The following is a 243,227-nucleotide window of genomic DNA, read 5'->3' as shown; positions in this document are numbered from 1 at the left end:
GTATCTGATCCTGCAAACTTTCGTCCAATTTCGCTTACTTCGGTGATGCGTAAATTGTTCGAATTCTCTCTGATGCCTGCTCTTGATGAACATTCGCCTGCATTGATGTTGCTCAAGGTGCTTTCGCCCACAGCGTAGTCCCTCTGGATCAAGCCCTCTGTTTACTGACTTGATGCACGACTACTTCCTCACCCACCACCACTACCCTGTGGTTGCTTTCCAGACATCAAATCAGCGTATGATACCGTTGGATCGTCGGTGATTTGGGATGCTCTCTCTCGTTCCTCTCTGCCTCGTTTCAGTTCTCAGTTTGCTCATCCACATGTTCGATGATGTACTCGTGTCTGTGTTGATTGCAAATCACACCTCTGTTCCCTTTTCGCCTGCTACTGGCGTATTGCAGGGTTCAGTGCTCAGCCCTCACTTGTACTCTCTGTACATCAACTCTCTCTGCCTGCTGTTCTTCGTTCTGCTGTCAGTCGCGGTACTATGGTCATCCCCAACCTGGGATGGACTAGTGTTTGCGTGAATAGCCTGCTCTTTTGCTGATGATGTGGCATATTTTGGCTCTCGTACTGATGTGCAACCATGTTGGATATCGCTTCAGATCACTCGTTCTCTCTTGGCTACAGGTGGAACCATCAAAATGTGCTTTACTTTGTGCTCCTTTGCCTCTACTCGTCATCCATTGTCTCTATACGGTGAACTCTTCCTGTGGTAGAGGAATTCACGTATCTTGGTATGCCGTTTAGATATAAGGTCTGTATGCCCCTGGGATTCTCAATCTGCGTGCTTCTGGTGCTATCAAGACAATGGCATTGTTAAATTCGGTTGGTGTCAATCGAAATGGTTTTTCTCTGTGCTTTGTGCTCGTTTTGTATAAAAGCTTTATTCGTCCCAAACTGGAATACGGCTTAGCTATATCTCATCTCTCTTTCCGTGACTTCAAGGCTCTTGATGCTCTGCAAAATCGATTGGTTGGTATGTTTGTTGGTAGTACATGGTACAATGTTGCAAACATTTGACCTGTCTTCCCAGCATGAAGCATCGATATAACGTTCTGACAACACGTTATGCCCTTCGTGCTGATACTCTCCCTGATGATTGCTTGTTGGTTCTGCTTCGTCGTGGTTTACTGTACACTCGTCTAGACAGATTTATCTGTCAAAACCCGTTTGTATCTAACACTGCCTGATCCGCCGCCATTCACCACTGCTGGTCTTACTGAAGTCTTTGATTCGTATTGGCAAGATCAAGTAGATCGTCAACTTGCTGCTGCTGCTGTTTCTGGTGCTCAGACCTCCTTCGTGCTTGTCGTCCGTCTGTCTCTCGTCCAGATCCCATCCTGTATCTGCCTATTGGTCGATCTGCTCGTAGTCGTCTTGTGCGGTGGCGTCTTGGACGTTTCACCAATATGCGTGAAGAATGTCCGTGCACTACCGGTGAGTTTATCTCCCGAGATCACTTTCTGACATGTCGTGCTCTGGATCGTACCTTTTTTGATGCTTTGCCACCTGCTCCACCTGGTGTACATCGCATTGACCATGCTCTGAACTGTCTTCCAGACAAAGCTTCAGCTGGTCCACCGTACTTTTGGTCTGCTTTGCTCTTTTGTTGCATGCCATTGATTGCCTTGTGCATCCTCTGGCTGTGATCCCACCAGATCCAGATCCTGGATCGCTCTGGTTTTCTGCTCATTGATGAACGTTTGTTGTTTTTGCTTTCTCGGTGCGATGCCACGGTGGTAAGTAATTATCAAAGTTCCCATCCGTTGGTCATTCCTCCAGATCAAATCAACAATACCAGTACTCATGCCGATCCTCTGCAACTACCACACTTTCCTTTTTCCCTTTTTCTTCGTTAGTGTCCTCATAAGGGTTTTTTGTACCTGCTACTCTTTTGTTTCTAGAATTCTAGGCTAATGCTCCCATCGAGTGCCCATTGAATTCATGTATATAATAAAAAATCAACGTTAAACTGAGCTACATCCCCAACCAATTTTTTTAATACATTGAAGCCCAGTAATATTGAAAAAATTGACCCAACTCTACAATTCCATACAATACATAGCAAGAACATCATTCCAGACGACACCAAAGTAAACCAGGCATTAAGCTCTGCGTCCTCTCTTTCTCCAGGTCAAAAACGGCCAAGTTCCTCAAGATCTCCACCTTTTTTCGCTGTTAGATTTCACTCAAACAGTTGAAAACAAAGAAAATGACACCCACTCCAACCTCTCATCAGCACCACCATCCACAAACATCAGTTGATATCATCAACATTTCTACTGATTTTGGACCAACAACTCCTCCATCTGCCTCTCCAGCGAGTGAACAGCAACTTTCAACCTTTATGATTGAGGTTCGAAATCGCTTAGCTCGTCTGGAAACCGCCCATGTAGAAATTGAGCGGTTTAAAAAACAGCCCTGGCAGAGTCTGAAGCTGCTCGTCACACTCTCGAAGCCAAACTTGCAGCTGCTACTGGTACTACAACTAGCCTGGCTCCCAAACCATCATCATCCCACCCACCTCCTGCCACTACTACCACCACAACAGCACCAGCATCAACTACATGCACCAATGCTACCTCTGCCACCTCTTCGTCTCCAGGAAATCAACCATCTTTTGCTGCCGTCGTTGCATCTAATACAGGTGCAAAGCGTAAGAAGAAGCCTGCTGCTCGTCCTCCTCCTCCATCTGCCACCAAGGCATCCGCTACTCTTGCTCGTCTTTTTGCTCCTCAAAGTGATACACCATCTGGTTATCAATTTGTGTACTATGCTACTCCTGTCCGCCGTCGTCTTTCTGAGCTGCGTCGCCTTGTTCAAGGCGTAGGATTGAATAACTCTCGTGTGCTGGATATTCAATATCCTGTACAGAATGTGATTTCTTTCCTTGTTCATAATGACTATGTTCTCACCCTCACCAAAGCCATGCATCTCCATGGTCGTGGCTCTTCTCCGTTGATTGACTTTGATCCATGTGATCCAGTCAATCTCAAAGATCCCAAATTTGCTTCTCTCTCTCGTGATCTGCGTGTCCAAAAGGCCATTGAGGTCGAAAACCTTCGCTGTCTTCGTTCTCTGTCTTTTGTCCGTCGTTCTGTCCGTGTTTCTGTTGCTCGTTCTTTTCTTTTGTATGATCGCATCAACCAAGCCCAATTTGATGCCATTTTGAAAGAAGAAATGCTTGCTCGTTCCTCCTCCTCTGCTGCTGCTAAACCACCATCTCGATCCTCTGATCAAGAGCGTTTAGCCAAGAAAACAACGTTTGAGTTATCTTGGCTACCTCTTGCATCACGATGCTGAAACTGCCTCTCTTTTGGCTTATGCTGTCTCCCCAACTCTCTCTGCTACCAAGGATCTTGAAATGTCAGAGCCTTCTGATAACTGATTGACACCTTGTTGTTAAAATCGTTTTGCTCTCTCATTCCCACTCTCATTGTTTCTGTTTCTGCTGCCTTTGTGGTAGTGTCCGTATTCACTTTGTCCTCCTTCTCTGCTTCTTTCTCGTTTGGTCTTTGTCTCTCTGCTCATTTTGCTATATGCAAATGCCTCGTTTTCTCTTTTTTTCTTGCTTTTTTTGTGCCACTGAGGTCTGTGGGTTTATTTTGTCTGTGCTGCTGTCTGAACATCGAGGTATCCTCAATTGCATGTCTCATACACCATAGCTTCTTATTCTCTACCCTTTTATCTCACTTGTTTTACTCCTTTTTCCTGCCTGTACTTCTTTTTTACCAGTTTAATTTTTAGTTTAGGACCTTTTTTCCCTTTTCTGGACACTTGCATGTTGTTCCTGCATGGAGATCAAACTATCAATTTAAGCTTTTTTGCTGTACGTCGCTTCTCAGGACTTGCAACTAATGATCCAAAGATCGCATGCATATAAGTCTATATTTTTTACATTGCTAATTCATTGTAATCAATAAACAACCATAAATTTTCGCCTGAGCTACATCCCCATGGATGCTTGAATGGCTCACTTGGTTAGAGCTTCATGCGGAAGCAGTGAGTATGCCGAGAGGTCGTGGGTTCGAATCCCACCTTCGCATCCATATTTTCCGCCTTTCTAACCTGGCATGTTACTCGGTATTTGTGCTTGCACGTTTAGGTGTGCTGCGGTGCGTCTGGCCGGTTTCTACCTTGAGTCCTGTTCGTCTCCCCCGTCTTGCGGCGCGGCCATTGCTATTCCTCCCTCTGTTTCTCCTCCTCTCTGGTGGGTTTTGATGCCGTTTACTTTATTGGTCCCCTCCCTTTTAGCAGCTCCCCTAACCTTTAATTTAAACATGCTTTTCCCCGCCGAATCACTGTTAGTCTTGCAATATATGATCATACCGATTCCGCAGTTGACTACATTTGTAAATAAATAAAAACCAATATTAAACTGAGCTACATCCCCATGGATGCTTGAATGGCTCACTTGGTTAGAGCTTCATGCGGAAGCAGTGAGTATGCCGAGAGGTCGTGGGTTCGAATCCCACCTTCGCATCCATATTTTCCGCCTTTCTAACCTGGCATGTTACTCGGTATTTGTGCTTGCACGTTTAGGTGTGCTGCGGTGCGTCTGGCCGGTTTCTACCTTGAGTCCTGTTCGTCTCCCCCGTCTTGCGGCGCGGCCATTGCTATTCCTCCCTCTGTTTCTCCTCCTCTCTGGTGGGTTTTGATGCCGTTTACTTTATTGGTCCCCTCCCTTTTAGCAGCTCCCCTAACCTTTAATTTAAACATGCTTTTCCCCGCCGAATCACTGTTAGTCTTGCAATATATGATCATACCGATTCCGCAGTTGACTACATTTGTAAATAAATAAAAACCAATATTAAACTGAGCTACATCCCCATGGATGCTTGAATGGCTCACTTGGTTAGAGCTTCATGCGGAAGCAGTGAGTATGCCGAGAGGTCGTGGGTTCGAATCCCACCTTCGCATCCATATTTTCCGCCTTTCTAACCTGGCATGTTACTCGGTATTTGTGCTTGCACGTTTAGGTGTGCTGCGGTGCGTCTGGCCGGTTTCTACCTTGAGTCCTGTTCGTCTCCCCCGTCTTGCGGCGCGGCCATTGCTATTCCTCCCTCTGTTTCTCCTCTTCTCTGGTGGGTTTTGATGCCGTTTTCAATACTGGTCCCCTCCCGTTAGCAGCTCCCCTCAACCTTTAATTTAAACATGCTTTTTCCCGCCGAATCACTGTTAGTCTTGCAATATATGATCATACCGATTCCGCAGTTGACTACATTTGTAAATAAATAAAAACCAATATTAAACTGAGCTACATCCCCATCTCTTTCCGTTTTTCATCACTTTTTGCCACCTTCCCCCGGTAAAAAGTATTTCCTCACTATAAAAGCGGTTTATCTCGACAACAAACACTCCAACTAGCCTTCAGTTGTACCAGTTTACTTGCATTTAGTCAACGTACATTGTGTTATAACTTCCAGTTTGTTGGACATCTTTTTCATATTTTATTGAATCTCCAAAGTTTGATAGAATATTTTCAGCCATGCTCAACAATAATCAGCAATTTATGGATTTGAATCAGCTCATCCAAACTGTTCAACAACAACAGCAACAACTGGTCTCTCTCACCGAGCGAGTACAGCAACATGACAATCTCCTTGCTCGCCTGGACCTTTTGGAAAAGGAAAATGGAGAATTGAAAAATCAGTTACAGGCCAAGGACCTTGCAATTGAAAAATTACAGGGCCAACTCTCATCCCGCCGCACCAATCAAGGTGCTCAATCCAGCTCTCAGGTAACACCAACCCAAGAGCTTGTTACTATTCACCAACCCGATGCTACTCAAGGTAGCTACGCATCTGCTGCCCGTAAAGGTGCCCAACATCGTGACCCTGCCCGTACTACCAAGCGACGTCTTGCTGCAGGTCGTATGTTCCAAACCGCCACCACCAAAGGTCAACAAGGATACCAGTATGTGTATCTAGGCCGCTCTGGTAAAATCCTGCGCTCTGAGGTTCGTTACCAACTTCGCCGAGCTGGTATTGATACTGGCCGTGTGTTAGACATCTGTTTCCCTGCCACTGGCGTCATTGGCATCTTGCTCCACATCCAATATGTAGAGGAGTTTCTCGCCTGTATGCGCAAATGTGAAGCTGATCACATTGAAAACTTTCAACCCTTGGATCCCAACAACATTGCTGATCCCAAATATGCTGATCTTGCCATTGAAGAGCGTGAGCAATTGATCTATGAATTCACCAACACCCGTGCTCTGCAAACCCTCTCTTTCCTTCGTCCACTCAACGTTAGTGGCGTTGGCAAATACTTTGTCTCTGCTGGCTGGATCTCTCAAGAAGAGCTAGATATAGCCGTCTCTGAAGCTATCGGTCGTCTTGCCGAGAAGGAGCCCAAAAAGGCTAAATTCTTGTTCAAGCGTCAAAAGGAAGATCATGACAGCAATGGCTCTGCTATGGAACTCTAATGAGTAACATAGCTACTAGTCATACTCCCAATAACAACCCAGTCCACTCCTTTCAAGTCTCTCTCTCCCTTTGGAATGCCAATGGTCTACGTCAATCAACAGTACATGATGTTCTCCATCATGTTCAGAACACTCATGTACTGCTTGTCACTGAAACCTGGCTAACCTCTGGTTCTTTCCCTACTAACTGGTCTCAATTCCACCTCTATGGCTCTAAAGTACCTGGTGCATTTAACCGTGGTTCTGGTGGCATTACTGCCTTTGTCTCTCCTTCCTGTCCTTTCTCTGTCTCTCAACTTCCATCTTACAATGCACACACTTTGTCCCTTAAGGTTGGCACCCTTACGGTTCATTGTGTGTATCTGCCTCCACCCTTATCCTCGGATAAGGTGCTCTCGCTTCTTCGCTCGTTACCCGTAACCAGTGATACCATCCTTTGTGGTGATTTCAATGCTCGCTTTGGATCTCTACTGGGTGATACTAATGCTAATCCTCGTGGTACCTCACTACTGCCATGGCTGGAGGAGTCCTCTTTTTCCATTCTCAATGAGTCTTTAGCATTTGGTACACCCACATTCACAACTTTTCGACGTCAACAAGAGGTTCATAGCATCATTGATCTGTTTCTTACAAACATTGGCGAGGCTGCTCTGTTACATCCTCAACTGGTGGTTGAATCTGATCTGTCTCTTGGCTCTGATCATCGGCTGATGGTACTTACTTTCGAGTATGTGCCCCCTCCCGATGATACTCTTGGTTCTGGTAGCTCTGGTGGTTTGGCCCCTAGACGGCAATGGAAGCTCTCGAAATTGAGGAAAAAGCGGCCTTTGGGCTTGCTTCGTGAATCCTTTCGAACTTCTGTTGCTCCTTTGGTTGGTTCTCTCTCTGGTTTGGTGTCTGCTCCCCCTGGTGTTTGTCCAGATATTGATGCAATCAACGATTCTTTGAATCAATGTTTGTATGAATCTCTGGATAGCTCAATTGGTGTGAAATCTGGTCGTCCTGGCCACTGGAAAAAGTACTGGACACAGGAAATTGAGGATGCTGCTCGTGAAAGAGATACTATGTATAGTAGATGGAGGTGGGCAAGTCGTTTTGCCAAAGTCGAAACATGGAATCTCTATCAAGCTGCTCACAGGCGTTTTCGTTCTCTTGTACAAGCTGCTAAGCGTCGATCGTGGAATCAGTTTTGCTCTGATTTGGAAAAGGATTTTTCGAAAGCTACTGCTGCAATCAAGCGCATTAAAAGAAACAAGGAATGCTCTGCAACGTACAGTCATCCAGACGGTCCAACTGCCTCTGTCAACACAATGGCGTCCCATCTTGCCTCTGTCTATGATGGCTCCCTGTTGAATAATGCGTCTCGCCTTGCTGCTCCGTCCAATTTCTCTGATTTGCCTTATGATGTGTCCACCGCTGATTTGGGTCTATTTGATGCTGATACACTTGTCTCCCTCATTAAGCGTTTGCCAAATGGGAAAGCTCCTGGTCCTGATCATTTGAAAGCTGAAATGCTGAAGGCTCTAGCATCTGACATTGCACCCGTATTGTCTCTGCTCTTTACACTCTGCTCTCAGTGGTCGTATACACCAGCCCTATGGCGACATGCTCAAGTCTTTCCCATTTACAAGAAAGGTGATGTATCTGATCCTGCAAACTTTCGTCCAATTTCGCTTACTTCGGTGATGCGTAAATTGTTCGAATTCTCTCTGATGCCTGCTCTTGATGAACATTCGCCTGCACTTGATGTTGCTCAAGGTGGCTTTCGCCCACAGCGTAGTCCTCTGGATCAAGCCCTCTGTTTACATGACTTGATGCACGACTACTTCCTCACCCACCACCACTACCCTGTGGTTGCTTTCCTAGACATCAAATCAGCGTATGATACCGTGGATCGTCGAGTGATTTGGGATGCTCTCTCTCGTTCCTCTCTGCCTCGTTCAGTTCTCAGTTTGCTCATCCACATGTTCGATGATGTACTCGTGTCTGTGTTGATTGCAAATCACACCTCTGTTCCCTTTTCGCCTGCTACTGGCGTATTGCAGGGTTCAGTGCTCAGCCCTCACTTGTACTCTCTGTACATCAACTCTCTGCCTGCTGTTCTTCGTTCTGCTGTCAGTCGCGGTACTATGGTATCACCACCTGGGATGCCTAGTGTTTGCGTGAATAGCCTGCTCTTTGCTGATGATGTGGCCATATTTGGCTCTCGTACTGATGTGCAAACCATGTTGGATATCGCTTCAGATCACTCGTTCTCTCTTGGCTACAGGTGGAAACCATCAAAATGTGCTTTACTTTGTGCTCCTATTGCCTCTACTCGTCATCCATTGTCTCTATACGGTGAACCTCTTCCTGTGGTAGAGGAATTCACGTATCTTGGTATGCCGTTTAGATATAAAGGTCTGTATGCCCCTGGGATTCTCAATCTGCGTGCTTCTGGTGCTATCAAGACAATGGCATTGTTAAATTCGGTTGGTGTCAATCGAAATGGTTTTTCTCTGTTGCTTTGTGCTCGTTTGTATAAAAGCTTTATTCGTCCCAAACTGGAATACGGCTTAGCTATATCTCATCTCTCTTTCCGTGACTTCAAGGCTCTTGATGCTCTGCAAAATCGATTGGTTGGTATGTTTGTTGGTAGTACATGGTACAATGTTGCCAAACATTTGACCTGTCTTCCCAGCATGAAGCATCGATATAACGTTCTGACAACACGTTATGCCCTTCGTGCTGATACTCTCCCTGATGATTGCTTGTTGGTTCTGCTTCGTCGTGGTTTACTGTACACTCGTCTAGACAGATTTATCTGTCAAAACCCGTTGTATCTAACACTGCCTGATCCGCCGCCATTCACCACTGCTGGTCTTACTGAAGTCTTTGATTCGTATTGGCAAGATCAAGTAGATCGTCAACTTGCTGCTGCTGCTGTTTCTGGTGCTCAGACTCTCCTTCGTGCTTGTCGTCCGTCTGTCTCTCGTCCAGATCCCATCCTGTATCTGCCTATTGGTCGATCTGCTCGTAGTCGTCTTGTGCGGTGGCGTCTTGGACGTTTCACCAATATGCGTGAAGAATGTCCGTGCACTACCGGTGAGTTTATCTCCCGAGATCACTTTCTGACATGTCGTGCTCTGGATCGTACCTTTTTTGATGCTTTGCCACCTGCTCCACCTGGTGTACATCGCATTGACCATGCTCTGAACTGTCTTCCAGACAAAGCTTCAGCTGGTCCACCGTACTTTTGGTCTGCTTTGCTCCTTTTGTTGCATGCCATTGATTGCCTTGTGCATCCTCTGGCTGTGATCCCACCAGATCCAGATCCTGGATCGCTCTGGTTTTCTGCTCATTGATGAACGTTTGTTGTTTTTGCTTTCTCGGTGCGATGCCACGGTGGTAAGTAATTATCAAAGTTCCCATCCGTTGGTCATTCCTCCAGATCAAATCAACAATACCAGTACTCATGCCGATCCTCTGCAACTACCACACTTTCCTTTTTCCCTTTTTCTTCGTTAGTGTCCTCATAAGGGTTTTTTGTACCTGCTACTCTTTTGTTTCTAGAATTCTAGGCTAATGCTCCCATCGAGTGCCCATTGAATTCATGTATATAATAAAAATCAACGTTAAACTGAGCTACATCCCCAACCAATTTTTTTAATACATTGAAGCCCAGTAATATTGAAAAAATTGACCCAACTCTACAATTCCATACAATACATAGCAAGAACATCATTCCAGACGACACCAAAGTAAACCAGGCATTAAGCTCTGCGTCCTCTCTTTCTCCAGGTCAAAAACGGCCAAGTTCCTCAAGATCTCCACCTTTTTTCGCTGTAGATTTCACTCAACAGTTGAAAACAAAGAAAATGACACCCACTCCAACCTCTCATCAGCACCACCATCCACAAACATCAGTTGATATCATCAACATTTCTACTGATTTTGGACCAACAACTCCTCCATCTGCCTCTCCAGCGAGTGAACAGCAACTTTCAACCTTTATGATTGAGGTTCGAAATCGCTTAGCTCGTCTGGAAACCGCCCATGTAGAAATTGAGCGGTTAAAAACAGCCCTGGCAGAGTCTGAAGCTGCTCGTCACACTCTCGAAGCCAAACTTGCAGCTGCTACTGGTACTACAACTAGCCTGGCTCCCAAACCATCATCATCCCACCCACCTCCTGCCACTACTACCACCACAACAGCACCAGCATCAACTACATGCACCAATGCTACCTCTGCCACCTCTTCGTCTCCAGGAAATCAACCATCTTTTGCTGCCGTCGTTGCATCTAATACAGGTGCAAAGCGTAAGAAGAAGCCTGCTGCTCGTCCTCCTCCTCCATCTGCCACCAAGGCATCCGCTACTCTTGCTCGTCTTTTTGCTCCTCAAAGTGATACACCATCTGGTTATCAATTTGTGTACTATGCTACTCCTGTCCGCCGTCGTCTTTCTGAGCTGCGTCGCCTTGTTCAAGGCGTAGGATTGAATAACTCTCGTGTGCTGGATATTCAATATCCTGTACAGAATGTGATTTCTTTCCTTGTTCATAATGACTATGTTCTCACCCTCACCAAAGCCATGCATCTCCATGGTCGTGGCTCTTCTCCGTTGATTGACTTTGATCCATGTGATCCAGTCAATCTCAAGGATCCCAAATTTGCTTCTCTCTCTCGTGATCTGCGTGTCCAAAAGGCCATTGAGATCGAAAACCTTCGCTGCCTCCGTTCGCTGTCTTTTGTCCGTCGCTCTGTCCGTATTTCTGTTGCTCGTTCTTTTCTTTTGTATGATCGCATCAACCAAGCCCAATTTGATGCCATTTTGAAAGAAGAAATGCTTGCTCGTTCCTCCTCCTCTGCTGCTGCTAAACCACCATCCCGATCCTCTGATCAAGAGCGTTTAGCCAAGAAACAACGTTTGAGTTATCTTGGCTACCTCTTGCATCATGATGCTGAAACTGCCTCTCTCTTGGCTTATGCTGTCTCCCCCACTCTCTCTGCTACCAAGGATCTTGAAATGTCAGAGCCTTCTGATAACTGATTGACACCTTGTTGTTAAAATCGTTTTGCTCTCTCATTCCCACTCTCATTGTTTCTGTTTCTGCTGCCTTTGTGGTAGTGTCCGTATTCACTTTGTCCTCCTTCTCTGCTTCTTTCTCGTTTGGTCTTTGTCTCTCTGCTCATTTTGCTATATGCAAATGCCTCGTTTTCTCCTTTTTTTCTTGCTTTTTTTGTGCCACTGAGGTCTGTGGGTTTATTTTGTCTGTGCTGCTGTCTGAACATCGAGGTATCCTCAATTGCATGTCTCATACACCATAGCTTCTTATTCTCTACCCTTTTATCTCACTTGTTTTACTCCTTTTTCCTGCCTGTACTTCTTTTTTACCAGTTTAATTTTTAGTTTAGGACCTTTTTTCCCTTTTCTGGACACTTGCATGTTGTTCCTGCATGGAGATCAAACTATTAATTTAAGCTTTTTTGCTGTACGTCGCTTCTCAGGACTTGCAACTAATGATCCAAAGATCGCATGCATATAAGTCTATATTTTTTACATTGCTAATTCATTGTAATCAATAAACAACCATAAATTTTCGCCTGAGCTACATCCCCACCTTTCTTTCGCTTTTGAAATTTTATATTACGTTCTGCCAAAAATTCAGGTACCACGTGATTAGAAAATTCCAATAAGTGTATCCAAGCAGTAGTAAACAAAGCAGTAATCACCAAACGAGCATACATTAAGTGCCTAGTACTTGAAGTATAACCTGTGAAAACCTCAGCTCGATCGAACAGATATTCATCTTTTTTGAAAAACCCACAAAAAACATCATATTTTTCTTTCGACATCTCAACACCTTTGTATCGATCAACAATGACAATGGACACCGATACACCAGCTACTCTCATGTCGCAGATGGATCTGCAGAGACTAGTATTGACCATGCAACAGGACATCTCTGCCCACAACAGTGCTTTGCAAGAGCTAAATGCCTTGAAAACCACTATTTTGAATCTCCAAAAACAAAATGAATCCCTGACCCAAGAGAATGAGCGTCTGCGTCAGCAACTCAACTCTCAACAAGGTTCCACAACCACTCAAGCGCAACCCAAATCAGGTATTCAACAGCAACCCAAACCTCATTCTTCAGCTACTCAATCCACGCAACAAGCACCCAATGCCACCAAAAAGACTCCCAACAACTCTTGGACCGAAGTAATCAAACGTTCCAAAAAGGTTCGCAACCCTGCCGATGTAACTGACAAACATCGCCAAGCTATTACTCGTGGTTTTAACTTGGCTCCTGAAGGGCCCAAAGGCTACACAACGGTGTACTTTAACCGCTCTCGCCGCTTCACTCGCACTGAAGTCCGCAACAACTTGCATCTGATCAAAGCTGATGCTTCTCGTATCATTGATGTAACGTTCCCTGCTAGAAACATCATTGGCGTCCTAGTCCATTTGCAATACAAGGACAACCTCGTCTCCATTCTCACCAAGAACAACATCAATGTTGTGGAAGGCTTTGATCCTACTGATCCCAAACACCTCGCTGACCCCAAGTTTAAAGAGATGTCCCTCTCTAAGCGTGAGGATGCTGCCTTTGACCTGCAAATCAATCGTTGTGCCAAGTCTCTTGTCTACCTTGCCAATCGTCGTTCTCGTCTTTTTGCTTCTGTTGCTAATCACTTTTTGGAAAATGGTTGGACCACCACTGAATACATTGATTCTGTCGCCCCTGTCAATAACATCTTTGGCTCTTCTGGTTTCAAGAAAAGCTCTGGCTCATCTGATGTTGACATGTCTGATTCCGACGAAGAAGAGTATTAATGATTGAGAGTCCTCTCAGTCATTATACATCCTCCTCGCTCCCTGACCATCCTCTCTCTGCTTCTAATCCGTCCTCATCAATACCAACTATACTCAATAACACTATACCTACTACTCCTCCTCCTCCTACAGCTTTGGCTCCAGTCATTAATAGCGCTTCTCAACTCACTCCACTCACCATTGGCCTCTGGAACGCTCGCGGTCTCAGAGATACCACCATTGATGATGTTCTCCGTTATTGCCAATCCTTCTCTGTGCTGTTCATTACCGAAACATGGCTGAACCGCCATCCCATCCGACTACCCACCAATTGGCAGCAATTCCACTTACCTGGCGTCACTGTCGCAGGCGGTGGTCGTGGCTCTCGTGGCATTACATGCTTAATCAACCCTTCCTGTCCCCTTACAGCATTCCAGACGCCTTTGCCCTCTGCTCTTCAAGAGTTTGCTTTGGGTATTCAACTTGGTCGTGAACTTCGGCTCATTTGTCTGTATATACCACCTGAGCAAGCGGATCTCTATACTGAAAATGTCTCTTCCATCCTGAATGCGATCCCGTTGGATCATGACACAATCATCTGTGGCGATCTGAATGCCCGCATGGGTAGCTTTGTTGGTGACTCCTCTACAAATAACCGTGGTCGTCTACTTCAAGAGTACTGTGCCGATAATCAATTAAACGTTTTGAACTGTCAATTAGCCCACTCTACACCTACCTTTGAGGACCGTCGTAGTGGGCGGAATGTAAGTAGCATTGTCGATTACTACATCTCAAATGTAGAATCACTTTCCTTTGCCTCTCTGGATACCTCATCTCCACCTTCTTCCTCCTCAATTAGTATTTACTCTGACTTGTCTTTGGGATCTGATCATAAACTGATGTCTCTGACGTTTGATTACCACTCAAACGAACCTGCTCTTGCTATGCCTGCTACGCCATCACCATCACCTCGTCTCCTATGGAAGCTCTCACGTCTACAAGAAACGGATGTACGCAATTTGTATGCACAACGCTTTACAGCCCTCTCTCAACCGTTGCTACAACAGCTGATCTCGCTTGTGCGCTCACCACCTGATACACAACCTCCAATCGATACCCTCAACAGTGATCTCACCAATTGTATATATCAGGCACTGGATGAATCCGTTACTCGGCAATCCCAGCGACCCAACTTTTGGAAGAAATTCTGGACCCTCGATCTTCAACGGCTCTGTGATCATCGTGAAGCTCTCTATCGTAAATATCGTCGTTGTCCCGCTTCATTGGACAAGGCATATTGGTGGAATCAACATGTGGAAGCACATCAAAAGTTCAAACAGGCCCTTCGTAGAGCTAAACAGGTTTCGTGGCACGCATTCTGTGAATCTTTATTCAAGCAAGACTTTTCAAAGGCCATGTCAAAAATCAAGTTGATCAAATCCAGACGACAAAGACAATCAGGGTATCTACATGTGGACGGTGCTCAAGCTGGTGCTAATGCTATGCGTGATCACCTTGCTACCATTTATGCTGGATCCAATCTCCCAACAAATCGACCTCCATGCCCTTTTGCTACACATGGTAGACATCTGCCATATGGTGTTCCTCCTCCTCAGTCAGCCTCCCATCTTGGTGGTACTCGTCTGGCAAATGGTGACATCAGTACATTGAATCCGCATGCTTCTCCTTTCATCCCATCATACCTCTCACATAGAACTCTACCACATGATGACTCTGACCCAACACGTCGTGTTGTCTCAGCATCGGTCCACAACGAAGCTTTTGACGAGATTATTAGTATTGACCATATCATTCAGCAGATCAAGTCGTTGCCATACCGTAAAGCACCTGGCCGTGATTCAATTCGTGGTGAAATGCTGAAACCCATTCAGAAACCACTTGCCACTGTTCTGTCATACCTCTTTGCTCTGACCTATCAATGGTCTTACACACCAGCGGATTGGCGTCATGGTAATGTTTGTAGCATCTACAAGAAGGGACCTGTCACGGAGGCATCAAGCTTTCGGCCCATCTCATTGACTAGTACACTGAGAAAACTCTTTGAAATGTGCCTTGCTCCCCTTGTCCTCACCATTTCACCACCATTAGACGTAGCCCAGAATGGTTTCCGATCCGCAAGAAGTGCACTTGATAGTGCTCTTAGTCTCCAAGACTTAATGAAAGACTACCAGAACCAACACTACCACTGGCCAACTGTGTGCTTCCTTGATATCAAGAGTGCCTATGATGTTGTTGATCGCCGTGTGATCTGGAATTCGCTGCTCTCTGCCAATGCTCCAATGCCACTTGTCTCATTGCTCTCCAATTTGTTTGACGATGTTTCTATTTCAGTGCTGAATCAGCAATGCGTGTCCCAAGAACTCTCACTGCATACTGGATTGCTTCAAGGCTCCACCCTTAGTTCCCACTTATTCAGTATCTTTATCAACTCACTGCCAGCTTTGTTGCGTCAAGCTGCATCGTCCTCCACCACTCGTGTCATGTCAACATCACCATCATGTGCTCCCTCTCCTCTTTGGTCCGTCATAACACCCACTCATGCTACTAATATTGCTATTAATGCTTTATTGTATGCTGATGATGTTGCTATTCTAGGTTCTGCTCGTGAAGTAAAACAGATGCTGACACTAGCTGAATCACATTCCCTTGCACTTGGGTATCGCTGGGCTCCTGCCAAATGTGCTATCATCAATCCACCGTCCTCCACCTCATCTACCTTTCTTGACCTGACCTTGTATGGAGAATGTCTTCCTGTTGTCGATGAATTTGTGTATCTCGGTATTCCATTTGACCGCAAGGGCATCTGCACAACATCTATTGTCAAGAAATGTCAGCGTGGTACCATGGCTTCAATGGCTCAGCTTAACTCCATTGGATGCAATCGTTCTGGCTTCCCTCTGCTCTTCTCCACCAAATTGTATGCTTCATTCATCAGACCCAAACTGGAATATGGTATTGGCATTGCCAATATGCGTGTTGCTGATTTCAAGGCTCTTGAAAAGGTCCAAGATACGTGCCTCCGCATGATATTTGGTGGCCATCGTGCTGCTTCCACCATGGTGTTTCGACACATGACAAATCTGCCTCTGATGCGACAACGTGCTGCTATACTGGTGACTCAATTCTGCTTGCGTTCACAATTCCTCCCAGAAGATGGCCTGCTGATACTGCTCTCTGATTCTCTACCTGGTTCATCTTTGAAAAGATTAAAAAAGCAACACATGGCTGCCCGCGCGCTTGATGAAGTACCTTTTGCAAATCAACGTCACATGAAACAATGGTTCCTTGCTGAACGCCAACATTGGCACGCTGAGTTCCTGACAAAAACAGACATGGTGCTGATCCGTGCTTGCCGACCCACTATTGGCATTGATCCTGTTATGTATGTACCTGCCAGTCGTCCTTGTCGTAGTCGTCTTATTCGTTATAGAATGGGATGGCTTCCGGGTAAGCCACGACCTTGTGCATGCAATGAAGATCATACATCCCGTCGCCATCTACATGAATGCCCCACTTTGCCACCTACTTTGCTTCTGTCTCTTCCTGTTCCGCCTGCTGACTTCACCGGCACCATCATTGACCATGCTTTGAACTTGATTCCATCCTCCTCATCTCCTTCTAACTGTCCACCCTACACTACGGCCCAGCTGATGTTCTCATGGGAACATCGATGTGCTCATATGAGAATCTATTTGATGTTCTCGAAATGTGAAAAATGCTCTCATATGGGAACATCGGCGTTCCTAAAGATCTATTATAAGTCGGCCGATGTTCTCATGGGAACATCCGAAATGTTCCCATGTGAGCACATCCATATTCTTATATGAGCACATCGATTTTCAAAAATTTGAAAAAAGAATGATCCTAACGGGGTCGAACCCACAACCTATCGGTTGTGGATCTGACGTTCTTTCCACTAAACTACTCGAATATCTTATTGAAATATATTCTTTACTTTAGTAAGTAGTTATTAGGTAATTTTAAATTGCCATTTTCTCGTGCAATTTATAATACGTTTAGTAATTTTATGAATCTTACAGATAATAAAAGTCTCTCTGTTGCCTGCAATATTATAGTTTAGCTATTAAACCATTTTATTCATGTGGAAAACTATATCTTCTCAAATGAGAACATCAGTTGGGCCGTAGTGCCTGGTGGCCTGATCTCTGTACCTTGCTGTGGCATTTTGACCAGCTCTGTAATCCCGATGGCGATTACACAACGGATCCAGTTCCAGGACAAGTGTGGGCTTCCCCGGCCTAACATGCGTCTACTGACATCCTGCTCTGTGGTGAACCGATTGTGATCTGCTTCCTCTGTTTGCCCCTCCACTGCTACACTCTTTTACACACGATGCGAGGGAATTCATGTTGTCTTTGATCTTTCTTATTAGCCATGTGCCTCCCACCCACCACCCAGACAATTCAAATATTGCATAGCTTTCCTGAAATATTTGTCGCTCCCTGAATCTCAGAACCTCGGTTCTGACACTTCCTCACATTCGCCTCCAAAGTGCTAGCAATAATGATCAAAATATCGAATGCATTTAGCCTTTACTTTATTAATTTCTTCTTGCTTTTAATAAACACATACATTTTCGCCTCAGCTACTTCCCCGTTTTCTGCTCATTGATGAACGTTTGTTGCTTTTGCTTTCTCGGTGCGATGCCATGATGGTAAGTAATTATCAAAGTTCCCATCCGTTGGTCATTCCTCCAGATCAAATCAACAATACTAGTATTCATGCCGCTCCTTTGCCACTACCACACTTTCCTTTTTCCCTTTTTCTTAGTTAGTGTCCCCTTAAGGGTTTTTTGTACCTGCTACTCTTTTGTTTCTAGAATTCTAGGCTAATGCTCCCATCGAGTGCCCATTGAATTCATGTATATAATAAAAATCAACTGTTAAGCACAAAGAATAAAAGGATTTTTATTTGTAGCTTGTGTGGAATACATCCACTATGATCTGCATTCCGACAGTTCATCCAGTTACCAGATTTAGATATAAACTGTATGTACACTGGATTAGATGTACGATATCGATTTATACTATAAGAAGATATGGACTTCAGATACGCTAGTACTATAAGATTCATACTATATAAGATATAGGCTATAGATGGCACCACGGACATGGATGGCACTATAGACTTATACTTGTATTCCGACATTGACTACGGATGTTTACCATATCTGGATAGGCACCAAGATTAATGCAATATGAGCTTGTTGCTTCAGATGTGCACTTCATGATCCACGCTATAAGACACATGCTTATATCCGTGATACTAGCTACAGATACTTTATGTACTACAGACTTGTACTATATATGAGACATGCTATAGACATGCATACGATATGCTATAGACATGCCATATATCCAGATACATGCTAAAGATGTATGCTTAGCGATATACACTCAGATAATATGTACTATTAATATAGACTAAGAAGACTGTACCTATCGGATACATGCTACTAGATCGATATTAATTATCCTTATGGAAAGGATAGATCAGGGTACTTCGGATGAGAGTCTAATTATTCATCCAGACAGAGCTAAATCATGATTAGCTTGCTGGAGTTGTCTTTTAGCATGATTAGACATTAGTTGATCTGAGTTGACTTAGTTGTCAATCTAATTAATAGAACTTTTATCCATTGTTATAGTATATAAGAAGGATCATCTACCTGGCCAGTAGAGAGACTTCAGTTTACTTTACACCTGTCAGTTTGATAATAAAATATACCTTTATCAAGTTGACATTACTGTTTTTTTTATTCTTTTTTTTCCGTGAATTTTAGTCTGTAAAGCCTCAAATTCCACAGCTTGTAAAAAATGTTCGATATTATAAAAACAAGAAAAGACTTATTTGAATAAGATCAGACACAAAAACTAAAGATTTATTGATGAAAACAAGAGTTGTTCTATTTTTTATACTAAGTTCTGAATGCCAAATTAGCAATTTATCTTGTACAACGCTTATCTTATCTGGTGAACCTCAGCATTTAGATAGTTGAGATGCACTTCAATTATCATAGCTTGTCCATGTTGTTGCACAAACATATCTACCCATCAAGAATACCTTAATCTTTATAGACAGTTGTAGCCCTACTGGCACAACAAGTTGCAACTTATCTTACTTTTGAATAAAGAAGGATTTAAACTTTATAAATATTTGAATATATTTTTATTGTAAACACAAAATTATAATACATGACATCAAGCGGATATCAACTAGTTGTAGACCTTAGTTGCTTCAACCTCTCAGCCAATCAAATTGCTTGAAAACTCCGCTGACCTAAAAAAAATTTGCGAGGGTTTCCCCCTGTTTTGATGTGAGGCAAAATTTTAAGCTCCGCTATACAGCAGTATAGCAGATGCTATCATCAAATTTCCCACAGATGCTAGAGCATGCCTTACTTACACCACCTAGCTTTTAAATTCTGGCATCGAGACTCTCAATCATCACTAAAGTAAGTAGCGATAACCAAGTGGAGGCGGCCTATCTACCTCCTAGCCTCGGATAAAGTCTTGTTGAGCTTCAGGGATAGGCACATCCACACAACGTAAAAAAAGATATGCTTCAAAGAAACATAATAATAATAAAAAAAAAAGAATATAATACTATACGAGTATAGTAGTATGTAGGCAAAAAGAGACGCTCACAATACGAAGCGAGTCAAAGAAAAGCATAACAAACACAACATCAAAGATGTTCAAAAAAGCTCGTTGCTGTTGCAAGAAAAATGCATACATGAGCAACGCACATGGTAGTAATAATCGAATGTAAAGCAACATGACACAAATACGCACAACTGCAAAAGCAACAGTGGTATTATAGGTTTGCGATACAACATAATGACTAATGTTGTTTCATGTAAAGCTACAGAGGAAACACTACCAACAAAATAAAAAAGAAGAAAAAGCGCAACAAGGCAAACATCATGAATGCATTATCACGAGAAAGGAAGCAATGATATAAGCGTTCAAAAAAGTTTGATATCATTGCGACCAGAAGAAAGAAGATACCTACCGCTTACCATAGCCATAGATAGACCAGAAGGGTATAGGCAATTACCGGAGACAGACCAGAGAACGAGCATGCACCAAGTATAGTAGACCAGAAAAGACCAAATGGGTAGCAGCAACACCAGCACCATAGAAAAACTAAAGAACGAATACCATCAGAAGAGAGCACACAAACACCAAAGAAGTTACCACTTATCAGCACCACAGATAGAGATATTACGCAATTACCGGGTAGTATGGACCAGAGAACGAGCATGTACCAAATACAGTAGACCAGGAAAGACCGGATTATTAGCAGCAGCAGCAATACCAGCGCCATAGAAACACCGAAGAATGAACGACACCAGAGACCAGACGAAGACCAAAGAAGCAACCACCAGATATGATAAGTCAAAGAAGCAAACAGTAGAGATAGCAGAGACGTAATGGCAGCACCACCCACGTCAACCAGACAAAAAGAATCATCAAAGCCTAATAAATAAATTCAATTAGTGTTAATTTTACGTCTTCCAGTGCTCGTTATCGAATGGTACCTAATATGTTCCACTTCAAAGAAGCAGTATTAAGTTCTTCCAACGGTACATGACAGTGTTATCAGAAGCTAGAGTGTTATTATCAATCAAACGGTTTTCAAAACCACCATGGTTTGATACTAAACGCGTTTTGCAAAAAAGGAAAAAAGAACGGGGGTATGGGAGTATGAGAGGGCGCCCTACCCGACGTCACGACCAGTAAGTCTGATCTCAATCTTCTGCAGCGGCAGCCATAGTTGCGGTAATTTAATATGAATTTGTGTAGTGGATATTTTCGTGTTCAAACTTGTCTTGATCTGACATCTTTTAAACGTTTTTACTAAATTTGACTGTGAAAACTGTCGTTATCCTACCCAGCTTTCTAATATAAGCTTACAGAACTGAAGAAGCTGCACCGAATGGTGCTCATTATATTTAGCCTTCAGACCGAAAATAATGAGCAGTTTGCAAAAGTATGAAAACATGTTTTTTGCCAAAATGTCGAAGTCTTATATAGGAAAATCTCACAGAAAGTGTTTCCAGTGTTGCATCTCATTTTTACAATCAATTTGATTTCATACGTATCTTAGGAAAAGTCTTCACTTTTGGGATGAAAAACGCGATCGTTTGATTTTCAAGAATTTTCCCTTGCTAATACTCATGAAAAAACAATGATTTTCATGAATTTGCAATGACTCAAAAAAAATTGAGATAAAGCATCAGTAAGTAAAGCGCAACCAAGGGGAGTTGTTTAGCCCTAATCCAAGCGTCCAAAATGCTTTTTAGCATAACTTATTCGAGTTGAAAAATGACTACATTTGGACAGAATTCGACCTAAAAATATGGTATAGCGGGCTGTGTTGCTGAACAAGTAGATAAACTACAGTGCTTTACAGTGACTAGAATTTTCTGCGTTGCAAAAAACCAGATTTGTATCTTGAAATGTGAGATTACAGTGATGTAAAAGGTCGAGCATCAATGACATTATACAGATTTGAATCTAGTACTACACAGCAGTATACTAGGCACAGGATTCTCCCAGTATCAAATGTCCCGCCAAACATGCAATGCAAATCATTGATTTCCAACATATATGTTTCAATTTTTTCATCATGGTTTGATATCTTCTACCTAACATCCAAGACTCTGGAGATGCAAAGGTATTTTCGGTTTTGAGGTTTGGGCCTGTAATGAAATAAGCACCCAAACGCAACTTGATTGAAAACCGAAATTCACCAAATAGCACTCATTCAAATTCATGCTATTTCGATCTATTAGTAAAAGCGCTCAAATGTACATCAACAACCATTTAAACATACTAAAGTAAAGATCCACGCTTATATCGCACATCGTGTGAATGAATCACTCCTGATCACAGTGTATTCAATCACACCCATGATGGTCGTAGTAAGTGATGGTATCTTTATCCAAATAGAATCAAATCAATAACAAGCATATTCAAATATGACAACTATGCCCTGCTGCCATAGTTGCACAATGTCCCAGATAAAGGATTCCATACTTCAATAACAAACATCACACTTTAAACCATCAAGGTTACTACATTAAATCATGCTATGACGATAGCTCACCCAAGCCCATCAAGGTTACTCAAATCGACCCTTATGGCCAGTGCTCTTGCATTGATTACCACTTTAAATCAAACATCAACAACATTTGCCAGATATCGCAATAGCAGAACCTATTGCTCTCTATCATCACTAATCCTACAAGCTAGATGCAAATGTATAAATACTCTTCTTTTTTTTACTCAATTCCAGGATCTTCAGTTCATTTTATACACAAATAAAATACAGTTGATTTCTATTGTATTTTACTATTGCTTTTTTTTTATGAAATCTATTCAAACCTGATTTCACTGCAGGGCCATCCGAAATTTGGTTTTGCAATTCTGTTAATGCTAGAGCTCTGACAACAGCATGTTCCTATAGCAAAATCTTGCAAGGAAAACAATAGTATAGTTGGACCTTAGATCGGATGGTGCGTTGCTGATCAAATACAAATGATTCCAAACGTAAACGGTTATGAGCAAAGATATACGCATAAAAGCTACTGTTGAAAGCTGTTGTAATTGCAAACGATTAAAAGTATAAGATCGATGAATTAGGTGTTGCGTTGTAGTGAAAAATTGGTTATATCTTGGTGAAGATTTCCTAAAAAGTCAAAAGTGTGTTACGTATCTTAACAGCTTTTGAGTAATGAACTTCTTATAAATACTTCTTGATTACGAGCGACTAGAAGTAAGAGATCAATGGAATTGATACTGGAGAATGCTGTGCAAAACTGCTTGGTGAAAGCTTGCTTTGTTGTGTTGTCGTGGCAGAGATTCGAATCTAAACTGCTCATTTTACGAAAAAGGAGAAAGAGCTATTCCAATCTCTATACTGACGCCAAAGCTTTTATATCAGGGTCATTTTGTGTTTACGTTGAAGGGTTGATATAGAGGCTTTAGCATCGATATGGAACCGGGAATAGCTGTGCCTCTTTTTTGTGAAATGCCTTAAACGTTTTGCCATACTACACCGAAGCAAGATATTACCAAGCTGTTTTCAATACAACATTTTCCAGCACCTTACCTATTGTCCTCTCATTATAGTAATTAAGAGGTCATAATTCGAGAAGGTAGCCATTTTTACGTTTGGAGTGGGCTACACACTCTGAGAGCCGTATGCGTCCAAGAACGGAAATCTGGCCAACCTTCTTATCGGCTCGCTGCTAAAGATATTTTAATGCGGCATCAAATGTCAAAGTATCTCACATAATAGTTGGTAAGTTATTCTGAAGGTAAATCTTGCTAGTTACGATAGCTTTGTTGTGTTGCAGTTCATTGTTATGCTTCAGACGCTAGCAGGCTAATCGTTACATAAATACATCTTCTTGGTTCCTTCTGAACAAAAGTGGCACTCTTTGAGAGATATAATTTTCATTGTATTTTGACACAGCATATTTGATAATTTCGACTATGAAGACGCCTCTTTGTACAACGTCTAATATAGTATGGCTATATGTATTGACATTATATCCATTGCTAAGCATTTTGCATTTAATTTTATTTTGCTGATTGGATTGAAACGTTACTTCTCTCTCGTGCACATAGAAGGTGCTCAGGGATTTATTTCGGATGAAATCACCACTCTTATTCTGCCTTTGATCAGTCTGCTCGCCATTACAAAAGCAGTATGGTAGCAACAGTTAGCTTTCAGCTATTATGTCTATTCCTGATGGTCGACAATGCCCTAGCTTGTATAGACATTGTCTGCAGCATGGCTCAATGATGGCCATTTAATTAATCAAAGTTGAAGTCAATTGAATCGCGCTTTCATCTTCTCAACCAGGATCGATAGCCATAACTTCATAATCGCCTTTAAAAACAAAAGAGATCATACCACTGTGCTAATCAGTAACAGTTTCGTAGTCAAATCATACCAATAGGAGCTCCTTTAACGTACACTTTTATGTCGTCAAGAGTCAAATGAAGCCAAATCATGGAAAAAAAAACCCCGTGTGTCTTATATACATTAGTGCAATACATAACACCACATTAAAAAGGCCAACTACCAGATTCTCGATTGAATAAAGAAATTGTCCCATGTCTTTCTACACCTACGTATTTACAATGAATCTACATTTGGTACACCAAAAGCTTGTTTGCGGAAGTTATAATAATGAATGATCACCAATTCATCGCATGATCAAAGCTCATTATTCGTCATACATGTTTATCCATTTTATTTGACATTAATTCAGTAGACAGGGAATATCTTTTTTTTTTTTTCAACCAAAAACGAATTAACACGAGAGTGTAACAAGAGCCATCTTACTTCGATTTTATTAAAAGCATGCTTGCCAAGTATTATCAATTTAAAAAAGTTAGCGTAGCGAGCTATATTCAATCACGGAACAAAGTTGACCTGAGAATATAACTAGAAGGTTCCCAAATAAAGATGTCTCTTTGTCACATCAACTTGGGTACTTTAGAGGACCATAGTGTTTTCAACCAAAAGGGTTGCACAGACATTTCTTATTCGCTCATAGTTAATTTGATGGAGTTTTACCAATCGATTGTTCAGTACAGCAATTACTGGGGAGGATGTCGTAAAGATCAATACTCTTTACTGAATGGGACGATGAAGGGGATATTAATACGGAAAGAAAGAAAGAAAGAAAGAAAGAAAGAAAGAAAGAAAGCCTCGTATGTACATCCAGGGGAAACATTGACGGGAGGTATAGAAGAGGGGCAATGATGAGGAGGGGGGGGGGCAGCAGAGTTAGAGAGAGGGATAATCATGGTGGTGCCCAAAGAGAGCTTATAGGAGAGCAAAGCAAAGAAGGAACCAGACTCATTTCTATAGTGTCATTTTTTATTTTTAGATGAAAAACAATATAGAAAGGTAACGTTGGGTTGCACAGTGAAGAGTAGCTAATAATCTGAAGCTTTATTATCCCTTTGTATGATTGTTCCCTGGCCTGGTTTCTTCACAAGTTTCCACTAGTGGGAGTGAGAGAGGAGGGGCATTTGGTTACATTTTATCTGGCCAGCGAGTCTTTCTTTTTCTTTCTTCTCTCTTTTTCTGCTGTTTTTCTTTTTTTGCTTACACATCTTCTTTCTTTTACTATACATCATTTCTTGAGGTTTCTTTATATTCACATATATCCTAAAGGGCTGCCTTCTCTTTTTCATTTTCATTTTTCCTCATTCATCGCCTTTCATCCTTCTTCCCAGTACGTTCCTTTTGATGCTTATTGATGAACCAAGCAACCCTCCTTTTTTTCCTGGTCATCATAGGCTTCACATTTGCTCTCGGTAAGCAGAGGCTTCTTGTATCAGCTTTGATGCTAACACATTTTCTACACCAGAGAACAATGAGATCGAAACTGATAACCTATTGACAGGTACGAAAATAACAAGATCCCCGACTATTAATAAAGCGTCGATCTAATTACTCTGTTTGTTTAGAGCAGAAACAATTATTGCCTCGACATCATGTCTCATCTTCAGTTCCATGTCAACATGCCAAAGATAAAGCAGCATGTTGGCAATCCATCCACAAGAAACACCACCACCACCACCACCACCATCATCATCGCCATCATCGCCATCACACTCACTACATCAATCAAACCACTTCAGTTTGCTGGAACCAAACAAAGACGTACGATGTTACTCGACGAGTGAAATCTACATCCACTGTTATTAGACAAAAAGCGACAATTGTACCTACTTGTTCTCAGACTGTAGTTGCTGTACCTGTCAGTTATCGCACTCTGAAATCTATTAGCAGATCAAAATCCATCAGCAAATCCAAATCAAGAAGCAGATCGAAATCGAAAAGTAAATCTATCTCGAAAAGCAAATCTTCATTGAAAAGCAAATCATCTTCAAAGAGTAGATCATTGTCCAAGAGCAGATCCATATCGAAAAGCAAAAGCAGATCAAAGTCAGCAAGCAAAAGCCGAGCTATGGCATTGAGCACTCAGATCATCATTACAACAACAGAAACTACAAGCAGTATAGTAACCGCAACACCAACGCCTACTACAACTGACGTTGCCCCTGTACCAGCCGTTGCTACTCAAACGGATACAACTGATGCTCCCAATACAGACACCAATGCAGCTACACTAGAAAATGATCCAGCAACGACCGATTCTGAGAGTGCTACAATGACCAACACTGCTACGGCTACCACAACTTCCAACGATGTCTTGAGTACATCGACAAACAATAGCGACATTTATGCAAATTCTGATGCCGCAGCTGCAAACGACATTAGCAATAAGGCACTGGGCATTGGCCTGGGTGCTGGCATTGGATGTATTGCAGCACTTGGTTTAGCTGGCTTAGTCGTATTCAATCGCAAAAGAAGACAAGAGAGGCTCAGCGAAGATGATTCTCAAACGGTGCCTACACGCTGGAGACCCCAGAGTTTCATGGGCGCCGTGGCTTCTGTCGTCTCCAAGTTACCCAGATCTCCATCTCAGCGAAGCAAAGCCTCAACTGATATGCTGGGTGTAGCAGTTGGACACGGCCAAGGTGCTACTGAAATGCCTTCTTCCGACGCAAGACAATACTAAATTTAAAATATTTTTTATATTAAAATCTGTATATTAAATCAAGCTGATGATGCCTTCTCTACTATCTCATCCCTTGAATAGCTCATCCCTGTCTTTTTTTTTTTTTTTTTTAATAAATACAAGGTGTCTGATGAATCTCGGAACTGTCATGAATGCCATGGCTTGTCTCTTTGTATTTTATATTCGCCTTGTTGAGCTATCTTCCCACTTTTTAATACATCATGATTGTGTGGACACACACGTGTCAAATCAGCATTTTTATATCTAGTTGGTGTCACCAACAAGTGCGGTAGGACAAAGGTTTATGAGATGATTTCACATATAAATATAGATTTTGGCGGCCCAATTCACTTTTATTTTTCAAGGAGCGGATAGTTGATAGGCTGTTCTCCTCATTCTTAGTTTGAGCAAGGAGGAGGAGGAGGAGGAGGATATGAACTGATAGGATTTACAAAGCTTTATTACAATTAAGGGTATAGTTATCAGAATTACAAATAGCAAAGATAGGATATCAAGCAGATGAGCAAGTAATAGTAGATGCAGTGCACTGAATTGCTATAGGAAACAGATGCCATGGAATAGCTATCGAGTGGCATTTTTTTACTAGTTGAATTGTCGTCATCTGTGCTTCCATTGCTACTTATAGTAGTGGGAGTCGCTGACGCATTGCTTCTGGTCGATTCCAAGATGGCATCAGCGGACAAGACTGTGTCTATCAGATGGAGCATTCCAGATGTTGTCATGATATCCGTTTTTACGATAGAAGCAGCGCCGTTGACGAGTAATTTGCCTTGCTGTAATTGGATTGTAATGGGCATGTTTCGATAGTCAGACGTATAAGAGATGGGCTCTTTGCTCAGAAACAGATCAGAGGTGTACGTGCCGTCGATGACAAGGTATTTCAAGTTGTGTATCAGTGTGCCAAACGGCAGGGTGGAGCCATTAGCAGCAGCCCAAGCTTCGTTTGTAGGTGCTAATATGGTTTTGTTCACGCCGGATACCGTATCCGAGACGTTGAGTGATTTCAGGAGCCCCTCCATGTATTCCAGTTCAGCTAAATCGGATATTGTAATCAATGGTGTGTTGGCTGGTTGCAGAAAATTGTCTACCATGTGTATCAAGCCTAAAACATGGGAAATTCTGTAAATATCTTTTACTTTGCGGAAGGGGATTTTTTTGTACCATTTGAGCATTGGATGTCCTGAGAGACAATAGTTGCTTTGGTAAGCCCAGAGTAAATCTGAAATAGATTAGATTGAATCGTGTAATTGGGTAAAAGCGTGGGCCCAATTGACATGAGATTATGAGTGTTGGTGGTATAGAATTTTCTGCTTGTTGAAAAGGAATTGGCAGGATGAGATCCATTCACTGTCAAAAAGCTGAGTGCGTTGTATGCATTGGACGAAAAGTTGAGCTTGCCAGATGTGATGGAGGCGTTTAATGCTGCTTCTGTTGGAAGAAAGAATGTGATGTTTTGATCCAGCACACCAGCGATTTCTGACACGGATACTGAAGACTGAATTGCATTGTATAATACCTATCATTGCGGTTGATTTGAGATGGGAAATGCCATGCTCTTCAGCCTGAGGACATACTTACAGGCGAGATAAAGTGTAATGACTCCAAGATAGTCTTATTAGCATACTGTTGAGCGTGGATAATGCGGATAAAGATCAGCAGTAATAGATACTTCATCATCTTGGGATCCTTATTTACAGAAATCAAGAAAAAAGAGAAAAAAGCAAATGATTTATATATCTCTATATTTGCCTTTTATCCTCTTTTTTTTTTTTTTAAGATTCAATGCCGTTTCAAAAAATGAAAAAAAGAGAGAGCAAGAAAAGAAAGAAAAGGGAAGGACGCAATGAATGGAATTGAAAGAAACCAGCAAGCACAATTATATTCAACTTGCTCTGCTGGTTACACAAATCACGTTCAGGATAAAATGGTGGTGCCTTGATTTGATTTCCGTTTAACCCCTTCCCTCCCCCTGTTTTACCAACCTTCTCTCTCTTTTTTTTTTTCACCTCTTTTTTTTTTTTTTTTTTTTTTTTTATGAAACTATCGCTGTCTATATTCTTGTGCATAGCTGCTTACCATCAGCTGGCAGTGTCAGTGGCAGCCCAATCATCTCCCTTTTACTACCAAGATTATGAGACATCCTATCACTCAGAGTATGCTAAACAGGGCAAAATGGTCCAGCAAGGAAGAACTGGTGTGGCAGCCATGCATGCTGTGTTGTTAAAGTAATGTATCACAAGGAAATCAGCATTTGCTCATATTCTGATACTTCTTTATTTAGTGAAAGAAGTATACTGATCATAGATAAAGGTACAGTGGCGTATCAGTGTGGCAACATGGATGGACTCTAAGCTATATTGTTCTGCGTAGCCGAGGAAAATGAAGCTAAATTAGACTCTGGAGTCAGCGCATTTTCATCCTTGTACGATATTGAGACCAACACCTATAGAACATTGCTGTTGGAAACAAACACATTCTGTTCAGCAGGCGGGTTTCTGGCAAATGGCACCTTTATCAGCACCGGTGGAGCAGAGAGTAGAGGTGCTTGGAAGGCAGGCAGAGGACATCAGTCGATTCGACATTTCCAACCTTGCTCAGACGATAGCTGCTCTTGGGTCGAGTATCCAACCGGGAAAATGTACAGTAACCGTTGGTATCCCACTGTAGAGCAACTGCCAGAGGGTGATTTGATCATCATCGGTGGCTCCATTGCTGGTACCAAATACAACACCAAAGAGAAGAATGTGCCTTCTTACGAATTTTGGCCACCAAGAACAGAGGAGCCTATTCAACTCGACTTGCTATTACACACATTGCCTTATAATTTGTGAGTATCCATACAGTTGGGAAATGGAATATTGGTTATTCATCTGGCACACGCTGTAGGTACCCTTTTGTTTTCCTACTGCCAGACGGCAACTTGTTTATATTTGCATCAACAAAATCCATCATCTACGACTACAACAACCACAGAGTCGTCAAGGAACTCCCTCGCATGCCTGGTGTGCCGCGATCCTATCCCTTGACAGGTGGAGCTGTCATGTTGCCACTGGATCCAGACAACGACTACAATGTAGAGATATTGATTTGTGGAGGATCATCCAGCCCAAAAGCCACCAGCGCAGCTGACGACACTTGCGGGCGCATCAATCTAGGCGACAAAGATCCTCAGTGGGAGATGGACACATTCATACACAAGCGAGTGATGCCAGATGGTGTGATACTATCTGACGGCAGCCTGATTTGGGTAAACGGCTGTCAACGTGGCTATGCAGGATACAAAGATGCCAACCATGATCCCACCTTTGATCCCCTTATTTACAACCACAAGAAACCACTAGGGAAGCGATGGACACAAGGATTGGATAACACGGATATTGCGCGCATGTATCATTCTGTCGCATTGGCACTGCCTGACGGTCGATTATGGATTGCAGGCTCCAATAGCGTTGATCCACCTGACATTCATGCAAAATACCCAACCGAATACCGAGTGGAATACTATACACCGCCTCACTTGTACAAGCGACCTGAAGATGCTCGACCTAGAATATCGCATGTGCCCAGAGTAGTGACATATGACCAGGAATTTGAGGTTCTATTGCACCTTCAAGACAATGTCAAGGATGCAAAGAAACTCAAGGTGGCCATCATGAGACCTGGATTCAGCACACACTCGATGCACATGTCTCAACGTTATGTGTACCTTCGCTACCAAGTGGACCCAGCCTTCGAGACACTCAAAATCATGGCACCACCCAATGCCAATATCTATCCTCCCGGCTCTGCGTATCTGATTGTCACTTATGATGGCGTTCCATGCAAAGGAACCGAATTCTTTATAGAAAAAGATGTCAATGATTTGCAAATCTAAAATGCTGCTGCCCTATTTATGTATGCACGTGCTTTGATTTATATATTATTAATACATATTGATTGTATCTCTCTTCTCCTTGTTTCTCTCTCTCTCAAGAAATAAACGAGATTCAACAAGGAAATCGTTGATCCATTACATATCTGTGCTTGTCGTCATTCCGCTGTATTGTTGACGTAGTTTCAAATAAACACCTAATCATCCTCCCCCCTTCTGTGCTAAACTCTTTTTCTCTTTTTTTTCTCTCCTCAAGTTTCTTCTTGGCACACACATATTGGCACTGTTCAAATGGCAGAGTATCATAGCATGGATAACTATGGTGATGGGGGTGCAGGTTCCGAGTTTAATCCTATACTAATACAATTGGCATTGTTATGTACTGTCGTTGGAAGTTGCATATCTTTGTTTTCTGTTTGGCTGCACTGGAAAAATTATAGAAAACCAGTGAGTTTTATATGGCTGCCAAGTCTTTATTTTTTTTTTCTAGCTTGGAGTTTTGTGATCTAATGCCATTTTTACCCTACATAGAATCAACAAAGACAAGTCATTCGAATTCTGTGGATGTGAGTATAGCATCACTGTATCGGCATGGCATCCAATGTCTAAACATTTGGCATCAGGGTTCCCATCTACGGCATCAGTACCTACATTTCCTTGGTGTCATTGAACGTTGCATTCTATGTGGACACATTTAGAGATATTTACGAAGCCTTTGTCATCTATGCCTTCTTCAACCTGCTACTCAACAAAATGGGAGGCGAGCGAGCACTGATCATCATGCTACATTCTCGACCTCCATCTCAAAATTTCTTTCCGGGAACGTTGTGGTCAAGAGAAATCTTTGTTGGTGATCCATACACATTTCTCTTTGTTAAGAGAGGCATTCTTCAGTTTGTGTACGTCAAGCCTGTGCTAGCTATCATCACCATGATACTAAAAGCAACTGGCAACTACCATGAAGGCCAATTTACCTTGACAAGCTCCTACTTTTACCTCACTTTCTTTTACAATCTAAGTGTGTGTTTGAGTTTATGGTGTTTGATGGTGTTTTTTTATGCAACAAAGAAGGATCTAACAACATTTAGGTAAGCATCAGGTTCTGCACACACACACACACACACACACACACACACACACACACACACACACACACTAGTGCTTGCTTACCAATGTGTGTACTCTATGTAGACCTTTGCCCAAGTTTCTCTGCGTCAAGGCCATCATCTTCTTTTCCTTTTGGCAAGGCGTAGTAGTCGCTCTTCTTGTATTTGCTGGCATCATTCCTGAAGGTATGTTAGATGCTCTCTTTTTACGCAGCAAATATACTCATCATGCCACATCAGCTGAGCATATTTCGGTTGCGATACAAGATTTTCTTGTCTGTATTGAAATGGTGCCATTTGCCATTGCTCATTCGTAAGTCATACATCATACGACGCCTTTTTAGCAGTGTATTGATGCCAGTCATCGTAGGTTCTCATTTTCTTGGGAGGATTACTTTGATCAGACTGTGCATTCCGCTCGCATGCCCATTCGAAAGGCAATTCAAGATTCATTTGGCCTCAAAGATGTCATGATGGACACATTGGATACACTAAAGGGGTCCAGGTTCAGCTACCGGTCATTTGAGCCTTCAGAAGGGGTACCTCATATGGGAAGCAGCCGTAACTCTCGCATTATGGCTGGTCTTCGCTACTCCAATATTACCACCAAAAAGCGTTGGCTTGAACCTGCCCCCACTTCTCGGTTTCTGAATTCGGGCAGAGGCATGAATGACGAGTCTGACGACGAGGATGAGTCAGAACCTTTGGAATTCGACGAGCCCAATTCTGCGGATGAGATGGAAGCATTGTACAAGGCCAGTCGTAAAATGGTGTTTGGAGACTACAACTATCCTGTTATCGATTTCCGGGTGCCTCTTTGGCGGCTGGCCCGCCGTGAACGCCGCCAGCAACAACAAAGAGGCTATGGTGGTGTCTCTACTACGACAAACGCCAACAATTTTGTTAATAGATACGACGATAGAAAAGGGAAATCAAAGAACACGGATGATATTGGCAATTTGGGCCCTCGGGAAGGCTGTATTGATGTGATTATTCAGCAGGGAAAAGGCAATTATGTGGTTGTGGATGATTTATCAGACGAAGAAGCACAGCTCCCTGTCAGCAATACCAAACCGCCCTCGCCACCTGTCAGAAAGCCAACACTGACTGATGTCAAACGCAATGAAAAGGGCCTCAGCATGAGCAGCAGCACGCCCACGTCTTCGACAGCATCTGTCCCTCGAATCAAGCACAAAGCCGTTGTCCAGCCGTCATTTTCGACTCCCAACAATAACAATCAACTCTCTACCCCACCGTCACGATACCCACAACAACATTCTGATGCCACACTGGTGCCTTCTTCTACACCGCCTTCAAAACAGCCATTTGTACCTCGTCCAACAGATAGCTTGATCAACAGCAACAGTTACTCTTTCACAGCATCCTCCACAACATCCAAGCAAACAACACATTCCAATACCAGACCTACGGCGCCTCTCTCGCCATCTGAACAAGATGCTCCTGAGTGGCATTGGCCAGATGAAAGAAACACTCTCATAACATCACCGATACACGATGAAGAAGACCTTTTAACCGGTGATGTGTGGAAGTAGCTGGCTGTTGTTCGAATTTGAATGTACTTTATATACATATACCTCTTTGTCTCTTCAAATTACCAATAAAATCAGCCTTTTTTTTTAATTTTGCAAAGCAATGCTGTTGGTGTGTTGATGATTTGAAGCTTCTTTTCTTGAATGGATTTATCTCTAACATATACGACTATGTTTATGCTTCGAATTCACTTTGCTTCGGTGGGAGCCAACCTGCGCAGTGGCATCTCGCGCTACTGATTGCCCTTGCTCATCGTATAAAAATACTGCTACTTTATTTTAACCCTCCACTTACACACGAGAACACTTCATATTATTTGTAGACCTGGCTCTTGTGTGGTGCGTCATATCTACATACACCAAGTTACTTTACATACGGGAGAGCGGCATACTGGCATTGTCCCTTTCTTATCAAAAGTGTGCCTGATACAGCAAAATCGTGTGCCTGATACAGCAAAATCGGGGTGCATTTGAGCTGTGTTTTCTCGCGTTGAAGGCCGTTTTAGATTGTGAGAATAGCACCAAACAATTGCTCTCGTCTGGCACTTACTTCTTGACGACTTTGCTCAGCTTTTTCAAGATCGCCAAAATTCGACGAAAAAGCATGAGGGATACCTCATGGTTTTCATCGAAAACCAAACAATCGCGTTTTTGACCTCAAAAATGAAGACTTTTCCTATGGTATATATTGAATCAAAATGTTTCTCTAAACGCAAAGCAGCCCCTGAAGTTACTTTTATGAGGTTTTCATATGCAAAATCTCGACATTTTAGCCAAAAACCTCATTTACTATTTTCGGAAATTGCTCATTAAGTGCATTGAAAACATCTATTACAATTACCACCATGGGAAGCACCTTGAAAAGTACTTTAGGAATGTATTAGGAAGCATCGGACGATCATCACAATTTATATAGTCGAATCTTGCAAAATAGTTCGATCAAGTCGAAAAAAGACAAAATTTATCCAATCTGGAGTAGGAAAAAAAATACTCTGGGCTTGAATTGATTTTGGCAGTGGCACTGCTGCTGGCTGACCCAAATGCCTTTCTGACAATGACAATGATGATTGGGATGCTAATTAAACGGGGCGCATGAGTTTGAAAGAACTCACACTTAGCCTGAATATGTAATTCTGCTTTTGCTGGGCATTTTCATATCTGGTAACGCCAGTCCATCTAGCTCACCACCAAAATAGATGTAGTAAGAGCTGAATATGGGTGGCATTGGGGCCGCTGCTTGCAATTGCCTGTTCTAACTGTTGGGGGCATAGCTGTTTATAATAATAAGATTCGAGGAAAAGAATATTAAAAAAAGACAAGAGTAAGAAGTGGTTGAACCTCTCCTTTACTATTGATTGATTATTAGATATAGCAAATTTTCGTTCTCTCTGATTTGGAATGTGTTTGGGGAGAACCCGCGGGGCGACACCGTTACCAGCGTAGCGAGATCAATTGGCTAGTTAGGCATATACGGTATCCACATTTATGACATTCTCACATTCAGCCTGTTTCGTTTTAAGCAGCTCTTTTCTACGGATGTGCCTGAAAACCTAGGCGTGACTCGAGCAAGCCAGACGAAATTGCGCTCCTTATAAAAGGGTGTCAGGATCAAATCCTGAAAAATTCTTTGTTTCGCTTTTTTTTTTTTTTTTTTTTTCTCTTCAGTTGGATACAACCTACAACACACGAAATGACTACACAAATAAAGACGACATCAAAATTGGAGAGACATCTGCTAGATGGCATGTTTGAAAAGTCCATGTTCTCTGATCTGTCACTCGTTTTTCTGCATCCATCATGTCCCTTTTCTATGCGATTCAACGTACACAAATCTATCATGAGCCAGTCGCCCTTTCTGTGCAAGCTTCTGGAAAGCATTGAAGAGAGCAAGTTATCACACACAAACGAACAAGAACACGGCATGGATTGGCAATCCAACATCAGACACACAACAGATAAACAAGGAGTGACACTGCTGACGATTGATCTCGCAAGTGCTTTAACACAATGTGGATTTGTCCTTGCGCCATTCCAACACATTGTACGACGCAAATGGCAAAAGACTAGCAGCACCTCCACCTCATCCGCATCATCATCATCATCATCATCATCATCTACTAGTGCTAGTACTCAAACGAAAAGAAGCTCACAGAGCGGCAGCCTTAATCCTTTGCTAGCATCGCATATCCGATTTGTTCTGAAATGGCTGTATTGTATCAACAAGCAAGAACTGTTGCGTGGTATGCAAGACAAGGACACACTGCTCATCTTGTCGGTGGCAGTTCTGTTAGATGTGCATGATTTGACTCAGGCCTGTGTCAATAGATACACTAGTGAGCAGCTCTCTCTTGACAGCATCATGAGAGACTTGGAGACCATCTGTCAGCTACCACGAGGACACAGCTCCTATTTGCAATTGAGAGACGCTGCCTTGTTGCTTTTGCTTCGATTTGGACCCAGTAACGCAGAGCGTTTAGCCATGCTGCCTGTGGATTACATGGCTGATGTGCTCAGTGCAGATCCACTGTTTGTCAATTCTGAATACGAACGCTACTGCCTGCTGAGATCTGTGTTGATGGCATTCATGCAATCTGTAGGACGCATCACTTGGACACCCAAAGGACCCGTGGATCAAGACTCAAAGCGACTCTCTGGCTTTGTGCGACCCCTCAACAGCAATAGCAACAAGGCATTCTTGTCAGCAGATACAGTGCGCTCTCGCAAACGAAAGCGCATCCCATCTGAAGATTTAGAGGACCCCAGTGACTTGCAGCACTACCAGCAATCGAACCGACCTCATCTTAACCGACTCAGTTTTACAGCACTGGTGCCTTTTGAAAAGCTGGCGGCAGATGCGTCGTCTGGTGGTGTCATTGACAAGGCAACTGTGCTCTCTTACTTGCTTCGCACTACAGTCAGTTACAGCAACATGACATTCGACCAATTGACCACTGTACGTCAAGACGGCATTGTAGACGAAGGCATTGTATTCCGTGCTTTGTGGCAACGAGAGGCATTGGAGCGAGTCTTGTTTCCGCTGACATTTACACAGACACAGCAAACACAGGAAAGCCGCCGCCATCCCATTCCCAAAACCTTGGAGGAGGATCGCAGTGCAGCTTTGAACGAGTACTTTGACGTGGATCAATCCGACGCACAAGAGAAACGTAGGCGTTTATTGCTGGGTGTACCACGTTTTCGATTCAAAGCATCCGTCTACATCTCACCACCATCTGAAGAAAACGGCTGGATCTGCGAGCAAAAGGAAATTACACTCTCCTCTCAAGATTTACATGCCTTTGACAACGATGAAAGTGATGGAGGATCTGTGTGGTCAGTGTCAGACAACGAACAGCTAGGAGACGACGAACCATCAGCCACTGGCAGTCAGATTATCAACGCAGGCATTGAAGAATTGGAGATTGGAAAAGAAGCTGGCCCTAGACCCCTCAAGCGACATGCAACATCCAAAAAGGTGCCATATACATTGTATAAGAAGATTGTCTACAGTGAAGCAGAGACCATTCTCGGCGTGTCTTATCGACTGCAAATTGAAGCACAAGTGATGCCTCGCCATCGCCTGGTAATCAAGGATGATGATATGAATCAAGAGGAGACTGAAGAAGAGTTTTATGCAGATAATGATCCTAATGACAATGTATTGGTGTGTCGATTCGAGTTGCAACGTGATTTGAAGCAGATTGCTCTCCCAGCAATTCAGATCAAAAAGGAAAAGGGAATCAAGCCATTGAAGTCGAGCAGCAATCAGCGTGTAGATATCAGTCCTTCCAGCTCTACATCTACATCTAGCACAGTCCAACCATCACAAATCAGCAATATAGCAAAGACAAATGATGTGCGGGAAAAGACCAAAATTCATTACTGGATCCATTGCTTGAATCGCCACGAGGGTATTATGGAAAGTGATCGGATCGACCCAGAAGATCGTGTGCTGGTGGCTGTAACGGAGCAATGCGAACGAGAGCACGGCGAACCTGGAGAGATGGAGCCAGGCTATGTGGGCCAAGTATTGGTTGAAGCCGATCTCAAAAAAGGTGTCACTGTGGATGCCACGGTGGCACTCGAAATCTTTGGATTTCAAAGAGTTTGATCTGTTCTGCTTGTTCTGATCACCACCCTGATCATTAATTTAGCGCATTTGCTTCCTTCTTTGAAAGCTGAATAAACGTTTTTTATATTTAGAAGCGCTTGAATTCAATCGTTTGCAATGACTATTATTAAATTGAGGGGAGGATGGAAATGATAGTTAAAGCATATGTTTTTTTTTTTGTATCTAAATGAAGTTGTAGTTGTATTTGCATGAACTTGGAGCACGCACTGCTTGTTATTCAATAACTTTATATCATTGATTGCCTTCAACTTGCTTTTTAAGCCTGCATCTTTCTTCTAATTTTACAGGACTAAAAAATAGGCTGATGAAGATGATCAAACGCCATCCTTATATATATATATATATATATGAATAGCAAGACTTGCTTGTAGTATTTTAGATGCAGTAGAGTCAATATGAGATTTGCTGCTTGATGTTTGTGGTTATGCAATAAAACTCAACATCCAAATGGTTCTCTGATTCAACTTTTGCGATTCTGTCAAGCTTGTTGATAGTGTTACAAACGCTCATAGTACAGTATAGTCAAGCTTTTACAGGGTCAAAGAGATGTGAAATATAATTAGGCTTTCTGTATACTATTTACTGATACTCATTATTATTATTATTTTTTTTTTGTTTTACCTCATTATGAAATCGAAAATGTCAATTCAGTAACACAATGAACACCATTCTAATGCCTTGAACAAACCTGGGCTTGATTGGCACATAAGTTTATCGTGTGAAATCATTAATGTTTGCAAAGATACTTAATGTTTGTCAAGAGGTATAAAAACGATTGTGCTAATTGAGCACAGCAATGAATTAGTATAAATACAGAACAGATTCAATGTCTGAAATCCTTACCTTTCTTCTCTACTTTTTTTTTTTTTTCCATTGAATGAACCACGTTAGATTAATTCCAAGCATTTTAACTAGAAATACCTCCAAATCCATCCTTCATCGTGCTCTTATTATTGGTGCCACCCGTCAACAAAAGTCATGTTTATCCACAGCTGCCACTGCTACTGAATTTCAAGAGTATCCTGGCATTGATCCTCATGCAGACCACCATGCCGTCGTCTCTACATTTGACCTGTTCTCTATCGGTGTAGGCCCCTCTTCCTCACACACTGTAGGCCCTATGAGAGCAGCCAAGATCTTTGTCAGCGATCTCAAAGAACACAACATCCTGGAAAGAGTGCATACACTGAGAGTTGGTAAATATACAAGTAACACAACCGTGATCAGATTTTCACACTGGTGAAAATCAACTGTTTTGCCGGATATAGAAATATTTACGATTTGTTGTTGAACCGTGTAGATATGTTTGGCTCTCTGGCACTAACTGGAAAAGGTCATGGTACACCGGAAGCTATCCTTATGGGTATCGAGGGAGAAACGCCTGACCAAGTGGAAACATCAACAATCAAAGCACGCGTGGATGATATACACACGAACCACTCTATTCACCTGGATGGCACTCACAGAATCCACTTCAATCCCGATAAGCACTTGATCTTCAACTATTTCAAAACATTGCCACAGCATCCCAATGGCCTTCGATTCTGCGCATATGACTCAGATGCCAACATGATTGCAACAAATGAGTACTTTAGCATTGGCGGTGGGTTTGTGGTGAATGAAGCTACTCAAATGGATCATGGTGAAAACGTTTATTACAAACGTGAGCGCATGGCTGCTCGCAACAGTACCAGACGGGAGATGGCTGAACAGCGTAGTCAACAGGACGTTGCTGTGGTTTCATTGCCCTTCAAGAATGCTGAAGAGTTGATTCAAGTGTGCAAGCGTGAAAACATGACCATCGCTCAAGTTGTTTTTGAGAATGAACTCAAGTGGTCTACTGCTGAAGAGATTCGTGAAAAGTTATTGAGAATTTGGAATACCATGGATGATAGCATCAAGAATGGTGTCATGGCAAACGGTGAAGGTAGTTCTTTCATGTAAGAAAGAGTGGCCCTAGATCATGTTGACTAACATCCCCTTGATTAGAACGTCTCCCTGGTGGCCTTAATGTGCGTCGAAGAGCTCCTGGTCTATACAACAAGCTCTTGAAAGGTCTTTACGGCCCAGTTACTCAAAATACATACATTGACTCGAGAATTCCACTGCCTAAACAAGCTCCATCTTTCAGCGATGCCAACAATGAGCTTATCAGCACCGAAGCCAACAAAGACCAGCTGTATGCAGCAGATGACAAATCGCCATTGTCATTGTCAGTCCTACCCAAACGTCCTCGCAAGCGGTTCTTTTTGCCAGCTCTGGATTATCTATCTGTGTATGCTATTGCTGTGAACGAAGAAAACGCATGTGGTGGTCGTGTAGTTACTGCACCTACAAATGGCGCTGCTGGTACAATCCCATCTGTATTAAAGTACTACTTGGAATTTATCTCTGAGAATCCCGAAAATGATGTGATGGAGTTTCTGTTGACGACTGCTGCTGTGGGTATGCTGTTCAAGCGTGGTGCTAGTATTTCTGGTAAGTGCACATCAGCGAATTATGCATTGGCAATCATACTCATAAACCCTAAATAGCTGCTGAAGTGGGTTGTCAAGGTGAAGTGGGCGTAGCGTGCTCCATGGCTGCTGCTGGTTTTACAGCAGTGATGGGTGGTTCTATAGAGCAAGTGGAGAATGCTGCTGAAATTGGCATGGAACACAACTTGGGCTTGACGTGTGATCCCATTGCTGGTTTGGTGCAAGTGCCATGTATCGAGAGAAACGCATTAGCTGCTGTCAAGGCTATTGCTGCTGCTCAACTGGCTTTGAACGGCGAAGGTGATCATCGTGTGTCTCTTGATCAGGTCATTGAGACCATGAGACAAACTGGCTTGGATATGATGTCTAAATACAAGGAGACAAGTCAAGGTGGTCTTGCAGTCAATGTGCCCATGTGTTAAAAAATTAGCATTGGCAATGTATTATTTATTTATTCATCTCTGATTTGCTCTATGTAACACCTCTATTTACATTTTTATACCTATATTAGCATTTCTGAGATCCTTGTTTCATCGTTCATTTGAAATAAACTTGTGTATTATATTGTATAGCTGGCTTGACACGGGAGGTAGCGCCGCCCATGTTGATAAAATTGAGTGACAAGTCTGCACTTTACATTAGTGGCTCATACTGGGATGAGCATGTTACAAAAGTTTTAAAGAATAGTAGCGAGGATACTATGCTGTAACTTGCTATCATCTTCTTGCTGGCTTCAAAATCATCGATTGCATTCATGAGAAATGCATTTTACCAGCCAAAAACTAATTCATTTTTCGCTTGGGATTCTCTGTCCTTTATTTGTTGATTCCTAAACTTTTTGAACACGATTCGACCTATTTTATCAAATTCGACTATGTAAAATGCAATGAACATCCAGCGCCTCCTAATATACTTTTTAAAGTACCTTTCAAGGCGCTTCCAATGGTGGTCATTGTTGTAATAGGTGTTCTGAATGAAATTATCGAGCAATTTGGTAGAATGTGAATTAAGGTTTTCAGCGAATATATCCCGATTTTGCATATGAAAACCTCATAAAAGTAACTTCAGGGGTTGCTTTGCGTTTAGAGAAACATTTTGATTCAATATATACCATAGGAAAAGTCTTCATTTTTGAAGTCAAAAACGCGATCGTTTGGTTTTCGATGAAAATCATGAGGTATCTCTCATGCTTTTTCGTCGAATTTTGGTGATCTCGAAAAAGTGGAGCAAAGGTGTCAAGAAGTAAGTGCTAGATGAAAGAAATTGTTTGGTGCTACTCTGGTGGCCTAAAACGGATTCTATCACGAGAAATTCCTGCTAGTTTTCGCTAAACGTCATGAACATTTGAAACAGACGACTGTATAAACCTTTTGATTTATTATAGCTTTTATAATATTTGATTGAAAAAGAGAGAGAGAAACATATGCCCTGATTTATTATTTTGCACAAATAGACTGGAGCCTATGAAGTCAAATAGCACTCATCATTTGTGTGCAGATCAATTAAGCCGGACGGTGAAATAGGCTTAAAAGAGTCGAATGCAAACTGAATCTAGACGATGCACGGAAAGATGCGCAGATCCCATGTTCAGCCTGTTTGATACTGATCGCTAAATGCATGTACAATGACAAGTTTCAATGCGGAAGACCCAGCTCAAGATAGTTTGTGTTATACAAGTACAGTGCTTGTGATGGATTTTCAGGAGACAAAAAAAAAAAAAAAAAAACAAATGAGATGGAAGAGGATTTGCTCCAGTTTTTAGAGCCAAATGTTAAAATACATGCCCTCTCTCGACCCATTTCAACAATGGTAAAGCTGTTGATATAATGTTGAAGTGGCAATTTGGAGCTACCTCTGTTTCCATGGATTCTAATGATAAACATCCAATGTTATACAATGTTGCTGGCATGGATGCGCTTTTAGGGAGAGGGGCAATCAGTCAGTTCAAAGACTGGTTTTTTTTAGTCTTTTGTTTTAGGTTTTTACCAATAACAGATCTTGGTTTCTTACCACCTAAAATCACAAATTGAGGAGAGTTAAACAACGATAACTCTTCTACCTTTCCTTCTTTTTTCGTGGCAAAATAACCTTTCTTTTTTTTTTTTTTTTTTTTTTTTTTTTTTTTTTTTACTCAAGATACGATACTAACACTTAATGCCAGAAGAAGCCTATGAAATGACTCGCTCCGTATCGGGCGCTTCCAGTTCAATCGACAATCATAACGAAGCCTATGACAGCAGAGAGGAAGAAGCACAGTTACTGGATAAGGAAGATCGTTCTTCAGATACAGACGAGGAAGATATTGAAGATGAGGAAGAAGACTGGGCTGTGATAGTAGAGGAGAATAGCGGAGAAGCAGAGCAGGTGTATGAAAAGGTAAGTCCATACCGCTTTCCATTACAATGCGACAAAAAATTGACTTTTCCAACTCTGCAGGATAATCCAACACTGAGATTTGTATGCATTGGATTAGCCATTGGCTTGTTCTTTGTCATGTTCAAGATTGCCATGATGCGATTCTCAGCAGATCCAGAGCACCGTGAAAGAGGAGCAGAGAAACTGTATTACAATGGCACAGATTATTTCGCTTCTACAGTTATTTTGATATCACTGGATGGCTTCAGGCCAGATTATTTGAATAGGGGCAAAACACCTCATATGAAAGAATTTGGTTAGTTTCTTGAATAAGTGCGTGTGGCTGCTATTATATTGACTCGATTGTGTAGCGGATAATGGCATCATGGCAAAATACATGCACCCAGCATTTCCGGTAAGCACTCAAGTCATCTTGCTGCAACATGTCACTGAGTTTTCCTCAGCCAAGCACGTTTCCGAACCATTGGACACTAGTTACAGGCTTATATCCAGAGACGCATGGCATTGTAGCAAATCTGTTTTATGATCCAACACTCGATGCAGTCTTTAGTCATTCAAATGCAACTTCAACGGCTGATCGCAGATGGTGGAAGGGTGAGCCAGTACGTTAACCGATGTGACCTGTACACTGTACATATCATTGACACCTACTCTTCACTAGATTTGGACAACATCAAGAATGAACAGAAAGCGAACTGGATCCATCATGTGGCCAGGCTCAGAGACAAACTACAACCCGCCTGATATGGTGGTCAAGTACAACAGCTCCATGACGGCAAAAGAAAAGATGGATGTTACTCTCAAATGGCTTGATTTACCGTATGATGACAGACCACAGATGATTTCTGTCTATGTGCCACAGATTGATCAAGAGGGTCATCGCGGAGGTCCATTTGGCTCCAAGGTAATACCTAATGCTGAATCATTGCAGGCCTGTACTAAATTGACCCTAGATGAATAATTTCATTCAAGATGCAGATGATGCTATTGGATACCTTGTGCAGGAATTAAAGGATAGAAAGCTGGATAGCCATGTCCACATTGTCATTGTAAGTCTTATTGAGTGATGTTTTTACAAACCTTACACTGAACGCAATGCTTATTTTAGGTTAGCGATCATGGCATGGCAGAAACGCAAGAATCCAAGCTGATCTTTTACGATGACATTCTCTCACCAGACGTGCTGAAGCATGTGCGCAACCGAGAAGCATTGCCTCTGCTTGATCTTAGACCCTCGCCCGATGCTCCCAAAGATACCGTCAAGAAGATTTATACTCAACTTTACAACTATACCCAAACCCACCTTGATGCCCACTTTGAAGTCTACATGAGAAAAGATGTGCCCGACAGATTCCACTACAAACACTCTGACAGAATCACGCCTATCGTCGCCATCCCTGAAGTGGGGTATACCTTCATCACACACGACGAGTTTGACAAAAAGGGCGGTTTCAAAAAGGGTGGTAATCATGGGTACGATAATTTAGCAGATGACATGCGCGCCATCTTCATGGCAAAGGGACCCAAAATCAATCGCGTGTATAAATCAGGCACTATTTTGGCGCCCTTTTTCAATATTGAAGTATATGGTTTGTTGACAGAGTTGCTTAATATGGATGCATCGCCCAACAACGGTACGCTACAAGCGGATTTCCCTGTCGTTTTCTCGCCTCCATTCTAAAATAAAATTTCATTTATGCATTGTTGACTAATTTTACTACTTGATGATAAAAAAATTTGTTCCAGTCATCCACAGGTCCAGGCAAACAAGTGTGTAAGCAGTCTGAATCTGGCTGCGAGTGAGCATCGCCTCTGTAGTTGGAGATAGATACATTGAAAAAGTGGAAGCGCTCGTCATTTTCCTTTTCAATCATGTCCTACAAGAAAATCAAGGTTGAGTGATGTGGATCTGCCAACGGACAACATCCTTTTACACTACCTTCCACACAAAATCAAACTGTTCAAACATGTCCCATTCATATTCGCCCTTTTGTCCTGTGGGTGTGATGATGTACGAGCTCGGGGATGTATATTGAGAACACTTGGCATGACCGTAGGGTGTGCTTCTGACCCAAACTCGCTGATCGGCCTTGACATGATCCTTGAGATAATCAAACACCTTGCGCATGCCTCGTCTGAATGCTTGCAACAGTTCCTTTCTGTCCTTGTTGGGACCCCACTTGAGGTCAGGATGCCAATGTGGGCCCTGAGATCCATCGATGGTTAGTTTAGACACGGCCAAGGATCTTCATCTCGGTAGCACTTACAGTGTTGAGCATGATATACTTGAATCGAGGGATGGCATGCACCCAAGGAAAGTTGCTACCCACACCAATTTGATATCCCTCACCTTCATTGGGTTTAATCAGGCTAAAATCGTCCAATTTCACTAAATAATCCGAGCGAATATAAGCGACAGTGACCTTTGCTGGATCCTGATACTCTAAATCTCGATGTACTAATTGACTAGCCCACATGGATGTATCACCACCAGAGAGTTGGGTGTCTTTGTTTTGTGCAGTCAAGTCTTGTCCTAGTAAGCACCACATGCTTTCGAACATTAATTGTGTGATGGAATCACCCACGAGTAAGAGTGGATTTTCAGAGAGGTGTTTGGAAAAATCTCTCGCTTGATATGGAAGTACCATACAATTGTCTGGTTGCCAAGTGTAGTCTATACTGTGTTTTGATGATAAGGATCAGCGCTTCGTTGCGGAGAGCATGGCAACAACTCACATGGATCTACTTCTATTAAACTCGCTGGCTGGTTCTTGTCGTCTGTAGCAGCGATGAGGGAAATTCCAGTTGCAATGATACCCAACAAACTTGTTGATGCCATCTACATTTTGTGATTCCAAGCCGATGCTTTGGTGCACCCATTTTCCTTGGTTGTATTGGTCTGATGAGCACAGGTTTTTGTCTTTTGGGAGTGGTTGGTATAATACATCTCTGTGTTGCTGTTGGTCTGGAACATCCTTTACTGTCTCCGAGACAAGTGCTACTCTTGCATTACTCGAGGACAATATCCACAGCGTCAGTAAGCAGACAATACTAATGCCTGTAACAGCGTATGTTTGAGATCTAAAGGATGGTTCAACCATGTGTAAAGAGAAAAAGGGGTAAAAAAAAAAAAAAAAAGAGAGAGTGAGAGAGAATATAAATTAGAGCGGTTGCTGTACTGACAGATTTCAACTAAGCTATTGAAGATGATCCAATTAAACTAGGGGTTATTTCAGGCGAGGTTTTCATATAAGATTTCCCTTTATTCTCGTTTTTAAGCCTAGAAGGCCAAAAAACTAAATATTAAGATTGTTGATGCTGTCATAGCAAAAGAAAAAGAAACCGCAAACCAAAAGGCTCTATTACCTGGCCTGTCGTCGCAAATCGATCATCCCAAAATGTATATCCTTTTACAATGCTGCGATATTGACCATCACTTATGATAGATTAGGGAATGCATCACATTCTTCAAGTTAGCAACACATCACAGCACTTTTTCGATGGAAACATAAAGTTAATAACAAACAGGCTTTTAGTATATTGTTAAACTTATTATAAACTAAACTACAAGGTTGGAGTAAGCTTTAATTTGGCATGAGTGCATGAGTGTGCATGATCCCAGGCAACACTATAGGCTTTGTTTCATACAGTTGATGTAGTGTTTTATGTTACTGATTCGTGAAGTGTTCCAGTACTATTTAGCTGTGTTAACCCAGTTTCCAGTTGGTTGTTGTTTGAGCGTTTCATGTTGTCTATTGCCTATTCTGGCGATTTACCTGTTGATAACACCCTTAGGCGAAGAAAAAAAGAGACGCAGGAATAGAGACTGAACGAAATATAGTGATAAATGATGAAACGAACTGGTTGATCCCCATGCAATCTCTTTGCTTATATACTAATATTAAACGAAAGCTATTACTGAGACGATGCGAAAGAGAGCTCAAGCTTTATACAGCATTTGTACACCACATTCTCTGTTCGTGTCATGTTTACTGGCAGTAGAAATGCCATACCACTCGCTGATGTAGCTCTTGAGATGGCGACATCAAGCTGGCGACATCAAGCTGGCCATGCATAAACACAGGACTTGTATAAGATCTACGACGACTTTCTTGAAAGATTGTCATTGCAAAAGACGCCTTTATAGGGAACTTCTAACAAAAGCAAAAAAGCATTTAAGCTAGACGACTGTGCCTTCAAATTTACAATCCTCGTTAAATCAACATCGTAATCATCATTGTCATCGTCAGAAAGGCATTTGGGTCAGCCAGCAGCAGTGCCACTGCCAAAATCAATTCAAGCCCAGAGTATTTTTTTTCCTACTCCAGATTGGATAAATTTTGTCTTTTTTTCGACTTGATCGAACTATTTTGCAAGATTCGACTATATAAATTGTGATGATCGTCCGATGCTTCCTAATACATTCCTAAAGTACTTTTCAAGGTGCTTCCCATGGTGGTAATTGTAATAGATGTTTTCAATGCACTTAATGAGCAATTTCCGAAAATAGTAAATGAGGTTTTTGGCTAAAATGTCGAGATTTTGCATATGAAAACCTCATAAAAGTAACTTCAGGGGCTGCTTTGCGTTTAGAGAAACATTTTGATTCAATATATACCATAGGAAAAGTCTTCATTTTTGAGGTCAAAAACGCGATTGTTTGGTTTTCGATGAAAACCATGAGGTATCCCTCATGCTTTTTCGTCGAATTTTGGCGATCTTGAAAAAGCTGAGCAAAGTCGTCAAGAAGTAAGTGCCAGACGAGAGCAATTGTTTGGTGCTATTCTCACAATCTAAAACGGCCTTCAACGCGAGAAAACACAGCTCAAATGTATCCGGATTTCGCTGTGATTTGCAAGCTTTTGAGTAATTAGAGGTATTGCAAGTGGACTATTTGTCCGTATATGAACTTTTTTTCTGATGGTATAGATGTGGAGCATCGTAGAAGAAGCAGAGCCACAGGTACAGGCCGTTTAGGGGCTTCTGGTATGATGGTAGACATTCAAAATGTGAAGCTTTAGCATATATCTGTAGATTTTATTTGGATAGACTGTTTCAGCCATAGCTACTTTGTTGTTACGATAACATAATATCTTATCAATGCATGTAAAACGAATCGCTACAGACAGTACGACGATCCAGGGATCTCTTCTTGGCTTGAATGATGCTTTGAGCAACATCTTCGATAACATGGCGAGGTAATGGGAACAATTCAGCAGCAAATACCAGGATAGTATAGCGGCGATCCACCAGTCTACCGACCATCTTGTTCATCATTCTTGGGCACTTGTCACCTCTTTTCAGAAGCTCCTTCGTATCATCAGAATCTCGGAAGACTTCAGCGCTTCCAAGCTCCATACGTGTAAATGAGATGAGCATGCCTGGAACTATGCCTGGAGCAAGTGAAGCTGCCTGTTCGCTGGAAGCTCTCTTCCTCTTCAGTTGTTCACCTTTAAAGACTTTGGTGTTGATTTGGTGCGCAAGGTAACTATGCTGCTGTGATATGGCGAGGAAAATAAGCTCCACACTTGATTGCAAAGATCACGCTCTCTTTCTATGGCTTGATAATAGGAACTACCCAGATTTGAATGATGAGATACTTGCGGCACCATCTTTGGCACAAAATCAGAGGGCAAATCAGCCATGTAAAATCAAATCACTAATGAAAAATGCTTAAATTAATCACACACACACATATATATATATATACTACACTACAGAATGCTGACTTGTTGCTGTCCTGCACTTACAGGATGTTTCATGCATCGAGTGCGTGTACTGATATTCAAACGACACTGTCAATGCGCCACAAACTTCAGTCGAATAGCACGCAACATTAGATGTTTGGTACCGCATAGCCTCTGGACAGCTGAGCCTGCCAGCTATCGGCAAGTATCGATGAATATTCAAATACTGAAGCAAAGGAATTGACAAATTGTGAATATTTTGCAGCAAAAGGTACCAGATCAGATGACGGAGAGATGAATCTGGTAGGAAAAGGACAGTGTCATTGGCTTTCATTCAAATTAAGAGGGTATTAAAATAGCTCCAGTGCTTGGCTTGGCTATTAATTCATTTCTTTTACAATCTTTCATATGTCTTCAATATACTTACAATAATGTTCAAGAGAGTATTAGCTTATGGCGTTGTTACTCTATTCATTTCAGGCATTCTGGTTCAGTTAAATACCTACCTTGCCCTTGTAAATATACACTACACTCCATCCATCAATGAACAAGATACCATCATAACACAGCCACAACACTATTATCGAGACAATACGACACTGCTGTCCTACATCTCTATCATCACTATCAGTGGCTTGCTGCTGCTTGCTAGTTCATGGATACAGAAAGCAAGGTACAGAAAAGCGAAACTCTTGGGGCTTTTAGGCTTTACAAAGACTAGTGCCTGGCAACGTTGGCTTCGATACGAAAGGCAGCTCTTTTCATGCGTCACTTTCTCCTTGATCGATGTATTCAAAGTGGGGTCTTTGATCAGCATCAATGCAATGCTGTTATTCAGCACGGCGAATGGCACCGTACCAGAAAACGATCCTCACCATGCAGGCTTTGAAGAGCCCAATCTATACAGGCAATCGCTGAGTCATCGAGCTGCTCAACTTGCAGTAACCAACATTGCCTTCTCGGTATTATTATCAGCCAAACTATCCATCATCCAGCGCTACTTTTTTGAAATTAACGAGACAATCCGCTGGCATGCTTGGTTTGGACGCATAGGCTTTTTTCAAGTAGTGTACCATGCATCTTATCAGATTCAGACCAACTACACAACCCAGAACCGTAGCATAATAGCAGCACTCACATCAAATGCACGCCATACCACAGGAGCCTTCATGTTGAGTGCCATGTTCTTATTGATGTTTGGATCGCATTCACTCGTTCGGCTCATTTCATACAGATTATTTCGAATCACTCACTTGGCAGCCTTGGTCATATTGATCTGTAGCGGGTGCTTTCACCATTGGTCCTTTTACGTATTTTATATCATGGTGCTACTTTTCTGGGTGATGGATCAGATGGACCGGTCTTACAGAACCGACATGCTGATGGCAGAGGCTCTACCAGGAGACATCGTCAAGATCAAATGCAACATACCCTATTCCATGAACGCAGGAGTGATTCCAGGGCAATTTGTATTCATTTCACTTACACCATCCGCATTTGCTGCAACCGTCTATGCGCATCCGTTTTCAATCTGCAGAATAGATAGCAATGATGCGCTCAAGGAAGAAGAGGAAGAAGGAGCCCTGAGCGAAAATGAAGCACTTGCTCGACCCATGGATGGCCAGTACTTTACATTCTACATCAAAGCAACTGGAAATCGCACCAAACCACTATACGATATAGCTCAATCAGGGTCCAAGGTGATCGAAGCGAGAATCAGCAAACCTCTGGGTAGGCCGTATGTAACTAGCGCAGGAGCAGAGTTTGGTGATTTCGACTCGGTGATTTTGGTTGCGGAAGGGATGGGTATCACACCTTGGATTTCTGTCTTGCAGTACGTAGAACAGAAGCAGCATGCCATCAAGACAAAATCGGTCAATTTAATATGGAGTATCCACTCAATAGGTTAGTCGAGTTTTGGTTTTCTGCTTGGAAGCATGCATACTAACGGCGAAATAGACACATTTTATGCATTTGAACAGGAATTGGAGCAATTTTCAGATTCACTGCAGCTGAATCTAAGCATCAGAATCTACATTACAGGCTTATCTGATCCTGAAGAAAATTACAGTATACCCAGCAACCTCACCTATATCAAATTCAAGGCGTCCTGTCGACCCAATTACACTGCTTTACTGCAAGAATTAGATCAGCAAGACAACACGACAGTTGTAGGTGTATGCGCTCATGAAAGCAGCATTGTAAAATTAAACAACCTCTGCCTGAGCCACTCATGGGCTATTAGAAAAGAACGATTCGAACTATAGATCCTTATTTATTGCAATAAATACGCATTGAACTCTTGCTCTAATTGATTGCATTGCCTTATGACATTTCTACCGATCAACGTGATTCTGCTTTCTTGCACTTCTTCGGGGAGCCATGGGCCATGTTCTGTGATGCTCAATTGATCATTGTTGACACCTTGTACAACAAATTTGATATTAGGATTCTGTTTCAATGCCAATACACCCTTCACTCGGTAAATGCCTCCTTTTGCTGTTGTTTTCTTGATGAAATCCTGTACACCCGCCAGATCCACAAATCCAGGCGCTAATAACATGGTTTGCTCGATGGAAGGATCGTGTTTCTTTTGTGCTTCATCGTTTGCTTTGGATTGTATCATGTCTACTGTCTCCTGGGTGCTTCTTTCGGGCCTTAGATCAAATATGGCGTTTGCAATGGGGACTTTGGCGAATGAAGTGGTGAATATTTTTGCTGTTGGGTTATATTGGCGAATGAATTGAGTGATGCTATTGACATCCTCTTCTTTGTTTGTTAGTAGATCCGTCTTGTTCAGTATGATAGAGTCAGTTGTCAAGATTTGAGCCAGTAATTCGTTCTTGTAAGTGGATGATGAAGCAGAGAGTGATGCTAGATTTTGATAAAAGTGCTTGCTGTCTAATAGTGTTACGATGCCATTGATGTAGTAGTTTTGGACAATCTCATCGGTTCCTCTTTTATTCGCGCCTCGAGCTATCTGTTGAACAATTGGCGTTGGATCCGCCAAACCAGTGGTCTCTAGGATTACATGCTGTATACGTTTCTCTTTAGGCTCGTGTTCATTTCGCAAAGCAATCTCCACCAGAGCATTGATCAATTCGCCACTTGAGGAACAGCATACACAACCCCTAAATCGAATACATGTTAGTCAGCAATTTACTGACATTTCACCTCAAGGATTACCACTGCTTACATTCCGAATTCATACAGGCTTTGCACGTCTTCGATCTTGTCTTGGTGCAGTATTTCATTTTCAATACCAAATGCTGCAGCAAATTCATTTTCAATGACGGCAATGCGTAAGCTGTTGTTGTCAGATGCTTGATGGTTTTCATCTAGGATCTGATTCAAGAGTGTTGTCTTTCCAGCGCCCAAAAAGCCTGTAATAATCGTAACTGGAATACGGCTAGTCATTTTGATATATATATATATATATATATAGTGTTTGTGTTTCGAAAGAGTGGAAAATGGCTTTCTTTCGAAAAACGTGGAGAATTTATACATATTCCTAGATGAATCATGATCATGTAAGCAAAACAGGTCCCAACAGTTGAAACCCAGTGTCTTATTCAGCATGAATCTGTATCTGTCATCTTGATCTGTAAGCCTCAGCTACTTTCTCTAGATGCTTCCAAAGTTGCTAATAAGATTGACTACTGCAAGAAGCTTGGTCTGCTTGCTTGAACAATGCACAGAGGGAGAAATTGAAGTAGACCAACGTAGAAATGATCATTTTGGGGTTTCATCAGCGTTTTATGCGCAAAGTTAGTTCAGCCTCACGCTTGAACTAAATGTTGGAAAGCATGCAAGTTGAGCACATTCTGTTTGAGATCAAAAAGCTCACAGCTAGGCTAACTATCTTGTAAGAGAGCAAGCCTATCAATTATGAGCATGCCGAGGACACCATATCAGAGAAAGAAGCATCCATTTGTAACACAAATGACCCTTTCAATCACAAGTGACGTCTTATTAAGATCTCCTGTTTTTTGGTTCTATCAATTTTCTACTAGAGGAAAGCATACAATTCTATAAAGCAATTGAAAATGCATACCCCAAGGACACTCTGTGGCGATGCAACTGAAATAAAGACGCGATGATGAGGATCCGGGATGCCATAACCTTAATTGGAAGATGGCATTGGCAGTAATCGATCAAGTGCCGAGGAAGATGTCTTTGAGCATAGGAGAGATGGGTATTTGTTTAAAAAAAAACCCCCCAGGGTCCAGTATAGGAACTCGCTTAAATAATCCAGCTTGCAAAGTAAACGGTCGATCTTGATGATTTGGCAATGTACCAAACATTCATGTACTGAGAGCATCGATTAGACACCCGATGATGGAGTCATTGGTGGGTACACATAAAAAGTCTGTGCGTTGCAAATAAAGCATGTACGCATCAATACAGGTACAAGTTATGATCTTGTTGTTAGCATATACGGAAAGAGGAAGGCGAGAAGAGCCATCTACATACCAACAACAACCAAGCAGAACGAGGAAATGATTGAGAATTTGATAAATTTTTAATACTAAATGCCATCGGTTAAATTACGGTATGGATCATGCGATCAACGAGATGTGGAAATAGGAGAGACTCATCTTTCCATATTTTGCTTCGATCGTATACAAGCACAGCATCAGCAGCAAACAACAGCAGGTTCGAACGGCTGATAATAGCAACAGACAGAAATAACAGCATATCCCCTTTTCCACCACGCGCGTCATTGTCCAAAACAAGGTAAAATCTCTATATAAAAAGATTTCATTTTTTTTTCCCTTTTCTCATTTCTTTTTCCTCTTTCTTTTTCCTCTTATTTCTTCACTCCTTTTTACTCTCTTGATTGTATCATGTCACAGCAACAACAACAACAACCACCGCAAGCAAGCCTCAGCTTAAAGAACGCAGATATCAAGCAGGTAAATCAAGGGGATGGAGTGTGTGCATTTAAATCTCCACCGGAAAAACTTATGAGCAACGCGAAACTTAGATGATCCATCGACTCAAAACGCGATTAGCATTAGCCAATTTCAAGCGACAATATGGATTCGAGAGATACGATCTGCATACATTAGAGTCCAATCTACTCAGAAATCAAATAAAAAAGAACATGTACAATGGAAAACGAAAGCATGATCAGCATGAGAAACATCGATATTATCCTACAAATACCAACAATGGTCATCATCATGGTACCAGAGTCATGTCATCATCGTCTTCATCACCATCACAACAAGCACTGGCACCCAGATACCCTGTGTCAGAGAAGCGCAGTACATCGCCACAGCAGGCACACAAGACAATTGTTCCTACTGACGAAGATGCAGCGAATGTCTTGGTGATGCTTCACAACATGGCTTCGGGTAAACCAGCATCATCTCCATTGTGTATCTAAGTTTTTCTCGTTTATTTAATCCACTCTTGCATTTACATACAACCACTCCTTGTTCCTTAGTGAATGCTATGTTTTATCCACCCATTTTTACTATACCTTATCTCTCATCCATTTATATACACAGCCATTTATTATTCCTCACGTTCACCATCATTGCTACTACCACTGCTATTAAAGAAGTCCAATACTATATCACGCACGCGCTTGCGAATCAGGGCATTATCACATACAACACTAGTCGCCGCGTAGGGAGATTCCACACGTGCACACCCCAAGACATGGATCACAGGTTCATTTACTTGACATTGGATTGGTATACGATGCTATTATAAGACGTAAATTAATTTACGTCTATTTCCATCAACAAATTCACACATACCTTTTCCAAATGTTGGATCAGGCCTTGCCGTCTCTTCTCAAGCCATTCAGCTGTATACTGATTTTCCTGCTGGTACTTTAATGCAGCATCGATGATGTGCAAATCAATACAATCTTGACTATCAACTAAAGTACAGACATATCAATAAACAAATGCTGCTACAAACAAAATGCATGCTTACCATCTACATCTCGAATGGAGCTGTTCATGACCACCACAACGCGTTGATCCTTGTTATCGTACATGACGACATGCTGGGATGCGGGATCAATGGTGTAGAGATAGCCAGTGATGGTTTTCTGGTTTTTGAGTGTAACTGCTGTGTAATGACCAAGCAGCTCGAGCCATTGCTCGCTTGTTTTTGAATAGAGCAATTCAGCCATGGTGGGAAAGAAACAGCAAAGCCCTCTCATCTTGAAATAGCACCTCAATGGCCTAAAAAAAAAGTCCGAATTCGTTACTATATACTTGGATGCCGTAGATCACAAATTGCTCTTTCTTCTTCTTCTTCTTCTTCTTTTCCAACCACAACATGGAGACTGACAGAGAAGCTACAGCTCTGTATTCGTTTGATCCCTTCAAGTTTGGTTTATTTTTACTAGCATTCTACATTATTCCATACCCTGTTTATCGATTTATAGCACATCGCTTGAAATGGGAGACAAATCAAAAGACAATGTCTCGTCATTGGAGCGATTTATTTGATGGCATTTCCTATGGATTGATACTGTTCATCTTTGGCAACTATTCCAACACGCTGAGGTATACAAACATCCACAATGCATCTTGAACACACATCTCACACTTAATGCACATTTAGCTGGATCACAGTGGCTGCATTTTATCCCTCACTGTTTGGCTACGCTCTCATTGCTGAACTGCCATTTACCAAGACGTCTTTGCCCAATATCAGAAACTGGCCAAAGGGGATGTGGGCTGTCTTTCTTACTGCAGTAGCGTAAGTTGATGACACACAGGATGTGCTTGTTGTAACTGATACACTTCTTCAGCATCATTCTTGTATTTGCAGGATATCACATCTATCTTGGCTACTTGCTGCCAATGCCATTTGTCATCTACTATGTGTCATGTCTCTCCATTCCTGCTGCCATTTTGGCGTCTTCCTTCTTACTATCCAAAGAGGTAAACCAAAATTGGTGTAGGACAAAGTTATATTCATGGAAGACTAGGAATACAAACAAAAACGCAACTCAACAGCATCAGGAACAGGCTGATGAAGGCACCACTCTGTTACCAGTGGCTGCAGCACCTCAGAACGTTCATAATCCATATACCAGACAGGTAGCCATTCATTTGCACCATTGGCAGATCTTTTACGTGTTGGCATTCTTTACACGATTCGATCATCCTGTCTCTCAGGTAGGTGCTGGCATTGTATTGGCGTGTTATATGGAGGGCATCTGTGCATGTAAGTGATGTTTAGTCAGTGATAGTGTTACAAATACTAACATGTTCATAGACGGCTACGATCGTTTGGTCAATGATGGTTAAAATATAATAAATTTTATTGATTTTATTGATTTTGTAGCATGAATGAAGATGAGATAGAATGATAGGGGGGAATACATTGAGTTGGATGGGGTGTAGTTTTTTTCTTTTTTTTTTTTGTTGTTGTTGCAAAAGATGAAGAAATATACATATAAGAAAGGAGGAGGAGGATATAGCGATGTGGTGATATTTACATTGATTTTGAATTGATTTTATAGGGTACACCAAGCAGATTGCATGACTTGATTGATGTTGAAACGAGTTTCTGGATTGACATCAAGACAACATTTGATCAGATCTTGAAGTTCAGTGGATATGTTTGAAGGCATTTCATATTGTCCATCCAGTACTTTTTGCTGTAAACGAAGATCGTAGTCATCTGCGAATGGTAATCGAGCAGTGACAAGAGCATACAGGATGACGCCGAGAGACCAAATATCAGTGGACGGACATGAGATGGCCTTTGCAGATTTGATCTGCTCAGGTGCAGCATATGCAAGAGAGCCGGCAGCACAGTCAAGATCATTGACGATATCAGGTGAAAGTGGCAAGTTGGTAGCTGGATTCACCTTGACGGGCTGTTGACAAATGGCCAAACCGAAATCACAAATCTTGGCATTGTTGGCTTGATCAATGAGAATGTTCTCCAGCTTGAGATCTTTATGGCACACTTTGGCTTCTTCATGTAAGTATCGGACACCAGAGCACAGTTGCAAGAAGATAGAACGAGCTTCCTCTTCAGACATGGGTGATTTGAGTTTATCCAGCAGACTACCCTTGGCACAATAGTCGCAGATCAGAAATGTAGCAGCATCTGTTTCCAACACTTTTTCCAGACAGACAATGTTGGGGTGATCCAGTGTTTTCCAGATAGACAGTTCTCTTTCCAAGCGCAAATCAATGTCGTTCTGCTCCAAGGGTGTATAGTTCTTTCGGATGATCTTGATGGCCACCTTTTGCCCATCAGATACTCGGAACCCTTTGCGCACTGTAGCAAAGCCGCCATAGCCAATGATCTTGTCCAAGACATAGTCATCAATCTCATCGCCTTCTTGCTCATCTTCCAATGGCTGCCTTTCCTGCGATGGCACTGGAGACAATGCGAATCCTGCAAGAAAGGAGGCAGCGGGGCTTTTGATGCTCTCCCATGATTTTGCAGATATTCTGGAGGGGGATTGCATTGATTGGCTTGGACGATTCAGTTGACACTTGTTGCGGGAAACGTCGGCTCGTCGCGGAAATGATTTTGATTCGTGGTGATGGGAGGATGTAGCTGTTGGTGATGTTGCGTTAAGTGATGAAGAGGAGGATGAGGGTGACGGGAACGGTGACAGTGATTCAGGCTGTTGTAATTGCTTCTTGGGGTGGGTCAAGACAGGCGATACGATGGCATGAGCAGAGCCCTGTTTGAGGTCGCTCTCATAAAAGGAAATGCCCAATGGATCAGTGTCAATGTGAAGAGAGTTTTTGTTCTTAATGTGCGTATTCAATTGGCATTTCTTATTGTTGGTATTAAACATTTATTTCTTTGAATCTTCTTTTATGTTTGATATAATCTTAATAAATGTGATGAAAATTAGAAAAAAAAAAGGAAAAGAGAAAGGTCAATTGGGATATAGTCTCCTAATATAAACAAAAATAAAAAATCATGAGTTTATAGGAAAGATTCCGACTTGGCCAATCATACAAAGTGTCTTATCAGGATCAAATTGATTTAGCTATATTTTATTATCTTGACCAATGAAAATTTTTGAAGCGCATCAAACAATAAAGATAAGCAATCTTACATTTCACTGTAATAATGCGTCTCCTTTGTGAAAAAACGGTTGGTGGTTGATAAGATCTATACTCGCATTGAAATATATCTCCTTAATTTGCTACTCAACCTCCTCTCTTTCTCTCTCTCTCTCGCTCTTCAAAGTGGCACCCCTTGAAATACATCATTGACATGTTCAATGTGCAAAATGCTAAATGCCATGAATTTACAGTGTGTGGTGTAAATGAAGCCTACACTGGCAGGCCCGATTTTTTCCGATTCATTTAGCACATTGGCAGAGTTACAAAAAAAAAACTCATTCTTCCCACCACGGTAAGGAAAAGGCACCAGAGAAATGCATCACATGTTCAAAATGCAAGATATATACAACAATACTACCTAAATCCATCCAATCATTATGTCATCTGTTTGTTATCTATGCGATTGTAATGCATTGTGATGAACAAACATGCTATACGTCACAGAGATGATAGTGAAATACTCCGTAAGGGAATTGCGCACTGTATCACAACACAATTAGACACTTGTACCTGGGCTAAATTGCATGAAAATGTTGATTGGTCATACAAATCTCTTTAATCAGCCGGATTAACCTTTTGATCTACGCCTTTTTTAGGATCTCTAGGTAAGATTTGAGCATTTGACCCTATTCAGAGAGCTTTGCGTTTACCGAAATGGATAAATCAAGCTATAAATCACATCAGTGCAATGACGTGAGATTATCTAGCGCGTAATTCTGGTCTCTGCTGTGCGTGATGAGTGCTGTTGCCATGGAGACGCATGAATGTCGAGTTCAAAGGCCGTTCATCACAGGGTGTATGAGAGCAATTGCTATTCCAGGAGAGTTTTCATATGCTCACACCATGGACCAATGCAATTGCATCTCAGCGACCTTCAGCTTGCGCAGTAGACTTGCTCTTTTCACAAGCCAAAACATCATGAGAGTGCTGACATGGAACGTGAATGGATTAGCCACTACCTTGCAATATCATCCATGGTCTGAGACCAAGTCTTATAAAGTAATTTTGCATTGCAAATCTGTTGATTGGTACTAAATAGCTTGCAAGGTTCTATTAGACGCGTTAGATTCGGATATTATTTGGTAGGTACACTCGCTCACTCAAAACATCATACTTGTCCGTTTGTTGACACCTCAGCCCACCAGTTTTCAAGAGGTCAAATGTCAACGATCCAAGTTGTCCAAAGAGATGGCTCTTGTGCCAGGCTATCATGCGTATTTCTCATTCTCAAAAGTCAAATTGGGGTACTCTGGAGTCGCCGTATATGTCAAGGATACAGCAACACAGCCAAGACGAACGTATGAAGGCATCACAGGCGTGCTCGATGCCGCAGACGATGATTTTGAATATGACTTGAGCACGCCAGCAAAACTACTGGATGATGAAGGTCGATGTATCATTTTGGATTTTGGGTTCTTTGTTCTGTTCAACATCTACTTCCCAAACGATTCGAATGAGAGCCGCAGCGATTTCAAGATGGATTATCACCACTGTGTGCAAAAGCGCATTGAATCGTTTCTAGAAAAAGGCAAGCAAGTGCTGCTGGTGGGTGATATCAACGCAGTGCACGAGGAGATGGATCACTGCGATGCAAAACAGAGTATGAAGGATCACTGCATTGCTGATTTTAAGGATCTACCGCATAGACGATGGCTGGATAATATGATTGACCCCAAGGGGCCTCTGATTGACATGACCCGTCTTTATCACCCTGGACGCTTAAAAATGTACACATGTAAGCTTCAATTTACAATAGAAAATTGCATATAAATTAATTTATACTATCCAAGGTTGGAATACAAGATTGAATGCGAGGTATTTATCTATTATAGGAAATCACATCATTCTGTCTATTGACCCTGTAACACACTTCTATTTAGACCTGGAAATTTCGGTAAAAAACGCGAGTTGTATAGTGTCTTTTCTTATTCCAGTTTTTTTTACTCAACATGAGCTCTTTCTAGGTACGAGAATTGACTACATACTGGCCTCCAAAGGCTTGAAACCATGGTTCAAGTATTCAGATGTCCAGCCAGATATATTTGGATCAGATCATTGCCCAGTGTTTGCCGACTTTTCGCCCATAAATCAAACGATTGTGGATCAAAGTGAACCTATTTACGTTTCACCGTTGTTGACATCCAATTTCCCAGAGTTCAAGCAAAACAAATTATCAAACTATTTCGCAAAGCCATCATCAGCATCGTCCAACCCACCATCCTCTGCTCAACCACCACTGGCTAACCCAGCACCTACACCTTCTGCTCTTTCGCTAAAGAGAGTGCTGAGCGGCAATGGTAGCAGCAACACATCCAGCAAGCTGCAGCCATCGAAAAAGCTCAAATCCACAAAGAAGCCAGCGCCTAAAAACACAGCCTTGATGAACTATTTCTTTAAAAAGACAGAAAACAATACTGACACGGACATTATTTCAAATACAACGACAACAAAGCAGCAACTGCCCCAAAAGCAAGCAACCCAAGAACTAGAGGGGGATATTGATGTGAATGCACTTATTGAGGAAGCCCAAGAAAAGCAGGTGACGGCAAAAGCATGGACGTCAATCTTCAAGACACCTGAAATACCCACTTGTACATTCCATAAGCTGCCTTGCGTTGAGAGGATCGTATCCAAAAAAGGGCCCAATTCGGGTCGAGCATTCTACGTTTGTTGCAAACCCACTGGACCGAAAGATGGACCGAGAGAAGAACACAGCTGCGATTACTTTCAATGGAAACAGCAAACCAACAACAATACACGAGGAAAAGGGTTGTACACACAGCCGAAATAAGAATTTATTACAATTACAATAAAGTTGCTGATCATGATGCTAAATTGGAGATGTGAGAGTGGGGGTATACATTCTATGAGGTTTTTTTTTTTCTAGGTTGATTTGGGTCTAGCAACATTCTTTCGCCCCGAAGCAAAGGCACAATGCTGCTAAGCTACAGAAATGTACGAGTGAGTAGATGAAAATGTATTTCTGGTTAAGAACATACCATCCCCAGCAGCATGCGTCTTTTGATCGAGTAGGCTGACGGTAGATGATGACAGTTTGTGGTGGCGGTGTTGGATGATAGAATTGATTCATCTGATTGAAATTGTTCAAATTTTGGTTGCTTTTGCTTTGTACTGGTGGCGGTGGGTGCATGGCTGCTCCAGACACAGCACCAAGAGAGGTTGCCATATTATGTGGGGGCTGATAGGCAGGCGGTGGATAATCGTCAAACAGTGAGTCTGATGTGGAGTGTCCGAATCCATGGTAATTGGGTGATATAGGGGCTGATATGTGATGAGCTCTCTTCTTGTCCATTTATACGTATGCTTATGCAATCAAAGAGAAAGAAAGAGAGAAAATAGAATGGAGAGGCAAATTAATCCAATATGTATTAAGGAGGCAGCACCAGTTTTATGGTCACTAAATATATCGACTTTACACACATGTTGTATTCTAATACTATGTAAAGCAGCGCATATAATCTGTGTTCACATGTATGGTGAGTCGCTTTATCTGTCGCATGCTCTATCATTGTATAGCAAGGTAGGTGTTGTCCATTACAAACTTGACTAGCGTCCAAGTCTATCACTCTCGTCATATGTATCTATTAATACCATCGTTTGTAAATCAGTTACATCAAATGTAGCACAGAGAATACAGTTCTCGTTCTCAGCGTTTTGTTTGTCATTTGCAATTAAGCAACCCCAATCTCTGTCCTCGGGAACCTAGCTCATTTACGGTCCTCTACCTCTACAGTAATGAAAGCAATCTATATACAGGAAGACATTATAATTGTATTGCCTGCCCCAACTCAAAATATGGCCATACATCAATTAGTAAAAACTTGTACAGATTCAAGGCTTATATTTCTATTGACAAGGTCTATGGTTAAGCAGTAGTGGTCTCCTTCTTTTCCTCTTCTTCCTTCAAAACATCACTCCAAACATTCTCGACTTCTTCTTTTTGGATATCGCCAAAGACAACATCATAGACATCCTTGTACGTGTCGCAAGGCACACCGGTCAAGCCCTCCTTGATGTAGTCGGGTAACTCATCCCAATCAGCTTGGTTATCCTTAGGGAACAAGATGGTGTTCACCTTGGAACGCTTGGCAGCAATTGTCTTTTCCTTCAAACCGCCAATCTTCAATACTTTACCAGTAACAGTCAATTCACCTGTCATGGCAATGTTGGAACTGACAGGTCTGTTGAGAGCTAATGACATTAATGCAGTGGTCATTGTGACACCGGCAGAAGGACCTGTTATCACAACTCAATGTTAATACAACCTGCAACATATCTTAATACACATGCTATTTACCATCCTTGGGAACAGCGCCAGCGGGACAGTGCAAATGAACCTTGGCCTTGTCAAAGAACTTGTTCTTGGGGAAATGTGTAGCCATCAGAGACTTTGCGTATGTATAAGCAATGCTTGTAGATTCCTTCATGACATCGCCGAGCTGGCCAGTCTTTGAGAGATGAGGGGTGGATTTGGGGCTGAGTGAAGACTCTAAAACAGACTCAATGTAAAGAGAAGTGCCACCTGTCATCATAAAAAAAAACCAGTTAGCATCAACATGTATACAAAATATATATATCATCGGTTTACCCATGCTAGTCCAAGCTAAGCCCATGACAACGCCAGGAGGAGTTTTTTCATAAAGGCGTTCAGCTTGATAGACTTGAGGGCCAACATAATCCTTCAAGTTTTCATTATTAATGTCAATGGAAACATCTTTGGAAACAACAAGAGGCTTTCTGTCTTGCTTCTCCTCTTTAGGCTTGGTTTCAGTGCTAGCGTCATCTTGCTTCGTTTCCTCAACCTTGGTTTCCTCGACTGGCTTCTTTTCATCTTCACCAAACTCTTGAACCACCTTGAAAGCAGCCTTGCGGAAGACCTTGTCAATGTGCTTCTTCAAGTTACGAACACCGCTTTCGCGACAATAGTTCTTGATCAAAGCATCAATGGCTTCAGGAGTCAAATTAACATTGACATCTTCAAGGCCTGCAGCGGTTTTGGCAGCAGGAGCAAGGTACTTTTCTGCAATGGCAGCCTTTTCTTCAGCAATGTAGCCAGAAAGTTGAATGACTTCCATACGATCCAAAAGTGGGCCGGGAATGGTATCCAACACATTGGCGGTACAGACAAAGAGCACTTTGGATAAATCGACGGGGACATCCATGTAGTGATCCAAGAAACTGCTGTTTTGTTCAGGATCCAGCAGCTCCAAAAGTGCAGAGGATGGGTCGCCTTGGTGGCCACGACCCAGCTTATCAATTTCATCAATCAAGATCAAGGGATTTTCAGTTTGCACCTTCTTCAAAGCCTGAATCACTTTACCAGGCATGGCACCAACATAGGTACGACGATGACCCTTGATTTCAGCAACGTCCGTCAAACCACCCACAGAGAAACGGAAGAATTCACGATCCAATGCTCTGGCAATACTCTTACCAATGGAGGTTTTACCAACACCAGGAGGCCCAGAGAGACAGAGAATCTTACCCTCGACGGTGCCTCTTAATTTACCAACAGCAATGAACTCCAAAATTCTATCCTTGACGTCCTTCAAGCCATAGTGATCTTCATCCAAGACAGTGGTGGCATGCTTAATGTTGTAGTTTTCACGCGAGCGTTGACCCCAAGGGATTTGTGTGATCCAATCCAGATAGTTGCGAGTGACATTGAACTCGGAGGCAGCCGGTTCAAGATGAGCAAGCTTGTTAATCTCTTCGTCAAACACCTTCTTGACAGTAGCTGGCATAGCGAGCTTGGTGGCCTTCTCCTTGAATCCCTCCACCAACTTGTCTTTGCCATCGCTTTCCAATCCAAGCTCCTTTTTGATACCCTTCAATTGCTCCATCAAGTAATACTCACGCTGACGCTTGGCAATTTTGCTCTCGACATCCTTGGAGATCTTGTTTTGTAGCTGAGCATTCATGAGCTCCTTCTTGAGGACGACAAGCGACTTTTGAAGTCTTTCCTCAACAGGCAATGTTTCCAATACTTCTTGAAGCTCCAATGCTTCACCAGCAGACACGGCAGCAGCGAAATCAGCCAACTTGGAGGGCTCATCAAAGACGTTACCAGCAGACTGTGACATGGAAAAGCTGGCGATTTGGTCTCTGAAGAGAGGATTCAACGATGCAATTTCCTTGAATACAGAGACGATTTCAGATGTTACTGCGCGAATGTAAGGGCTCTTTTTGGAAAATTCAGGTTCTACAAAGTTCTCGACATTGACAAGTGATACAGCATAATCATCAGCCAAAAATGAGGTGGCATACTGTGAGTCGGTCTTATTGGCCTCTGCAGCAGCAGCTTCATCTGACAAGAATTCATCTACGCAGCAGAAAAAGATGAGTGTCATGTCAACACACACACACACACACACACACAATTTAAGCATGTTCTTACCTGACTTTTGCACGACAGCTTTCTCGGGCTCAAATTCAGATTTGGCCTTCTTTGATACCTTTTCAACCGCCTTGTCGCCCTCGTCAGCAACTGCAGGCTTGTTGGATGTCACTTCTTCCACAGCAGCCACGCTGTGTTTCTCCTTGATGGGGAGCAGTTCGTTGATCTTGATACGTCGATGAGGATACAGCACTGCCGTCAATCCCGTTTCCTCTTTTCCAGATGTCGCAGGAAACACGCTTGTGATCTGAGCAAACACGCCCACTTTGTGCACTTGGTCAATGTTGGTAATTGTGTCTACGTCCAATCCTTCGTCTTTTAAGAGAAAAGCACCCACGTAAGGTTGACCGCGCTTCATAAGCTCTTTGATTGCTGCAGTAACAGTTGGCTCTTTGATGACAACTGCCTTGTAAAATCCGGGAAATAAAGGTCGACCAGCGATAGGGAGTGCCAACACTTGGGGATACACCTCGGGCACAGTTGGCTTTTGAAGCTGATTGTCCACTACATCCCATGAATGGTTCTTGTTTGATTTGCCATCTCCATTTCCATTGCTATTACTACCGTTGCCGCCTTCATGGCCATCGCCATTGCCGGCTGTATTGCCACCATTGTTGGCTGGTGGAGGTGCTTGATCAGAGGGATTGTCTTTGGGATCACGATCCTTCATCTCGACAGTTGAATAAGACGAAGCAGCACGACGCAATACTGCTGCATTGCGAATAGGCTCGAGTCCAATGCATAATGATTGGTGGTTCTTTCTGGCAGCTCGAATGACATTTTCCCCACCCCAGATGGACACGTTGCCTTGGCTGCGGCTAGTTGAAAACGAACGTAAATTCAGAGGTTTAGGTGCTGCTGGTGATTGTAGCTGTGACCAAATCGCTTGATTCACTTTGGAGCGAGGAATGGTCTTTGACACATGAATTAGAAATGAGTGGTTCATGCTTTTTTTTTGTTGTTGTAAAGAGAAAAAGAAAAGAGAGAATGGGAATTCCAGAAAGAGCGTGTGGGTTAATATCAAGCCGTTGACGAATTCAACTTTTGGGATAGGAAACATCAATTGGCCACGGTTCTTAAATCTCATCATTTCGGTATAATTGGAGCCTTCTTTTGTCCCAGGAAATTAAGCAAGGTGTGGAGACTTTCAGTTTTGATTAATCATCAAACATGCCACAGTTGAGATTAAACAGTGCGGCTCTTGCTATTTGCTCTGGCATCCCTATGATGTAGCCCTTTTGATAGACTATTAGGCTCTGAATAAGAACTCCAATATATAGATGTATAGTCAATACTGCGAGCATTTGCTTGGGTAAGGGAGCCTGGTGGATTCAAGCTTTCTCCGATCAAATGTGTGCAAACTGGTTGCTTCACATAGACCCGTTTGCATAAATACATGTGAGATGTTTGGAGCATGGTGGCACTAAAATGAGCGTTTCATTATTTATTATGACAACACCAGGCTTGTTTATAATGCGCATGATGATTTGGCATTCAATAATGAAATGGGTGGCATGGATAAATGCGCCAATGCATGAGCATTCCACCATTGCAACTTACACGCAAGAAATTGCATGCAAAGAACTATGCAACCATCATTACAGGTAGCTACAGCAGGCAAAAAAAAAAAAAAACGCTTGCAATCTTGCCATCACTGCGTTTTAGTTTGAAACAGAGCCTGTCGAGAGAGCCCACCACTACACTGAATAGCAGCATACTTTATCACTATCGCAACATACAAGAAATTGTCCAACCACACTTTGCCAATCTCTGTTTGAAATCAGTGAGGATAAAGATTGCCCCTTCTTCCTCTTTACCCCACACACACAACAATAGGGTAAACCCTTTTTCTTCCCCCTTTTTTCATTTCTTTTTCTACTACTTGATCAAATAACCATCAATGAATACTTTTATACAAAAGTATCAATACAACATTATCAATAAACCCATCCGAACATTTGCGATGCAATCATGTATGATGCCAAATGCCTTCAGCAGAGCGCTATGACTAATAATGAATAATCACAGCGTTCATGATGACCTTGGGCGATATCATTTCTCAGCAAGTGATCGAGAAGAAAGGGTTTGACAACCATGATATAGGCCGTTCTGTTCGCATTATGATCTATGCAGGTGCCATCAATGGTCCCTTGGTAGGCAGCTGGTTTGGATTCATTAATAATGCTGTAAAAATCAAGAACAAGTGGGCAGGTATGTGGCTCTCACAAAAAGACGAGATGGAGTTTGCTTACAGTTACCATACAGCAACATTTGTAAGAGTCGGCATAGATCAAGCTGTATTTTCGCCGGCTATTCTCGCCATATTCATGGGAGGTATCTCGATATTAGAAGGTCGTACAGTGAACGAGATCAAGATGAAGTTTGAAAACAGCTACTTTAAGGGACTCATGAACGCTTACTGCTACTGGCCATTTGTGAACATATTTACATTCTCAATGATACCCATCCACTATAGACCTATCGTGAACTCGTGCTTTGGAATTGCATGGAACTCTTATTTATCTCACATGAACCAAAAATCATTGCAATCTCTGAAGCTCATCAATCCCGATAACTCTCAGCACACCTCATCCGCCACCATGCCAACAGCAGCTTCCGCATTATCATCCTCCTCCTCCTCGACATAGACAATAGACAGACATTTATACAGTAGATATAGACTAATGTCACATACATATCAATACAAAAGCTATGACTTATCCTTGACATCATTGGAAGCATTACAGAGACGATTAGTTTTTAAAGCTTGTGGAGATCGGTTCTGCCAATTTACATTTGCACAAATACTTACATCAATTAAGGAATTTGAGTGCTATTTTCAAACATCTGATGTATTAAGGCTAAAGTTATTGAGGCTAGAATCTGTGTCAATACTCTGAAATCATGAAACGGATAGTGTTTGGCGCATTTCCGAGTAGATGGGCACTAACATAATACATATGAAGTGTATAAGTGTTTCTCGTTCATTGATTTTGATATTCTGATTTTCGGCTTACAAGTAATTTTTGAGAATTTCAAACTGGTTGTCAATCACATATACCTACAGCCTTTCAAGCGTGGTTAAAAGGCATACATGGCGCATCGTCACCCTCATCTGTGATATCGTAGCACCATTGCCCTCACACCACAGTCAACAATGGATACAGTCAACAATTCATTTGTCTTTCAATCGCCATTTTCTTCCTGTTAAAAATACCTCATTCTAGGCAAAACTTTACATTATTCAACCTTCCTATTTCAAGAATGCCCGTCTCTCCCACTAATCGCTTTGATGGTATGGATCTGAGCATCAACAAAAGCTGCCCTCGGTTTTGAAGGTAAACTATATAAAAGATATCAATACTCGGGATGTGGAAGGCGACTTCCGCCATGCAAATGATTTGATGGCAGAAGCTAAGGTGAATGCCATGCATTTTTCTTGTTCAAAATACATGCATACATACATATATATCACTGCCATTGCTCATTATAAAAAACGCAAGCTTCGTAACGGAAGCAAATAATAAAGAGCAACAATTGTAACAAAAAGTACAAAACAGACAGTAACGCTTTCCAACCATTACTTACATTGGGTCAATTCACAGATCCTTTGAATGGGCGGAGAAAAGATAGCCGAAAGAACATTGTGAAGAGAATGATACTGAAAGGTCAATAGCTTTTATGTCACCATTGATTCGTTCAAGAGGATAAGATCTGATTGATGAAGCCCAAATGATAAAACGTGATCCCAATTTGATATCTCTAAACAGATCAATCTGATGAATATCCAACAACCCAGAAGATATAAGCCTACTTTTTGGAACTGATCATATTCTGATGAATCTGCTACTTTCAAGACAACCTCAATGATGCTAGAGCTTTGAAAGTAGCATGTCCCTATAACAGTTTTACGCTTAGAAAATGGTGGTGCAATTGGATTTTAGATTGGATGTTGAGAGGATGAGAAATTTGAGATTTGAAAAATCTGCAAATTTTGGACAGCTGCTGTTAGTAAAACTTTTCAATTAGTATACAAACCTGGGTTATATGTCTACTAAAAGTTATAGAGGGTACTTTGGTTGAGTAGCGGATGTTTGACTTAGGGTTATTCAGAACAATGTGGATGAGTAATAAGGAAAGATCGTAGAAATGAACAATTTTCAAAGGACTGTAGTGCAGGATTTCACTAAGTGAACGTAAGCTTAAAGGTTAGTAGCTTCTTCAGGTGCCAGAAGGGCTGCAAGTGTCTATAAAGATTAAGGTATTCTTGATGGGTAGATATGTCTGTGTTGTGCAACAACATGGACAAGCTATGATAAGTGAAGTGCATCTCAGCTATCTAAATACTGAGGTTCACCAGATGTGATAAGCGTTGTACAAGATAAATTGTTACTTTGGCATTCAAAACTTAATATAAATAGAATAACTCTTGTCTTCATCAATAAATCTTTAGTTTTTGTGTCTGATCTTATTCAAATAAGTCTTTTCTTGTTTTTATAATATCGAACATTTTTTTATAAGCTACAAATAATAATCCTTTTATTCTTTGTGCTTAACACCTAACATGTTGAAGAATCATGTTGTTAAGACTAGACAACTGTAGCTTGCTTTGTTCGATAATAATAAGATTTTCAATTTAAGATATGTATTTCCGCCCGCTTAAAAATAACATCTCTGATGTCGATTAACTCAAAAAGTAAGCATTTTCAATACTAGTTTTCCCCTTAGAAGTTGCTCCAATATCATTACTCTACAACATATTTAAATTTGATGAGATTTTAATTCTTTCACCTGGAAGACCTAGATGTACATGCAGTGAAATCAGGTTTGAATAGATTTCACAAAAAAAATAAAGCAATAGTAAAATACAATAATAGAAATCAACTGTATTTTATTTGTGTATAAAATGAACTGAAAATCCTGGAATTGAGTAAAAAAAAAGAAGAGTATTTATACATTTGCAACTAGCTTGTAGGATTAGTGATGATAGAGAGCAATAGGTTCTGCTATTGCGATATCTGACAAATGTTGTTGATACTTGATTTAAAGTGGTAATCAATGCAAGAGCACTGGCCATAAGGGTGGATTTGAGTAACCTTGATGGGCTTGGGTGAGCTATCGTCATAGCATGATTTAATGTAACCTTGATGGTTTAAAGCGTGATGTTTGTTATTGAAGTATGGAATCCTTTATCTGGGATATTGTGCAACTATGGCAGCAGGGCATAGTTGTCATATTTGAATATGCTTGTTATTGATTTGATTTTATTTGGATAAAGATAACATCCCTTATTACGACCATCATGGGTGTGATTGAATACACTGTGATCAGGAGTGATTCATTCACACGATGTGCGATATAAGCATTTATCTTTACTTTAGTATGTTTAAATGGTTGTTGATGTACATTTCAGCGCTTTACTAGTAGATCCAAATAGCATGAATTTGAATGAGTGCTATTTGGTGAATTTCGGTTTACAATCAAGTTGCGTTTGGTTGGCTATTTCATTACATATGGATCCTTATTTTGCGCAATATAAAGGCTGGGCTATGGATATTTTGAAATACCGTTTTTGCAGTGTGTGGCTAAATTGGAACGCAAAATTTGCTATCTTTGTTAAATACAACCTCTTAATTACAGTTGACCGATCGATAAACAAGGTGTTGGCAAACCTTGCGGTAGAAACCGCTAACCCCAATCTTGCTTTGCTGTCCTGTAAGCAAGCTGTCAAGTCTCCAGTGCTTACTCCATATTATATGGAGACTAGTGACGGTTTTCAACCTCAATCTTTTATTAGCATTCTTCCCTTTTTTATATTACTAGCGTTTTTCCCCCCCCCCTTTTTTTTTAATTATTTTGCAAACCTTTTACTGATAAAACAAGGCTATCTTTGTTGATGGAACTAAAGCAAGTATGATTGACAGCAGCTCAGTAGACGTAGGATACAATGTTAACGCGTTTTGTACTGTAGCTATACTGTGAATTGTTCTATTTTGGGACCCATTTCTAGTCTTTTGCTGCGTATTTGATGGTGCTCGCTTTGATGGTCTATTGTTGCTTCTGCGGTCTTTCCCTGGTGTTTGTGTATCCTTTGGTCTGGTGTCTGCTGTATGCTGGCTTTCTGGTCTATTATATTGGGTTGTGGCGGTAAGTGGTAAGTATCTTTTTTCATCTGGTCGCAATAATATAAAACTTCTTTGAACGTTTGTATTATTACTTCCTTTTTCGTGATAATGCATTCATAATGTTTGCGTTGTTGCGTTTTCTTTTTCTTTCTTTTGTTGGCTGTGATATGATCAGCTCAACAAATAACTGTAATGTTGTTGCTTCGTATATATGAACAACAAGCATCATGCACTGTTATATTCTTGTATTACCGCTGTAATACTTTGTTATATGGCCGTGGGTTGTTGTTTGTGTTGCCTCTGTTGCTTCATATGAAACAATATTAGTTGTTATGTTGTATTACACACTCATACTACTGCTGTTGCTTCTGCAACTGTGCATGTTTGTGTTGCTTTACATCAGATTATTACCATACACGTTGCTCATGTATGTATTTCTGTTGCAACAACGATGAGCTGTTATAAACATCTTTGATTTTGTATTTGTTATGCTTTTCTTTGACTCATTGCGCGTGAGTATCCTTTTTTTTTCTTTGCTTACATATACTACTATACTCCTATAGTATTGTAGCATGATGTTGTTTCCTTCCTTTCCTTTTTTTTTTCTTTTATTATGTTTCTTTGAAGCATACCTGTTTTTTTACGTTGTGTGGATGTGCCTATCCCTGAAGCTCAACAAGACATTATCCGACACCAGGAGGTAGATAGGCCGCCTCCACTTGGTTATCGCTACTTACTTTAGTGATGATTGAGGGTCTCAATGCCTGAATTTAAAGCTAGGTGGTGTAAGTAAGGCATGCTCTAGCACCCGAGGGAAATTTGATGATAGTAACAGCTATATTGCTATATAGCGGCGCTTAAAATTTTGCCTCACATCAAAACAGGGGGAAACCCTCGCAAAATTTTTTTTAGGTCAGCGGAGTTTTCAAGCGATTTGATTGGCTGAGAGGTTGAAGCACCAAAGGATCCTAGCTAGTTAATCTCCTATTGATTTCTCATTTAAAATTATAATAAAAGGGTAGCCAAATAGATACCATTGAATGCCTACTTCATTTAATAGTAAGATAATACGATGCAACTATTCAATCTGGCATCCATTGCACAACAGTTTAATATGATGAGGAAATTGTTTTAAATTTATTATGCGGGGAGGTTGTATTGGTACTACTTTAGGTTAGCAGTGTTGTTTACATTGATGTTACAACAGTATTCTGGCCATCCCATTACCATTCAATAGTCAGTTAACTATTGAAAACTATAATAAAACGTTTTATGCTTCAAGGATTATTATAACTTTTTCTCTTTTAAACACAAAAATAGCGGTTTAGATCAGCAGTATCACCCAGTCTATCAACTTGTACGGGATAAATGTCATAAAGTCTTTGATCGGCATTTTTGTGCGATATTAGATTCGCCTGCTTTTGTTCTGTTTTTCGAAAGTGCAAGAAAAATGGAAACATCAGAAAAGCTTTTTATAGCATTCAGAATCTGTAAATGATGAATTTGTATTTCTGAATTGGTGCGAGTAAACAGTATTTCCTTTAAAAAAAACATGAAGTAGAATCAAGAGTTTGAAGGTTAAGAGTCTCTTCTCGCGCCATGTGGAGACGTTAGACAACGAAGCCAAGGAAAATGGCAAGGGGCTTCACTTTTGTTACGTGCTCATCTCATTAATATTGCTTATTAATGAAATACAGGACTTCAGAATGGAAGCAAGTAATGAAGAACCAGCAATTGCAACAAAAGTAAATCATTTTATGTCAATCAATTATGTAAGTTCTCTACCCATGCCAACGAGCAATGACTAATGTACTCTATTTTTCTCTGTATAGATGGCAATGCAAGACGAAGCAAGAGTACATAATATAGCAGAGGACCTTACTGCCGTATTCTGAATATTGTATATCCTCCTCTAACGGAATAAATACTTCATCCAGGCACAAGGCTGACTATCGTACTCTAATCATCTAATCAAACTATTCGCTCGATTCTAAGTCGAGTTTCTATAGAAAAAGACACATTTTCAATATCATATTGGTAGTTTACACATCGCAATTGTTGGGTGTGTGATTTGTTGCCCAAAATCTCTAAAGAGAGCTAGCAGTAAGTTGTAACACAGTGGTGTACGTGATTCAAACCCACTAAAGCTAAACAATCGTAGCTGTTACCCGAATATCTAGATGGCCAACCACGCTTTACATCAACACGGATACATAAGATGCATTTATGTCCATGTATCGTATCATAACTGTATCTTTCTGTCCACAAATGTAGAAAACACAGCCAAAATTGATGGAGTTTGGACGCGGATATCTCGTGTTCAAAGCCGTTTTAGACCGCCAGAGTGGCACCAGCTAGTTGCTCTCATCTAGCAGCTAATTGCTGACACCTTTGCTTAGTTCTTTTGGGATCATCAAAATTCGACGGAAAAGCATGAGATACCCCTCATGCTGTTTGTCGAAAATCAAACGATCGCGTTTTTGACTCCCAAAACGAAGACTTTTACTATAGCATATATTAAATCAAAATGTTTCTATCGATCCAGGGCAAGCCCTGAAGCCACTGTTGCGGAACCTTGGTATACAAAATCTCCACATTTTGACCGAAAACCACATTTCATGTTTTCTGATATTGTACACTAAATTGTTTAAAATACTTGTTATGATTAGCACCATTGGATGCGCCTTGAAAAGTGCTCTAAAAACCCATTAATAAGCAGGGCATGATCATCACAGTTTATACAATCGAATATGAAAAAGTAGATTAAAGAAGTCGAAAAAGGCAAAATATGGCCAATCTTGACCAAACATTTGCTCTGCACTTGAGTTAATTTTGGAGGTGGTGCAGTTGCTGTTGGCTGACCAAAATGCTTTTCTGATAATGGAAATGATGATTGGGATGTTGCTTAAATGGGGATCATGAAGTCGAAAAAACTGTCGCTTAGCCTGAATACTTTCTTCTTCTTTTGTTGGGAATTTTATCTCTGACAACACCCAGCCAGCCTGGTCCACCACCAAAATATAGGTGATTGCAACTTTTTAATCATACAGTATTTCAACATGGCATATAGGCAGTATGCGGTTCATTGATTTGTTTAAAAAGAGACCATTGACACTGGCTGGAAAAGCTATTTCGGTATGTGATGAGAATATCTTAAAACTTGTATCAGCACATTCTTTTGGAATGATAGCTGCAACCTCTGACAGTCGGCAGATTCTGAGTATGCCTATATTTATCAACGATCAGCTCCAATCTCGTTCGAGGGTTGAGTCGAATGTGGGCATCCTCGTTGATAAGATTTCAGGCTTGTCATTTTTCTTCTTCACTTAGGGTCTCATGTAGATGCTTGTAAATGCGAACAAAGGTTTTTGAGCCTTGTCCAGTGGTCAATGCTTTAAGTTTTATATGCCTCTGACGACGTTTTTTTCATAGCATTGGAGTGTATTAAATGGTAAATAAGCGACTTTAATAAACGGCTGCCTAATATTGGCAAGACAACATCTCCATATATACAAATAAACAATGTAAAGCAATGACAAGCTAGACTTGAAGCTGAATCAAAATACGCCTATACTGCCAAAAATATAGAGTCAATAGGTAGTCCGTATCAAGCCTGTTGGGGCAATCCCAAATGCATTGTGCTGCTTCTAAAATGTTCAAGATTTTTACATCTGAAAAGACCAGTAGATTTCCTCATCCTCTTTAACAGGTTACGCCAGAGAGCCAACCTTTTGAAGTTGCGTATTTGGAAAATAAGGCAGAAATCATTCCATGTTGCACTCCAATGCAACCAACATCCGTACCAACATCAATATTGGTTTGCAGTACAGTGCCAGACGGGAGTCACAAGATTGGCTACAAACATGGCAAACAGATAGGTTGCTATTTGGCTTTCTTTTTTCTCTTTTTCCAATCATCATCTACGCACCCACACACAAACACAATTTTGATTTCATTTGAATATGGAAATCTCGAGTGGACCCTTCTTCACCACATCAACTGGTCTTATTGATAGTATCGACAGTAAGTATGGACATGTGTCGTACGCGCGTATGGAGCTTTAACTTTTCTTATAGAGAAATTGATGGTCGTTTTAAGAGATGGTCGCAAATTAATTGGCACATTGCGATCTTTTGATCAGTTTGGTTAGTTTGTTTATATCGAGAGGCGATTGGAATGGATTCATTAACATGAGGTGGGCATATGCAGCAAACCTCGTCTTGCAAGATACAATTGAAAGAATTTACGTGGGCAACTGTTATGGTGATATTCCAAGAGGTATCTTTTTAATCCGTGGTGAAAATGTTGTATTGCTTGGCGAAATTGTAAGACGAAATGATGAGATCAGCATGTTGGAAAGAAATAGACTCATGCTCATCGATGTGTAGGATCTGGATAAGGAAGAGCAAATCAACTTAAGGCAGGTGCCTGTCGAAGAGATTTTGGTTGCACAGCGTGAAGAGATTGAGGCAAAGGAGAAGGTTGAAAAGATTAGAAGTAAAATCTTGCATGATCAGGGATTCTGTGTTGATTCTGCACAAAACGATTTGTATTGATAGTAGTAGTATATAGTAATCATTCAAAATGTATAAATTTTTTTGTCTTTTTCTTTTTTTTTTTTACATGTCATCATGTTGATAAAGGGAAGGTTTATTAATGTAGTTTTTAGTAATAGTGGTGGTAGTGATTGTTTATGCCTTGTTGCTGTTGTTCTTGGTATCATTATCGTCGCTGCTGTGAAATATTCTAGATGTCTTTCTCATGATTTGATCAATGAAACCACCAAGAGCTGCTAGAGGAACCAAAAAGACGCCGCAACAAACGCAGTTGTTGACATTGGATGATTCATCAGGTGAAGTGAAAGGTTCGTTTGTAGGATGGGCGGGATCAATAGCCTTCTTTGGATTACTGGACACTGGAGTAGACATTAGAAACTTCGGCCTATACAAGAATGAAAAGGAGGGAAAAAGAAAGTAGAGAAAGAAGCATATGAGATACTCCACACAGATTTCATCAAGGTGCACGTCACTGTAAAAACAGCAGCTCAATACAATCAAGGGGAACATGCCATAGCATCATGTATAGAGTGGGTTGTCATACAATGGCAGCACTGTCTAGAAACTGAGTTTTGCAGAAGAATGCCTCGTGTCTTGAGGCACCCATCACTACTTGTTATGGCATGATTCTCGGCTAAGCGAGAGGTCCAGGTGGAGCGCAATCATCATCGTACGATCATTTGAAGATATACAAACCCAATGTACAAGCCTTTCTGATTGTTAGTAGCCTTTGATATGGTGAACAGAGTAATGGCATTTTGATGATATTGCGGCAGAGTTATACAGGCGTAACTCTGTGAAATTTCGGTATATTTCAGACACATCACATTACATTTGATCTGATTTTATTTCTTGTATTTGCTTCTCAAATGTTGGTCAGATTGAGCGATACGCTCACAAAATATAAACACAGATCGCATAATTCAAATGCTAGGAAAGAGCATAGTGTTAAAAGCGTTTGGTGAGTATCTTTACAGAATACCAAACCCTTGATTTCTTTCGTGCTTTCAAGCTTATCTGATGGCATCCAATGCTTCATGCTACTGGTTTGAATCTCAATGAAAGTTAGGACAAGCAAAAATACTATAGTGTCCTTTCTGAGCCCATTGGAGGTTGGTCAGTGTATCTACCTATCATCCCAAGAAGGCATTTAGGTAGATCGACGGTTTTGACGATGCTCTGGAACCATCAAACACCAATCAATGATAAAGAAGTTCATTGAATCGCCGTCTCTCTCAGAGAATGTCTCCTCCTTTCCTATACAATCAAATGAAAATCTTTTTTATCTCTCTCTTCTACCCCTTTTTTCATATTCTTTCATCCTTTTTTTTTTGTGAATTAGTTGCTTTGTCAACAAAGCCACATCAACATTTGGGATCAAGGGTAACATGGCAACTACCATCAACATTGAAAAGTCCGATGATCTACTCGTCAAAATTGAAAATCTCTCCAATTTAGCCAAGGCATCATGCTATAAAAGCAAAGGCAAGACACTTAGAGACTACATTGACAACTTGCTGGATGTATTGGATGATTTGATTCGGCTTTCTGCTGATCGGTTCATGAGCTTGGGTGATATCGATCATGATGACATTGAGGAAGACGAGTATGAACAGTACATTGTTCACCCCAATGATATCATTCGAGCCAAGGGATACTCCAGTGCCATCTTGTTGAAGCTGATCTCTGCAGAAATCTTGTTTGAAGATGACAAGGACGAGGAAAGGATGGAAAGAGCCTCTCGATTGCTGGCACACATGTCTGGTAGAGGAGGTACATTATTGAATTGTATAAAATTTTCTGCTATCAGATCTTAACCAATCATGTGGATCAGCTGCAGGCTCAATTACTCGCACGTGGCACATTCCGTACCTGAACTCTAACGGTGTTCGACAAGAACTCCTTGTGCCTCTTCATGAGCCATGTTATGTAGGTAATGACCTTGGGTTCAAGACATGGGGAGCAGCACCAATGATGGCCAAGTAAATAGCAACACTATTTGTAACCAAATCAGATGCTGAATGTACATTGCTATAGGAAATTGCTGCAACAAAATATCATACCCAACCTTCCAGATTGCCGTGTGCTTGAATTAGGCACAGGCACAGGCATGGTAGGCTTGATATGTGATCACTTGGGCGCCAGTGAGATTCATGTGACAGATTATCATCCCCGTGTACTTGAAAACGTGGCGTATAATGTTCAATTGAACAAATCTCGAGCCCAAGTATCCAAACTCGACTTTATCCAAGTTGCCAAAGACGAAGCTAGTGAATGGCATAATCAACAGTTTGACATTGTCATTGCCAGCGATTTGCTGTACGAGATGGAACATGCCGAGTACCTTCCGATTGCTGTTGAGAAGCTGATGAAGAACGATTTCTATTTCATGATTCCATTGCGAGAGACACATTGGGAGGAAGTGCACCACTTTGAAGCCAAGATGAAGTCTTTAGGGCTGTCGATCAGACGAATGCAAGACAGTGAGAGAGAGGAGGAAGAGGGGCTGGTACAGTTTAGATATTATGAGTACACCCGTGGTGCAATATCAAATGTATCACAATAGCAACAACGTCATTCGAAATCCTATATAAATAATAAAATACCAATTTCTTTCTCTCTCACTCTCTTTTTTTTTCTTTTTTTCTCACTCTTTATTATCATTACTCCTTACTGTATATCGCACAGACAGACGCAGGTACTGTTTTATTTATTGTTTATGGATTGGATTTGACTGATTCTGTGTCTGTAGCTGGAAACATGAATTATGATACAACGCCAACACCTACCTACAAACAAATGGCCAACAATCCAAAAGACATGTACTATAGCAACAACAATAATACAAACAACAGCACAGGGGCAGACGCTTTCAATGCCAATGCCAGGCCCAATATGACTTCTCCATCCATAGAGCACATTGATGAGGAATTGCAACAGAGACAGTAAGTAATATTCATGCATTTCAATCAGAACGCAAAGAAACACACGTGATAAATAGGAGAAAACAAGTAACAATTTATATCATCCCTCCATCTAGTATGCAACAGCTGTTTGATAAAAAGAGAAGAAGACGAGAATCACATAATGCCGTCGAGCGTAGAAGAAGAGACAATATCAATGAGCGTATATTTGAGTTATCTACGCTGTTACCCGAGAGAGATGCAAGCAAAAACAACAAGGGCACAATACTACGCAAATCAGTGGATCACATCAGACTGCTACATGATAAAGTCAATCAGTATCAGCAACGAGTGCAAGAGCTTGAAAGCATGTTGGACATGTATAGAATGCGATGGGGGGATTTGCCTAGCAATAGTACCAACAACACAACCACCACCACCACCACCACCACCGCCAACAACAACAACAACAACTTGAATCTGAGCAATATACCATCCTCTTACTACCAACAACAACAACAGCAACAGCAACAGCACAGGGATGCATAATAGCCTTCCGTCTTGTTTCTTACGTTACCTTTTTTCTTTACTACCCACTACTACTATTTTATGTATGGATTACCCTCCTCATTGCTCTGAATATACTTAATAATTCCTTCCACATCATGATGAAAATCTTTTGCTGCCACCCAGTCAGACATAAAACGAGGTATTAAACCACCTGCTGATGAACGCTGAATACAGATCCATTCGACTTGCTTGTCTCCTTGTTCATTTTCTATTTCAGAGACCAGTTCCCAGGCTTCATAAGCACCACGAACATAGCCCTGTTTGACTGGATTGTAGGCAACAGGCTGGCTTGTTACCATGAAGGATCGAGCATCGGTTTCTCGAGTAGCCACTAGCTCTACAAATTCTCGATTGGCGCTTGGTACGGGTGTTTTAAAACCGAGCCAAAACAGGTCTGCTCCATCATGTACATGTTGCAATAAAACGGCATCTGTCAGTTGTTTTACATATTTGGTCTCGTTTACACTGTGGTTGAGATACAGCAAGGAACGTAATTGATCATATGTGACCTGATCTGCACCATGTATACTGGAGCGTTGAATGTAAGCATGGCCTTGATGGCCCTTGTTTTTACGAGTTGTGATTTCTCCGTGCGTGTGAATGACGGGCCATTGCTTTGACTCCTTGACCAAGTCGAGTACCTGCTCGAATGACCTGTTAATGATGCGGTTTGTCTTGTCTGTATCCTGTAAATCTTGCACCGTAATAGTAGGCTTTATCATGCTATCTAGAATTGAAAAGAATGGGAAAGAGAAAGAGAGAGATTGGATTGAGATAGCGCATGACACAAAAGCCAAAATGCAGGAGATCCTTCACGCATTTTTCATAGTGTAGAGTTTGAAATATATCGCCTCCTTGCTAGTCTTTATTGATATTCATGTATTTAAATTAATTCAAATGGTCATCCCAAAGTGACATTGAGTGAGGTTGATGTTGCTGTTGTTGGTATTGTTGGTAGAAATGTGGGTCAAGTGAGCTCTCTTGTCGATGATGGCGTGAAAACCTCGGTGGAGGCTGCTGAGCCATCGGTAAAGATGGAATGGTATTGGAATCATCGCTGCTGCTATTGTTACCGCTACTACTTCTATGGCTGCCTAAACACATGGAACTATGCAACGAGGGTCTGTATTGCTGTTGAGAAGCACTGACAAAGGAGCTCATGAGAGACATGGATCTGGATGTCGTAGTGGTTGTAGCAGTGTTTCTGTTGGAGGTGGATTGAAATAGTTGCATGGCTGATAACGTATAGTTATCTGTATCAATGTCTATGGATGTCCTCTTGTCGTTTTGTTGTCGATTGGAAAAGGGGTTGTAGCTGGAAGTCTGCTTGCTGAAATCACTGCTATCACTACGTTTCATATGAGGATACAATGTGGTAGGCGTCTATAGATATGCAACATGAGCAACACATCCACACACATCTAGATCAATGGACTTACATCAGCAACACTGGCATCCATTCTCAAAGGTGAGGAGGCATACCCAGCAGCATGGCACGATTTACCAGGATTCGTGATTACTGTCAACGTTTCATTTATGCCCTGCTGATGCATGGTGACGCTACTGCGATGATAGTCTGTACTGTTGCTGTAGAATACGTTATCACCGCACACACTTTCACTCATATCACTGACACTGCTGTTGGTGGCAGCTTGAGGTTGCTCGTTTTTATATGATTGACACAAGGCTGCTGAGCTCGTATCGAACTGTAGGTTCTTTTCTGGATCTGGATGTTGGTCGTTCATATAGAAAAAGGGAGAAATCCTTCTGTTATTGCTTGTCTTCCTGTGCTTGCGTTTCTTGATCAGAATGCATGCTGCCAAGAAACTAAACAAACCCAACACGCCTACCACAATGCCTGCTATTTGAGCTACTGTTATTTTAGCAGCGTTTGCTTCTTGAGATGATGCTGATGAACTGCTACTACACACGTTACTCGTTGTTGCTGTACTGCCTGGTATACAGGTGGGTGTCGATAGAACGGTATTAACACCAGATGTTCTAGTGATAACAACAAGAGTAGGAGAAAGAGAGGCAATTGATGTTTCGGTCAGTGTCAATGTTGGATTCGATGCCATGCTCTGCTGTGTATCTGTTTTACGCTGGCTATCTGGTGGATCATTGCTATTGTTATAAGGAGCAGGTGCTTCGGTGTATGTCTGAGTGTCCTGTGTAGTCCGTGTGGCTTCAAGCGTCATGGGAGCTTCTGCTGTCGTATGCACTTGGATGGTTGGGTCAATTTGATCTTCCGTAGTTGCAGTAGCAGTTGCCTCTATGTCTGTGGCTGTGGTTAGGGGTGGCTCTGATGTTGCCTCTGCTGTTGTTGTAGATTTGGACACTGGCGTCTCTGTCATTGTCTGTACTTGAGAGGCATTGGAATAGCTGGCTTCGTCCGTTGCATCAGACGATGAGCTCATGTCTGCTGTATCGTTTTGTGTAGTAGTAGTAGTAGTAGTAGTAGTAGTAGTAGTAGTAGTAGTAGTAGTCATTGGCATGGAGGAAGACATGGCGTGCAAAATAAAGAGGAAACAAGAGAAAGAGAAAAGCCTGTTTTTACTCACAATGACACTAAGCAATACCATCTTATTTTAGTGCTGATTTGCAGCAACACAATCAATATGGAGCGATTGTTATGCTAGTATAATTTTGTGCATTAAAGGCATTGTCAGTACCTTTGATTTATGAATTCGTGCAACAGCGTCAATCCTTAACCAGATGTTACACATTCCAATACTCTTTGTTCTGCTTGTCTTAATGTGCCTTAGACTGGCTATACTTATATAGCTTGTATCACATTAATCGTCCGCAAATCATTCCAACGTATGCGTTTCATAGAAATAGTATATTTATTGAATAGTAATAAGCAGATAGTACATAATAAAAGGGAACGTCAAAGGCAAAAGAAAGAAAGAAAGAAATGGGCATAGATATTAGATATAAAGGAGTGTAATTGTATGTATACAAGCGTCAGATTCACCGCAGGGCTAATCTCTCTCATCCGGTGGTAAATAGAGCCCACGTTGAAGTCGCTGAGCAATTTGCTCCTCATTCCAGATAGACTCACGACAGTTGTTGGAAGAAGAGGCTCCAGAGTTGCGATGATGGACCAGGTAGTGAGGATCAATCATCATGCCTTGTTCAAAATCATCCACATAGCCAAAATCACTAATGAACCCAGGATCATCTATGCCAGCATAGCTTGTATTATCCAATGCCATCATGGACTGCTGTCCCTGTTGCTGTTGTTGTTGTTGTTGTTGTTGTGAATGGTGTTGAAGAGAATAGGGATTGAAATTACCACTGGTAGACAATGATTCAGCATAGTCAGAGCCATGATATTTATAATAAGGATCGCTGTATTCCAAGGCCGGTGTCACGGGAGATTGCACCATCATGTTGCCATCGTAGGAATGAGGTTTACCCAGCATATGAGGTTCTTCGTGAATGTTGTTACTGGGGCTTCTGTACATTCTAGTGTCATTGTAGTTGCCATGCGCGGTAAATGGAGTGGGGGATACCATGCCGCTGTTGAGCGAGTAATCAGAGCCAAACACGGATCTTCTACTGTTTCCTTGATAGGTGTTTCTACTAGCACTTCTTGACAACGATCCATACACGCTGCTATTGGTACTACTGGTGGTGCTTGCATTACTGCTGCTTGCATTTCTTGCCCGAGACACAACGCCTACAGCGCTCAAATTGGTGCCACTCATCCCACTCGGAGATCGGGCGCCTTGCAGACGCACTTGCGCAATGGCGAGTTCTTGAGCAGCTGTCTGAGCTTGCATCTGGAACTCCATATTACGGTAGTTTTGCTCCTCGACTTCTCTCATGTTCTTGCGCACGGCCACCATCAGAGCATGGATCACGCTTTCAAAGTTTTGCAGAGCCATCTCGCATTTCTTTCGTTCCTGAGCAATCATTTCCAATTCATGCTTCTTGGACTTTTTCTTGTCGCTTGCCGTGGTATGGATCAAAAAGAATTGGGCTTCGTTTTCAGAGATGATGAGTTCTTCAATGCGGAATACCAGGTAGCTCAATTGAGAACGCAAATCTTTGCGAGGAATGGGAATGTTGATGACCTGTGTGGCGCTTTCTTCAATGACTTTGGTTAAGCTTCTGTAGCCGTCAATGGAAATCTAGCAAGGCAGTGAGTATGGATTGAAGTCGCACACGCATAAAAACTTACATTGTTGTCCTCGAGAATAATGGATTGCAGGCGCTTGTTTGTCTTGAGCACACGAGCGAGGGCAAAGGCACCGGCATCTTCAATGTACAGGTTGGAAATGTCCAGATACTGAAGCGACGCGTTGTGGCGGAGACCAGGCAGAGCTTGCACAATGGCATTGCAGATCAACGATCTTGGCTGGAAAGCCGACAGGGGCGAACGGGCGACCTTGTTGTGGTCAAAGTTGAGCTCCAGTTCAGTCAGACACGTATTGCGCTCAAACAAAGAGGTAAGCATGCGGACAGTGTCCTCTGATATCTCATCCGTGTCGCGCATAGTGATATCAGAGAGGTTAAGATGAGTGATGGTCTGGTTGTCTCTGAGGCAGTCGATGAATTCACGCAGCGTAGAGTCATCCCATTCAATGCGGGCAAACGAGATGGACTTGGGGCCTTCTCCTTGCAGTATAGCAGAGTGTAGCTTGGGCAGATGCATGACCTCCTTCATGATGGGATTCTGTGCCAAGTTCAGATGCATGGATCGATTGCCAGACTGGCTGATGCTCACCAAAATGTCGTACACATTCTTGCCGTTCAGGTTACAATCAGCTAGGTGCAGCGACTCGATGCAGTTGAAAGAGGGTGTCTGGATCCACTTGCAGAGTCGAGCAACGATATCACTGTTCATCTTTGACCCGCCTAAATCCAGTTCTCGCAGACGACTGGATTCCAGCAAAAATGTGTAGTTGGCACCGAGTAGATTGTGTCCTCTCATGCGTAGGATTTCTAGTCGCTTAAAGTGGATCACCATCTTTTCCACTAAAGCAGGATCAATGGCCATGCCGTTGCTCAGCTTGGAAGACAAATCTAAACTGATGATTTGATCCGGGTTCTTTTCAAACAGGGTACGAAGCACCATTTCAATCATGTCCTTCTCCAGGCCACAGTCGTTGAGATACAACTCCTTGATCGACTTTTTGTGCTCCTTGATGCCGTTCATCAGTTTGCTCAAATCAGCTTCAGTCAGCTTGTTCTTGCCGACGCTGATTCTGCTCAGCTGTGTTTTACCAGATCGCATCACGGTGCCAATGGTGGCAATAGCAGAGTGTCTTCGCATGGGGTCTTCCGCAGGCGATGACTTGCCAATGGAGCAGTCAGTGAGATCCAGTTTGCGCAACAGTTTGAGGCTTGTCAGAATGTTGTAAATCTCGTTGGAGAGCAGATTCTTGTCGTTGAGAGGATGGTTCTTTACAAATGTCCAGCCATGATTGGGTTGTGCAGTCCATGTCTCCAATTCGTCCAGAGGACAGTGAGCCAAGCAAACCTCCACAAAGATATTCTACCGGTAACATTAGTTATGGCATATACTAACTCGACAACTAAAGGGACTTACATTGGATTGAATTGTACGAAGAATGGCCAGCAGTTCGTACTTTTCATACTTTGGAGGTGTGCCGCCTACTTCATGAGGTGGCAGCAAAGTAAAGGACTTGGCTTTCAAAGGGCCCGTGATCGTGAAATTGAAGCGAGACTTGTTCATGTTCATAGCAGCCGTGTAGGCACGCAAAGTAGAGTTGAATCGATGCACTTGTTCATCGTCATGTCCCGTCATCTCATCCTCAGGGTCCAGTGGCACCACGTAAGGCACCACCTGCGCATACTTGATGTGATTTGGCATCTTGTCATACAGCGATGATGCCATTCCTGGGATAATTGATTCGATGGAGCGATACAGATACTGGATAATCTCCTCGCAAAACGTAGAGGCAAAGGCCAGTTGTCGGTTGCTCTTTCCCACCTGCTTGACATCAATCACCACTGTATCATCTGCATTGTCATAACGAATGGAGTGAATAGACAGCACACCAAACCGATCTCGCTCCACCGTCTTGAGATACTCGTCGTCCAGCACAGAAATAGGCAGAAAGTAAAAGCTGAACTTGCCAATCGCCATAATCACAGGCAAGAACACTTCTTTGGGCTGGTCTCCACCTGCAATCTTGTACCTCTTTTCTTTAAACACCACCTTGTACATCTTGACTTGATCCGAGTTACTGAACGTATCGCTCTGCTTGGCCATGCGATCCAGCACGGCGTATTTTTCTGTGCCTGATATGCTGTCAATGCGAGGATGGTGTACGCAGACAGCCTTTCGCAGTGTTTGAACCCATTGCCTGGCCTCTCGCTCGTTATCAGCTGTCAGTGTATGCGACAGGGCTTGTCCAGATTGCGGATGAAAGTATTCAATGCGAAACGTATACAGCGAGGTAGCTACCAGCTGCACAGCATAAACACTGGATAAATCAAGAAATACACGGTCTTTATCAATCATCTTGGAAGCAGCGCCTTGCGTGATACTGCTATTGCTGCTGATGCTGTGGCTGCTTTGCGTGCCTGAAAACTCGAAAAAGTTGATTTCGCTGCGTGCCTTTTGCGATGATTTGTACAAGAGCAGTTGGTTGTTGGTCAGTACGAAATGGCCCCGCTTGGATTTGCTGAGTATCTTCTTGTCTGGTTTGTATACAGCATCGCCTGCATAGAGCACTCGAAAGGACGTTTCTGATTCTAAAAGTGCTTTGTTGGCTTTGAGCTTCATTTCCTCTGTAGGTGGAAACATGGGATATGTCTTTGCAGGTGTTAATTGCTGCGGTTGTTGCTGCTGCTGCTGTGTAGGTGTAGGTGTTGGTGGCAGAGGAAGAGACAGAGGTTGCTCTCTGACTACGCTCATTGAGGAAGCGTTTGCCTTTGCTGATAAGGAAGGCCGCATCATGGCGATGGCTTCTTGTTGCTCTTCTTCAGTGGCATAGCTGTTTCTGAAATCAAAGCCCTGTGCATGTCTGGAGATGGGCGACGCGGTAGAGTGATTTGGATGATAGAAGCGAGTCGTAGGTGATGACAAGTAATCGGATGAATGAGAAGGCGTAGTTTGAGGCGGGGCTGCTGGTGGTAGAGGAGGGGAAGCGGGATACCTGCCATCATAGTCGCTTGTATTAGGGATGCGAGGCTGGTCGGCGTACATGCTGTAATTGTGGTGAGGTGTGGATCCTCTGGATGCTGAAGAAGAAGAAGAAGATAAGGAAGAGAGCGTTGAAATGGCTGAAATAGATTCTGATCTCGCTTTCATCATGTTGCTGCTATTGCTGATTGAGGCAGATCTCATGTTGTGTGGTGACAAAGATGGATAAGATGGAGATCTTGGTTGTAAATGCTGATTATTTATCATCTGTTAAAGAAAGAAAGAGAGAGAGAGAGAGAGAGAGAGAGAAAAGGCATATTATGCTCGTTATCAAGAAGAGAAAAAAAGAGAGATCTATTGTATACATCTTTGTTCTATTGCAAGCGCCAATGATATCAGTGACATGGCAGCACTTGTCTCTTCTGCGAGCTTACATTGCTAGCTTCCTACCGTTGTGGCACTGTCAGCCCAAAAGTGGGAAATCAAGACAGGAGCCAATGACATGGGCTTAATTAAACGCATGGCAAAGAGAAGCGTCTACACGTGGAAGTTTATTTAAGCTATTTAAATACGATTGAAATCTGGCATATTATCAACAGCACCAATACCAACAACAGCTGCATCACGCTGCAAGTAATCTTGAGCTACTCGTCGCACATCATCTACTGTAACCTTGGCCACTAATTCCTCGACTTCTTTTGGTGACATGCGGTCTCCTGAAGTTAGCAGCTGACGACCAATGTCCTCTGCAATAGGTGTGCTTCCATCTAAACTCAATAAGAGACCTGCTTTCAATTGTTGTTTAGCACGTTGAACTTCCTCATCCGTCACTGAGCTGGATAAACGACTCCACTCGTTCTTGGTGGATTTGAGCAGCTCGTCAATGCGGTCCTTGTTCTCTGTGATCAAATAGATGCCCCACAGCCCAGTGTCCTTGTACGACGTGTTGAATGACATGAACGAGTTGGCGAGTTGTTTGTTGTGGAGTACAGATGATAAGCGAGAATCCAGGTGGCCAGTGGCTCCCAAAGAGCGATCCCAGGATCCAATAATAGATTGCATGACAAGCAGAGGAAAGTAGTCGGGTGATGTCCAACTGGCTCCCTCCACAGCAACGGCAATGTGAGCAAGCTGAGCATTGGGATCTCTCACTCTAAAGTCGGCACCTGTAAATACTGCCTTCTTCATGGCACTTTTGCTGGTGGAAGCGTCTAATTTGTTGGGCAAGCGGCCAAAGTGAGTTTCGGCTAGTTGGACAAGAGCATCATGGTCAATGCCGCCGGAGCCAACCAAGATCATGCGCTCGCCAGTGTAGTTGGTTTTGATATAGTTGGAAAGATCGTCTCTTGTCAGTGATTGAATGTTTTCTTTAGGGCCCAAAATGGTCAATCCCAAAGGCTCGTCCTTGAAGGCGGCTGCGTGTAAGTGATCAAAAACGACTTCCTCCATCTGCTTTTCCACCTCTTCTTGTTCTCTAAGAATCACATCGCGCTCTCGCTCAATGGCTCCGGGATCCAGTGTTGAATGTTGAAGAATGTCGGACAAGATCTCTACTGCTTGAGGTACATCGTATTTGAATGCTTTGGCGTAGTAGACGGTCTGTTCGCGAGATGTGTATGCGTTCAAATGTCCTCCCATGTTTTCAATTTGCAGCTCTAAATCTCGTTGACTTCTGGATTTAGTGCCCTAAGAAAGAGGCTGTTAATTACAATGCCAATGTACTGTGTCCATGCTGCTTTTTTTTTTTTTCTTTACCTTGAATGCCATGTGCTCCAAGAAATGAGCAGCACCATTGTTCTTTTCGTTTTCAGCACGAGAACCTGCATCGATCCACACACCCACTGTAGCTGTTTGAGAAGCTGGATTCTCTTCGGTAGCGACAGTGAAGCCATTAGGTAGGATGGTCTTGCGCAATGTTGGAAGCAAGTTGGTTGCAGTAGCAAGATTACGACGATACTATAAATGGCAAAACATGTTACTTTATGTCTCGAGAATCTTGTAGCATTTGCAGTAGGGTTTGGCTTACCATCATGTTTCTGTTACTGCCCAACAAGGGCTTGGAGAGTTTGGAGAATAGGAATTTGGATGCCATTGATGTATAAAAGTAGCTGTAAAATAGGAAAGAGAAAAAGGAATTTTTTACAGGGCTGTCTGAACGAATTGTACTTTCTGTCTCCCCGCAAAAAACGAATCCTCCAAGAGGCTCGCCAATCACCTGCTGCTCTAGGCCGTATTACTAATCCTCAGGGATCCAATGCGAGTAGCTGATTTGAAGTGTAGCATGGATCAATCAGTCTAAATTTGAGTCAAAATTCAATCACGGATAGGAAAGGCACGGTCATTAGAAAGAACAAGATGCAGGACATGGCTGCAGATCACTTGGCGCTTTACATCTACGAGCGGTACAAGAACCACAGCCGCATAAGCATGTTGAAACATTGGATCAAGATGTCACCTATACAAAGATTTGAGGATTTATACAATGTCCCGGGTAAATCAAGCCCGTAGAGCAAGATCCAAGCCAACGCAATTATCAACAATCACCCTATACTATATCTGAGGCATCAGCATGTCAATTATTGATCTAGTGTGTGTAATATTTATTTATGACAAAGAGGGAAAAACGAAATGCAAATTATTTAGAGCTGGAGATAGCCAAATTGACCTTGGGAGGAACCTTGAAACCAAATGATTTGGCAACCTTTGTGAGATCAAGGCTATCGACATCGAAAATGTGTTTTAAATGATATGTGGCATAAGCTTGCAAGTAAGATCTAAACGCATCACGAGCAGATTGATTAAGATAGTAGTTCTTTTCGATCAATTTTTCAAGCTATTGTGTGGAGTGTGAGTTTTTCCAGTAATACCAGAATGATCAGATTAAACTTACCTGACTTTGTACGTTGGTAATTTTGTTGTTGGGGAATTGATATTCGTTCAAAGGCACCTTGGCTTCTTTCAAGAACTTCAAGAAACCAGTTTCACTTGGCAGTAAGAACAATAAACTCTTTCCCTTACCGCCAGCACGAGCAGTTCTTCCAACACGGTGAATGTAATCGCGAGTGTCATCTGGGGGGTCGTATTGAACAATCCAATCGACAGCGGGAATATCTAAGCCTCTGGCAGCAACATCTGTACACAGCAAAATACCACGTTCAGCTTGAGAGAATTCGAAAAAGGTAGATGTACGCTTTTGCTGCTTTTGACGACCGTGCAATTCCATTACTGGCACATCGATGTAATTCAAGAGTTCGGCATAGTATTTGACGGCATTGCAGTTGGAGAAGAAGACAATGACCTTCTTCTTTTGGTTTTTGCGAAGAAAGGTGAACAGCAGCAAGAATCGCTTATCAGCCTCGACAACAACAAAACCTTGTTCCAATCCATCTGCTGTTGAAGCTTCCTTCTTTTCATCGACGTTGATATAAAGAGGTCCAGCCTTGAGTGAGATACGAGCCAAATCAGATACTTTGGTGGTTTGTGTGGCAGAGAACAGCATACTTTGACGTTCCTTGGGCAAAATCTTTACAATCTGCTTCATCTCTTCCTCGAAACCAATATCCAAAATACGATCTGCTTCATCAATCACGAGTGTCTGCAAGTTCTTGTAGACAAATCCTTGAGAGTTTTGTAAATGATCCAAAAGTCGGCCAGGTGTAGCGACTAATAAATTGACGCCTTTGACCAATTTCTCGGTTTCTGCTTTTCTGTTGGCACCACCAATGACAAGGCCGTGCGTCAGTTGGTGATATTTACATAATTCCTCTGCCACACCGTAGATTTGGATAGCTAATTCACGAGTAGGAGAAACAATGATGACACCGGTACCGTTTCTAGGCTTAAAGTTCTTGCGAAGCAATAACTCGATGGCTGGAATCATAAAAGCAACTGTCTTACCAGATCCAGTCTTGGCAGCTCCCAAAACATCTCTGCCTTCCAAGAGGGGTGGAATGGTCTTGGCTTGCACTTCAGTCATACGAGTGAAGCCCATGTCTTTGATGGCCTTTTTGGTATTCTCGCTGCAATCGAGGCTCTCGAAATCGAAATTGATGACTTCTTCAGTAACTATTATCAAATGAAAAAAGGTAAATGAATTGAATCTTGAGGATAAGAGGCATGTATTTACCTTCAGCAGGTTTCTCCTCTTCGACCTTTTCTTCGACTGGCTTGGCCTCTCCCTTTTCAATTTCCTGCTTCTTTTTGTTGGCTCTTTTATCAGCGTGAGAGCGCTTACGCTTCTTATTTTCAACAGCTGTAGTAACCATTTAGTGATGTCAAATGTCGAGAAATGTCAATTACAAATTGAAAATCTTTGATTCAAGGAAAAAAAAAAAGGATGCAAAATTCTTGTGGCTTCGCAGACCAATGTCTGGGACCGGCTATGCTTCATCAATGCGACTTGAACAATCAGCCGAGATCTCATTGATGGATCTTCAATCGCTTCAATTACCTCAGCGTACCTTGTGCGAGCTTAATATCTACCAAGTACTAGCTACTCTCTACGCCTGATTGAGCTTTGGAATATACATTTATCATAAAATTGGGTCAGGGTGATGCTACATCTATCAAGTAAAGCAATCAATGTTGCCCTGCGGGCTCTCCACGGAGAAATTTCAAATCAACGGCAATAAAAATTGGTATATCAAGTAGATGTTAAACAAGTAAACAATAGTTGTATCAGAGTCAGGAATGGGAAGATATATCCCATCTGCGCCCTCTTTGCTTGTATATTGATATCAAACGAAAGCTATTATTGAGACGATGGGATAGAGGGTTCAAGCTTTATGCAGCATTTGTAAACCACATTCCTAGTTCGTATGGCATTCTCTAGTAATAGAATTGCCATACCATTTGCTAATGCTGTTCCTGAGATGGCTTGTTTAAGATCTACAACGACTCTTTTGAGAAATTATCATTGCAAAAGACGCCATTATAGGGAAAAAATGTAATGAGAGTACAATGATCTTGTAGCAGGGAAGACAGATGTACTAGTAATGCAGGTTGATGTTACTATTTGTAGGTCCTTAACCTTGAGCAATACTTACTATATAATGTTTGTAAATATTAATGGGCAAGTAGTATTAGGATTAAATAGCGAATTTATTGTAATAAAAGTATAGAAAGAAGTAATGACAGATATTTTCACTAACGTTTAATACCTGTCAAAAGGAAGGCTATTTATATACTATACTAATGTTTCAATCATGTGGATTGAAACATATGTAATGCGAATCATTACAAAAAAAAACTCTCAACAAAAGCAAAAGAAAGCATTTAGGTTAAGTCATATCCCTTTCAAGTCTATGATCCCCATTTAATCAGCATCGCAATCATCATTGTCATGAACAGAAAGACATTTGGGTCAGTCAGCTGCAAGCCGCCGCCGAAATTAATTCATACTCAGCTTATTGTTTTCTGTTCAAGATTGGGCTTTTTTCGACTTCTGTCATGTCTTCGGACCTCTGACACTTATTAAAATTTTTTCGACTTCTTCATTCTTGTGCTCGGGCAAAACCCCCTTTTTTCGACTTCTTTAGTTTATTTTGTGAGATTCGACTATATAAATTGTGATGATCACCCTACGCTTCCTAATACATTCTTGAAGTACTTTTCAAGGCGCATCCAATGGTACCAAGTAAGATAGATGATTTGAATAAACTTATTGAATGATTTATGAAAATATGAAAAGAGGTTTCTGGCCAAAAAGTCGAAATTTTACATATCAAAAGTCGCACAAAGATGATTTCAAAGGTTGCTTTGGATCGATAGAAACATTTTGATTCAAGATATACCATAGTAAAAGTCTCCATTTTCAAGGTGAAAAACGCGATCGTTTGATTTTCGATGAAAACCATGAGGGGTACCTCATGCTTTTTGGTCGATTTTTGGCCATGTTTTTTGGGTCCCCAAAAAGTTGAGCAAATGTGTCAGGAAGTTACTGCTACTCGAGCACAATTGTTTGGCGTTATTCTGGTGGCTCAGAAAGGTCTACATGTCAAGATATGAAGGCTTGAAAGCTATCAAGTTTGCTTATATTTTTGCTCTATAGCTTTTATTTACATGGCATGAATCACACCTCTGGTAGCTGTACTTTTTTGGAAGGGAAGTTCTGTAGCCTGTGCAACTTGTAATTCAAGTAGGAGGCATATTGATTTTGGAAAGGCTAATTTATGCAAGCTTTGATGCGTTATGTTGTTGGTAAGCTCATTATTAATAAATAATAAAAATGAGAAACCGAATTTGCTGCTTGAACGCTATGGTTTTACATCTTTGCTTCGCTACGGTAAACCCCTCTTAAGGTTACTGCCACCAAGTATTCAAGCGAAGCCATGATAATAAGAAGGGAACTTGGACCAGAATTGGCATCGTTCTTCATAGGTTTGTGTTGTTTCATAATTGAACGTCATCACACAGTTAAAGGCACATATAACAAGAGTTAACTCTGCTCGACAATCTCAATACTACATCAGAAACCTATTGCATCCAGCCACAGTAAGTTGAGTCTTGGTAATGGCGAGAAACACATCATTCGACATGCGAATCTGCCTTTTTCAGAAAGCAGAACTTGCTTTGGAAGGGACTTTTCAATCAAGAACAAGAGGCTCTGCTGTACGACGCATACAAAAATCTGATCAATTAACGCACTGTGATTCATCATCTAAATACAGCATAGCTGCTCTTTCTCTTTTTTTCTTTTCTTTTCTTTTCTCTTTTCTTGTTTCTCCAATATCAATCATAACAAAATTATATAAAATGGCAAGGAATAGCAATCAAAGCCTTCACTGCCGATGGTATACAGACTAAACAGCTTTTTTTTTTTCTTTTTTTTTTTTTTTTTTTTTTTTTGACGTAGAGTGATCAACTGACACCCGAACAAATTCAAGAGTATCGTGAAGCTTTCCAACTTTTCGATAAAAACGGTGATGGAAGCGTGAGTGCCGCTGAACTCGGTGTGGTGTTGCGTTCATTCGGTATGAATCCAACGGACGTAGAATTACATGATATGGTTTGTATTTGAAAGGGAAGAATGGAAGGTATCCAAGCGTAACGAGATAGTATGTTACCATAGGTGAGCGATGTAGACGCTGATGGCAACGGAAATATCGACTTTGAAGAGTTTTTGAGTTTGGTCAAGGACCTGAAATCTGGAGGAAAAGACACTGACGACTTACGGGAAGCATTCAAGTAACGTATAAGAAAGAGAGGGCATAAGGTGTATGGATGATAAACTCCTCATATTGTAAACAGAGTGTTTGATGCAGATGGAAATGGAGTGATTGACCGTAGTGAATTGAGAAAAGTCATGTCATCTTTGAACGAGAATTTGACTGAAGAGGAATTGGATGCCATGATTAAAGAAGCTGATGCTAATGGAGATGGCCAGATTAGTTTTGATGAATTTAAAGCGATGATGGGCGGCGGCAAGTAAACTTTCCGGAACCATCTTGTGTATAAAAAAAAAATCATCTCTCTTTTCCATCCCCTAATAAAACATAGTACAAAATGTCTGGCAAAGTGGCTCTTCCAAAGGCAATGACCATTGCTGGCAGTGATAGCGGAGGGTAGTTTGAGAACAGTATACCATTGCCATGTTACTAACTCGTCGTCATAGTGGGGCTGGTATCCAAGCTGATATCAAGACGCTCACTTCTCTTCACGTTTATGCTACTTCGGTGATAACCTCTGTTACCTCTCAAAACACTCTATGCGTGGATGGTATTCATGATATCCCAGCTGAATTCGTAGCAAAGCAAATTACCGCTGTCTTGAGCGACATTGGCTCGGATGCTATCAAAATTGGCATGCTCTCATCAGCTGAAATCATCAACGCTGTTGCAGCTACCTTGAAGCAGTTTCCCGAGCAATCTCGCCACGTTGTAGTGGATCCAGTCATGATCTCGACCAGTGGATCCCGTCTCTTGGCTGCTGATGCCATTCAAGCTTTAGTTCAAGAGTTGCTACCCATCACCTATGTTTTGACGCCAAATGTCCCAGAGGCAGAGATCCTGTTGGACCTGAAACCCGGTTCCATCAAATCTGTGAAGGATATGCGTGAAGCAGCTCAACGATTAACCAATTTCGGCCCCAAATACATCTTGTTGAAGGGTGGACATTTGCCTTTGAAAACAGCCAAGGGTAAGGATCAGGTCGTTGATGTTATTTATAGCGCTACCAATGGTACCTGGTATGAGATTGCAAACGACTATGTGGATACCAAGAATACGCATGGTACTGGTTGCACACTTTCAGCCGCTTTAGCCGGTGAACTAGCAAAGGGTGTCTCGGGTAAGACGGAAGTGTAAAAAAAAAAAAAAAAAAAAAAAATAGGAGATTCAGTAATCTGATCAAATCTTTTGTACTCGCAGTTGAGACGGCCTGTGAAAATGCTGTTGAATATGTCAAGATAGCCATAGCACAAACACTAGGTGGTATTGGCGCTGGCAATGGCCCTATCAATCATTTTCATCCTTTAAAATGGTCTCCTTATGAAGGGTATAGAAAATTAAATGTGATTTGATTCGATGGCAAATGAACTGACAATTGAAATCTAGAAAACCTTTGATTGTAGCTATCAAAGAAATGCTTCCCGAGGATCTTTGGACTGATTTCATTGATCATCCTTTTGTCCGTGGCATTGCAGACGGTACTCTTCCAGTGGAATCCTTCACTTACTACCTCAAGCAAGACTATCTTTACCTGCAACACTATGCTCGCGCTGCCTCTCTTGCTGCGTATAAATGTAAGTAATCGCATCTTTTTTATTTGAAATGGTCTTAATGTACTTTGTTTCTAGCCGGCACCATGGAGGATATTGCAGCAAATGCTGCTATCGTTGTTCATATTGCCAAAGAGTCTCAGCTTCATTTAGATTACTGCAGTAGATGGGGGATCACAAAGGAAGATGTACTCAACACACCTGAAAGCGTCTTCAACTCTGCCTACACCCGTTATGTTCTGGACAAAGGCACATCCGGTGATATATTGGATTTAAAAGCTGCCATGGCACCCTGTTTAATCGGCTATGGTGAGATTGGTGTCAAATTGTACAATGACCCTGATACCAAGAGAGGTAATAATGCTGATTGAAGTGTGGATCCATGTTACTTACAATGCTATAGAGGGCAACCCTTACTGGGACTGGATCTGCCAATATGCAGCCGATGATTATCAACAAGCCGTTATTGCAGGCATTGGTAAGACATGACGAAAAATATCATACCATTGTTACACTTTTACTGACCATTCTCTATTCTATCGATAACAGCTGAGATAGAAGAGTTGGGTAAGCATTTCATTTCATCCTCTGCTTCTCGCTTCCAAGAAGTGTGCAAAACTTTTGAGCAGGCAACTCGTTTGGAAGTGATGTTCTGGGAAATGGGCCAAAAGCTTTGTTAGGTTGTATTTTTAGCATTCATAGAACTGTAACAATAATAAAACCTCACATCATTTATCTACTATCAAAGTTATCTCTGAGTCAAATGAGCGCTTTTTTTTTTTTTTTTTTTTTTTGGTAATGTTTGACCCAGAAGTTTTCAATGAAAGCCGTACCCAAAAATCATATTAACATTCTAATTCAAGCATTTGGTAACCTTGACCTATAAGAGGGTTTGACCATAGCAAAACAAAGGCACAACACCATGGCAACCAAGCATTTAATCCAATGTTTGATGGTATTGGCCGTAATGAGGGCCTTACCGTAGCGAAGCAAAGATGTAAAACCAAAATGTTCAAGCAGCAAATTCGGTTTCTCATTCCCATCCTTATCAAGTTTACCAACAGCATAACGCAACAAAATTTGCATGAATTAGTTTTACCAAAATCAATATACTTTCTATTCAAATTAGAAATTGCACAGACTGTAGAACTACTGTTCCAGAAGATTTCAGCCAACAAAGATGTAATTCATGCTGTGTAAATACAAGCTATAAAGCAAAACATAACCCGAATTTGACAGCTTTAAGCCTTCATATCTTGACATGTAGACCTTTCTGAGCCACCAGAATAACGCCAAACAATTGTGCTCGAGTAGCAGTAACTTCCTGACACATTTGCTCAACTTTTTGGGGACCCAAAAAACATGGCCAAAAATCGACCAAAAAGCATGAGGTACCCCTCATGGTTTTCATCGAAAATCAAACGATCGCGTTTTTCACCTTGAAAATGAAGACTTTTACTATGGTATATCTTGAATCAAAATGTTTCTATCGATCCAAAGCAACCTTTGAAATTGTTGAGTCTGTAGCGGTTGCGGACATTCAGTAACTCAGCAAGAGTCGGATCATGATTTACATTGTTTCTCACTGTCAACGTTAGGACATTAGGTTCGACACAGAAGTGAATCATATAATCGATTATGATGGTCTCTGATAGTGAAGGATAATGATGGCTACAGATCGTGTCATCATGGCTGATCGAACGAATCGGATCCTTCAATTGACTGATATTAGATAAACATAATACGATGTATTGACTCAGTTGAAACAACAAGATAGATTGATGATTCATCAGTAATGATCTCTTATAAATAGGATGTGTTTGAATCAATTAATAAATCTTTAGTTTTTGTATCTGGTTACTTTTTATAGTCTTTCTTTTTGAAATCTATCTTAATTTGTTAATACTGTATCTTTGGATACAACACTTTGGATTGGATCAACTACGTCCTATGGCACTAGCCCGTTTACAATTCTCAAGCAATTGGCCAACTGTTCACAGCAGTGGTAATGTGGAGTGGCATATCTCTAACCATGCACTTTGGTTGGTAATTTAGTTGATGACAGATGCGATTACGTGAATACATGGGATGTGTTATTGAATCCGAAATGCATGATTCGAGTGGGCCTTTACGTAAAATGTATTCATCCTAACTGCCTTTATAGCATAAGGTTGCCCAACATGGTCAGTTTGCAAGCAGCATCAACTGTTTATATCCCAGCATTGCTTTTTAACTCCATGATCTCCATTGGATCAGCATCGCAATCAGCATCGCAATCATCATTGTCATTATCAGAAAGACATTTGGGTCAGCCAGCAGCAGCGCTACCTGCTGCTAAAACCAATTGAAGCTCAATTTATTTTTTTCTATTCAAGATTGGACAGATATTGTCTTTTTTCGACTTGATTGATTTACTTTATAATATTCGACTATATAAATTGTAATGATCACCCTACGCTTCCTAATACATTCTTGAAGTACTTTTCAAGGCGCATCCAATGGTACCAAGTAAGATAGATGATTTGAATAAACGTATTGAATGATTTATGAAAATATGAAAAGAGGTTTCTGGCCAAAAAGTCGAAATTTTACATATCAAAGTCCCACAAAGATGATTTCAGAGGTCGCTTTGGATCGATAGAAACATTTTGATTCAAGATATACCATAGTAAAAGTCTTCATTTTCAAGGTGAAAAACGCGATCGTTTGATTTTCGATGAAAATTTTTTTTTTTTTGTATGGATGTTGCTTATTTATTAGTAAATATACATTATAATAAGAACATCAAATGATGGACAAGTGTATGTAACAAAGTGACTTGCCATATATAAAATCTATTAAAGCTACTACTAATATTGATGCTTGAGATCTGACAATCTCATCACTTCAGCACTGATCTTGTTGGTGACATTGTTGGTATCAAATGGCACTCCTTCGAATGTTTGTAGGAGGTGGAATCTCCATATCATACGAATGGTGGCAGCAAACAGGTCGAAGATTGTAATCTTGATATCGAGGTTGTAGATGAAATATTGCTTCAGGTTTAAGTTAACTATAGATTGGTATACTTGTTGTGGATTAGCAACCTTGGGGTATCCCAGGAATTGTTCAAAGATGTTGGACCAAATGTCGTTTTTGTGGGGGCAGCTAACCATGAGATGTTTGGCATCTTCAGTATCATTGCAGAGGGTACATTTGTCATCTTCGACGTTCCTCAGGCGTCGAACGAAAAGAGCTGATTTGCTCGGGCATTGCTTGTGTATCATTCTATACCAGACATTTCTCACAGAGTGATGCATGTTTTGATGATAGAAGTGTTTCCACTAGACTTTGCTGATGGTATGATTGAACTTTCGTCCAACATCAAGGTTGTGTATGTCCAGCATAATTGATCTCAAGTATTTGTTTGACATTTGAAGCATTGGGCGGTCTTGGTAGTTAAGCATAGCAACGAAAGGCTGTAGGTCTAGATGAGCCTCCATGTTTCTTGTATCCGCGAAAGATTCCAATCTGATGTTCCCACAGAGAAGACCTCTTTCTATCTGATTCCTAATGTTTGGTCGCTTGCATTCACTTCTTGGCTTTATCTGCAGAGTACTTGTTTCCTGGTTGACGTGGAAGAAGTCATGAACTTTACTCTCCCTGATCGAGTCTCTGCTTGTGTATCCCATGGCTACTTCCTCATTGACAAAATCAAGAATTTCCAGCACTGGCAATGACAAGAGTGTCATGACATTTGGTTTGACAGACCAAGCGAGTGAGAATGGGGAATGCTTCATATAAGTATCTATTGCCTCGAACATCATGTGATAAGGGTGGAAGCCTCTTAACTGGTTTTTGTATCTAGCCGTTTGGAACAGTATAGGGATTATGTGCGATGGTGAGTCGTGCGACATCTTCAAATAATCCACTAGTAGCCTATACGTGAGACCAGGTATGTTGTTGCTGTTTTCTGTCAGCAAAGCGTTCAGGTATCTGAATTGCAGAACCTTTTGTTGCGCCATTATATCAATCAGTCCTAAACCGCCTTGATACCTTGGTAGGAAGAGAGAGTTGCCCTTTAGAGGTGGATACAAGCCAGACATTACAAACTGATAAATGATTGAGGTTATCTTCTTGACTGTGTCTTTGGGCAGGGAAACGATCCGAATGACATGCCATAGTTTGGACAATATCATAGTGTTGGCAATATTCGCTCTGCCGTACAGTGAGACTTGTCGTGCTGCAAACCTTTCAACAGCAGTAGTGATATCACCCAGCAGTTTAGCGATGTATACGTCTCTTTGTTGATTGCAGAACCAAATTGGATAACCTAGGTATTTTATAAATCCTGTAGACGTAGAATCATACCATTTGATTTTGAGATTGTTTGTTGCATGATCTTGAATTAGGCCACCAGTTTGGCTTGTCATTCTTCCACCATGAAGAGGGAAGGCCACGGACTTGTCGTAGTTGATCTTGGAGTTCGAGGCCTTGTTGTAAGTTCTCAATCTTTCTTCCAGATCAAGAAGTTCTGCCCGAGACTTGACGAAAGTCAGGACATCATCCGCATATGCGAGTACTTTCAATGGAGGAGGAGCCACCCAACTGTTTGTTCTCTTGCTTATAGGCTTGACGTGCTGGAGACTATACCCCGAGATAGTTGTACTTTTGGTCACAGATAGCAGAAATGGTTCAATAGCCAAGTTGAACAGCATTGGTGATATACTGTCTCCTTGTCTGATGCCGCGTCTTTGCTCGATAGGATCTGTTAAAAAGCCATTGACATTCACGTAAATGGAGTTGTCGAAGAATAACTTGCAGATGCATTGGACAAACTGTTTTGGGAAACCAAACTTCACTAGGACCTTGGATAGATACTGGGGATGTACCCTATCATACGCTTTGGCGTTGTCCAGCATAATCCCAGCATATTCGACAAATTCTCCAGAATTGTTCCATCTTGCTTCACGTGCATTGTCTACAATCACTTTCAACGACATCCCATGGTCTCCAATGTATCTACCTCTCAGGAAACCACTTTGGTGGGGGCCTATAAGGTCACTTGCTACCTCTATGACTCGTGAGTTAAGTAGTCTGGTAAACACTTTGCAATCAGAGGCTATTAGGGTTATTGGACGGTAGTTGCCAAGGTCAGTCATATCCCCTTTCTTTGGTAGCAGCACAATACATGATTCCTGCCAGGATTTTGGGAATTTGCCTAGTGATAAAGCATCGTTGAACACTTGCAGAATAATCGCTTCACAGCTCGGGTTGATTACTAGAAGGTGCAAAATTTCGTAACATATACCATCCAGGCCCGGACTACTACCATTTGGCGTTCTTCGAGATCCTTGAATGATATCTTCGTAAGGTATGTCTTCAATGATGTCCTGTGAGTCCTCAGCTGGAATTGTTTTGTCGATATATTGTAGCATTCTTTCCACACAATTGAGATCAATTTCTTCCTCGGTGTATAGGTCTTGATAAAAGACTTTGGCAGCGTCAAGTTTAGTACTAGTTTCCAAGCATTGTTCCCCGGAAGTAGGATGCTTTAGGCTAGAGATTGTTCGCTTGGATGCCTTTTCCGCTAATGTTTGCTTGATGTAACCTGGAGACTTTTCACTCTTCTCGTGCCATCTCTGTCCTGCTCTCAGTCGTTGGACGTCAACTATCTCTTGTTGGAGTTGGGATAGCTCCTTTTCGACAGGAGAAAGCAAAAGATTAAGACAGACGGAATCATCCCGGTACCTACGTAGCAAATTGTTCCTCTCGCTCTGTAACTTCTTGATTTTAGCTTTCCTCCATGAACAGTGAGTGCGGCTGAAGTTTAGAGTAACTTGCTTAGTTTTCTTCTTAATCAAGTCCCATTTTTCTTGAGCAGATAGGTTAGGATCTAATTTGGTTTCAACGTAGTTAGAGATAGCAGTGTTTAATTTGTTGACGTAGATAGGGTTCTTCGCAAGAAAGGGGTTGGCCCGCCAAACACCTTTACCACAGTTAGTCATGCCGGTAGTGTATGTCTTGGTTAACAAGGCATGGTCTGTCCATTCTTGAGAGAGAAATGTGATATCACCATCACTCATTTTGAAGAAAGCATCGCGGCCTGCAAACATATAGTCGAGAGTGGAAAGAGACGATCCACGTCTAAAAGTGTAATCATGCGGTAAATTTGGTTGGTTCAAGCAATCTGAAAAGTGAGTGTTCAAAAATTCAATGAAACTTTTGGGCTTTCCAGTTTGGCGATTATAGCGTTGGCTTGTGGAGTCGAAGCAGCAGTTCATGTCACCGGCTATGATGAGAGAAGGGATAATCTCAGGCATGGAGTTGAGGAGACTGATGATTTGGTCGAACAAGTGATTTCTCGCCCTGTAGTCATCAGAGTGAGCATAGATATTTAAAATGTAAATTGGAGGCATGTTATTGTTAACCAGTGATAGCTTGGTCAGAATAACTCTTCCGTCTTCTAGTATTTTGATTTGTTGTAGATTCAGTGATGGATTGAAGTTGATGACTCCACATTGTCCAGTCCAAATTGCTTGGTGGTACTGGAATTGATATTTAAAATTTGTTGTAATGTTTTCAAAGGAATGGTGAGGAATATTTGTTTCCTGGCATAGTAATATATTTAACTTTTGTTGCTTAAGGTAGGTGATGAACCTATTTGTTGTATTGGTGTTATATTGTTTGTTGAGGTTCCTGCAATTGAGGGAACCTATCCTAATGTTAATGTTTCTAGTTTGGTTGGTGTTACTCATTAATTAATTATAATGTGTTTGTGGTTGATGATCCATCCAAGACCATTTCGTCTCTGGTGTTAGTCTCTTGCTGTTTAATCTGCTTTTTGCTAGGACCTTCGCTGTCCTCTACTGGAGGGGTAGAAGCCAGTTCATCGATAGATCGCTTGGGATGTTCCTCAGTAGGTTCATCTACACTGTTCTTGTGCCCAGAGTGTCGCAAGTTATATCTACTTACATTGTCCTGAACAACCTTAGGAGATTCCCCATCGCTATCTTCCTCGCTAGTAGACTTGACATACTCCTCATCACCAAAGGAATTATTGTCCTCCTCCTCCTCGAGATGTCCCTTGGGAGCATCCTCTTGTGAGAGGCTACCTGCCTGAGATTCCCGACCCTCGGATTCAGCAACCTGAGATTCATCACCCTGAGATTCACCATCATGGGAGTCACCTTCCTCTTCCATTTGCATATCCTTGCTGTCGTTCAAGTTGGTTGAATGTTCTTGGACATTTTCAGCGTCGGAATCAGACTCTGGCTCGTCAGCTGAAGATACTTCCCCCTTGGAAAGTGCCTCATCATCGCTTGTGGATTTCGACGAAAGGGATGTAGCCTTCCTTTTCCCCTTCTTGTGGTTGAGGTACTTAGGAGGGTCCACATTCATTAGATCTAAAAGGTCAACCTTTCTACCTATAGGTTTAGGTTGGGCAACATTTTCTTGCTGGCGATGTTGACCTTGTTTGTTGTGATCATTAGTTTTCTTCACTCTATTCCATGAGGCTAATGGGCACCCGGCGATGAGATGTTCCAAGCTTCCGCATCGGAAACATGCTTTCCTCTTTGTTCGAGGACAATCAGCTTTGATATGATCATCAGTGTGACAGTCTTGACAAATTGGGTTCATGTTACTCCAAACCAAATGTAGCTTCTCCTTGAAATTCCCAAACTGGATCTGAGGGGTAAGTTCAGCTGCGTAACTTTTTAATTTGTCCCTATTTAGAGTGACAAAACCGCGACCAGTAAACCAATTACCATCTTTGGTATAGCTAAGACCAAGATTGAGAATGTCCCCATATTTTTGGAAGGTCTCCACCATCAAAGGCTTCAAAACTTCTTCAGTTTTGTAAGGAAGCTCAGAGACACCTACTCTGAGGACGTTGGCATTTTTGTCCAAAGTCTTGTTCACCTTAATTATCTTCCCTTGTAAGACGAGTTCCTTGTTCAGAGCCTCCTCGCAATCTTCCTGGCTTGGAAAGCTGATTTCAATGACCTTATGGTTCTTACCAACCATACGTGTTCTAATTCCCAATCCTTTGGAATAGTGATCTCGAAGACAAGTGAGCAAGGGCTTCTCTCTGAATACCATCCCAGCAAATTGAGAACAATCAATGACGAGAGAGTAGTCATCTTTAGCTTCTACGAATGTTGAGTTGTAGTCCAAAGGTCTTCCAGTTGTGGAGGCGTTGTTGTCGATAGCTGGAGCAATGTTGAAGGTTGTTCGCTTCTGACTCTTGATATCTTGAAAAAGTGATGCATAGGTAAAAATGTTGTTGCCTGGATTATGGCTAGAATCCAGCGTGGAACCTCCATTACTGGAAATCCCACCTTTTTCTGCTATTTTGTGATCTTTAGCGGAGAAAGCCATGATTTTTTTCGATGAAAACCATGAGGGGTACCTCATGCTTTTTGGTCGATTTTTGGCCATGTTTTTTGGGTCCCCAAAAAGTTGAGCAAATGTGTCAGGAAGTTACTGCTACTCGAGCACAATTGTTTGGCGTTATTCTGGTGGCTCAGAAAGGTCTACATGTCAAGATATGAAGGCTTAAAGCTGTCAAATTCGGGTTATGTTTTGCTTTATAGCTTGTATTTACACAGCATGAATTACATCTTTGTTGGCTGAAATCTTCTGGAACAGTAGTTCTACAGTCTGTGCAATTTCTAATTTGAATAGAAAGTATATTGATTTTGGTAAAACTAATTCATGCAAATTTTGTTGCGTTATGCTGTTGGTAAACTTGATAAGGATGGGAATGAGAAACCGAATTTGCTGCTTGAACATTTTGGTTTTACATCTTTGCTTCGCTACGGTAAGGCCCTCATTACGGCCAATACCATCAAACATTGGATTAAATGCTTGGTTGCCATGGTGTTGTGCCTTTGTTTTGCTATGGTCAAACCCTCTTATAGGTCAAGGTTACCAAATGCTTGAATTAGAATGTTAATATGATTTTTGGGTACGGCTTTCATTGAAAACTTCTGGGTCAAACATTACCAAAAAAAAAAAAAAAAAAAAAAAGCGCTCATTTGACTCAGAGATAACTTTGATAGTAGATAAATGATGTGAGGTTTTATTATTGTTACAGTTCTATGAATGCTAAAAATACAACCTAACAAAGCTTTTGGCCCATTTCCCAGAACATCACTTCCAAACGAGTTGCCTGCTCAAAAGTTTTGCACACTTCTTGGAAGCGAGAAGCAGAGGATGAAATGAAATGCTTACCCAACTCTTCTATCTCAGCTGTTATCGATAGAATAGAGAATGGTCAGTAAAAGTGTAACAATGGTATGATATTTTTCGTCATGTCTTACCAATGCCTGCAATAACGGCTTGTTGATAATCATCGGCTGCATATTGGCAGATCCAGTCCCAGTAAGGGTTGCCCTCTATAGCATTGTAAGTAACATGGATCCACACTTCAATCAGCATTATTACCTCTCTTGGTATCAGGGTCATTGTACAATTTGACACCAATCTCACCATAGCCGATTAAACAGGGTGCCATGGCAGCTTTTAAATCCAATATATCACCGGATGTGCCTTTGTCCAGAACATAACGGGTGTAGGCAGAGTTGAAGACGCTTTCAGGTGTGTTGAGTACATCTTCCTTTGTGATCCCCCATCTACTGCAGTAATCTAAATGAAGCTGAGACTCTTTGGCAATATGAACAACGATAGCAGCATTTGCTGCAATATCCTCCATGGTGCCGGCTAGAAACAAAGTACATTAAGACCATTTCAAATAAAAAAGATGCGATTACTTACATTTATACGCAGCAAGAGAGGCAGCGCGAGCATAGTGTTGCAGGTAAAGATAGTCTTGCTTGAGGTAGTAAGTGAAGGATTCCACTGGAAGAGTACCGTCTGCAATGCCACGGACAAAAGGATGATCAATGAAATCAGTCCAAAGATCCTCGGGAAGCATTTCTTTGATAGCTACAATCAAAGGTTTTCTAGATTTCAATTGTCAGTTCATTTGCCATCGAATCAAATCACATTTAATTTTCTATACCCTTCATAAGGAGACCATTTTAAAGGATGAAAATGATTGATAGGGCCATTGCCAGCGCCAATACCACCTAGTGTTTGTGCTATGGCTATCTTGACATATTCAACAGCATTTTCACAGGCCGTCTCAACTGCGAGTACAAAAGATTTGATCAGATTACTGAATCTCCTATTTTTTTTTTTTTTTTTTTTTTTTACACTTCCGTCTTACCCGAGACACCCTTTGCTAGTTCACCGGCTAAAGCGGCTGAAAGTGTGCAACCAGTACCATGCGTATTCTTGGTATCCACATAGTCGTTTGCAATCTCATACCAGGTACCATTGGTAGCGCTATAAATAACATCAACGACCTGATCCTTACCCTTGGCTGTTTTCAAAGGCAAATGTCCACCCTTCAACAAGATGTATTTGGGGCCGAAATTGGTTAATCGTTGAGCTGCTTCACGCATATCCTTCACAGATTTGATGGAACCGGGTTTCAGGTCCAACAGGATCTCTGCCTCTGGGACATTTGGCGTCAAAACATAGGTGATGGGTAGCAACTCTTGAACTAAAGCTTGAATGGCATCAGCAGCCAAGAGACGGGATCCACTGGTCGAGATCATGACTGGATCCACTACAACGTGGCGAGATTGCTCGGGAAACTGCTTCAAGGTAGCTGCAACAGCGTTGATGATTTCAGCTGATGAGAGCATGCCAATTTTGATAGCATCCGAGCCAATGTCGCTCAAGACAGCGGTAATTTGCTTTGCTACGAATTCAGCTGGGATATCATGAATACCATCCACGCATAGAGTGTTTTGAGAGGTAACAGAGGTTATCACCGAAGTAGCATAAACGTGAAGAGAAGTGAGCGTCTTGATATCAGCTTGGATACCAGCCCCACTATGACGACGAGTTAGTAACATGGCAATGGTATACTGTTCTCAAACTACCCTCCGCTATCACTGCCAGCAATGGTCATTGCCTTTGGAAGAGCCACTTTGCCAGACATTTTGTACTATGTTTTATTAGGGGATGGAAAAGAGAGATGATTTTTTTTTTATACACAAGATGGTTCCGGAAAGTTTACTTGCCGCCGCCCATCATCGCTTTAAATTCATCAAAACTAATCTGGCCATCTCCATTAGCATCAGCTTCTTTAATCATGGCATCCAATTCCTCTTCAGTCAAATTCTCGTTCAAAGATGACATGACTTTTCTCAATTCACTACGGTCAATCACTCCATTTCCATCTGCATCAAACACTCTGTTTACAATATGAGGAGTTTATCATCCATACACCTTATGCCCTCTCTTTCTTATACGTTACTTGAATGCTTCCCGTAAGTCGTCAGTGTCTTTTCCTCCAGATTTCAGGTCCTTGACCAAACTCAAAAACTCTTCAAAGTCGATATTTCCGTTGCCATCAGCGTCTACATCGCTCACCTATGGTAACATACTATCTCGTTACGCTTGGATACCTTCCATTCTTCCCTTTCAAATACAAACCATATCATGTAATTCTACGTCCGTTGGATTCATACCGAATGAACGCAACACCACACCGAGTTCAGCGGCACTCACGCTTCCATCACCGTTTTTATCGAAAAGTTGGAAAGCTTCACGATACTCTTGAATTTGTTCGGGTGTCAGTTGATCACTCTACGTCAAAAAAAAAAAAAAAAAAAAAAAAAGAAAAAAAAAAAGCTGTTTAGTCTGTATACCATCGGCAGTGAAGGCTTTGATTGCTATTCCTTGCCATTTTATATAATTTTGTTATGATTGATATTGGAGAAACAAGAAAAGAGAAAAGAAAAGAAAAGAAAAAAAGAGAAAGAGCAGCTATGCTGTATTTAGATGATGAATCACAGTGCGTTAATTGATCAGATTTTTGTATGCGTCGTACAGCAGAGCCTCTTGTTCTTGATTGAAAAGTCCCTTCCAAAGCAAGTTCTGCTTTCTGAAAAAGGCAGATTCGCATGTCGAATGATGTGTTTCTCGCCATTACCAAGACTCAACTTACTGTGGCTGGATGCAATAGGTTTCTGATGTAGTATTGAGATTGTCGAGCAGAGTTAACTCTTGTTATATGTGCCTTTAACTGTGTGATGACGTTCAATTATGAAACAACACAAACCTATGAAGAACGATGCCAATTCTGGTCCAAGTTCCCTTCTTATTATCATGGCTTCGCTTGAATACTTGGTGGCAGTAACCTTAAGAGGGGTTTACCGTAGCGAAGCAAAGATGTAAAACCATAGCGTTCAAGCAGCAAATTCGGTTTCTCATTTTTATTATTTATTAATAATGAGCTTACCAACAACATAACGCATCAAAGCTTGCATAAATTAGCCTTTCCAAAATCAATATGCCTCCTACTTGAATTACAAGTTGCACAGGCTACAGAACTTCCCTTCCAAAAAAGTACAGCTACCAGAGGTGTGATTCATGCCATGTAAATAAAAGCTATAGAGCAAAAATATAAGCAAACTTGATAGCTTTCAAGCCTTCATATCTTGACATGTAGACCTTTCTGAGCCACCAGAATAACGCCAAACAATTGTGCTCGAGTAGCAGTAACTTCCTGACACATTTGCTCAACTTTTTGGGGACCCAAAAAACATGGCCAAAAATCGACCAAAAAGCATGAGGTACCCCTCATGGTTTTCATCGAAAATCAAACGATCGCGTTTTTCACCTTGAAAATGGAGACTTTTACTATGGTATATCTTGAATCAAAATGTTTCTATCGATCCAAAGCAACCTTTGAAATCATCTTTGTGCGACTTTTGATATGTAAAATTTCGACTTTTTGGCCAGAAACCTCTTTTCATATTTTCATAAATCATTCAATAAGTTTATTCAAATTATCTATCTTACTTGGTACCATTGGATGCGCCTTGAAAAGTACTTCAAGAATGTATTAGGAAGCGTAGGGTGATCATTACAATTTTTATAGTCGAATCTCACAAAATAGGTCGAATCGTGTTTGAAAATGTCAGAAATCAACAAATCAGAACAGAGTGAACATCGGAGATTTAACCAATTTCGGCTTGCATATGATGGTAATGTTGTAGCTCATATGTCAACAATAAAAGGATGACAGTTCGGTTTATTGTTTTTGGAAAACAAAATATATTGCATGAACAATTGGCAAATGCTCTGATTGCTCTTTTTCCCCGTGTACCTCAGCTGCAAATGCGTCTTTGTCCTTGGCATATCCTTCGGGTACGGTAATCACCATCTCTTTCAGCTTCAGTAGTCCATTGCTGATCCTCTCTACGTCTTCTAAGACCAACATCGAAACAGGCCATAGTTTTCCGCTGATTTGATCTCGAACATCTTTTGTTCCAACGACCAGAATACCTTTTATCGCCAATTGGTGCGTAGCATCTTGAGCAAGCTGTATAATTGATTTACGATACAGGTCGATTTGATTTGGAAGCAAGTTCTCGATATGGCCTGTTACCATGACTACCAGATTAGCATGAGGGTATGGCCTCTTGCTTAACATGGCATCACAGTAAATGCCGTCATTGACCACGGAATCTTGACTTAGATCAGAAATGAGGCCCTTTTTATACAATTATTACAGATGCAACGTAAGAAAATAGGAATTCTTTACCAGTTTGAGTAGTGCTTCCTTGTTTTCTTGGATCTTTCTTTGCCTTTCCTGTTCATATTCCGAGATTTCATCGACTATATAATAAATGAGATGCGTGGAACAATTGCTTTGCATTTGTGTCAGTAAAACCTATCTTACCTTCTAGAGCACTAGACGTACAAGAGGTTGGCAGTTTGTCAGCATGAGGCCTTGATTTCTGCTGTTGTTGATGATGTTCCTGTGTTGTCAAGTCGATTGTCAATTCAACATGCAGCCAATTGCAGTCGTCTTGACCAAATCTTTCAATCATTCGACTGATACACAATAGTTGAAATGTATATTGGTGTGATAGTTTGAATGTCCACACTGTGCCCATGACTCTGCTGTTCCTCGCGATAGCAGAATGAGGAATGCCATATAAAGTAGTAGTAAAGGGTGGTTTATTGGCCGTATTGGGACCTAATTGTAGCATTGATTAGCACATGTAGCAATAGAGTTTGGAATTGTTTGCTTACCCTCTTGCATCAAAGGCATTTTGTCCACCTGTTGCTGAGGTACCTTTCTAAACGTAGCAATAAACTCATGCGTGAATATCAAAAAATCGAATTGAACGCATAAATACGTGCCAAGACCGTAGGCAGAGCAGTATCTCTGTCTTTTAACAATCTTTAAAAATGGAAAATGGTTAGGTTGTTCTTTGAGGTTTCTTTCAACTATTGGCTTACCAACTCCTCTAGTTCAAATCCTTGATCAATATACAATCGCATTAGATGAAATCCAACCGGTACATAAAAGCAATGCTCTCTATTGTCTCCAATGCCCAAGGTCAATCTTCGATCCATCTTGAGCAATCTATACTTCTATCAGTCAGGTGTATACTATTTGCAATGGCTTTTTTCATCGCCCACCTATAGCTCTCTTGGACAACTCGCGTATATTCTGTCTTGAAGTCTTCCAGTCGAGTAAAACTGCAAGGTCAAAAACAAGTGGTTTAAGCTGATACGTATATCTCATTGATCATTATTAAATGTGCTTTTTACCGAGAAAGATCCCCCTCCAAATGTGTAGAGTACGCCACGCAGTCTTTGTAGGGCGGATGTGACAATATATGGTGATATGATTCATTGCCAAACAAAGTTCCATTCAACTGGCGAGCGTCTGCTAGTGCAATGATGGGCCTGTATTCAGCAAATGTCAATTCTGCTGGAACTTCAAAACAACAGTTACGCTGGGACAACGCAACGGCAACCTAGCAACGTGGATTTGCAATCAGTCAAAGTCTATAGGCTCGCATAATCTCAATAATTTACCGGATTGATGTCAACGCCACAGCATCTGCATATTAAAAGAATTAGAACACAATATAATATACGGATATAGCCATCACTTACTTTCTCTGTAATAAGAAGCATTCAATCGCATCGGTTCCTGATTGCAAAAGATGATGAGAAAATTGATGCAACACATGCTGGGAGCAGCAATTACCTCTGCCTAAGAAATTGGACAGTATTCGCTCATCTCTCTTTGTGTATTTCAGCAGGGCCCTATAGAATACAATGAGCTAACAACAGCAAATGCAAAGACATACTCAACTTACCTGCGCACCGTCTGTGGTAGCCATGTTCCTACATTAAAGTAATAAAGTACATGGAATACATGTTGAGTTCTTAACGTATACTATGCAACTTACCATGATAGTCAGTTCCAGAGTGAGTAGCCCAACGAGGTGCTCTTCCAGGAATATCAAAATAAGTTGAATCAAACGCGAGTGAAAAGAGCTGGTTTGATTGAGGTCCATAGCTTGTCAGCCGAGATCCAACCAAAGATTTGTTCATTGATACTGTGTCTCGAGTGAAATAAGGCTTGTGAGAGTAATCCTCTATAGAGGCAACATAGTTTTCAATGGCAACTGATCCTTCGCTAGTGCCTTCTGTAGGCCGCTCCTTGTCGTAAATCATGCCAAAGCATGTGTCGCACATGAGGATGCCTCCATCGTATCCCTTTCGCCAAGTGTCCGCTTCCAATGTACCGCAGTAACAGCAAGAGGTAGGTGTCGATCCGCTTTGAAGCTTCCGAGAACGCCGGGAAAATAGCGGTGTCTTTTTAACTGTGTAAATACAAATTCAATTAGTCGGTAGGCCACCTCATCATGCGTACCATTGTACTTGCCATCTTCTTTCTTGGTTTTCTCGAGTGCTTCTGCTCGTTCCATCTGTGAATAAGCTGCATAGTATGATTGCAAATTAGTGATTGATTGAATGAAAGCCCTCATTTTATTACATGTTTCGTTGTAAGCAGATCTGTCATGCTGGTGCTTTCTAATCACATCGTCTTTAGTATAACACTATACAACATGTAATGAGACAATTTGAAAAGCTTTGTATGCTACAAGTGCATATTTACCTCCTTGCACAGGTCAAATGAGGAAAAGTAATTGTCTAAAGAGCACTGTCCACAGGTAAACCATGTTTCATCGTTGGAAAACTTTTTAATGCAACCATCACAATGAAAGACATTGATATAAGCATCTAGTATGGTTTAGTCATCTTAAATACAGCCCCTACCATTCTAATCCATCGTACCTTTCTTTCCATGAGCTGCTTCGTGGATATGGCACCAAAAAATGACTCCATTCCTAAAATTGTTGACCGGTTTGTTGGTGCAAGACAGATGAAAGCTCTTGGAGCATCGTGAGTCAAAGCAGCCGATAGTAGCACCCTTTTCTTTGCAAGCAAAACAACGCTGAAAAGGTAGTATAAGCATCAGCCAGGGGATTTTTTTCTTTTTTTTTTTTGACAATGCAAACATCAACCTACCATGCTTCGGCCTCGTTTGAGAGCACGAGTGACATTGTACCATTTACCGTCTACGACAGAAAATCTGACCTCTGGAGAATACCTAGCACACGCATCATGAACCCAGAAAGTACGCTTCTTTTCTTGCCCCAACTTTGTCGTAATGGACACAAATGGGCCCACAAATGAACCGAGCTCTTGCGAGTTGTCATCATCATCGTTGCAAAAGCCGCAGATCTTTCTGTTGCTCCACTTTTGAAGAAACAGGTAGCCATGCTTGTCTTGCATCGCGATATCATCCACACCAGTGAATATTTTACTTGTTCCTAGAGAAACAGCGGCTTCATCCATGCACTCGTCTTGTACCTCCATGATATCCTCTTCCCACATGGATGATGACAACAAATGACTGTCTTGAAGTTGCTTTGGGCTATCAGCAATAGTTTGAATTGCAAAGCCAGAACGAGGATGTGGATGCCAGTCTGGAAATCCGTGGCCAAAGCAGACAACGCAAAGCTGAAAGCTCTCAGTGTTAGTACCATTGCCAGTCGAGGAAGAAGCCTCACAGTACGTGCAGTAGTATCTCAAGTCTTGGATGGTGGTTTTGCAGTGGTTACAGTTCACTTTAGATGCGTTTGCTTTAATTATTACGTCTTTCACCATTGCATCGTCTACTATGATAATTTCTACATTCAAGGGTAAGAAACTAGACAGCTAGTATCAATAGACGTATGGCTTACCTTCTTCCTCATTAGTTAATTGCTCGTTGGAATCCAGTTTAATGGCTTCTTGGGCTTCCATCGCTCGGGGAACACTGAAGGATGTGGCTTCCTCATTGTGTTTGACGAGTGACATGTGCTTGTCTCGTTCAGGCTCAACGCATTCCACAGCGTCGACTACTTGTAGCCGCTGGCTGCCATTGGGGATCAGCTCATCAAAGTCGTCAGTCCAGCCACAGTAGTGTACCTTGACTTTGTTCTTTTGTATACCAACAATTCGTGCTTCGTAGTATCTCTTGTCATGATACAGGACATTTACATGTTGCATGTGATAATAGCCATAGACATTGGGCACAAACTTCTCAGCTTCTGCTGCCTTTAACTGAGCAATTCGTCTTGATGTGATGGGTCTTGGGCTGCTTTGTTCAGATCCACGAGTTGCGCTTTCCTGTCTTTTTTGCTGCAACTTCAATGGTCGCCTTTTTCTCTTTACATCACGCTGGGCATCAGGATCCTCAGCTATTACCATCAACTGCTTATCAGAGCATAACATGTCGTCCACAGCAGCACCGGCACCATTAGCTATCCTTATTCTTCGACTGCCAACCACGAGCCACTCATCATACATCTCTGACCATTGGTTGTAGTGAACCTTGACGTAGCCTGGCCGCATTTCCACCAATGTTCCATTGTACCAAGACTTGCTCTTGCCATAATTGGTGTCTAATATTTGAACAGCTTGATTCTTAGCATAACCAAAGGGGTTCGGAATGAAGCCATAGTCATCTTTGAGCTGGTGTACAGCCTTTCTGGTAGCGAAAGCGCCTGTAGTCAAGTACGCTCTGTTGATTATAGGCGGTGCAGTATCCAAGCGGCCGTCTGCTGTGTTTGCTTTGGTCGATTCTTCTTGCTTGTGCTGAGCGTTTGGAGGCTTCTTTGGAGTTGATGAATTCGATCTGGTTCTTTTTCTATGAGAGCTTCTTCGCGCCTGTAGATCTTGTCCATCAGCGAGTAGCTCTATATCATCAATAGTAGGAATGGAACCTCTGAGAACGCTTTCCGCATCGTTTTCTTCTTCAGAATCCATCAGTTTAATTCTTCGAGTGCCAACAGGGAGCCATTCAATCATTTGAAGTTCAGGAATCCACACTTTTACTTTTCCTTGATATAGTCGACACAAAACCCCAATGCACTCTTTCTTGACCTTGTCCAGTGGGAAGGCTAGCTTGATGAGACGATGACGGCGGTAGCCATGTACATTGGGTCCAAAACCAAAGTCATCAACCAACTCCTGAACCATAGTGCGAGTCAACCGTATGTGCCGATCCTGCAGCATGTGAGTTACACTGCCATTGTCGCTGTCCGTATTAAGACGGTTGGGTAAGAAGTTGGTCCATTTGCATTGGCATTTGCTACAAAAAGAAATTCTATCAAATGGGTTACGGTCTCTGTTACGAATGATGCAATTTTTGCAATCATTGATTGATTTGTTGACCTCAGTTGATTGCATTGAGCTGGATAGTGTATCATTATCGTCTTGAGCCAATCTTTGATTGATATTACTCTTTGAAAACGAGTGGTTTCGAATGGTGTTTTGTGAGGATGCACGCTGAATGGGATCTAGACTGAATTCTGGATCAGCTTTACAGTCTATGCCTGTTGCTTGATTCGTGGCAGTGATAGCTTGGCTGATGCTGCCTTGTGGAGCCAGGTTTCTTTGATCCAATTCATCAGATGCGTGGTACAAATGTGCCTGGTCTGTAGGTTCAACAGATTTCGCCATGCTTCTCTCTAAAGGTGATAATCAAACTGTTAGTATATATACACTAGGTCTTTCGAACGAGATTCCTACCATGCGAGTACGCTGTTTGTGCTCCACCAGGTGGTTCTCTATGATTTTGGGACATTTTTTGATGTCTAGTAGCCTTCAAATGTAGTGTAGAAATACAGTATATAACGTTTGAACAGAAAAGAAAGAGGGAAATGAAAAAGAAAGGTTATGGAAACTATAGAGCGCCATTTTAGCTTTTGTTCTCTAGTTGATTTACTCAAAAACCTGTTCATTTCAGTCGAACTAAAGCCGTATTCAACCTGTCCATCAGCATGATATCTTTTTTTTTTTTTTTTTTTTTTGGAAAGCTGGCATTGAAGGGCAGCTGTGCGTGGTGAAAAAGGGTTCCACTGGAACTCCACATCATTTTCGTTCTTTCTTCTCCACAACACTTTTTTGCATGTCAAAAATATTCCAAAACATCAAAGCCTATATCATTCCAGTCAAGCTGAGCGAATATGAGGTTGGAGCATACACTCATTTAATAGAGAAAAATGGTAAGCGAGAGCATGAGATCAATGCATAAATAAAACTTGTATCAATCATGTTGATAAATTGCTCTAGGCGGCAAAAAGTGTACTAAACAAGGTGAATCAACACACATTTTTACCGTACTAAAGTCCTCCGCAAGAATCAGTAGAAATGTAGAGAATCATCAGGTAGTCTGCGGTTGTCTTGTTGCCATAGCTTCTCTAATTCACCCAAAATTAGGTGCCTGTGATTGATATACAATGGATTCGAGACTGGTAAATCATTTGATTGTATTAAATTCATTCATGCAGGCTCATTTTTCTGCGATACGTAACTGCAGCGATAAAAATCAGCAATCACTACCATTAGAGTCATACACCATCATCACTGATAGAAAGAAATTACGTTCCTCTGATTCAGAACATGATGCTCTTGTACCGTCATTGTCTTCACCAACTCCATCCACAGCCACCACCTCCATCTCATCCGGATCAAATGCGGAAATATTGAATAGGAGATTCAAGGACTTGCCACCAGAAGATCTTCAGTTTAGCGATGAGTCTGACAGGTAGTCAATGCGTGCTTGGATGGTGAAGCATTAGAACTAATTTCATTTGTCACAATTATAGTAACATAAGAGGAGAAGGAGGTATATATATATATATATATATATATCAGTAGATCTCGGTAAATACATGGATGAGTGACATGAAGTACTAGAAAATGTCGACCTTGCACCTGGCTTTATCAATACCAAGTACGAGTGTCTTCGGCCAACACCATACGAGCCTAAACACAACAAGAAGCTGGTTTCGCTTCTTTTACTATTAGAAAGAAAGAGACAAATGGATAATGAGCTAAAGAGATCTCTGAGCTATCGTCACGCAATTTCAGCGATCAAGGTATGGACTCAATGTGATGAGGTTTGAAAGCATTGGCATTGATCTAGTCAACAGGCATACCCTCGAGAAATTCAATCATCAAAAGAAGCAGAGAAAATTATTGGTACCTAAGATAGCATTTTGACTTGGCCGCATACTTATCAACACAAAATGTATCAGGCGTTGGATCGAAAATGGCCGAAAAGATCAAAGTGTTTCTACATACAGGCACCATAGAAGAAGCAGATCAGCTAAGATACGACGAAGAGTTTAGGACACTCAGTTTATTCAACAAAGTGTTTGGTGTGGGTGTCACAACTGCTAGACTTTGGTGGGATATGGGATACAAAACGCTGCAAGAGGTGCTCGATAAGGCAAAGCTGACTGCAACCATCAAATTGGGTATCGAGTTGTTACCTGACTTTGATCAAATGTAGGTGATGTAGCGGTCAAATTCACTTGTATATCTCACAATCGCTTATTTAAGGATGAGTCAAGAGGATGTCAAAGAGATTGTTGATATTGTCACAAAGGAAGTCGTCTCGATTGATAGTGAATGCTTTGTTGTACCTGTGGGTGGTTATCGGTAAGGATGACACTATGTATGCTTATGCACTTTCTTAACATTTGACTGTATAGACGAGGAAAGACCAAGAATGGAGATGTGGATCTCATCATTTCTTCCAAGAAAGCAGAAAATATGATAGGCTTCTTGAACAAATTGACACAACGGCTCATTGAAAAGAACTACCTCAAGCACAAACTATGGCATTCCACAGAAATCAAGCAACTAAACCATGCAGAAAGACCATCGGTAGGCGGTAGACAACATTTTGATCATTTTGAAAAGGTAATCTTGTTTTAGTTTGAGAAAATCTTGACTGTATACTCAAAATACAATCTATTAGTGCTTTTGTGCCTTTCTGCAACCATCTACAGGCATTCATCGACAAGTGGATTTGATCTGTGTGGTGAATCCGGATGAGCTGGCTACTGCTATCTTGGGCTGGACTGGATCACGGCAATTTGAACGAGCCATTCGAGATTATGCAAAAAAGGTAAATAGCAACCTCAGCAGCCAATGACACCAACAGAACAAGAACAAACACTGTGTGTATAGGAGAAGCATATGTCACTCAATAGCCAAGCCATTCACTTTGAACAGAACGGGAAGAAGAAAAGATTTGTTGTTCATTCGGAAAAAGATGCGTTTGATATTATCGGCGTGCCATACCTCGAGCCAGAACTTAGAAACTGTTAAAACCCACTCTATAGCGTGGTGCCTAGCAAGTGAGGTATGCTTTTAATTCATGTTAATACGGTTCGATGGCGGACATCGAGAAATTCAAATAAAAACAAATCGCATTCCCGAACTGGCGTCGTTAGAAATGCTTAATTCATCCGCTAATGGCAGTGTTCTTGGGCATTCTATTGTTTACGTGTGTATATACAAACAAGCGGTTTTAAAATGCCTGAAATATGTTTAATGTTTACATAATTCAAGAAAGAAAAGTATATAAAATCAAATGAAGGCGTTAGGCTTCTCCTTCTTGCCTGTATATACACGCACAACTTGAAATCTATCGTTACAATGAAGTTCTTTATTACAGCTGCTATCCTCTCTGTCGCTGTCCCGTTCACTCTTGCTGATTTCTTACCCTCATTGTTGAATGCTGCACCTACCAGCTCAGATGTCAAGGAGCGTATTGCTCCTCCCGCTAATGCTACTTTGTATGATGTCTGGTACGCCGAGGGCAGACGTGTGTATCAATGTAATCCTGAATTGAAGGGCTTCCTACACTGGTACAATGTTCAAACACAAGCCTTTCTCTATCCTACCAATGGTGAACAAGCTCCATTTGATGTTGCTGGTAAAGAAGTCGGCCAAATGTCTGCTGCTCCATTGAATCCTGAGCACCAAGAGTAAGTTTGTGTCTGTCTGCAAAAGAGCTACCCATTCATATTCAATTCTGCAATTTATAGAGCGAACCCCATTGATACTACACCTGTTATTTACTACTACAAGGATGGATCATGGCTTGGAACTGGAAGACCTCTTGTAACTACCACTAAAGAAGAAGGCCGAGAGGAGCGCGGTGACAGCGTTCATTTGGATGATCATCTTGCTGCCGTTTCCAAGTCTTCCACGGATGGTTATTTGTCTCATGCAAAGTACATTGTGCGTCTCGGTTCTATTGATGGCGTTGTGCCTCCTGCTGATGACTGTACTCAAAAGGGCATGCTTGTTACTAAGCCGTTCAATGCCTACTATATGTTTTACACTGATGCCGAAGGTGTGAATCAACTTGCTGAAGAGAAGAAGGAATGGGAAAGAATGGTGATGGAGTATACCCCTGAGAAATTAGCTGCTGGAGAGAAGAAAAAGATGGAGGCTGCTGAGTCTTACATTGCTGCTGAACAGAAGAAGGAGGAAGTTGCTCAAGAGGAGGCTCCTATGTCTGTTGTTCAAGAGGAGGCTCCTATGTCTGTTGTTCAAGAAGAGGCTCCTATGTCTGTTGTTCAAAAGGAAGCTGCTAATCTCAAAGCGCCTGCTGCTCCAGAGAGTGCCATGTAAATAGAAAACAGGCTTCTTTATTTATAATCATTCATATACATATACAATTCTTATTATCAAATCAATAAATTTCTGCTACATCTCTTTATGCGTCATCTCTCATTATAAATGGAATGTCGAACTCGGCTATGAACCCTTCAGATGCCAAGTATTTGGGTGCTTTGAAACTGCCTGTTTTCATTGTTTGATTTACTATGGTGCTCCATTGGCGATGGGTAGTGCAGCTGCAAAGCAAAGAATATTCGCGTGCCAACGATTCGAGGCTGTCTGCCTCAAACCCCCCCCCCCCAGCTGACCTAGCATACGGCATAATCCCGTCAAACTAAAGTTCACAGACAGTTGGTCAGTAGATCTGGCATATACCTTGGTGAATATTCTGTAAATGAACAATGGGATTTTGTCTAGTGTGGGTGCATCATTGTTGATAATCAAGGGCAGGCTTTTCAGCCAAACGGTGTTATTTTCCAATGCCAACTCGGTTTGAAAATGTTTAGCAAGAATATCTCTTTTGGTGTAGAGAGTATACAGTGACTCTAGTAAACTTTGCAGTAACGATTGACCTTTAACTTGGCTCATAGCCATTGTGCTGCTTCTGATGGTATATTATCCTACAAACATGAGCCACACACACACACACACACGCACACACACGCACACACACACATAGCAAAGCACCCGGACACCCCAACATGCCAACATTTACTTCCGCCTAGAATTTGGCGTCTTGCTAGAATAAGCTTTTTTTCTTTTTTGGATTGCCACAGATAGTCAAAAGAGTGTTGTGGATGAGTGAACGTCCAAAAAGAAAGAGAAGGCAGGTTGCTTCTAGAAACGCAAGAGCCAGGTAAAAAGCAGCAAAGCAAATCCAACCACAGGAGGCTCAATGTATTCTATAGTAATGCTCATTATGTTGGCTACGTGGAGGATAATGAATCAGTCGAGGCTATCATGAAGAAATTCGAGGAACTGGAGCGCATACAGCAAGAATTCACCTCTCCTCCTAAACAAACCAACGACACGTTGCAAGATCAACTAGAACAAGATGGCCATAATCAAGATACCCTTATAGAAGATCCGCTAACGCAAGAGCAACTAGAGGAGGTGTTTCGTCGCACATCTGCATTCACAGTGAAAAGCGTTTCTCTGGATCCTGATTTCATCGTGGATATGGACGCGCTGGATCTATTACAAGCAGAATATCGATATAACAATACGAATGAATTTATAGAAGAAGAGTGAGTGTCTGCTGTATATATAGTCATCTAATGCATGGAGTTGACATTTAGCCTCTAGTGATTACTATTACGTGGGAGATGACTTTGATCTAGATGGGCAACAAGACGACAAAGACGAGCAATACAGAGACAGACATTATAGACGCTCTACTCCATCGAAAAAGAAACGCCTTGATCGACAGGCTGTTTTGAACAAACACAAGATGTTGGCAGCGCAAACAAAGGATGAGGCAGGAAGAATTGCTACAGCAAAGAGACAGACGTACGATATAGACCCTTCGCTACCTACCTACGTCAAGATACCACCTAGGCCCATTAAAGCATCCTGGGCTCACTCCATCAAGCCTCTCTCCGAAACCACACTGCCCACAGATTACGCCTATCATGAAGTGCACCGTCTTGTTGATCAGGATTTGAGACAGTATGGAAGTCAATTTCAGGCCATTTACATGGACCCGCCGCTTCTCATGGCAGGAGAACCACCTACACCAGGCAAGATCAATATAGAGGACTTTGTGAGTGCTTGTGTGTGTGTGAGAAACGTACAAACCGTGCATTAACTAAACTTTTTTTGTTTTGCAGGCCAAGCTAAATGTGCCTAATGTAATAGAAACTGGATTTCTGTTTATATGGTTGGAAAAAGAGTGGCTCCATAGAATAGTCAAGATTGCAACGCAATGGGGATTTAGATACGTTGAAAACTACTGCTGGATCAAAAAGAACATCAACAACACCATCTACAAGGGCGAATCCAATTACTTTTGCAAAAGCAAACTAAACTTGCTAATATTCAAGAAGGAGCAGCACAAGATTGAAATTAGACACCAACGCAACGCAGACTGCCTGTTTGACTTTGTAAAGCCCATGAAAGCAGGTCAATTAACAGAGCCAAAGCCCTCATACGTGTATCATGTCATTGAGACACTGCTGCCGAAATCAGTGCAAGAATCCAAGCTGCTTGAACTGTAAGTCCTATTTACTATCCACCGACGCTTTTTACTAACACAGCACGTAGATGGTCCCCAAGGAACCACAGACGCCAGGGATGGACAACTGTGGCAGAGGTGTAACTAATGAAGTAAAACTGGGATTTCTGGTGAAACACACTTTGGGTAGGAGGAAATTTAAAACCCCCACCTACTAAAATACATGATTTTCATGTATTTATAGTCTTATCAACTAGCTTGCTCTTCTTTTCCTTCTTTTTTTCTTTTCTTTTTTTTTTTTTTACCAATTCACCTAAAAATGAGAAGCTGGAGAGCCTGGACCATTGTCCTCATCCTCAGCTTTATCGTACTCAATATATTCTTCTTTTGGAAGCAATATCCATGCACAAATCCAAGATTTTGTAGTATCAGTGAAGAGGTAAGCACGTTGTGTGCGTTCCAGGTGTTGGCATGATATCATTGACAAGTGCAATGCCAGGCAAAGGACAATTTAGATTCATTTGAGCCGCCTCCCTTCAATCCAAACACAGGTGCTGATAGTCATCCACCACCACCTCCTCCTCCACCACCACCACCACCACCTCCACCTGCTCAACCCAACATAGGCATCAGTCCTATCGCGGAAGCCAAGTTGACTGAACATGTGGGCATCAACCCTCAGCCCCTCGATGAGCCAGACACTCACTATCCAGGTAAGCTATCTACATGTGTTTAGCATACAGCACGGACCTCACACATCCCCATAAGATACCCACGCCAAATCCAGTCAGGATCTCGATACAATTGCACCTACTGCAGATAAAACAACTTACCGTTTAACACCAGAGGGTTTGAAATACGCTCAATCAGGAGACTTATGGCAATTTGGTGTTGTAAGTAGTTGACTATTCATTTACTGGTGGGAAGGTGATACACATGAACGCTAATATACGCACTTAGATTAACACAAAACCTGATGTCCTTGTTGTCTCCAATACAAACTACCCTGATGTCAATAACCACTATCACCGCGAGTTCAGAATCTACACTCTCATGAAGTGGATTCTGCGTGTGCATCGCCGCGACCCCGAGAGAACGGCCCCACTCGTCATGGTGGATGCTGGTAAGGGTCAACAGGTATCCATGGCAACCACATGTACTAATTCACATGTCTAGGCTCAAATCATGGTCTTTTCTCGCTCGTTGCTGGTGCTAGTGGTGCTCACACGATTGCTTTTGAACCTCAAACACATTTGCGAAGTAAGTAGCAGTGCATTTCCTATCTTCCTCAAGCACAATTATTCACCTTCTATAAATAGGTGTTATTAATATGGCCGGCAGACTAAACCAACTCTCTCAACGCCTTCGTGTGCTTCCATTTGCTGTATTGGACCAATTCAAGAAACTCGCCATGGAAAAGGTTGAAATCAACGACGGTGGCATTGGTGGCCTTTCTTACGACAATCCCAATGCCATGATCACCACTCAAACCATCCGCCTGGACACACTGCCCGCATACAATCGCCTTTTCCCTCAGTCTGCTGCTATGGAGAAGCAACTCAAGATCAATACAGACCGTAAGGACGACAGATCCATCCTAGAACCTGAGGATTTGGGTGTTGAATATGCCAAGGAGATTGAAGCTGCAAGTGATAATGCATCTGCCAAGATTTCTGAATCTCTGTTGTTCCGTCAACCTATCCACTTTCTAAAGATCGACGTTGAGGGTTTCGAACTCCCTGCTTTAAGATCCGCTGCTAAACTGTTTGAAAATCAACTTGTCGAGAACACTGTGCTCGAGTTTGGTCCTCCTAGTCGTTGGGATGTTACAGTGCCTGGTGCCAATCATATGGATCTCAAGGATGTGCGTGCAAAGACCATGAAAGAGGCAAAGGAAGTACTGCATCGTGCTGTGGATGAGTGGGGTTTGGATATCAACCTGTTGCCTGCTGAAGGTTGGGAGAAGACTGTCAAGTTTATGATTGATCATGGCATCGATTTGAGTGAGGGAAATCCATCCAAGAACAAGGTGGTTCAACGCGTCAATGCTTGGAAGTTTGATGATTTGCCTCTTGATCACGACGAATTCGAAAAGGAACTCGAGCTCAAGGAAAATGTTGTCACCGAGTTCATCCGACTTCCTGCTCGTCTCATTGACGACTATTTGGAAGCTTCTCAAGCTATCGGTGAAATGTACCTGTGGTTTACAAAGAAAGATACAAAAAGCCCTGTTTTGCAGAAAATCACTTGATTTACTTAGAGAATAAACATTTTATATTATTATTTCATGGATGAAAATGGCTCTACCAATGCTAGCAGTGTGGGATAGTTGACTGTATCCTTGTGGACGATCTTTAGCTTGTCCAACTATGCACAACAAAAAAAAAAAAAGCATGCTAAGTATAAATAGCTCATGAAGCGTAAATTAATTGTGTGTTACCTCCTTTCCAATTTGTTCAACATCCAGTAGGAACTGTAAGCGAATTTTATCTTCATCGGATAACTGCGTGCTATTTTTGACCTTGCCTTTCTCTGTTTTTGTCAAACTCGATAATATATCGTCCAATGCAGTTGTGTACTGTGAGACCACTGCTCTTGCAACCAGTGTTGTCCACGCGTCCACAAGTTCATCGCACACACTGGCTTGATTTTGTTCAACAAATGTGTGAAACGGCTTGAAAATGTTGGGTATAAAATAGGATGGCTCGGTTGGCTTGGGCTTGTCACTATGGCGATATTGATTTGTCACACTTTTGATGGATTTTAGTGTCTCTAAGCAATTAGCGCTAATGTTGTTGGTGATGGTCTCATTTATAGTGGGTACAGTCGATTGTTGTAACTGATCTAAGGCTGCATTCATGCTGTCTGGAAATAGAATGTCAGTCAAGCAAGAGAGCCGCGCTCATCACATCTTACCTTTTAAGAGTGGGCCATCTTGGATATTGGTAGGTAATTTGGGCAACATTGTTTCTAATGTCTGATTTTTGACAATCTTGGTAAAGTGGATGATATCATGCGCTAGAAGAGTCAGAATCTTGGCATCATTAGCATAATTGGCCTAAAAAAAAAACAAGGTTTAGCATAGTTGCTTGTAACAATTCTCTTGATATCCCTCACGTTGATCACTTCAAGGGCCCATCCACTGTATCGTTTGATCAGCTGTAATGTCAACTTCCAAAATCGATGCGACAATCCGTACAAAAATATCTGATCTGACCAACACTGGTTGATGGCCTTTAGAATCACTCTTCCTCCATACAGGCTGATCTCTTGATTTGCTTCCACAACAATACTGGATTTGGGATCGTTCAATACTTGCTCCACATCCTTGATGATTTCGCGGAATCGCAACTGAAAATAAACCAGTAACTGCCATTTCTTCATAAACTCTGCATATGTCGGATGGTTTCGAAGAAAGAGTAAGGATCGCTTGGAACTGCATAATCCCTCCAACTCAGAGATGAATGACACTGTAGCCAAGTAGTTCTACACACCATTTATCAGCTTGCTATCGCAATTCAACGCAATTACGCACACTATACCTTGTGAAATACATCTGTTTGTCCAGCAGCAAATATGCTCTTGCATTCCCTATTGATCCTCTCCACAATCTCCAGCCACAAGGAGTTCACTAATATCTCGTAATTGGATCCCTTCAATGTCTTTTGGGTGATATCCAAGATAGGCTTCAAATCAGTCGATGTAAATTGCAGGATCTTGTTGTACATCACTGCCAATGGATGCTCTGACGCTGTTGCCGAAGAAGGTGATCCACCGTAATTTTTTGCTCCCTCTACTGCTTTCTGTGTAATGCACTTGTTTGAAAAAGGCTTGATAAACTCTTCTCGAATGATCCTTTCCGCAATCTGTGTTTGATCAATCAATGCATAGGTGCGCAGACATTCTGTTAACGATTGTTTGGTGGCCTTGGTCACTTCTCCAAGTCTGATTTGTGATAATGCTGCTGACAGTGCTTTGGATAACTTTTGTTCCATTGTATCCTTGATGCGAGTGATCCTCCATTCATTTTCAGTGACAAATGCCAGGTTTTTACCACGACGAACGAGATGTTGCATTTGATTGTATTCAATTGCTACACGTTCAATCTGTTTACCAAGACTAACATTGCGTTAATACCAATCGAATGCTCTCCAGTGAAATACTCACTTGTCATCCACGACGACAACATGATCGTGCTCTGCGCTCTCAAAGGAATGCTTGACTAGATCTGAATTGATGCCTAATAGATCCTCGACTTTGGTTACTGAATCATGGATATTGAGTAATAGTTTGAGGACAGACTACGATGCTGAATGCGTGAGTGTGTATACTGAAGTGGACAAGGTTATTTACATACTTTTTTATCCCTAAGCTGTGCTCGGCTTTGAAGTTGTAACTCTAATGAATCAATCACACCTTGGAAATAATCACGCACACCCTATTGCACGTAGAGCATCAGTAGATGTGCCATTCCATAAATCCCACTCTATTTGCATACCTTGACTTGGATTTCCATGTCTGCTAATGGTGCTTTCAGTTCCTCAATGTCCTTATCCACGCCTTTCAAGTTGGTAGAGAGATTGATAAAGTCTTGATAATCTCGGTTGATCAGCTCTACTAGTTCAGTCTTCAGCTGTTTCAAGTGAGTGTTGAGCTCTGCTTTCATACGCTCGAGGCCCAAATGTCTACGGCTAGAGAGAAAGGTATCTGGGTCAAAGTCGGCTGCTGTGAAAGCAGAACGTTCAACAGTGTTGCTCGGTAATGGCTGCACAGAACTAATGAATCTATCATCATCATCTTCATCGTCATCACCACCAAAGCTAAACATGTTTCGTTTCTTTTCGAGTGCTGCCATGGTATATACTGCTGGATTGATGTAAAATGGACAAAGATGCTACAGTCTTTTTTTATAAACGCGATATACTTTTTAATGCTCGCTTGCTGGTTGAATTTCGGCTCTTCCCAATCAGCGCTTTTTGATTTTCAGGTGTAATTGTAAATCTGATGGCAATGCTTCAATTTCCAGTGCATGGTTGTGCTATTTGCTTTTTGAATCAGCATAATCGATGAGGAACCCCCATTTCAATTAAGACTCTGCATTTAAATATCTTGCAAAGCGTCAGTGCTCTCAAATTGTTCCCTTCTATATTAACCGTGTCTGTTATTTTGAACTGATCAAGTATGAATCCATTCATTTGCATTACGAATTTGCAACCACTCCCCACGATGAGACTGTGCTGTGTACATCCCGAAAAATCTGTTTGAGTTAACTATTCATACCAAATAAGTAACTTGTACAGTTGGCTTACAAAAGACATAAGATGTAATTGAGATATATGATTCAAATTTGAATGCTAAAATCCAACAAAATGAAAGATCATAGCTCATGCGTATTGCATTTTTGTGGCTATTTTCACACCGATACTTTCAATTTCATTTACTTGATCAATATGGTTCGCCATAAATACAGCAGACATAAAAAGCCAAATCATACGGCATCTTTTCCTTACAACTGTGTCTGCTTTGACTCTGGATTCTGATAAATCATAGCTGTTGTAATTGAATATGCATGCCACTCACACAGCGTTCATTGTATCGTAAAACAATTGATGAATCCGCAATGTTATGGAGGCATGCAGCCATTATTACCACTACTTTTTGTTTTATCAAATTAAAAATTAGAAACCAGTGCCTTTGACTTGGATCTCTACACCCTACCAAAGCTTGTAGGCACCGGGTGGCATCCCTGACGCAACAACATAGTTGTATTGTGCCAGAACCTTCAACTTGAGCATTTTATTTCTTACGTAAACTGCAAATCAGAACACGTGCGGGTATTTTAAACAAATTGATTTTAATAAAACCCAATTACTGCAGCTGTATCATTGATGCATTCTGAGCAGCCCATTCGAGAAAAGAAAGGCGTCAGGTTTCATTGCTTCTGCTTCCTCTGTTCCGTCAATTGATAATTCTTCTTCAGCACTCTTGTTTTGCTCATCGACTTGTGCATGATATTGCAATTTTCGGCTTTTACAGGAGATAAGGAATTAAAAGGTGCAATAGAAAAAGATGTCATTGAACAACTATTTGAATTGTAGAGACTGATGTACAATTGCCTGTTATTATATTGTATTCTCTTGTGGGCCATGTCGATCGCATAGACTGCGATGGAGTTATCTCTTTTTCCAAAGTTAATAATAAGATTGCTTGGACTTAATCTCGACTCTAGAGATAGCTTATAAGTGACAGATTCTTAATGAAGGAACTAAAGGTAGTAACCAAGATGCACTGGGAAAATGTAGTTATGTCAAAATACAATAATAGAAATCAGATCTACCAAAGAATCATTCTTTTATCATATATGCTCCTAGAAAACGATGCATTCATGTACTTTTCTTTGTCCTAGTAGCATCAAGCTATCAAATTTTGATACCGTAAGGCTTGCTAATCCTTGTCTAAATGATGGTCAAATATACCATAACAAGCAATCTTCGATAAATCACTAGACGTTGTTAGGGCACCTCAATGTAGCCTTCTACTGAATATGACATTCCAAATTAGTAAACGGCATTGCAAAAAATTTAAATTAAGATAGCGGAGTTTTGTTTGATTTGGTACTCCGCTTTTGGCTAGAGTACGATGGTGCAAACCAAATTTGCGTAGAGTGGTTGTTGAGAAAATGGAGATTTTAAAAAATGGTTATGAGTATATGCTACCAATAAAACTTTTTAAATTATTATATACATGTGAGATGTATGTGTAGTGAAAGCTGTAGAGGGTACTTTTTTGATTAGGGTGTGTTTAATGTGGGGTTATTGATGGTAATGTAGATGAGTAATGACGGAAAATGGTTCAGATGACCGATTTTCAAAGGGCCATACCTCTGGATTTTACTAAGTAAACGAGAGCTTCAAGCATAGTAGCTTCTGTTTCTTTTTCAATTCTCTATACACTTTTTCCCAAAATGATTGGGACACTTTGCGAAAACGTAAGAGACAGAATTAAAAAACAGAGGGGACAATTCTCAAATTTGTTTGGCACAAAAATAAAAGTTGCCTTGAGACACCTGAAAAAATGAAATGAGACAAACTCAGAGGTTCGAGTGTCCTATTTACTACAAAGGCTGTTTATTCGAGCATGCCTCAAATTTGTTGTGTTGTGCCAGAAGGGCTATAACTGTCTATAAAGACTAAGGTATTCTTGATGGGTAGATATGTCTGTGTTGTGCAACAACATGGACAAGCTATGATAATTGAAGTGCATCTCAGCTATCTAAATACTGAGGTTCACCAGATGTGATAAGCGTTGTACGAGGTAAATTGCTAATTTGGCATTCAGAACTTAGTATAAATAGAACAACTCTTGTCTTCATCAATAAATCTTTAGTTTTTGTGTCTGATCTTATTCAAATAAATCTTTTCTTGTTTTTTTTTTATAATATCGAACATTTTTTATAAGCTACAAATAATAATCCTTTTATTCTTTGTGCTTAACAGTAAGCAGTGACGCGTAGTTTATTCGATAGTGTAGGCAATTTACAGCAAAAAGAGAGATTCAGTTACAAAACCAAAGTTGATTTGTAACACTAATTAACTTGTGTAACAAAAGGTGTTGTCAGGTACACATAGTTTTTTGTGTGTAACCTTTTAATTTAGTATAAATATCAAATCAGTTTGCAAAACAATAAAGATCATCTTTTATCTCAATTCTATTCTTTTGTATACATTTGCCAAGGTCTACTCAATAACCATATCTCTATTAACGACAGCGTAAATAGTTACGACATTATTCAAAACATGCAAAATAAAACGAAGAAGCATTTAACAAGAGAAATTATACTTCACTACATGCACTATACTTACTTCAGTAAGTAAAAAAATTCCCCAACGGGGAGTCGAACCCCGGCCGTATCGGTGAAAGCGATAAATCCTAGCCGTTGGACCATTGAGGAGGAGATACTATCGACTCTACGCGTATAGACATCAGCAGTATTTATACTTTTTCGGAAAAACCTCTTGCCGTTCAGCCGCCTGTTTAGCCGCTTAATCACCCCAACCATCTTAATCTTTCGCTTTTCCGAATGCCAGGTTCGCCGATCCCGCCGAATCTAAACCCTGCTCCACCGAGTTCTACCGGTGCAGCACAATCCATCGAGGCACCATCCTCCGATTGGACCTCCACTATGATCACCACCTCTGGATCTGCCTCAGCTTCTACCAATGCATCCACCTCCACCTCCAATAAGCGCCGCCGCGATTCAATGCAGCAAGACATTGCCGGCCGTGATTATTACAATAACTTGAAGCAATCAGAGTTGATTGATCTGGTAGTCAAGCTCCAAGAACAGAATCTGATTCTCACCCGTTTACTGGAACGATCCACCCTCACTGCTGCTACCAATAATACCTCTGCTGCCTCAGCCACTCGTCTGAATCTTACTCCAAATGTCAGCTTCACACGTACCAAATCTGGATCTGCTGCATCTCGTTATGCATCGGAAAAGGATTTCCCAACCTTGAATTCAGGTACCAAAAAGGGATCTGCCAATGCCAAACCTACTGCCAAACCTACTGCCAACTCTGCCACCACTACTGCCAACTCCAAGAAGAGCTCTGGTTCTAACAAGAAAACTTCCAAGAAGTCTTCTTCTAAAGCCAAAGTCCCCTCTGATGCTGCTGAAGCCAAGAAATGGGCTTTACGTCTATTTTCTACTCCTACTGCTACTGACTCAACTGATGGTGATGATATGCAAATGTCTTCCTCCTCTAATACCGCCACTTCAGCTCTGCCTCCTCCTGGTTATACTTGTGTCTACCTTCCTTGTAGCCACAAAACCAAGCACGCCGATCTTCGCACTCGTTTAGAGTTGCTCAAAATCAACCTCAAACGTGTATATGCCATCCAACGTCCTGCCAAGCATGTTGTCTCTCTTCTGGTACACTCCCACTATGCTACTGAAATTCTTAAGATCTGTGAAAAGGACGAACTTTATCCCATCACTGATTTCAATCCTATCTCTGGTAAAAATCTGGGTGATCCCCATCTTTTGAAGACTTTTAATGCTCAACAACTGGATGATAAAGCTAAGGCCATCTACTACAACCGCATGCTCCAAGCTGCTACTCAACTTCGTGAATCCCGTATGGGTCTGATCATCCTCAAGTTCTTCAATGCCCTTGACAGTGCTGATAATCACTTTGTCCCGCCTGTCATTATTGATGAGTTCATCAAGCTGAAGCCTGATTGCGTTCGCAAAATCGGTGCTGCCAACACTGCTCGCTCTGTTCTCAAAGGCTTTGATGCCTCCAGCTTGTTTGCCTCTCTTACTACCTCCACCAACAATACCGATGCCAGCATTTCTCAACCTGGTTCAAATCCGTCACCTCTGACTGCTGCTAGTAACGCTGGCTCCAGCCCCATGGATACGAATCAATGATTGTAGACTCACAACCTACTCTTAACCTTGCAATGCTTAATGTTTCTGGTATCTCTACATCCTTGGATTTAGTGATACACTATATAGAAACACATCACATCGACATTTTACTACTCACGGAAACCTTCTTGCTCAAAGGCGATCTATTCACTCAATGGGCTCAACATCATCAATATGCTACCATCTCAGGTGATGCGTCCAAAGGCAATGGTGGTTTGACATTTCTAATTCGACCTCATTTTCCTCACTATGTTCACCGTAGCACTGATCCAACAACCACACAACACAACAAGCTCAGTATCGTGATTGGTAACTCGCTTACTGTCCATGGCTTCTATTTACCACCAGCGCTATCCTTTGCAGACTATCAAACTGTATTGGGTAGTGTTGACTTCAACTCTTCATCGTCAGTTATTTGTCTTGGTGATTTCAACACTCGTCTTGGCTCATTCACTGGTGATACTCGTAGTACGAACCCTCGTAGCAACTATCTCCTCAATTGGCTTACAGTCCATCAGGCTAATCTCTGGAATCGTATTTCTACATTTGGACAACCTACATTTGAGTCTAATCGAGGCACAAGCATCATTGATTTCGTGATTTCACGCCCCAATATATTCTCGGCTAATCCCTTGTTATCTATTGAAAGTGATATCAATCTCAACTCGGATCATCACCTTGTGCAATTCTCGTTTAAGCTACACCAACAACCTCAACTCCTCCCAACATCGACTTTGGCTGGCAGCCGTCGTCTTTGGAACTTGCAACGTTTGGAAGAAAAAGACGTATTTGAATTATATCGCAAAAATTTCTTTTCCAACATTTTCAAACTGCAACAAGAGGTCAAGCACTTTATGGCTTTTCAACAACAGCAACACCCCAATTTGTTTGTGCTCTCTGGTGACACAGCAACTAAGCATCGGAAGGAGGCTACTATCAATCAACGGATTAATGCTACTAATGGCTTCTATTTCGAGGTTGTGGAATCTCCCAAGGATTTCATTAACCGTGTTGGCATCGAAATGATCCAGGCGATCCACTCAGCACTTGATAATTCAGTAACACCAAGAACACCTAGGCCTAAAACCTGGAAATTCTTTTGGGATGCAGAATTACAACATTTGGCTGACATTAGACAACAATGCTACACTGATTGGAAACAACACAAGCACCACAGAAGATCATTGATTGGCTCAACACACCTCTGGTCTCTCTATCAACAAGCTTGCAACAACCTCAAGAAGGCTATCAAGGCTGCTAAACGAAGACATTGGAAGAAATTTTGTAATGACATGAGTGATTCCTCTTCAAATCAGGTGTATTCCGTTCTAAAACGCTTAAGAAAGAAACACACTACTAATCATTGTTTTTCGCATAGTGAAGGACCTGAAGTAGCTGCAAATGTAATGGCAGATTATCAAAGACACATTTTTGGGGGAGATCAATTGGATTTTTCAACATGGAGAGCCAGCAGATCACCACTCCACCAGCACACCACTAAACCAACATTCTTTTCTGCTTTAGCAATCAAGCAACAACTATCAGCAATGGGTAATCGTAAGGCACCTGGAGATGATCATATTGTAAAGGAGATGCTCATGCCTATATGGTATCCTCTTTGTAATTTCCTCTCTGAGTTCTTTACTTTGTGCTATACATTTGCCTGGACACCTACCTCTTTTCGATCTGGTCTTATTGTCCCTATCTTCAAGAAGGGTGATCCCAACTCAGCTGCAAACTATAGGCCCATCAGCCTCACCAACACTTTCAGAAAGCTCTATGAACGATGTCTCAAATTTTGTCTTTTGACCCACATGCCGTCTCTTGATGTTGCTCAAGGTGGCTTTCGAGCCGCTCGCAGTGGAATCAGTCAAGCATGGAATCTCTTGGCTTTACAAAAGCAATTTGAGCAGCAATACGGTGTCTCACCAGCACTCATCTTTATGGATATCAGCAAAGCATATGACAGTGTCACTCGATCCAAGATCTGGCAACTACTTCATCCTCATCTACCAAAGGCTCTGTTTTACACCCTGCGGCATCTTTTTGATCATGTCACTCTCAATGTAGTCATTAACAATGCTACATCACTGCCAATCCATCCAAAGCGTGGTTTGCTCCAAGGCTCCATCTTGTCTCCATTTTTGTATGCCATCTTTATCAATCAACTGCCTGCTCTGTTGCGTACTGCGCCTGTACGTTTTCCACTCTATGTGGATATCGCTACTCGTGCTCGTACTGATGGTGATGGTCCTTCAGCTGACATTACTGAACCTAGTTTTGCTCTTGTGAAATACGGTGCAGGTCCACGTTTGTCTGAAACTGCCAGCAGCTGCTCTCCTCGTCTTGGTGTTGTTCGTCAAAAAACAGCTATCCACTCTCTCTTGTATGCTGATGATGTCTGTCTTATTGCCCATCGTCGTGATATGCCGTTACTGGTTCAACTGTGTGAGGAGTACTCGTTGCGATTTGATTTCAAGTGGAGTCCAACCAAGTGTGCTCTTGTCAACTATCACTCTAGGCGTAGGCCTATTCAATTGTATGGTATCAATGTCCCTATTGTTCCTAGCTATGAGTATCTCGGCGTGCCCTTCAATGCCTCTGGTATTGATAACATTGCGTTCCTCAATGCTAGCACAAAGAAGGCCAAGTCTACCATGGCTCTCTTTCGTCGTCTTGGTGTCCATCAGTATGGCTTTGGTCTCATGTTGGCACTTCAAGTGTATCGGGTGTTTGTACGCCCCATCATGGAATATGCTCTTGCTCTTCTTGGTTTGAATGCTACCTCTGCTATGGCTATTGATCGCACTCAAGCTAGCTGTCTGAAAATGACTCTCAATCAATCTGAACGGCACAACGCCCCGTCCATGGTTCTCAATATGATGGGCAATCTGCCTGCCATGTATACTCGTGCCCAGATCTTGACTTTCAAGTTTTGGTATTCGCTTCAGTTGAAAGCTCGTCCTTTTACTTTGGTGGAATGCATCCTGTATACGCATCAGCGTCTTAAAATTGCTCCTGCTCTGTGGCGTCGTCTTAGCTCCAACAAGATCTGGAAGTTGTACAAATCGTCCCCCACTCACACCACTCCCCGTCTCATCTGTGAAGAGTTTCAAGATGCTCAAATGTTGAGATGGACTAGTCAAAAATCATCGTGTTTGCGTGCTCTGCGTGAAGACACAACTGGATATGACCCTCTCTTGTTTTATCCGTGTACTCGGTTGGAGCGATTGCGTCTGATTCGATGGCGTTTTCATCACCTCCCAAGTTTCCCTCTCTCTGCGTGTCGTTGTGGCGCACCTAGTGCAAATAGATTTCATTATCTAGCCGCCTGTCCTCTGGTTCAAGACATTGTCAACCGCATCCATCTCAATCTGCCTGATGACTCCATTCCTTTGGATGAATCCTATGATGACCAAGGTATCGCTACCACTCATATTCTGGATCGTATTCTAAATTCGCTACCTTCTAATCTGTCTTTCTGTCTGGGCACACACTGGGAGAGAACTTGGCCTCTTGTTCTTGAGCTAATTACTCAAATTGACATTGCAAACCATCCTGCTGGATCTTTTGCTGAGGAACCTCCTTCTGGAGAGTTTTTTGAACATTATTTGACTCAACAACATCACTTTCAACAACAGCAGCAACAGCAACGACAGCAACAGCAGCAACAACTCATTCAACATCTACAACATTGATCTTCTCCTTAAATTTACGCTTTGTATATGATGTCTAACACATTCTGTAGTCTATTTTTTGGAAATTCGCTCCCTGTGATTCTCATTGAGAGGTTGGGTGTTTTGATCCTACTTGTTTATGATATGTTTCGCTCGAGATGTTGAAGTTTCATGATTGGAAATTACTCTATTTTCAACCCTTGTTCTTTTATTAGGTGGTCGTGCTCTACCTTGTTTGTAGTACAAACCCTATTTTGGCTATTTCTTTGTTTCAGATCAAAGATATATCTTTCAATTTCTTTTTTTGGGTGTGCTCTACCCCACATTTTACACAACTTTATTTTGACATTTCTTTACTTTTTGGATGCAATTTTTCACTTCTCTACTAGTGTTTTTTTTTCATTGCTCCACCTTTTCAACTCAATTATCTTTAATTACTGGGATGGCCATTGTATTGCCCTACAGGGACGAAGCCTAAAATCCTCTCTTTTATAATAAATTAACATTTAAACTGGACCATTGAGGAGGAGATACTATCGACTCTACGCGTGTAGATATCAGCAGTATTTATACTTTTTCGGAAAAATCTCTTGCCGTTCAGCCGCATTTTTAGCCGCTTAATCACCCCAACCATCTCAATCTTTCGCTTTTCCGAATGCCAGGTTCGCCGATCCCGCCGAATCTAAATCCTGCTCCACCGAGTTCTACCGGTGCAGCACAATCCATCGAGGCACCATCCTCCGATTGGACTTCCACTATGACCGCCTCTGGATCTGCCTCAGCTCCTGTCAATGCATCCACCTCCACCTCCAATAAGCGCCGCCGCGATTCAATGCAGCAAGACATTGCCGGCCGTGATTATTACAATAACTTGAAGCAATCAGAGTTGATTGATCTGGTAGTCAAGCTCCAAGAACAGAATCTGATTCTCACCCGTTTACTGGAACGATCCACCCTTACTACTGCTACCAATAATACCTCTGCTGCCTCAGCCACTCGTCTGAATCTTACTCCAAATGTCAGCTTCACACGTACCAAATCTGGATCTGCTGCATCTCGTTATGCATCGGAAAAGGATTTCCCAACCTTGAATCCAGGTACCAAAAAGGGGTCTGCCAATGCCAAACCTACTGCCAACTCTGCCACCACTACTGCCAACTCCAAGAAGAGCTCTGGTTCTAACAAGAAAACTTCCAAGAAGTCTTCTTCTAAAGCCAAAGTCCCCTCTGATGCTGCTGAAGCCAAGAAATGGGCTTTACGTCTATTTTCTACTCCTACTGCTACTGACTCAACTGATGGTGATGATATGCAAATGTCTTCCTCCTCTAATACCGCCACTTCAGCTCTGCCTCCTCCTGGTTATACTTGTGTCTACCTTCCTTGTAGCCACAAAACCAAGCACGCCGATCTTCGCACTCGTTTAGAGTTGCTCAAAATCAACCTCAAACGTATATATGCCATCCAACGTCCTGCCAAGCATGTTGTCTCTCTTCTGGTACACTCCCACTATGCTACTGAAATTCTTAAGATCTGTGAAAAGGACGAACTTTATCCCATCACTGATTTCAATCCTATCTCTGGTAAAAATCTGGGTGATCCCCATCTTTTGAAGACTTTTAATGCTCAACAACTGGATGATAAAGCTAAGGCCATCTACTACAACCGCATGCTCCAAGCTGCTACTCAACTTCGTGAATCCCGTATGGGTCTGATCATCCTCAAGTTCTTCAATGCCCTTGACAGTGCTGATAATCACTTTGTCCCGCCTGTCATTATTGATGAGTTCATCAAGCTGAAGCCTGATTGCGTTCGCAAAATCGGCGCTGCCAACACTGCTCGCTCTGTTCTCAAAGGCTTTGATGCCTCCAACTTGTTTGCCTCTCTTACTACCTCCACCAACAATGCCGATGCCAGCATTTCTCAACCTGGTTCAAATCCTCCACCTCTGACTGCTGCTAGTAACGCTGGCTCCAGCCCCATAGATACGAATCAATGATTGTAGACTCACAACCTACTCTTAACCTTGCAATGCTTAATGTTTCTGGTATCTCTACATCCTTGGATTTAGTGATACATTATATAGAAACACATCACATCGACATTTTACTACTCACCACTACGGCCCAACTGATGTTCTCATGAGAACATCGATGTGCTCATATGAGAATCTATTTGATGTTCTCAAATGAGCACATCGATGTTCCCGAAAGGTGAAAAATGCTCTCATATGGGAACATCGACGTTCCTAAAGATCTATTATAAGTCGGCCGATGTTCTTATGAGAACATCCGAAATGTTCCCATGTGAGCACATCCATATTCTTATATGAGCACATCGATTTTCAGAAATTTGAAAAAAGAATGCTCCTACCGGGGTCAAACCCACAACCTATCGGTTGTGGATCTGACGTTCTTCCCACTAAACTACTCGAATACCTTATTGAAATATATTCTTTTACTTTAATAAGTACTTATTAGTTAATTTTAAATTGCCATTTTCTCGTGCAATTTATAATACGTTTAGTAATTTTATGAATCTTACAGATAATAAAAGTCTTTCTGTTGCCTACAATATTATAGTTTAGCTATTAAAACCATTTTATTCATGTGGAAAACTACACCTTCTCAAATGAGAACATCAATGTGCTCAAGAGAACATTGATGTTCCCAAAAGAGCACATCCATGTTCTGTGAGAACATCAGTTGGGCCGTAGTGTGCTATCAGTTTTCAGAACCTTCGAGTATACGCTGGCGCCTTTTAGTCGCTTTCTTCAAATCTGGCATAAACCTAAATTTAGGCACGACATCATTCCCCCCGAGATTGTTGATCGACTCTGATCAACTTGATCGACAGAGCCAGAAGTACCAGAGAAACTAGAAGAAGTACAAGATACAGCCTGATTACTAGAGTTGAGACCCATTTCTTCACGCCAAGCAGCACGAGACACAGTGGGATTGTACCAAGGAGTATCAAAGGATTCAGCCTTAACACCTTTTAAACGATCAACATATACCCAAGACGAGTAAGGTTCACCACCAATCGTAATAACCAACTTGTAGACATGGATTTCCGATTTTTTATCAACGACAATGAAGGGACCCATTCAATTGTATTCAAGACCGTATTTCTGTTCGTTTCTAAGCAGGACATGATCACCAACTTCAAATTCCAGCTTCTCAATAGCCGCATCCCTACGTTCTTTGTCGGATTCAGAGACCATTTTCATACGATGAGCAGAAGCAGCACGGACTTGACCAAGACTTTCCAATTTACGAGCAGTATGTTCAGCCACAGTTCTAGGATCATTTGCGGTCAACTTATCGAAATAAGGACGAGTATAATCCCCAGGAAGCGGTGGTTCACGACCATCATATACCAAATAAAAAGGAGAATAACCAGTAGAGCAATGATGACGAACCCGAGCAGCAAAGAGAGCCGTGTCAACAAATTTATCCCACATAAAAATAGCACCGTTAACGTATTTTCTCAACATAGCCTTGAGAATACCATTGAGACGTTCGCATTTACCATTAGTTCTAGGGTGGAAAGCAGAAGTAAACTTGTGATTAACCTTGACTCTATGCATGTAGAGTTTCACCACGTTTGACATAAAATTAGCACCACGATCTGTCAAGATTTCCTGGGGGCATCCAAAACGCATCACGATTTCCTCATAGATGAAATCAGCAACGGCTTCTGCTGTGGCTTCCGGTACTGCACCAGCAATAGGCCAATTCGTAGTGTAATCAACCGCAGTAAGAAGCCATCTGTTACCTTGAGGTGTCAGAGGTAACTCACTAACAAAATCCAAGTGCCAACGACCAAAAGCAGGAGGAATATCCAGAGAAACCATTGGAGCATGATGCTTATTTTTACCAGAACTAGAAGCCAACTGACATTCCTTGCAAGTAGATAACCAGCCTTGAATATTAGATCGCATATTGGGCCACCACCAGCGTTTGCGCATAAGCTCAAACACAGTACTTTGACCAGCATGACCAAACCTTTCATGGAATCTGTTTGTTGTGCCAGAAGGGCTACAACTGTCTATAAAGATTAAGGTATTCTTGATGGGTAGATATGTCTGTGTTGTGCAACAACATGGACAAGCTATGATAAGTGAAGTGCATCTCAGCTATCTAAATACTGAGGTTCACCAGATGTGATAAGCGTTGTACAAGATAAATTGCTACTTTGGCATTCAGAACTTAGTATAAATAGAATAACTCTTGTTTTCATCAATAAATCTTTAGTTTTTGTGTCTGATCTTATTCAAATAAGTCTTTTCTTGTTTTTATAATATCGAACATTTTTTATAAGCTACAAATAATAATCCTTTTATTCTTTGTGCTTAACACTGTTCACCAAAGTAGCACGATTTGAGGTTGGACAGAACCTTGCTTCAAACTCTCGTTCACCAATTTTCACCTTGCGATAAACCTTCTCATTTTTGATAACAAACCTGTGAGTGTTGGACTCGAGTAGAGATTTCATCGAATCGGGAACTAACTCTTGTTTGGTTAAATAGAAAGTTGGTCAATCCAACGGATGTACCATTATATTTGACTCGACAGAGTACAAATAACGAGGTTCCATACTAGTATTAGCAGCCACACAGTCAGCACCATCACGACGGGAAAGAACATCCGGAACTTCATTGATTTTGCCAGGTTCGTACAATATTTTAGGAGCGTAAGTCTCGATTTCTGATAACCAACGGACCAAACAAGCTGTTGGTTTAGATTACGATCTTAGACACTGTAACGGATTATGATCAGTATATACCACGTAGTCAGCACCATCAATGAAGCATCGCCAGACCCGCAAAGCATGCAAAACACCAAGAAGTTCCCTCTCTTGCGCAGGGTAGTTACGTTAAGCCATAGAAAATTTCTTAGATTCGAATGCCAAAGGATGTAAAACGCCTTGATCATCTTTTTGCAAAAGTACCGCACCACAACCAAAGTCAGAGCTATCTGTCTCAATGATATATGGTTTAGTCACATCAGGAGGTTGTAGACAGGGAGCATGAGTCAATAAGAATTTCAATTGATCAAAAGCTTTTTGACACTCCTGACTCCAGACAATGCCACGACGTTTAGAACCAGTACTCTTAGTAAGTTCAGTTAGAGGGGCTGCCACAGACGAGAATTGACGGATGAACCTTCGGTAATGGGAAGCCAAACCAATAAATTGATGAACCTCTTGCACATTAGTGGGAACAGGCCAATCCTTGATCGCTTTAACCTTTGAATCAGAAGGCAGAATGCCTTTTGCCGAGACCTTCATGCCTAAGAACTCCATTTCACGCTTATTGAACTTACATTTCTTTGGGTTGGCATATAACTTGAACTGCCTAAATCTTTCCAAAACTAGCTATAGACGAATGTGTTCCAGATGCGATTCAGCAGTTGGAGAATACACCAAAATGTCATCTACGTAGAGCTGGACGAATCGATCAATGTAGCCAGAGAGACACTTGTTCATCATATTTTGAAACACCGACAGAGAATTTCGGAGTCCGAAAGGAAGCACAAGCCATTCAAAAGCACCATAGCGTGTAACAAAACAAGTTTTGGGAATATCTTGCTTGGACAGCCTTGTTGTGCCAGAAGGGCTACAACTGTTTATAAAGACTAAGATATTCTTGATGGGTAGATATGTCTGTGTTGTGCAACAACATGGGCAAGCTATGATAATTGAAGTGCATCTCAGCTATCTAAATACTGAGGTTCACCAGATGTGATAAGCGTTGTACAAGATAAATTGCTACTTTGGCATTCAGAACCTAGTATAAATAGAATAACTCTTGTCTTCATCAATAAATCTTTAGTTTTTGTGTCCGATCTTATTCAAATAAGTCTTTTCTTGTTTTTATAATATCGAACATTTTTTATAAGCCACAAATAATAATCCTTTATATATATTTTATTCTTTGTGCTTAACATTACCTATTGGATCCATCTCACAAGACGACATTTTCGTCGTATGCTTGTATTTATAAAAAGTATTAGCTATTAAATGTTATAGCTACACACACTGCCCTTTTTGATATGGTACCCTTTATTACCCTAGGGGTAATGTACGAATATCCTTTTTGCAGGTAGATGATAAGTTTTTCAAAAGCTCTGTAGATCATGAAACAGATGATCTTAAAAAAATTAAGTTGGAATATGTTTTAACTGATATGTTATAGATTCATTTGATTACATTTTCAATCAACAAATTGAAGCGGCAACTAGTAGAAGAACTTCCTCATATATTTTACCCATCAGGGTGATACGTACCGTATATACTTTTTTAGATACAAACTATAAATACACTATCAAAATTAGTAGCACTTGAAGCACTTTATTTAACTTGCACCAAGTTACGTGGCTAATATGACTCTACTATGAATATCTGGACATTTTTTCTGCTTAAAAATCGTAAAATACACGATTTTGAGCAAAATCATGAAGCGAACGTACATTTAAGACTTAAAGCCTCTATATCACAATAGATCCAGAGTAGGGCTATCGAATGGTTTTTGTTTTACGCTAATACAATGCGTCTTTCCTAAGATACGATCAAGAATTTTCTCTCGCAAAATCATCGACTATTTAATCTAGCATCCATTGCACAACAGTTTAATACGAGGAATTTCTTTTAAATTTATTATGCGGGGAGGTTGTATTGGTATTACTTTAGGGCAGCAGTGTTGCTTATTACATTGTTGTTACAACAGTATTATGACCATTCCATAATCAAGCAATAGCTAATTATTAATTAACCATTGAAAACTATAATAAAACGTTTTATGCTTCAAGGAGTATAACTTTTTCCCTGCTGGAAATGCATAAGATTACACAAACTATGTTGGATAAAATCATCCTCAAATTTAATGTTAATAAAGAAACCTTTTTATTCACTCAAATAAAGGGCTATAACATATTTATGCACACACTCTATACTTATATCTATATATATATATCAATCAGTGCAGCAATGCAAAATAAAATCAATTTAATGATGACAATAATCATATTATAATAAATGTTTAGTCCCTAGACACTTTTATAACCCTAATATGGAAAATGAGTTGTCAGGCATTTGTCAGGCATGGCTCATATATGATCAAAGCTGTGATATTAAATCAGTATCAATCAACAAACAAGTTTCTTCTAACATTTTAGCTATTATTATTAATTTCGCAATACTAGCCAAAGGTCTGCGGCAGCGTGAGCCACTTGAACGCAGGTTGAATTCGACCAAAGCGAAGCGTAAGTCATGAAGCCAACCGAAGAGTCGAAATGCTCATTGTAATGTAATAAATTTATAGTCCCTACTAGACACTTTCAAAGCCTCAAAAAAGAAAGAAGCTGATCTAGTAAGTATTTTGATAGACTGGCGTTAATAGATATAGAATCTAAGGAAAATAGCATGACTAACGACAGTGTTATGTGATTTGCCATCTACTTTCCATGCGCTTCAAAAGCATCTATTACTGTATTGCCTTGTGAAAAGGGTATTGAGTTTGCCAGTTGGCCCCACCAGCCGCCAAAAATAATTTAAACACAAACTCTCAGTCTACTTTAGATTGGCCAAATCTTGATAGTTTTCGACTCGACTGAACTATTTTTGCAGATTCGACTAAGTGAAGTACGATAATCATCCTTTGCTTCTTTAAGCTTTCTTGGAGTGCTTTTCAAGGCGCATCCAATGGTACCAAGCAAGATTGATGTTTTGAATAGACTTACTGAGCAATTTATGAAAATATGAAAAGAGGTTTCTGGCCAAAATGTCGAAGTTTTACATATCAAGGTCCCATAAAGATGATTTCAGGGGTTACGTTGGATCGATAGCAACATTTTGATTCAAGATATACCATAGTAAAAGTCTTCGTTATCAAGGTGAAAAATGCGATCGTTCGATTTTCAATGAAAACCATGAGGGGTACCTCATGCTTTTTGGTCGATTTTCGGTCATTTTTTTTTGATCCCCAAAAAGTTGAGCAAAGGTGTCAGAAAGTAACTGTCAGACGAGAGCAATTGTTTGGTGCTATTCTGACAATCTAAAACGGCTTTGAACGCGAGAAAACGCAGCTCAAATGCACTCAGATTTTGCTGTATTAGGCACACTCTTGACTAAAAAGGGATAATATCTGTATGATACTTGCCCGTATATGAAGTATCTACGTGTATATGGATGTAAAGCATCACATAAGAATCAGATCCACAGATAATATAAAGTGTTTTTATGTGTAAGTGGAGGGTCAAAATGAAAGTAGCAGTATTTTGATAAGATACGCAAAGGCAATCGGTAGCGTGAGCTGCCGCTGCCCAGATTGGCTTTCTACCTTTGCTTCCCTTTGGCGAGAGCCATCTGTAGCATAGACACATACTCGTACTCTATAATCAACCTTTCGTTGATTGTCTTTATTATTCATCATTTTCTAAGCGTATTACATCAGTATATTGCTAATGCAAATAGATCAAGCTAAGATACTTTAAGCGACTGAAAGCTCGAAAGTCATGTAAAAAGCCTAAACACGGATGCTGTAGAACATGATTGTCAATGAAATATCTGGATCATGCAACATTTGACACCTCTAGCAAGGCCATATCCAAAATGTGACAGTCATCACCATGTTGAGAACCAGGATAAAAGCCATCTCTACACGCGTGAAACTCATTTGCAGTCCTTTAACTTTTCTCTTCTCTTCTGGACATATTCTATCCAAGCCCTTTTGGTAAAAAAAAATGTCGTATTCATCATCTATCCCCACTTGGACAGAAGAGAACCGCACTTTACATGACACTATATGCCAGGCTCGAGTGAACAAAGACTCTGCTGTCGCATTGCGACAAATTCTTTACATCCACAAAGAGAAGTTCTTGACGCTTCTGGACAGCGAGCCAAAGAACGCTCAGCACCGCACCATGTTGAACTCCAGTATGTGTCTCGATAGAACCATTATATAGCTCAACTTTGCTGACACATCTTTTCTCTAGACAAGGCATACATCAATCGAGTGTCTCATAATGTCAGCAAGGACTTTGTCACAAGAGCGCTTTTCTTGTCAGACCAGCTTAACATCAATGAGCATGTCGCAGCCACTTTATTGAGACGCGCTACATCTGAAGTGCCTCGTGTGAGCACCAATTCGATTGACGCTGCTGTATTGTTGTATCATGAGGAACGCGGCTACCTGTTGGCGTGTTTGGACGCCGTTCTCATATCAGCAAAGGATGCTTCGATCAGCGACCAAGTTAGATCTGTGTGCAACGAGTTTATTGTGGATTTAGTCAGAGAAAAAACCAGCAATGGCGAGTCTTACTTTTCAAAAATTTTGAGCACGCTGGACAATCTCACAAAAACCATCAACTCTATTATCACAACGGGATCTGCAGTGGGCCAAATGCCAGAAACGGGCAGTGGAAAGTTGGGCGACGAGATTTCCGATTTGCGTATCGAGCGTTTGGGTGATGAGCGTGTGTGCATTGTCCAAATCATCTATCACATCACATCGCTTTCAAGCATCGACTCCAAGGACAAGCTCACCATGTTGGAAATGTTAGAAAAGGCACATTTGAGCGACCCAGCCACTGCGTATATGATTATCGCCATGGTCTCTGCTTTATCGTACGACGGCGAATCGGATGCAATGTCAACCAATGAATCCACCATACAATTCATCGATGCCTTCCACCATAGAATCATGTCGCACGGATCAGAAGTGCCCGTCATCAAGGCAGTCGTTGTCCTTCAATGGATCTTGTACTTGTCAGACCCTGCTCGCAGCGCAGAAGCTATCACACAACAAGGCGAACGCAGCGAAGAAGCTATCAAAGAATTGCTCGACCTTGCGATTGCTGCAGATGTGTTTCGATTCATGAACGACTATTTACTGTACTTTCAGCAACCCAACGCCAAGATCGATACCGACAGAAAGCTTATCAAGGACGACAATGCGCAGGGCACGGCCAAAACCATCGATACCTCAGATTTCCGCAACTTTAACGCTGATATTCGCACAGATTTCCAACCCTTTGTCATTTATGAACTAGAGAAGCTGGGTATTTTGATCATCTCTACTCTGTTCAGCACACTGCAAGAATTGAAATACAAGGAGGAAGACACCAATATCCCAGTACAAGCACCATTGACAACAGACAATGCTTTGCTCAGCAGTGGAAGCAGCTCAAACCAGTGCTACGATTTGGAATACTTTTTAACCTTCTTGGCAAGTGTGTTTCGTAATCGAGTGAATGATGGCGCTGTCTTTTGGAACCGTGAGCAGAGAGGCCTTAACCACTTTACCCGATGGTTACTGGATATCAAGGTGATTGGCACTGTGTGTGCTGCATTCGACTTTTTCGCCTCCATCACTACTGGTGATGCATGTGCCACACATATGTTGGACTTTTTCAAGGCTGGTATGGACACTCAACTCGCTTCCAGTGCCTTGTTCTCCTGGGGCAGACCTTTGGCAGCTCTCAACTTTTACGCCGACCTTCTCAAAGATGTATCAGACGAATCCAATGCAACAATTCCTGATCAAGAAGAGCAGCTCATCCTCAAGTTTCTCAGTATTCTAAAGCAGTGTGTCCAGTATTCAAAGGAGGCTCGCATCACCTTCTGGTTTGACCAAAACATTGGCTCTCAAAGCATCTTGATCAATTTACTTAACTGCCCTACATCCACACGTCTCCGTGCTGCCCTATTTGATGTGCTGGCCGCATTTTGCTCTGCTTGGGGTGGTGGCATCGACGGTGTAGGCAAGGAAATCTCATACCAAGTGTGGAAGATCCTCGAGGACAGTGACATGCTGCTTGCCAAGCGCAAAATCACACAAGAGCGCTCACAAAGTATGTATCAACCACCCGGCATTTTACAAGAACTGGAAGCCGAGAAGAGCAGTCGAGTATTCATTGAAACAGTCTCTGTCATTCGTTTGATTGCTTCTGCTATACACTCGCAAAGCAAGCGAGAAGCCCTTATTTCTGGCTTCCGTGATGCGCCTTCAAGCATTCCTCTGGATTTGGGCAAAGACAGCAAAAACCCTGGCTCCACTCCCTTCATCTCACTTGTGATGGACGACATCTTTGTCTCTCTCTCGAAACAAAAGTACAGCTTTGCTGATGCTCGCTGGGAGCTGACTGAGGCCTGTCTGTCAGTGATGGAGAACAGTATCGAAGCATTCAATATCCAGGAATTTGAGAACGAGCAAGTCAAAGCTACACTGAACAAGGAACTCAAGGCTGTGACAATCAATCCCTTTATTGAGACAACCCTTGTCAACTACTATCTGCATCCTGGCTTCCAGGTGATGGTGCGCATTCTCTCGGGCGGTCGTGTTGTGGATGAGATATTCTCAGTCATTCAAGAGTGTGCTGCACGAGAAACCAAAGACGTAGATAGCATGCCCTACTTTAAGCAATGCCTGGTGCGCTCTTTGCGCATCATCTACAAGACTCTCCAGATGCAATATACCTTCTGCGACATTCTGATGCCATATATCACTGAATTTGCCAAAAAGAAAGCCTCAACAGGCCTTCAACTGGGACAGCTCAATCTCTCTCATTTGCCCACCGTCGTCTCCATGGACCAGCTTGTGAGCTTTGATGGCAAAATCCTCAACCGCATCAGTCTGTTGATTGACTATGGAGATCAAGAAGAGATCTGCTTCCTCAGCACCCGAATTGTACATCTCCTGTCTACCTCCAAGCTTGGACCCAATGTTGCCAGTTCCCTGTCCTCCAGTAAAGATGCGCTTGCCATTGTGTTTGGTGTCAGTGAGAGACTCAGTATCAACTTGCCTGAAGTCACCACATGCGATGACTACGAATATGATAGCAACAACATTCCTTTTTGGCTGGCAAAAGACACCATGGAGAACAAGTACAACTATCCCAGTGATTTCACACGTCGCCTCAATACATCTGTTCGTCTTGCCCTGCTGAATCTACTAGTTGACAATGCTCAGCAAGCGTGCTCTCCCACACTCGCCGAATTCTTACTGGGTTATGATTTGAAAGAAGGGGCTCTGACAAAGCTACAGGATACAGACACCAACCAAGCAAGCCTGGTCTGTCTTCACGCTATCTTAGACATGCTGAGACAGGGCCTTGAGAATGAGGATATTAGTGAAGATACCATGATGGACGACACTGCAGAGCCATCTCAATTGATGATCGATACCCATCCTATTCTCGCTGAGAAATGCTATGAATTGGTCTATAGACTCTGTGCCAAGAAGGGCCTCTCAACAGCTACTCTGCGTTACTTGCGTAATCGTGAAGACTTCTTTTACAAGCAGTTCAATAGCATGTCCTCTCGTCTGGAACACAACATTGAAGTGGAATCCGCGACCTTCCCTGGTACCATGGTGTATAGCAAGGAATCCACCTACAAGACTGATTTCTTCAAATTAAGATCAAAGTTGCGTCAAAGGGCCTGGCTGTTGCACACCATTGCTCTCGAACTACACAAAACCGTTGCCACAAAGCAAAAGAGCGAGACAAGCAAGTTACTGGCCTTATTATATGGACGTCAGAGCGTATACTCTCCAGATGACATGGATACAGTGGAACAGCCACAGGAAGCTAACATTTTTGTTTTCAACAACAACAACAACAACAACAACAACAACAACAACAACAACAACAAGTACCAGCAACCTCTCGTCAAAATGCTCGAATTCATCAGCTCACTGGACTTTACTTGGGTAGACGATTTGGCAATGAAGGTGAAATCACTGGAACTGCAGTATTTCCCAGACTTTGATCCTGCACTGTTTGAAATTAAAACTGGCTCTGGACATGAACTGTACAGCGTGCCCGCCATTTATAAAGATTTGAGCCGAGTCAAGGATCATCACTATGCTGAACACCCCCAACTGGTCGACATTGAGACGGAAATGGGCAACATCTTGTCGTGGGCCATGGCTCAAAATCACGGCAGAGAGATCGCGCAAGCAAAGCAGAAGTGCATGGACGCATGGAGAGAAGTTGTTAACATTACTCTTATTGAATGCTTTGACCTCATGGATGCAGCCTACCGTCAAAACATCATTTATGAATTACTAGGCATGCTACTCCCCACTGTTCTCCACTCCAAGAACTCTACCGGCCGTATGCTCAAACGCATGAACGATGTTATTCTGGCTCTAGTGAATCAACTCGGCATGGACGACAAGACAGCACATGGAACCTCTCAGCAACTACCTGTGGAAAAACTGGGGTCTGTCTTTACAGGCATTGTGAATTGCATCTGCGGCAAGGACACGGATATCGTTGTGCGTGGTGATATGTATTCAGCCATGACTAGCTTCCTCCTGTACACAGCCAAATTTAAGGGTGATAGAAATATTAAACAACTGCAGCAGTTCATCGTAGAGAAGATATCAGCACAAGACTGTACATTGTTAAACACCATGTGCCAGGACGCTACTAATGGTTTGGATGTGTGGAAGACCACTGCTTACATTGCCCTGGATTCGTTGAACAAGTGTGCTCTCAGCGCTGGTAGTACGTCGGTGCAATTCTACTTGATCCAAAAGAACTTTTTGCAGTTCACCATTGAAATGATTAAATCAGACGATGCCGCATTATCCAACTTGCTGGAGCAATTAGATGGTAAGAAAAGTGTTGCATCAAGATGAATGGCTTGCTAATCGCACCCAGTAGCCCCTCTACTCCCTCTGTACGTGTTTGAGGCCAAAATGTCCATTCTGCTTGGTTTTGCTATGAATCCCAAGGGCGCAGAATTGCTGTACAGTCATCGCATCTTTGACGTGCTTGGCCAATGTCAGTTCATGAAGGCACAGATACAAGATCCCTCCACTACTGGAATGAATCTCGAAGCCTCGATGGAACTGTCTGACCGTTATCAACGCTTGATTATGCCAACTCTTGAGTTGATTGTGGCCATTTTGATGGCATTCCGTGCAAAGAACGATGTTGTATTGAATAAGGTATGAGGATTCATCTGTAGTTGTTGTGCATCCACGTATACTAAAATGGCTGATTAGACGGAAATCTGGGCAAGAAAGCAACAGTCGGCATTAACAAGCATGCTGAAGTATGAAGGACGTCCAACTACATTGAGTTTGTTGAGACAGCTGCAGTTTGTTACGACTATTGTGTATTTCATAGGCTGTAGAACAGGCTACTTCAATGATCTCGTAAGTAGATGGTATATGCTAGATTGGCATGCATGCTTACTTTTTTGTGATGGATATAGGCAAAACGAGGCATCAGTCAATTGCATAACACAATGATGAACTTTGAGATACCCGAAGCTTTAGCAGACAGTGTCATCCCTGGTGCTAGTAAGTACAATCGATTCGTGGATTTCTTCTGGTAAACTAATCAAAATTACAGCCGACCCATCCCAATCAAGGTTGAAAATGGAAGCTGCAAAAATGATCGCAACCATTAGACATCTCACAACTGTATATAAAGCACGCAATAAGTAAATAAAAACTTTGCGTATTTTCCTTAATTTGGCTGAAAAGCAGGAATCAATGATTATTAGCACGAATTTGAGATACATTTCGAGTTTGAACCTGTATACAGTTCATGGTTGCCATCACAGTCAAGATTAAATAGCCGCATTGCATTTTGCTTTTGTTTGAGGATAAGCGTTCAGCCTTTTTTTTTTTTATTCTCTCTCTTTTCGTTCCACACAACCGAAATATAAATCATGGACGACGATTACGAGAGCGTTTTATTGATCATTCGCGAATGTTTCGGTACGATATCACTCATCTCAAAAGGATGCCAATACACGAGATGAAAGATGGCTAATAATAAATTGGCATATAGTATACAAAATCCCTCCCAGAACAGCAGCAAGAGGTTATAGGTATAAATAAACATTTGGAAGTAAGAGAAAGGCCAGCTCAAATCAAACATCTAAATTTAGAGCTGCAGAATGGGGAGATCTTGGCAGCTCGTTTCTGTGGAAAGGTCGTTTAAGAATCATCAGCAAAGGAAAAAAGTGTGAAATTCGCATGGAGGACAATAGCACAGGTAAATCAGCGAAATGAGAGAGAGAGAGAGAGAGAGAGAGAGAGAGAGAGAGGGACAAAACAAAGTTAATCAGGAGAGAAGATAAAGAAACTCGAGATTAACCAGAAAGGACGGTAAAATGATAGGTGAGGTATTTGCCGTTTGTCCATATGAGGTTCATTCAAACTCTGTGGAGGCTGTGTTGGATTCCAGCCGTTATTTTGTGCTCAAAATTGAAAGTGATGGTGAGTAGTTTATGCTCAATGAAAACGACAAGAAAGCGTTCCTAAAGACGAATGTTTGATAGGTCGACATGCTTTCATTGGAATGGGTTTCCAGGAGCGAACAGATGCCTTTGATTTCAATGTAACATTACAGGATTTCGTAAAGTAGGTGGTATATCAGATCTATGTGATTGTGCAGCCATTAATCTTGATTTCAAGACAATTGCGCGCAGAAAAAGAAGCAGTGGAACGAGCAGCGCATGCAGACACAACACCCAAAAAGGATTATAGTTTGAAAGAGGGTCAAACCATCAATATTACGATTGGTAATGTCGGGGTAAGTGTGCAAATGTTGTCTGCATTTGGTGTTGCCAGCCTATTAATAGTGTAAGCAGGCAAAGAGAACAAGACAAAAGCCAGCCAACAGCAGTTCATCAGGCAGTGGAGGGCTTGTGCCTTTATTACCACCACCACCATCTGCTTCTCAAGTAAAGCAACAACAGCAACAGCAGAAACAACAACAGCCGTTTTTTTGAATATAACGAGAAACTCAATGTTTATTCCTGGGAAAGCAGAATAGCCAAAAATAAAAAAGATCTTCCTGTATTTGTCTGACTCTTCCACCCCCCAAACTTATGAGCAACTTACTATATTCAGCAGTAAAGAACATTGGTGCCACTAAACTCTAAATCTATTATACAGACATAGATGGCAAGGATGTCTGAATTTTGGCCATTCAAGCAAGCAGGTAACATTGTACAAAAATTCCTTGACTTCCATATACTCAATGTATACAGGGTTTTTTTTTTTTTTTTTTTATCTAATGTATGTGTTAGATCAGTCATTTAGCTTAAATATTTAATTTCCTGCTTATTTAACAAAGGTAATACATGAGCTAATGAATCAGCGAAGAATACTGAACTTTGCATCAAACGATAATTGCTTTATGGTTACAAGCAATGTATTACAAGCAATAAAGAAAACCCACTCCACTGATAAAAAAAAAAAAAAAAAAAAAAACGAGATGTTGTAGAATATGCGGATAATAGTATAGATGATATTACAATGATTATTATATTAAAGAAAAAAAAAGTTATAACTTAAAAATACTATTATTACATTTAGGGTAAGGAGGAAAGGAACTGAATAGTTGGTGCCAGTAAAAAAAGAAACTAAATTGAAATTAGATATCGCTCGTGATGTCGTGTGTGATTCTGTGTGAGGGTATTTAGAGGGCAAGGGCAGCAACGACAGCAGAGATACCGACCAAAGCAATGGAGGTGGGAGCAACACGCAAACCAGCACTCTTATCACCGTTGGATTGAGCAGCAGTGTTGGAGTTACCAGTGGAAGAAGCACCGCCATTGTTGCTGGAGGAACCGTTGGCACCACCACCAGGGGTGACAGTGTTATTGTTGGCAGAAGCAGGAGGTCCAGCAGGCTCAGTGACAATAGAGATGTTGAATTCCTTGGCAACAGCAGTAGATCTCTCGACAATCCATTGAATTAAACCCCAAGCAGCACCGCCACCATTAGCATTGGGAGCGGCAACACCTTGCCATAAGTTTTCAGTCACTTGGGGGAAGGTCCAGCCAAAATTGATACCAGGAGATTGTTGAGTGATGGAACGATCCCATTCGAGATCAGGCAAGAGGAAGTTGTGAAGAGCCAATGCACGGTTGGTGAGAGTGACATTGTTGAAGAGAACACGCACAGTTTCAGTCAAGTACTTTTCAAAGGTAGCCTTCTTATCAGCATTTTCCAAAAGACGGTTTATCATGATACCACCGGGATAGCGGGCAGGGAAGTCCTTGTATGAAACAGAGGTGAATTGCATGCCTTCAGGGGTAGCAAGGTTGACACCAAAAGTAGCATCGTAATCTTGACCCAAGTAGTACCACTTGTTGGTATCGGCATCCTTGTAGGCACCATCGTTGGTTTGGGCCATCCAGTAACCATCCCAATGGCCGGCCAAGTATTCCATGACCATGAAACGCATAAAGTGGTCAGTATCAAATTGCTTTTCAAACGTAGCGAGAGCGGCATTGTCAGCAACATTGGTCTCATTGAAAGCCTTACACAAGGGATCAAGAGCTTCATAACCTTGCGAGTTGGCAGCATTGGGAGCCCAAGAAGAGTAACCATCGAGGTTTCCAGGATGGTAGAGGAAATCAGCACCAGACATACCATCGTACAACAGACCTTGCTTGGCAGGAGCCTTACCACCGTAGAACAGGGCATTGATGTAAGAGAAATCAGTAATGTCATCCAACATGTTGAAGGTACCAAAGAATTGACCATTGATAAAGAGTCTGACCATGTTGGCTTCGTTAGCATATGTACCCAACGCATGCAAGACATCGGAGTAGAGACGTTCACGAAGTTGAGTAGGATCTTCCTCCATGTGACGAAGCTTGAAGAAGTTACGGTTGCCGAGCATATCGCCACCATTGAGAGCCCAGTTCCATGATTGCTTGGCATTGTTGTTCTTCTTACCGGCACCATGAAGACCAAAGGTGACATTTTGGAAAGAGCTGGCGTAGTCAGCGCCGATGAAGGTGAGAGAACCTTGGATCTTATCCTTGGGGACATTCTTTACCAGGTTGTCAACTTGAGCGGCATCACCGCTGAGGAAAACACTGGGAATGTAGTTTTCATCAAAGACTGCAGCCTTTTGTCCCGTTTGAGTCCATTGAGGCTAGAATAGAGAAAGTCATTAGTAACTAGTTATTAAAGACATGCGATGTGTCAGGTAGCATTGCAAGGACAAGAGCAATGTGGGTGTTGTATGGAAATCAATGTAGGGGTTTCAATGTAATGCCATGTAATGTATCAAATACTTACATCTTTCTCAATGGGCCAAGGTAACTTGGGAATGTTGGCATAAGTTACTGGACGGTTGTAAAAGTCGTTGAGAGTAGAGGCTTTGGTGGAATCGAGAGTACGAGTGAAAGTCTCTTCAGCACCACCAACAACATACTAAAGGAGATGGTTAAAATTTTTCAATGTCAATGAATGGGTAAGCGAAGACTTACCTTGTAGTCTTTGGCCGAGCCAACTTCGGCATTACCGCTAAAGTAAGGGACGTTGGGATCAGCAGCTGTGAGTGCGATTTGTTGGCCATTGACAGACACCTTTACATCAGTAGCTGAAGGTGCAATGACGTTGAATTTGACAGTGGCGGCTTGAGCAATAGCTACCAAGAATGATGAGGAAATCAGGGCGAGTGAAAGTTTCATATTTTCAAATGTGAGATGGAGAGTGAAAGAAGAGTAAAGGAAAGTAGATTGTTATAAATATACGAAAATATAAACTTGAAAGAGAAAGAAGATCCAAAAGAGATTTAAACCAAAAAATACAATCTCTTTATATAGCAAATTGCCTGTTCGCAAAGATTTGCGGAACAGCAAAAAACCAAAGGGTTATTAATAGGAGTCATGTTGCATTCATTGTCCAAAGGGGGCAATTTCGTAAATCAGTGTAACAGATACCTAAAATAAGCAAAAAAGGGGTACAAGCGAGAGAAAGAGAGATTTTGTGTAATCCCCCCCTTTTTTCTTTAAACACTAAAAAGACCTCATGTGTCTTTTTTTTTTTTTTTTTTTTTTTTTTTTTTTTTGGGTCTGATGAGAAAGGAGAACCGAGAAGAATCCATTGTGTGATCGGACTACCGGTGTAATTTTCTAATTTCATTTTGTGATTTCCCAAATAAAACGCTTGCAGAGGCTATTTTTGAACCTGGATGTGAGTTGCACGGAATTTCAAACATTTGGATGAGAACGTCTTTCGATTAGGAGCCCACTACACACAGGGTGTAGCTGCTGCTAGAAATTTTTTTTTCCTCTTTCTCATTTACAACAACGACCCTTCAGAAAATTAATATTATGGAACGTAAATCACGTTCGTCGCGCACTCAAGACGACGGTTCAGTAGAAGAGTTTGGCCTGTGGAAGCAAATTTGCACATCGCTTCTGAAATTAGAGGGTATTCAGAAGGAAGAAGAGACCATTATCAACAGCATCAATAAAATTCAATTATCCGTGGACATGGAGCAAGGTATTACCAGCCTGATTTATCAGAAATTAAAAGACAATTACAAGCGTGGCATCGAGTTGACTTCAAGCGAGCAAAAGTACGCATAGACATACCATCATCGCCATCATTAAATGCTCATTCTTTTGAAACAGAACCATCCAAGATATCATCGAAAAGATATCAGTTCTAGTTGCATTGCGAGATAATGAGCAAGGTAAAATAGCACTACAAACCCTTACACAAAGCATATTCCTGATTCCTTTATTTAGATCAGAAAAGGAAGAAGAGAAAATCAGAAATAGAAAAGTATGCTATACAAGGGAAATTCAGGAAAAACGAGTTTTTTTTTTTTTTTTAATTGTATTTTCACGGTGGTATAGTAGAGCAAACGGAAACCATATTTTTGTAAAGGGAACAACGGTAAAATGGGATTTCAAAGAAACCTTAATCTACACAATCCATTGAAATCACACAATCATATTTTAGGTTGCTGCAAGACAACCAAAAGAAAAAGACAAAAGCGAAGAATGGATCTTGGCTGTTGTTCTCCAATATTATGCAGATAAAAACAAGTACCAAGTGGAGGATGTAGATCAAGATGATTACGGAGAAAAGCAGTAAGCTCACACTGATGGAAAACAGGATTCACGGCTAATCATATACAACAACAAGACGTTACATGTTGTCTCCACGTTATGTGATTCCAGTTTTGAGCTCGGAAGCTGCAAAATCTTCACCTGAAATTCCTGCTCAACAGGACGTATTAGCGTTGTACCCAGGAACAACATGCTTTTATAAAGCAACTGTAATTGCTCCTCCAAGCAAGGTAACAGTCTCTATATAATCAATGCTAGTGAAATTAGTCTAATTAATATACATTTATTAGAGCAAAGACATAAAGAATTATAGAGTCCAATTTGAGGATGACAACGATGAGGTGAAATATGTCATGCCAGAACATGTATTAGAGATGCCTAAAATAAAATGATATTTGGTAGACGCAGGCCGTCTTTCTTTGCTCCACACATTTACATGTAGTAAACTTGCTATTGTTTGGTACAACATGTCGTGACCTCTAGTGCGTTGTTGCGTTGCACATCTGTTACAGTGTGCAATTTGTAATCATGAACTTTGTTGTCGGTGCCGTAGTTTCAAGCAAACAACGAATGTTGTTGTTGTTGTTGTTGCTTCAATTTGAAATGTTGCAGCCCTCCCTACTTAACAGCGTTGCTAAATTGGCTTGGCCCTTAAAAGAATGGATCATATTCACGGTTCTCAATCGCTATTTGTACCTGCATTTCTTCTCGGTAATGTACTGGGTTATTATGCTCGAATGCAATTGCTACATTTACTATTCCATGATAATAAAGACCACATTAGTGTGTGCAGAAGAATACTATGCTCCTTGCTTTCTTTTTAGTAAAATGCACGAGGGATCAGAAGATGTCGACAAAACAATCATAAAAATAGCAGTGTTAAAAACAAATTGGTGTGGCTAATTATTTGATTTGATTCTGGCACGATGCAACAACAGTGTCATTTATTTCCGAACCTAAAAATATGCCTTAATATTTAATGTGATAGTTCGATTTGAGAGGCCTTGGTAGGTTATCATGATTGATGTATTGATTGCATAAAGATAAACAGATCGATTCCATTAATGTATGTATTATGTATGTATGTATGTTTTTATCTAAATACCATACGTAATGGAATGGGCTGGATATTCTATTACGATTGCATTCTGTAATTCGCTTTGACATACACAAACAAACCCAAATTTTGCGCATTGTTTATGCTTTCCAAATCCAGTGGACACACATGTCCCCCCCCTCGACGACGATGATGCTTTGTATGTACTTGTACATTCAGCATAGCCACAAACATGATGTTTGTTCTCATTCATAGCAAGCGCATTAGCTCATAGCAAAGGGCCAAGCTGCAGAACCCCCAAGCAAACATTTCATCACATGCTGTCTTCACTTTCACATAGCTGGAGCCGTCTATATATACAATCCTGCCTTTATTTGGCCATCTTAACCTATAAATACGATTTATCAACCCAGAACTGAAGACCTTGCCATGCACAAGTTTACTGAAATAACATGCTGTATTTCATTCCCATATTTTTAGATTTCCAAACATAATAATTGGCAATTGTACTACTGTTATTGATTGCATAGTGTTTTCTATTGGAAGTATGAATTGTTGTCCTTGAATTCTTATGATGACAAATGCGCGAATTAGTGAATTCTCCTACTGATTTGCATCTCAATTCCAACTGTTGTAAATCACTGTTGTTGTTAAGTTGAGTATGTCGTGGTATCTATGACTGTGATGCATGATTTTGTTGTATATCATTGCAAACAGAAAATCGGGTGTGCTGAAATTTCGATCACTGATGTCGAGTTGTAGATTAGCAAGACTTGAGCAAAGCTAAAGTCATTCACATGGGATATACTTTTCGTTTTGAACTTTGATAGTACCACTTTACTCTAGCCCCTGCTTTGTTATCTAAAAGTGGTACAAGCGAAGCTGTCCTAGACCAAGCCGATCTCGCGTAAATCAATGTACTATGGGCGTTTGATGCTTGAGAAATTCGTCCAAAATTAGGCTATGGATTAAGATGTGGCTTCTACACGATGCTTTACACCTAGCTCTATCTTATTACTACAAGTTTTATAACTGCACCATGTATAAACGAGCGCTGGCTTCTCAAGTACATGCCATAACACTGTAATTTCTGGATACTTTGGCCACTGATAGCTCCTCGTAGAACGCGTTTTAGTTCGCCAGAGTGACACCAAATGGTTCCTCTCGATTAGCAGATACTTCCTGGCACGTTATCTCGATTTTTTGGGGATGATGAAAATATCGAGATTCTCCATGAGGGATACCTCATGATTTTCATCGAAAATCAATTGATCCCGTTTTTCACCTTGAAAACGGCATTTTTTGCTATGATGTATATTAGTTCAAAGTGATTGTAGAACGCCAGTGCAGCCTCTAAAACAATATTTGAGGCATCTTTATATATGGAAAATCGACTTATCTATCAAAGATGCATTTTTACTTTTTTTTTTGCAAATTGCTCTACAGCTTAAATAGTAAGTGCAATAAAACTAGTATCATTAGATAGAGCTTAATTTTTTCTACCAGAAAAACTAAAGACAAAAGGTAGAGTAACTATCACTTTTGTAGTCAAATTTAGATTAAACGATCAACGGATGACAATTTACGTCGAAATTGACAGAAAAATAAACTCCTGGGAAAACGGAGATTAAAATATGTTTGAGCGAGGAGCAGGCTGACAGCGTGGAAACGCAAGCATCACATTGCAATAGCAACAATGGCAATGCTGAGAGCACTCTACAACTTTCTGCGGAAGAAACAAGATGAACGAAGCCTGATTGAGGTGCTTTGAAATGGCTTGTTTATTGAGCCCAATGGCCGTTTTTTGGGAATATCTTACACAATGAAGCGTAACTGGGATTGCAAGTGGGCATTGGATCATTAAAACCATTCTCTCCACATCCCTTTCATGCAATATTATCCTAATATCAATGCTTAGGCATTTGGCTCTGGACAAAATAAAAATTGACTGTCGGCTACTTTGAGATCAAAGAATGCTATCAAGTCATGACGATTTGACAAATGTCAACTCGATCCACAGGCTTGCATCCACATGTAATAGATCCGATATGCAATTGTGGCACCTCACGCTACCATGCAGCTCCACTCATATCTCTATCATGATCCATGCGGGTTAATTGAATGCTACTTGACTGTGCCCATTACACATGTAATCATACATCTTACATGTGGAGACTCAAACCATATGGATGGAAACCATTCGTTTGACCAATGGCATTGTTTCCTTGTGTGTACTGAATAGAAAAATGTTTACATCAGTTTTTTTTTTTTTTTCCGTCCTCTCTCTCTCTCTCTCTCTCTCTTTTTTTCTTCCATCTCTCACCACTTTTTCCTTTTTCTCCTTTTTCCTTTTTCACTTTTTCCCATTGAAAATAGTCCATGCATACAAAATGAGCTCCAATACAATTGATATAGCAGAGAGAACAGCTGCAGCAAGGCGAGAGGCAGAGCAATTGAAAGACAAGATAAAGCAAAAGAAAGAGGCTTTAGCAGATACTACACGTAAATATACAATCAAAGATACAAATATTCAATGCATATCGTTTGTTTACACGCCAGTGACATAGTCAATCAAGTAGCACAAAACGTCGAGAAATTACCACGGCTATCAATGAAAGTGCGTCGTACATTAAAAGGACATTTAGCAAAGATTTATGCTATGCAATGGGCAGCCGACAAACGACATCTAGTATCTGCTTCGCAAGATGGAAAACTGCTGGTATGGGACGCCTACTCAACAAATAAAATATACGCTATACCATTGAGATCGTCGTGGGTCATGACATGTGCTTATGCGCCAACTGGAAATTTTGTGGCATCGGGTGGATTGGACAACGTGTGCTCGATATTCAATCTAAAGGCAAGAGAATCACCAACGAAACCAGCAAGAGAGCTATCGGGTCACACAGGCTATATAAGCTGCTGTCGATTCCTTAGTGATACGCAGATCCTGACGTCGAGTGGTGATACAACATGTGTGCTTTGGGATATTGATGCTGGTGTAAAGATTGATGAATTTACTGATCATACTGGAGATGTCATGAGGTAAATGTACAGGCGAACCAAGCCTTGTTCTTGTACTGATAGGCAACAGTTTGTGCATCTCGTCAAATCCAAATGTGTTTGTTTCGGGCGCTTGCGACGCAACTGCTAAAATTTGGGACATTAGAAGCAAAAAATGCGTACAATCCTTCAGTGGTCATGAATCAGATATCAATGCAGTCCAGTTCTTCCCTAACGGCAATGCTATCGGTACAGGATCTGATGACGCCAGTTGCCGATTATTTGATCTGCGAGCCGACCGCGAGCTCAACATCTTCACTCATGAACAAGTCTTTAGTGGAATCACATCAGTAGCATTTTCGATTTCTGGAAGACTCTTATTCGGTGGTTATGATGACTATCACTGTCATGTTTGGGATACTTTAAGAGGTGAAAGAGCAGGTGTCTTGAGTGGACATGAAAATCGAGTATCATGTCTAGGTGTATCAACAGATGGTATGGCTCTATGTACAGGCAGTTGGGATAATCTATTGAAGATTTGGGCTTAATCACTGTTTTCTTGATCTACTCGACATTTGAAATTCCTTTTTTTTTTTTTCTTTTCTTTTTTTTTTTTCTACTATTACCATTTGATTTACACTTAATATACACTAATTCTTATTTACCATATCATTCGTACAGCATGTATCTCTGATCTTCCCTATAAATATATATATAATCTTGCCCCTTGCTTCTCTCTCAAGTCTCCCTCTAGTCATTAAAGTCAACATGTTTGACCCAATAATTTAGCAACGTGGCTTGAAACAAGGGCAAAATGTCACCTTCCACTTTAAATTGCTAGTGGGCCCCTTGCATGTGCATTTGTTTGATATTTGGCAGATCATGGTGAGAAACATTGTGCATGCAATGCAGAGGAGTCGCTGGAGAATAACCCCTTTTCCTTACACAGAAATCACAGTGCTTGCATGGCAAATGTATCACAACAGTGGTGCCTATAGTCTGCGTGGATAAAGTGCGCATAGACATGATAGGGGGTGCTATCCTGGTGGTTTTGTAAGGAGGAAGGCGCTCCCAACCATTTTTCCCAGCCAAACCACATTTTCAATATGATTGTCATTCTCTAAATCATCTCTGAATACTAAATATGAACACTGGATATAATACAACCGCCTCTTCGTCATCGCCTTCAACCTTATTTCCACCGTTGAATGACGCCAACAACTCACCTCCTTTAGACAATAGTAGTGAAGGAGGCTTGCTTTGGAGCAATGTCAATACATTCGCCATTCCTGACGACACTACAGACAAATCAGATACATCATCGACATCATCGCCGTTTCCTTCGTTGAGATTCAACCCTCAAGCATCAGCAGCAGCAATATCCACATCAGCTACTGCTGGGCTAGAGAGTAAAGAGGACTCGGCTGCTTTCAATATATCTTGGGGAGGTGATGATAAACCACCCGTCGAGCTTCATCCAGAAGAAACGCCAGTGGAAGAGCCCAAATTATCAAGGCCACTGCCGAAGCCTAGAGGCATCCGAAGATTGCCAGAGCCAGAGCCTTCTGCTGACGGTACAATTGACGAAGATACTCTCAAACGTAGAAAGGTAAAGATGGCGCAAGGCCAACTGAAAGACATCAGATGACTGATTCGGTAAATTTGCAGAACACTGATGCTGCCAGAAGATCTCGAATGAAGAAGTTTCTCAAGGTGGATCAGCTGGAGACCAAGGTGAATGCTCTGCAGGCAGAGAATGCCAAATTGACGTTGAGTAATGCGGTGCTGGAGTCAGAAAAGAGAAGTTTGCATGCGAAAGAAAATGAATACAAGAAGCGCATCAAGTATCTCGAGGATATAATGAGATGCAATGGATGGGATTTTAATACGGGAAATCATGAACCATGGTGAAATAATAAACGAGTGATTGGGATCATGAAAAGAGAGTGAGTGAGAGAGAGAGAGAGAGAGAGAGAGAGGGAATGGTAGCAATATTACTGCCATCAACAGAGAATGACATGCGGCAAATCAAACGCCCTATGGAAGCGAGGATGTTGACCAAAATTAGCACTGTTTTGTGAGTGATACCTCCATTATAAAATTAAAAAAGAAGGAGACTCGAGTGTTTGTGCGTCGCTTAATTCTATCGCTTTATTAAAATTTAATCAATGGAATGCTATTTTGAGGAAGTTTATAGGGCTTGCCGACTGTGTGTGGTGATGAAAACTTGAATCTCAGTAAGAACTCATTCATTCTTCATGACCCTTTCGCTTCTCATGTCCTGTTCTGATCACCTAAAAATAAATTGCACACAAATAACTCTAAAATTTTTTCTTTATATTTCCTTTTTCTTTTCTTTTCCTTTCCACAATTGCCTGGTAAAGACCTCCCCTTTCGCCACATCTAGAAATTCAAGTGTCAACACATGTCTACTGAGGAAGTTACTGTAAGCTTATCTCGTTTAGCTCTGGCTAAAGCTATTAAAACCCCGGATGCTGGAGAGGATGAAGCAGAGCCTTGGTCAAAGAGCATCATCTTCCATCAGCCTCACATTGATGAGCAGATGAGAAACACCATTTTGAATCCTCAATCACAGCAACAAAATAGACGCAAAAATGGACGCCAGGGTAATCAGAAGCAACCTCTTTTAAAGCAACATAGATACCCACCACCACCACAACAACAACAACAATATCATCAGCAGCACCATCATTCACAGCAAGCCAGACATGTCGCTCCTCCCATGAATCGAGTGAGATCTGACGAAATGAGACAGCCAACCCCATCTCCACCTTTGCAGCAACACAATAGACCTTCCTACTTTCCAGCACAACCACAATTGCAGCAGCAGCAGCAGCAGCAAAGACCTTCCTCTCAAAGTGCAAGCAGCGGCGGAAGATCATCGCTTTCATCTGGTAAATTAGGTAATATAGGACTAGACACGTTCAACACAATGAATATCAACTCAATGGCATACCACTCCTTAGGAAATCACAGCAAATCTAATCGCAAGTTTGTGCCCAGTGATGATGAAGATGAAGAGGAGGAAGACGACGACCAAGAGGAAACAGATGATGAGGAGAGTGATGAAGAGCAACATGCTGAAACAAAACATCACAAGATCAATGTACCCAAGCCTACCATCATTGCACCCTCTCCACCACCCCCTGCTACTACCATCACGAATAATAGTAGTAAAAAAGGAAAATCTACTAGCCGTATCCCACAGCCCAGTGATGATGAGGAATCTGATCAAGATGATAGCTCGGTCAATTCAGAAGATGAAGGTAACAAAAACACGTGGATGTATTTCATGTTATAGCCCGGATGATGACTAAAAAAGGAAATTTGCTTGATTTAGATGTGAAGCATCAGCAGCCAGAGAAAGAGGAAGATGAACAGATGTACGCTCGCAGAATGTCTACACTGAGACAGCTTGAACGAGGCCCCAGCGCTCACAGAAGAACCAGATCCACAGGCGATATGATGATGCTACCACCAGCAGAGGCTTTTATAGAACCCACCACAGCTGCTCTGGCTGCTACTGCTGCGGATGGCAGCAAGTTGGGATCGATTGAACAGTGGAGAATGACGGTCATGGAGGCAGAGGGCATCAGCACACCTACATCAAGTGAGTCTATGCAGTCGCGCCTCACTGAGGATGTATCTGAGGAAGAAGGAGAAGGAGACATGGTCGAAGAGCCTATCGTACGATCCACCACCCCTTCTGCGGCGAATGCTATCCCCTCTCGTCAACAGACACCAGTGTCTGGTAGCCGCAATCGCAGATCCACCATTGGTGAAATGGACATGTTCTACTATCAGCAACAACAGCAACAGCTCTACAACATGCAAATGCAGCAAGCCATGCAAATGCAACAGGCACAACAAATGGCACAAATCCAGCAATACCAAGCCATGCACATGCAGCAGCAACAAGCGCAACAGCAATATAGAAAAGCAAACAACCGCAAAAGCGTGTCTGCCATGGACCTGATGATTCAAATGGAGCAAGAAAAGGCAGCCACTCGCAAAAACAACAAGAAAAAGATGCCTGATCCATCCAAAGCGACGCTGGCAGAGGGTCTATTGAGTCGAGTGCCTGAACAAGGCCAACACAACATCAACTTTCAGCATCACGTCATGAAGCAACAGATGGCTCGTGCCAGCAAAAGCGACTACCATCTTCGCCAGACTGGATCCAGTAGACCTCCTAGCTCCATGATGATGAACAATAGAAGATCACAGATGATTCGAAGCGAGAGTTCACCTATACCTACTCTTAGTATGTCTACCCCTATAAATCAAGCCTACTTAATACCACCCAACCAACAGCAACAAATGCTGATGCCACCACAAACACAAATGATGCCAATGATGAATCCTAGCAGATCATCGCAATATATCAGCAGCCACAGTAACAGCAAGAGACAGAGCTCATACTCTGGCTACAACCAATTTTAAATTTCCGTTCCTGAAATAAATGATTTTTTGATCTATTGAAAATATTCCTCCTTTTTGATTTCTTGTGCTTCCTTCTTTCCTTTCTTCTTCTTTTTCTTGTAAAGAAAGATCGTATGACAACGATAGAGCAACACGAGCTAAAATACCTGCCGCTAAGCACGCAAGATGATGGCAAGCTCAAACTGAGCACTGCAGGATCCATGTCCAGGTGGAAAACAAAAGGTGCGGAAAAGTAGAGTTACAGAATCTACAGCAGCCAAGCTAATTGAAGTGTGGAAAAGAGTTTTGTTTTTACTATTTAGTCATCTTGATGGCGGTTCCCTATATGTTCTACGTAACCTATGGCATCAGCCAACGTAAGTAAATGTGCCGTGCTTTTCCATTGATCCTTCTGATTGAAACCATGTACATTAGCGAATCACCCAAATTACTATTTATACAGCAATTTACTTTCAGATGGCTGGATTCTTAATAGAAAAGTAGATAACAGCGACGTTCAGTACGCCCAGTTTCGAAACCACCTCCCTCTGCTGTTTGCTTTAGCTTGTGGATGGCTTGCATTGAGCCGTGTCTACCGAAAACTGAATCGCTCTGGCCAGAATCAGTCCTATTTTTACCTGATCAGCGCCAGTATCGTCATTGTCGCTCTGCATGGTACCAGTATCATCAAGATTCTGTTGATTACAAGCATCAGCTTCACCATTGGCCGTCTATTTGGTGCAACAAAGTGGAACCCAATCATGACTTGGGTGTTTAATTTAGCAATTCTATTCTTGAACGAATTTTACCACGGTTACAAATTCGATGCCATTGGTTTGCCCATGCTGGTAAGCAGGAGAGGCGATCTAACCGTAAAGCCCCAATTGATATACTCACTATTTGGAAACAGGATCAATACAATGGCATGCTGCCAAGATGGCACGTATTCTTTAATTTTAGTATGCTTCGTATGGTGTCGTACAATATGGACTACTACTGGCACCTTAAGCAGCCAGCACCAGAACATCTCGTTGTTACTGCAGAACCAACCGAAAAAGAGCGCATCCAGACACCTTGCCAGCATGTCGACTACAGTTACTTTAACTACCTCGTCTACATTTCGTACACGCCACTTTATATCTGCGGGCCAATTATCACGTTTAATGATTTCATCTCACAATTACGCACTCCTTGCTCCAAACTCACGCCCAGATATGTCATGCTGTACGCATTCAGGCTTGCTGCAGTACTACTGACTATGGAGATCACACTTCACTGCCTGTATGTGGTAGCTATATCCAAGGCACAAGCTTGGAACAATGACACTCCCTTACAGCTCAGCATGATAGGCTACTTCAATTTGCTAATCATTTGGATGAAGCTGCTCATTCCCTGGCGTTTTTTTCGATTGTGGGCATTGGCAGATGGCGTCTGGCCAGAGGAAAATATGATTCGATGCATGAGCAACAATTTCTCGGCACAGAGATTCTGGAAAAGCTGGCATCGAAGCTTCAATCGCTGGACAATTCGATACATCTACATTCCTTTGGGTGGATCCAAGTATTTTGCCTTTAGTATGTGGGTTGTGTTCACATTTGTGGCCATCTGGCACGATATAGAGCTCAAGTTGCTGGCATGGGGATGGTTGATCTGTTTGTTCCTGCTACCAGAAATCATTGGATCGAGGTTATTCACATTCAAAAAGGTAAGGTACTAAGTGCTACTTTGCATTGCCTTGTATTCACACTCTCTAGTTTGGGCACACCTGGTATTATCGAATTGTCTGTGGATTAGGTGCTGTTTGCAATATATTTATGATGATGGTAGCTAATTTGGTTGGGTTTTGCCTTGGTCTGGACGGTATGAAGGCCATGTTGGTTCAGATAGTCAGCTCTACAGATGGCTTGGTATTCTTATCGACTGTCGTATGCTGCTTGTACGTTGCAGTACAGGTTATGTTTGAAATCAGAGAATCCGAGAAACGAAGAGGAGATCCCAAGTGGACCATGTAGACGCAATACCCTCCCCCCCCACCCCTCTGATACCACTATTACTACTATTAATTATTGTATATACCTCTGTTTTATTGCTTTTTTGTCGGTGGATGCACTGTAATGCCTGTCGCATTGACAATGGCCCATTTTACTTTAGCCATCTCATTTGCCACAACATCATTGTCATTAAATTTGCTACTTCTCTTTTTGCCCGTAACTAATAGCTGGGGATAGCAGCATATTGCGTTCTCCACGAGATACTTTTCTATTTCTGCTTTAGACGCTGCAAATGCCTCTGTAGACAAGCGATCCCTCTTGGTCAAGATGACCTGATATGACAACGCCTGCTTGTCTAAATGGCTCATTAATTGCATGTCAGTATCTTTCAATCCAGCCACAGGATCAATCAGCATGAACAGTCGTTTTAATCTGTTGACATTCGTTAGTTGAATGCTCCAACTTGACGTAAAAGCATCCGCCACTTACTGTTTTCTAGTGGATAGGTATTCCAAGATTAAATCGCCCCATTCCTCTTTTGATTTGAAGCCATAACCGGGCATATCTACTAATGTGATTTGACGCCCCACATCAAAGAAATTCAATAATCGAGTATGACCCTAATTTGAATCAGTTTGAATAACCGTTTATCATGAATATAGGCGCTTACAGGTCGATTCGATGTCTTGACAAGCCGGCTATTGTTTGTCAAATTGTTGATCAGTGTTGATTTCTGTAGGACAAGTATGAGTGCAACCAGATCTCCAAGGTACGTTGGAATGATATACATACACCAACATTACTTCTGCCAACAAATGCAACCTAAGTGAATTGATAAAGTCAATAAAAGACTTGGCAAGTTGAACATCATACACCTACTTCCGGCTTGCTAGTCTCGGGGGCTTGTTCTGCTTTACTGATGCTTTGGATAAAGTTGACAGGCCTTGCAAATAATCGTGTGGCATCAGCGAGTTGCTCTGAAGAAACAGGCGGTGGCTCTGGAAACGCAACAAGCTTATACTTCTGTTTATCTTTTGCAACTAGATGGTCAGTAGATCTTTTCAGTAACTGAAATGATGAATGAAACGATCTTTTTGCAAGGATCATAATGGAGCAATTTGACTTCGGAGAGAAGAAAGAGCGTTTCTATTTGAGCTCCAATGTACGGCTATGTGCTCGATTACAAATGCCATCCTGTAGGCAATCACAGTCGAATAAAAAAAAAAAAAAAAAAAAAAAAAAAAAACTTATCGCAATGCTGAATATATTCAACTTGACGAGATACAAAAAAAAAAACAGGAAAGACCTCCCTTAGATAATATGCCAACAAGCTTTACTTGTTCAATAGCAAAGATACTTGAAGGAATGTTCAAGTACCTAGCGCACATTGTTTCCCCATCACAATACCCAATTTGTATAAACCATTGAATTTTTAATATGGAAAAAAAAAAAGAAGATATAATGACAACTCTATTACTTTCTGGCAGCACCAGCAGCATTACCATTGAATACCTTTGTTACGGCAGCCATGAATGCAGTCTTTTGTTGCAGATCAAATGTAGGGTTGCTACCCACCAACGTGCTCAGAGTTTCGCCTTCAATCATGGGAGGCCATTTCAGATCTGAACCGGTTGCGATGTATCTGCCGTAATCGCCTTGGATATCCTTCAACACCAACTCATCGCTGTCCTTCTCTGCTGCTGCAACTTCAGTCTCTGATGCCTCTGTTGACAGGGTGGCTGTTTCGAATGAAGCCCAATCAATGTCTTTGTCAATGAATGTAGTGGCACGACGAGTTCGGATGTCTTGGGGTTGTTGTGATCTACGCAAATTCAACTTTTTACCACCATTTTGTGCGTTATTGCGGTTAGTGTTGTTGCTCTTATTGCTACGTCTATTGTTGTTTTGGTCAACAGCGGCACCCTCTACGTTTTGCTTATCGTTTTGTCTGTTTTGTCTGTTATTTCTATTCTTGGCGTTGTTTTTGTTGTTCTCATTTCTAGGACGTTGTTGCTTTGGTTGCTCGGGAGCATCAGCAAATTGGCCTTCAGATTGTTGAGGCTTTCTATTGCGAGGAGTGAAGGTGCCATTGCGGTTGTTGTTATTGCGAGGCTTCTTGGCATTGGCCAAGAAAGAGGCAAATGGATCAGATGAGCCCTCCAAGATCTTACCACGGCCAGTGCCTCCTAAACGTTGAGAGAGGCTGGGCTTTTCCTTGTTGTTGCTAGCAGGAGCAGGGGTAGCATTAGGTGTTGTATAGTGTCTGACAGAGGAAGAGATGGCTGTGTTCTTCCAAGCAGTAGCTTTTGTAAGGCTGTTTGAAGTTGCTCTCAACATGATTCTATACTGGATGTTATGTAGAAAGGGGCGGTAAGAGAGATGGAAGATGGGATGAGATTTGACAATCGAAATTAACAAAAAAGACAGGCCCTGGTAATAAGTCACGATATAAATGTCAAATCCTGCTCAGAAGGGCATGTTATCAAGCTCTGGATGTGGGGGGGTAAATCAAATTTTAAAGCAACGAAGTAGTGTATTTATTTGCCTTTGGATGCAATGGTAGGTTTTAATACAGACATGACCATCATCATGGATTCCTAGAGAGCAGCAATGTGTCAATATTCAAAAACAAAAACAGTAGGCAAATGTTGATGTATTTACCTCTAAGCGAACAGTTCTAGTGCCACTTTTGGCATTGGGATCGATAAACATGTCAAATAACTCGGCTGCATCATCTCCCCCGACCTTCAGATCTTGATCTGCCTCAATAGCTTCCTGAAGACCACCAACCGGGCCGCCGAATGCAATCAACAAATGTCTGCCATGGTCGATTAGATCAGATATGTTTCACTAGATGCTCCAGGCTACTACTTACTCGAAAGGCTTGACCTTATTGTCTAAATCGCAATTGTACATATCTTGGGCATCACGATCACTCACACCAATAGAATAATCGTATCCATCTTCATAAGGACATTCTGTCAATACACGAGAGAAAGAAGATGCCAGACGAATGTTGTAGCCCCAGTATAGGCCAGTCTTCTCACGAGGCACCTTAGGACTCACCACCTTGCCAGGCATTGGCTTCTGTCCCTTGCGAGTATCAGCAGCTGAAATGGGTTGACTCAACTCTACTGTAACACGCACGCCGGGTTTCACTGATTTATCAATGCGAGCTCTTCTAAACAAGCCAATATCGACTAATGTTGAATCTGAATCTTGATTGCTCTTGTCCAAAGTGACACCCTCACGATAGAGTGTGTATTCCTCCATGCCGGGATGATGAGGCACATCCAATGGTGGTAAAAGTCCAGCAAACTTGAGATCAGGGCTGATGGGCACCAATTGCTTGCGCAAATACTGTGGGGTTTCCATGTATTGAAAGACTCGAGCCAAGAACAAGTTGGGGTTGATTTTGGCTTCACTCTTTTGAATCTTATCCTCGTATATCACAATTTCGTCGACTGAGAAGATGACAAGCGCACGAGCTATCTGACCAGCTAGAATCGTCTTCATTTCAATGGTAGGTGCACTGTCAATGATACTACTAGGAATGGCAATACTGGTGGTATATTTTCTGGGTTTGCAGGATAGAATGTCTTTTGCTCTCTTGACATCTTGAGTAGGCATAAAGCGCTTGGCTGGTCTTTCTTTACCATAGTCTGGTCCTGAGAGCTCTTTGTTCTCGAAGTTACGCTTCTTGCGCTATAGTCACAGTAGGTTAATCTCTTGCTATACTTTGCTAGAAGCTTCAAATGGCAATTACCGATCTATAAAAGTCTGTCATGGTAGTAAATCAAGGAGAAAAAAGAAATTGGATTTGCATCAATCGACAATTTTTTTTTCCTTTAACGTCAAACATTGAGAAGGTATTGGCGGTCACGAAGAGCAGCAGAAGCCATGCTTGATGTTATACTGATGATGCTTCAATCCTGCAATGTACACTCTTGACAATATTAAAAGACTGCATGTTCAAGCTTAATCTCGTTTCATATTTCCAAGTGAATTGACAGCAGAATGTTCAGTAGTCAAACGCTTGGCTGCATCTCGAAGGATAATGCTTGCTGATCTGGTTTGTATTTCGGAAAGCATATTGCCCAATTAGCGATTCAAGCAAGCTAGAACTTGTTTGACGGATCAGCCTTCAGCTACGTTGGAGCTTGATGGATGTCAGATGTATTGACATAGAGGAAGAGGGTACACACGATGCGCTATCCATGACACCAAACGCTATGGACACGATTGGCAATATGAGACATCTTAAACTAGTATAATACTCATCGTTGCAATGATTCTCTCAAAGGTCAGGTCAAGCTAAAGTGTTTGCTCTAGTGAGAAAGTTAGTTTAAGACGCTTTATAGCAAGCCTTTAGCTAAGAAATTCTTCTCGACGCCAAAATCACACCTTGACACAAAAGAAGCATCAGATTCGCATTAAAATTGTATACGAATTAGCTTTTTTTTTTTTTTTTTTTTTTTTTTTTTTATTCAAAAATGTAGTAATGTAAGGGGTATAATGGCTCTACAATCAACATGGATACTACAAAATTAACGACTCTCATTCTGATGATCGTCCTGTCCGTCATCCAAGTCCAATTCAGTGATTCTTTTATGAAGTACACTCTTCAATTCATGGACCATGGTTTGAGAATCCAATCTTGCGGATCTTTCTTCAGTCTAGCAAAGAATCACATTCGCGTATTAGTAATTCTTAACAAATTCCAGTGATGCCAATGATGATCGATACCTGTTTTGCACGCTTTAACTTCATCTCTTCAATTCTCTCTTGACGCGTCTTTTTGGATCTTTCCTTTCCATTCTTTTCAACTACGCCAGCGATTGCTTCAAACACGGATGCTTTCGAAGCGAGCGGAAGGTTCAATATGTCTGCTACATCCTCAGCATCCAGAATGATGCCTTTCCCTTCGCTCTCTTCGATCGACTCCTCTTCAGTGGCAGCAGCATTCAATGTTGGTGAAGCAATAGGCGAAGAAGGTAGTACATTAGTTGGCGCCAAATAAGATTCCAGCACAACTCTTCCGTTTTCCCATTCAGAGGCCATGCTTTCAAAACCCTTTTGAACTGACATGTATTCGTGGCGCAACTTTTCTCTAATGTCATCAGTAGAAGATTCTGCGAGTGATATACACGTTAATAGACAATCCGACACGGCGACATGTAATTTTTTTTTTTTTTTACCTAAAGTCAAATGTTGGACATCCTCGCTGCATAGATAAATCTTTGCTTCCATCGTCCTCAGTTGCTGCTCCAACGATGACAGTTGATGAACAAACTTCTTTAGTCTGGTGTCTTCTATTTTGGATGTAATCTTCTTTTTATCAAAATCGTTCATTGGTTTGTCTGTCTGTTTGTCAGCCTTTTTGTTAAATACACGGTAGCCCGAATAATACATACAAAATTCGGCATCCAATGCCTCTATGATGTCTTTTGTAAATTGCTCGGTTTCATTCACCAGTTTATCCAGTATATCATTCACCGTTCTCCATCCATGCTGGTAGTCAAAGCGAATAGAATCGTGTTCATCTGTCATGACGCCCAGAGCCAAAAAGTGGACCATGCACTCTCTACGTTTCAAATGCATAATTTGAGCCAATTTCTTCAACTGATCTAGACTGTATACGTCGCCATTCTCTTCTCCCATAGCAGACAATGATGCAATTGAATGCACATTATACATCTCGTACAAGGTGCTCAGGTTTTTCCTATTGATCACGTCCATGAGATCAATGATGCCTTCTTCATAAATGATGAATGCTCGTCTGAGGATCGCCGAGAGTCGATTGCGAAGCTGGACGCATTTTCTGTTCTTGCTTTTCTGCTCGATTCGAGAAATAGGTGATAGAGGTGTCGACAGCCGGTATCCTCGAGAAACTAGTTCGATTTCCTGTATAGTGATCAATACACGATGCACTTTGGTGTCAAATGCCTCGCTGCGATCGTTGAATGACTGCAATCTCGACAATGCAATCTGATAGAGTTGTCTGATAGATGACCGCCGCTAAAAATGCATAGTATGAGAACGCATGAAGCACAAACATAGTCCATGCCCATCTTACCTTGTGTCTGTACAAGAAGAACAATGACGCTGAGGTGGAAAAGAAGATGGTCATGACTGGAACCTTGGGCTGTAAAAAGTGCTTTTCTGCTCCGAGAAGTAAAGCCAATGTTGCAATGAGATTTGTAGTAACACCTAATTTGGTTGTCCGAGTCGACTGAAATGGCAATTCAGTAGTACTTGGTAACTTGCTGCTATTGCTACTATGCTTGTGATGATGATTAACCGATAATGTCTCGTTCAATAAGGGCGACGTAACAATCAAGTATTTGAATTTCTCTTCAAAAGCTGTTTCTTCTGCTCGAGGCAATGATATTGAAAATGCGTCCTAAATCAGGTAGAGAATAAGTGATGGGGACCCCGCAGATTTACTACAAAAAGAAAGTTTACATGAAACAGAGAAAGCCTCCACATTTTCAGTATGTTTGATTGCTTGGTGCTGACAGAAGGCAATTTCGGTGAATCGTTGTTGATGACAAGCGAGGGAGGTGTTACTTTTACTGTTGCTTCAGCTTGGTCAATGGCTAAAAGAGTGAAGCAAGAAAACAAGATGTAATCAATTGCAACATGTTAGAAATCGACCCGACTTTGTTTGTTATTGTTTGTCTAAACATACATTGCAAGTAGTCAGCAAGTGGTGAGTCTTCATAGACTACGAATTCTGTCATGTTGATTAATGGTTTGGTAAGAATGGAAGAAGGAAAAAATTGAAAAAAAGAGAGGGATGATGGAAGGAGGGAGTTATGTGTCTCTTTAATATAGGGCCATTGGACATGTTCAAGTCAGATGAGCTTGAAAAGGGGGTGCATGTGTGTGTATTCGTCGGTCATGTCAAGATGGCTCCATAAAATGGCATGTTGTTTTTACATATCTACAAGAAAAATGAGCCAGCTTTTTTATTGAGAAAATAGATGCATTCAAATAATGATGTGTGCAATAAATGGAATTATAAAGAGTTATATACTATATACAATGTGCAAAGGAACAATTATTATTGTAGAGGTAATCGAGTTGTGTTTCCACCAGATACAGGAGGTAACAATGCTAGCATTGGTGGTAACGTATCGTGAAGTTGCTCAGGGCTTGTTGTTGCTGTTGATGGCGAAAAATTGCTCTTGTCATTAATAAAATTATGTGTTGTATTATTAGGTGATGTTGTATTGTTGCAAGTAGTATAATTAAATGATCTGCTACTGGAAGATGAATTCATGCTGCATCCACTGAGTCTTCGGTTGGCATCATCCTCATGTCTGGCAGTATCACTAATTGGCGAAGGAGGCTGACTTTTGTTGATATAACCCGAGGGTTCGGTACTTTGACTAGGTCGTCTGTTGTTCATGTTGATGGAGGGCAGTTCAATCTTGTGAAGAGGTGCGCAGTAGAATGGCAATTCGTTCAATGTCTCTGGCTGTGGTGGTGTTGTGGATGGAGATCTCGTGTTGGAAGGGTCGTTGTTGAACTCATCCTTGACTTTAATGCGAAATGGGTTTGTGTTTGTAGCCTCTGATGTCGCTGTAGCCGTATTAGATGCTGCATTTTCTTTGTTTTTCTGTTCCAACAACATGCGTCTGCCAAGTCTTCTATTGATTTCTTCATTGATGAATTGCTGCTTCTCTTCGGAATCGCCCTCGCCGAACTTTTGACGAGCTAGTCGATACACTCTGCATCGTAAATCGTTTCGTTTATTCTTGTCTCTGTTTTCAGCTCTCCATTTGCGCATTCTAAATGTCAGTTAGTACTACATTTGATACAACTGAATTGCTTGCTATTACCTTTCAGTGGTGTCTGCTCTGGAGGATACTTTCTTTGTATGGCCACTCCATCGTTTCTGGTCTCGACTTCTTGCATATGGTATGTTGTGAATGTTGGGATTTTCCATGTGGCGTTTTCTGTTGACAAGCGTTAATAGCAGCAAGTGATTTGTTTCATCATGATTAATCACTTACAAATTAGATCTTGTTGCAAAAACTAGAGTACAAAAGAGAGAGAGAGTGTGTGTGTGAGAGAGACAAAAAATTCAGGTCAGTACCAGCATTTTATATTAGAAAAGAGGAAAAAAAAAAAAAAAAAAGAGAAACATTCAAGAAAAATGAACTGATTTTTTCCTCTAAATGTATCCTTACTTTTTGGGCATTGAGGGCAAGCAAAATTACTGTCGTCCTCTGACATAATTCGTGAGATGTGGTTGATCAATGCGATGTTACTGTTTGAAGGATAGTGGTTGGAGAAAAGACAAGAGCGTAGTATTTATATTTGATATCTCGAGAGAAAAATAGGAAGAAAGAAGGAAAAAAAGAAAAAATGAAAATATAAAAAGAGCTATTAAATCAAAAAATTAGCCTGCCAGTAACCAAAAGAAAAAAGTCCATATTTATAAAAACGATATATTCGTGAAAATGATCTCAAACACACCAATCAGTCTGGAAACCAGATTGAAGGATCACGTTACTCTCTTGCGACTCTTGTCCTGTTTCCCTTTGAATCATTGATAATAGTTTGATAGGTTTCGTTTGATATTTTAGAATCGAACGCCGATGTCCTATTTTGACAAGTATATTTGACAGGAGAACTTCTTGGAAAATGTAGTCAGTTTTCATCGAATATTCGTTTTTAAAAATACCTCAAGGCTAACTGGGGTTTGGTATTTGATACAATGCATTTCTCTCCTTTGGATTTTGTCATTCCGGAACGTTTGAGTACAAATGTCTACTGAATCTATAGAAAAATGGGATATCGCAAAACAAACCTATTTGCCTAAGCGGCGCTCGGATCAAGGCGGACCGGTACCCATTCAGGCCAACAAAAATCGTTTGTGTGTATTAATCGGTCAGTTATACATCAAATGTGTCAAATACATGATTTTCAAAGTAACACTTCCTTCCCCTATCTTTTCGTGATGCGTCCAATCTTTATACAATTGACCATGTATATATTTACCATATACCGACAATGCTCATGCAATGCCCTTGGAATTCGAGATGCTCGCTTTGGTTCGAGATTTGGCTAGATGTCTCAATTCAAGTGGCAAAATATTTCCTTTTTCACACATGTCAAACATAAGCGAAGGGTATTAAACGATTAACCGTATTCCACACATTGCAACAATACCAACTTGCACGTCATTTAATTAATGAAATCGAGTTGAGTCATTATCTACGACAAATCTCTCATCTTTTATAAGGTGATGAAATGTCAATACCTAATTTCTTGCTGTTTGCATGACAAATTATTGAAATTGTTGTATATAAAAGTGCTCACTATCGTTTTGTTTATCAACCTTTGATCTCGAATTGGCTTTATAATCTGACGTCTTCAATCAAACCAGATATCACCATATACATTTGAAACCTTAATATTCCCTCTAGATTTACATAGTTGTATGGAATATTCTCAACTTTTGAGTAAATGTTTAGAGGCATTTTATGATGAATATCTCACGCTATGCCTATAGAAGTATAAGAATCTTAGTGGTATCCCTGTCATATATAAGTCTTCTTGGCATTCGTTTCATACAAAGCAAATGAATGCTGGAAAATGAAGTAATTCGCATTGGTGGTTGCAGTCAAGAGAATCTCAACTTTATTGGTGCCCAGATGTATTGACTCTCAATGTATAATACAATTACAGCATTTACTTTAATCAATGCAACTAGGTACGTTATTCATGGCTTGCTCATATGTGTATGCAAAATACTCGTCCTGTGTACTATTTTGCTCTATTGATGGTGGAATGCTCCCATAATATGCGTTCTGTTACATACATGTACTCAGACATTGAAACAGAGATCTATAAGAACAGCAGCTCTTTCGTGCCTAATTACACATTAATTCTTTTTGTGTGTATCATTTAAGGTTTTCACCAATGAGCCTGTGTTGTAAATGTTGCATGATCCTGCTCGTCTACATTGGTATAGCAGCCCACTACATACTTTCAGTAAATGCCTCCTGCTCACAGCTTAATGCTGATTGTCTACTGCGAGGACATCTTATATAACACTTTAATACCGGCCAAGTTCATGACTTTCACAATACTACATAAAATGTTAATGTTGCTTTGCGGTTTCGAAAGTTTACGCGGACGCAGCTTAGTGATTGTCATACTGTACGACTCTAATTACCATCATTCGCCCATATACAATCTAGCTGACTACGAGGGATCAACGAGAATGGGTTCATTATCGAGTGCTGGGGTAGATTGACTACGATGTCATTTGTAGAATGACCAGTAAAAAGACAACACTATCAAAGACATATCAAAAGGTGCCCTGAACTAATGACTGGTCTACATGATCTGATACCTGCGAAGCATTTCAAATGATTGCGGGAACCGAACACCGATGGCATGATTTACGTCCGTATCAAGGTCTTGTGGTAATGGAATGTAATACATGTTTCGTTCCGCACCAAGTCCAACACATATTCTTACTGAGATATTTACGCCATCCAAAAGATTTCGCCCTACTGATAAAGCTTGCAGTTCGTTGATATTGCGTTCGCCCGGATTCGGCCTCAATGTACGATAAACATTACAATCAATCCAAGTATTAACAGGATGCCGAATTTACTAATGCTCAGCAAAGGTGTGCTCCTGATATTCTTTCAATTTGATTGTATAATCTTATTAGCTTTACGCGATGATCATCATGAAACATGACAGTGTCGGCATATAGTAATGAGGCTAACTCCAAAAGCAGATTTGTCATTGCTGACTGATATTACGATTACCTTTACTAAACTATCTGTCGATCATTTCTAAATATATAAATGATAATTGGCATAGGGCATGTGTACAACAATTAGGCAATTTTTTCTTGCATCAAGTTGTTTTGTTACGCTGCAATCATGTTCAGACCCCTCGTGTTGTACGATTTGAACAAATGCTTGTTCGGTTTGTGCCGAAACCAACGTTCACAGCGGTCGTAATGCTTAATGGCCATATTTGTGGCTCTATTCCTGTAAGCAGGTGTTCTCTAAAGCGCGCGAGTGCCTTTACGGATCAGTGAGGACCAATTTATGCCAGCTCATCCACTACCTTACTAATGTTGACTTGCTACATTTATCACCATCATAAAGAGCCTTCTGTAACTGTGGGTTTGACTCTCTTGCGATGCACCATGTTAGTTTCCATGAAAAAAAAAAGGTTTACAAGCATATAACATACTCGCATTGCCTCTTTCTGCTCAAAATATGCAAATCACAGTGAAATCTGGATACATTCAAGCCGTGTTTTCTCGTGTTAAAAGCTGTTTTAGACGGCCGAAATAGCGCCAAATAATTACTCTCATCTAACAGTTACTTCCTGATACCTTTGCTCAACTTTTTTCAGATCGTCAAAAATCGACCAAAAACCCATGAGGTATCCCTCATGATTTTCATCGAAAATCAAACGACCGTGTTTTTGACACCAAAATACAAGGCTTTTATTATGGCATATACTAAATCAAAATGATTGTATCGATCCAACGCAAACGCTGAAGCATTGTTTGTGCACCCTGTATATATAAAATTTCAGCATTTTGGCCAAAATAGCTATTTTACATTTTCGAGGACAGCTCAGTAAACTTGTTCAAACCCCTTTTTATAATTAGCACCGTTGGATGCGTCATAAAAAGTACTCCAAGAATGCATTAGAAAGCATGGCATGATCATCACAACATATTTAGTTGAATCTGGCAAAATAGATCGAATTGAATCCAAAAAGTTAGAAAATTAACAAATCGGATGAAATCTGTCAATCGGATCTTTAATTGATTTTGGCCGGCAAACTTGATGGAAAAGCCTTATGATGGGTAGATCATATTATAATAAATGTTCAGCCCCTAGACACTTTTACAACCCTAATACGTAAAACAATTTCGAAGCATCTGTTGTGCCTGACTCATGTTATCATAACATAATAAATGTTCAGTCTCTAGACACTTTTAAAGCCTCAAAAAGGAAAGAAGTCTATCTGACAAGTATTTTGATAGACTGGTGCTATTAAATGTAGAATGCAAGAAGAATAGCATGGCTAACAATAGTGCAATGTAATTTGCCACCTACTTTCCATACGCTTCAAAAGCATCTATTATTACTGTATTGCTTTCATGATGATGAAAAGGCATTGAGTTTGCCAGCCTAACCATAGGCCAAAATTAATTCATATCCAGACTCATAGTCTGTTCCAAATTGGTCAAATTTTGATGATTCTGGACTCGATCGAGCTATTTTTGCAGATTCGACTTAGTGAAGTATGATAATCACCCCATGTTTCCTTAAGCTTTCCTGGAGTATTTTGCAAGGCGCTTCCAATGGTACCAAGTTATATAGATGTTTTGAATACACTTATTGAATGATTTGTAAAAATATGAAAAGAGGTTTCTGGCCAAAATGTCGAAATTTTATATATCAAAGTTCCACAAAGATGATTTCAGAGGTTGTTTTGGATTGATAGAAACGTTTTGATTCAAGATATACCATAGTAAAAGTCTTCATTATCAAGGTCAAAAACGCGATCGTTTGATTTTCGATGAAAGCCATGAGGGGTACCTCATGCTTTTTGGCCAATTTTTGGCCATATTTTTTTTGGTCCCCAAAAAGTTGAGCAAGGGTGGCAGGAAGTAAGTGCCAGATGAGAGCAACTGTTTGGTGCTATTCTGACAATCTAAAACGGCTTTGAACGCGAGAAAACGCAGCTCAAATGCACTCAGACTTTGCTGTATTAGGCACACTCTTGACTAAAAAGGGATAATATCTGTATGACACTTGCCCATATATGAAGCAGCTACGTGTATATGGATGTAGAGCATCACATAAGAATCAGATCCACAACTAATATATAGGGTTTTTATGTGTAAGTGGAGGATCAAAATGAAAGTAGCAGTATTTTGCTAAGATACGCAAGGGTAATCGGTAGCGCGAGCTGCCGCTGCGCAGATTGGTTCTCACCAAAGCATAAACACTCATATGATTAGTGATTTTATATCAATCAACAATTAAGGTTCTTCTAACATTTTAGCTACATTCATTTTGCGATATTAGGCAAGGCTCGTAACTAGTAGTAACCTACGTAGGCCATACTTAAAACATGATCAAGATAAGATGCAATGTTGCTTTTTGATTGGAATACTAATGGTCTTTCTCTCTAGGTATAATAATTACTCTCTCTTCTCTGTCTGTATATACTGACAACAGTTGTAATGGTGAGTGTGGTTTGATAGAAGCTTTGCAGTTTTCTTTGTGGGGTTTTAATTCATCTTATTGCTCCAATGATCAGAGTTTGATGCAATTTAAAACGATGGAGACGCAAAAAAAAACCTTTTTCTTCCTTTTTCTTCCAAATTTTAATAAAAATGGGGATGCCATACGGACCGAATGAGGAGCAACAGCAATTGCTAATAGAACTGCGGCACTCACTCAGTCAATCCATTGATGAAGAGTTTCCAGATGCTGTAATTAATTGCAAACCCAACGAACAAACGACATGCCAGGCTAACCTGTTGAGCATAGCAACTGATTCAATTCCTAGAAGCCAATGTGTGGGTTGTTGTAAGTGTATGTTTCAGTTGCAAAGAAAGCGAGAGTTGACAAGCTGCATAGAATGATGCCAAGCAACAATTGATAGATACAGTCAACTGGCGTAGAAAAATGGACACAGACCGCATACCAGTGGCAACAAAGTACAACAAATTACCTTTAATAGTAGCGTGTCGAGGGTACAAACACATTGATGACGCTAATTTCACTGTTCAACCTGAATTATCAGAAAGTGTGATTCGCATTGCAAACTGTATCGGCGGCGATTGTTTTCACAAATTCGATAAAGAGGGACATCCAATTTTAATTGATCGCACAGGCTATCACAACACCAAAGATATGGGTAATAATGTCACTGCGGTTGAAATCACCAATTACCAAATATCAGCAAACGAATTTTTGAACCGTGTGATTATGCCAGAGGGGTGTGAACGTGCTGGTAAGCCTATTCATAGTGAAACTGTCATTTTTGACTGTACAAATATGAGTTTGTGGCGTAAGTGTGTGTGTGTGTGTCAATGATGCTTGGCTGACAGAAATTAACCTTTTTTTTTTTTTTTTTTTTTTTTTTTTTTTTTTTGCAGAATTTCATATGAGCGCCATGTATCACTTGAAGGCAATTGCAGAAATTGTGCAGCACTATTACCCTGAAACACTACACCGTTTGTTTATTGTAAATGCGCCATCCGCCTTTGTGGTCATGTTTAAAGTGATTAAACCATGGCTGAATCCAAGAGTGAGTACTTTGTCATCATGCTCTGCAGAGATCCATCAACTTTTTGTTTACCTTACTATCAGACACTAGACAAGATACACGTTCTTGGAAGCAATTTCCAATCGGTTCTACTAGACTACATAGAAGCCGACGATTTACCAGAGTTCCTGGGCGGGAACTGTACATGTGAGCATATGCCCGGCGGGTGTGTGCCCATTATTTCACAAAAGTCCAAGGACAAGTTCAAGGCGACTAACAAAAATGAAAAGGTACCCACTGTATACAATGCAGACGTTATGGAAGCAGCTACTGTAGATGATGAACTGTGTTGTCTTGTGCCCAATTCTGGTACATCTTCTATTTATTGATTAAATTATCTATTTACACCACCAGGGATGCGCGGATAATAGGGGGGGGATGATGGGCTTGATATTGTGTGTTACATCCATTGCTAAGTGATTGAACCCGGCTAAATTCAAGTGGCTACAACGTGGTGGTATACAAAAGAATAGCGATCTCATTCGATGCGTACATTGTTTTGCTGTCTGTCCCACACATGCAGTTGATCTGGATCCCTTCCCTCTGTGTTTGAGTCGGCTGTGTTTTCTCTCATTTCTTTTTGTTTCTCATTTTATTTTCCTTTTTCTCATTTCTTTTCCATACAGCCATTATGATTGCAAAATTGAATGTGTCCAAACGGACCATTACAACCCTCACAGCATTCTCCATCATGCTGACACTGCTGTGTCTCTTGTACGTGACAAACAGAAGCCAGCGACTGCAGCAATCCTCTTCTTCCGCCACTGAGAGTTATGCAAAGGCAATAGAATCAAATGCCACATCGCTACAACAGCCACCATTGCCCATCAAATGCATTGAAAACACAGCTGACAGAAATCAGATCAAACTGACAAAACAAGCATGGAATCAATGCCTGGATGCAGGGGCAACTCCTGAGTACTACCTTTCCATTGTCATTGTTACTCGGATGGATGATTACGCTGGGTATGTAAATTTGGGACTATGTTTGCACAACTATACCTGACGCGATATCTACCAGAAACCAGCACCACAGATTTCAGAACTTTATAGACAGTGCGTACTTACTAGCAGAACATTCAGAGCAAAAAATTGAGCTGTTGATCATTGAATGGAACCCTTCAGAAAACAAGAGAAGAATCTTGGACGCCTTTGTATGTTGTTTCAGATGGGTATTGCCATTTGTCAAGCTAATTGATTTTCTGTTCAGAGATTCCGCAGATCCAAATATCTGAATTACCGCATCATTACGGTGTCCAACAAGATTCATAAAATACTGCCCAACAAGGGAAACGCACCATTGCATGAATTTGAGGGCAAAAATGTAGGCATTCGGTTTGCTCGAGGCGAATATGTTGTTTGCACAAATCAAGGTACATTTTGCATTGAGGCTGTTTACACTTGTTTGCCAACATGCTATTTTAGATGACATATGGTCACATAACTTTATCAATGCTGTCAAATCCCGTGTATTCGAAAAGGACACTATCTATGTACAGTATCAAAGTGCTCACAACATGTAAGTTTGAATCGAACAGACTGACCTTGATGCACTAATGCGGCCTACTATGTGTCTACTAGCCATGAGAATTTACCACCAAGCATCGTCAATTTGGAGCCATTCCCTGATGATGAAACACTGTACAAAGCATGTCGTTTAGCGGATCAAGACTGGGGACATTACACACTACCTGCACCTGTTCAAATTGCTAGCATCAATGCCGACAATTACTGGTACTACGGCGATCAATCAGGAGATTTCACAATGGCACACCGAGACACATGGAAGGACTGCAAAGGATACAGAGAGACTGGCGGAGTTGCGTGGATGGACATGGAGTTCATCTTGACAGCAGTGGGTACCTTTGACAAGAAACTCGTGTACAGTGGCGATTCGTTTGCTTGTCATCAAGAGCACCCGAATGAATGGGAAAAATCGCCAGAGAGACACACTGAGTCTTTGAACGGGACCATGATTGAAGCCATCTTGCACAAGAAGGCCGCCTTTTACAATCAGGATAAAAAATGGGGACTACAGCATGTGGATATTTGGAAACAAGGATTAGAGTGCTTTGATTTCAACGGTGGCCTTTGTTGGTAGAATAAATTTTCGGATTGTGGCTATATCGATTTTGTTTATTTACATTAATATACAACAGTACTTGGTTCCTTTGATTTGGGCTGTATGGATGTGCTCAAGAAGCGCGATCAGGATCTGCCATTCTGTGAACGGTGATATAAGGTCCTGGTTCCATGTTACTCGCATCTTGAGGAGTAATAAGAATGTATTGTGATGTGTTATCACATGCGGCGTTCATCTACAAACCAATCTATGTGAGCACTTGTTTCTACGGTAAAAAAAGAAAGCAACTTACAATCATGCTCATGGTCTGCTTACGATTGACAGCATCCATAAACACATCGAATTCATCTAGACAAATAAGTGGAGACGAGATACTCTGCCACAAGGACAATAGCAAACTGATTTGAGAAAAGGACTTTTCACCACCAGATAGCGAACGAGAATCTTTTTGGCGAGTACCCTTGCTGAATTGATCGCCTGTAGCAACACGAATCTCAAGTCTCTTGAGCTGATGGTTGAATCGAAGAGAGCCATCATCACCGCGCAAATGAAGGTAGTAACCAAAGTAGCTCTTGGCTGCAAGAGAAATGTACTGTCTAAAGGCGTCCCACTTTTCCTGACGTTGGGTAAGCATCTTGCTAATGCATTTTTGGACCTTTCTCAGGCCCTCAATGGTCTTCTTGGCCTCGTCATATTCTTTTAATGCAGCATACATCTGGTCTTGTGCTTGAGTAAGCGTCATGCCATGTCGTTCCTCCGTTTCTTGCGCAATGCCCTCATGGTGTTTGATATCCTTTTCAATAGTGGCAGGACTTCTACTGGTTTCAATACGGTCCGGATAGTCTTCAGCACTTTGAGCGATCCAGCTTTCCACCATGCGAGAACTCTCCAACCACAGATTTTTGCTTCTCTCGAGACGGACTTTTACGGTCTGTGCCTTGACATTGAGTTCCTCTAAGCGTGCCACGACCCGTGATTTTTGCTGCTCAATCTTGCCCACTTTGTTTCGAAACTCGTCTGACTGGTTGCGTCTACTTGCTTCTCTGGTCATAATTGCTTGTAACTTTCTCTTGATTTCTGCCAGCGTTTCTCTGACCTGAGCTTGAGAGTTGGTAATGACGCTGAATTGGCCGGCGTATCGCTTAATTTTTTCCTCGCACTCTTTGATGTCGTCGTGGAAAATCTTCAAATCGACAGGATCTTCCTCCTTGAGTGCCTCCTTCTTTTGACTGATGGTGCTTTCCAAGCCTGCAATTTCTCTCTTGACGCCTTGCAAACATTTGAGGCAATCTTTCTTTTGTTGCTCAAGATCTCTGCACTCTTTGCTTACTCTTTTGTATGTTTCTTTCTTTTCGTTTTCCAGCTTAAGTGCCTCCTGAACTCTCTTTTCTTCGAGGGCAATGGCTCTGTCAATGTCCTTCTGGAAGCGAGGTGCTCCTCGATAGGAATCAACAGACTCGGTCTTCATACCACGCTTGCCACCGACTTTGTAGCCTTCTTTAGTAAAGCACAGATCAACGTTGCGAGGAGGGCCTTTGAACATGAGGTCATCGGCTTCTTGACGGTTATACATGAGCAGCATCTTTTCAATCTTGTTGGTAGTGATGAGTTGACGCTTGACCCATTCATCGTTGAATTTCAGGGCACGGAGCACGGTGAGATATTGGGAATCAGGCTCGCCAGAGCTGTAGTCAAAGATGTCATAGTCAGATACAAACACGGAAACGTTTCTCATCTGGTTTTCAGCAAGGATCTTGTCGAGTGTCTCTCTGTCCTTGAACGTCTCGACTACAAAGGCATTTAAAGAGTTGTTGAGCACGCCTTCTAGAACAGTGGCAAATTCGGGTTTCAGCAACTCCAGAGTGGCACCAAATGGACCCACAGGCCTCCTCTTCTCCCAGCGTGTTTCTCTGCGAATAGATTGCAAGACTTCAGGCATACGAGGACCATACGCTCTCATTCTGTCACCACGTTGATGCTCCATGTCTCGCTTGAGTTTGGTTGCCTCCTCTCTATGGTGTCGATGTTGACTAATTTCGCGCTCCAGGTTTCTCTTGCCTTCCTCCATCTGCGTAATCTTGGATTGCAATTCTTGCACTTCGTTGTCGAAATTTTTGGCTTTAACGACCTTTTCAGCCATTGTTTTCTCCAAATGCTTGATTTCGTCAAGAATTTCATTGCGCTTGAGACGACTAGAGGCCTCCATCTTTTCAGTTTCCTCATCTAGTCGCTTTTGATGGCTCTGTTTGGCTGTTTTTGTCACCTTGATCTGACTATTAATTTCATTGAGATCACTCTACAATGCTCATCGTCAATTATTGTATGGGATTGAAGGGAGGAGGGGTATACGGGAGCAACTTACAATGTAGGTCGATATCTGCATATCTGCTTCAGCCTTTTGTTGGATCAATTGATTCCTTTCTTCTTCATCAGGGTTCAGCTCGTTTCTAAACTTGTCCCACTCTTCATTGATAGCCAGAATATGAGTGTCTGCTGTATGCACTTGTTGTTTGTAATAATCCTGTGCTTCTCTAATGTTGTCTAGCTCATGCTGGAGTTCGTTCATCTGCTTTTCATTGGCATCTCTCTCCTTTTCCTTGCGGATGATTTGAGACCAAACCAGCTCGTTGTTTAATTCGTCAATCTTGCTCTCCACCTCCTTGGCTGCTTCCATGTCTTGGTACTTTCTCTGAGCTTCAGCTGCTTTGACCTGCAAACTCGATAGACCTTCCTTCTTTCTCTTGAGTGTGTTTGAAGCTGTCTCCAGACTTTCGCGGATGATTGTAAAGTCATTCTGAAGTTGAGTCAATTGGGTGCCGTGCATGAACAGTTTGTACTTGTCCTCAGCAGAACTATCGCTCAGGAACTTTCTCGCCATGTCTTGGGTCAACATGGTGAGCGGATTGTTGACCAGCAAATTCAAGTGATCCAGGATGGCAACCAAATCCTCCTTCTTGGTGGAAATAACACGGCCTGACTTGTTCTTGATTTTGTATGGAGATCCACCCTCCTTATTGATTCTACGTTCAACAATAATGCGCTCAGGGTAGATGTCAGGTCGATAGGCATTGGGCCCATTGTTAGTGAGGTGGATAGTGACGATAGCAGCACTAGCGAAGTGATCATCAGTTATCTAATAGTATGCCTTGTCAAAGCTCCTACTTACCTTGTTCCCTCCTTGATGAACGAGCCGACTGATTTACCACGGTTGGTTGCACTTGCGTTTGCACCTAGTGCAACTGTGATGGCAGTCAAGATGGCACTCTTACCACTTCCGTTGTGACCGATGATAAAGTTGATTTTGGGTCCAAGATCAATCTGCAAAAACTTATGGCACATGAAATTGACGCACTCCACACGAGAGATGGTACCAGCCTCGTTGACTTCCTGTGTTGAAATGCACGCTAGTACCCACTGAGATGCACACAAAGCAACAAGCAGTAAAGGCTTACCATTTTGTTGAAATTGAGATCATCCAAGTTCCCCATGTTACGTCTAGGGCCCTTCTGGATAATGTCGTTTACATTTCTGTCGCCCTCGTCCATTTGCTCTTCCTCTTCCTCTTCCTCCTCATCGTCATCGTCATCGTCATCGTCGTCGTTTCCAATTAGAAGATCTTGCGAATCTTCCATGCCTGGCACTCCATCTTCCTCGTCGTCTGACTGCTCCACCTCTTCCATTTGAAAACTGGCGGTTTTCTTGACTCTCTTGTTCACACGAGACGACTAACATGGCGCACAGATGAGAGACATCTCTCGTATGTTTAGAATGCAACACCTACCTCAGGCCCTGGACTGTCGCGTATGCTGTTGGTTCTCTTCACAGTGGCAGGCATTAAAAATGTGTGAGAGTAAAAACGAAACAATAAACTGATTGTCAAAATTTCTTTCTTTCGAGGCGCGACAAGGCACGTCGAAAGAGAGACGAGATTTGTTGATCTGTGTCTGCTTAAAAAGAAGGACATGTTTCTCGATTGACACGGTTTCATTAATCATCATCGTTTGTAATGAGAGCATCGACTTTATTAGCAAAGTTTATTTGTAATGGTAATAAATTTGGGTTTAGCTACTATAAATGAAGGAGGAAAAGAAGACAGTACACATGTAACAGTTTTGAAAGTAAAAAGAAATTGGGAATAGTATAAAGTAATAGTAATTTAGAGTGTATAAAAGAGAGAATTAAAAGAATTGAGAGGCGGCAGCAGCAACCAAACCCAAGGCAACCATAGCTTGACCAGCCATCTCCTTGTTGGCCGCTGAGGAGTGAGAGGCATTGGCGTTGTGAGGAGAGGTTTGCGAGTTACCATCGGTAGTAGCGGAGGGAGCAGCGGGAGTGGCAGCAGCATTACCACCAGCAGGAGGATTGGCAGGAGCAGGAGCAGGGGAGCTGGTACCAGTGGAGGAGGTGTTGGATGAGGGAAGAGTACCACCGACGCCACCTTCAATGGTGAAAGGACCAGCGAAAGCAAGATCAGGTGAGTTTCCGAGCTCGAAAGCATCTAAAAAGTTCAACATTTTATCAGTCAATGCCATCACCTGAGTGAATGATGAGATTTCAACTTACATTCACTGCCATTTTCAATCTCGAAAGGAATCTTCCAGACATACTTCAAGTCATTAGCATTGACATTGGTAGCAATAGTCATGATGGGTTGAAGAGCAGTAGAGGGACCCTTGGCCAAAATGATTTGAGGGATGGTTGCAACAGTGGGATTGATCCAAGAAATGATGGCTTCTTGACCAGCCTTATACTTTGTGTTGAGTAAAGGAGAAGTAATAGACACAATGGCTGCTCCAGAGACAAGAGAGGCAACGTAAGCAACAGAGACGAAAAGGGTAGCTCCAATGAATTTCATTTTAAAGATGTTGTAAATGCGAGAGAGTGTGTACGAGAGAGATAGAGAGAGAGCGAGAGTTGGATTGAAACTGCTACAGAAGAATTACTTGATGAAAGAAAAAAACCTGCACCAGATGGCTCAAATTCAACTGTATTTATATCAACTCTTTTTTCTGATTAAGGAGAAGAACAACATAAGGGGATGTCGAGAAAAAGATGATAGAAAGGGTCAAAATAAGAGGAGAGCTATACGGTGTATAGAGATAGACTAGGAGCAAAAAATAGCGTATAAAGATCTAATAGGGGAGGGGAGGATGTATAGAATAGAATGGTAAGTACAGACTTAGCCCATAAAGAGAAGATATAGGGGCTACTTTATTATTGTTTAGTTGCTTGGTTCCATCTAGTTTCTAAACCAATTTTATGTTTAACAAATACCGTATAATGATGATGAAATGCTGATCGAGTCTTTTTTTTTTCGGCTCAATTCATCATTTCATGAAACAGACTGACAAGGACAGACAGAGTACTAAAATGCAAGCATCTTGAATCTCCTATCGACATTGGGCATACATTTCCCCTGCTACAGTCAAGATACACTCCGTATAAACTGACACATCCTGATTCTCCTTTCCATCACATCTCTTGGAATAAAAAGCTCCCTATAAAGTATATCTACATACGTAAAGAAAGATAGAAGTCGTAAGCCTATCTTTTCTCGTTTCTAAACGCATTGAGAGAGACACAAAACAGCAAAGCGATGTGCTTGTGAGCAAGAGCACACTTGATCTCGACCATGTAAAATCAAGCTGAACCAGGCATCATTCTATTATTATTATTTTGATTAAAATCCGTGCACTTAATAATAGCATCAGCATATATGCAAAAAGACAAGAAGCGGCAAACTGAGAGAATAGTAAAGATGTTATTGTATATAAACAAACGACATGGCACAAGGGGATTGCAATTTAATTATCATTCATATAGCAATATTTTGTATTTATTGCAATTTGCTGTCAATTACACACTGTTACTGCACAGTAGATCTATTTTGCTACTACCACCAAAAAGCCACACATTCTTGGAGGGATCTGATCCCTGTTTTGTTCCAGTGTAAATATGTATATAAATACGACAGATCAATGTATTACAAACGAAACTGGTCGATTTATATACATCCATGTTTCATCGGAAAGAAGCATTTGCGCGTGGAAAGGAGAGAATCCCAATATTGCTCAGACTCTTTTAGAATACATCATTTTGATCAATAGATAGACAGCCGCCAGATGTAGCGGTTTTCGTTGGACACATAGTTATATATTGGCATCTCTCTCTTTTTCTCTCTCAAAGCGTGATGCATATCAGGACCTTGCTGTGCGGTAGATTCTGATGAAGAACAGGTAAAGAATGCATGAGCTTAGATTGATTGGTTTCCAACATTTCAATCTAGTCAAAAGCAGGATCTACCTTGATGTTTGTTGCCACACACATACACACACAATCCCTTATCTTTTCTATATTAAATAGTTTCCAGTGATGGTATACATGTACCACCCCAATACAGATTACCACTTTGCTCATGGTGGTTAGGTAGTGATATACGCTTACGGCTAGTGTATAATCATACCATGCATCAATGAAAACTCACAAGGAGAATATCTATTACGCTGCATGGAATAGTTGATGGTGTCTATAGCTTGGTGTCACAGCAAATACATGCAGAAGGTTTGCTTTCGTTCTGTTACTACCATTCACTAGGTAATACCTTCTCGGTCCTAGCTTCCTACAGCTATTTTTAAATACACCTCACTCCTAACATCGTATCATTATCATTATGATTGTGATTTTATGCTCACTTACAGACGTACAGAATACATTTACACATGTACAGAAAACTGTGTTTATATATGACTTGGCAAAATATTACATTCATTGATATTTGCATGTTGCATGCTCTCAAATTACTGGCACACAGCATCAAAAACTGTCTTGCTGATCAAGCCACGCGTATTATATGCAGGCAATCAGGCTCTACCAATATCAATGTAGAAATGTGCTAATCTCGGATACAATGGCTCTGTTTCTCCATATGTTGAAAGGCAAGTCGTTTTGACAAGTTGATCCATATTTCAAATTGGACCTTCTTTAAAGTGCCCGCGAGTTTAGACATTAAAAATCTCGGTACCTTGATTTCGCAAATTATCCATGGTGGAATTAGATGGATTTTATAACATTTACATCTCTTTCTTCTCCCTTGGGGCCCCCCCTCAGCCCCTTTTCATCTTACCAGTTCTAAGGTAAGTTACACGTTCTAATTACGATTGCCTCTAGTTTTGCTTCTCGACCAGCCTCCTCATATTACCTCCTTTTTATTCATCAGATCCATCCTTCAAAAAGAAGGCTAGGTTACTACATCACATGGGTTGTACATGGCAAGTGCAAATGTAACATTGAGCCATTAAAATTTTGAAATCCTTAATGAAACTGTCTCTCTCTGATTGCAACTTTGTTCAATACAACATGAGCTTCCTCTCCAACAGAAAGAGCTCGGCCACAAAGCTTCGAATCACTATCGAGAAAGCCTTCAATCTAGCAGTAGCGTAAGTAGCGACATGTCTGTACCGATTCTGATTCAAACCACAGCAAAGATGCTGATCGTTTTATTGTTGCGCTCGAATTCATCCAACATCTACCATACCAATCTGCAGTGATGACAATGGATTCTCTGACCCTTATGCTGTCCTCTATATCGAGTAAGGCGCATATGATGGAAGAAGTAACTCGTATGTTGACCCTTTGCAATCTTTTATAGTGGCAAAAAGACGGGCAAGACAAATGTGGCAAAAAAGACACTAGATCCTGTTTGGAACTTTCACGCTTACATTCCATTACAAACCGATAAACCCATCAGTCTAATTGAAATCTTTGTATGGGATAAAGACAAGCTTACGGAAATGAAATTAAAAAACATTTTAATGATAAAAAAAGACGCAATTCAAGACGATTTCTTGGGGAAAATCTCTGTTCCGTACAGTCAGTTATTCAATCTTATCCACCCGTCTGGAACGTCCCTGGATTATGATTCACCCGAGAACAAAGAGGTGGTGCTCACACTGGAAAAACGATCTGTTGATGATAATGTGTCAGGGGAGATACAAATCAAGTTTGGGTTGACCAAGACATGAGCTATCAACTGGCGATTATCACAAGAATAGATTTGAGTCATGTACTTATACATAGTACTTGTACCAAGATGATAAAGATATGAATAAAAAGCAGCATTATTCAGATAAATGTTACGATACCCGGCTTCTGGGAGGGGAGCTTTATTTCTTGTATAGCTTATGCTCATTGTAGATCACCAATACTTGTACCAACAGACAAATATACCTATTGCTACAACAATGCGCATAGCGTATTCTAGATTATCGTACTCCCAACGAGTAGGTCTACCACCCGTTGTCAATTCCTCCAAAATATCCTCCAATTGATCCGCAAATGCCTCCAGAGAAAACTTGCTCTTAACATGTTGGCGACCCACTTTACCCATTTCGGCGCCATCGTACGTATGATTGATGAAATCACAAATGCCCTTTGCCCAAAGCGCTGGCTCTGGAGGTAAAATCAATCCAGTTTCCTTATCTTTGACAGTTTCAAGAGGACCACCGCTGTTGACAGCAATGACTGGCATGGAGGCATACATGCCCTCTACAGGAGTGATGCCGAAATGTTCATTGGAAGGTGTATATAACAAGAGCATGGATTGATCCAGTAAGTAGGTGCGCTGTGCATCGTTGAAGGAGCACAGAAAGATGACTTGTGCTGAAGCAGGAGGGGTTTCGGTGGATGAAGGGAACAGAGTGAAGGTTTCGAGGCCGAATGTCTTGGTGGCTAATGTGTTGAGTTCTTCAAGATATTCTACATTTTCAGCAACACGTTTATCGTATCCACCAGCAAGTACCAGTCGATAATTAGAAAACTCTTCTGGTGATATCAGATCGTCCTTTCTCAGCAACGCGAATGCTCTCAATGCTAATTCCACATTCTTCTTCTTTTCAAAGCGATTGATTGAGACGATCGTCTTTTTGTGTCTATCCATAGGAATATTAGCGAGCGTTGATTTCAGCTAATAAAGGCTCTTACGATTCAATGATTTGCACTGTTGGATCTGCCAAGTCTACGTGTTTGTCGTATGCAGCGAAATTGATGGGTGGATAAAGGACTCGAGGTACCTTAAGGATTCCAGGAAAGGATCTTTTAAACATGCCAGCTGTGAATTGGCTGTTGACTGTAATGGTATCTGCCATGCCGGTTGACCATTCCTCTAATTTGTCGATGGGTAGTCTGTAGAGCTCCTTGAGTTTAGAATCACGTTTTGTCAAGAGTTTATCTGGGAAATGGCAGTAAAAGAGAATCTAGTTTTCTACTTGAGTACTGGACGTCATGTCAAGCTGTGTGTGTGTGTGTATGTGTGTGTGCTTACTCTGGAAGATGAAAACCACTTGAGAAGAGGGACACAAGCGCTTAACTGATCGACAAAGATAATGTCATAGGCGTCTCTTTCAAACTTTAGAATCCACATGACGAGTGCCAGTTGACGAAGAATGGCGCAAATGATGTACAATCTGCCGAATATATCTCTAGGCAGTGAATCGCCACGAACGCGCACCTCTAATGTACCGTCTCTTGTCTCTTCAAAGCAGTGATTTCTATCATGATGGCTGGTGTAAATGGTGACTTGATGGCCTTTGGATTGGATGCCAACTGCAGCATCAACGACAAGTCTTTCTGCTCCACCTACATTGCCGTGTCTCAGCACCATACTCGTACGCTATTCCATCGTGTCCATGTCAACTTACCTATGCCTAGGTCTGGATGAACGAACGCAATGTTCAGTTTGGCGTTTTCTTCAGACATGTAGCGTTGCTTTGTCAAGAAACAAAAAGGATGCTTGAATGGATAGGCATTGAAACTCAAATGGTTGTGCTCGTTGCGCTTTCATCAGTGACAGGCTTTGTACCAGAGTGAAAAAAGAGATTTTTGAAGACATCGAGACGCCTACCACGCGTTTTTCAACATTAACTTATTCCCTACATTGCAATGAGTTTACTTCAACCTTATGTAAATCGTACGTATAAGCTCCAAAGCAATGCAATGCGTCAAACTAACCTTTTTCGATAGTGGATGTCTTGGTCATCACCATTGACGGTCGAGTTTTAGTGGTAAGTTATGCCAAAACCCATCACCAAATGCAAACGCATACTGAATGCAAGACATGCCTCGCTTTTGACAGGGTAAATTGAGGGGTACAGACCAAGCATCGAATATCATTCTGGAAAAATGCCATGAGCGTGTGTTCTCCAGCGAAGGTACTGAAGTCATCTCGCTTGGCTTGTTCTTGTTACGAGGAGACAATTTGTAAGATGCTCTCTATGTTTTGATTGATTTCTTGCATCTAACAGATACTTGATTAGGGTTACTATTGGCGAATTGGACACTGAAAAAGAAGCAGCAATGGACATTACAGAAATCAAAGCAGATCCATTATCAGAACTTAAATTATAAATCGAGTATTCATACTACAAAGCACCCAAATTATAGCAACATAAGGTCAAAATTTAAATCAACACACACACACACACACGCAAACATCATCATCTTTAATTGTATTATACTTTCTCTCTCTCTCTCTCTCTCTCGCTCTGTTTCTTTTTATTAAATAAAAACATCTTCTAAATGGCAATTTGTGATAATAATTTGGAAAGATCAACATGACGATAGCCAGAACGCTCCAGATAGCCTTCCACTATAGATTGTGTGGATAGCAACACCTGATAGTGCTTGTGGATCAATGATTCTGCTTGGACTATTGAAATAAAGGTGAGTGATATAGTCCTTAGCAGCAAACATAAACACAACTTACTTGAGTCATTGGCAATTCTGTTCTTGGCTTTTGAGGGGTCGAATAACGAAGACAAGTACAAAAGCTGGGTATACATTTGCTTATCAGTGTACTCTCTCTTCATACTTCCTCGACAGCCATCAATAAGGCAACGACGGCCAAACACGGACAATGTTCTGGTACGGTTGCCACACGTAATGTCATCACAGACATACCAATTGTCGTAGTAGCGTTGAATGTATTTTCGCACAGCCAGCATGAGCTGCACCTTGATGCTGGCACTGGTAATCATCAAATGACACTTTGAGCAATCAAATCCGCACTCCACCTTGCCATCTTCGAGTGTGCGCACAACGCCTTCATACAGAGTCTCTTGTCCACAGTAATTGCACTTGAGTTCAAGCTTTTCAGAGTATCTGAATCTTTCTTGGTCGCTGATTTGAGAGTCCAATGTAGCAAATTCAGAATCATCATCATTATTGCCGCTGTTATGACTGATGAAATGGAATCGTCTTGTGTCCAGACCAAGACATTGTGCCAAAAGCGTGGGGTCGGTACCTTCGATAGGTGAACATAGACGGGTGAGTGGAGGATGCACTTGTTGATGAAGGTACCATTCAATGTCGAGCTGCATACTGTTCTTGATGACAGTATCAGGATGATATGCTCTCAGTGCTGACCCCTTTTTATCGCCGCTTGTCTCATCATCCACCTTACAGATCACATAGGGCACAGTATCACCATTCTTGACGTTTTGGCCGTCTTGAAGCATACGCAGAGCAACTTGAACGTGAGGCTGACTCTTGGCATCAGCGTAGTCTTGTGGCCTCTTGGTCAATTGCTTGTTAATGACGTACTTTTCCAACGGGATATCGCCTTGACGAATCTGCTCAGCGACGACTTCCAAGTATGCATGGATCTCAGTCACCACATCTTCACGCTCTCTATCAGACAGGATCAGATCGAGCACATGCGTAGACACATCATGCGACAGATCACACCAGTCACGACGCACCAGATCAAGACCCTTGGTCTCTACTGTCTCTACCAGTTCGCCATTTGGCTTTTCCTCCACGAGAAGAGCAGCATACTTCTTCTTTTTTAGCAGCAGCATGTGCTTAAAGTAGCCATCAATACCGATCTCCAGCAGTTTGTAGTGGTTGTTGACGCTTCTTCTCAGCAGATGCCCCATTTTCTTGACTTCATCGAGATCGCTTTGATTTGTATACACCATGATGGAATCCGTATCACCGTAAATGACATTCATGTCGAGGCTACCAGCGAGATCGACAGTGCTTTGAAGAATTTCACGACCCTTGTGTGTAATCAGCATAGCCAGTGGTTTGGCATAGAAACGAGAGTACGTAAAACCAAGACAACCGTACATACTGTTGGCAGTGAGCTTCAATGCCTTTTGTCTAATATCGAGCTGCATGTATCTGGCTTCAGAAACATTGTCTTTCATGAGACCCTTGACTTGCCTACGACGGTCCACCAAAGTCTTGATCAATCGCGGCAGGATGCCCTGAGGCAATGCTTCATCAGGCACTTCAGGCACCTTTTCCTCGCCGTCCTCCTCCTTTCCCTCTGTAAATGTTCTGCGGTTGACGGTAGTGAAACAGACATTGTATTCTTGCATGATGGATGGATACAAACTGTTGAAATCGAGCAGTAAGACGTATTTATCGTAGAATCCCTTCTTGGGCTCTAAAACCAAACCACCAGAATATGCAGGTTTTCTTCTGCCACCTGCCTTCTTCTTGGAGCTGGATGCCATGGCAACCGCATCTTCGTCTCCATCTTGCTCGGCTGCTTGCACCACGGCTGTCTTGGGTCCACCGAATGACTTTTCAGGGCAAATGTATTTCGCTTTGTGGAATTCATGCAGCAATAAGAACTCGTTACGCTCAGCTCTGGCACCTGTCATTGTTCTGGACCACAGATTACCAGCTAAATTCGTCAATTGATGTGTCAGGGGCAAGATTTGCAGCTTGATCATGAGTGCGGAGGCCAAAAAGGCGTCAAAAGCACAGTGTCTTAGCAGGTGAAGTAGTGTTTCTGAACTGTCAAAGTACTGTGCTGATTTGCCAAACTCAATGTCCTCACGGTGGATTTTGAGTTGTGATTGAGCGAGATCTGTCATACGGTAAGACTTGCTCTTGATCAGATCCTTGGATGCCAAATAAGTGTCGCAGACAAGACGGCCACTCATGATGAGTCTCTCTTGGAAAGTAGATTCACCAGCACCACCAGCACCCGCTTGAAGTTTAGGCCAGTTCTTACGCTTGAGTCTACCCAATTTATGCCAATGCTGAACGTTCAACGCCTTCATACGGTGAAGCAATACATCGAGATCGAAACCAGCAAAGTTGTGACCGACAATGATATCAGGATCATACATGGAGATTTTCGCTGTTACAGAAGTTTAGTCAGGGCATAAACCCTAAATCAAATTAACAAACTTACCAAGTAAGAAATTCAACATGGCAGCCTCTGTTCTGTCTACTTGAATTTGCAGACCATTGTCCTTTTGTCTTTCAGCTGCCACCATGTCGGAAAAGTTGGCAGGATAAGGTTTACCATCCAGTTGACGCACTGCAGTGAATCTTGCTTTGCTCATCTTTTCAATAGGTACGGTATCGTCAATTTGCACTTGGTCACAAATGAGAGCACCAGCAGCTACAATTTCATTGACGTTCTTCTTTTCGTTCATGATGGTTCTCAGACAGAGAGACATGACAACAAGCGGTGGGACATGGGTAGGTCGATTGCCTTCATCATCTACTAATGGATTTACTTTCTTGGGATCCTCGACTGATATCTCTGTCTTGCACCATGTTTCCTATATCAGGACTATTAGACACAGTCAGTAGCACTTGGTTTGCTTGATGACTTACACTAGTACTACTCATCTTTGCATCAGCAATGTCCAGCCAACAAGGACCCATCACATCACGCTTCACTAAAAAGTGCTCCAATGGACCTGTATTGGCACCAAAGATACGACTGAACGTTTTACCCTTTTCCTCGCCAGTAAATGCAGGCTCTAAGAGACATAAAATTAGTTTTCCCAATCAAATGGAGCTCCAGTGACCTAATAGACACTTACGCTCATAACCGTACAACACCTTCAAGTAATCGGCCTCTGCAGGCACATCAGGCAACTCGAATGCGTATTTCCTAGACACCTCTTTGACGGCGAATTTCGTAATTCGCTTTTGAGAGCAGAGATCGCCAATTTCAGTATAGACATCAGACATGTCCACCAATGTATTGGTCTCCTGTCCCTTGTCTATCAAACACAGTATAAGCCCAACCACGCTCTCTCCCTTCATCTTCTCATCTTACCATCCAATTGATGCTTGCGAGGCAAAACAAACAGATTTCTCTCGATATTCTTGACAGTGACACAGCAACTGACATACTTGTTGGTGCCTTTGTTGAGCACCTTACCAAACAAATACACGTAGCCCTTTTCTTTACGCTCATAAGCATCATACCACCACATGTGCAAATGTCCATTTTGTTCGAAAATATTCATGTTTTGTGTTTCTTCGCGAACAACATCTTGGTTGAATGTATCCACCATGCCCGCGTCAGCTGCCTCCCAGCTTTGCAGATCAAGACGTGGTGCAGATTTGTCGGTCGTGGTAAAGTTGGGTTTGACAGGTGTCTCGTTTATGCTCAAATTGTCGACTTCCTTTTTCAGGAACTGCTCGTCCATCATGTCCATATCGTCAGTAATATCAAAGGCTCCATAATCCTCGTCAAATGTGTCCATATTGTCTTGGCCCTGTTGTTCTAGTTTGACATGCTTAGTAGCCGTTTTGATAGGAGTTGCTGGAGGTGGCATCAACGACGACGCTGAACCGACAGTCTTGTATTGAACTTCTTTCTTGACAAAGATATCAGAAGCACCGTTGTCTCTTTGTGCTAATCTTGAAAGACTAAAGTTGGAAGGGTTGAAGGTTTTGGCTTTGGGTTTGCTGCCAAAAGCTCTCTTTTCCAACGGTTTTGGTGCTGTTGGTTTAGAACCAAAGTCTGCCAAAAGTTCTGCCATGAAATCATTTGACTCGTCCTCATCAATCTATGCCGAATGTGAGTATACTGCGTACTTTGCGTATCTCGTCAAACTTACAGGAGCTGGTTTAGGCTTCACAGCAGCTTTCAATGCAGAATTGTTAAAAAATCGATTGATTTGTTGACTAGGCTTAGCAATGACAGATTCCTTTTCCTTCTTGGCATTGTCCTTCTTTTTGCCCTTTCTCTTTCTTTTACCTGATCATCACCGTATATCAGTTACTACACACTACTTGCAGTTAGAGCAACGCTATTACCTTGATTTGCCTCAGTTTCGTACTCGTCAGAGAAATGCTGATCATCCACGCCATTGTAAATGTAGCCTGCATTGTCGTCATCTTCTACGAAATCCTCGTCTTGTTGGGCGTAATCCTCCTCCACTTCGTCGTAAATATCGTCGTCTGCCTATTGTAGTTACAGAAAGAGTTTCAGCAAATGGAACTTGGAGCCAAATCAAGAGGTGCGTACCTTGTGCTGCTTTTTACCCTTGCCAAGCTTGGCTTCTCTAAGCTGCTTCAAACGGTTCGCTCTATCAGACCTAGAGCTCATTTTTTGCTGTGGTTGTTACAAGTAACGAGAAGAAAGATTTTTATTCTGTTGCTTGCGCGATATTCGCGTTATGAATTAAAAAGGATCGCGGGTGAAGTCCCCTTTTGAATAGAGAACGCGCTTCCCAACCTGATTCTGGCTATCCCGGGCCAACAGCCCTTTTGTCAGGTCGATTGGCATTTGTTTCAGAACTTGGCAAGTCTCCTGGTTGAAGGCATGTTATTACCAGCATGGTTTGTATCTGGTGTCTGCGTCTACTGACCGTAAATAGGGTGTCATACATTCAAGGAAGCTGTCTCTAGTCATTTTTAAATGTATATGCGTTTTGATTATGACAAGAATGGAACCAACTCACATGTACGCTTCATATCAGCACCAACTATTTCAAATCTGACGCATCTAATGAGATTCGATTATCTCACCTACTTTATGACGCATAACTAGATAGACGTCAAACTATAATATATCAAAATTTATATGATGTCAAAATGGCAAAATGGATTGCCCCCCTCCCCCCCCCCCCCATCTTGTCTTTTCACATAAGGAAAATTAACTACACAACACTAATTCATCCATCAAATGTCTTGAATTAATAAGCAAGGGTAAATGGATTTTGGCGCCATTTTGGGCAGCAAGCAAACCGAGAAATCGTGCAACATGCCACTCTCAAACTATAACTGAAAGCGCCTCCACATTGAAAAAAGTCGTACGATTTCGGGCCATTGTAGTGTCATATGCAAAAGGGGTTCTGTCCAATACTGAACAGCAGCAGCCTGCAAAATGTTGCATAAAGCAAAACGACGCTTTTTCCCGAACAGCATGGGCCTATGAAACATGTTAATTCATTTTATCCGTCATTTTCTTTAGCTGACAATCCAGCTTTTTTTTGTATAAATAGAGCAATCATCAACCTTCTCATTTCTTACAAATAATAATAACAAAATGGAACAACAACAACAACAACAACAACAACCCTCTCAAAGCCTCGATCAACGCTTAGAAAACGTCAGTGCATTGCCCACAGGCTTCTTCCCATCACCTGCATCACCTCTCAGTCCTACAACCACTGACGCAGAATTGGGAGGAGAACCATCCACTCATGGAAAGCACACGCAGAAGCGTCGTGTAGTGGTAGTCGCTTATGATCACTCCAATTACGGTGATGCTATGATTTCTAAATCCATTCGTCTTGGCTTGGTTAGACCTAGTGATGAAATCCGTCTTCTCCATATTGTAAGTCAATCAGATTATCGTAATCTGTTTGCTCCCATGTTGTCTGCTTCTGGTACTTCGGGTGGTATTCATGAAAGTGTACTTGATTCCAATATGGCCAGTGCTGCTGATGCAATGATCTATGAGGTGATCAACGCTTTAAGAAAGATTGGCGTAAGTAGAAACAAGTTAGTGGGTTGATGAGAGGATGTATGATTGACAGATGGACATGCTTAGTTTTCTCACGTTACATCTGAAATCTTACGAGGTGACCCTAAAGAGTCCATTACAGATTACTGTCGCATGTCAAAGCCTGTTTACTTGTTGACTGGTTCTCGTGGTCTCGGTGCTGTCAAAAGGTAAACACGTATTTTTATATTTGAAACAATCATCGTACTGATGTTGCCGTGATATAGAACTGTGATAGGTTCAGTGTCTAGTTACCTGACAAAGCACTGTCCTTGTCCTGTGTTGATCTGTAAATTGGACCCATCTGAAATTGAAGCTCGCAAAGAATTGGATTCCAAGAAGCAAGCATCCTTTGTTGAAGTTTTGAGTAAGTAGCACATCTGTAGTGTTTGTGTGGGTCTCCCCTTCTAACGCGGTTGCAATAGATACATTTAATGTTAAAAAGCAATCATCCCCTCTTGTATAATAATACGTCTATCCCAACTACAATTCTTTACATCCTTATTAATAAACTTTACTCTTTATCTTGAAACCAATGACATACATTGTGTAGAATTCTCAAGGCTAATCATTTAACTTTATATTTTCGGCATAAAATCAGAAGCTTCCAAACCAATGTCTGTACGTCGAATACTTGCATTCTAACAATTCGCAAATCATGACTTTTTTTTCAACGAATGATTTCCAGGCCTTGCATAACCATCTACATGCTTCTAGCTGTCCGCCATGCATTTTGATCTTGTTCGAAAGCATTTAACCATATTTCAGTCGGAAGAGATTACGTATTGTTGTATAAACAAGGTAGATAGAAAAGAGAGAGCAAATTGCGTATAGAGAACCGTAGAAGAATCAATCAATTCAACATCTTCAGCCTGTCAAACCTGATAAAATCTCAGACAAGAGCTGCTGCTGACAGGCGCTTGGCATTTGGCTGTTCAAAATGGATACTCTTTCAAACCATGCAAAGGATATACTTGAAGACAGGGTCGTAGTGCGTGAGTGTCTTTAAAGCCTGAATAGCTCTCGATGTAGAATGTATACGCAACTATGAAATGCTTCAGTGACAAATGGCGCGTCTAGGCATATTACCTGTAAGCACTAAGGATCAAAAAACCTAATGTGGGCCAGAATAACAGCACACAGAGCAAATGTAGATACATTAGACCCCCTTTAAGCAATCTTTGATAGAATAAGCAGAAAGCGGATTAGATTTATCATCTTTTGCGTAGATTGGCAACAAGATGTTATTCCATCATCATTCTTTCCGTGGACATTGCCTTCCAAATCTATAAATCTCTAACCAAATTCTTGCATTTTAGCAACATCGCCCTCTAATATGTACGAATGCATTTCATATATCGTCTTTTTCGTTGAGATGAAAGTTTGTTAAGGCACTATTTGTCAAGATAAAGTAGTTATAAGCTATGAGGCTAAAGCTCCAAGCACTAGATGTCGAGTAGAGTCCCTCTCAACACGTTTGCCACTGTAAAAACCAAGTTTTCAAACGCTTATATCTTGTCAACCAACCAAGATCCCGGCTTAAAAACAGGTGCAATCGTGTTCTACGGCCTGATATTAGGTTAATGATTACTTTTTAGAATTTCTTTTGGGAACAAATTGATCATCGAAATTTCACCATTTTGGCCTTGTAGTAGCAAGGGAAAATTTGAAGATTTCAGATAATGAGGTTTTTCACCTCAAAATTGACATTTTCTACTATGGTGTTTCTATGCTCAAAATACTTTTAAAAACTTGCATGACCGTCTGAAAACGTTTTCCAGTAAACTTACTATACGTTTTGTGTACTTTTTCTTGAAAAACGTAATTTAGGTTTTTCAAAATTGCTCATCACAAAATATACTAATCGCTTTGAAAGTTGGACCATCAAATTCCTCACTTGTTTTTTCACCTACGAGCCTAGAAAACACCTATTGCTTATGTAATAAAACCACCTGTAGTATCCCTCCAAAATGCTTTGAGATGTCAAATCCAAGGTTCAGGAGATCAGTTGAAGGACAATGATTTCAAAGTCCGGATCACCTGTTGGTCTTGCAGTGAGGTTGAAGGGAGATGCACTCTGAGTGAACTTTAGTGTTGTTAGCTACAGATACTCATAAATTAAACAACGCCTACTATATAAAAGGTAGAGATATGAATGAAAAAGCGGTATTATAAGCTCAAGTGGTTGGCTGATTGCAATGTTCATGTGCACCGCAATAATTTGGTCATTTCAGATTGTCAAGCTTACTTTGAATGAAATGCATGGCTTGATATGGTGAGCAGATTGCTCAGTAACAGAAACACATTTTGGTTAAAACTATCAATTTACATGAAACATGTGTGTATCGGCATCCCCGAATATCAATTTATCAAAATTTCGATTGACAGCGGCCTTTTCTTTTCTGTATTTTTCCACTGTAATGAAAGCAAACATGCCAGAAAGGTGTCTATTGGTGTTGGATGTAAATTTCAATAACTGTAAGAATTAGCAAATTGGTTCAGTTGGTAGTTTTAGATGGTGCAAATAGCAATACCGAAAACTTATCGATTGAAAGCACACGAACAACTTGGGTAAACCTCAGTGTTCATAGCTTGATACGAAGGTTGGAGATGGCTAAGGTTCTCAGAAAAGAAAGAAATCATCAGGTACTACAGACTCTGCATCCGCATCTCCAACAATCAGTGATGCCACATTTGTTGATACTGTGTATATCAAGCAAGTTAGATTGTGCAATGCACTATGAATCACACAAGACAAAAGACGTGGACGGCATCTACTGGCACGGTTACTGGGCAGCAGATGAAGAAACTGGCAATAAGCATGGGCTATGAACAGTAAGGGCTTTAAATGAGAATTGGTCTATGCGATACTGACCTTAATTGACAGGTTATCACATTCATTTGGATTTTCAAGACAATTTATGGGGTCCTCCTTACTATCAAGCGAAGAAGTAGCTGAAACCAAGGAACCAAATGCTGTTCAGTTGTCTATGCTGTCTTTTGATACTTATCAAAATGTATTTCGATGCAATTGGTGTCCGCTGGTGATGGATTTTCTGAGAAGATAGCATTATCGAAGGAAGAAGCGCCTGGTGGCAAGGAAAGGTGCTCGACGCGTACAATTTGACATCAATGACATTGAGTGCTTGTTTGAGACAGACGATGAACCCGGTAGAGTGATAGAAATCAAACACTTTACTCATCTTTATAATGAATCTAATGATGCAGAATGCTCTCCATCTATCTCGGGTTTGTCATTTTTCTTTCTAGTGCTTTCTTTCCGCAAAACAGCTACAAGAACATTATCAACATCAGTAGCAATCACAGCAATCACACAATGTTCGTTGCTAATTAGATGGAGTACTAAAAATGAGAGCTAGCTCAAGAATAGTCTAATACGGCTCATGTAAGGTTACTTCTCAAAAGAATTGCTCTTGTGGTAAATCTCAATAGGCAGTTTATCATACTGCTAGGGACACGAATGGATCGATTATTATTATAGATTTTTAATTTATCACTAATGATCAAATGACTATACCAAGTAGCCAGTATGTAAAATTACTTTCTGATAGATTTATCACGTTGATGATAGTAGTAAGACTCTAACTCATTTTGCAGCTCTTTGATTCTCTCGCCCTGTAATTCCAATTCCTTGTGAAGACGATCTCTTTCATTCAACAACTACAAGAACAAAGCCAGTTTAGTAAACCAGGGTTTCCCATTTGATGTACTCTTTGCCTTTTTACCTGCTTCTCCCATAGTCTGAAACGTTGCTCTTCAGATTTAACCTGATCCGTAAATCGCTTGCGCAAGGATTCCTCATCTTCCTTGAATTTTGCGTTTTCATTGGGCTGAGAACGAGCCTCACCGAATTTGCGAGTCTCCATTTGAGTTTGGCGATAGTTTTCATAGTGATTGTCTTCAGTTGTAGTAATGAGATCCAACATGTGTGTTCGAATCAGTAAGCTTCTCAGCTTTTTAAAATCACAGTGAGCATCATTCTCGACTTCAGCGACGCCCCAGGAATACTCCCGCCCTTTTACTTTTCTACCGTCCATGGTGATCACATCTTGAGTGGATCCAATAACAGCAAACGGCAATGCTGCCATGATGGTACGATTTCTCTTGGTAATAAACTCATCGTCACTATCGATAGGACAAGTGTACACTTGGATGTTCTGTGCTGCAATGACTTCTCTGATCTGGTGTCATCGGATATATGAATACACTGGTCCTTGGGATACACTTTTAACACTTACATTCTGCTTGAATTTGTCCAAATTAATGGGTGTCAAAGTATCGGCTTTGGCAATGACAGGGATCAGATTGACACGAGAACCCAAACGCTTCATCACTTCAATGTCCAATGGAGCCAGTCTTAAGGAGAAGGTAGATTAGTATAATCAGGGAGCGTAGACCATCTACAGAGATACTTTACGTGTGGCCAGTTGGTTTGATGAAATACAAGCAAGCATGAACACGCATATCAATAGCACCCTTTCTACAAGGCTGTTGCTCCTGACGCATGTATTTCTCATGTTGGTCGTCAATGAAATCCACAATCGGAATCCAACTATGTCTGTTATTCACATAATCACCAAAACCAGGTGTGTCAATGATGGTCAATTTGACCTTGAACATCTTTTCTTCCAGCTCTATATTACTTGTCAAGAGCTTGTCATGGTGCGCCCATGTGAGTATTGCTTACCTGCTTTTGTAATTTGGATCTGGACAGTCTTGGAAGGTGTCTTGAGATGTCTCTTTGTAAGATTCTTTGGCTCCTTGATGGTGGATGTGAACAGTGTGTTTACAAATGTCGTTTTTCCAACACCCGATTCACCTAAGCAATTCATGCAACGTAAATCATTTGATCCTTTCACTACAAATACATGTCTTACCACAAACCATGATGGTGAAATTGGCGCCATTTTTGGCAACAATCTTATGTCTTTGATTTGGTAAATTAGCAATACCTGTGCCTGGCAAAGTAGAGGAACTGGGTACACTTGGAGGTGGGAGGCTCATCAATGGTTGCTCTTCCATACTATGAATCATATCCGTCATATTTTCTTAATAACAAAGAGAGAGAGAGAGAGAAAGAAAAGAAAAAAAGCAACAAAATACAACACAAGGGAGGTTATATTTTCAGGTCAAAATAGAGAGCATTTTGTCGTTTAAGGAGATCAACTGCATTGTTGGTCAGGAAACAAATCAAGTTTCTTTTCCTGTCGTTTTGTTGCAGACAGTGACCATCAGATCGGAAAGTAAGAATGGTTTTTATTTGAAATCTAGTATGTATTTTGGTGCAATTATGATTGCTGGTTAATGACAGCATGATAGTTCTCTGAATTGCGCTTCAAGATGTCCAAAACAGGGCCAAGAAGACGAGTGAATGCCTTTTTACCCAGTGTAGCACATTTGAGTCTGCCATGAGCAACAACAGTTGCAGCTCTAGGAGCATCGTTTAACAATGCCAATTCTATCCAAATGGTGATTAGCGATACATTGTAAAAAAAAAAAAAAAAAAAAAAAAAAAAAAAAGATAAATAAACACTCCATGTTACCTCCAAAATAGGATCCTCTCTGAAGCTGATTCACTTGTTGCTGAACGCCATTCTCTTCCTTCAACACGATAGCTTCACCCGATTCAATGATATAGAACTGATCTCCGACATCTCCCTGCTTCACAACCTCCTGTCCATCTTCAAAATACACTGATTCAAGAGCATCCGCAATTTTATGCTGTTCATATGACTCCAGGGATTTTAACAACACGACCTCTGATAAGAAGTATTCATACATGCGTCTTTTGCGTGAGGTGTTCTCCATCAAGATGGTGCGGAAGGTGATTCTATCCAAGGCCCAAAGCACAGAGTCTGATGTTGTAATAATAGTAGCAGCACGAGGGGCGTTGTACATTAAAGCTAATTCACCGAAACTACCACCTGCCTCATAGTTGGTAACCTTGTTTTGCCCAATAAAACAATCCAAAGTACCCGACTCGACTACATAAAAAAAATCACCAACATCTCCTTGTTCAATCACTGTGGTTCCCTTGACGACGCGCTTTTCAGACATGGCATTTACTACATCCAGGTACTGCTCTTCATCCAGGTTGCGAAACAAAAAGTTGCTGCTAATGGAGACTTTGATGCGCTCTGCTTGTGCCTGAGATTTGGGAATGATGACCTTGACAAAGTCTTGGTTGGCGCTGGGTGCCATGCTCTCTGCGCTAACAGATGTACGACGACCACGGTTATAGTTTGTGGGAGGCAGCGAGGGTAAAGGTTCAGTTGAAAATTTGTCAAATTCTTCATCATCATCATCTTCCAACGGATCATCATCATTATCATCGTTAACGCCATAATCGTTGGGATGACCCATATGCGTGGTTTCCCACTGGATGCCTTGCTGTTGTGAAAAGTCTTCTTGTGGTTGCTCACATAAGGGATGTAAATCATTACTGGTATCATTGGCTAAAAGAGCACGTTAGCATCCAACCCTTTGCTCGTGGCAGAATATACTTTACTATCAAATAAGTTGTTACGGGAATGGTGGTTATTTCTGTGCTCCAAGCGTTGCTCTTCAAGTTTTCGAATGAAGAAGTTGGAACAGAACTGAAGCACATCTAACGGCTGCTCAGCGCAGTATTCATTATGTAACTCTGTCAACAGCTGTGTGTATTCATCTTGCTGAGGCGCAAATTCAAATGGATGTTCATCAGCTATCATTTTGAGATGAGAATAATGAAAATAGGAGAGAAAAAGACAATCAAGCAATTCCTTCTGCTCAAGATCAACACATACAGTGTTGGATGTAACCCAACAAATTATGAGATGACATCATGAAATCAGACGAACTTTTCAGGGTAACAGACATTGCACAAAAGACATTTGGATATTACATTTACAAGCACAAAATAATTTATTCATTACAAAAGGATCAAAACGATACATCTAATGAGCCTGGGGGGTATAGTCAGATTCCGGCTTTCATACGACATGTCAACTATAGAAAAATAAGGTCAATATATAGCTCGAATGAACAAGTAAATGTATCATTTTCATATATCTTTTTGGTTAAGCTTTTTCAGTTATGGAAATAGTTTCTTTCACCGAATATCTCAAACTGAGCTGGGTTTAGTAGCATAATGTTTTGTTCATCACGTAAAGCAGCCAAAAAGATGATATAAAGATGACCAAACTGAGAGAAATGTACTTACGTTGACCAGTGGAATGAATAAAGCTTGATGGGTAAAGAAGCAAATCCAGTGAAGGAGCAGTGTGCGCCATGTATTTATATGTGTTTTCCCGCTCAAAAATTTTTTCACTGCTTTTTTCTCTTGTCATCTCTATGGACTGTTTATACTTTTAATTTGTTTCAATAGACATCCAAATGCCAAACATGAAGCAAGTATAGAGTTTATGAAAATGCGCACGAAAATGCAAAGAATGATAATAATACTTGAGCAACTGTATAAATTGGAGTCAAGTATTGGTAGATGTCTTCATTCTCCATTTATCATAGCTAAATCAAAAATTTATCTTCATCCATCATGGTCAATGTCAAAGCCTTTATTTTAGTTCCTGTCGCTCTCATGACTACCGCTGCTATGGCACAAAGTAGTGTCTCTCCAGCCTCCGCTGAGATGGAAGCCAGCGCCTCTGCTGTCCTGGCAGACATGGCATTTGATGCAGAGATTCCCCTGAACGTTGTCCTTGAAAAGATGGAGGCATTGGAATACAAAGCAGCAGCATCCTTTGATAATCTGGGTGATTTCGTAACTAGCGTCCTATACCCACTAGGCTTTGGTCAATTGTGCGATACTCTACTCAATGTCAGTGCGAATTTGGGCTACATCTTGGATTTGAATACAAGAAATGGTGTGCAATGTTCAGCTGAGAATAGGAATGTCATCAACAGTGCCACAAGCTGTAAAGCTCCTGATGACCTTACTGGCTTTGTCAATTCTGTACTCTGGCCACTTGCTATCAGCGGCTTCAAGGACACTGCTGAAAAGATCAATGCACAAGCATCTTGTTTAAAAAAGATACTGACCGGACAATAAAGCATGCGCGCTCTTGTTGTGCAATGTCAATGCTTATATACCCATATAACTAGAATAAAATACCCCTATCCATAGCTCCAACAGCATGAAGCACCTCACTCTACCGTATACTGTATATATTCTCATTTATTTTTCATTATTAAAAGGACTAAAAAATGCAAAATGCTACATTTAAGCCTTGTTAGCAGCCTTCTGGAATCTGAATCTAGGAGGAGGGAGACGGTTGCGACGGTCAACAGCGGAACGAACACGAACAACTCTGGCGTGGATAGCGCAAGAGATACAGTAGTGGAGCTTGACGTACAACTTGGGGATAGTGTATTCCTCATAGATGGAAGCTTCTTGAAGATCACGGACAGCAGCAGCTTCTACCATGTTACGGATAGTGAAACGCTTGATGGCCTTATCCTTGGGGACACAACGATAACAGTTGATACAACGAACAACCTTGTTGTGGCCACGACCGTGCTTGTTACGTCCGTTATTTCTTCTTTTACAGGTCTATTAAGTTTGTGTGTGTTTAATGTGTGTTGCTCTCTCATTTGAGTGTTTGCAATTGAACATGGATAGAATAACGACTCGATACACTGGCGCATTTATAAGTTTACTGGCTCTAGAGCATATTTCCATCACATTGGGGATGGGGACATGTCGGAAACGATGGTGCTGGGTCGAGATATTTGTGTGATGCATCCATCCTTCTTATCCAAAAAACCGTTACTGCAAATCATTCATCCATCCGTCATTCATTCTACTTGTCGCATGCAAACACTCCCAAGGCCCAAAAAATACATGTATCGCTCACTTACCATACTATATGATCGAAGATGTTTCGAGAGAGAGAACTCTATAAGGGGATTTGAGGCTTCTTTTTGAGTACACTATGCGCCACTTCAAATCCGGACAACGACTACGGTAATCCACTGTTGCAAGGGCGCTCGTAGTACTACTAGTAGCATTATTTGGCATGAACCCGAACATTAATGCTCTCTCTGTAGCATGCTCTGAATCTAGATTAATAGATACAAAGTCTTTAGGCCTTTGCATCATAACAAAAATGAGCTTATTGACAAACAAATGTGCAAAACACAGCCGAGTCTGACAGCTTTCGAGCCTAAATATTTTGACATGTAGACCTTTATGAGCCACCGGAATGACACCAAACAAATGTACTTGAGTAGTAGTAGCTTCCTGACACCTTTGCTCAACTTTTTGGGCCAAAAAAAGCATGGCCAAAAATCGACCAGAAAGCATGAGGTACCCCTCATGGTTTTCATCGAAAACCAAACGACCGCGTTTTTCACCTTGAAAATGAAGACTTTTCCTATGGTATATATTAAATCAAAAAGATGCTATTGATCCAAAGCAGCCCCTGGAACTTTGTTTGTGCAACCTCCTTATGCAAAATCTCGACATTTTGGCCAAAAACCTCATTTCATATTTTTGTAAATGACTCAAAAAGCTTATTCAAAACATCTATCTTACTTGGTATCATTGGATGCGCCTTGAAAGGTATTTCAAGAGTATATTAGGAAGTACGTGCTGATCTTCACAACTTGTATAGTCGAATCACACAAAACAGATTTTTTTTTAAAATTTTGTTTATTGACTGCTTCGCGTACACAGAGAGTAATAGGTCAGAGTGAAGAGGCGAGTGCAATTTAGATACAGGTTTGGATAACTATAAGCTAAAATATAAAGAATAAGATACTAAACTAAACTATATATAAAAAAAAACTATCTAATAAATGGTTTTGGATTACAGGAGGGAATGGCACTGATCTTCCGCAATGGTCTGACGAACACTGGTTCGAATACTGGCCAATATCGCTGTATGGTCCATAGGAACATTGTCATAGATGAACCTCATGTGGGCAAGCCACAGTTGACCAAGGGTGATGATGAGGATTCGGAAAGGCTTGATTCCAGCAATTTGGCAATACCAAACGTTGGAGAAATCAAGGTGCAGAAGAGCCTCTTTAATATCTAGAATCGAGGTGGTAGGCCACAGAAATTCGAAGATGACTCCCTGCCAAACTTTCTCTTTAGAAGGACACTGAAAGAGGAGGTGACTTGGGGAATCGTTCATAGACAAACAAACTGGATAGAGAGGAGACACAAAGACTTTGGGCATAATAACATGCAAGAATCGACGGTGAGGAATTCGACCCAGAATGAGACGGTATATCACATTACGTTGGACAGTGGTAAGAGACAGGGACCAAAAAAATTTCCAGCTGGACGCAGAGATTTTGCGCAATGCCAAAGGAGAGACCACAGACGAAAGGACAGCCCGACGAAATGCCTTAGCCGAGGCCTGAACATTACCAAGAGGTTGATCATCAAGGAGACGAAACTGCTCAATCAAAGGAGCAAATGAGACGACTGAATCCTCTAAAGGAGCTGGGCTACAGACTGGCTCGAAGTAAGGTTGAAACTGTAATTTCCCTGTCGCTAGGCCTTTGAACACTGTGGAGGGAGTTCTTTTCCAGGTGAGCAGAGAGGGGTCGCGAGTATCCTTCCAATGGACGAAATTGAGCCGGGAATCGTACTGAAAAACGTCGGCCACCATCATTTCTTTGACACGAAGAGGAAGCACGAAGCTGGAGGAGGGAGGGGACAAACACTACAGCCTGCAGTGGCAACGCCATAGCAATAGCTGTATTAATGCGGGCAGAGCCAAAAGAACGAGGGAGATAATCAACAGCACGATATATCATATCCACAGTGCCAGTTCGTTGTTTCAGTAACCCTTGAGAACGAGACGAGGGAAAAAGCAAAGGGATTTGGTGAAATTGGCAGTTGTTAACATTTCGAGTGTGATGGCTGAGAAGAGATGACACAGGATGGGCATCAATGGTGGATTGATCATACACCAACAAAGGTTGCAACCATCGAAAGTACAACGCCGAAGCTTGTAGCTGGATGTCGATCACCCCGAGACTACCTTGTTCCTTTGGGAGAGTCCAGACAGACCATGGGATGACGGGGAATATGTTCTTTCTCAAAAATTGTATGGCAAGAGATCTCAGCTGTTTGAAGTCTGCCAGAGTCAACGGAGTAACCCGTAGGATGTACCAAAGTTTGGAGAGCAAAAGAGAGTTCAAGACAGTAGCTCGACCGACAACCGACAGTGACCGAGTAGAATGTATTTGAGTGGCAATTTTGATCTTTGTTACCAGCGAGCCCATGAAGTTGACACGTTGGAGACGACTTTGAACCAAAGGAAACCCCAAATAGATTAAAGGTACATCATCTTCGACGGAATGTAGATGATTGATGTGGATTTGAGCCAACGAGGTCTCCCAAATATCCCATGTATCTCTACCAGATACCGAAAAAGCCTCCACCTTATCGTAGTTGAATTTGGCATTGGAAGCGCCGCAATACCTGGACATATGTATTTGCAACCGAGCGAGATCAGCAGAATCATGGACAAATACCAAAGCATCATCAGCATAACAAAGAAGCTTGGTTCGTTCAGTTCCCATAAGGTACCCTTGGAATTGACGATCGTTAATAATGGCCAGCAAGAAGGGTTCAAAAGCTAGGTTGTATAGGATTGGAGACAGTGGATCACCCTGCTTCAAACCTCTCAGTTTCGCCACTTCGGACGACAAGTGTCCATTGAGATTGATACGAATTCGGTTGTCGCCCATTAACTTGTAGATGCATTTCACCAAAGGACGGGGGAAGCCAAATTTCAGCAAGTCGTGCCGCAGGTAGTCTAAATTTACTCGATCATAAGCTTTTTCTTTGATCAGGGAGAAGGCCAATATCAGCATCCAAAGAGCCAAATGTAGGATCGTCGTCTCGTTGTTCAGCAATTGTCCATCTTCGTTGTGCGTCTTCCATGTCGATTGATAACATCAGAGATTCCTGCTGTTCACTAGAGATTTTCAAATAACCAGGAATGGATCGGATCAAGGTACTAAGAGCTACTGAATCAGTTGGATCAGGAGTAAATAGAGTAGAGTAGAAGTTAGTCGCTATGGTGGAGATACCCTGTTGATCGCGACAGAGTTCACCAGTAGTGGGGTCCCTCCATTCAGTGATAGAGCGCTGATTCTCTCTGGCCAAAGCTCTCCTCTTCAGGAAACCAGCAGACTTCTCGCCATTTTCCCTCCAAAACTTGCCGGCTTTGAGAATCTCAATTTCCGCTATAGTGTGTTGCAGTAATTTGATTTGAGCATTGACATGATCTAGGCCTTGGAAAACCAAACCTCTATGCTTGTGTTGTCTCATCATCTTGTTTCGCTTGGACAGTAACTGATGCAGTTGTTTCTTCCTCCAATTCAGATCTTCAAATTGAAATGACTTGGTGAAAATCTTGACTTCAGCTTTTACCCAATCCCACTGTTGTTGAGGAGTAGAAAAGGATTTGATTAGTGTAAATTGCTCTTCATTAGCCAAGAGAAATTCGGCTAATGCCTTGCGAAACTGTCGATTGCGAGCCAAAAATGGGTTAGCCTTCCAGCTGCCAGATCCTCGTCCATTATTGTCTTGATACTTGAAAGTGAAGCCTAATAGTTCATGATCCGTCCATTCTGGAGAGAGATACTGTTGATGGATACTAGGAATTTGATGATGAGCATTCGTACTGCAAAACACATAATCCAAGATGGCCGAGTTTCTCCCACTATGCCATGTTATCTGTTTGTCATCTCCAAAAATGTCAATGTAGTAGTCATCTAACAGATCCGTCCATTCCTTAGGGGCACTAGCCAATGTTCCATCCATCCTTCGATGCTTGTATTGATAATTAAAGTCCTCCATAATAAAAGTGTTGTGTAGTGTGTTGGTAATAGTATTCTTAACAATGGGTGTGTCAAGGAGTTCTGTATAAAAGGCTGATCGAGCCGATGGAAGAGATGATCAACCATATATGTTTAGAATAGTTGCAGTTGGTGTAGTAGTTGTTGATTCCTGTATATCGCGAGTTAGGTGAACAGAAGCTAGTATATATCGTCCCTCATCGATGCCTTCCGATATAAGATTGATTGTATAATGTTTGTTGAGTGCTATAATGCCGCAATGTTGTGTCCAGAGACTTGATTTGCTGTTAAAATGATTGTTGAGTATATCTATTGATGATGAGTTGGTAGCATGAGTTTCTTGTAACACCAGTATATCATATTCTAGTGTTCGAAGATATCGAATGAACTGTTGTCTTTTCTTGGGATTTTCTGATTTGATTAAGCCTCGGCAATTGAGGGTGGCTATTTTGAGTTGATGGTGGATATTATTCATATTTAAAGATTGGTGGAAGGTGGTGTACCTGAAGGCGCAGGTGGTGTCAAATTCCTAACAATCGTATCCATATCATCACCAGACATGTGTCTGGCATCACTGTGGGAGTTGGAGGTATCAGCGTGTTGGTATCTGGCATACCCGATATCTAAAGAACCTTCCTGGCGGGTTAACTTCTTCGCTGCTTTCGAGGGATCAAATTCAGGATAAGATCTGCGCACATCCTTGGAAACACTGTTTAATGCATCCGCATCAGACAACTTCGTATTCGTGTTGTTCTCTTCCATAATGGTATCTCCAGTCATTTTGGTTTGCTGTCGAGAAGCTTCAGGGGTGGGTGAACCAGCATTAGGTTGAGGAGCATCCTGCATGATATGGTCCTTGTCTTCTACTGGTTTGCTTCGACGTTCAGAATCGGCCCTCTTTAAAGGAGTAGGCTTGGCTCCCTTTCGTTCCTTGGGCTTAACAGAAGTTCTGTCGACAGCACAAACCTTTGCAGGTACCGATTCTGCGTTGTTTCTATCACAATTCTTCGATACATGTCCTCGCTTGTTGCAGTGGTAGCAGATTGCCCATTTGTGGTAGTCGGGGCAGTCAGCACGACAGTGATCAGGTCTCTGACACTGGCGGCAAAAGGATGGCATTTGATCCCATTGCAATAGGATTTGTCGCTGGTCATCTTCCTTCGAGAGAGTGTCCCAAATGATAACTCTCTTGAGAGGTTCCAAGTGTCGCTGTCCACTACATTCAATTCCAGCTTCATGTGAATCCATACATTCATTATCAGGAACATTGGATAAGGTGAGATTGAGGGTGACATATCCTTCACCTTGAAAGATACCAGTCTCAGTCTTGAAAATACCATGATCCAACACGTCTCCAAAACAAGAGAAGCGCTCCGCCATTTCTTTCTTCAGCTGGACAGCTGGAAGAAAAGGTAGCTTCTCCGTAGTGATACGCACAATGTTGGCATCTTCAGTAAAAGAGGGAAAGCCCTTCAGGTAGGTCCCATCCTCCAAGGTAATTCCCTGTTCGATGACAGTTTTTCGGCCAGCTGCATTTGGTAGCCAAAGAGTTTCCAAGAATTGGTGACCAAGGTAGTGCCTAGTTTGTTTTCGATATCCTAGAAAATCCTCATACAGATCATCTCTTTCTGCCTCTTCGTTGAACTTGACAAGTGCCTTGTCCAGAAGAGTTCTATCTTTAACTGTAGTTAAGTCTATGAATACCGAGTCCTCTTCTATACCATTCATGAATGGTCGAACCATTGCAATAGGTTTGGGAGGAGTGGTGTTAGCTGTAGACGCGTTCTGGATCGAGTCAGCAGGAGGGGTGTTCAACGTAGGGTTGAATGAAACATTTTGCTGTTGTTGTCGTTGTTTGCCCTTCTTGTTGTTGCAAGCGACACGAGTCTACAACTCAGGAAGAGAGTGTTGCGATGTCATTGATTACAAAATAGAGTGCTGAAATAGTTCACAAAACAGATTAAAGAAGTCGAAAAAATACAGAATCTGGCCAATTTTGAACAGAAGAAATTAAGCTGAGTTTGAATAATTTTTGGTTGGTGGTGGCGGTGGGTGGCCCTGCTGGCTGACCAACATGCTTTTCTGATAATGTCAATGATGATTGTGATTCTGATTAAATAGGGATCATAGATTTGAAAGGACTATGGCTTAACCTGAATGCTTTCTTTTGCTTTTGCTGGGTATATTCATATCTGACAATGCCGGTCAGCTTGGCTCACCACCAAAATATACGCAATGGCAACTTCCTAATCACAATTTGCAGTATTTCAACATAGCATGTAGGCAATATATTCATTTGAAAGAGACTACTGCCACTGGTTGAAAAGATATTTCGATGTGCGATGGGGATATCTTTTAAAACCTGTATCAGAATACTGATAGGAACGATGGCTGAAATCTCTGTTGACAGTTGGCAGATTCTGAGTGTGCTTATGTTCACCAACAACAACAAGATTCAATCTCATTTGAGGTTTGAGTCGAATGTGAGTATCCTCACGGATATTATTTCACTCGGAATCTCATTTGCATGCTTGTAAATAAATTTCATATGTTCCTGATCGGTCACGACGACACTTTTTTCGTAAATTGTACGGTTTCAATGATTACTTGATGAAAACAAAAGAGCTAATCATTTCTTCGACTCTGAACTGAATGTGTATCCGCTGATGGCATTCACTGAAACTTTATTGAATAACCTTGAGTTGGTGATAATGAGCCATCTGTAACGAATGTGGTATGTGTATCATATGTTGTTGCATTATACACTTTGTCCGGATTGTTGTTTCTGATGATAGTTGCATTTGAATAAGATAGACTATCACGGTCACCATGTAGAATGGTGATATTACCGATGCTCTCTGCATCCAGGTAGCCAAACTGGCCATTGATAACAAGTGTGTTGTTGATAAAGATGAAATTGACGTTGGATTTGAGAGTCGGTTCCACAGAATGTCCATCGTCCATGTACAATCTTCCATACGCCTGCTGCTTTTGATCCAACGCAATCAAAAGATGAAACGCTGTGGCATAAGTCTCTACGACAAGTAATTTAGGCGTTTTTGTGACAATGACAGCACCGCCTCGAATATGCACAGGTATATGCGTCAACTGTGCGTCGATTTGAGTAGCAGCTGTGCTTGTGCTGTTGATCAGAGTGTAATTATACCAGTCGTACCAGAGTCCTGGTGGAAACTGAGCTTGGACACTGCGTTCACTTTGCGTCAAGACAGGAGACACAAGTATATCTGTGCCTACCAAGAACTGCTGATCGTTTTCGGCAAAATCAGTTGCATATTGAGGGTATTCAAAGATCAGAGGACGCCAGACGCCTGTACCTAAGCGATGTGATTCCTCAAACAGGGTGTACAAGTAGGGTAGTAGTGCATACCTGACAGCCAGTGCCCGACGCGTAGCCTCAGCTGTAGATTCCCATAAATAGGGCTCTTGATCAATGGTACCCTCTCCGTTGTGGTTACGAGCAAATGGATAGAACGCCCCTAGCGATTGCCAACGCGTGCACAATTCCTCAGTCGTGTTGCCTACGAAACCACATATATCAGCACCAGAGTAGCTGATTCCGTACATTTGAAAGTTGAGCACATCGGCAATAGAGGTCTTGAGGTCATCCCAAGAAGACATTATGTCGCCTGTCCAATGTCCCATGTATTGACCGCTACCAGCAAAGGTGGATCTACTGAGCAAAAAGGGTCTCGAGGATGCATTGTACTTTTTGATGGCCTACCATATATATAAAATGAACATCTCGCGCGGTAATGGATTGACCTAAATACGCACCTCTCGTGTGATGTAGCCCTCTGCATGACCGTACAAGTTGTGTAGATCATAATGCGACACATTGCCATAATGCCTAGCATTCATCGCTACCGTTTTCTCTGACAAGTTACCAGCGCCATTGTTGATGGTATACTTTGGGTACAAGAGGTTTCTCGTCTCTCCTTCAGGCGTAGGCATTGCATTCAAAGCACTTTCCTGCAGTGTATGCAGCCGCAGTTGCTCTGTCAAATTGTTCATCCAAGGCGACACAGTGGGATGTGGCTCACCTAGCGATCCGCAAGATCCCAAGCAAAAGGAAGATGGCTCATTCATGTCAATCCACAAGCCATCTAATTTGAGAAGCTGCATCCAGTCGATAATCAATGTGTGCCAGTAGTCTGTTACATTGGGATGCCACCAATCTGGAAAGGCAGTGTAGCCGGGCCAGACAAAGCCTTTGTATTCTGTTCCATCAGCATTCTGTAGAAACACGCCCATGTCCTGGCCTCGGGTGTACGGCGCATAGTGATCATCCACTGCAATGGCTGGATCCACCATGACGACAAACTTTTGGCTGTTGATGTGTAGGTGATCCGAGAACTGCACCATGCGATCTCGAGGAAAATGGATGGAATCAAACGTAAAGTCCTTCCAAGCATCCATATAGTCAATGTCAATCCACTGTGTCTCTAAAGGTATATTGTGTTCATTGTGTAAACGAACTACCCTCTCCACATGATCCATGTCAGGATACTTGTAGCGACAATTTTGATAGCCCAGCATCCACAAGGAGGGCATCATGGGTTTTCCTACTAGTGTAGTGTACGCTTGGACGACTGAATTTGGCTGACCATCGTTGGGAACAAAAAAGTAAAAGTCTAGCACACCGCCAATGGCTTTATAGGTGATGCGATTCTCCGTGGTGACAATGTCCATACCATGTGCATTCAGTAAAAAGGTGCCCGATGCAGTGCCGTTGGGCCGTATATCCATGTAAAATGGCTGCGCGCCGTACATGTTTTGGTACTTGTCGTGCGCATCTCTGGGCCATAACGTGGTGACATTGTGCGTGCGTTTGAAGGGTGCAATCGTCTCTCCAATGCCGTATATGTTGGTGTCAGGCAGACGTGTTGAAATCTCGAGATACTGATCCTCGAAAAGCAGAGGAAGACCAGTGGTGTCAAACAAGATGGCATTGTCTGATTGACGGGTGATCTGGAATCCAAAGTGAGAGTTATTTGTGTATGTGAACTTGTAGTTGCCTGTGGTCTTCTTGCGACGATTGCCTGCCGTAGTCTGAGCATGAGGGCGTACCAAACCCAGTGGAGAGTCCGGTACTTGCACTTGCTTTTGCTCTGTATCATATATCTATGTATGTTCTCTGTTAGTCGGCATGTTTACATCGCAGGCTGCAATTCATAAGAATACCTTGACATGAAGTCTTTCGCTTGTCTCGTAATCTACTTTTACTATCAAATCATGGATGGCTTGACCATAAAAGCTTTCATTTCTTTTTAGCAGCAAGGGGATCTCGAGTCCGTTCTCCGTTTGCTTGATGAGATTCTCTATTACACTATAACCGCCAGCATTCTCTGTAGTTGCTATCATTGAACTTCGTCAGCTTATTGTAGAAACATGTTCTTCCAGATTCAGGCTTACAGTCATTTGGAAAGTTGTACACGTTGTTGTATAAGCCATAGTTTTCCTTGTAGCTGTCTTTACTTTGCTGCTGACATTTTATTGCTGGCGCTATGAAGGCAAGTAGTATTAGTTTTTTAAACATGATACAACAGAGAAAAAAGAAAAGCCTTTGGCGTATTTGTTTTGCATGAACCTTGTTCAACAACAGCGATGTTTTCGGCCTCCGGGCATTGCCATATGTTAAAATGACATGAATAGGTTCCTTGTTGAAAGGTTGAGTGATGGTGCTATACCATCTGAGAGCAAAAGAATCATAGCCATCAGCATATATATATATTGTCCTAAGCTAACCTTTATTGAACTCGATGAAATCAAAATAAAACACTAATCCAAATCAACCTTCAGCGTCAAGATTTGAAATGCTCCAAGTGTGACCAAGAAGCCGCCATCTTTCTCCTCCAAATCATGATTGGTATCGTCTTCCAAGATATTGGAGACTTGGATATGTTTGATCTTCAAATGACTACAAGTAGGATCAATGTTATATGCTTTGTTGCTCGAATATCCAGCACTACCATTATACATACCTCTTTAAAATGGCACTGCTCTTGCCTCCATAGGCTTCATAAAGACGCAGAATAACTTGCTTGCCTTTACCTTGGTCATCTTCAGCGAGTTTGATTGTATCAATGATGATTTGATTCGAGCCATCTACAGTGAACAGAGAGGGCACAATTTTGCCACTACTGAGGCGCTTGCCCTTGGCATGTCTGTATCATTCATATGAGCTACCACTCTCTGTATCCATCTATTTGATCTCCAAAACACTCACCGAATAGAAAGAGGTGTATTGAACTCTAAAGCAGACTGCATAACAGTGGACGAAGTAAAGTTGCCCTGGTGAGGGTAGATGGCATACTTGAACTTGTGCTGACCTGTCATTCCACTGGCTGTTAGGATCTATACGTAAACATCCATTCTTGAAGATTGGCTCTTACCCATATCAGCATGTTCATCAGGACCCTTGGGTGCACGCAACAAGGACAAGCGTTGCGTCTTTCCATGCGTAGCATAGCCATACTTGCAGTCATTGATCAATGCAATGCCATAGTTTGATTCAGACATGTCTGCAAATTTATGACCACACACCTATTATCATGTTAGCTTGCAATAAACCACACCATGTCCTCCTTTTACCTCAAATTTGGCAGAATCAATGGTCGTGTTGTAGTGCGTAGGGCGTCTCACAACACCATATTGGATATCATAAGTCGCATAATCCGTAACAATGTCCCAGGAAAACTCAACTTTCTACAGATGTCATGTGTGAGTAGTGTGTATGTGTGTGTGTGTGTGTGTGCCTGATTTGTGTGCCGTATTTACCAAGAATTGATGGCTTTCATGCCAATCAACCAGATTATCAAACTCCAAACGATCACCAATACAAGAAAGACTGATGGTTTGCTGAATGGTGCTCACATCAGAAATCTTGTGCTCAAAGGCAAGTTCAGCTTTCAGAGGTCCGTTGGAGACAATATGCATCTTTTTTTGGCCCCTTAATTCGACATATTTCTGAAGGTGATAGATCTCAACTATAAGAACAGTCGTTAGTCATTCACTCCATTCCGTCATGTCTAAAGAAACTCACCATCCCAAGCATCCCAGTAAGTAGGCTATTTCAAGAGAAATTAACAGACTGACTTCCTACAACTAGTGTATATATATATATATATATGCATACCACGTCCTCATACAGTTGCAAAATGTTGCCACGGGAGTCTTTGGGAATGAGATTACCTCTGTGATGCAGCGTTATCAGCAAAATTGAACTAAACAACTCGTTTTTCCTTTTACCTGTTGGAGTTCTTGTCAAGCAACTCTACTAACTGACCATCTGTATCGAATGAAGCTTTGAGATGATTGTTCTCCAATACAAAAAGACCATCTTTGGTTGCGTAGGCTACGTATAAACCATCGTGTTAGATTGTTGCTCAACAATACTCAGATCAGATACTACCACGTGCTGCTTTCTCTTCAGAAACAGATGTAAAATCCTTTGCATGCTCAACATAGCCAGAAGCCCCAAGACCAGGCACATTCTCCACTATGATAAAATGTCAACTCACACATTGCTCATGTCATGTAGGTCATTCATTCCATGTTTACCAAGCAAATACTCATATTCACCCTTCCATTGTTGGCTAGACCATTTAGTGCCCTTTTCTGGAGATACAATGACTTCAGATCGAGTCCAAGGCAGGGTATTGAATACAATGACACCCTGATTCTCTTTGTCGTTGTCTGATGATCTATCTGTAGGTCTTTCAGAGATGAGGAAGGATTGCGATTGATGGCGCAATAAAGAAGATTCAGAAATGACTTGACGATGGAACTACGCATGTATTAATACTGGTATCCGTCGTATGTGCAAATAATAGCAACCTTATGAACATCGACATAGGCCAAGTTGATAGCAGATCCGGGCAAGCAATCATGAAATTGATTGAGGCAAAGCAGTTTCCATAAGCGATTGATGTCGTCCATCGGATATTTGTAGTTTGATCCATTCTGTTGATTGGAAAGAAGTTTGGCAGCTGTAGCCAAGATCTCTACATCCCTCATAATGACTTCGCCTTTGCGATTACCTCGTTTCACAAGAGCTTGAGAGGTATATGTGCCGCGATGGAACTCAAGATACTACAAGAGGCGTTTAGCGCAAGTGTACAAAACGATGGTTTGCAACTCTGTCTGCATACCAATTCTCCTTTGTAGGACTGTAGTCTATCCGAGTTCTTTTCGAGGCCCTCGAAAAACTGCGTTGCACTTCCAGGCTTGACAGTAGGCAATCCGTCCACATTTCGCATTCTTTCAAGTCTCTCCAACATTTCAGGTGTAGGACCGCCTCCACCGTCGCCGTGTCTATTGTATCATTGGTAATGAGCAAAATCAATACAACCACTAGTCAAGTTGGCATATACCCATAAACTAATAAACTCTCGTTGGAGCTCTCAATGTCGTGATGATTTTTGGCACTGCAAAATAACACATGTCAAGGAAACGCGCACACGCATAACATGCAAACAACAAACATACCACTTATAGACTTCGCTAGCAGTGACAGATGCTGTGTATGTTTCTGCAGGTGTCAAATGAGCCAAGATTTTAGTATCGTCAATACCCGTCCACCAAAAAGTGGAGAGAGGAAACTTGTTGATGTTGTTCCAAGACAGCTTTTGAGTAAAAAAGTAATCGCAGCCTGACTCACGAAGCACTTGAGGCAGCTGCGCAGAGTAGCCAAAGGAATCAGGAAGCCAAAATACTCGGGTTCTCTTGCCAAAATGCTTTTCAAAAAAGCGTTGACTACACATACATTTAGTTGATGGCTTTTATCAGTTTAAAACGCACATACCCCAAGAGCATTTGCCTGCAAAGCGATTCTCCAGACTATATATATATCGAAGCCGTGTTAGTTACGCAACAGCAGAGATATCCTTATTAAGCACTTTACCGGCATGTTTGTATCTAGAGAGCGTGGATGTTAGCCCTTGCAAAGACACCATATAACCGCAATCACATGTACTTACCATGCTCAACCCAACTCTGGTCATATTGCAATCAAGCGTTAGTATCATGAAGAATAGAGACTCTATACCAACTTACTCCTCCAATGATCTCCCATTGACCTCCCTTTTCAACCTTTTGGATCTTATCAAACAGAGCAGGATACAACTCCTTCAGCCACTCATATTGCTGTACCTGGGATCCAGTAAAGACATAATCAGGGTATCTTTCAATCAAGTCCAACTGACTCGACCATGATCTTGCAACCTTGCGCTTTGTTTCATCGTAGGGCCAAAGCCAAGCTGTATCAATATGACAGTTGCCAATCGCTGTGATCTGATGCTGGCCAGTGCCGTTCTTGGCACTCAAAAAGTTGTTTGTCAGGTCGAGACATGCTTGAATGGCTTCATCATCATCACCGATAAAGTTATTGATGACTTCATTGGCAACCCATAATGCTTTTCTGGCTCGAGAAGAATCTTGATCTGTGTCGTAGGCAATACCACGAATAATACTTACAAAAGTAGAGTGAGAACGAGTAAGCGTCTATTTTTTTTTTTTTTTTTTTTTTGCGATAGGCCACTTACGACAAGTCATGGTACAGCTTTTGGATAGGCTCATTAGCAACCACCAAATCGGCCCTGTCAAGGTTGAAGTATCGGTTGGGATCTGCTACCATGGCATCATTGGCACCGACACCAAACATGCCATTGCAAGCAGCTTCAATGTAGAATTTGAACTTTTCACCTGACCTTGCCTTGTTGGTAACGATGAAATCATGGCGAGCCTGATCCGCTGTACAAAGAACAGTGAGATGTCTGCATCTATTATCAGGGATCTCTACTTACATCCACCAGTGAGGCCCTGAAGAGGCACGCCATCCGTGCTCCACACCATGCCTTCGCACCCCATGTCCCATTGCAGGAAAACCCGATGTCCCTCCAACTCTTGAGGGATGACAATAGATACATGAAACCAATGTGTAGACCAACTAGGGCCAAAACTGTGCTGACCAAGCTTGAAATCTTTGAACTCTTGTGACACAGCATCCTAAAAATTAATTTATGCAATTCAGCATTGACTGTGTGAAAGCATCCAATCCAAATGTGTAGCCACCTACTTTGAATGTGATACGCTATATAGAAAGCATAGAGTCAGTACAAAGCCTATCCATGCCATCACAGGCTGCTTTTTTACCTTCAAGTCAGGCACGCTGTACACCTTCAATGCCACATGGGGAGGTCCTGACTGCCGCAACTTCCAGAGTCCACGGTGGATCCCCATACCGTGGAACTGACCTCCATCTGCCAAAAAGTTGTTGATGCGAGAATGCGTAATGTTTCTTGGTGTGCGAGGCGCGTTGTCCAATGGTGGATGATCTGCTGTGGTAGCGTGATGGCTATGACGGTGGCCGTAAATTGTCATGCTTGTTGTTTAAGAGAAGAAGAGGGAAAAAAAAAAGAGCATCTCAAAACGCGATTTAATTTAGCTTGCATTTAGCATAAACATAAATGCATCACATGCTGTGCCGAAGTATAGGCTCACACGATCAATGTGACCTGCGCGCATTCACTCTCTTTCGCCATTGTTTACTATTTATTTCTTGTACCTTTATATTGCAGTTGAGTATGAGTGTCTTTATCCTGAGCAAGACATGGCAAGTGCTCGGTCCGTTTCCTATTGGCACTCGAGAGCTAGATTTTGGCGCAGATCCTTTGGAGAACTATGGTAAGCGTTTGTAACTATTGGGCCCCCCTCTGGTGTGTGTCAAACGCATTTATGAGAACATCAGTCTCGGGTGCTTTCCATCCATTTTGACGGAAAGAGGTCAGCATGCTTTCAGATAGATACAGCCTCTCTACATCATTCAAATGCTGCTCTATCATATGCACAGCAACTACAACTATACCGCTTATAACCAGCGAGTGGGATGTATCTTGCTCATAACCACGCGAAACAGTAATCCAGGCGGGGCCCTAAGGCGGTGATTTCGCATGAACGACAAACTAAACAAATGCATTCCATAGGTGGCTTTCAAAAACTAAGGTACTCAACGGGTGCAAAATACCCTTCGGAACTGGTGGAAGGCGGCTTTGTTGGATGGACAATGGTCAATTCAAGCAATCACACATTGGGGCCGATTGATTTTCGAGATGCTAGGTAGGTAGTGGCAATGCAATACACGAAAATGATCCACATTGACACGTCTTAGATGGAGTGAGAATGGAGTACCTTTTGGATGGTCGATTGAGCAGTATCAAGCTTGGGCTCGAGGCATACTCATCACGCACGAACCAGTGCAACTGTTTATGCAAATCAGTGGTGTCTCTGAATTTCACATTCATGGCACACGCTACCACAGTGATTGCTACGGCTACAACACCACCACCCATCTGATCCAATTCGACAAGGGAACACACACCATCGATGTGCGTATGGTGCATGATGTCCGTATGTTTGGTGGCGGCACATCACCACCACAATGCCAATTCCATGTCAAGCTAGAGCCCAAAGACGAAGCACTGCTGTATCCTGAAGATTGTGCGGTGATTGCACCCTCTGCCACCGCTGATCAACAAACAGCATCATGCGAGCTGTTGATGCCGGATTATTTAAAAGACATTGGGTTTGCAAGCTCTTACGGGAGTGTATCCATCCAAAATGCAGGCGACGATCCGATGCTAGTCAAGTCAGTGACATTATGCATTGTGGACGATCATTCTTTGGAATCTCGCAACAAAAATGGCCTTTTTATGGAATACAAGACAGAATTGATCATGGATCATGGCCCGCTGTGTATCTTGCCTGGACAAACTCGCCCTGTTGGCTTCAGTTTTCAGAAAGAGTGGGGATCTCTACCAGCAAGCACCTACATATTGCGGTTTTGGGTTCGTATCGGTCTTGCCATTAAAGATAGCAATAATGTGATTGTTGCAACCTCAGCCGTTGTGGAGGGCGATGCGATGGATGAAGGAGGAGACGAGTTTGCAGTTAGAGCGACTGGCAGTGTTCAATGCATTGATTGGTTGACTTCAGCCTTCAAATACACATTCCTGGATTACGACAACACTGTTCAATATGGTATAGTGGTGCAATTTAAACGTGATGCTGTCAACTGACTGTTTCAATTAGCCATGGCCAAGAGACCTCATGTCTTGAATTCTAATGCCAGTAAACCCATCCTTGTTGCACTTCATGGTGCGGGAGTAGAGACAGACTCTTCCTTTTGGATCAACTCTATACCAGCCCAAAAGCAATGCTGGGTCGTATTTCCAACTGGTAGGACGCCATGGTAAGTGTTTCTCCTTGCAAACTTTTTTTTTTTCTAACGTTGCTGTCCTAAAGGGGTTATGATTGGCATGGACCTAGCACACGGAATGTGTTCAGGTCCCTGGAGGGTCTTGCTGCCATTCAGGAATTGCTTCCACCTCATTTTGAGTGCATGGATTTCGCAACAGGCGGAGATTGGGTTACTGGTATATACAGGTTGCATGGTGGAAAATGGCAGATGGAAGGTTTTTTAACTGTAATTGATAGTGTCAGCACCGCATGAAACTGCAAGAACCTTAAAGCCGCAAGACGATCGAGACTGGAATATTGGTAGTTTAGATAAATTAATCGTGTTGGGTAATTTAAAAATGAGAAATGCAATTTTATGAGCGTGAAATTAATTTTAATCATGACACTAGGCCACAGCAATGGAGGTCAAGGTGTCTGGCATTTAGCTGTGCATTTCCCAGACAAGATCATTGCAGGTTTGTATGCTCTCAGGGCACATATGGCATCCTGCGATATCTAATAAGAAACAGTTGTTCCGGCTGCCGGCTACATCAAGATCCAGGACTATGTATCCTTTGCCAATTGGGTTGGCAACTCATACTGTGATCCATGGCTAAGAGGGGTATGTACACACTGCATGCGAAAACAGTCTAGATTGACATGGCCGCAATAGATCTTGGAATCTTCTATTGCAGAATACAACAATGATCTGCATTTATCCAACATGGTAACGCAAGGAATTGGTCATGATGATGATGATGATGATGATGAGCCCGTCCTCATACCACACTTGATTTAAACAGGTTCATATTGCAGTTTTACCACGAGTAGGCACTCAAGACGATAACGTACCTCCGTTACACACAAGAAAATACGTCAGAATACTGAATGGGCATTTGCGACAGCCAGCTGCCATCAAGTAGGGTTGCGTTTGATAAACAGGACACGCAGTAGACTGACACACTTACTAGGCCATCAGAGGTAATGGGTCAAGGGCATTGGTGGGATACTGTATTTCACGACAAGACGGTGCAGCAGTTTCTGGATCAGCACGCTTCACCACGGCAAGAGAAAAAGGAACTAAATGAATTTTGTATTACATTGATGAATCCAGCTGGAAATGGAAGTGTATTTGGAATTCACGTTGAGCAGATGATGATCCCTTACAGATTAGGCAAAATAAAAGGTGTTTTCACAAGTGACAACAGCAACACCAAGACGCTCTTGACGCTGAAAACGACCAACATTGCCTCGTTTCGATTCACAAAGCATTTCAAGGGCTGCAACAAGCTTATTGTGGATGGAGATAAGTTTTCCCACCTTGAGAAACATCACACTGTAGAGGGCGGTGTGTCATTAAGCTTTGATGGCAAAAAGAGCAAACGATGGAAGGTGAGTTGGCTTGTATACAGGGAATTAGAGTTCTGCTTACAGTTTTCTATCATGTTATAGCTGGAAGGTGTCAAATCAAATGAACGCAATGCTGCAAGTTACGGTCCTATCCATCGAATGTACGAATCAACAAAACCGCTTGTCGTCATTATACCATCTTGCTCCAGTCATTACAAGCATGTTGCATTGCAAATTACTCATGATTGGTATTTGTATGGCCGAGGCGATTCCATGATTCTGTACGACACGCAAGCAATAGCGTCGAATATGATACTTGATCATCCCTATCACATTTATTTGGGTCTAGTGAATGAGAATAAGCGTCTTGAGTCTCTATTGGCCGATAAACCTATGCACATTGGATTTGAAAAGACAACAGCGTCTACCATCATGGGTATCAAAGTAGGAGACAAAGCATACAGAGACCCTGGAACAGGTTTGTTTGCTCTCAGTGACCAGTGTAGGGCATGCCTCTCTTACTGACTCGATTGGGGCGTGTAGGCATTCTGTTTATGCATCCCATCAGCAAGACGACGACTGCCATTGTGATATCTGGTGTGGATCATGACGGCTTTGAATCAGCATGGCATTTGCTACCAAGAAGGACTGGAATGATGGTACCAGAATGGATTGTTACCAGCAGCACAGACATAAAGTCCAATGGCCTAGGAGGTGTGCTTGGCGCAGGGTACAGTTGTGCTGAATAAGCCATACAAGTGAGAGCTAATCACTCGTTTAATAGATATTTCGATAATGAGTGGAAGCCATTTGGGTACATGTAAATCTGTGTCACATGTGTTGGGAGTTTATGGGGGGGAGGGAGGGTAAATAAAAAAGGTGTGTGATGTTGAGTGTCTCTCTTTTTTCTCTCTCTCTCTTTCTCTTTTTTTTTTTTTTTTTTTCTTTATTACATAATGTCTAGCCCATCAAATCAACCCAAATCTGAGCCAATATCCATATTAAAACACACCAATGTAAACAAGCAGAATGTGCTGTACACACATGGCATCTGTCGCTAACATCTTGTTGTAGAGCAACAACCACCACAGCAGCGTCTTGTCATCATCCAATACCAAAAGTGCTCGTATTGTCTTGAGTGAAGATGAGGACGATCACCGCTTGTCTGATGGCGACAATGACGATGACGAACAGACTATGGAGCCCATGTCGGCAGAGGCTTTGGAACTGCTCGAAACTGAAAAGGTGCTTAAAGCAGGTTACTTGCTAAAGAAGGGCGAAAAGCGAAGAGTATGTACCACCTATACCATCAGCATGGATGTAGATCATGGAAAATTTACTTTGTTTATAGACTTGGAAGAAGCGCTGGTTTGTACTTCGCACCACTAAATTAGCCATGTACAAGGACAAGAAGGTAGGATACCAGCATGATCTGCTAGAGCCCCAACTCACTGATGAAATCGACAACCAGGAATACAAACTGCTGCGAATCATTGATTTACACGAAATCCACAAAGTAGTGCAAGTAACATCAAAGCACAAGTACAAATTTGTGTTTGCATTTGTCACTGCCAAAAGAATGTACTATGTGCAAGCAAATGACCAGCAAGACATGGATGATTGGTTCAAACTAGTCAATCAAGCCAAGGAAGAGCTACGCTTATACGACGCAGATGATGATACCAGCTCCATTGACCGTGACCAGGAGTTTGCCAAAGATGTCATTACATTGTACAAATCAAACCATGCTGCCAATGTCATGCAAAATCAGCGACGTCAGTCTAGCGGAACATATGATAATTCAGCCAGATCTTCTGTAGCAGGAGCAGCGGCAGGAGGAGGAGGAACAACAGCAACAGCAGCAGCAGGAGGAACACTAGCAGCATCACCTCCCTCTTGGTCAAATAATGAAATTATTTCTAAAATTAAACCTGTGGATATTCCAAAGCGCAAGAAACAGACGACATCACCCAACAACTCACACTCGACTCCACTGAGCGAATATGCTCTAGGTCACACTTACCCGCTATCTCCTTCATCTGATCACACAAATCAAATGAGTGTCATTGAAGGCATTGCAAGCTCAGAAGACGATGAAGAGTACAGTGTGGATAGAGCTAACATTCAGTCTGAAGAGAGCAGAAACAGAGTGCTGATCGAAGGCTATCTTTTGAAATTGGGTCGCAATAAGGTTTGTTGTATTAGCACTGAACAGCAAATGGTGGATTAAACCAATGTTGGTAACAGGGCTGGAGAAAGCGTTGGTTTGTGCTACGCACGGATACGTTGGCCTATTACGAGGACGACAAAGAGTATTCACCACATCGCATCATTCCTCTACACCACATCATTGATTCTTTGGAAATTGACCCTGTGAGTAAAAGCAAACAGTACTGCTTCAAACTGATCATCCCAAAAAGAAGCTATGTGCTCTGTGCATCGACAGAGGATGACATGGATGCTTGGCTGAATGCACTGGTTGTGGCCATCAGACGAGCCAAGAAAGAGGAAGCAACAAAATCTCCTTCGTCAACAACGCCTTCTACACCTCAGCCTCAACAACATCAACAATTCCAATCTCGTCATTTATCGCAGATTCCAGAAAACAAAGCATACGGTATTCACAGGGTGCACTCTACAACATCGTCTGCCGACTCCTTTGAAAATGCAAGCCATATCTCTGGTGTGAGTGGTGCTGGCGGTGTTGGCGGTGCTGGCGGTGCGCTTGGTGGGGCTCCCACTTCGGCCACATTGGTTCAGCTGCACTCAAGGGCTTCAGAAAGACTTGGTCGTGCAAAGTAATCTTACTTATACTCTTTTATCCTTATACATATATACCTTTCTCTTTTTTATTTATATTTTACTTGTTAATAACGGAACTAATATCAAGCTTTTTAGCTATACTCACTAAAGAAACAGAAAAAATTACAATGTTGATAATATTTAATAATAAAAATATGGGGTTTCTATTCCATTATTCGTTGATTGACTTTACAAGTACACCCACAGAGTGCAGCGTCTAAACATGTCAAGGGCAGTAACATAGTCCTCTGCGCGATCCTGACTATATATATCATATCTGTGCACATGATAAACGATGGTGTGTGAGTATGTTTGTTTTGTGAATCTAGCAGTAAAAAGACCCAAGCTTTTTAGTGTTGTCTGGGTCACTCTCACTCCCTCAATCTCGTTAAAATAGATGTAACTATTTATTTCATGCATTCAGATTTACGATGATGATGGCGTTCCATGGAAAACAGGACATTTTGGCATGAACTTTTCAGGGCCAAGCTCTTCAATACGATAGCCTTCAGTATAGATAGCTGGATGATAGACTGTATAGTGCGGCATGTATCTTCCCTTTTCATTGGGATAGAAAGGCGTACGCAGATCAAACATATCCCGTGGAAAGCAAAAGTATCTGATAAACATGGCTCGTGTGAATATGGTGCAGTTGAAGAATAACCGCATTAGACTAGACGCTGTCTTGATACCAAATGCTCTGCATTCTCCATCCTCCAATAAACAGGGCAAGATCTTGTACAGCATTGGAAGCATAAATCCGGGTAATCTTCTTCCTAGATGCTTTATCGTTGGATCGGCACACTTCCAGTTGGCAGGATGGTATGTCACAGACGTGAATTCGTATTTCTTTTGTATCTCGTACCATTCATCCAAGGTATCCGGAATGTCCTTGATGTGCATTTTGGTACCAATTTCATGCCAGACCTTGAAGATAGCCTACATCGCATTGTTTCAATAGGATGCGGGTAAAAATTCGGGCCCAACTTACATTCACTTCTCGAATATCCAGAGTTCTCCATTCCCAGTTGTTAATCCATCGAATTGGCTCTGCTACAAACAAAACCAAGGTGTACAGATAGTCGTCGTTGGAGATATTGTACTTTCCATGCAGTTCATTCAACCGATTGATAGATGCTTCCCGTCGCTCATACTGCTGGCATATATCCTTCTCCGAAATGTGAGGGTTGTTGCGCATCTCATTTTGGATACGTGGGTATGCATCAATGATCTCTGATAAGATGAGCTCTGTATCTTCAGCACGACGAGGGCATCGGTCCAGAAACTCTCGAGTGGAAACAAGAAGCTTGCTTACAGAGGGTGTGGCAAACGGCTTGAACAATGCAAATTCAAGTGATGAACGTGCAAATACTAAGATAGCACGCATAGATCAATACATGTGATACAACCAATGCAAATAACACCTACATGGGAATTCTTTGCGAAAGATGTTGCTGTAAATCTCCATGGCAATATCATGATTCTCAAGCACAATATTAGGATCAGGATACTTTCTGATAATGCTATTGACAAACTGGTATCGATAATAGCGGACATACATCAAGTATGTCAAACCAACAAAGATGCTTGCCACGCCGAGGACTTGTAACTGGCTGGCATCAGCCATTAAAACCTCAAGAAACATATTGATAATGGAGTGGAGAAAGAAGAGGAAGGAAAGGATCGAGATGCGGGTGCTTGCCAATTTATGAAGAGCAATCAGCCATGTCCCCTTCCTCTTTGTGATACACGCCTTCCTTCCCCCTGAACCTTAAATCAACTTTTTCTCTGTTTGTGTATATGCATACAAGATACGATACGACGCACTGCAGACTGTTTATCAAAAACTGGTTTAAGAAACTGACAAAAGTAAACAAACATCATTTATCGCCATAGCTCATTTAGCTCCTTTGTTGTTACTATCCTACTTCTTCTGAGGGATGAATGAGCGAGAGAAATTGGAAAGATGAGCATTCAGGAGGGTGATCTGCTCTGCCAAGATAGATTAAAAAAAAGTAATTGTCAGTGCAAAACAAACTAACGGTGCCAAAACAAAAGCGTTGTCTGCTTGTGAATATCAGTAACTGCAAAAATTCCATCTCGCTAACCACAACTGTCTGAGGTATACTCTACTATTATAATCACTATCTAATCGCATGTGCAATACCTCACTCCTCACTTGTACATCGTCTGGATTACTGTCATTGTAATCCGGTGTAATTGTTAGTAATAACCCTTTTTTTTAATCATTACTCATACCGACTATAGATAAGTACAACTATAGACAGTAAGTGAAGCGACATCACATATTCCAGTCATAATTTTGGCGTGGTACCTGTAAAAACGGTCCAATATGGCTTGTAACTGAGAGCATGGGCTATACCTTGGAATCATCGCTCGCCTCTTTTCTCTATTCGGTTTTGTTTCTCTTTTGATTTCTCTTTGAATTTCGAATTGAAATTCGCTTTGAAAGTAGGATGGTCGTATGAGGAAGCTTGCGATAAAAACGGCAGTGTAATTATTAGATTTTAGATTGAAAGGATTATTGGAAATAAGACAATGTTGAAGACAAGTGATTATGAGTAATAAATGGATGGATGGAATGTTGGGAAAGGTTGTATTCAAAACCGTTTGTTGATGATATCTTGCTGTTGTATTATGGTTTGGCAAAGGGTTGAAGGTTGTGCTTCGGATCTCAGCAAGAAGAGGAGGAAGGAACAGCTTTTTTCGCATCCTATGTTGATGGTGGCGACTTTATATCAGAAAGATGAAATGCCTACTTTGAGGAGGGGTTGTCAAACATGTAAAGGGATTTTCAGATGCTACATGCATTGGTTGCCAAATAATTACAGCGGGTGAAATGTAGAGTAAAGCAATATAGAAAGGCTAGTGTTTCGACGCTATTCTTTGTTCAAATGTCAAAACTCAACCAAGCATTGATTAAGTCTTGCTGCTCTGTGTTTGCTCTACAAAATGAGGCCTCATTTAAGTATCTGCAAAGCTTCCTTGCGAAAAATTGGGGTTTGGACTTCCAAACTGGATTTTACACTGGCAAAAAAAAAAAACTCCCGTTTTCCTTTTAATAATAGCATGGAAACGTCCATGTGGTGCTCCACTGTAGCAAAAGCTAGCCTTGATCGGTGGATTTTGGACAGCAAATACACAATTTTAAACAAAATCATGAAGAAAACGTACATTTAAGACTTAAAGCCTTTTCAGAATAATAGATCCAGAGTAGAGCTATCGAATGGTTTTTGTTTTACGTAAATACAATGTATCTTTCCCGAGATATGATCAAAAATTTCCTCGTGCAAAATCATCGACTTTTGGCCAGAATTTGCCTGTAATAGCAAGGCGAAAATCTGGATGACAATTTTTTTGGATGTATAAATCTGTGAATATCTCCTGATAGCGACATGCTAGAGTTTTGAGACAGGGCTCATTCGAAAAGATTTCGTTTGCTCTACACCATGATAGGTATTAAAAGTAAAGTTTTGATGATAAAAATGTGGCAATGTATTAAAAGCCATCAAAAAATTGCAAAAGCTATCCTATCAAAAATCAGGCTAATAACTTGGGCTAATCCACTTAAAAGTGGTATCATTCGATTTTCCTCTGAATTCTACCCTAAGTTTGGTTTAGCTGGAAGCGGTGTTTATCATCATAATCGCATGGTATTGAGGTTGAAAGACTTTAGATATCTATGGATCCTTATTTTGAGCAATATAAAGGCTGGGCTATGGATATTTTGAAATACCGTTTTTGCAGTGTGTGGCTAAATTGGAACGCAAAATTTGCTACCTTTGTTAAATACAGCCTCTTAATTACAATTGACCGATCGATAAACAAGGTGTTGGCAAACCTTGCGGTAGAAACTGCTAACCCCAATCTTGCTTTGCTGTCCTGTAAGCAAGCTGTCAAGTCTCCAGTGCTTACTCCATATTATATTGAGACTAGTGACGGTTTCCAACCTCAATCTTTTATTATTAGCATTTTTTCCTTTTTATATTACTAGCGTTTTCCCCCCCCCCCTTTTTTTAATTATTTTGCAAACCTTTTACTGATGAAACAAGGCTATCTTTGTTGATGGAACTAAAGCAAGTATGATTGACAGCAGCTCAGTAGACGTAGGATACAATGTTAACGCGTTTTGTACTGTAGCTATACTGTGAATTGTTCTATTTTGGGACCCATTTCTAGTCTTTTGCTGCTTATTTGATGGTGCTCGCTTTGATGGTCTATTGTTGCTTCTGCGGTCTTTCTCTGGTGTTTGTGTATCCTTTGGTCTGATGTCTGCTGTATGCTGGCTTTCTGGTCTATTATCTTGGGTTGTGGTGGTAAATGGTAAGTATCTTTTTTCATCTGGTCGCAATAATATAAAACTTCTTTGGACGTTTGTATTATTGCTTCCTTTCTCGTGATAATGCATTCATAATGTTTGCGTTGTTGCGTTTTTTTTTTCTTTCTTTTGTTGGCTGTGATATGATCAGCTCAACAAATAACTGTAATGTTGTTGCTTCGTATATATGAACAACAAGCATCATGCACTGTTATATTCTTGTATTACCGCTGTAATACTTTGTTATATGGCCGTGGGTTGTTGTTTGTGTTGCCTCTGTTGCTTCATATGAAACAATATTAGTTGTTATGTTGTATTACACACTCATACTACTGCTGTTGCTCCTGCAACTGTGCATGTTTGTGTTGCTTTACATCAGATTATTACCATACACGTTGCTCATGTATGTATTTCTGTTGCAACAACAATGAGCTGTTATAAACATCTTTGATTTTGTATTTGCTATGCTTTTCTTTGACTCATTGCGCGTGAGTATCCTTTTTTTTTCTTTGCTTACATATACTACTATACTCCTATAGTACTGTAGCATGATGTTGTTTCCTTCCTTTCCTTTTTTTTTCTTTTATTATGTTTCTTTGAAGCATACCTTTTTTTTACGTTGTGTGGATGTGCCTATCGCTGAAGCTCAACAAGACATTATCCGACACCAGGAGGTAGATAGGCCGCCTCCACTTGGTTATCGCTACTTACTTTAGTGATGATTGAGGGTCTCAATGCCTGAATTTAAAGCTAGGTGGTGTAAGTAAGGCATGCTCTAGCACCTGAGGGAAATTTGATGATAGTAACAGCTATATAGCTATATAGCGGCGCTTAAAATTTTGCCTCACATCAAAACAGGGGGAAACCCTCGCAAAATTTTTTTCAGGTCCGCGGAGTTTTCAAGCGATTTGATTGGCTGAGAGTTTGAAGCACCAAAGGATTCTAGCTAGTTGATCTCCTATCAATTGGTCATTTAAAATTATAATAAAAGGGTAGCCAAATAGATACCATTTAATGCCTACTACTTCATTTAATAGTAAGATAATACGATGCAACTATTCAATCTGGCATTCATTGCACAACAGTTTAATATGATGAGGAAATTGTTTTACATTTATTATGCGGGGAGGTTGTATTGGTACTACTTTAGGGCAGCAGTGTTGTTTACATTGATGTTACAACAGTATTCTGGCCATCCCATTACCAAACAATAGTCAGTTAACTATTGAAAACTATAATAAAACGTTTTATGCTTCAAGGAGTATACCTTTTTCCTTGCTGTCAATGAATAGGGCTTTAGATTCATTTGATTTCACAACTTCTTTTTACAAAAACTGCCTGTACGAGTCAAATGAATCAATTGAACAGCAAATATCTTCTACGGCGGCATTGATTCTAGGCTAATAGTTGCGATAGAAACACTCCTTAACAAAAGAGCTTTTGATTTCGAGGCTAGGTTATCCAAAATTGAGATTTGAGATATTGAAATTCGCTTTGAAAGTAGGATGGTCGTATGAGGAAGCTTGCGATAAAAACGGCAGTGTAATTATTAGATTTTAGATTGAAAGGATTATTGGAAATAAGACAATGTTGAAGACAAGTGATTATGAGTAATAAATGGATGGATGGAATGTTGGGAAAGGTTGTATTCAAAACCGTTTGTTGATGATATCTTGCTGTTGTATTATGGTTTGGCAAAGGGTTGAAGGTTGTGCTTCGGATCTCAGCAAGAAGAGGAGGAAGGAACAGCTTTTTTCGCATCCTATGTTGATGGTGGCGACTTTATATCAGAAAGATGAAATGCCTACTTTGAGGAGGGGTTGTCAAACATGTAAAGGGATTTTCAGATGCTACATGCATTGGTTGCCAAATAATTACAGCGGGTGAAATGTAGAGTAAAGCAATATAGAAAGGCTAGTGTTTCGACGCTATTCTTTGTTCAAATGTCAAAACTCAACCAAGCATTGATTAAGTCTTGCTGCTCTGTGTTTGCTCTACAAAATGAGGCCTCATTTAAGTATCTGCAAAGCTTCCTTGCGAAAAATTGGGGTTTGGACTTCCAAACTGGATTTTACACTGGCAAAAAAAAAAAACTCCCGTTTTCCTTTTAATAATAGCATGGAAACGTCCATGTGGTGCTCCACTGTAGCAAAAGCTAGCCTTGATCGGTGGATTTTGGACAGCAAATACACAATTTTAAACAAAATCATGAAGAAAACGTACATTTAAGACTTAAAGCCTTTTCAGAATAATAGATCCAGAGTAGAGCTATCGAATGGTTTTTGTTTTACGTAAATACAATGTATCTTTCCCGAGATATGATCAAAAATTTCCTCGTGCAAAATCATCGACTTTTGGCCAGAATTTGCCTGTAATAGCAAGGCGAAAATCTGGATGACAATTTTTTTGGATGTATAAATCTGTGAATATCTCCTGATAGCGACATGCTAGAGTTTTGAGACAGGGCTCATTCGAAAAGATTTCGTTTGCTCTACACCATGATAGGTATTAAAAGTAAAGTTTTGATGATAAAAATGTGGCAATGTATTAAAAGCCATCAAAAAATTGCAAAAGCTATCCTATCAAAAATCAGGCTAATAACTTGGGCTAATCCACTTAAAAGTGGTATCATTCGATTTTCCTCTGAATTCTACCCTAAGTTTGGTTTAGCTGGAAGCGGTGTTTATCATCATAATCGCATGGTATTGAGGTTGAAAGACTTTAGATATCTATGGATCCTTATTTTGAGCAATATAAAGGCTGGGCTATGGATATTTTGAAATACCGTTTTTGCAGTGTGTGGCTAAATTGGAACGCAAAATTTGCTACCTTTGTTAAATACAGCCTCTTAATTACAATTGACCGATCGATAAACAAGGTGTTGGCAAACCTTGCGGTAGAAACTGCTAACCCCAATCTTGCTTTGCTGTCCTGTAAGCAAGCTGTCAAGTCTCCAGTGCTTACTCCATATTATATTGAGACTAGTGACGGTTTCCAACCTCAATCTTTTATTATTAGCATTTTTTCCTTTTTATATTACTAGCGTTTTCCCCCCCCCCCTTTTTTTAATTATTTTGCAAACCTTTTACTGATGAAACAAGGCTATCTTTGTTGATGGAACTAAAGCAAGTATGATTGACAGCAGCTCAGTAGACGTAGGATACAATGTTAACGCGTTTTGTACTGTAGCTATACTGTGAATTGTTCTATTTTGGGACCCATTTCTAGTCTTTTGCTGCTTATTTGATGGTGCTCGCTTTGATGGTCTATTGTTGCTTCTGCGGTCTTTCTCTGGTGTTTGTGTATCCTTTGGTCTGATGTCTGCTGTATGCTGGCTTTCTGGTCTATTATCTTGGGTTGTGGTGGTAAATGGTAAGTATCTTTTTTCATCTGGTCGCAATAATATAAAACTTCTTTGGACGTTTGTATTATTGCTTCCTTTCTCGTGATAATGCATTCATAATGTTTGCGTTGTTGCGTTTTTTTTTTCTTTCTTTTGTTGGCTGTGATATGATCAGCTCAACAAATAACTGTAATGTTGTTGCTTCGTATATATGAACAACAAGCATCATGCACTGTTATATTCTTGTATTACCGCTGTAATACTTTGTTATATGGCCGTGGGTTGTTGTTTGTGTTGCCTCTGTTGCTTCATATGAAACAATATTAGTTGTTATGTTGTATTACACACTCATACTACTGCTGTTGCTCCTGCAACTGTGCATGTTTGTGTTGCTTTACATCAGATTATTACCATACACGTTGCTCATGTATGTATTTCTGTTGCAACAACAATGAGCTGTTATAAACATCTTTGATTTTGTATTTGCTATGCTTTTCTTTGACTCATTGCGCGTGAGTATCCTTTTTTTTTCTTTGCTTACATATACTACTATACTCCTATAGTACTGTAGCATGATGTTGTTTCCTTCCTTTCCTTTTTTTTTCTTTTATTATGTTTCTTTGAAGCATACCTTTTTTTTACGTTGTGTGGATGTGCCTATCGCTGAAGCTCAACAAGACATTATCCGACACCAGGAGGTAGATAGGCCGCCTCCACTTGGTTATCGCTACTTACTTTAGTGATGATTGAGGGTCTCAATGCCTGAATTTAAAGCTAGGTGGTGTAAGTAAGGCATGCTCTAGCACCTGAGGGAAATTTGATGATAGTAACAGCTATATAGCTATATAGCGGCGCTTAAAATTTTGCCTCACATCAAAACAGGGGGAAACCCTCGCAAAATTTTTTTCAGGTCCGCGGAGTTTTCAAGCGATTTGATTGGCTGAGAGTTTGAAGCACCAAAGGATTCTAGCTAGTTGATCTCCTATCAATTGGTCATTTAAAATTATAATAAAAGGGTAGCCAAATAGATACCATTTAATGCCTACTACTTCATTTAATAGTAAGATAATACGATGCAACTATTCAATCTGGCATTCATTGCACAACAGTTTAATATGATGAGGAAATTGTTTTACATTTATTATGCGGGGAGGTTGTATTGGTACTACTTTAGGGCAGCAGTGTTGTTTACATTGATGTTACAACAGTATTCTGGCCATCCCATTACCAAACAATAGTCAGTTAACTATTGAAAACTATAATAAAACGTTTTATGCTTCAAGGAGTATACCTTTTTCCTTGCTGTCAATGAATAGGGCTTTAGATTCATTTGATTTCACAACTTCTTTTTACAAAAACTGCCTGTACGAGTCAAATGAATCAATTGAACAGCAAATATCTTCTACGGCGGCATTGATTCTAGGCTAATAGTTGCGATAGAAACACTCCTTAACAAAAGAGCTTTTGATTTCGAGGCTAGGTTATCCAAAATTGAGATTTGAGATATTGAAATTCGCTTTGAAAGTAGGATGGTCGTATGAGGAAGCTTGCGATAAAAACGGCAGTGTAATTATTAGATTTTAGATTGAAAGGATTATTGGAAATAAGACAATGTTGAAGACAAGTGATTATGAGTAATAAATGGATGGATGGAATGTTGGGAAAGGTTGTATTCAAAACCGTTTGTTGATGATATCTTGCTGTTGTATTATGGTTTGGCAAAGGGTTGAAGGTTGTGCTTCGGATCTCAGCAAGAAGAGGAGGAAGGAACAGCTTTTTTCGCATCCTATGTTGATGGTGGCGACTTTATATCAGAAAGATGAAATGCCTACTTTGAGGAGGGGTTGTCAAACATGTAAAGGGATTTTCAGATGCTACATGCATTGGTTGCCAAATAATTACAGCGGGTGAAATGTAGAGTAAAGCAATATAGAAAGGCTAGTGTTTCGACGCTATTCTTTGTTCAAATGTCAAAACTCAACCAAGCATTGATTAAGTCTTGCTGCTCTGTGTTTGCTCTACAAAATGAGGCCTCATTTAAGTATCTGCAAAGCTTCCTTGCGAAAAATTGGGGTTTGGACTTCCAAACTGGATTTTACACTGGCAAAAAAAAAAAACTCCCGTTTTCCTTTTAATAATAGCATGGAAACGTCCATGTGGTGCTCCACTGTAGCAAAAGCTAGCCTTGATCGGTGGATTTTGGACAGCAAATACACAATTTTAAACAAAATCATGAAGAAAACGTACATTTAAGACTTAAAGCCTTTTCAGAATAATAGATCCAGAGTAGAGCTATCGAATGGTTTTTGTTTTACGTAAATACAATGTATCTTTCCCGAGATATGATCAAAAATTTCCTCGTGCAAAATCATCGACTTTTGGCCAGAATTTGCCTGTAATAGCAAGGCGAAAATCTGGATGACAATTTTTTTGGATGTATAAATCTGTGAATATCTCCTGATAGCGACATGCTAGAGTTTTGAGACAGGGCTCATTCGAAAAGATTTCGTTTGCTCTACACCATGATAGGTATTAAAAGTAAAGTTTTGATGATAAAAATGTGGCAATGTATTAAAAGCCATCAAAAAATTGCAAAAGCTATCCTATCAAAAATCAGGCTAATAACTTGGGCTAATCCACTTAAAAGTGGTATCATTCGATTTTCCTCTGAATTCTACCCTAAGTTTGGTTTAGCTGGAAGCGGTGTTTATCATCATAATCGCATGGTATTGAGGTTGAAAGACTTTAGATATCTATGGATCCTTATTTTGAGCAATATAAAGGCTGGGCTATGGATATTTTGAAATACCGTTTTTGCAGTGTGTGGCTAAATTGGAACGCAAAATTTGCTACCTTTGTTAAATACAGCCTCTTAATTACAATTGACCGATCGATAAACAAGGTGTTGGCAAACCTTGCGGTAGAAACTGCTAACCCCAATCTTGCTTTGCTGTCCTGTAAGCAAGCTGTCAAGTCTCCAGTGCTTACTCCATATTATATTGAGACTAGTGACGGTTTCCAACCTCAATCTTTTATTATTAGCATTTTTTCCTTTTTATATTACTAGCGTTTTCCCCCCCCCCCTTTTTTTAATTATTTTGCAAACCTTTTACTGATGAAACAAGGCTATCTTTGTTGATGGAACTAAAGCAAGTATGATTGACAGCAGCTCAGTAGACGTAGGATACAATGTTAACGCGTTTTGTACTGTAGCTATACTGTGAATTGTTCTATTTTGGGACCCATTTCTAGTCTTTTGCTGCTTATTTGATGGTGCTCGCTTTGATGGTCTATTGTTGCTTCTGCGGTCTTTCTCTGGTGTTTGTGTATCCTTTGGTCTGATGTCTGCTGTATGCTGGCTTTCTGGTCTATTATCTTGGGTTGTGGTGGTAAATGGTAAGTATCTTTTTTCATCTGGTCGCAATAATATAAAACTTCTTTGGACGTTTGTATTATTGCTTCCTTTCTCGTGATAATGCATTCATAATGTTTGCGTTGTTGCGTTTTTTTTTTCTTTCTTTTGTTGGCTGTGATATGATCAGCTCAACAAATAACTGTAATGTTGTTGCTTCGTATATATGAACAACAAGCATCATGCACTGTTATATTCTTGTATTACCGCTGTAATACTTTGTTATATGGCCGTGGGTTGTTGTTTGTGTTGCCTCTGTTGCTTCATATGAAACAATATTAGTTGTTATGTTGTATTACACACTCATACTACTGCTGTTGCTCCTGCAACTGTGCATGTTTGTGTTGCTTTACATCAGATTATTACCATACACGTTGCTCATGTATGTATTTCTGTTGCAACAACAATGAGCTGTTATAAACATCTTTGATTTTGTATTTGCTATGCTTTTCTTTGACTCATTGCGCGTGAGTATCCTTTTTTTTCTTTGCTTACATATACTACTATACTCCTATAGTACTGTAGCATGATGTTGTTTCCTTCCTTTCCTTTTTTTTTCTTTTATTATGTTTCTTTGAAGCATACCTTTTTTTTACGTTGTGTGGATGTGCCTATCGCTGAAGCTCAACAAGACATTATCCGACACCAGGAGGTAGATAGGCCGCCTCCACTTGGTTATCGCTACTTACTTTAGTGATGATTGAGGGTCTCAATGCCTGAATTTAAAGCTAGGTGGTGTAAGTAAGGCATGCTCTAGCACCTGAGGGAAATTTGATGATAGTAACAGCTATATAGCTATATAGCGGCGCTTAAAATTTTGCCTCACATCAAAACAGGGGGAAACCCTCGCAAAATTTTTTTCAGGTCCGCGGAGTTTTCAAGCGATTTGATTGGCTGAGAGTTTGAAGCACCAAAGGATTCTAGCTAGTTGATCTCCTATCAATTGGTCATTTAAAATTATAATAAAAGGGTAGCCAAATAGATACCATTTAATGCCTACTACTTCATTTAATAGTAAGATAATACGATGCAACTATTCAATCTGGCATTCATTGCACAACAGTTTAATATGATGAGGAAATTGTTTTACATTTATTATGCGGGGAGGTTGTATTGGTACTACTTTAGGGCAGCAGTGTTGTTTACATTGATGTTACAACAGTATTCTGGCCATCCCATTACCAAACAATAGTCAGTTAACTATTGAAAACTATAATAAAACGTTTTATGCTTCAAGGAGTATACCTTTTTCCTTGCTGTCAATGAATAGGGCTTTAGATTCATTTGATTTCACAACTTCTTTTTACAAAAACTGCCTGTACGAGTCAAATGAATCAATTGAACAGCAAATATCTTCTACGGCGGCATTGATTCTAGGCTAATAGTTGCGATAGAAACACTCCTTAACAAAAGAGCTTTTGATTTCGAGGCTAGGTTATCCAAAATTGAGATTTGAGATATTGAAATTCGCTTTGAAAGTAGGATGGTCGTATGAGGAAGCTTGCGATAAAAACGGCAGTGTAATTATTAGATTTTAGATTGAAAGGATTATTGGAAATAAGACAATGTTGAAGACAAGTGATTATGAGTAATAAATGGATGGATGGAATGTTGGGAAAGGTTGTATTCAAAACCGTTTGTTGATGATATCTTGCTGTTGTATTATGGTTTGGCAAAGGGTTGAAGGTTGTGCTTCGGATCTCAGCAAGAAGAGGAGGAAGGAACAGCTTTTTTCGCATCCTATGTTGATGGTGGCGACTTTATATCAGAAAGATGAAATGCCTACTTTGAGGAGGGGTTGTCAAACATGTAAAGGGATTTTCAGATGCTACATGCATTGGTTGCCAAATAATTACAGCGGGTGAAATGTAGAGTAAAGCAATATAGAAAGGCTAGTGTTTCGACGCTATTCTTTGTTCAAATGTCAAAACTCAACCAAGCATTGATTAAGTCTTGCTGCTCTGTGTTTGCTCTACAAAATGAGGCCTCATTTAAGTATCTGCAAAGCTTCCTTGCGAAAAATTGGGGTTTGGACTTCCAAACTGGATTTTACACTGGCAAAAAAAAAAAACTCCCGTTTTCCTTTTAATAATAGCATGGAAACGTCCATGTGGTGCTCCACTGTAGCAAAAGCTAGCCTTGATCGGTGGATTTTGGACAGCAAATACACAATTTTAAACAAAATCATGAAGAAAACGTACATTTAAGACTTAAAGCCTTTTCAGAATAATAGATCCAGAGTAGAGCTATCGAATGGTTTTTGTTTTACGTAAATACAATGTATCTTTCCCGAGATATGATCAAAAATTTCCTCGTGCAAAATCATCGACTTTTGGCCAGAATTTGCCTGTAATAGCAAGGCGAAAATCTGGATGACAATTTTTTTGGATGTATAAATCTGTGAATATCTCCTGATAGCGACATGCTAGAGTTTTGAGACAGGGCTCATTCGAAAAGATTTCGTTTGCTCTACACCATGATAGGTATTAAAAGTAAAGTTTTGATGATAAAAATGTGGCAATGTATTAAAAGCCATCAAAAAATTGCAAAAGCTATCCTATCAAAAATCAGGCTAATAACTTGGGCTAATCCACTTAAAAGTGGTATCATTCGATTTTCCTCTGAATTCTACCCTAAGTTTGGTTTAGCTGGAAGCGGTGTTTATCATCATAATCGCATGGTATTGAGGTTGAAAGACTTTAGATATCTATGGATCCTTATTTTGAGCAATATAAAGGCTGGGCTATGGATATTTTGAAATACCGTTTTTGCAGTGTGTGGCTAAATTGGAACGCAAAATTTGCTACCTTTGTTAAATACAGCCTCTTAATTACAATTGACCGATCGATAAACAAGGTGTTGGCAAACCTTGCGGTAGAAACTGCTAACCCCAATCTTGCTTTGCTGTCCTGTAAGCAAGCTGTCAAGTCTCCAGTGCTTACTCCATATTATATTGAGACTAGTGACGGTTTCCAACCTCAATCTTTTATTATTAGCATTTTTTCCTTTTTATATTACTAGCGTTTTCCCCCCCCCCTTTTTTTAATTATTTTGCAAACCTTTTACTGATGAAACAAGGCTATCTTTGTTGATGGAACTAAAGCAAGTATGATTGACAGCAGCTCAGTAGACGTAGGATACAATGTTAACGCGTTTTGTACTGTAGCTATACTGTGAATTGTTCTATTTTGGGACCCATTTCTAGTCTTTTGCTGCTTATTTGATGGTGCTCGCTTTGATGGTCTATTGTTGCTTCTGCGGTCTTTCTCTGGTGTTTGTGTATCCTTTGGTCTGATGTCTGCTGTATGCTGGCTTTCTGGTCTATTATCTTGGGTTGTGGTGGTAAATGGTAAGTATCTTTTTTCATCTGGTCGCAATAATATAAAACTTCTTTGGACGTTTGTATTATTGCTTCCTTTCTCGTGATAATGCATTCATAATGTTTGCGTTGTTGCGTTTTTTTTTTCTTTCTTTTGTTGGCTGTGATATGATCAGCTCAACAAATAACTGTAATGTTGTTGCTTCGTATATATGAACAACAAGCATCATGCACTGTTATATTCTTGTATTACCGCTGTAATACTTTGTTATATGGCCGTGGGTTGTTGTTTGTGTTGCCTCTGTTGCTTCATATGAAACAATATTAGTTGTTATGTTGTATTACACACTCATACTACTGCTGTTGCTCCTGCAACTGTGCATGTTTGTGTTGCTTTACATCAGATTATTACCATACACGTTGCTCATGTATGTATTTCTGTTGCAACAACAATGAGCTGTTATAAACATCTTTGATTTTGTATTTGCTATGCTTTTCTTTGACTCATTGCGCGTGAGTATCCTTTTTTTTTCTTTGCTTACATATACTACTATACTCCTATAGTACTGTAGCATGATGTTGTTTCCTTCCTTTCCTTTTTTTTTCTTTATTATGTTTCTTTGAAGCATACCTTTTTTTTACGTTGTGTGGATGTGCCTATCGCTGAAGCTCAACAAGACATTATCCGACACCAGGAGGTAGATAGGCCGCCTCCACTTGGTTATCGCTACTTACTTTAGTGATGATTGAGGGTCTCAATGCCTGAATTTAAAGCTAGGTGGTGTAAGTAAGGCATGCTCTAGCACCTGAGGGAAATTTGATGATAGTAACAGCTATATAGCTATATAGCGGCGCTTAAAATTTTGCCTCACATCAAAACAGGGGGAAACCCTCGCAAAATTTTTTTCAGGTCCGCGGAGTTTTCAAGCGATTTGATTGGCTGAGAGTTTGAAGCACCAAAGGATTCTAGCTAGTTGATCTCCTATCAATTGGTCATTTAAAATTATAATAAAGGGTAGCCAAATAGATACCATTTAATGCCTACTACTTCATTTAATAGTAAGATAATACGATGCAACTATTCAATCTGGCATTCATTGCACAACAGTTTAATATGATGAGGAAATTGTTTTACATTTATTATGCGGGGAGGTTGTATTGGTACTACTTTAGGGCAGCAGTGTTGTTTACATTGATGTTACAACAGTATTCTGGCCATCCCATTACCAAACAATAGTCAGTTAACTATTGAAAACTATAATAAAACGTTTTATGCTTCAAGGAGTATACCTTTTTCCTTGCTGTCAATGAATAGGGCTTTAGATTCATTTGATTTCACAACTTCTTTTTACAAAAACTGCCTGTACGAGTCAAATGAATCAATTGAACAGCAAATATCTTCTACGCGGCATTGATTCTAGGCTAATAGTTGCGATAGAAACACTCCTTAACAAAAGAGCTTTTGATTTCGAGGCTAGGTTATCCAAAATTGAGATTTGAGATATTGAAATTCGCTTTGGAAAGTAGGATGGTCGTATGAGGAAGCTTGCGATAAAAACGGCAGTGTAATTATTAGATTTTAGATTGAAAGGATTATTGGAAATAAGACAATGTTGAAGACAAGTGATTATGAGTAATAAATGGATGGATGGAATGTTGGGAAGGTTGTATTCAAAACCGTTTGTTGATGATATCTTGCTGTTGTATTATGGTTTGGCAAAGGGTTGAAGGTTGTGCTTCGGATCTCAGCAAGAAGAGGAGGAAGGAACAGCTTTTTTCGCATCCTATGTTGATGGTGGCGACTTTATATCAGAAAGATGAAATGCCTACTTTGAGGAGGGGTTGTCAAACATGTAAAGGGATTTTCAGATGCTACATGCATTGGTTGCCAAATAATTACAGCGGGTGAAATGTAGAGTAAAGCAATATAGAAAGGCTAGTGTTTCGACGCTATTCTTTGTTCAAATGTCAAAACTCAACCAAGCATTGATTAAGTCTTGCTGCTCTGTGTTTGCTCTACAAAATGAGGCCTCATTTAAGTATCTGCAAAGCTTCCTTGCGAAAAATTGGGGTTTGGACTTCCAAACTGGATTTTACACTGGCAAAAAAAAAAACTCCCGTTTTCCTTTTAATAATAGCATGGAAACGTCCATGTGGTGCTCCACTGTAGCAAAAGCTAGCCTTGATCGGTGGATTTTGGACAGCAAATACACAATTTTAAACAAAATCATGAAGAAAACGTACATTTAAGACTTAAAGCCTTTTCAGAATAATAGATCCAGAGTAGAGCTATCGAATGGTTTTTGTTTTACGTAAATACAATGTATCTTTCCCGAGATATGATCAAAAATTTCCTCGTGCAAAATCATCGACTTTTGGCCAGAATTTGCCTGTAATAGCAAGGCGAAAATCTGGATGACAATTTTTTTGGATGTATAAATCTGTGAATATCTCCTGATAGCGACATGCTAGAGTTTTGAGACAGGGCTCATTCGAAAAGATTTCGTTTGCTCTACACCATGATAGGTATTAAAAGTAAAGTTTTGATGATAAAAATGTGGCAATGTATTAAAAGCCATCAAAAATTGCAAAAGCTATCCTATCAAAAATCAGGCTAATAACTTGGGCTAATCCACTTAAAAGTGGTATCATTCGATTTTCCTCTGAATTCTACCCTAAGTTTGGTTTAGCTGGAAGCGGTGTTTATCATCATAATCGCATGGTATTGAGGTTGAAAGACTTTAGATATCTATGGATCCTTATTTTGAGCAATATAAAGGCTGGGCTATGGATATTTTGAAATACCGTTTTTGCAGTGTGTGGCTAAATTGGAACGCAAAATTTGCTACCTTTGTTAAATACAGCCTCTTAATTACAATTGACCGATCGATAAACAAGGTGTTGGCAAACCTTGCGGTAGAAACTGCTAACCCCAATCTTGCTTTGCTGTCCTGTAAGCAAGCTGTCAAGTCTCCAGTGCTTACTCCATATTATATTGAGACTAGTGACGGTTTCCAACCTCAATCTTTTATTATTAGCATTTTTTCCTTTTTATATTACTAGCGTTTTCCCCCCCCCCCTTTTTTTAATTATTTTGCAAACCTTTTACTGATGAAACAAGGCTATCTTTGTTGATGGAACTAAAGCAAGTATGATTGACAGCAGCTCAGTAGACGTAGGATACAATGTTAACGCGTTTTGTACTGTAGCTATACTGTGAATTGTTCTATTTTGGGACCCATTTCTAGTCTTTTGCTGCTTATTTGATGGTGCTCGCTTTGATGGTCTATTGTTGCTTCTGCGGTCTTTCTCTGGTGTTTGTGTATCCTTTGGTCTGATGTCTGCTGTATGCTGGCTTTCTGGTCTATTATCTTGGGTTGTGGTGGTAAATGGTAAGTATCTTTTTTCATCTGGTCGCAATAATATAAAACTTCTTTGGACGTTTGTATTATTGCTTCCTTTCTCGTGATAATGCATTCATAATGTTTTGCGTTGTTGCGTTTTTTTTTTTCTTTCTTTTGTTGGCGTGATATGATCAGCTCTCAACAAATAACTGTAATGTTGTTGCTTCGTATATATGAACAACAAGCATCATGCACTGTTATATTCTTGTATTACCGCTGTAATACTTTGTTATATGGCCGTGGGTTGTTGTTTGTGTTGCCTCTTGTTGCTTCATATGAAATAATAGTTGTTATGTTGTATTACACACTCATACTACTGCTGTTGCTCCTGCAACTGTGCATGTTTGTGTTGCTTTACATCAGATTATTTACCAATACACGTTGCTCATGTATGTATTTCTGTTGCAACAACAATGAGCTGTTATAAACATCTTTGATTTTGTATTTGCTATGCTTTTCTTTGACTCATTGCGCGTGAGTATCCTTTTTTTTTCTTTGCTTACATATACTACTATACTCCTATAGTACTGTAGCATGATGTTGTTTCCTTCCTTTCCTTTTTTTTTCTTTTATTATGTTTCTTTGAAGCATACCTTTTTTACGTTGTGTGGATGTGCCTATCGCTGAAGCTCAACAAGACATTATCCGACACCAGGAGGTAGATAGGCCGCCTCCACTTGGTTATCGCTACTTACTTTAGTGATGATTGAGGGTCTCAATGCCTGAATTTAAAGGCTAGGTGGTGTAAGTAAGGCATGCTCTAAGCACCTGAGGGAAATTTGATGATAGTAACAGCTATATAGGCTATATAGCGGCGCTTAAAATTTTGCCTCACATCAAAACAGGGGGAAACCCTCGCAAAATTTTTTTCAGGTCCGCGGAGTTTTCAA

General features: G+C 41.2%; 86 protein-coding genes and 1 non-coding gene across 87 annotated transcripts; 44 read left to right on the top strand and 43 right to left on the bottom strand.

Annotated features, from left to right (window-relative positions):
* Window positions 1-812: 812 nt before the first annotated feature.
* EFT2_1 (translation elongation factor 2) lies at window positions 813-1,472 on the top strand (the record flags this gene model as incomplete). The annotated part of the gene is made up of 2 exons (XM_064827309.1): window positions 813-981; window positions 1,156-1,472. The coding sequence occupies 2 exons, from the start codon at window positions 813-815 to the stop codon at window positions 1,470-1,472; spliced, it is 486 nt and encodes a 161-aa protein (XP_064687207.1).
* Window positions 1,473-2,217: 745 nt separating this feature from the next.
* On the top strand, window positions 2,218-3,308 carry ATC70_008053 (uncharacterized protein; the record flags this gene model as incomplete). The annotated part of the gene is made up of 2 exons (XM_064827308.1): window positions 2,218-2,380; window positions 2,434-3,308. The coding sequence occupies 2 exons, from the start codon at window positions 2,218-2,220 to the stop codon at window positions 3,306-3,308; spliced, it is 1,038 nt and encodes a 345-aa protein (XP_064687206.1).
* Window positions 3,309-5,493: 2,185 nt separating this feature from the next.
* PEP7 (carboxypeptidase Y-deficient) lies at window positions 5,494-6,432 on the top strand (the record flags this gene model as incomplete). The annotated part of the gene is made up of 1 exon (XM_064827307.1): window positions 5,494-6,432. The coding sequence occupies one exon, from the start codon at window positions 5,494-5,496 to the stop codon at window positions 6,430-6,432; it is 939 nt and encodes a 312-aa protein (XP_064687205.1).
* A 75-nt stretch (window positions 6,433-6,507) lies between these two features.
* Window positions 6,508-9,776, top strand: ATC70_008051 (uncharacterized protein; the record flags this gene model as incomplete). Its single annotated transcript, XM_064827306.1, has 2 exons — window positions 6,508-6,516; window positions 6,561-9,776. The coding sequence occupies 2 exons, from the start codon at window positions 6,508-6,510 to the stop codon at window positions 9,774-9,776; spliced, it is 3,225 nt and encodes a 1,074-aa protein (XP_064687204.1).
* A 513-nt stretch (window positions 9,777-10,289) lies between these two features.
* On the top strand, window positions 10,290-11,462 carry ATC70_008050 (uncharacterized protein; the record flags this gene model as incomplete). The annotated part of the gene is made up of 1 exon (XM_064827305.1): window positions 10,290-11,462. One exon carries the CDS (start codon window positions 10,290-10,292, stop codon window positions 11,460-11,462), a length of 1,173 nt encoding a protein of 390 aa, XP_064687203.1.
* An 831-nt stretch (window positions 11,463-12,293) lies between these two features.
* Window positions 12,294-17,077, top strand: DPL1 (Dihydrosphingosine phosphate lyase; the record flags this gene model as incomplete). The annotated part of the gene is made up of 2 exons (XM_064827304.1): window positions 12,294-13,222; window positions 13,270-17,077. The coding sequence occupies 2 exons, from the start codon at window positions 12,294-12,296 to the stop codon at window positions 17,075-17,077; spliced, it is 4,737 nt and encodes a 1,578-aa protein (XP_064687202.1).
* Window positions 17,078-25,560: 8,483 nt separating this feature from the next.
* Window positions 25,561-26,889, top strand: ATC70_008048 (uncharacterized protein; the record flags this gene model as incomplete). Its single annotated transcript, XM_064827303.1, has 3 exons — window positions 25,561-25,618; window positions 25,672-25,707; window positions 25,772-26,889. The coding sequence occupies 3 exons, from the start codon at window positions 25,561-25,563 to the stop codon at window positions 26,887-26,889; spliced, it is 1,212 nt and encodes a 403-aa protein (XP_064687201.1).
* Window positions 26,890-27,377: 488 nt separating this feature from the next.
* Window positions 27,378-28,587, bottom strand: ATC70_008047 (uncharacterized protein; the record flags this gene model as incomplete). Its single annotated transcript, XM_064827302.1, has 3 exons — window positions 27,378-28,012; window positions 28,072-28,426; window positions 28,489-28,587. The coding sequence occupies 3 exons, from the start codon at window positions 28,585-28,587 to the stop codon at window positions 27,378-27,380; spliced, it is 1,089 nt and encodes a 362-aa protein (XP_064687200.1).
* A 357-nt stretch (window positions 28,588-28,944) lies between these two features.
* On the top strand, window positions 28,945-30,784 carry LHS1 (lumenal Hsp70 protein; the record flags this gene model as incomplete). The annotated part of the gene is made up of 4 exons (XM_064827301.1): window positions 28,945-29,135; window positions 29,192-29,220; window positions 29,281-29,737; window positions 29,797-30,784. 4 exons carry the CDS (start codon window positions 28,945-28,947, stop codon window positions 30,782-30,784), a joined length of 1,665 nt encoding a protein of 554 aa, XP_064687199.1.
* A 288-nt stretch (window positions 30,785-31,072) lies between these two features.
* ATC70_008045 (uncharacterized protein) lies at window positions 31,073-33,440 on the top strand (the record flags this gene model as incomplete). Its single annotated transcript, XM_064827300.1, has 6 exons — window positions 31,073-31,228; window positions 31,313-31,347; window positions 31,405-31,869; window positions 31,973-32,073; window positions 32,128-32,200; window positions 32,258-33,440. The coding sequence occupies 6 exons, from the start codon at window positions 31,073-31,075 to the stop codon at window positions 33,438-33,440; spliced, it is 2,013 nt and encodes a 670-aa protein (XP_064687198.1).
* Window positions 33,441-35,127: 1,687 nt separating this feature from the next.
* Window positions 35,128-37,548, top strand: ATC70_008044 (uncharacterized protein; the record flags this gene model as incomplete). The annotated part of the gene is made up of 1 exon (XM_064827299.1): window positions 35,128-37,548. One exon carries the CDS (start codon window positions 35,128-35,130, stop codon window positions 37,546-37,548), a length of 2,421 nt encoding a protein of 806 aa, XP_064687197.1.
* An 898-nt stretch (window positions 37,549-38,446) lies between these two features.
* On the top strand, window positions 38,447-40,468 carry ARG3 (ornithine carbamoyltransferase; the record flags this gene model as incomplete). Its single annotated transcript, XM_064827298.1, has 4 exons — window positions 38,447-38,765; window positions 38,870-39,496; window positions 39,559-40,047; window positions 40,104-40,468. 4 exons carry the CDS (start codon window positions 38,447-38,449, stop codon window positions 40,466-40,468), a joined length of 1,800 nt encoding a protein of 599 aa, XP_064687196.1.
* A 1,732-nt stretch (window positions 40,469-42,200) lies between these two features.
* ATC70_008042 (uncharacterized protein) lies at window positions 42,201-44,103 on the top strand (the record flags this gene model as incomplete). The annotated part of the gene is made up of 7 exons (XM_064827297.1): window positions 42,201-42,422; window positions 42,483-42,717; window positions 42,773-42,816; window positions 42,866-43,024; window positions 43,084-43,326; window positions 43,376-43,471; window positions 43,531-44,103. The coding sequence occupies 7 exons, from the start codon at window positions 42,201-42,203 to the stop codon at window positions 44,101-44,103; spliced, it is 1,572 nt and encodes a 523-aa protein (XP_064687195.1).
* A 13-nt stretch (window positions 44,104-44,116) lies between these two features.
* Window positions 44,117-45,523, bottom strand: ATC70_008041 (uncharacterized protein; the record flags this gene model as incomplete). Its single annotated transcript, XM_064827296.1, has 4 exons — window positions 44,117-44,299; window positions 44,362-44,628; window positions 44,690-45,101; window positions 45,159-45,523. 4 exons carry the CDS (start codon window positions 45,521-45,523, stop codon window positions 44,117-44,119), a joined length of 1,227 nt encoding a protein of 408 aa, XP_064687194.1.
* A 1,996-nt stretch (window positions 45,524-47,519) lies between these two features.
* Window positions 47,520-47,780, bottom strand: clc1_1 (Clathrin light chain; the record flags this gene model as incomplete). The annotated part of the gene is made up of 1 exon (XM_064827295.1): window positions 47,520-47,780. One exon carries the CDS (start codon window positions 47,778-47,780, stop codon window positions 47,520-47,522), a length of 261 nt encoding a protein of 86 aa, XP_064687193.1.
* Window positions 47,781-48,540: 760 nt separating this feature from the next.
* ATC70_008039 (uncharacterized protein) lies at window positions 48,541-50,376 on the top strand (the record flags this gene model as incomplete). Its single annotated transcript, XM_064827294.1, has 2 exons — window positions 48,541-50,014; window positions 50,069-50,376. The coding sequence occupies 2 exons, from the start codon at window positions 48,541-48,543 to the stop codon at window positions 50,374-50,376; spliced, it is 1,782 nt and encodes a 593-aa protein (XP_064687192.1).
* An 8-nt stretch (window positions 50,377-50,384) lies between these two features.
* Window positions 50,385-51,526, bottom strand: ATC70_008038 (uncharacterized protein; the record flags this gene model as incomplete). The annotated part of the gene is made up of 2 exons (XM_064827293.1): window positions 50,385-51,240; window positions 51,306-51,526. 2 exons carry the CDS (start codon window positions 51,524-51,526, stop codon window positions 50,385-50,387), a joined length of 1,077 nt encoding a protein of 358 aa, XP_064687191.1.
* A 1,430-nt stretch (window positions 51,527-52,956) lies between these two features.
* On the top strand, window positions 52,957-53,501 carry ATC70_008037 (ABC transporter domain-containing protein; the record flags this gene model as incomplete). Its single annotated transcript, XM_064827292.1, has 2 exons — window positions 52,957-53,025; window positions 53,097-53,501. 2 exons carry the CDS (start codon window positions 52,957-52,959, stop codon window positions 53,499-53,501), a joined length of 474 nt encoding a protein of 157 aa, XP_064687190.1.
* Window positions 53,502-53,632: 131 nt separating this feature from the next.
* On the bottom strand, window positions 53,633-54,263 carry ATC70_008036 (uncharacterized protein; the record flags this gene model as incomplete). Its single annotated transcript, XM_064827291.1, has 3 exons — window positions 53,633-53,824; window positions 53,881-54,005; window positions 54,062-54,263. 3 exons carry the CDS (start codon window positions 54,261-54,263, stop codon window positions 53,633-53,635), a joined length of 519 nt encoding a protein of 172 aa, XP_064687189.1.
* Window positions 54,264-54,412: 149 nt separating this feature from the next.
* Window positions 54,413-55,392, top strand: CKA1_3 (Casein kinase II subunit alpha; the record flags this gene model as incomplete). Its single annotated transcript, XM_064827290.1, has 5 exons — window positions 54,413-54,642; window positions 54,701-54,838; window positions 54,891-55,023; window positions 55,099-55,309; window positions 55,361-55,392. The coding sequence occupies 5 exons, from the start codon at window positions 54,413-54,415 to the stop codon at window positions 55,390-55,392; spliced, it is 744 nt and encodes a 247-aa protein (XP_064687188.1).
* A 209-nt stretch (window positions 55,393-55,601) lies between these two features.
* Window positions 55,602-56,909, bottom strand: ATC70_008034 (uncharacterized protein; the record flags this gene model as incomplete). The annotated part of the gene is made up of 1 exon (XM_064827289.1): window positions 55,602-56,909. The coding sequence occupies one exon, from the start codon at window positions 56,907-56,909 to the stop codon at window positions 55,602-55,604; it is 1,308 nt and encodes a 435-aa protein (XP_064687187.1).
* Window positions 56,910-58,104: 1,195 nt separating this feature from the next.
* Window positions 58,105-59,977, top strand: ATC70_008033 (Asparaginase; the record flags this gene model as incomplete). The annotated part of the gene is made up of 6 exons (XM_064827288.1): window positions 58,105-58,185; window positions 58,234-58,268; window positions 58,332-58,921; window positions 58,977-59,001; window positions 59,067-59,080; window positions 59,151-59,977. 6 exons carry the CDS (start codon window positions 58,105-58,107, stop codon window positions 59,975-59,977), a joined length of 1,572 nt encoding a protein of 523 aa, XP_064687186.1.
* A 108-nt stretch (window positions 59,978-60,085) lies between these two features.
* Window positions 60,086-60,499, bottom strand: GAL11_1 (mediator complex subunit; the record flags this gene model as incomplete). The annotated part of the gene is made up of 2 exons (XM_064827287.1): window positions 60,086-60,131; window positions 60,186-60,499. 2 exons carry the CDS (start codon window positions 60,497-60,499, stop codon window positions 60,086-60,088), a joined length of 360 nt encoding a protein of 119 aa, XP_064687185.1.
* Window positions 60,500-61,072: 573 nt separating this feature from the next.
* Window positions 61,073-64,550, bottom strand: ATC70_008031 (uncharacterized protein; the record flags this gene model as incomplete). The annotated part of the gene is made up of 4 exons (XM_064827286.1): window positions 61,073-61,443; window positions 61,505-61,729; window positions 61,796-63,529; window positions 63,605-64,550. The coding sequence occupies 4 exons, from the start codon at window positions 64,548-64,550 to the stop codon at window positions 61,073-61,075; spliced, it is 3,276 nt and encodes a 1,091-aa protein (XP_064687184.1).
* Window positions 64,551-65,504: 954 nt separating this feature from the next.
* ATC70_008030 (uncharacterized protein) lies at window positions 65,505-66,252 on the top strand (the record flags this gene model as incomplete). Its single annotated transcript, XM_064827285.1, has 3 exons — window positions 65,505-65,577; window positions 65,633-65,815; window positions 65,870-66,252. 3 exons carry the CDS (start codon window positions 65,505-65,507, stop codon window positions 66,250-66,252), a joined length of 639 nt encoding a protein of 212 aa, XP_064687183.1.
* A 7,439-nt stretch (window positions 66,253-73,691) lies between these two features.
* Window positions 73,692-74,285, top strand: ATC70_008029 (uncharacterized protein; the record flags this gene model as incomplete). The annotated part of the gene is made up of 4 exons (XM_064827284.1): window positions 73,692-73,752; window positions 73,806-73,874; window positions 73,939-74,054; window positions 74,118-74,285. The coding sequence occupies 4 exons, from the start codon at window positions 73,692-73,694 to the stop codon at window positions 74,283-74,285; spliced, it is 414 nt and encodes a 137-aa protein (XP_064687182.1).
* A 135-nt stretch (window positions 74,286-74,420) lies between these two features.
* ATC70_008028 (uncharacterized protein) lies at window positions 74,421-74,657 on the bottom strand (the record flags this gene model as incomplete). Its single annotated transcript, XM_064827283.1, has 1 exon — window positions 74,421-74,657. One exon carries the CDS (start codon window positions 74,655-74,657, stop codon window positions 74,421-74,423), a length of 237 nt encoding a protein of 78 aa, XP_064687181.1.
* A 1,016-nt stretch (window positions 74,658-75,673) lies between these two features.
* Window positions 75,674-76,851, top strand: ATC70_008027 (uncharacterized protein; the record flags this gene model as incomplete). The annotated part of the gene is made up of 3 exons (XM_064827282.1): window positions 75,674-76,058; window positions 76,120-76,267; window positions 76,323-76,851. 3 exons carry the CDS (start codon window positions 75,674-75,676, stop codon window positions 76,849-76,851), a joined length of 1,062 nt encoding a protein of 353 aa, XP_064687180.1.
* Window positions 76,852-77,045: 194 nt separating this feature from the next.
* On the top strand, window positions 77,046-77,737 carry ATC70_008026 (uncharacterized protein; the record flags this gene model as incomplete). The annotated part of the gene is made up of 2 exons (XM_064827281.1): window positions 77,046-77,230; window positions 77,326-77,737. The coding sequence occupies 2 exons, from the start codon at window positions 77,046-77,048 to the stop codon at window positions 77,735-77,737; spliced, it is 597 nt and encodes a 198-aa protein (XP_064687179.1).
* Window positions 77,738-77,790: 53 nt separating this feature from the next.
* On the bottom strand, window positions 77,791-78,480 carry KIN2_6 (Serine/threonine-protein kinase; the record flags this gene model as incomplete). The annotated part of the gene is made up of 1 exon (XM_064827280.1): window positions 77,791-78,480. The coding sequence occupies one exon, from the start codon at window positions 78,478-78,480 to the stop codon at window positions 77,791-77,793; it is 690 nt and encodes a 229-aa protein (XP_064687178.1).
* Window positions 78,481-78,646: 166 nt separating this feature from the next.
* Window positions 78,647-80,265, bottom strand: VPS53 (Vacuolar protein sorting-associated protein 53; the record flags this gene model as incomplete). Its single annotated transcript, XM_064827279.1, has 2 exons — window positions 78,647-79,141; window positions 79,198-80,265. The coding sequence occupies 2 exons, from the start codon at window positions 80,263-80,265 to the stop codon at window positions 78,647-78,649; spliced, it is 1,563 nt and encodes a 520-aa protein (XP_064687177.1).
* A 477-nt stretch (window positions 80,266-80,742) lies between these two features.
* Window positions 80,743-85,085, bottom strand: POX1_1 (fatty-acyl coenzyme A oxidase; the record flags this gene model as incomplete). The annotated part of the gene is made up of 3 exons (XM_064827278.1): window positions 80,743-81,897; window positions 81,948-83,264; window positions 83,319-85,085. 3 exons carry the CDS (start codon window positions 85,083-85,085, stop codon window positions 80,743-80,745), a joined length of 4,239 nt encoding a protein of 1,412 aa, XP_064687176.1.
* Window positions 85,086-85,445: 360 nt separating this feature from the next.
* ATC70_008022 (uncharacterized protein) lies at window positions 85,446-86,973 on the bottom strand (the record flags this gene model as incomplete). Its single annotated transcript, XM_064827277.1, has 3 exons — window positions 85,446-86,567; window positions 86,637-86,837; window positions 86,908-86,973. The coding sequence occupies 3 exons, from the start codon at window positions 86,971-86,973 to the stop codon at window positions 85,446-85,448; spliced, it is 1,389 nt and encodes a 462-aa protein (XP_064687175.1).
* Window positions 86,974-87,516: 543 nt separating this feature from the next.
* Window positions 87,517-89,146, bottom strand: ATC70_008021 (uncharacterized protein; the record flags this gene model as incomplete). The annotated part of the gene is made up of 3 exons (XM_064827276.1): window positions 87,517-87,714; window positions 87,772-88,946; window positions 89,008-89,146. 3 exons carry the CDS (start codon window positions 89,144-89,146, stop codon window positions 87,517-87,519), a joined length of 1,512 nt encoding a protein of 503 aa, XP_064687174.1.
* A 2,488-nt stretch (window positions 89,147-91,634) lies between these two features.
* On the top strand, window positions 91,635-92,310 carry ATC70_008020 (uncharacterized protein; the record flags this gene model as incomplete). The annotated part of the gene is made up of 4 exons (XM_064827275.1): window positions 91,635-91,637; window positions 91,735-91,887; window positions 91,951-92,066; window positions 92,130-92,310. 4 exons carry the CDS (start codon window positions 91,635-91,637, stop codon window positions 92,308-92,310), a joined length of 453 nt encoding a protein of 150 aa, XP_064687173.1.
* Window positions 92,311-92,384: 74 nt separating this feature from the next.
* BUD14_2 (protein phosphatase regulator) lies at window positions 92,385-94,277 on the top strand (the record flags this gene model as incomplete). Its single annotated transcript, XM_064827274.1, has 7 exons — window positions 92,385-92,443; window positions 92,494-93,167; window positions 93,248-93,374; window positions 93,434-93,621; window positions 93,676-93,951; window positions 94,001-94,075; window positions 94,147-94,277. 7 exons carry the CDS (start codon window positions 92,385-92,387, stop codon window positions 94,275-94,277), a joined length of 1,530 nt encoding a protein of 509 aa, XP_064687172.1.
* Window positions 94,278-96,446: 2,169 nt separating this feature from the next.
* ATC70_008018 (uncharacterized protein) lies at window positions 96,447-96,896 on the bottom strand (the record flags this gene model as incomplete). The annotated part of the gene is made up of 1 exon (XM_064827273.1): window positions 96,447-96,896. The coding sequence occupies one exon, from the start codon at window positions 96,894-96,896 to the stop codon at window positions 96,447-96,449; it is 450 nt and encodes a 149-aa protein (XP_064687171.1).
* A 24-nt stretch (window positions 96,897-96,920) lies between these two features.
* ATC70_008017 (uncharacterized protein) lies at window positions 96,921-99,995 on the bottom strand (the record flags this gene model as incomplete). Its single annotated transcript, XM_064827272.1, has 1 exon — window positions 96,921-99,995. The coding sequence occupies one exon, from the start codon at window positions 99,993-99,995 to the stop codon at window positions 96,921-96,923; it is 3,075 nt and encodes a 1,024-aa protein (XP_064687170.1).
* Window positions 99,996-100,341: 346 nt separating this feature from the next.
* On the bottom strand, window positions 100,342-101,958 carry NHX1 (monovalent cation:H+ antiporter, CPA1 (nhx1); the record flags this gene model as incomplete). Its single annotated transcript, XM_064827271.1, has 1 exon — window positions 100,342-101,958. The coding sequence occupies one exon, from the start codon at window positions 101,956-101,958 to the stop codon at window positions 100,342-100,344; it is 1,617 nt and encodes a 538-aa protein (XP_064687169.1).
* A 742-nt stretch (window positions 101,959-102,700) lies between these two features.
* ATC70_008015 (Glycerophosphocholine acyltransferase 1) lies at window positions 102,701-104,593 on the bottom strand (the record flags this gene model as incomplete). Its single annotated transcript, XM_064827270.1, has 7 exons — window positions 102,701-102,831; window positions 102,903-102,977; window positions 103,027-103,302; window positions 103,357-103,544; window positions 103,604-103,730; window positions 103,811-104,484; window positions 104,535-104,593. 7 exons carry the CDS (start codon window positions 104,591-104,593, stop codon window positions 102,701-102,703), a joined length of 1,530 nt encoding a protein of 509 aa, XP_064687168.1.
* A 74-nt stretch (window positions 104,594-104,667) lies between these two features.
* On the bottom strand, window positions 104,668-105,343 carry ATC70_008014 (uncharacterized protein; the record flags this gene model as incomplete). Its single annotated transcript, XM_064827269.1, has 4 exons — window positions 104,668-104,848; window positions 104,912-105,027; window positions 105,091-105,243; window positions 105,341-105,343. The coding sequence occupies 4 exons, from the start codon at window positions 105,341-105,343 to the stop codon at window positions 104,668-104,670; spliced, it is 453 nt and encodes a 150-aa protein (XP_064687167.1).
* Window positions 105,344-106,693: 1,350 nt separating this feature from the next.
* Window positions 106,694-112,606, bottom strand: ATC70_008013 (uncharacterized protein; the record flags this gene model as incomplete). Its single annotated transcript, XM_064827268.1, has 19 exons — window positions 106,694-107,155; window positions 107,207-107,280; window positions 107,345-107,644; window positions 107,701-107,851; window positions 107,911-108,037; window positions 108,094-108,153; window positions 108,226-108,434; window positions 108,496-108,520; window positions 108,577-108,613; window positions 108,671-108,729; window positions 108,783-108,810; window positions 108,876-109,292; window positions 109,343-109,408; window positions 109,466-109,529; window positions 109,589-109,713; window positions 109,768-109,927; window positions 110,002-110,666; window positions 110,721-112,490; window positions 112,552-112,606. 19 exons carry the CDS (start codon window positions 112,604-112,606, stop codon window positions 106,694-106,696), a joined length of 4,854 nt encoding a protein of 1,617 aa, XP_064687166.1.
* A 324-nt stretch (window positions 112,607-112,930) lies between these two features.
* On the top strand, window positions 112,931-115,143 carry ATC70_008012 (uncharacterized protein; the record flags this gene model as incomplete). Its single annotated transcript, XM_064827267.1, has 12 exons — window positions 112,931-113,027; window positions 113,095-113,189; window positions 113,242-113,276; window positions 113,342-113,569; window positions 113,631-113,650; window positions 113,722-113,903; window positions 113,958-114,006; window positions 114,063-114,315; window positions 114,370-114,468; window positions 114,522-114,732; window positions 114,791-114,940; window positions 115,003-115,143. The coding sequence occupies 12 exons, from the start codon at window positions 112,931-112,933 to the stop codon at window positions 115,141-115,143; spliced, it is 1,560 nt and encodes a 519-aa protein (XP_064687165.1).
* A 330-nt stretch (window positions 115,144-115,473) lies between these two features.
* On the top strand, window positions 115,474-116,457 carry ARL3 (ADP-ribosylation factor protein 3; the record flags this gene model as incomplete). Its single annotated transcript, XM_064827266.1, has 2 exons — window positions 115,474-115,805; window positions 115,866-116,457. The coding sequence occupies 2 exons, from the start codon at window positions 115,474-115,476 to the stop codon at window positions 116,455-116,457; spliced, it is 924 nt and encodes a 307-aa protein (XP_064687164.1).
* Window positions 116,458-117,242: 785 nt separating this feature from the next.
* On the top strand, window positions 117,243-118,762 carry GPD3 (glyceraldehyde 3-phosphate dehydrogenase Gpd3; the record flags this gene model as incomplete). Its single annotated transcript, XM_064827265.1, has 5 exons — window positions 117,243-117,301; window positions 117,354-117,692; window positions 117,751-118,207; window positions 118,275-118,657; window positions 118,708-118,762. 5 exons carry the CDS (start codon window positions 117,243-117,245, stop codon window positions 118,760-118,762), a joined length of 1,293 nt encoding a protein of 430 aa, XP_064687163.1.
* Window positions 118,763-118,937: 175 nt separating this feature from the next.
* On the top strand, window positions 118,938-120,869 carry mug81 (putative steryl acetyl hydrolase mug81; the record flags this gene model as incomplete). The annotated part of the gene is made up of 6 exons (XM_064827264.1): window positions 118,938-119,057; window positions 119,118-119,331; window positions 119,387-119,511; window positions 119,579-119,741; window positions 119,795-119,878; window positions 119,938-120,869. The coding sequence occupies 6 exons, from the start codon at window positions 118,938-118,940 to the stop codon at window positions 120,867-120,869; spliced, it is 1,638 nt and encodes a 545-aa protein (XP_064687162.1).
* Window positions 120,870-120,898: 29 nt separating this feature from the next.
* Window positions 120,899-123,473, bottom strand: ATC70_008008 (uncharacterized protein; the record flags this gene model as incomplete). The annotated part of the gene is made up of 8 exons (XM_064827263.1): window positions 120,899-120,985; window positions 121,059-121,483; window positions 121,535-121,676; window positions 121,736-122,104; window positions 122,161-122,737; window positions 122,786-122,919; window positions 122,976-123,056; window positions 123,117-123,473. 8 exons carry the CDS (start codon window positions 123,471-123,473, stop codon window positions 120,899-120,901), a joined length of 2,172 nt encoding a protein of 723 aa, XP_064687161.1.
* Window positions 123,474-126,497: 3,024 nt separating this feature from the next.
* On the bottom strand, window positions 126,498-126,569 carry ATC70_008007. The gene has a single exon. It is a non-coding gene; the product is annotated as a tRNA-Glu (tRNA).
* Window positions 126,570-126,698: 129 nt separating this feature from the next.
* Window positions 126,699-128,054, top strand: ATC70_008006 (uncharacterized protein; the record flags this gene model as incomplete). Its single annotated transcript, XM_064827262.1, has 1 exon — window positions 126,699-128,054. One exon carries the CDS (start codon window positions 126,699-126,701, stop codon window positions 128,052-128,054), a length of 1,356 nt encoding a protein of 451 aa, XP_064687160.1.
* Window positions 128,055-128,086: 32 nt separating this feature from the next.
* Window positions 128,087-131,752, top strand: ATC70_008005 (uncharacterized protein; the record flags this gene model as incomplete). Its single annotated transcript, XM_064827261.1, has 1 exon — window positions 128,087-131,752. One exon carries the CDS (start codon window positions 128,087-128,089, stop codon window positions 131,750-131,752), a length of 3,666 nt encoding a protein of 1,221 aa, XP_064687159.1.
* Window positions 131,753-132,386: 634 nt separating this feature from the next.
* Window positions 132,387-133,727, top strand: ZCCHC24 (Zinc finger CCHC domain-containing protein 24; the record flags this gene model as incomplete). Its single annotated transcript, XM_064827260.1, has 1 exon — window positions 132,387-133,727. One exon carries the CDS (start codon window positions 132,387-132,389, stop codon window positions 133,725-133,727), a length of 1,341 nt encoding a protein of 446 aa, XP_064687158.1.
* Window positions 133,728-134,834: 1,107 nt separating this feature from the next.
* Window positions 134,835-135,671, bottom strand: RPL5_3 (60S ribosomal protein L5; the record flags this gene model as incomplete). The annotated part of the gene is made up of 1 exon (XM_064827259.1): window positions 134,835-135,671. The coding sequence occupies one exon, from the start codon at window positions 135,669-135,671 to the stop codon at window positions 134,835-134,837; it is 837 nt and encodes a 278-aa protein (XP_064687157.1).
* A 935-nt stretch (window positions 135,672-136,606) lies between these two features.
* ATC70_008002 (uncharacterized protein) lies at window positions 136,607-137,035 on the bottom strand (the record flags this gene model as incomplete). The annotated part of the gene is made up of 1 exon (XM_064827258.1): window positions 136,607-137,035. One exon carries the CDS (start codon window positions 137,033-137,035, stop codon window positions 136,607-136,609), a length of 429 nt encoding a protein of 142 aa, XP_064687156.1.
* A 3,437-nt stretch (window positions 137,036-140,472) lies between these two features.
* ATC70_008001 (uncharacterized protein) lies at window positions 140,473-146,192 on the top strand (the record flags this gene model as incomplete). The annotated part of the gene is made up of 6 exons (XM_064827257.1): window positions 140,473-140,665; window positions 140,725-145,350; window positions 145,402-145,688; window positions 145,746-145,898; window positions 145,958-146,045; window positions 146,098-146,192. 6 exons carry the CDS (start codon window positions 140,473-140,475, stop codon window positions 146,190-146,192), a joined length of 5,442 nt encoding a protein of 1,813 aa, XP_064687155.1.
* Window positions 146,193-146,419: 227 nt separating this feature from the next.
* ATC70_008000 (uncharacterized protein) lies at window positions 146,420-147,487 on the top strand (the record flags this gene model as incomplete). The annotated part of the gene is made up of 7 exons (XM_064827256.1): window positions 146,420-146,468; window positions 146,542-146,581; window positions 146,642-146,748; window positions 146,874-146,972; window positions 147,035-147,116; window positions 147,171-147,288; window positions 147,347-147,487. The coding sequence occupies 7 exons, from the start codon at window positions 146,420-146,422 to the stop codon at window positions 147,485-147,487; spliced, it is 636 nt and encodes a 211-aa protein (XP_064687154.1).
* A 692-nt stretch (window positions 147,488-148,179) lies between these two features.
* Window positions 148,180-150,190, bottom strand: ATC70_007999 (uncharacterized protein; the record flags this gene model as incomplete). Its single annotated transcript, XM_064827255.1, has 3 exons — window positions 148,180-149,649; window positions 149,796-149,930; window positions 149,987-150,190. 3 exons carry the CDS (start codon window positions 150,188-150,190, stop codon window positions 148,180-148,182), a joined length of 1,809 nt encoding a protein of 602 aa, XP_064687153.1.
* Window positions 150,191-150,835: 645 nt separating this feature from the next.
* Window positions 150,836-151,974, top strand: ATC70_007998 (uncharacterized protein; the record flags this gene model as incomplete). Its single annotated transcript, XM_064827254.1, has 7 exons — window positions 150,836-151,083; window positions 151,139-151,200; window positions 151,256-151,292; window positions 151,367-151,406; window positions 151,473-151,603; window positions 151,659-151,812; window positions 151,873-151,974. The coding sequence occupies 7 exons, from the start codon at window positions 150,836-150,838 to the stop codon at window positions 151,972-151,974; spliced, it is 774 nt and encodes a 257-aa protein (XP_064687152.1).
* Window positions 151,975-155,029: 3,055 nt separating this feature from the next.
* Window positions 155,030-156,190, top strand: ATC70_007997 (uncharacterized protein; the record flags this gene model as incomplete). Its single annotated transcript, XM_064827253.1, has 3 exons — window positions 155,030-155,141; window positions 155,207-155,684; window positions 155,734-156,190. 3 exons carry the CDS (start codon window positions 155,030-155,032, stop codon window positions 156,188-156,190), a joined length of 1,047 nt encoding a protein of 348 aa, XP_064687151.1.
* Window positions 156,191-156,786: 596 nt separating this feature from the next.
* ATC70_007996 (uncharacterized protein) lies at window positions 156,787-157,553 on the top strand (the record flags this gene model as incomplete). The annotated part of the gene is made up of 2 exons (XM_064827252.1): window positions 156,787-157,251; window positions 157,311-157,553. 2 exons carry the CDS (start codon window positions 156,787-156,789, stop codon window positions 157,551-157,553), a joined length of 708 nt encoding a protein of 235 aa, XP_064687150.1.
* A 514-nt stretch (window positions 157,554-158,067) lies between these two features.
* cyp1 (Peptidyl-prolyl cis-trans isomerase-like 1) lies at window positions 158,068-160,106 on the top strand (the record flags this gene model as incomplete). Its single annotated transcript, XM_064827251.1, has 3 exons — window positions 158,068-158,566; window positions 158,630-158,929; window positions 159,004-160,106. The coding sequence occupies 3 exons, from the start codon at window positions 158,068-158,070 to the stop codon at window positions 160,104-160,106; spliced, it is 1,902 nt and encodes a 633-aa protein (XP_064687149.1).
* A 113-nt stretch (window positions 160,107-160,219) lies between these two features.
* On the top strand, window positions 160,220-162,097 carry NOP13 (Nucleolar protein 13; the record flags this gene model as incomplete). The annotated part of the gene is made up of 5 exons (XM_064827250.1): window positions 160,220-160,328; window positions 160,388-160,462; window positions 160,521-160,933; window positions 160,996-161,790; window positions 161,840-162,097. 5 exons carry the CDS (start codon window positions 160,220-160,222, stop codon window positions 162,095-162,097), a joined length of 1,650 nt encoding a protein of 549 aa, XP_064687148.1.
* Window positions 162,098-162,168: 71 nt separating this feature from the next.
* Window positions 162,169-163,183, bottom strand: ATC70_007993 (uncharacterized protein; the record flags this gene model as incomplete). Its single annotated transcript, XM_064827249.1, has 5 exons — window positions 162,169-162,508; window positions 162,566-162,696; window positions 162,747-162,809; window positions 162,869-162,898; window positions 162,956-163,183. The coding sequence occupies 5 exons, from the start codon at window positions 163,181-163,183 to the stop codon at window positions 162,169-162,171; spliced, it is 792 nt and encodes a 263-aa protein (XP_064687147.1).
* Window positions 163,184-163,549: 366 nt separating this feature from the next.
* On the bottom strand, window positions 163,550-164,413 carry RTS1_4 (serine/threonine-protein phosphatase 2A 56 kDa regulatory subunit delta isoform; the record flags this gene model as incomplete). The annotated part of the gene is made up of 1 exon (XM_064827248.1): window positions 163,550-164,413. The coding sequence occupies one exon, from the start codon at window positions 164,411-164,413 to the stop codon at window positions 163,550-163,552; it is 864 nt and encodes a 287-aa protein (XP_064687146.1).
* Window positions 164,414-164,613: 200 nt separating this feature from the next.
* ATC70_007991 (uncharacterized protein) lies at window positions 164,614-165,863 on the bottom strand (the record flags this gene model as incomplete). Its single annotated transcript, XM_064827247.1, has 4 exons — window positions 164,614-164,673; window positions 164,738-164,894; window positions 164,952-165,781; window positions 165,843-165,863. 4 exons carry the CDS (start codon window positions 165,861-165,863, stop codon window positions 164,614-164,616), a joined length of 1,068 nt encoding a protein of 355 aa, XP_064687145.1.
* Window positions 165,864-166,623: 760 nt separating this feature from the next.
* Window positions 166,624-168,819, bottom strand: MDH1 (Malate dehydrogenase, cytoplasmic; the record flags this gene model as incomplete). Its single annotated transcript, XM_064827246.1, has 7 exons — window positions 166,624-166,752; window positions 166,823-167,208; window positions 167,275-167,436; window positions 167,491-168,094; window positions 168,153-168,479; window positions 168,542-168,675; window positions 168,768-168,819. 7 exons carry the CDS (start codon window positions 168,817-168,819, stop codon window positions 166,624-166,626), a joined length of 1,794 nt encoding a protein of 597 aa, XP_064687144.1.
* A 323-nt stretch (window positions 168,820-169,142) lies between these two features.
* On the bottom strand, window positions 169,143-170,320 carry cyn1 (Cyanate hydratase; the record flags this gene model as incomplete). Its single annotated transcript, XM_064827245.1, has 4 exons — window positions 169,143-169,872; window positions 169,924-170,040; window positions 170,098-170,119; window positions 170,275-170,320. The coding sequence occupies 4 exons, from the start codon at window positions 170,318-170,320 to the stop codon at window positions 169,143-169,145; spliced, it is 915 nt and encodes a 304-aa protein (XP_064687143.1).
* Window positions 170,321-175,481: 5,161 nt separating this feature from the next.
* On the top strand, window positions 175,482-176,748 carry ATC70_007988 (uncharacterized protein; the record flags this gene model as incomplete). Its single annotated transcript, XM_064827244.1, has 5 exons — window positions 175,482-175,580; window positions 175,639-175,677; window positions 175,729-176,161; window positions 176,250-176,401; window positions 176,464-176,748. The coding sequence occupies 5 exons, from the start codon at window positions 175,482-175,484 to the stop codon at window positions 176,746-176,748; spliced, it is 1,008 nt and encodes a 335-aa protein (XP_064687142.1).
* Window positions 176,749-177,050: 302 nt separating this feature from the next.
* Window positions 177,051-178,520, top strand: ATC70_007987 (uncharacterized protein; the record flags this gene model as incomplete). Its single annotated transcript, XM_064827243.1, has 5 exons — window positions 177,051-177,385; window positions 177,441-177,573; window positions 177,630-177,792; window positions 177,845-177,938; window positions 178,001-178,520. 5 exons carry the CDS (start codon window positions 177,051-177,053, stop codon window positions 178,518-178,520), a joined length of 1,245 nt encoding a protein of 414 aa, XP_064687141.1.
* Window positions 178,521-178,614: 94 nt separating this feature from the next.
* ATC70_007986 (uncharacterized protein) lies at window positions 178,615-182,337 on the bottom strand (the record flags this gene model as incomplete). Its single annotated transcript, XM_064827242.1, has 6 exons — window positions 178,615-178,737; window positions 178,795-180,798; window positions 180,865-181,612; window positions 181,669-181,889; window positions 181,955-182,227; window positions 182,284-182,337. The coding sequence occupies 6 exons, from the start codon at window positions 182,335-182,337 to the stop codon at window positions 178,615-178,617; spliced, it is 3,423 nt and encodes a 1,140-aa protein (XP_064687140.1).
* A 343-nt stretch (window positions 182,338-182,680) lies between these two features.
* On the bottom strand, window positions 182,681-183,357 carry ATC70_007985 (uncharacterized protein; the record flags this gene model as incomplete). Its single annotated transcript, XM_064827241.1, has 2 exons — window positions 182,681-183,000; window positions 183,066-183,357. 2 exons carry the CDS (start codon window positions 183,355-183,357, stop codon window positions 182,681-182,683), a joined length of 612 nt encoding a protein of 203 aa, XP_064687139.1.
* Window positions 183,358-185,858: 2,501 nt separating this feature from the next.
* On the top strand, window positions 185,859-186,523 carry ATC70_007984 (uncharacterized protein; the record flags this gene model as incomplete). The annotated part of the gene is made up of 3 exons (XM_064827240.1): window positions 185,859-185,938; window positions 186,047-186,091; window positions 186,151-186,523. The coding sequence occupies 3 exons, from the start codon at window positions 185,859-185,861 to the stop codon at window positions 186,521-186,523; spliced, it is 498 nt and encodes a 165-aa protein (XP_064687138.1).
* Window positions 186,524-186,696: 173 nt separating this feature from the next.
* On the bottom strand, window positions 186,697-188,255 carry ATC70_007983 (uncharacterized protein; the record flags this gene model as incomplete). The annotated part of the gene is made up of 4 exons (XM_064827239.1): window positions 186,697-187,429; window positions 187,482-187,753; window positions 187,822-188,135; window positions 188,198-188,255. The coding sequence occupies 4 exons, from the start codon at window positions 188,253-188,255 to the stop codon at window positions 186,697-186,699; spliced, it is 1,377 nt and encodes a 458-aa protein (XP_064687137.1).
* Window positions 188,256-188,438: 183 nt separating this feature from the next.
* ATC70_007982 (uncharacterized protein) lies at window positions 188,439-188,903 on the top strand (the record flags this gene model as incomplete). Its single annotated transcript, XM_064827238.1, has 4 exons — window positions 188,439-188,466; window positions 188,520-188,560; window positions 188,632-188,756; window positions 188,813-188,903. 4 exons carry the CDS (start codon window positions 188,439-188,441, stop codon window positions 188,901-188,903), a joined length of 285 nt encoding a protein of 94 aa, XP_064687136.1.
* A 167-nt stretch (window positions 188,904-189,070) lies between these two features.
* ATC70_007981 (uncharacterized protein) lies at window positions 189,071-193,869 on the bottom strand (the record flags this gene model as incomplete). Its single annotated transcript, XM_064827237.1, has 9 exons — window positions 189,071-189,204; window positions 189,262-191,652; window positions 191,707-192,082; window positions 192,138-192,286; window positions 192,350-192,532; window positions 192,589-193,327; window positions 193,379-193,518; window positions 193,578-193,725; window positions 193,789-193,869. The coding sequence occupies 9 exons, from the start codon at window positions 193,867-193,869 to the stop codon at window positions 189,071-189,073; spliced, it is 4,341 nt and encodes a 1,446-aa protein (XP_064687135.1).
* A 942-nt stretch (window positions 193,870-194,811) lies between these two features.
* On the top strand, window positions 194,812-195,736 carry ATC70_007980 (uncharacterized protein; the record flags this gene model as incomplete). The annotated part of the gene is made up of 4 exons (XM_064827236.1): window positions 194,812-195,255; window positions 195,319-195,440; window positions 195,498-195,637; window positions 195,696-195,736. The coding sequence occupies 4 exons, from the start codon at window positions 194,812-194,814 to the stop codon at window positions 195,734-195,736; spliced, it is 747 nt and encodes a 248-aa protein (XP_064687134.1).
* Window positions 195,737-198,828: 3,092 nt separating this feature from the next.
* On the bottom strand, window positions 198,829-200,334 carry ATC70_007979 (uncharacterized protein; the record flags this gene model as incomplete). The annotated part of the gene is made up of 6 exons (XM_064827235.1): window positions 198,829-198,951; window positions 199,017-199,472; window positions 199,530-199,647; window positions 199,709-199,925; window positions 199,979-200,110; window positions 200,169-200,334. The coding sequence occupies 6 exons, from the start codon at window positions 200,332-200,334 to the stop codon at window positions 198,829-198,831; spliced, it is 1,212 nt and encodes a 403-aa protein (XP_064687133.1).
* A 245-nt stretch (window positions 200,335-200,579) lies between these two features.
* On the bottom strand, window positions 200,580-202,001 carry ATC70_007978 (uncharacterized protein; the record flags this gene model as incomplete). The annotated part of the gene is made up of 3 exons (XM_064827234.1): window positions 200,580-200,749; window positions 200,835-201,746; window positions 201,800-202,001. 3 exons carry the CDS (start codon window positions 201,999-202,001, stop codon window positions 200,580-200,582), a joined length of 1,284 nt encoding a protein of 427 aa, XP_064687132.1.
* An 824-nt stretch (window positions 202,002-202,825) lies between these two features.
* On the top strand, window positions 202,826-203,338 carry ATC70_007977 (uncharacterized protein; the record flags this gene model as incomplete). The annotated part of the gene is made up of 1 exon (XM_064827233.1): window positions 202,826-203,338. One exon carries the CDS (start codon window positions 202,826-202,828, stop codon window positions 203,336-203,338), a length of 513 nt encoding a protein of 170 aa, XP_064687131.1.
* A 171-nt stretch (window positions 203,339-203,509) lies between these two features.
* Window positions 203,510-204,150, bottom strand: ATC70_007976 (uncharacterized protein; the record flags this gene model as incomplete). The annotated part of the gene is made up of 2 exons (XM_064827232.1): window positions 203,510-203,839; window positions 204,148-204,150. The coding sequence occupies 2 exons, from the start codon at window positions 204,148-204,150 to the stop codon at window positions 203,510-203,512; spliced, it is 333 nt and encodes a 110-aa protein (XP_064687130.1).
* A 1,596-nt stretch (window positions 204,151-205,746) lies between these two features.
* Window positions 205,747-206,997, bottom strand: ATC70_007975 (uncharacterized protein; the record flags this gene model as incomplete). Its single annotated transcript, XM_064827231.1, has 1 exon — window positions 205,747-206,997. One exon carries the CDS (start codon window positions 206,995-206,997, stop codon window positions 205,747-205,749), a length of 1,251 nt encoding a protein of 416 aa, XP_064687129.1.
* An 82-nt stretch (window positions 206,998-207,079) lies between these two features.
* On the bottom strand, window positions 207,080-208,114 carry ATC70_007974 (uncharacterized protein; the record flags this gene model as incomplete). Its single annotated transcript, XM_064827230.1, has 1 exon — window positions 207,080-208,114. The coding sequence occupies one exon, from the start codon at window positions 208,112-208,114 to the stop codon at window positions 207,080-207,082; it is 1,035 nt and encodes a 344-aa protein (XP_064687128.1).
* Window positions 208,115-208,590: 476 nt separating this feature from the next.
* Window positions 208,591-209,856, bottom strand: ATC70_007973 (uncharacterized protein; the record flags this gene model as incomplete). Its single annotated transcript, XM_064827229.1, has 1 exon — window positions 208,591-209,856. The coding sequence occupies one exon, from the start codon at window positions 209,854-209,856 to the stop codon at window positions 208,591-208,593; it is 1,266 nt and encodes a 421-aa protein (XP_064687127.1).
* Window positions 209,857-210,786: 930 nt separating this feature from the next.
* On the bottom strand, window positions 210,787-213,670 carry ATC70_007972 (uncharacterized protein; the record flags this gene model as incomplete). Its single annotated transcript, XM_064827228.1, has 4 exons — window positions 210,787-211,851; window positions 211,909-213,255; window positions 213,316-213,488; window positions 213,547-213,670. The coding sequence occupies 4 exons, from the start codon at window positions 213,668-213,670 to the stop codon at window positions 210,787-210,789; spliced, it is 2,709 nt and encodes a 902-aa protein (XP_064687126.1).
* A 242-nt stretch (window positions 213,671-213,912) lies between these two features.
* On the bottom strand, window positions 213,913-218,514 carry ATC70_007971 (uncharacterized protein; the record flags this gene model as incomplete). The annotated part of the gene is made up of 23 exons (XM_064827227.1): window positions 213,913-214,051; window positions 214,116-214,298; window positions 214,361-214,463; window positions 214,527-214,677; window positions 214,726-214,839; window positions 214,912-215,120; window positions 215,177-215,201; window positions 215,270-215,327; window positions 215,383-215,488; window positions 215,546-215,632; window positions 215,695-215,920; window positions 215,971-216,225; window positions 216,285-216,447; window positions 216,507-216,560; window positions 216,622-216,888; window positions 216,938-216,972; window positions 217,037-217,050; window positions 217,113-217,128; window positions 217,189-217,603; window positions 217,677-217,884; window positions 217,938-218,139; window positions 218,210-218,224; window positions 218,287-218,514. 23 exons carry the CDS (start codon window positions 218,512-218,514, stop codon window positions 213,913-213,915), a joined length of 3,273 nt encoding a protein of 1,090 aa, XP_064687125.1.
* Window positions 218,515-218,717: 203 nt separating this feature from the next.
* ATC70_007970 (uncharacterized protein) lies at window positions 218,718-222,542 on the top strand (the record flags this gene model as incomplete). The annotated part of the gene is made up of 14 exons (XM_064827226.1): window positions 218,718-218,817; window positions 219,117-219,249; window positions 219,302-220,170; window positions 220,222-220,381; window positions 220,435-220,565; window positions 220,627-220,716; window positions 220,779-220,844; window positions 220,899-220,990; window positions 221,042-221,095; window positions 221,172-221,287; window positions 221,340-221,760; window positions 221,821-222,196; window positions 222,262-222,448; window positions 222,503-222,542. The coding sequence occupies 14 exons, from the start codon at window positions 218,718-218,720 to the stop codon at window positions 222,540-222,542; spliced, it is 2,835 nt and encodes a 944-aa protein (XP_064687124.1).
* A 132-nt stretch (window positions 222,543-222,674) lies between these two features.
* On the top strand, window positions 222,675-224,520 carry ATC70_007969 (uncharacterized protein; the record flags this gene model as incomplete). The annotated part of the gene is made up of 5 exons (XM_064827225.1): window positions 222,675-222,734; window positions 222,793-223,008; window positions 223,070-223,132; window positions 223,190-223,909; window positions 223,966-224,520. 5 exons carry the CDS (start codon window positions 222,675-222,677, stop codon window positions 224,518-224,520), a joined length of 1,614 nt encoding a protein of 537 aa, XP_064687123.1.
* A 426-nt stretch (window positions 224,521-224,946) lies between these two features.
* Window positions 224,947-226,165, bottom strand: ATC70_007968 (uncharacterized protein; the record flags this gene model as incomplete). Its single annotated transcript, XM_064827224.1, has 3 exons — window positions 224,947-225,459; window positions 225,512-225,891; window positions 225,949-226,165. The coding sequence occupies 3 exons, from the start codon at window positions 226,163-226,165 to the stop codon at window positions 224,947-224,949; spliced, it is 1,110 nt and encodes a 369-aa protein (XP_064687122.1).
* Window positions 226,166-243,227: the final 17,062 nt, after the last annotated feature.

Source organism: Mucor velutinosus (genome assembly GCF_035048745.1).
Source record: "Mucor velutinosus strain NIH1002 chromosome Unknown tig00001555, whole genome shotgun sequence".
Taxonomy (NCBI): domain Eukaryota; kingdom Fungi; phylum Mucoromycota; class Mucoromycetes; order Mucorales; family Mucoraceae; genus Mucor; species Mucor velutinosus.
This window is presented reverse-complemented; position numbering and strand designations above follow the sequence as displayed.